The sequence below is a fragment of the Camelina sativa genome, chromosome 2 (genome assembly GCF_030686135.1).
Source record: "Camelina sativa cultivar CO46 ecotype springtype chromosome 2, ASM3068613v1".
NCBI lineage: Eukaryota > Viridiplantae > Streptophyta > Magnoliopsida > Brassicales > Brassicaceae > Camelina > Camelina sativa.
The window spans coordinates 28,532,206-28,769,343 of record NC_141881.1 but is presented as its reverse complement, the minus strand read 5'-3'; the positions used below and the strand labels follow the sequence as shown (position 1 = coordinate 28,769,343).

General features: G+C 35.6%; 45 protein-coding genes, 3 long non-coding RNA genes, 3 other non-coding genes and 6 pseudogenes across 88 annotated transcripts; 30 read left to right on the top strand and 27 right to left on the bottom strand.

Moving 5' to 3' along the window:
• Positions 1-2,577: 2,577 nt before the first annotated feature.
• Positions 2,578-4,999, top strand: LOC104739224 (uncharacterized; annotated as a pseudogene). Its single transcript, XR_015571393.1, has 5 exons — positions 2,578-2,727; positions 3,131-4,024; positions 4,114-4,263; positions 4,357-4,608; positions 4,731-4,999. The product of XR_015571393.1 is annotated as an uncharacterized LOC104739224 (transcript).
• A 6,345-nt stretch (positions 5,000-11,344) lies between these two features.
• On the top strand, positions 11,345-12,854 carry LOC109129564 (uncharacterized). The gene is made up of 2 exons (XR_015571397.1): positions 11,345-11,446; positions 11,903-12,854. It is a non-coding gene; the product is annotated as an uncharacterized LOC109129564 (long non-coding RNA).
• A 2,352-nt stretch (positions 12,855-15,206) lies between these two features.
• On the top strand, positions 15,207-22,410 carry LOC104756879 (uncharacterized). The gene is made up of 5 exons (XM_087470785.1): positions 15,207-15,326; positions 15,567-16,479; positions 16,566-16,718; positions 16,818-17,069; positions 22,150-22,410. The coding sequence occupies exons 2-5, from the start codon at positions 15,577-15,579 to the stop codon at positions 22,408-22,410; spliced, it is 1,569 nt and encodes a 522-aa protein (XP_087326911.1). The 5' UTR covers positions 15,207-15,326; positions 15,567-15,576.
• LOC147949310 (uncharacterized) lies at positions 19,383-19,634 on the top strand. Its single transcript, XR_015571396.1, has 2 exons — positions 19,383-19,492; positions 19,577-19,634. It is a non-coding gene; the product is annotated as an uncharacterized LOC147949310 (long non-coding RNA).
• Positions 22,411-26,636: 4,226 nt separating the features above from the next.
• On the top strand, positions 26,637-29,101 carry LOC104739234 (uncharacterized). Its single transcript, XM_010459521.3, has 5 exons — positions 26,637-26,882; positions 27,252-28,123; positions 28,213-28,362; positions 28,453-28,704; positions 28,794-29,101. Exons 2-5 carry the CDS (start codon positions 27,260-27,262, stop codon positions 28,923-28,925), a joined length of 1,398 nt encoding a protein of 465 aa, XP_010457823.2. The 5' UTR covers positions 26,637-26,882; positions 27,252-27,259; the 3' UTR covers positions 28,926-29,101.
• Positions 29,102-35,267: 6,166 nt separating this feature from the next.
• Positions 35,268-37,919, top strand: LOC104739202 (uncharacterized). The gene is made up of 5 exons (XM_010459479.3): positions 35,268-35,643; positions 36,045-36,937; positions 37,023-37,172; positions 37,270-37,521; positions 37,607-37,919. The coding sequence occupies exons 2-5, from the start codon at positions 36,053-36,055 to the stop codon at positions 37,736-37,738; spliced, it is 1,419 nt and encodes a 472-aa protein (XP_010457781.1). The 5' UTR covers positions 35,268-35,643; positions 36,045-36,052; the 3' UTR covers positions 37,739-37,919.
• A 216-nt stretch (positions 37,920-38,135) lies between these two features.
• On the top strand, positions 38,136-40,578 carry LOC104739180 (uncharacterized). 4 transcript variants are annotated; one of them, XM_010459462.3, is made up of 5 exons: positions 38,136-38,306; positions 38,691-39,565; positions 39,640-39,789; positions 39,883-40,134; positions 40,257-40,578. In XM_010459462.3, the coding sequence occupies exons 2-5, from the start codon at positions 38,699-38,701 to the stop codon at positions 40,386-40,388; spliced, it is 1,401 nt and encodes a 466-aa protein (XP_010457764.2). In that variant the 5' UTR covers positions 38,136-38,306; positions 38,691-38,698; the 3' UTR covers positions 40,389-40,578. The 4 variants fall into 4 exon arrangements, with proteins under 4 accessions (XP_010457764.2, XP_010457771.2, XP_010457757.2 ...); XM_010459469.3 differs by lacking the exon at positions 38,136-38,306 and adding an exon at positions 38,309-38,458; XM_010459455.3 differs by lacking the exon at positions 38,136-38,306 and adding an exon at positions 38,309-38,522.
• A 178-nt stretch (positions 40,579-40,756) lies between these two features.
• LOC104739163 (calcium-dependent mitochondrial ATP-magnesium/phosphate carrier protein 1) lies at positions 40,757-43,400 on the top strand. Its single transcript, XM_010459431.3, has 4 exons — positions 40,757-41,461; positions 41,966-42,739; positions 42,822-42,912; positions 43,003-43,400. Exons 1-4 carry the CDS (start codon positions 41,059-41,061, stop codon positions 43,178-43,180), a joined length of 1,446 nt encoding a protein of 481 aa, XP_010457733.1. The 5' UTR covers positions 40,757-41,058; the 3' UTR covers positions 43,181-43,400.
• A 16-nt stretch (positions 43,401-43,416) lies between these two features.
• Positions 43,417-45,026, top strand: LOC147949309 (pentatricopeptide repeat-containing protein At5g61800 pseudogene; annotated as a pseudogene). Its single transcript, XR_015571391.1, has one exon. The product of XR_015571391.1 is annotated as a pentatricopeptide repeat-containing protein At5g61800 pseudogene (transcript).
• A 187-nt stretch (positions 45,027-45,213) lies between these two features.
• Positions 45,214-47,895, top strand: LOC104739153 (calnexin homolog 1-like). Its single transcript, XM_010459421.3, has 6 exons — positions 45,214-45,418; positions 45,531-45,600; positions 45,901-47,030; positions 47,124-47,195; positions 47,283-47,393; positions 47,499-47,895. Exons 1-6 carry the CDS (start codon positions 45,332-45,334, stop codon positions 47,622-47,624), a joined length of 1,596 nt encoding a protein of 531 aa, XP_010457723.1. The 5' UTR covers positions 45,214-45,331; the 3' UTR covers positions 47,625-47,895.
• Positions 47,896-48,171: 276 nt separating this feature from the next.
• On the bottom strand, positions 48,172-53,784 carry LOC104739146 (ribonuclease TUDOR 2). Its single transcript, XM_010459411.2, has 16 exons — positions 53,469-53,784; positions 52,719-52,901; positions 52,547-52,621; positions 52,333-52,446; positions 52,136-52,243; positions 51,827-52,033; positions 51,527-51,736; positions 51,337-51,444; positions 50,948-51,118; positions 50,663-50,860; positions 50,015-50,581; positions 49,743-49,931; positions 49,577-49,657; positions 49,285-49,479; positions 48,805-49,182; positions 48,172-48,699 (listed from the first exon to the last, which is right to left on the bottom strand). The coding sequence occupies exons 2-16, from the start codon at positions 52,875-52,877 to the stop codon at positions 48,517-48,519; spliced, it is 2,943 nt and encodes a 980-aa protein (XP_010457713.2). The 5' UTR covers positions 52,878-52,901; positions 53,469-53,784; the 3' UTR covers positions 48,172-48,516.
• A 1,591-nt stretch (positions 53,785-55,375) lies between these two features.
• LOC104739137 (peter Pan-like protein) lies at positions 55,376-57,534 on the bottom strand. The gene is made up of 8 exons (XM_010459400.3): positions 57,455-57,534; positions 57,205-57,238; positions 56,927-57,112; positions 56,608-56,838; positions 56,406-56,498; positions 56,111-56,298; positions 55,806-55,999; positions 55,376-55,714 (listed from the first exon to the last, which is right to left on the bottom strand). Exons 2-8 carry the CDS (start codon positions 57,220-57,222, stop codon positions 55,566-55,568), a joined length of 1,059 nt encoding a protein of 352 aa, XP_010457702.1. The 5' UTR covers positions 57,223-57,238; positions 57,455-57,534; the 3' UTR covers positions 55,376-55,565.
• Positions 57,399-59,425, top strand: LOC104739125 (inositol polyphosphate multikinase beta). Of its 2 annotated transcripts, none has more exons than XM_010459382.2 (2): positions 57,399-57,747; positions 58,321-59,425. In XM_010459382.2, exon 2 carries the CDS (start codon positions 58,357-58,359, stop codon positions 59,266-59,268), a length of 912 nt encoding a protein of 303 aa, XP_010457684.1. In that variant the 5' UTR covers positions 57,399-57,747; positions 58,321-58,356; the 3' UTR covers positions 59,269-59,425. The 2 variants fall into 2 exon arrangements, with proteins under 2 accessions (XP_010457684.1, XP_010457692.1); XM_010459390.2 differs by having other exon boundaries at positions 57,664-57,747; positions 58,355-59,425.
• Positions 59,426-59,728: 303 nt separating this feature from the next.
• Positions 59,729-60,494, top strand: LOC104739118 (germin-like protein subfamily 3 member 4). Its single transcript, XM_010459371.2, has one exon. It carries the CDS (start codon positions 59,729-59,731, stop codon positions 60,359-60,361), a length of 633 nt encoding a protein of 210 aa, XP_010457673.1. The 3' UTR covers positions 60,362-60,494.
• On the bottom strand, positions 60,414-65,234 carry LOC104739108 (ABC transporter A family member 10-like). 3 transcript variants are annotated; one of them, XM_010459361.3, is made up of 16 exons: positions 64,748-65,234; positions 64,238-64,562; positions 64,055-64,134; positions 63,853-63,976; positions 63,643-63,762; positions 63,436-63,554; positions 63,157-63,315; positions 62,781-63,069; positions 62,601-62,684; positions 62,198-62,532; positions 61,907-62,107; positions 61,716-61,825; positions 61,544-61,628; positions 61,326-61,454; positions 61,127-61,232; positions 60,414-60,955 (listed from the first exon to the last, which is right to left on the bottom strand). In XM_010459361.3, the coding sequence occupies exons 1-16, from the start codon at positions 64,817-64,819 to the stop codon at positions 60,573-60,575; spliced, it is 2,721 nt and encodes a 906-aa protein (XP_010457663.1). In that variant the 5' UTR covers positions 64,820-65,234; the 3' UTR covers positions 60,414-60,572. The 3 variants fall into 3 exon arrangements, with proteins under 3 accessions (XP_010457663.1, XP_087328972.1, XP_087328977.1); XM_087472851.1 differs by lacking the exons at positions 60,414-60,955; positions 61,127-61,232; positions 61,326-61,454; positions 61,544-61,628 and having other exon boundaries at positions 61,712-61,825; positions 64,748-65,106; XM_087472846.1 differs by lacking the exons at positions 63,157-63,315; positions 63,436-63,554; positions 63,643-63,762; ... (2 more) ...; positions 64,238-64,562; positions 64,748-65,234 and having other exon boundaries at positions 62,781-63,081.
• A 115-nt stretch (positions 65,235-65,349) lies between these two features.
• LOC104739099 (ABC transporter A family member 9-like) lies at positions 65,350-70,222 on the top strand. Its single transcript, XM_010459350.3, has 16 exons — positions 65,350-65,848; positions 65,938-66,169; positions 66,308-66,489; positions 66,590-66,775; positions 66,879-66,974; positions 67,068-67,259; positions 67,372-67,531; positions 67,644-67,870; positions 68,038-68,155; positions 68,255-68,331; positions 68,435-68,524; positions 68,663-68,806; positions 68,901-69,182; positions 69,290-69,370; positions 69,466-69,642; positions 69,733-70,222. The coding sequence occupies exons 1-16, from the start codon at positions 65,480-65,482 to the stop codon at positions 69,973-69,975; spliced, it is 2,856 nt and encodes a 951-aa protein (XP_010457652.2). The 5' UTR covers positions 65,350-65,479; the 3' UTR covers positions 69,976-70,222.
• Positions 70,223-70,981: 759 nt separating this feature from the next.
• LOC147949308 (uncharacterized) lies at positions 70,982-75,002 on the bottom strand. 4 transcript variants are annotated; one of them, XR_015571387.1, is made up of 6 exons: positions 74,577-74,996; positions 73,961-74,500; positions 73,596-73,827; positions 71,818-71,924; positions 71,505-71,592; positions 70,982-71,279 (listed from the first exon to the last, which is right to left on the bottom strand). XR_015571387.1 is itself a non-coding variant. In XM_087472862.1 (4 exons), exons 1-3 carry the CDS (start codon positions 74,919-74,921, stop codon positions 73,567-73,569), a joined length of 1,146 nt encoding a protein of 381 aa, XP_087328988.1. In that variant the 5' UTR covers positions 74,922-75,002; the 3' UTR covers positions 71,643-71,924; positions 73,524-73,566. The 4 variants fall into 4 exon arrangements, 3 of the variants coding, with proteins under 3 accessions (XP_087328988.1, XP_087328990.1, XP_087328984.1); XM_087472862.1 differs by lacking the exons at positions 70,982-71,279; positions 71,505-71,592 and having other exon boundaries at positions 71,643-71,924; positions 73,524-73,827; positions 74,577-75,002; XM_087472864.1 differs by lacking the exons at positions 70,982-71,279; positions 71,505-71,592 and having other exon boundaries at positions 71,643-71,924.
• A 4,489-nt stretch (positions 75,003-79,491) lies between these two features.
• LOC147949307 (uncharacterized) lies at positions 79,492-82,674 on the bottom strand. The gene is made up of 5 exons (XM_087470784.1): positions 82,122-82,674; positions 81,233-81,991; positions 80,256-80,613; positions 79,896-80,176; positions 79,492-79,637 (listed from the first exon to the last, which is right to left on the bottom strand). The coding sequence occupies exons 1-5, from the start codon at positions 82,672-82,674 to the stop codon at positions 79,492-79,494; spliced, it is 2,097 nt and encodes a 698-aa protein (XP_087326910.1).
• A 706-nt stretch (positions 82,675-83,380) lies between these two features.
• LOC147949306 (uncharacterized) lies at positions 83,381-85,009 on the bottom strand. The gene is made up of 3 exons (XM_087491359.1): positions 84,554-85,009; positions 83,938-84,477; positions 83,381-83,810 (listed from the first exon to the last, which is right to left on the bottom strand). Exons 1-3 carry the CDS (start codon positions 84,896-84,898, stop codon positions 83,550-83,552), a joined length of 1,146 nt encoding a protein of 381 aa, XP_087347485.1. The 5' UTR covers positions 84,899-85,009; the 3' UTR covers positions 83,381-83,549.
• Positions 85,010-93,344: 8,335 nt separating this feature from the next.
• LOC147949305 (uncharacterized) lies at positions 93,345-94,955 on the bottom strand. Its single transcript, XM_087491354.1, has 3 exons — positions 94,522-94,955; positions 93,906-94,445; positions 93,345-93,774 (listed from the first exon to the last, which is right to left on the bottom strand). Exons 1-3 carry the CDS (start codon positions 94,864-94,866, stop codon positions 93,514-93,516), a joined length of 1,146 nt encoding a protein of 381 aa, XP_087347480.1. The 5' UTR covers positions 94,867-94,955; the 3' UTR covers positions 93,345-93,513.
• Positions 94,956-103,346: 8,391 nt separating this feature from the next.
• Positions 103,347-104,983, bottom strand: LOC147949304 (uncharacterized). Its single transcript, XM_087491339.1, has 3 exons — positions 104,528-104,983; positions 103,912-104,451; positions 103,347-103,776 (listed from the first exon to the last, which is right to left on the bottom strand). The coding sequence occupies exons 1-3, from the start codon at positions 104,870-104,872 to the stop codon at positions 103,516-103,518; spliced, it is 1,146 nt and encodes a 381-aa protein (XP_087347465.1). The 5' UTR covers positions 104,873-104,983; the 3' UTR covers positions 103,347-103,515.
• A 4,944-nt stretch (positions 104,984-109,927) lies between these two features.
• Positions 109,928-114,502, bottom strand: LOC104773946 (ABC transporter A family member 12-like). Of its 2 annotated transcripts, XR_015571386.1 has the most exons (16): positions 114,258-114,412; positions 113,758-114,171; positions 113,519-113,651; positions 113,322-113,441; positions 113,066-113,181; positions 112,823-112,981; positions 112,436-112,724; positions 112,256-112,339; positions 112,029-112,173; positions 111,836-111,928; positions 111,482-111,682; positions 111,274-111,383; positions 111,109-111,193; positions 110,877-111,005; positions 110,674-110,779; positions 109,928-110,575 (listed from the first exon to the last, which is right to left on the bottom strand). XR_015571386.1 is itself a non-coding variant. In XM_087472854.1 (15 exons), exons 1-15 carry the CDS (start codon positions 114,327-114,329, stop codon positions 110,187-110,189), a joined length of 2,745 nt encoding a protein of 914 aa, XP_087328980.1. In that variant the 5' UTR covers positions 114,330-114,502; the 3' UTR covers positions 109,928-110,186. The 2 variants fall into 2 exon arrangements, 1 of the variants encoding a protein (XP_087328980.1); XM_087472854.1 differs by having other exon boundaries at positions 111,836-112,173; positions 114,258-114,502.
• Positions 114,503-114,593: 91 nt separating this feature from the next.
• LOC104773947 (ABC transporter A family member 11-like) lies at positions 114,594-119,212 on the top strand. Of its 2 annotated transcripts, none has more exons than XM_087472839.1 (15): positions 114,594-115,044; positions 115,151-115,382; positions 115,462-115,823; positions 115,928-116,023; positions 116,120-116,320; positions 116,416-116,575; positions 116,671-116,897; positions 117,062-117,179; positions 117,262-117,338; positions 117,433-117,522; positions 117,671-117,814; positions 117,909-118,199; positions 118,343-118,423; positions 118,521-118,697; positions 118,790-119,212. In XM_087472839.1, the coding sequence occupies exons 1-15, from the start codon at positions 114,595-114,597 to the stop codon at positions 119,027-119,029; spliced, it is 2,946 nt and encodes a 981-aa protein (XP_087328965.1). In that variant the 5' UTR covers position 114,594; the 3' UTR covers positions 119,030-119,212. The 2 variants fall into 2 exon arrangements, 1 of the variants encoding a protein (XP_087328965.1); XR_015571383.1 differs by having other exon boundaries at positions 114,651-115,044; positions 117,433-117,539.
• Positions 119,213-123,857: 4,645 nt separating this feature from the next.
• On the top strand, positions 123,858-125,768 carry LOC104739073 (putative pectinesterase 63). Its single transcript, XM_010459325.3, has 5 exons — positions 123,858-124,214; positions 124,384-124,662; positions 124,812-125,018; positions 125,113-125,351; positions 125,472-125,768. Exons 1-5 carry the CDS (start codon positions 124,005-124,007, stop codon positions 125,632-125,634), a joined length of 1,098 nt encoding a protein of 365 aa, XP_010457627.1. The 5' UTR covers positions 123,858-124,004; the 3' UTR covers positions 125,635-125,768.
• A 1,020-nt stretch (positions 125,769-126,788) lies between these two features.
• On the bottom strand, positions 126,789-128,898 carry LOC104739063 (protein ORANGE, chloroplastic). The gene is made up of 8 exons (XM_010459314.3): positions 128,463-128,898; positions 128,243-128,357; positions 128,030-128,146; positions 127,853-127,939; positions 127,684-127,760; positions 127,459-127,586; positions 127,225-127,361; positions 126,789-127,141 (listed from the first exon to the last, which is right to left on the bottom strand). Exons 1-8 carry the CDS (start codon positions 128,675-128,677, stop codon positions 127,064-127,066), a joined length of 954 nt encoding a protein of 317 aa, XP_010457616.1. The 5' UTR covers positions 128,678-128,898; the 3' UTR covers positions 126,789-127,063.
• Positions 128,899-129,564: 666 nt separating this feature from the next.
• Positions 129,565-129,678, top strand: LOC147949303 (small nucleolar RNA Z107/R87). The gene has a single exon (XR_015586451.1). It is a non-coding gene; the product is annotated as a small nucleolar RNA Z107/R87 (small nucleolar RNA).
• A 4,289-nt stretch (positions 129,679-133,967) lies between these two features.
• On the top strand, positions 133,968-134,647 carry LOC104739054 (uncharacterized). The gene has a single exon (XM_010459304.3). It carries the CDS (start codon positions 134,036-134,038, stop codon positions 134,456-134,458), a length of 423 nt encoding a protein of 140 aa, XP_010457606.1. The 5' UTR covers positions 133,968-134,035; the 3' UTR covers positions 134,459-134,647.
• Positions 134,648-135,510: 863 nt separating this feature from the next.
• On the bottom strand, positions 135,511-136,606 carry CYCP4;2 (CYCLIN P4;2). The gene is made up of 2 exons (XM_010459293.2): positions 136,115-136,606; positions 135,511-136,018 (listed from the first exon to the last, which is right to left on the bottom strand). The coding sequence occupies exons 1-2, from the start codon at positions 136,477-136,479 to the stop codon at positions 135,718-135,720; spliced, it is 666 nt and encodes a 221-aa protein (XP_010457595.1). The 5' UTR covers positions 136,480-136,606; the 3' UTR covers positions 135,511-135,717.
• A 1,531-nt stretch (positions 136,607-138,137) lies between these two features.
• LOC104739038 (peptide methionine sulfoxide reductase A1) lies at positions 138,138-139,734 on the bottom strand. The gene is made up of 2 exons (XM_010459281.3): positions 139,186-139,734; positions 138,138-138,627 (listed from the first exon to the last, which is right to left on the bottom strand). The coding sequence occupies exons 1-2, from the start codon at positions 139,612-139,614 to the stop codon at positions 138,376-138,378; spliced, it is 681 nt and encodes a 226-aa protein (XP_010457583.1). The 5' UTR covers positions 139,615-139,734; the 3' UTR covers positions 138,138-138,375.
• Positions 139,735-139,972: 238 nt separating this feature from the next.
• On the top strand, positions 139,973-141,185 carry LOC104739029 (uncharacterized). Its single transcript, XM_010459269.2, has 2 exons — positions 139,973-140,316; positions 140,841-141,185. The coding sequence occupies exons 1-2, from the start codon at positions 140,073-140,075 to the stop codon at positions 141,038-141,040; spliced, it is 444 nt and encodes a 147-aa protein (XP_010457571.1). The 5' UTR covers positions 139,973-140,072; the 3' UTR covers positions 141,041-141,185.
• A 4-nt stretch (positions 141,186-141,189) lies between these two features.
• On the bottom strand, positions 141,190-142,558 carry LOC104739021 (putative transcription factor At5g61620). Its single transcript, XM_087472814.1, has 3 exons — positions 142,170-142,558; positions 141,877-142,088; positions 141,190-141,785 (listed from the first exon to the last, which is right to left on the bottom strand). The coding sequence occupies exons 1-3, from the start codon at positions 142,486-142,488 to the stop codon at positions 141,357-141,359; spliced, it is 960 nt and encodes a 319-aa protein (XP_087328940.1). The 5' UTR covers positions 142,489-142,558; the 3' UTR covers positions 141,190-141,356.
• A 998-nt stretch (positions 142,559-143,556) lies between these two features.
• On the bottom strand, positions 143,557-144,776 carry LOC104739011 (uncharacterized; annotated as a pseudogene). Its single transcript, XR_015571381.1, has 3 exons — positions 144,529-144,776; positions 143,945-144,272; positions 143,557-143,817 (listed from the first exon to the last, which is right to left on the bottom strand). The product of XR_015571381.1 is annotated as an uncharacterized LOC104739011 (transcript).
• A 6,031-nt stretch (positions 144,777-150,807) lies between these two features.
• LOC147949302 (two-pore potassium channel 4 pseudogene) lies at positions 150,808-151,461 on the bottom strand (annotated as a pseudogene).
• A 1,430-nt stretch (positions 151,462-152,891) lies between these two features.
• Positions 152,892-154,253, top strand: LOC104739001 (ethylene-responsive transcription factor ERF104). The gene has a single exon (XM_010459236.3). The coding sequence runs from the start codon at positions 153,303-153,305 to the stop codon at positions 154,011-154,013; it is 711 nt and encodes a 236-aa protein (XP_010457538.2). The 5' UTR covers positions 152,892-153,302; the 3' UTR covers positions 154,014-154,253.
• A 1,154-nt stretch (positions 154,254-155,407) lies between these two features.
• Positions 155,408-159,983, bottom strand: LOC104738976 (ATP-dependent 6-phosphofructokinase 4, chloroplastic). Of its 4 annotated transcripts, XR_015571379.1 has the most exons (15): positions 159,614-159,983; positions 159,412-159,458; positions 159,283-159,322; positions 159,153-159,215; positions 158,779-159,075; positions 158,644-158,697; positions 158,504-158,572; positions 158,285-158,414; positions 158,169-158,209; positions 157,862-158,086; positions 157,724-157,772; positions 157,485-157,639; positions 157,181-157,355; positions 156,090-156,370; positions 155,408-155,972 (listed from the first exon to the last, which is right to left on the bottom strand). XR_015571379.1 is itself a non-coding variant. In XM_087472794.1 (14 exons), exons 1-13 carry the CDS (start codon positions 159,866-159,868, stop codon positions 157,188-157,190), a joined length of 1,593 nt encoding a protein of 530 aa, XP_087328920.1. In that variant the 5' UTR covers positions 159,869-159,983; the 3' UTR covers positions 155,408-156,370; positions 157,181-157,187. The 4 variants fall into 4 exon arrangements, 3 of the variants coding, with proteins under 3 accessions (XP_087328920.1, XP_087328917.1, XP_087328924.1); XM_087472794.1 differs by having other exon boundaries at positions 155,408-156,370; XM_087472791.1 differs by lacking the exons at positions 155,408-155,972; positions 156,090-156,370 and having other exon boundaries at positions 157,010-157,355.
• LOC104738991 (ethylene-responsive transcription factor ERF107) lies at positions 155,757-156,577 on the top strand. Its single transcript, XM_010459225.3, has one exon. It carries the CDS (start codon positions 155,757-155,759, stop codon positions 156,372-156,374), a length of 618 nt encoding a protein of 205 aa, XP_010457527.1. The 3' UTR covers positions 156,375-156,577.
• Positions 159,984-160,234: 251 nt separating the features above from the next.
• LOC104738961 (putative kinase-like protein TMKL1) lies at positions 160,235-162,307 on the bottom strand. Of its 2 annotated transcripts, none has more exons than XM_010459194.3 (2): positions 161,561-162,307; positions 160,235-161,134 (listed from the first exon to the last, which is right to left on the bottom strand). In XM_010459194.3, the coding sequence occupies exons 1-2, from the start codon at positions 162,273-162,275 to the stop codon at positions 160,581-160,583; spliced, it is 1,269 nt and encodes a 422-aa protein (XP_010457496.2). In that variant the 5' UTR covers positions 162,276-162,307; the 3' UTR covers positions 160,235-160,580. The 2 variants fall into 2 exon arrangements, with proteins under 2 accessions (XP_010457496.2, XP_010457487.1); XM_010459185.3 differs by having other exon boundaries at positions 160,235-161,143; positions 161,561-162,221.
• Positions 162,308-164,372: 2,065 nt separating this feature from the next.
• Positions 164,373-168,484, bottom strand: LOC104738951 (U-box domain-containing protein 51). Of its 2 annotated transcripts, XM_010459177.3 has the most exons (9): positions 168,046-168,484; positions 167,547-167,796; positions 167,350-167,471; positions 167,139-167,260; positions 166,889-167,061; positions 166,372-166,796; positions 165,838-166,275; positions 164,965-165,750; positions 164,373-164,874 (listed from the first exon to the last, which is right to left on the bottom strand). In XM_010459177.3, exons 2-9 carry the CDS (start codon positions 167,680-167,682, stop codon positions 164,689-164,691), a joined length of 2,388 nt encoding a protein of 795 aa, XP_010457479.2. In that variant the 5' UTR covers positions 167,683-167,796; positions 168,046-168,484; the 3' UTR covers positions 164,373-164,688. The 2 variants fall into 2 exon arrangements, with proteins under 2 accessions (XP_010457479.2, XP_019093355.2); XM_019237810.2 differs by lacking the exon at positions 168,046-168,484 and having other exon boundaries at positions 167,547-168,027.
• A 1,308-nt stretch (positions 168,485-169,792) lies between these two features.
• On the bottom strand, positions 169,793-174,872 carry LOC104738936 (U-box domain-containing protein 52-like). Of its 3 annotated transcripts, none has more exons than XM_087472767.1 (9): positions 174,648-174,872; positions 173,101-173,320; positions 172,870-172,991; positions 172,471-172,780; positions 171,947-172,386; positions 171,673-171,774; positions 171,158-171,586; positions 170,313-171,071; positions 169,793-170,220 (listed from the first exon to the last, which is right to left on the bottom strand). In XM_087472767.1, exons 2-9 carry the CDS (start codon positions 173,303-173,305, stop codon positions 170,038-170,040), a joined length of 2,550 nt encoding a protein of 849 aa, XP_087328893.1. In that variant the 5' UTR covers positions 173,306-173,320; positions 174,648-174,872; the 3' UTR covers positions 169,793-170,037. The 3 variants fall into 3 exon arrangements, with proteins under 3 accessions (XP_087328893.1, XP_087328889.1, XP_087328885.1); XM_087472763.1 differs by having other exon boundaries at positions 173,101-173,314; positions 174,648-174,795; XM_087472759.1 differs by lacking the exon at positions 174,648-174,872 and adding an exon at positions 173,476-173,576 and having other exon boundaries at positions 173,101-173,314.
• LOC104738920 (putative isoaspartyl peptidase/L-asparaginase 3) lies at positions 174,475-176,803 on the bottom strand. Of its 6 annotated transcripts, none has more exons than XM_087472783.1 (7): positions 176,601-176,803; positions 176,174-176,339; positions 176,023-176,087; positions 175,528-175,934; positions 175,391-175,449; positions 175,098-175,202; positions 174,475-174,872 (listed from the first exon to the last, which is right to left on the bottom strand). In XM_087472783.1, the coding sequence occupies exons 4-7, from the start codon at positions 175,915-175,917 to the stop codon at positions 174,653-174,655; spliced, it is 774 nt and encodes a 257-aa protein (XP_087328909.1). In that variant the 5' UTR covers positions 175,918-175,934; positions 176,023-176,087; positions 176,174-176,339; positions 176,601-176,803; the 3' UTR covers positions 174,475-174,652. The 6 variants fall into 6 exon arrangements, with proteins under 6 accessions (XP_087328909.1, XP_087328911.1, XP_010457450.1 ...); XM_087472785.1 differs by having other exon boundaries at positions 176,058-176,087; positions 176,168-176,339; positions 176,601-176,802; XM_010459148.2 differs by having other exon boundaries at positions 176,168-176,339; positions 176,601-176,800.
• Positions 176,804-176,988: 185 nt separating this feature from the next.
• On the bottom strand, positions 176,989-179,721 carry LOC104738913 (putative Rho GTPase-activating protein At5g61530). 2 transcript variants are annotated; one of them, XM_010459127.2, is made up of 10 exons: positions 179,484-179,717; positions 179,115-179,203; positions 178,757-179,019; positions 178,597-178,659; positions 178,500-178,518; positions 178,253-178,351; positions 178,078-178,155; positions 177,747-177,991; positions 177,448-177,604; positions 176,989-177,366 (listed from the first exon to the last, which is right to left on the bottom strand). In XM_010459127.2, exons 2-10 carry the CDS (start codon positions 179,173-179,175, stop codon positions 177,221-177,223), a joined length of 1,131 nt encoding a protein of 376 aa, XP_010457429.1. In that variant the 5' UTR covers positions 179,176-179,203; positions 179,484-179,717; the 3' UTR covers positions 176,989-177,220. The 2 variants fall into 2 exon arrangements, with proteins under 2 accessions (XP_010457429.1, XP_087328898.1); XM_087472772.1 differs by lacking the exon at positions 178,500-178,518 and having other exon boundaries at positions 178,578-178,659; positions 179,484-179,721.
• A 464-nt stretch (positions 179,722-180,185) lies between these two features.
• Positions 180,186-182,433, top strand: LOC104738901 (sugar transport protein 3-like; annotated as a pseudogene). The gene is made up of 3 exons (XR_015571374.1): positions 180,186-180,538; positions 180,778-181,112; positions 181,211-182,433. The product of XR_015571374.1 is annotated as a sugar transport protein 3-like (transcript).
• A 4-nt stretch (positions 182,434-182,437) lies between these two features.
• On the top strand, positions 182,438-184,508 carry LOC104738892 (uncharacterized). Its single transcript, XM_010459107.3, has 5 exons — positions 182,438-182,837; positions 183,212-183,353; positions 183,440-183,666; positions 183,841-184,098; positions 184,185-184,508. Exons 1-5 carry the CDS (start codon positions 182,466-182,468, stop codon positions 184,488-184,490), a joined length of 1,305 nt encoding a protein of 434 aa, XP_010457409.1. The 5' UTR covers positions 182,438-182,465; the 3' UTR covers positions 184,491-184,508.
• Positions 184,509-184,647: 139 nt separating this feature from the next.
• Positions 184,648-187,437, top strand: LOC104738872 (autophagy-related protein 3). The gene is made up of 10 exons (XM_010459087.3): positions 184,648-184,970; positions 185,405-185,475; positions 185,556-185,672; positions 185,755-185,918; positions 186,158-186,243; positions 186,364-186,415; positions 186,520-186,585; positions 186,720-186,847; positions 186,926-187,028; positions 187,145-187,437. Exons 1-9 carry the CDS (start codon positions 184,810-184,812, stop codon positions 187,020-187,022), a joined length of 942 nt encoding a protein of 313 aa, XP_010457389.2. The 5' UTR covers positions 184,648-184,809; the 3' UTR covers positions 187,023-187,028; positions 187,145-187,437.
• LOC104738882 (uncharacterized) lies at positions 187,388-189,224 on the bottom strand. The gene is made up of 4 exons (XM_010459098.3): positions 188,283-189,224; positions 188,047-188,215; positions 187,871-187,955; positions 187,388-187,791 (listed from the first exon to the last, which is right to left on the bottom strand). The coding sequence occupies exons 1-4, from the start codon at positions 188,540-188,542 to the stop codon at positions 187,529-187,531; spliced, it is 777 nt and encodes a 258-aa protein (XP_010457400.2). The 5' UTR covers positions 188,543-189,224; the 3' UTR covers positions 187,388-187,528.
• A 3,027-nt stretch (positions 189,225-192,251) lies between these two features.
• LOC104738860 (leucine-rich repeat receptor-like protein kinase TDR) lies at positions 192,252-196,276 on the top strand. Its single transcript, XM_010459080.3, has 2 exons — positions 192,252-195,494; positions 195,685-196,276. The coding sequence occupies exons 1-2, from the start codon at positions 192,806-192,808 to the stop codon at positions 196,110-196,112; spliced, it is 3,117 nt and encodes a 1,038-aa protein (XP_010457382.2). The 5' UTR covers positions 192,252-192,805; the 3' UTR covers positions 196,113-196,276.
• A 138-nt stretch (positions 196,277-196,414) lies between these two features.
• LOC147949301 (uncharacterized) lies at positions 196,415-197,029 on the bottom strand. The gene has a single exon (XM_087470783.1). The coding sequence runs from the start codon at positions 197,027-197,029 to the stop codon at positions 196,415-196,417; it is 615 nt and encodes a 204-aa protein (XP_087326909.1).
• A 1,075-nt stretch (positions 197,030-198,104) lies between these two features.
• On the bottom strand, positions 198,105-199,176 carry LOC104756833 (zinc finger protein ZAT1-like). The gene has a single exon (XM_010479484.3). It carries the CDS (start codon positions 199,094-199,096, stop codon positions 198,215-198,217), a length of 882 nt encoding a protein of 293 aa, XP_010477786.2. The 5' UTR covers positions 199,097-199,176; the 3' UTR covers positions 198,105-198,214.
• A 2,023-nt stretch (positions 199,177-201,199) lies between these two features.
• On the top strand, positions 201,200-208,611 carry LOC104738854 (structural maintenance of chromosomes protein 6B). Of its 3 annotated transcripts, none has more exons than XM_087472737.1 (29): positions 201,200-201,554; positions 201,878-201,983; positions 202,115-202,248; positions 202,388-202,443; positions 202,549-202,635; positions 202,712-203,032; positions 203,154-203,273; positions 203,470-203,600; positions 203,759-203,835; positions 203,939-204,014; positions 204,116-204,190; positions 204,294-204,398; positions 204,581-204,750; positions 204,854-204,956; positions 205,058-205,170; positions 205,578-205,782; positions 205,941-206,072; positions 206,161-206,275; positions 206,402-206,487; positions 206,566-206,661; positions 206,884-207,020; positions 207,111-207,213; positions 207,299-207,378; positions 207,492-207,570; positions 207,648-207,705; positions 207,815-207,912; positions 208,002-208,096; positions 208,183-208,276; positions 208,378-208,611. In XM_087472737.1, exons 8-28 carry the CDS (start codon positions 203,586-203,588, stop codon positions 208,238-208,240), a joined length of 2,076 nt encoding a protein of 691 aa, XP_087328863.1. In that variant the 5' UTR covers positions 201,200-201,554; positions 201,878-201,983; positions 202,115-202,248; positions 202,388-202,443; positions 202,549-202,635; positions 202,712-203,032; positions 203,154-203,273; positions 203,470-203,585; the 3' UTR covers positions 208,241-208,276; positions 208,378-208,611. The 3 variants fall into 3 exon arrangements, 2 of the variants coding, with proteins under 2 accessions (XP_087328863.1, XP_087328859.1); XM_087472733.1 differs by having other exon boundaries at positions 203,466-203,600; XR_015571373.1 differs by lacking the exons at positions 206,884-207,020; positions 207,111-207,213; positions 207,299-207,378; ... (4 more) ...; positions 208,183-208,276; positions 208,378-208,611 and having other exon boundaries at positions 201,202-201,554; positions 203,466-203,600; positions 205,058-205,172; positions 205,581-205,782; positions 206,402-206,585.
• Positions 208,612-208,968: 357 nt separating this feature from the next.
• LOC104756822 (MADS-box protein AGL71-like) lies at positions 208,969-211,714 on the bottom strand. The gene is made up of 6 exons (XM_087470782.1): positions 211,533-211,714; positions 210,043-210,189; positions 209,846-209,945; positions 209,584-209,625; positions 209,446-209,502; positions 208,969-209,112 (listed from the first exon to the last, which is right to left on the bottom strand). Exons 1-6 carry the CDS (start codon positions 211,712-211,714, stop codon positions 208,969-208,971), a joined length of 672 nt encoding a protein of 223 aa, XP_087326908.1.
• A 987-nt stretch (positions 211,715-212,701) lies between these two features.
• Positions 212,702-215,749, top strand: LOC104738840 (uncharacterized). Of its 7 annotated transcripts, none has more exons than XR_015584394.1 (15): positions 212,702-212,967; positions 213,066-213,149; positions 213,242-213,315; positions 213,401-213,434; positions 213,524-213,582; positions 213,662-213,776; positions 213,869-213,906; positions 214,000-214,097; positions 214,234-214,289; positions 214,380-214,620; positions 214,729-214,843; positions 214,940-214,996; positions 215,087-215,152; positions 215,232-215,306; positions 215,393-215,749. XR_015584394.1 is itself a non-coding variant. In XM_010459062.2 (15 exons), the coding sequence occupies exons 1-15, from the start codon at positions 212,818-212,820 to the stop codon at positions 215,438-215,440; spliced, it is 1,275 nt and encodes a 424-aa protein (XP_010457364.1). In that variant the 5' UTR covers positions 212,702-212,817; the 3' UTR covers positions 215,441-215,749. The 7 variants fall into 7 exon arrangements, 4 of the variants coding, with proteins under 4 accessions (XP_010457364.1, XP_087347428.1, XP_087347436.1 ...); XM_010459062.2 differs by having other exon boundaries at positions 214,764-214,843; XM_087491302.1 differs by having other exon boundaries at positions 214,698-214,843.
• Positions 215,750-215,935: 186 nt separating this feature from the next.
• TRNAA-AGC (transfer RNA alanine (anticodon AGC)) lies at positions 215,936-216,008 on the bottom strand. The gene has a single exon. It is a non-coding gene; the product is annotated as a tRNA-Ala (tRNA).
• A 339-nt stretch (positions 216,009-216,347) lies between these two features.
• On the top strand, positions 216,348-216,434 carry LOC147949300 (small nucleolar RNA R44/J54/Z268 family; annotated as a pseudogene).
• Positions 216,435-216,511: 77 nt separating this feature from the next.
• LOC147949299 (small nucleolar RNA snoR124) lies at positions 216,512-216,583 on the top strand. The gene has a single exon (XR_015586459.1). It is a non-coding gene; the product is annotated as a small nucleolar RNA snoR124 (small nucleolar RNA).
• Positions 216,584-216,677: 94 nt separating this feature from the next.
• LOC104738823 (thioredoxin-like 1-2, chloroplastic) lies at positions 216,678-220,221 on the bottom strand. Of its 2 annotated transcripts, XM_010459036.3 has the most exons (5): positions 219,854-220,221; positions 217,742-217,900; positions 217,457-217,648; positions 217,198-217,362; positions 216,678-217,110 (listed from the first exon to the last, which is right to left on the bottom strand). In XM_010459036.3, exons 1-5 carry the CDS (start codon positions 220,058-220,060, stop codon positions 216,907-216,909), a joined length of 927 nt encoding a protein of 308 aa, XP_010457338.3. In that variant the 5' UTR covers positions 220,061-220,221; the 3' UTR covers positions 216,678-216,906. The 2 variants fall into 2 exon arrangements, with proteins under 2 accessions (XP_010457338.3, XP_010457345.1); XM_010459043.3 differs by lacking the exon at positions 219,854-220,221 and having other exon boundaries at positions 217,742-218,355.
• Positions 220,110-220,539, top strand: LOC147949298 (uncharacterized). Its single transcript, XR_015571372.1, has 2 exons — positions 220,110-220,241; positions 220,499-220,539. It is a non-coding gene; the product is annotated as an uncharacterized LOC147949298 (long non-coding RNA).
• Positions 220,540-227,837: 7,298 nt separating this feature from the next.
• On the top strand, positions 227,838-229,496 carry LOC104738815 (NAC domain-containing protein 100). The gene is given in 4 exon segments (XM_010459026.3): positions 227,838-228,288; positions 228,400-228,677; positions 228,783-228,961; positions 228,963-229,496. Coding segments are annotated over 4 exon segments (990 nt in total). The 5' UTR covers positions 227,838-228,101; the 3' UTR covers positions 229,309-229,496.
• Positions 229,497-237,138: the final 7,642 nt, after the last annotated feature.

The following is a 237,138-nucleotide window of genomic DNA, read 5'->3' as shown; positions in this document are numbered from 1 at the left end:
AATCTAGCCTGGTTAATATTGTAATATGAAACAAAATCTCTTTCATCCAACAAAATGAAAATGTTGGCACAAATCATAAAAATATGGCATTCTTTCCATTTATCATTGAAAATTTTAAACAATACAGTAGTTTAAAAATTATGTGGGACTGTATAAAATATATTAGACAATACTCCCTCTATTTCTGATTAATCCATATCTTAGGATTTTCACACATATTAAAAATTGTGCCTTTTTTGTGATTATCAACTTTCTACAAATTTTAACCAATAATATTCAGTTTTTTTTTGAAGTTTACAATTTTGTCATTAATTACTTATTAAAAATATATAGAAACCTAAAATTTGTTTTTTTGTGCAACATTTTTTCTCTAGAAATTGGATTAATAAGAACTGGATGGAGTAGATTTTAGTGAGAATTCAGATTAAAATTTAGTTAATCATTTTTTTTAAAATCTACCTTCTTGTATCTTGAGAAGACTTTAGCTGAGCATTTAATATCCATTGATTCCATTCTATGGCTTCTATATAATACAGTTCTGCTAGCTTCACTAAGCTATAAGACTATGTGCATTGGTAGGTTCTGGAAGAGTTTCTCATAATAAAAATAAATAAAAACAGAAAATCATAATATTTAAACAAAAATAATAGAGATAATATACATTTTCATCTAGAAGGAGACATTCATGAATTAGTAAGATATTGTTTCTTCCAAAGTTTCAAACTTTCCAAATATGAATGACCCGAACAACAATCCTAGATACCAGTGTTGTACGTTTCGTTGGAGATTGAATCAATGGTACAGTAGGGAGCTAGTATTTTTGTTTTACCCATGGTGTGAGAGAGAGAAGGTGAGTGTTGTCAAAGTCTGTTATCTAAAAAGAAAACTTAATGCAATGGTTGAGGGAGAGTAATCAGGGATTGGAATGAATTGTTAATGACCATGAAGTCATAGGTGTTTGGTATTATTTTGATTATGTTATAATTGGGTGGAAAACGTAAAGAGAAAAATGAAGGATAGACTTCAATGGAATTATTTAATTACCTTAAAGATTGTAATAAGTAATACAAATAACGTAATTAATCATAGTAATGGTTCATCTGATTCTAATTGGTGGTGCGGATCTTAACCCCTTTTTTGAATTTTTAAATTTGAATCCAAACAATTTGAAAACGATTTGGACAGGATTAATGTCACATACAGTTCAAAACTTGAAATAGGTGTTTGGGATCTTGACCCAGACATTAAACCAGAATTGATTTAGAATTTGGTGGTGCAGTAGGAGAACTAAACCAAAAAAACCCAAGGATTAAGAGATTTTTGGAAAAACCCAGAGGGAAGAGAACATAAATGATGGTGAGTTACTGTTCAATGAAAGGGAACCAGATATGAGACCGAATTTAATTATCCAATAAATATGACTACGATGGGATCTAAGAGATCTTCACGGGGAAGCTGACCAAAGAGCTTGCAGCAAACATAAATGATGGTGAGTTACTGTTCAATGAAAGGGAACCAGATATGAGACCAAATTTAATTATCCAATAAATATGACTACGATGGAATCTAAGAGATCTTTACGGGGAAGCTGACCAAAGAGCTTGCAGCAAAGGATGGAGACCAGTGGCGTATACACTGAGAAAAAACAACAAAGGCTCGATAGAGAAGGTACATCGGAGGTGATAGTTGCTGGGAACGATGGTGGAGAAGGTGAGAAGGTGAGTACAGGTTCGTTTGTAAGAGCTGTCGATTTATTTGGTGGGCCTGTATTTGGTTTTGTTTGGTTAGGCCCAATATTAAAACATAAAGATAATAGCTTTTAAGAATAAGAATAATGAAAGTTATATAATAAGCCAGATATCACGTTATTATGAAAAGTTGAGAAAAACCTTCTCTTATTATATAAGATGTGGATGAGTTGTGGAAAAGTAAATGACATATACAAAATCAAAACAAACTAAACTAGTTCAAGACAATTAGAGAAATAAAAAAAAAATCGAAACAAATTGGATAAATAAGTACAACTCAATATTACACAAAAAATCGAAAATCTCCGAGAGAACTGAAACTGAAACTGACAGCCTGACACTGAAGGAGAAACCAACAACACCAATCCTATCTTTTTAATAACAAGACCCATCCTATCATTGTAATTTCTGTATGGTCATCTTTTTGTTTTTTTCTTCGGTCCCCTATGAGCTATATCTTTTTACATTATGGCTTTAAATGATTGGTAAATACACTCCATATTTGACAATCCATATTAATATTTTGATATGCTAAACTCCAGTATGCAATATTTTTAAAGCAGACTAAAAAATGTAGATGAATAGTTATATATTTTTATGAGTAGAAAATACTGTAATTGTGTCTGGAATTAGTATGAAATTGGTATGGAATGTATTGGATAATTGTGTGAATGGTAGAAAATAACAGATTGGTTTGACTATAATCCAGTCCTGAGTATACCGACCAACCATTTAAGGACATATATATTTATAATATCTACTTTCGCAAGAGAATTGAACGAGGAAAACCAAAACCAGGACTGTGACGAGAGTGAGGACGTCAGTGGACACGTGTCAGATGATAGCGAAGCTCGTCTCCTTACGTCTCTGCGCTTATGGGGCGATTCGTATTCACACTTCTTCATTTTGGTGGGCACACTTCTTCATTCATTCATTACAAGCGGGAAAGTCATCTCTGTTCATCCGAATTCGTACCCACGTAAACCCCTCCCTCTCTCTGTCTTTATCTGTGCTTTTCATTTCGCAATTTAATTATGTGCTTTTAAATCCTATCTTTTTTTTTCTTCTTCTGTGGTTGGTTTCGCAATTTTGCAATTATACCTCAGGATGATATGATATATTTCTTTGAAATTAATTTAACATTATTTTTTTTTAAAAAAGATATGACATATTGGCTGCTTGAAAGTTTTTAAACTTTGGATTTATAACTAAGCAACCATGTACTAAATAAAATCTTGTTCTGTTTAAATTAGGGTTCAAGTGGGTTTGTTAGTTTTGGTTCCTAAAAAATCAGACGAAGTTATGTTTCCCTTGGTTATGATTTTTTACCAGCTAAAGTCACATTCCTTACCTGTCTGTCTCTATATATGATCTTGAAACAGGAGATAATATGGCTCGTTACCACATGACATCGCTGATCTTGTTCTTAATTCTTGCTCTGTTCGCATCACCGAGCCAAGGGTTCCTAGGGACCGAGAATAAGATCAAATCTGCAGTCTTTTTATCACCAAAACTGGTGATGACTCCAGGATCAGTGTCAGATCCTTACTTATTCGACATCGATTTCCCAAGAGGGCATATCGGTCTCAAAAGTTTCGATGCTGAAGTGGTTGATGAAGCGGGCAACCCCGTCCCTCTACACGAGACGTATCTCCACCACTGGGTTGTCAAACCTTACTACGTTCGTAAAGGTTCTTCTACGCTTCCGCAGCAAGAAATGTTTAGGAATCACGGATTTTCAAGTCAAGACCCCGGAAGCAATCTTGATTCGAGATTGTCGGATATTATTTTTGTAAACAACGGAGGGTTGTGCAGGAGTAGACTCAGACACTACTATGGGTTAGGATCAGAAACCCGCAAAACCTCAACGTATCTTCCTGATCCTTACGCAGTTGAAATCGATAATCCTGAGGAGAGACCTGACGGTTATGAATTCAAATGGCTTCTCAACATTCACGCTATAGACACGAGAGGTGTAGAAGACAGGAAAGGATGCATAGAATGTCTTTGTGATCTGTATAACGTAACCGTTAATGAGTACGGTCGTACTATGAAACCGGGATACAAAGGAGGTTTACACTGCTGCTACGATAAGACTCAATGTCCTGTGAAAAGCGGATTTGGCAATGGAGAGAAAAAAAAGAAATCTGTATTTGAAGTATACTGTGAAATGGGTTGATTGGGACAACACGGTTTTGCCTGCTACAATTTATATTTTCGATGTTACTGATTCTCGGAAAAAATCAGTAGGAGATAGCCAAGAACATATTTGCAAAGTCAGTAAGAATTTTCATATTTTGCTTATATAATTCTGTTACATGACTTCATTCTCTAACAGTTTTAGGGTCTCTTTGTGCTTTTTTAGGTGGAATACGATGTGGAACCGTGCACAACCAATGGCGATGGATGCATTGATGTTAAGAAAAAGAGCTTAATGATGCCATTTAATGGGTATATTGTCTACGGCGTAGCTCACCAACATGCAGGTGGTATAGGTGCTACTCTGTACCGAGAGGTAACTAAGATTGATTTAGATTAAGCTACCACAAAAAACGAAAAGATTTAAACATTTTCATTGAATTGAGAGTCTCGTGTTTGTGGATATCAGAGCGGTGAAGGAATATGTACTTCGATGGCCAAGTATGGCAATGGAGTTGAACCTGGAAACGAAGCTGGTTACATTGTAGGAATGACGTCATGTTATCCTGCTGATCCAGTGAAAGTGAGCTATGGAGAGACATTGACTTTAGAGGTTAATTACAGTAGTGCCGTTGGTCATACCGGAGTTATGGGACTCTTTTACATTCTCGTTGCTCAGCAGTTGCCTGAACCAAAGAGCTCCTTGCTTGATCTTTTTCAGGTAACTACCCGGTACTCAATATTGGTTTAAATTAAATCGGTTTCAATACGTAAAATATACTGTTTGGGAGATATTGCCATGTGAATACTTTACTGACGTTAGTATATGCCACTTCCTTGTAGGAGGAACCTGCGAGAAGTGTGAGCATTTTAGCATATTTGGCCGTGACGGTGGTGGTGGCGATAGTGGTCCTAATAACCGCCGTGATATACCGCAGACAGAACCGGGAAGATGGTTACCAATCTCTTAGTACTTGAAAAAAAGAGTAATTAAACCATGTCGACTACCAATAATCAAAAATAAAAAGATTATTTTGTTGTCATCTTCCTCTTATATGATGTTACATTTTGAAACATTTAGTACTTGGCTTTGTCAAAGACATCACATTCACTCAATGGTCTAACGAAATAAATAGAAATAATTAACAAAAAAGTATCATAAAATGTCTAAACTGAATAATAGAATTCAACATTCTATTAAGTCCTCTCAAATTCTTAATTTGGTTCAATACCCCTTCATGGCTTCCTTATTCAACTGCAAGATTCTTTTTTCTTGCCATGTGAATATGATTGAATATTGTTAGAATAATCCCACCTCAAAAGAAATAAAATTCTTTCGGCCATATATATAATGTGTGACAATTCTTCTTATATATTATTATCTTATCAATATTATAATTTTAATTTATTAAATTTCTTGAAATTACCACATGTTTAATAATTCAACCCGCTCCATTATAACCCATAATTGTTTACGTCTTTTCTCTTTTGAATTGATTTAATGTATTAATCTAGTCTTTAGTTAAAGTTTTTCAAATTGTAAAAAATGGATATACTGTAGATCCACATTTTATTTATTTTTATAACGCAATTGCATGATTCATGAATACAATTTTTATTTGCAGTGGATAATTTATCATATGTATATGAAATACCGTATGGAAATACCGTATTAGTACTAAAGCAAATAAATGTAAATTTATTTATTAAAACCGGTTTTTGAATCCAAACTCATTTACTCAGAAATATAAATAAGAAAATTACATGTGTGTTAGTAGGATCCAAAGCCCAATATGAAATCTCAAATACTTTTCTTCACGGTCGGATTCTTTGAAAACACGCGGATCCTCTTCTAATCACATGTTAATTTTTAATTAAATTTTCTAATTCTGATTTTAACCTTTTTAATTTCAATTAAACATCTCTTTTATGAATAATTCAGTGGTAATTGCTGTAAATAAAACAATAATTTTAGACATTTTTTAATTTTGTACTCCTTTTTCAATAGTATTAAAGATTAAAGATTCTTTGTAATTTAGTTAATTGTTCCTCGTTGAACTTTGCCTTTTTAAGATACGTCACCTATATATGGATGTAGATACCTACAAAGGAACAAACATATCTTATCCTTTTCAACATCAATCTCCAGAGTTTATCTTGACATGGCAAGTGAACAAACATATCTAGGCGTTTGCACTTTTAGTATCTATATATAATAGCAAACCCACTTTTTTGTGTCAACTTTTAATTCAACGGATAAGATTAGTTTCAGTTTTAATCCAACGGTTTAAAATTATTGATCGTGTCTTTTCGTCGCACCCCCATCTTTCAAAAATCACACCTCTTAGTCTTTGCATCTCTTTGTTGTACCTCCTGGTTTCAAAAATCACATCCATTAATTTTTACACCTATTAAATCACACCTCTTAGTCTTTGCATCTCTTTGTTGTACCTCCTGGTTTCAAAAATCACATCCATTAATTTTTACACCTTTTAAATCACTTCTCCTTAGTCTTTGCATCTCTTTGTTGTACCTCATGGTTTCAAAAATCACATCCATTAATTTTTACACCTTTTAATTTCACACCTCTATGTGTTACACCTCTTTGTTGTACCTTTCAACTTTTAATCCAACGGATGAGATTAGTTCCAGTTTTAATCCAACGGTTTAAAATTATTAATCGTGTCTTTTCATCGCACCCCCATCTTTCAAAAATCACACCTTTTAGTCTTTGCATCTCTTTGTTGTACCTCCTGGTTTCAAAAATCACATCCATTAATTTTTACACCTATTAAATCACACCTCTTAGTCTTTGCATCTCTTTGTTGTACCTCCTGGTTTCAAAAATCACATCCATTAATTTTTACACCTTTTAATTTCACACCTCTATGTGTTACACCTCTTTGTTTTACCTTTCAACTTTTAATCCAACGGATGAGATTAGTTCCAGTTTTAATCCAACGGTTTAAAATTATTAATCGTGTCTTTTCGTCGCATCCCCATCTTTCAAAAATCACGCCTCTTAGTCTTTGCATCTCTTTGTTGTACCTCCTTGTTTCAAAAATCACATCCATTAATTTTTACACCTATTAAATCACACCTCTTAGTCTTTGCATCTCTTTGTTGTACTTCCTGGTTTCAAAAATCACATCTATTAATTTTTACATCTTTAAATCACACCTCCTTAGTCTTTGCATCTCTTTGTTGTACCTCCTGGTTTCAAAAATCACATCCATTATTTTTTACACCTTTTAAATCACATCTGATTAGTCTTTGCATCTCTTTGTTGTACCTCCTGGTTTCAAAAATCACATCCATTAATTTTTACACCTTTTAATTTCACACCTCTATGTGTTACACCTCTTTGTTGTACCTTTCAACTTTTAATCCAACGGATGAGATTAATTCCAGTTTTAATCCAACGGTTTAAAATTATTAATCGTGTCTTTTCCTCGCACCCCCATCTTTCAAAAATCACACATCTTAGTCTTTGCATCTCTTTGTTGTACCTCCTGGTTTCAAAAATCATATCCATTAATTTTTACACCTATTAAATCACACCTCTTAGTCTTTGCATCTCTTTGTTGTACCTCCTGGTTTCAAAAATCACATCCATTAATTTTTACACCTTTTAAATCACACCTCCTTAGTCTTTGCATCTCTTTGTTGTATCTCCTGGTTTCAAAAATCACATCCATTAATTTTTACACCTTTTAATTTCACACCTCTATGTGTTACACCTCTTTGTTGTACCTTCATGTTTCACATCTATTAATTTTTACACCTTTACATTTCACACTTCTATGTCTTACACCTCTTTGTTTATTATATATAAACTTTTCTTGACTACATAAACAAGTTTTGAAAAATTGTTTTCTGAGTACTAAAGAATTGTATTATTGAAGTGTTTTTTAACTTTCAAGCATCAATCTCTAATTCAAGGTAATTTAATATTTTTGCTGCGAATGACCTGTAGTCTTTCTCGGTTAGATTATTATTACTGTTAGTCGACACTATTAAGTTCATACATTAATCTTAGTTTTGTTATCTTTTAGTCTCTTCAAAATTTTTAGCCTTTCCGGTTTTCATGTTTTTGCATGGCTAATGTTATTAAGTACGTGTGCCATATTTTTTGCATGGCTAATGTTTTTGATTCTCAATGTGCAGATTTTATTTTTTGACTTTCTGGAAAAACCAAAACCAAGATACGAGAGGCATGATGATATGCAGTGATGCTAGAGCTACGGATAAGCCTATTTTTTTTAACAAACATGGTATAATTATAATTTTATATATGTTCTTAGTTTAACCTATTTATTTTTTCTAACAAACATGGTATAAATTAGCCCTGAGACCTATTATCCGAGATCCGGCATCCGATCTGGTATCCGCTTCTATCCGCTCCGAAAAATAGGATATCCAGTGGGGCGGATCCCGATCCGGATAGTAAAATGATGAATCCGACCGGATCCAGATACGGATTCGGATAGTAGACATTTTAAACCGGATATCCGGTATATACATATGTTGTACCTATATATAGGAGTTCGACTATAAAAGTACTCATATATATTTTAAGCCTGTTATCAAACTTAATAATTTAAAGCCCATATACTTTAAACGTGAAACAAAATTAAAGTCCATTAGTAGATCAATGCATTCTGAATCTGGATATTAGGGTTGAGCCTCACACCCTCACGTCGCCGTTCTTTGTTGATTTTTTTTTTCTTTTTTTTTGTTTTTTCTCGCCGTTAACCACGACTCCATCATCTTTCTACGACCGTGACGATTTGAAGACGGGAAACAGTTGGAGAGACTTCGATGGCCGGCCGTTCCACCGCTGTTGTTATTGTTACGTCGTCCTATGATACCGTTTTTGGTGGTGACGGCGTCGTTCTCTGATTCCGTTTTTGGCGATGAAGGCGCCGTTTAATGATTCTACGGCTCCGTTAAGCATAACATTGGTTTGGCTCCGATCTAAGATGGATCTGGATTTCTCTTTATTGGGGAAGAGATCAGGAAAACAAAAAAAGAAACCGGATCCGGATATCCGCGATTATCCGGGATTTTGGACGGATATTCGATACCCGGATATCCGAGGTGGTCGGAGGCGGATTCGGATATTAAAACTCCATATCCGCTGGATACGGAGCTGGATCCGGATACCTCCAAAAACACCGGATATCCGGATCCGTCTCAGGGCTAGTATAAATGTTAATCTTTTTTTTTTTTTTTTTTTTTTTTTTTTTTTTTTGTAAGATGTCCATTAGATGTTCATGATCCAGGTTAGTTTACATTTTTTTGTAAATAAAATTTTTAAAAATTTTAGTTGAATTATAATTTCTTATACTTTCTGGGTATCAAACATTTTGATAATATATAAAAATATTACAAATGAGCATGGAAATAGAGAGTGCCGAAGAAAAAACCAGACATACTTATGACAACACAAAATCAAATTCTAGAAAGCGTAAGCACGACCAAATGACAAGTCAAGTTAGAAAGAAAAGATCTACTAAAGATAACTTATTTAGTCTTTGATGACTTTCTAATCTGTATATACAACTTTTTAAAAACATAATGTATAACAGTCACTTTTATAGTGATCAAGAATCTGCCAAAAAAAAAAGAAAACGCAAGAAATTTATAAAATTAGTGTTTAACCTAAAGAAGAGAACATCAAAAGGTGAGATATTATTATCACCGGTTTCACCACATCGACTTCGTTTTCGCTGTTGTTTATTAAAGAACATGATGGTACCGATTCATAGACATAAGTGGGAAATCAAATAGAGGGGGATGCAGCCTGGAAGGAGAGCAGCCGACACGGTGGAATGGGATAGATTGGGAGAGACCAACATAAAATCCTCTGTTCTATATTTTATTAATTTTCTGAACTTTTTGTAGTTTAATTGAATTGCTTTGATTGAATAGCTGATGAGTGTACAAGTTTTTGTCTATATGCATTCTTAGTCTGTTACGTTTTGATTTTTTTTTTCTTTTCCAAAGAGGAATATGTGATTTGAAGCAAATGTTACAAATCCATGTATCAAATGTGTTAGTAGGAAATAAGGCAATCAAGATTAACCCATTAAAAGGGAGGAAAGAAGGGGTCTTTTGAGGGAAAACGTGAGACCAACATGCATGTAACTGTGAAAAACATTATAGCCAAATATATATCTCTAAAAGTTGTAGCTGAAGAATGTGAGTTACTCTATACTAACCAATTAGGTTTGATTGGTTGGTCATATAAAACTTGGTTTTGTACATATCTAAAAGTGAGAGAAAAAAACATCCACAAGCATAAGTGAAATTTTATATATGGTTAAAAGTAATGTTCATAGTAAATCATTTGTATACAAACTTCACTTGCTACAGCATCGGAATATTGATTTTGATTTGTGAATCAATAATCTATGGAAAGAGAAATCGCATATCAAAGTGAAGGGGAAACGAAACTCAATCCAGCCATTTACTCCGATCCCAATCTTCGACCTTCTTTCGACAAGTGGCATTTAGTATTTTCTCGATACAGTAAATAAACCAAGAGAGAAGCAGCCTCGTATGTATTTCGATTGATAATGATCAACAACAAAGACAATTTCTAATAGCGAATTAAGAAAAGATACCAATATATATCACCATATGGTTGGAGACAAACATAAGTGAAATGTTATATATGGTTAAAAGTAATGTTCATAATAAATCAAGCTCTAAAAAAGACTCACTTTTGTGTGTGACAACATAAAATATAATAACATTGAAATGAATCTTTGGCTTTTTAATCAGCAGAAAGCAATAGCAAGAAGTGAAAATAATCAAATTGATTGAGAAAAAAAATAATTAGGATGAATTACAAATGTTAAATTTCAATTTAGGATTTCACCTTCCCGTGCGGCAACGCACGGGTCCCTTTCCTAGTATATATAAAGAAACAGTAAGAAAAAGAACATAATTAATGGAGAACTGAAACAGAGGTAAAGGAGAACCAACAACAACACCCTATAGCAATTAATGGTGTTCTGTTCTCACTTTGGGATTGGGAGATTTGATTGGATAAATATACATATATGGGAAACCAATATAACGGTAACGTGGAAACTAAAAAGAGAAAAAAGAAAAGCGTGGAAGTAATAACCAATCAGAATTGGACGACATCTGATATTTTAATTTTCCTGTCTTTTTTTATTTTATTTTTTCGGTCGTTGGTTTTGAGTTCACTTCTAGTTCTGGACCGATGGGAACTCCTACTCATAAACGATATTAACCATCACACATTATAAATATCTTCTGGTACCACAATAACAGTTGAAAGTGGAAAATGAACCCCGGGTCTAGGGTCTGTGACGACGTGAGCACATGATCACTTGTTACTTGTTAGTACACGTGTTAGGTAACAGCTGACTTTCTCTGTGATTATTAAGCACCATTCGTAATACTTGCATGATATAATAAATAGAAAGAACTCTCGAATTCGTTCTTCTTCTTCATTAGGCGAGAGACACTTCATTCATTACAAGCGGGAAAGTCTTCTCTGTTTTTGTCCGTTTCGTACCCAGGCACGTAAACCTCTATTTTATTTCTCATCTTTGTTTCTATCTTTGTTTCCTTGTGATTGATTTCACGGTCAAGTTTTTTTTTGGGTTTTGGTTGGAAAGATTGTTCCGAGTGGATACGTTCGAATTTTAAAAAGTCATATTATGTGTCTATGTTTATGTTTTATGGATGGTCTGAAACCAGGGGTTTCAATTCTGTTTTTTCGTGTCCGAGTTTTAATTTTACTTCAGGATGATTTGAAATACTAGCTTCCCATTTACATGTATTTTGAGTCATGGGTCGCTGGAAAGTTTTTAAATTTTGGGTTTTTATATATACAAGCAACCATGTATCTCCTAATTACCTTAGGGTTCAAGTGGTTTTGATAGTTTGATTCCTAAAAAGTTAGGTTTAGAGAGTTCGAGATACTTTATCCCATGTTTTACTTACCACTCTATTTTATATGATCTTGCAAACAGGAGCTAATGGCTCGTTACCACATGAGACCCCTGATCTTGTTCTTAGTTCTTGCTCTGCTCGTATTAACCATATCACCGAGCCAAGGCTTTTTAGGTACGGAGACAAAGATAAAATCTGAAGTCTTTTTCTCACCAAAACTGGTGATGAGTCCAGGATCAGTTTCAAATTCTTACTTCTTCGACATTGAATTCCCAAGAGTGCATATCGGCCTCAAAGGTTTCGATGCTGAATTAGTTAACGAAGCGGGCAAACCCGTCCCTCTACACGAGACATATCTCCACCATTGGAATGTCTATCCTTACTATGCGCGTAAAGGTTCTTCTAAGCTTCCACGTGAAGAAATGTTTAGGAATCTCGGAAGCAATCTTGATACGACATCATCGGATATTATTATTGTTAAAAACGGAGGGTTGTGCATGAGTACACTCATATATTACTTTGGGTCAGCATCTGAAACCCGCCATACCTCCTCGTATATTCCTGATCCTTACGCTATTGAAATCGACAATCTTGAGGAAAGACCTGACGGCTATGAATTCAAATGGCATCTTAACGTTCACGCAATAGACACCAGAGGTGTGAAAGACAAGAGAGGATGCTTAGAATGTCGGTGTGATCTGTATAATGTAACAGTTGATGAGTACGGTCGTGCTTTAATCTCTCGATGTTTTAGAGTAATCTCTTGATTTTGCAGTCTCTCCGTCGAGAAAGAGAGAGAGGAGGAAGAGAAATAATCAACCTATTACAGGAAGACACGTGTTGTGAGGGACACATAAAAAATGTCCCGTTTGTAGGAACATATCTTTCATATTTCTATGATTTCGATTTAAATTAATCCTTTTAATTATGTAGGAAGGACCAAGGACGGACCAATGCACATGCTCTTAGTACATGAAAAGAGAGTAAAACTATGTCGAAAAATAAAAAATAAAAGATTATTTTGTTGTCATCTTTCTCTTATGTGATATTATTTCTCAAACATTTTTGTATTTGGTTTTGTCAAAGACATCACATTCACACGATATTACAATGTCTTAATTAAAAAAAAAAAAAAAGGAAATTTATAAGCTGTCTGAAGTTGATTTGGCGGATAGTTGTAAGGATAACTTTTTGTGGGTACAATGGGTCCACACAAACTTGTTGAAAGAGGCATCATTTTGGTCAGTTAAGGATACTTGAATATGGAAAAAGCTTCTTAAATACCTGGGAGTTCCGAATGACCAAAGATTTTCAATTATTTGATTTTCAATTTTAAGGATACTTGAATCTGGAAAAAGCTTCTTAAATACCTGGGAAATGAGAAGAATATATCTTTAAGGTATATTGGTATGGCTAATAATTTCTGTAAGGTAGAACTGGGAAATGAGAAGAATATATTTTTTGGTATGATCGATGGTCGGACATTGGCCGGCTTGTTGAAGTGGTTGGTGAAAAAGGGTTGTTGATATGGAAATAAACCGGCAGTGTTCTTTGGTGAAGCGTGGGCTCACCGTTGACGACGAAGACACCGTGGGGAACAGCTTAACGCAGTGGAACATGCTATGTACTCTCGGAGAGACACGCGCCTGGAGGCAGATGATAAAACGCTATGGTGAGGGAAGAATGATGTTATTAGACCAAAGTTCTCAACAAAGGATACTTGGAACCATATTCGAACAACAACAAGTACAGCAGCATGGCATAAGGGGTTTGGTTTACTCATGGTACACCCAAATTCTCCTTTTGTGTGTGGTTGGCTGTTCATGATCGATTTTCAACAGGGGCTCAAATGGTTGCGTGGAATGGTGGGGCTGCAGGGGACTTGTGGTTTTTGCAACTCTACATTAGAAACTCGTGATCATCTTTTTTTCTCCTGTAGTTTTGTATCTGGCGTGTGGTCAGCTCTTGCTAAGGGCTTGTTCAAGGCAAGTTACACCACTGATTGGTCTACCTTGATTGCTCATATCTCTTATCCTCAACATTACTGTGTAGCGGATTTTCTCATTATGTATGTCTTTCAAATGGTGGTGTATACCGTCTGGCGAGAACGTAATGGAAGAAGACATGGAGATTCGTCGACTTCTGCTACAAGTTTGGTTGGGCGGATTGATAAACAAATTCGAGATCAGCTTTAATCTATTGGTCGCTTGGAAGACCGACAATTTGATGAGGCTTTCCAAGTGTGGCTACAATCTCATATTTAGTTTTATTTTAAGTTTTCTTTCTACTGTTTAATTCAGTCCAAAATTCTATGCAAATAATGCACTAGTTGTAATAACATATTTTTTCTTTTAAATATAATTTAACATTAAATTCAAAAAAAAAAAAAAGAAGAAAGAAATTTATAAATGTCTAACTGAATGATAGAATTCAACATTCTATTAAATCCTCTTGACATTCTTTGGTTTAATACCCCTGTGTGGCTTCCTTATTCAAGTACATTCCGTTTATAAAATACAAGTTTATTTTTTTTGGTCGTGTGAAAATGTGATTGATTATTGTTAGATCCGGCCACCTCAAATGAAATAAAACTCTTTCGGTAATATATGTACGGCTATCACTAATAAGGTTTATTAAATAGAATTAAGGTTTATTAAATATTTGGATGGGTTGTGGAAAAGTAATTGACATATACAAAATCAAAACATAAACAAAACAAACTAAACTAGTTGAAGACAATTAGAGAAACAAAAAAAAACGAAACAAATTGGATAAATAAGTACAACTCAATTACACAAACATCGAAATTCTCAGAGGGAACTGAAACTGAAGCAACAACAGCGTGACACTAGAGGAGAAACCAACAACACCAATCCTATCTTTTTACTAACAACACCCATCCATCCTATCATTTTTTTTTTTTTATATTGTCTTGTTTTTTTTGCTTCGGTCGCCTATGAACCACCATCTCCCCACATTGTATATTATACAGTACTAATATCTTTTGATAAGACCATCTCCATTAGTAATTTTATATGGGTGTCTTCAGATTTTTTTTATAATTAATGTTAATAGTATATAATTATAAATGTTTTAAAAAGTGGATAAAAATATTTAAAATGTTTACTTAAAGACATATTTGTTCACTTTTAATACATCTATAATTAAATTATATAAAATTAATTAAAAGATAAAAATTTAAGATATGCACAGAGAATCAAAATTACTAATGAAGATGGTCAAAGGGAGTTGAAAGATGAAAAACAAAACCTTGACTGTGACGAGAGTGTCAGTGGTTACACGTGTCAGATATATAGCGAAGCTCGTCTCCTTATTAGTTATTACGTCTCTTCGTAATTCACATGAGAAATAAAACCTTGACTGTGGCGATTCGTAATTCACATGATAAATAAATAGAGATAACTCCCCAATCGTTTCTTCTTCATTGGGTTGGCAGTGCACATTTCTTCATTCATTTACAAGTTCATCCAAGTTCGTACCCACGTAAACCCCTCTCTCTTTGTTTGTTTCTCTGTGCTTTTGAAACCTTTTTTCTTTTTTTTCTTTTTTTTTTCTGCTGTGATTTGTTTCTCAGTTTCTTGGTTTTGGTTGGTTCAAGTGGGTTTGTTAGTTTTGGTTCCTATAAAAATCAAACCAAGTTAGGTTTCGAGATTGAGATATATTTTATCCCATATGTTTATGATGTTTATTAGCTAAATCGCATTCCGTATGCTCTTGAAACAGGAGATAATTAATGGCTCGTTGCCACATGAGATCGCTGATCTTGTTCTTAGTTTTTGCTCTGTTCGCATCACCGAGCCAAGGCTTCTCAGGGACTAAGAATAAGATAAAATCTGCAGTCTTTTTTTCACCAAAACTGGTGATGAGTCCAGGATCAGTCTCGGATCCGCGCTTATTCGACATCGATTTCCCAAGAGGGCATATCGGCATCAAAGGTTTCGATGCTGAAGTGGTTGATGAAGTGGGCAAACCCGTCCCTCTACATGAGACATATCTCCACCACTGGCTTGTCCAACCTTACTATGCGCGTAAAGGTTCTTCTAAGCTTCCGCAGCAAGAAATGTTTAGGAACCATGGATTTTCTCGGCAAGACCCCGAAACCAATCTTGATTCGAGATCGTCGGATATTATTATTGTTAAAAACGGAGGGCTGTGCAGGGGTGTAACACTCAGACATTACTTTGGTTTAGGATCTGAAACCCGCAAAACCTCGACGTATGTTCCTGATCCTTACGCTGTTGAAATCGATAATCCTGAGGAGATACCTGATGGTTATGAATTCAAATGGCTTCTCAACATTCACGCTATAGACACCAGAGGTGTAGAAGACAGGAAAGGATGCATAGAATGTCTTTGTGATCTGTATAACGTAACCGTTGATGAGTACGGTCGTACTATAAAACCGGGATACAAAGGAGGTTTACACTGCTGCTACGATAAGACTCAGTGTCGGGTGAAAAGCGGATTTGGCAATGGAGAGAAACAAAGAAATCTGTATTTGAAGTACACTGTGAAATGGGTTGATTGGGACAACACGGTTATGCCCGCTAAAATTTATTTTCTCGATGTTACAGATTCTTGGAAAAAATCAGAGGGATCATCAATAGGAGGAGATAGCCTAAAACATAATTGCCATGTCAGTTAGAACTTTCCTATTTGCTTAGCTCTGTTACTTCTGACTTCATTCTCTAACAATATTAGGGTTTTTGTGTGCTTTTTCAGGTGGAATACGTTGTGGAACCGTGCAAAAAAACCAATGGCGATGGATGCATTGATGTTAAGAAAAAGAGCTTAATGATGCCATTTAGTGGGTATATTATCTACGCCGTAGCTCACCAACATGCTGGTGGTGTAGGTGCTGCTCTGTACCGAGAGGTAACTAATACTGGTTTAGTTTAAGCTACTGCAAAATCGAAAAAAGGTTTAAACATTTTTGTATTGAATTGAGACGACTTTTGTGTTTGTGGATATCAGAGCGGTGAAGGAATATGTACTTCGATGGCCAAGTATGGGGATGGAGTTGAACCTGGAAACGAAGCTGGTTACATTGTTGGAATGACGTCATGTTATCCTGCTGATCCAGTGAAAGTGAGCTATGGTGAGACATTGACTATGGAGTTTAATTACAGTAGTGCCGTTGGTCATACCGGAGTTATGGGACTCTTTTGCCTCCTCGTTGCTCAGCAGTTGCCTGAACCAAAGAGCTCCTTGCTTGATCTTTTTCAGGTACTACACGGTACTTAATATTTGTTTGAATCAAAGCGGTTTCAATACATAAAACATACTGTTTGGGAGATATTGCCATGTGATTACTTTAGTGACGTTAGTAATTAATATATGCCTCTTCCTTGTAGGAGGAAGCGTGACCATTTTAGCATATTTGGCCGTGGTGGCGGTAGTGGTCCTAATAGCTGCCGTGATATACCGGAGACAGAGCCGGGAAGATAGTTATCAATCTCTTTTTAGTACCTGCAAAAGGAATAAAACCATGTCGACTACCATTAATCAAAAATAAAAGAATATTTTGTTGTCATCTTCCTCTTATGTGATGTTACATTCTGAAACATTTAGTACTCGGCTTTGTCAAAGACATCACATTCATACAATATTTCAATGGTCTAACGAAATAAATAGAATAATTAACAACAACAAAAAATTATAAAACGTCTAAATAATAGAATTCAACATTCTATTAAATCCTCTCACATTCTTAATTTGTTTCAATAACTCTTCATTGCTTCCTTATTCAACTACAAGTTTTTTTTCTTCTTGTCATGTGAATATGATTGAATATTGTTAGAATAATTTCACCTCAAGAGAAATAAAATTCTTTCGGCCATATATATATATATAATGTGTGACAATCCTTCACGGGTGTAAGTTACTTAGGTCTAACACTAATATGACATCAGAGTTAAAGGTTATTATGTAATGTAAGTTAAGGTTTATTTGGATGGGTTGTGGAAAAGCAAATTACATATACAAAAATCAAAAGAAACAAACCTAACTAAATTAGTTCAAGACTTAGAGAAACAAAAACGGAAACAAATTGGATAAGAATAAGTACAATTCAATACACAAACATCGAGAAAATCCAAAAACTGAAATTGATACTAAAGGAGAAACCAACAATACCAATCATATCTTTTTAAGTAACAACAACACCCATCCTATCATTTTATTTTGTGGTTATTGTCTAGATGGACATTTGTTGGCCCAAAACTTTCAAAATAGCGTTATTATCTATACTCTCAGAATTAGGTCTTTTTACTGATCTAAAATGACATTTTTATCCTGCCTTCTATATCACCTTTTTGTTTTCTCTCTCGACAACGACGGTGTTTCTCTGAATTTTTTTTGGTTCATACGGTGCTTCTCTATACACAATCTGATTTTCCGGCGATAACCCTTGATTTTTAATATAGAAAACTAAACCCTAATAGGATACTAACTATTGAACCCAAGGGTACCAATTAAAAATTCTAATTCATCTTCACATTTAAACCGTCGTTGTCACTGGATTTCATCACCGCCATTTCACAAAACATTTACTCCGATAAACCCAAGATATTCAATTGATTGTGTTTTGAATAAATGAATCTAAACTCTAAGGGGATGATATTGAACCCAAAGGGATAATCTAAATCTAAATTCTAAGTGAATAAAAATTTCCAACTCATCTTCAAATATAAAGTGAATTTCAAAACTACATGTTTGTGATTGATAATTTATCACCATCATCGTCGTGGCACTAAGTTGTCGTTCTTAAGTAAAGATCTCACCACCATAAAAAAAAAACATGACTATCACCGGATCTCATCATCGGCACTCTTATGAAGTTTCTTCCCAAATGGCATGGTGACGAGAGAGAATCAAGATTCGTCAACTTAGTAAAGGAGAGAAAGAACAAACACAGGGACATAGCTAAATCCTCTCAAGATTTTTCCAGCATGGGCAAAAGTACAAAAGATAATCTTCTTTGCGGAGCAGCTCAAAATCTGATTTTTTTTTTTTTTTTCTGATTTTGAGTGAGGCGAGAGGAACAGACATTCGAAGCGAGAAAAAAGTGAGTTGATCGTTTTTTGTGAGCAGGGCAGTTTCGTCATTCTGTAGAAAAAAAAGCTTAAATCCATAATCACGGACAAAAAAGTCCTTCTCAAACAATATCCTTCAGAAAAAATGATTATTTCATAATTAACTCTTTTATTTTATATGGTCATTTTTTTCTTTCTTTTCGTAGTTAACTCTTTTATAATATCTTTTCGTAAGAGAAGTGAAAGAAAAAATAAAACCGGGTTTGTGACGAGAGTGAGGACACGTGTCCGACAATAGAGAAGCTTACGAGAGGTGTGGAAGACAAGAAAGGATGCATAGAATGTCTTTGTGATCTCTATAATATAACCACTGATGCGTATGGTCGTGCTATAAACCCTGAATACAAAGGAGGTGCATACTGCTGCTATGATAAAACTCAATGTCTGGTGAAAAGTGGATTTGACAATGGGGAGAAAACAAGAAACCTGTATTTAAAGTATACTGTGAAATGGGTTGATTGGGACAACACGGTTTTGCTCGCTATAATTTATATTCTCGATGTTACAGATTCTTGGAAAAAATCAGTAGGAGATAGCCAAGAACATATTTGCAAAGTCAGTAAGAACATTCATATTTTGCTTAATTCTGTTACATGACTTCATTCTCTAACAATTTTAGGGTCCTGTATGCTTTTTTAGGTGGAATACGATGTGGAACCGTGCAAAACCAATGGCGATGGATGCATTGATGCTAAGATCCTACTGGTCCAGTTGTTAAGCTTACAAACCAAGAGTTAGAACAACTAGAGCGTGAAAACACCAAAGCAGCCAAATCAGCAAAGATGGTCAACCCTATCATACTGAGACCTGATGAGGCTGGAGTTTGAGAGATCAAGAGGGTCATGTGCGCAACAAACAAGGCCAAAAACTTGATGCTGATGGGCGAGTTATTCAAGAAGAACTTGTCGTGGTTGGTGTGAATGCAGATGACATCGATCGATGCAACGTCGGCATCGATCGACGCAACCAGGACGGCATCGATCGATGCAATGCTGGCATCGGTCGACGCAATGCCAAAGCTGGTGCGAATGGTGCAGATTTGGGTGGCAATGACCAGCAGATTGTTCAGCCTAGACGGGACAACAATGGAGAGCTTGTCAAGACTCTTGCGGACTTCAACAGACCAGACTTATTCTATGAGAACCGCTCCGCTATTGTTCCTCCTCCATTCCCAAGGAATGATTTTGAGCTGAAGCCTGCCTACTTCGCTCTTGTTGGACAAAGGCCATTCCAGAACTTGCCAAATGAGAAGCCTCTAGATCACATTGAACACTTTGAGGACATTGTCACTAGCATCAAGGCTAATGGAGTCACTGAAGACTACCTCTACTGCAAGCTTTTTTCCTACTCTCTTGGTGGGGAAGCTTCTCAATGGCTAAGGCAGCTGAAACCAGGATCTCTGACAACCTGGCATGACATCAAGGTGGCATTCTTGAATTACTTCTATGATGATGCCATGTCTGATGAGCTGAGGATCAAGCTCTCCACCTTTAGACAAGGACCAACTGAATCTTACAAAGCTGCTTGGGTAAGATTTAAAGCATACCAGAGAGATTGTCCGCATCATGGGTTTTCAGAGGTGCAATTGATCAGTATCTTCTTTAGCGGGATTGACTGGAGGTATCAGATGGCTTTGGATGCTGCTAGTGATGGGAACTTCAAGACAAGGTACCCAGATGACGCTGAAAAGTTGATTGAAAGGCTAGCATCAAGTAACAGTACTAAGAATGCAGACTTAGAGCGGAAAAGAGCATATGAAGGGTATGATTCAAATCAGTTTGCTACAGTGAATGCCAAGCTGGATACAATGCATAACCTTCTTGTTGGAAAGAAGTCAGTCCACTTTGCTGAAGATGTTGAAGTTTTTGAGCCAGAGCAGCAGAATGTAGAAGAAGATGTCAACTTTGTGTATGGTAATCAAGGCCAAAAGTTTGGAAATCAGCAAGGCAACAGGCCTTTCAGTGGAAACAACCAGCGCAATAACTATCAGTCTAATTCTACAGGCTACATTCCTAAGCAAGACTATCAGAAGCAGCAGCAGAGCAGTGGTTACACCAGGACCTATGGCAACTCCTCTTACCAATCTCCTCCTCCTAAGACAACTGAGAGTAGGATGGAAGCAATGCTTGAGCAGATTCTTCAGGGACAAGAGCAATTGACAGTAACATTCAATGGGAAGATTGACAATGTCTACAGTGAGCTTACTGGCAAGTTTGACTCATTGAATGTTCAAGTTAAGAAGCTGGAGAGCCAAGTTGCACAAACTGCTGGAGCTGTGAAGAGACAAGAAAGATACTTGCCATCAAGAACTGAATCCAACCCTAAGCACTCCTGTAATGCTGTGACCTTAAGGAGTGGTAAGCAGTTACAGTCTGAAGCTGAGCAGAAGCAGAGATCCCAAGAGTTGCAGGATTTGATCGATGAGGATGATGAGTTCGACGATCCGGAACCAGCATCGACCGATGCAGCTGCTACGCATCGATCGACGCAACCTTCAGTGATCGTAGAAGAGGTGACTTTGCGAGATAGCATCGACCGATGCAACGTCGAGACCGAGAAGGAGGTTACGAAAGCTCCAATTCCAGTTGCTGAGAGAGTGTACAAGCCTAGAGTTCCTTTTCCCAAGAACCCAAGGAAGTCTAAGCAGGGATTGATGATGCTAAGTGCAAGGCTATGATGGACAAGCTTGTTATTGAGTTGCCATTGGTTGATGTAGTTAAGACTTCTCTAATGCTTAGGAGATATGTCAAGGATTTGAATGCTGAGCAAGGAGTGATGATGATTTCAGCCCAAGTCAGTGCCATCATTCAAAACAAGATCCCAAAAAAGCTTCCTGATCCAAGTAGTTTTGTTCTTGATTGTACAATCTTCAATGAGAGGTTTGCTAGATCTTTGTGTGATCTTGGTTCCAGTGTCAACATATCGTCGTTGCCGGGGACATTGACTTTGAAAGTGAGCTATGGAGAGACATTGACTTTGGAGGTTAACTACAATAGTGCTGTTGGTTATACCGGAGTTATGGGACTCTTTCACATCTTTGTTGCTCAGCAGTTGCCTGAACCAGAGCTCTCCTTGCCTAATCTTTTTCAGGTAACCCGTTTACCCATCCGGTACTGAATTTCAGTTTAGGTCAAACCGTTTTCAATACATATACTGTTTGGGTGCCATGTGATTACTTTACTGACATTAATATATATGCCTCTTCCTTGTAGGCACCTGCCGGAAGCGTGAGCGTGTTAGCATTTTTGGCTGTGACGGTGTTGGTGGTGGTAGTGGTTCTAATAGCCGCCGTGATATACAGAAGAAAGAACCGGGAAGATGGTTACCAATCTCTTAGTACATGGAGAAAGAGTAAAACCATGTCGACTACGAAAAATCACATTATCTTAGATAAAAATCACTACGAAAAACTATGTCGACTATCAAAAATCAAATATAAAAATATTATTTTGTTGTCATCTTCCTCTATGTGATGTTATTTCTCAAACAATGTTGTACTTGGTTTTGTCAAAGACATCACATTCACACGATATTTCAATGTCTTAATTAAAAAAAAAATATAGGAAATTTATAAATGTCTAACTGAATGATAGAATTCAACATTCTATTAAATCCTCTCACATTCTTTGGTTTAATACCCCTTCGTGGCTTCCTTATTCAACTACATTCCATTTATAAACTACAAGTTTATATTTTGTGTCGTGTGAATGTGATTGGTTATTGTTATATCCGGCCACCTCAAAAGAAATAAAACTCTTTCAGTAATATATGTACGGCTATCATTCTCATTTGAGCTACCTGATGAGCTATCACTAATATGACATTAGAATTAAGGTTTATTAAATATTTGGATGGGTTGTGGAAAAGTAAATGACATATACAAAATCAAAACAAACAAACCAAATTAAACAAACTAGTTCAAGACAATTAGAGAAACAAAAAACCGAAACAAATTGGATAAATAAGTACAACTCAATTACACAAACATCGAAAATGTACGACAGAACTGAAACTGAAGCTGATAACAGCCAGACACTAAAGGAGAAACCAACAACACCAATCCTATCTTTTTAATAACAACACCCCTCCATCCTATCATTTTTAATTTTATATGGTCATCATTTTTTTGTTTCTTTTTTAAGATCGCCTATGAACCACCATCACCCCACAATTATATACTATTATACAGTAAAATATCTTTTGATAAGACCATCTCCATGGGTGTCTTCAGATTTTTTTATAATTAATTTTAATAGTATTTAATTATAAATGTTTTAAAAAGTGGATAAAATATTTAGAAAATTGCATCTACACTTACTTTCTCAAACTATAATAATATTCACATCCACTTTCTACTACTACTATGCTTTTCCTCTTCAAAATTACATATTACTCTCTCACCAAATCAAACACATTTCAACTCTCTCTCTTTTCTTTTCCTTCCCTTTAACTCACTCTCTCTCTTTACTTTCTAGACCCAACCTCGTTTGTATATATATTTATATTTGATTTTTTTAAACATCAAACAAATACATATTCTTTTTCTTTATTCTTCTTTATCGTTTCTCTCTCTACAACAATCATCACCTTGCTCTGCTTTTGTATCTTTCTTCTTGTAGCTCATCTTTTTGAATTGTTGAGTTCATAAGAGAGAAAAAACATCTTCATCGTTTCTCTTTATCTCTCTTTCTCTCCTCTATTCAGTTTCTAGGGGTTTTACGAATGGCAATAACACATGTGAGAACGTCACCGACACTGTGGGATCGCCGCCATAAGATCTAATACCGGTAGATGAAGAGCCGCCAGGTTCATCATCAGTAAGCCTTTGAGATCGGGAGCTGCTTTTCTTTCTGTTTACAACACTACTTCTGAAATTTGCGAGAACATTTTTTGGACTTGTAAGTGCGGACATGGCGGAGAGGTTTCTTACTATGGAATCAAATCAAACCTAATAAGCTATTTGATCGGATTACTTGGTCAATCCACGGCGGCAGCCGCTACTAACATCACCAATGCTTGGTCAATTTACGGCGGCATCTGCCGCTAATACGAGCAGTATTGAGATTTCTTTTCTTAAGACAACAAAACAAAGTTGTATTTAATTTTCTAAATTCAGTTATTTCTAGGGGTTAATGACCACATGGTCATAGTTTAGTGGATGTGCTTGAGTAGTCTATAGAAATTTGTGTGTAGATTGTGTTTCTTTCTCCCAACTAGTGAGTTGCTTATAAAGGATGGCTTCAAGTCAATATGTGGATTATTGACCAGCTTCACTTATGGAATATGAATGAACAAAACACCAATAGTATCCATGCTATCTTGTACACACGGTAAACATTTGTAGAGATCAAACTAAACTAAATAATATTAGAGCAGAAGAAAGCATGTGCTTATGTCCAAAGGTATCAAAGCAAAAGAAAGCATTTGTAGATGTTGAATGTTTCAGGTTTCCATGGCTGCACATTCCGAATAAGTGGTGGAAAAGAGACTAACCTTATAATAATTTACTTTGTTTTGAATAAATCCATGGAAACTTATCCATAATTTATCTATCCACTTGTTATTAGTGTTGCTTAGGTTATCCATATAACTATGTTTGATACTAAATATCAACTGCAAAACATTTTTTTTAAACTATTTTTTAATGTTCATCAGATCATAAGATATCAAAACAAGTGTATAGTAGAGTTCGTTCTAGATATCAACACATATTTTTCCATTACAACAATCCATAGTAAAACATTTTTTGATTTAATTGACGATTTTGTTCACTATTTAAGCATCTAGCATAAACTTAAAATACAAATTGCCTGCACATTTTTGTGTAGCAATGAAATACATTCATGGAAAATTGAGGTAAATTTGTCAATTAATGCTATCTTATCTAGAAATGCAAATGTTTAAGAAATGATATATCATTCGCTCAACCAAAATTTGTGGCAAAAAAAATGGTTATCCAAGAAGTGTAATCCATGTGGTTATCTTGTGATCTATAGACTATAGGTAACATTAAAAATAATCAAGAAGTGTAATTAATGTGGTTATCCAAGAAATGCAATCCATGTAGATATCCAAGAAGTACAAATCTACTCTTTTTAGCCATATCCATTTCATAAAAGAAATATTTTCAAGTTGAGGTCTGTAACTAATCATTTTAACCTTTTTCATTGCAAAACTCTTTCTTTGGGCTTTGAGTAATACATGAAAGATGCAAATGAAACATAAATCTAAAAAGCACATCCACCTTCTCCAACACTATTCTTGTTTTGTTAACTCTGATGAAAATCAAAACGGAGAAAGTTGTCGGAGTCGGAGTGGAAGAGCTTGTCGGAGTGGAGGCGATTTGTTGTTGGGTCTTCAGGGATAACTGAATAACTTAAAATTTTGTAGACAACACTTGTTCCACATAAAAAAAAAAAAATTCCCAGATCTAAAAAAGCTATACAACTTATATAGAAAGAAAAGAGATAATAGAGAAAGAGAAACAACAAAAAAACACTCTAATATCGAAAGAGAGAGAATAGGAAAAAAAAACAATTTATTAGATTAAATGTAAACCATCAGATCGAAACTATTAATTAAAATTGTATGATCCAAATTATAGTTAATTTTCTTTCTTTGGTTATCTTATTGTTACAAGTGTAAATGTAAAGTTGTCTAAAATTTATGTGAATAATGTAAAAATAGTCCAAAAAGTACACCAATAGCGAGAAATATGTCAAAATGAAAGAAATTAAAATGTTTATTTAGGGGGTGTTATTGGATTAAGGATTTTAATAGATTTTAATTAACCTAGGACATTAGTGGATTTAAAAGTCTAATGCATTTGTGTGGATTTTATAATGCATATAAGTTGGATTTGAAAGTCATTGATAATGTATTTTTGGTGATTGTTATAGATTTTTTAAAAAATTATTGTTAGAAAAATATATATATATCCATAAACTGTGTTATACACCAAAGTTATATTAAATTAATAACACCCAGACTTTTATACATGTCATAGAAAACTTGAATTAAACTGTATTTGTTTTCAATCCAGATTTTTGGTGTAATTAAAGAACCCAGATGTCATGAACCCAGAAAAAAAAAATTAAAGAATACAAAAAAACACAGATCTGATGAATAAGTGTGATTATATACAAAGGGTTTGAGGAGGAGGAAACAGAGATTGAACCCAGAAAAAAAAAAGTGTGATTATATCATAAACCAAAAAAAAAAGTTATAGATCATGAACCCAGAAAAAAAAGTTAAAGAACACAAAAAAAAAATTCTCAAAAATAATACATATCTGATGAATAAGTGTGATTATATAAAAGGATTGAGAAAAAAAATCAAACAATAATATATCAAAGGCTAGAGATCAATCTAAAAAGAGGAGAAGAAAATGAAATGATTGAGAAAAGTGTGGTATTGTGTTTGTTCATATTTTAGAAGCAAAGTACGTTGAAATCCAAAATCACACAAAATCCAGTAGATATTGAATAACACTAGATTTTAATGGATTTTTAAAAATACCCAATTGAATAACACCTGATTCTTAAATACATCAAACTCCTTTAAAAACCACAATCCAATAACACCTCCTTAAAAACATATTTGTTCACTTTTAAAACATCTAATTAAATTATATTTAAATTAATTAAAAATAAAAATTTAAGATATTCATATAAAATTACTAAATGGATATGGTCAAAGAGAGTTGAAAGATGAAAAGCAAAACCTGGAGTTTGTGACGAGAGTGAGGACGTCAGTGGTTACACGTGTCAGGTAATAGCGAAGCTCGTCTCTCATTACGTCTCTGCGCTTATGGGGCATATTCGTAATTAAGATGATAAATAAATAGAGAAAACTCTCCAATCGTTTTCTTCTTCATTGCCTGGGGGCACACACTTCTTCATTGCAAGCGGGAAAGCTAGCTCTGTTCATCCGAATTCGTACCCACGTACGTAAACCCCTCTCTCTTTGTTTCTCTGTGCTTTTGATTTCGCAATTGAATTATGTGCTTTTGAAACCTTTTTTTGTTTTCTACTTCTGTGATTGGTTTCTCAATTTCTTGATTTTGGTATCTTTTGATCCTCTATGTTTGGGTTTTCGAATTTTGATTATACCTCAGGATGATATGAAATATTAGCTGCTGGAAATTTTGTAAATTTAACAAACCAATTTAAGAAACCATGTACTAGATATAATCTTGTTCTGCTTAAATCAGGGTTCAAGTGGGTTTGTTAGTTTTGGTTCCTATAAAATCAAACCAAGTTAGGTTTCGAGTTTGAGAGATATATTTATCCCATATGTTATAATCTTGAAACAGGAGATAATATGGCTCGTTACCACATGTCATCGCTGATCTTGCTGTTCTTAGTTCTTGCTCTGTTCGCATCACCGAGCCAAGGCTTCCTAGGGACCAAGAATAAGATAAAATCTGCAGTCTTTCTCTCACCAAAACTGGTGATGAGTTTAGGATCAGTGTCAGATCCTTACTTATTCGACATAGATTTCCCAAGAGGGCATATCGGTCTTAAAAGTTTCGATGCTGAAGTAGTTGATGAAGCGGGCAAACCCGTCCCTCTACATGAGACATATCTCCACCACTGGGCTGTCCAACCGTATTATGTGCGTAAAGGTTCTAAGCTTCCACAGCGAGAAATGTTTGCGAATCACGGATTCTCACAGCAAGATCCACAAACCAATCTTGATTCGAGATCTTCGGATATTATTCTTGTTAAAAACGGAGGGTTGTGCAGGAGTTCAGTGCTCAGACACTACTTTGGTTTAGGATCTGAAACCCGCAAAACCTCGACGTATGTTCCTGATCCTTACGCTGTTGAAATCGATAATCCTGAGGAGAGACCTGATGGTTATGAATTCAAATGGCTTCTCAACATTCACGCTATAGACACCAGATGTGTGGAGGACAAGACAGGATGCACAGAATGTCATTGTGATCTCTATAATGTAACCGTTAATGAGTACGGTCGTGCTTTAAGACCCGGATACAAAGGAGGTTTACACTGCTGCTACGATAAGACTCAGTGTCGGGTGAAAAGCGGATTTGGCAATGGAGAGAAAAAAATAAATCTGTATTTGAAGTATACTGTGAAATGGGTTGATTGGGACTACACGGTTTTGCCTGCTACAATTTATATTCTCGACGTTACAGATAGCCAAGAACATATTTGCCATGTCAGTTAGCACTTTCCTATTTGCTTAGCTCTGTTACTTCTGACTTCATTCTCTAACAATATTAATAGGGTCTTTGTGTGCTTTTTCAGGTGGAATACGATGTGGAACCGTGCAAAACCAATGGCGATGGATGCATTGATGTTAAGAAAAACAGCTTCATGATGCCATTTAATGGGTATATTGTCTACGGCGTAGCTCACCAACATGCTGGTGGTGTAGGTGCTGCTCTGTACCGAGAGGTAACTAATACTGGTTTAGTTTAAGCTACTGCAAAAACGAAAAGGTTTAAACATTTTCATTGAATTGAGACTCTTTCGTTTGTGAATCAGAATGGTGAAGGAATATGTACTTCGATGGCCAAGTATGGCAATGGAGTTGAACCTGGAAACGAAGCTGGTTACATTGTAGGAATGACGTCATGTTATCCTGCTGCTCCAGTGAAAGTGAGCTATGGAGAGACATTGACTTTGGAGGTTAATTACAGTAGTGCCGTTGGTCATACCGGAGTTATGGGACTCTTTTACATCCTCGTTGCTCAGCAGTTGCCTGAACCAGAGCTCTCCTTGCCTAATCTTTTTCAGGTATAACCCACTCGGTACTGAATCTCGGAGATATATATTGTGCCATGTGATTACTTTACTGACGTTAGTATACGCCAACTTCCTTGTAGGCACATGCGGGAAGCGTGAGCGTTTTAGCATTTTTGGCTGTGACGGTGTTGGTGGCGGTAGTGGTTCTAATAGCCGCCGTGACATACCAGAGACAGAACCGGGAAGATGGTTACCATTCTCTTACTACATGAAGAAAAAGAGTAAAACCATGTCGACGACATGTTTTTCAAAGTGAATTTTGTTTGTATACGAAGAATTAAAAATTAAGAACATTTCGTTGTCATCTTCCGTCTGATGTGATATTATCTGTAACAACAGTTACGTGTAAGAAGAACTTTGCTTTGTCAAATACATCACATTCACACAATTTTTCAATGGTCTGCATATAAAGTGTATAACAAAGATTATATTCGTTGTTGTCTTTGTTCCAAATCCTTTCATACTAGTCGCTTCAATACGATCATTAGGATTTATACACTTAATCGTGATAATGTTTAATGTGTGGTTGTTGTAGTTTAGGTAAACACTTAAATTTCAAAACATAAACCAACTAGATGGGTATACTCAGTTTGATCCATCCGAATTCACATAATTAGAGTCCAACAGAATTTCAGAAGTGGATTTCACGTTTCCAACAACCAGGCTTTTAAGTGTCGCCAGTATAATGAACATTCGTGATAGAGAAAAACATAAACAGTTGCAAAATGATTTGGTTGAGAATATTTAGGGAAAATTTGGCGCAACTCAATATTACAATTAATCATTTTCCCCATTTATGAATTGTACTTTTATTTTAATATGTTTTATGTTTAAAAAATAATTAAATGCAATGAGTTCCAATTTTTATAAAATTTGAAATGTTTAAACATGTATACTACTTCTATTCCATTTAAATAATTTTAATTTCAAAAAACTATCTTTTAAAAAATAAGAGACTCAAAATTGTATCATACCATTTGTGGGGATAATACTAGTTAAGATTCTAAAATTTTTTTATTTTATATACAGTACATAATATATTATTTAAAATTTATAAAAATTATATATTTGGCCAGAAATGCCATTTAAAAAAAAAGTTGTTAGAAATGCCAGTTTATAGTTTTTCTTGTGAGAACTGCCATTTTTCATCTTTGTGACATAAATAAAAAGATAAATTTATCCCTATAATAAAAAATGAGAAAAAACTATTCTTTAATCCCTATATAAGTAAAAGAGAAGTACAAAATTGTTTTCGGGTCGGTTCAAAATTGGCAAAATAACCCGAAATTAACAAAACGGATCCGGGTCATAAATATCCACTTCTTTAAGATTGGGTTATCGGGTAATGATTTGGAAATGTAATTAAAACAAAAAGAAACTAACTATGAGAATATTGGTCGTTCCTTCAATTTAGGAAACTAACAAAATTTGCTAATTAGTGTATATTTTATCTTCTAAATTTACGAATAATAATAACTACCCAAAATTTATGAAAACAGAAAATCGTTTTTAGGAAACTAAAATATTTTTGGTTCCTGTAATTTAGGAAACTAGCAAACAATTAGTATTATGTTAGTCGACAAAGCTTCAATTTCGGAAACTATAATTATGGTATTTTAAAATTATAGAAGTACAATCGGAATATTTACTATGCAATTTTGAATTATAGAAATATCATTTAGTTACAAAGATATTTCCTTAGAAACTGTACCTAATTTTTAGTCATCTAATTGATTTAGATACCGTAAATCTTATTAATTACTATCCTAAATTAACAAAGCCCAAATATATTTCCTTCTAAGATTTGATTACCGAATTAAATATGGTTAATATTTCAAAAATTAGGAGAATATACCATTAAATCTAACTTAATCGAGTAACAATTATACGACTCTCTATAAATACATGTTAGTCATCTAGGTTAAACTCATTATACCTTCCACATATTATTTGCTTCATTTCTCGATTAAGCTTTCCAAATGGCTGTCATTCTTCCAATAACATAAGCAACACACCAAAAAATAACTTGGAAACAATAAGCTTATATTTGTATTTTTGTTATTTATCATATCCGTTTTCATTAGTTTATATGTAAGTTTATATGTATTTTTTTTTTTGCAAGAATCCATTTATTATGTTCCTAAATCAATATGTGTTTTTGTAGATATCATTGGTAAGGAATCTAGAGACTATTTTTTTATGTATTGTGGGTTACATATATTCTAATGTCAGAACATGTATGTAATTTTGCAACGGGTCAGAACATGTAAAAAATTTATCCCGAGAATATTTTATGTTTATATAATCTTTTTTTTTGAATCAAACTTAATTACTTACACAATATTTTCCTGTATCTATTTAAAAAATTAATACAATTTATTCATTATTTTATTTTATCTAAATTCATGATAATGTTAGAATTTTATCTCTTTTTATTTTATTTTATCAAAACCCAGTGTATTATCATTTGCTCTCTTTTTCCTAATATTATTTTATCCAATGTCCAAACTCATTACAAAAATATATATTATATTGATCGTGAAATAAAATATAACATATACCAATCCATGTATTTGTGAACATTCCCCCGTGCTGTAGCGCGGGTCCGGTCCTAATTGTTTGGTATAAGATCTTACAGTTTCTGCGGTGGACAACATTGGCTATAGACATAATTCTCTTTCTCATCTAAATTTTTGGTCCACAATTTGATGTCCTGTATTTATAATCCATAACTTAATACTTAAATTGGCCTTTGTTGTTCTCCTTTTATTTATGTCATATGAAACACATTTCTCTTTCAATATACAAGTTATAGTAGTGTGGACACTTTTTTTTTTTGTTAGCAGTGGACACAAATCGTCAGACCAAACCTTGAGTGTGGTCTACTCAAGAGATGAAGGACATAATAGTGGTGGACAAAAACATTGGCTGTTGGATGTGGTCCACTCAAGAGATGAAGGACATAATAATGGTGGACAAAAACCTTGGTTGTTGGATGTGGTCCACTGGATTTGCAGACCTGCAGTGTGGACACGTTTTTTGTTAGCAATAGACACAAAATACATGACCAAACGGATATGGTCCAACTCATGAGAAAGAAGGATATAATAGTGGTGGACAAAAACCTGGTAGGCTGGATCTAATCCACCAGACACCGGATCATGCAGTGTAGACAAGTTTGATAGTGGTGGACAAAAAATTGGTCTGCTGGATCTGGTCCACCAGACACCGGATTTGCAGACCTGCAGTGTGGACAAGTTTTATTGTTATCAATGGACACAGAACGCATGACCAAACAGATATAGTCCACTCAAGAGAACGAAAGGCATAATAGGGATGGACAAAAACCTGGTCGACTGGACCTGGTCCACCGAATCTGCAGACCTACAATTTTGCTTACCTATTGTCCGATATAAGAATTCTGGAACTAGACCTAGTGGTATTGCATGCTACGGAGGAGGCAAGCGAATCAGACAGAGGTCTCAACTCTGGAACTCGTCTCAGATATTTTTCCGGCCATGACGGATGGAGGCGGAGCAGTCGGGGGATTCGACCATAGTATAACTGACTGCATGATGAAATCCATCATTACATGCAGGAGAACTCAGAAAAGTGAGAGATTCAGATAGCAATTTCATATTGAAAAAGGAGAAGATGAAAAGTCGGTAGAAAGAGAAAAATCGAGAGTTATGAGAAAAGAGAAAGTTTTGATTGTTTATGTCTGAGAAACAAAGAAAAAAAAATTCGATAAAAAAGATGAAGAGTATAAAAGTTATTTGACAATAGATATATGGCAGGTGGGAAAAGAAAAAGAAAAAAGTGACAATGATAAGGGCATGTTTATAGGGGGATCAGGTAAGGGTGTTCTTAGGGGAGAAATATTGTAAAAATAATGTAAGATCAGTTCTTAAGAACTTTTGTTAAGAAGTAAGTTATTGGGGAACATGTATAAGATCTTAAGATTTAATAATATAATATTCTTATAGAAATTTTAAAATGTTTAATAAATACATAGATTAATGTTTAATAAATAATTTAAGAATGTTTAATACTATTTAATAATATAATGTTTATTAATATTTTTAAACATATTACAATTATAAAAATTTATAAAATAACATTTTAATTGCAAACTTATAAAACTTTACTAAAATTCATAAAAATATATGGATTAATAAATACATAGATTAATGTTTAATAAATAATTTAAGAATATTTAATACTATTTAATAATATAATGTTTATTAATATTCTTAAACATATTACAATTTTTATGTTGGCTTTTTAGAACTCGTTATGAAGGTGAAAGATGTATCGAAGTATCATTATGTTCAATACACATTGTATATAATAAAGTGAACCACATAGTTCAGTGTTAAGCAAATATCAATCAAGTTTCAATGTTTCATAATCACATAATAAATAAAATAAAGTTACACAATGCGACACAGCAGAAGCAGATTCTCTTACTTCCTCCACAACATTTAAGAGAATCAGAGATAAAACCATACTCCCAAACCGGAAGAGAATCAGAGATAAAAACAGCTCCGAGAGAGTTTTTCTTTTCTCATTGATCATTGCAGGCTCTATAACTGCTTGCTGATGTTGAACTCTTCGAGACCAGCCTGGGGTAGATGTTGTTGTTGTTCTTGATCTTGCATTCTGACCAAATGAATTTAAAGCTGTCATTGCCCGTCCTTCCATGTTCCATGGATTATGATGATTCTGGTTTACGAAACTATGAGGTCCATGATTCCTATCTGAATTACCAGCTCTATTTTGCGACTCTGTTTGGTTAGAATCTTTCTCATCGTTAGGTGTTTCCCCTCCTTGAAGAAGCATCTTATACCCGCTATTCCGAAACAAGGCTAACCTAATCAGAGACCTGAAACAAGACTAACCTAGATCAGAGGCCAGGATATCATAATGCCGACTAAGAATGTTGTACAGATCCAAGTGATCAGAAGAAACAAGATACTTAATTCAGAGATAAAATCATACTCCCAAACAGAGCCAGTATGGTAATAATACAGGTGTGTGCTTTCCATGTTTTCAAGTAACTGAGTTACTGTGTTCAAATGAACACCGCTGTGTTGAGACAAGAAAAGCCTTCAAAATTAGAACACGAGTATTCTTCATTATTAAAGGGAGTATTCTCTCATCACATTTCTCAGTCAATGGTTTTGAAGTCTTGAAGCTATCTATTAGAGTCAAACTCCAGTTGATACAAGTTTTGAATGATTTAAATTGGATGCTGTTCAAAAAATAGGGTAGTTCTTGCAAGTCAAAGAAAATCCAAACCTGTGCAATCCACTTTCTATATGAGCGTCCAGAGATGAAATCACTTGAGGAAGCTGCGCCAACGCCTTTAAAGAAAATGAGAAATGCCATAAGACACACAAGTCATTATTTATTTTATACATTCTTGATTCTTCTACACCATAACACATACATACTTGTCCAGTGGCCTTAGTCAGAGAAGCTTTCGCCAAAAGATTCTTCGGGAGCTTTGCCAACTGCGCCTGCACATAACCATTATTCCAAAATCAGAGATAAAACATCTTACACCCACTCATCCTCATAAAACTCTATCAATGCTTCTTTATTAACTAGATTCCAATGAAATAGAAGGCATCTTCTTCTTAGAACACCAACGAAACTGTTGCATCTATGTCTGAAATTATTTCACCAAATCCCCATTTTATATCATCAGAATCAACCCTAAAGGTCTTCAGCAAACAAACCTAATCAAAACCAATCCCTAGAGCAACAACAAATACAGATTTGATCAAAGACTAATCTTACTTGCATACTTGTAGCTAAAGCCACCAAAAATCTCATCCCCACTTCATCACTAATTCACTCCTTAGACCAAATTCAACCTCTGAGACAGAGAAGACGACGAGACAGAGGAGATTACCTTGTCTATTAACCCGACGAGACAGAGGAGACAGAGAAGACGACGAGTTCTTAAGCTTGGCGACACAGAGGAGATCTCTTGACTTCGGGGGACAGAGGAGAGAGAGGATACGACGAGAATCGGTGGACACGACGAAACAAGGAGACGAGGAGACAAGGAGATCGGTCGACTGGGTGATTCAATGGCCGGAACGAGACAGAGGAGACGACGGTAAGATCCGGAACACAAATTGCTCGCCTTTTCGCCTTGTCGCCATTTGCAAGAGAAGAAGAAAAAGAAATGTCGAAGAAAAAGAAATGTGAAAGAAAAAAAAAATTGAAACCGAACTTTTCCGTGTGACACGTCAGCGTTAGATCAGGACAAGAACTGATCTTGGACCGATCTTATAGCCACTGTTCATTAAATTTGATTTTAATATGGGCTTAGATCACATGGGGTGATCTACCGATAAATATGGCCTAATAAGACAGATCTAATAATATTCTCATTTTATATTCCTAACTAAATTAGTTCAAGACCTTGAGAAACAAAAACGGAAACAAATTGGATAAGAACAAGTACAATTCCAATACACAAACATCGAAAATCCAAAAACTGAAACTGCTACTAAAGGAGAACCAAGAACACAAATCCTATCTTTTTAAGTAACAACAACACCCATTCTATCATTTTATTTTATATGGTCATCTTTTTTCTTTTTTTTGCTTCGGTCGCCTATGAACCATGTCCCCACATTTTATTTTATATTTGTAATATCTTTTTGTAAGAGAACTGAAAGAAAAAAAAAAACAAAACCGGGTCTGTGACGAGAGTGAGGACGTCAGTGGTTTTACACGTGGCAGATAATAGAGAAGCTTACATCTCTGCGCTTATATGGGGCAATTCGTAATTCACACGATAAATAAATAGAGATAACTCCCCAATCGTTTCTTCTTCATTGGCTGGGCACACTTCATTCATTCATTTACAAGCGGGAAAGCCATCTCTGTTCATCCGAATTCGTAACCCACGTAAACCCCTCTCTCTCTCTCTATCTCTCTTTATTTATCATCTTTGTTTCTTTTGTGTTTTGTTTTCGCAATTGAATTATGTGCTTTTAAATCTTTTTTTATTCTTCTTCTTCTGTGATTGGTTTCGCAAATTTTGGGATCTTTTATTCTCTCTGTTATGGGTTTTTCGAAATTTGATTATACCTCAGGATGATATGACATATGGGCTGCTTGAAAGTTTTAAAATTTTGGATTTATAATTAAGAAACCATGTGCTAAATAAAGGCTGAATTAGGGTTCAAGTGGGTTTGTTAGTTTTGGTTCCTATAAAATCAAACGAAGTTATGTTTCCCTTTGGTTATGATTTTTACCAGCTAAAGTCACATTCCTTATCTGTCTCTATATATATGATCTTGAAACAGGAGATAATATGGCTCGTTACCACATGAGATCGCTGATCTTGTTCTTACTTCTTGCTCTGCTCGCATCACTGAGCCAAGGCTTCCTACGGACCGAGAAAAAGATAAAATCTGCAGTCTTTTTATCACCAAAACTAGTGATGAGTCCAGGATCAGTGTCAGATTCTTACTTATTCGATATGGACTTCCCAAGAGGGCATATCGGCCTCAAAAGTTTCGATGCTGAAGTGGTTGATGAAGCGGGCAACCCCGTCCCTCTACACGAGACATATCTGCACCACTGGGTTGTCGAACCTTACTATGTGCGTAAAGGTGCTAAGCTTCCACAGCAAGAAATGTTTCGGAATCACGGGTTTCAAAGGCAAGACCCCAAAAGCAATCTTGATTCGACATCATCGGATATTATTCTTGTCAAAAACGGAGGGTTGTGCAGGAGTTCAGTACTCAGACATTACTTTGGGTCAGGATCTGAAACCCGCAATACCTCTACGTATGTTCCTGATCCTTACGCCATTGAAATCGATAACCCTGAGGAAAGACCTGATGGCTATGAATTCAAATGGCTTCTTAACGTTCACGCAATCGACACGAGAGGTGTGGAAGACAAGAAAGGATGCATAGAATGTCTTTGTGATCTCTATAATGTAACCACTGATTCGTATGGTCGTGCTATAAGACCAGGATACAAAGGAGGTTTATACTGCTGCTACGATAAGACTCAATGTCGGGTGAAAAGTGGATTTGACAATGGGGAGAAGACAAGAGATCTGTATTTGAAGTATACCTTGAGATGGGTTGATTGGGACAACACGGTTTTGCCCGCTAAAATTTATATTTTCGATGTTACAGATTCTTGGAAAAAATCAGTAGGAGATAGCCAAGAACATTTTTGCAAAGTCAGTAAGAACTTTCATATTTTGCTTAATTCTGTTACATGACTTCATTCTCTAACAATTTTAGGGTCTTTGTGTGTTTTTTTAGGTGGAATACGATGTGGAACCGTGCAAAACTAATGGTGATGGATGCATTGATGTTAAGAAGAAGAGCTTAGTGATGCCATTTAATGGGTATATTGTCTACGGTGTAGCTCACCAACATGCGGGTGGTATTGGTGCTGCTCTATACCGTGAGGTAACTAAATCTGATTTACTTTAGGCTAGTGCAAAAATCGAAAAGATTGAAAACACATTTGTATATTGAATTGAGAGACTATTGTGTTGTTGATCAGAACGGTGAAGGAATATGTACTTCGATGGCCAAGTATGGCAATGGAGTTAAACCTGGAAACGAAGCTGGTTACATTGTAGGAATGACGTCTTGTTATCCAGCTGATCCAGTTAAAGTGAGCTACGGAGAGACACTGAATATGGAGTTTAATTACAGTAGTGCCGTTGGTCATACGGGAGTTATGGGACTCTTTTACATCCTCGTTGCTCAGCAGTTGCCTGAACCAGAGCTATCCTTGCCTAATCTTTTTCAGGTAAAACCCACTAGGTACTGAATCTCGGAGATATTGTGCCATGTGATTACTTTACTGACGTTAATATACGCCAACTTCCTTGTAGGCACCTGTGGGAAGCGTGAACGTGTTAGCATTTTTGGCTGTGACGGTTTTGGTGGCGGTAGTGGTTCTAATGGCCGCCGTGATATACCGAAGACAGAACCGGGAAGATGGTTATCAATCTCTTAGTACATGAAAAAAGAGAGTAAAACCATGTCGACGACATGTTTTTCAAAGTGAAATTTCTTTTGTATACGAAGAATTAAAAACAAAGAACATTTTGTTGTCATCTTCCTCTGATGTGATATTTCTGTAACAGTTACATGTAAGAAGAACATTGCTTTGTCAAATACATCACGTTCACACGATATTTCAAATTTTCAATGGCCTACCACATACAAAGTTGTATTCGTTGTTGTCTTTCTGTATTACAGATACTTTAATCTCTTATAACATGGACCAAGATGGTTTTGTTCTTGTTTAAAGCTATGTAAACCGGTTAAAATTAATACTAGTTCGTTGTTGTGATTCACTCAAACTAAACCGGGTTTGATTTGACTGGTGTGTTTGTTGTTTTGTGCCATCATATACAGTATGTCTGGGAGTGGAAACGGCAGCTGAAGTAGATTGGTCCAATATGTAACTAGAAACGTGTATGTGACGAGAGTGAGGACGTCAGTGCACGTGTCAGATACGTCTTTGCGCTTATATACGGGGCAATTCGTAATTCACACAATAAAACAAATAGAGATAACTCTATCCATGTAAACCTCTCTCTCTCTCTTTATCTATCATCTCTGTTTCTCTGTGCATGTTTTGATTTCGCAATTGAATTATGTGCTTTTAAATCTCTCTTTTTTTTCCTTCTGTGATCGGTTTCGCAATAGAATTTCTTGGTTTTGGGATCATTTATACTGTATGTTTGGGTTTTCGTAATTTGATTATACCTCACCTCAGGATGATATGAAATGTTGGATGATGTAAAGTTTGTACAATTTTGGATTTATAATATATAAATAAGCAACCATGTACTAAATTAAATATTTTTGTTAAATTAGGGTTAGAGTTAGGTTTAGAGTTTGAGTTACTTTATCACATGTTTATGATTTTTATTTGCTAAATCACATTCCTTTATGATCTTGAAACAGGAGATAATATGGCTCGTTACCACATAAGCTCGCTGATCTTGTTCTTAGTTATTGCTCTGCTCGCATCACCGAGCCAAGGCTTCCTAGGTACCAAGAAAAAGATAAAATCTGCAGTCTTTTACTCGCCAAAACTGGTGATGAGTCCTGGATCAGTGTCAGATTTTTACTTACTTGACATGGATTTCCCAAGAGGGCATATCGGCCTCAAAAGTTTCCATGCTGAAGTGGTTGATGAAGCGGGCAACCCCGTCCCTCTACACGAGACATATCTCCACCACTGGGCTGTCCAACCTCACTATGTGCGTAAAGGTGCTAAGCTTCCACAGCAAGAAATGTTACGAAGGCAAGACCCCAAAAGCAATCTTTATTCGGCATCGGATATTATTCTTGTCAAAAACGGAGGGTTGTGCAGGAGTCCAGTGCTCAGACATTACTTTGGGTCAGGATCTGAAACCCGAAATACCTCTACGTATGTTCCTGATCCTTACGCCATTGAAATCGATAACCCTGAGGAAAGACCTGATGGCTATGAATTCAAATGGCTTCTCAACATTCACGCTATAGACACCAGAGGTGTGGAGGACAAGACAGGATGCATAGAATGTCTCTGTGATCTCTATAATGTAACCGTTAATGAGTACGGTCGTACTATAAAACCGGGATACAAAGGAGGTTTACACTGCGGCTACGATAAGACTCAGTGTCCTGTGAAAAGCGGATTTGGCAATGGAGAGAAAAAAAGAAATCTGTATTTGAAGTACACTGTGAAATGGGTTGATTGGGACAAGACGGTTTTGCCCGCTAAAATTTATATTTTCGATGTTACAGATTCTTGGAAAAAATCAGTAGGAGATAGCCAAGAACATATTTGCAAAGTCAGTAAGAACTTCTTAATTCTGTTACATGACTTCAATCTCTAACAATTTTAGGGTCTTGTGTGCTTTTATAGGTGGAATACGATGTGGAACCGTGCAAAACCAATGGCGATGGATGCATTGATGTTAAGAAAAAGAGCTTAGTGATGCCATTTAATGGGTATATTGTCTACGGCGTAGCTCACCAGCACGCGGGTGGTATCGGTGCTGCTCTGTACCGAGATGTAACTAAGACTGATTTAGTTTAAGCTACTGCAAAAGCGAAAAGATTGAAAACAAATTTGTATTGAATTGAGAGTCTTGTGTTTGTGGATCAGAGCGGTGAAGAAATATGTACTTCGATGGCCAAGTATGGGAATGGAGTTGAACCTGGAAACGAAGCTGGTTACATTGTTGGAATGACGTCTTGTTATCCTGCTGATCCAGTGAAAGTGAGCTATGAAGAGACATTGACTTTGGAGGTTAACTACAGTAGTGCCGTTGGTCATACCGGAGTTATGGGACTCTTTCACATCTTTGTTGTTCAGCAGTTGCCTGAACCAGAGCTCTCCTTGCCTAATCTTTTTCAGGTAACCCGTTTACCCACCCGGTACTGAATCTCAGTTTAGGTCAAACCGTTTTCAATACATATACTGTTTGGGTGCCATGTGATTACTTTACTGACATTAATATATATGCCACTTCATTGTAGGCACCTGCGGGAAGCGTGAGCGTTTTAGCATTTTTGGCTGTGACGGTGTTGGTGGCGGTAGTGGTTTTAATAGCCGCCGTGATATACCGGAGACAGAACCGGGAAGATGGTTACCAATCACTTAGTACATGAAGAAATAGTAAAAACCATGTCCACTACATGTTTTTCAAAGTTAATTTTGTTTGTATACGAAGAATTGAATTATTGAAAATAAGGACCAATTTGTTGTCATCTTCCTCTGATGTGATATTGATATATCTGTAACAGTTACGTGTATGTAAGAAGCACTTGGCGTTGTCAAATACATCACATTCACATAATATTTCAATGGTCTACATAATATTCGTTGTTGTCTTGGTTCCAAAACCTTTCACACTGACACTATTATTACAGATACGTTCAAAGATGGTTTTGTTCTGGTTTAAAGCTATGTAAACCGGTTAAAATTACACTAGTTCGTTGTTGTGATTCACTTAAACTAGACCGGGTTTGATTTGACTGGTGTGTTTGTTGTTTTGTGTCATCACATACAGTATGTCTGGTAGTGGAAACAGCAGCTGAAGGGGTCCATGTAAAAATAATGGAGTCTCCTCTCCTCCAGCTGTCCATGGAAGATTGAGACGGTTAGATATTTTTTTTTTGGCTCACCGACCTCAAAATCTCACGTTTTTCAAATTCTGTTGAATTCTTCTTCCGAGATTCGTGGACCAATAGAAACTCATCCAGAGGAATGAAGAGACATTAGAATCATCATCCCCCAAAAGCTTTTTCGAATTTTACTCAATCTGTGTTAAAATCAACAATGGAGACGAAGAAACCAAACCAAAATCCGGGTAAGAAGAAACCGCGGCCCGTGGAAGCAACAATGGAGCACGTGCTGGTTGCATTACGTGAGACCAACGAAGAGAGAGACATGAGGATTCGAAAACTGTTCGAATTCTTCGACAATTCCAAGGTAGGGTTCTTAGACGGTACACAGATCGAGAAAGGTATGTCTTCGCTTAGTATCTCTCCGCAGTATAGGTACGCTAGTGATTTTCTCAAAGTCTGCGACGCGAATCGAGATGGGCGTGTGGATTACCAAGAGTTTCGTCGTTACATGGACGCTAAGGAGCTTGAGCTTTACAAGATTTTTCAGGCTATTGATGTTGAACACAATGGTGACATTTGCCCAGAGGAGCTTTGGGAGGCTCTTGATAAAGCTGGTATGTTAAAATTTTTTTTTTTTTTTTGATTCTTTCATACTGTTCCATTACTGGGGAAGCTACTGTTGCTTTGCAACTATCTTCCCATAAGCAAAAGATGAAACCTTTATTGAGTTATGGATGTAGATTTTGCTTAACTTTTCTAGTTACTGATAGATTGGTTGGTTAATTGAAATTGAACATGCCTCTGTTTTGAACTGTTCTTGATGCAATGTGGAAGCAAATGTTTTGAGTCAAAGAAGGATGACCTTTTTGCTGATTGTATTTGTCTTACTGATTAGGAGATTCAGCATATTAACAATGGCTGTGTTATCTTTGACATTGTCCTTGTTTGCATAACCGTGGGTTGTGAGTTGCTTTATTGGGGTTTAACACATATTGGCTCAGTGAGTCTAGTCGCAAATTTGGCTCTTTTACTTTCATTTCTCAAACGCTTTACTGTTATTGTGTAACAGTGTTGTCGACCTATAATATAAACTCTCCACGGTTATGTTCTTGTTGTAGGCATTAAAATTAAAGATGAGGAATTAGCTTCTTTTATGGATCATGTTGATAAGGACAACAACGGAATTATAACATTCGAAGAATGGAGGGATTTTCTTTTGCTAAACCCTCATGAAGCTACGATTGAGAACATTTATCACCACTGGGAAAGAGTATGCTTGATAGACATTGGGGAGCAAGCTGTTATACCAGACGGTATAAGTACACATGCGCAAAGAAGCAAGTTACTGCTTGCGGGAGGAATAGCTGGAGCTGTTTCTAGAACCGCAACCGCGCCTCTGGACCGTCTGAAAGTTGCTTTGCAAGTTCAACGAACAAATTTGGGAGTTGTCCCGACCATTAAGAAAATATGGAGAGAAGACAAGTTGTTGGGTTTCTTCAGAGGTAATGGGTTAAATGTAACTAAAGTTGCTCCTGAAAGCGCCATAAAGTTTGCTGCTTATGAAATGCTGAAACCCATAATCGGGGGAGCGGATGGTGATATTGGTACAAGCGGGAGGCTTTTGGCAGGTGGATTGGCTGGTGCAGTAGCTCAAACGGCTATATATCCTATGGATCTTGTGAAGACTCGGTTACAGACTTTTGTGAGTGAGATTGGGACACCTAAGTTGTGGAAACTCACAAAGGATATTTGGATTCAAGAAGGACCCCGAGCTTTCTACAAGGGTCTTTGTCCCTCTCTTATTGGGATTATCCCTTACGCAGGAATTGACCTTGCTGCTTACGAAACTTTTAAAGACTTATCGAGGAAACATTTTCTTCATGACACTGCCGGTTAGATACTAATCGTGCCTTAAAAGTTATCTATAAATTTGTAATCTCTATCACATGATACTAAACCGTATATGATGTGCAGAGCCGGGTCCTCTCATACAACTGGGATGTGGGATGACGTCTGGAGCTCTTGGAGCATCGTGTGTTTACCCGTTACAGGTCATAAGAACAAGGTAAAAAACTTAAAACCTAAGGGCTTTGTTATATATCTTTTGAAATTCTTCTCTACCGTTTTGAACTGAGTTTAGTCACTTATCTATCAGAATGCAAGCTGATAGCTCAAAGACTAGCATGAGCCAAGAGTTCCTCAAAACGCTAAGAGGCGAAGGTCTAAAAGGTTTCTACAGAGGAATCTTTCCCAACTTTTTCAAAGTCATTCCTTCCGCAAGCATTTCTTACCTTGTTTACGAAGCTATGAAGAAAAATCTTGCCCTTGATTAAAAGTAACACGAAACCTCTAGTGTTGTTGTTCCGTTTACAGAGTCTGCTGATAACACTGAAAACTTCTTGATGATGGCGAAAAAAACACTTTGAGCTTTACAAAGGTCATTCGAGTGTAGCAAATGTAACTTGATTTGATTCTTCTTCAGTAGTTTGGTGGTGAGAGAGTCTATAAAGAGTCATTTCTTTAGCAAAAATAAAAAAGTTCTGATTTTTCTCCTTTGTGAAGCTCTTAGATGACCGGTATGATAAAGTCTAGTAATTGTTTAAATCTCTTGAAGCTGTGTAAAACCCTAAAACACCTGCATCAGTTTCACGCCCAATACATCACTTCCAGCAGAATCTCAAATGATTTCAACAAGAACTCTGTTTTCGCCAATGTCCTCTTCGCCATCACCTCCGTCGCACCGACTTCATCGAACTCTTCGTCGGCGTCATCGTCAAATATGGTCGTGAGCTACGCGACTTCGGTTTTCAGATTCATCACAAACCCGTCAACGTTTTGCTTCAATACCATCATTAGGGTTTATACACTGAATCATGATCCGTCTCTGTCTTCTCAACGTTTCTTCATCGAGATGCGACGTCGCTCTGTTCCTCCAGATTTCTACACTTTCCCTTTCGTGTTCAAGGCTTGTTTAGCGAATAAGAATAGTGATCTTACATTAGTGAAGACGTTGCATTGTCAAGCTTTGAGATTCGGGTTGTTGTCTGATTTGTTCACTTTGAATACTCTGATTCGTGTTTACTCTTCTACTGCTTCAATCGATAATGCATTGAAGCTGTTCGACGAAAATCCTCAAAGAGATGTTGTTACTTACAATGTGTTGATCGATGGGTTAGTGAAGGTCCGTGAGATGGTTCGTGCAAGAGAGTTGTTTGATTCAATGCCATTTCGTGATTTGGTTTCGTGGAATAGTCTCATTGCTGGGTATGCGCAGATGAATCAATGCAGAGAAGCTATCAACCTCTTTGACAAAATGATTGATTTGGGTTTGAAATCTGATAACGTAGCCATTGTTTCAACTCTCTCAGCTTGTGCTCAATCAGGGGATTTAGAGAAAGGGAAAGCTATACATGATTACATAAAAAGGAACAAACTTTTCTTAGATTCGTTCTTAGCTACAGGATTGGTTGATTTCTATGCAAAATGTGGTTTTATCGATGTAGCAATGGAGATCTTCGAGTTATGTTCAGATAAAACTTTATTCACATGGAATGCAATGATCACTGGTCTTGCTATGCATGGTTATGGCGAGCTAACGGTTGATTACTTCCGTAAGATGGTTAGTTCTGGTATCAAACCGGATGGAGTAAGCTTCATAAGCGTTTTAGTGGGTTGTAGCCATTCTGGTCTAGTTGATGAAGCTAGGAGCCTTTTCGACGAAATGGGATCTTTGTATCATATTGACAGAGAGCTGAAACATTACGGTTGTATGGCGGATTTGCTTGGAAGAGCAGGGTTGATCGAAGAAGCAGCGGAGATGATAGAGCAAATGCCTAAAGATGGAGTAAAACGAGAGAAACTATTAGCATGGAGTGGTTTGTTGGGGGGATGTAGAATCCATGGTAACATAGAGGTCGCAGAGAAAGCTGCAAAACGAGTGAAGGCGTTGTGTCCTGAGGATGGAGGAGTGTATAAAGTAATGGTGGAGATGTATGCAAATGCAGAGAGATGGGAGGATGTGGTTAAGGTTAGGGAATTGATTGAAAGAGATACGAAAGTGAAGAAGAATGCTGGATTTAGTAAAATTTTGTCTTAATCTCTATTTAAATTTTGTACTAATGTAACAACAATCATTAGGAGCTGAGAGACTCTAAATCAACGAGAGACTCTTTAATAGTATAGATGGACCCAAGCCCAATGATATGTACGTATTGGCAATAAAAACAATGCACGTAGGAGAGCTCACTTTTGGTTGACGTGGCGTGTTTTGATTGGTTAATGTCGCGTGGCGAGAGATTTGATTGGTGGAAACAACAAATTGACACACGTGACCGGGTCTACGGGATTGAATATATATATATATATATATATAATTTTAATTTAGAGGAAACTGAAAAATCTGAAAAATCACAATACACTCTTTTCTTCCGATCTACTTCTCCGATTTAGATCTCTATCTTGCCTTATTCTAAAGGATTCCGAGAATGAGAGAACGGCAACTATCTTCCGTCCTTTTGCTTCTCTTAGCTTTCGTTTCGTTCCAGAAGCTTTGCTACTGTGACGATCAAACGGTAAATTTCAATCTTCCTAGTGTTCCTTGTTTCAGTATTTTTTTTAGCTAGATTCGGAGATTTAGATCTATCATTGTTTTAACTTGAGCTCACGTTTGTTGGTTTGGATCAGGTTCTCTATGAATCGTTTGATGAGGCGTTTGATGGTCGCTGGATCGTTTCGAAGAATGGTGAATACGAAGGTAAACTCCCTTGTTTCCTACTGCATTGTAGTTAGTATATGTTTCTCTGATCTGCGTTTGGAATTCTAATACTACTTGCTTCAGACTGTCATGTGTTTGCACTTAAACATTATAGTATAGAGGAATCACGAATCGAGAGTTTTGAATCAAATCTGACTATGTTGATGTGATCTCGGCATTTTATGAATAGATTTGCAAAGGCATTGATTAAATTATGCATGTTTTTTCTTTTGTTGAGCTGTTGTTGATTTCCCAATTTGGCTTAGAAGCTTGATTGTTAACACCATTCATCTGTTTCAGGTGTATGGAAGCATGCAAAGAGCGAGGGACATGAAGATTATGGACTTCTCGTTAGCGAGAAGGCTAGGAAATATGGTATTGTGAAAGAGCTTGACGAGCCTCTAAACCTCAAGGAAGGAACTGTTGTTCTTCAGTACGAGGTTCGTTTCCAGGAAGGACTTGAGTGTGGTGGTGCTTACTTGAAGTACCTCCGCCCCCAGGAAGCTGGATGGACACCACAGGGATTTGATAGTGAATCTCCTTACTCCATTATGTTTGGGCCAGACAAGTGTGGAGCCACAAACAAAGTGCATTTCATCTTGAAGCACAAGAACCCCAAGAGTGGCGAGTACGTTGAGCACCACCTTAAGTTCCCTCCCTCTGTTCCTTATGACAAGCTTTCCCATGTCTACACTGCCATCTTGAAACCCGACAATGAGGTTAGAATTTTGGTTGATGGAGAGGAGAAGAAGAAGGCCAATTTACTATCTGGTGAAGACTTTGAGCCTGCATTGATCCCTGCCAAGACTATCCCTGACCCTGAAGACAAGAAACCAGAAGACTGGGACGAGAGAGCCAAGATTCCTGATCCAAATGCTGTGAAGCCTGATGACTGGGATGAGGATGCACCTATGGAGATTGAAGATGAGGAAGCTGAGAAACCCGAAGGATGGTTGGATGATGAGCCTGAGGAGGTCGATGACCCCGAAGCAACCAAGCCTGAAGATTGGGATGATGAGGAAGATGGTATGTGGGAAGCTCCTAAGATTGACAACCCCAAGTGTGAAGCAGGACCCGGTTGTGGTGAATGGAAGAGACCAATGAAGAAGAATCCTGCTTACAAGGGCAAATGGAGTTCACCTCTTATCGATAACCCAGCTTACAAAGGAATCTGGAAGCCCAGAGATATCCCTAACCCTGACTACTTTGAGCTAGACAGACCAAATTATGAACCCATTGCAGCCATCGGTATAGAGATCTGGACAATGCAAGATGGTATCTTGTTTGACAACATCTTGATAGCCAAAGACGAGAAGGTCGCTGAGACTTACAGACAGACCACATGGAAACCCAAATTCGATGTTGAGAAAGAGAAACAAAAGGCAGAAGAAGAAGCTGCTGGCTCTGCAGATGGTCTTAAGAGCTACCAGGTAAATTGATTTTCCACATAATTGAACTTATATACATATAAGAAGCTTCTCGTATACTTACAATCATACATATATGTGTGCATGATGTTGCAGAAGTTTGTATTTGACCTCTTGAACAAGGTTGCGGATTTATCTTTCCTAAGTGCCTACAAGTCTAAGATCACAGTAAGTTCTCCCTCATTTACCATGATATTGAATTGTTATGATGATGACTCAGGCATTGAGAGAGATGTGAAATGTGTCTTTTTGTAGGAACTTATTGAGAAAGCTGAGGAAAAACCAAACCTAACAATTGGTGTTCTCGTCTCCGTTGTGGTTGTATTTTTCTCGCTCTTCGTCAAGCTTATCTTCGGTGGCAAAAAGGTAAAAAAAAAAAAAGAACTCTCTGAAATTTTGTGCACAATAGTCACTTTTTTGGATTGTGAGAAGAACCTTCTTATAAATTAAAATGAAAATGGTGAAATATAGGCAGCAGCTGCACCCGTGGAAAAGAAGAAACCAGAAGTAGCAGAGAGTTCAAAGAGTGAGGATGAGGCAGAGAAGAAGGAAGAAACCGCGGCACCACGCAAAAGGCAACCGAGACGTGATAATTAGAACAAGTTTCTTTAAGTAGTGTTTGAAGATTGTGAAAGGAAAAAGTTCAGAATTTTTTTTTTCTTTCTTCTGTTTTTTTTTTGGTTTTGGGTTGGATGTTGTTTTCTGCTGTAGCCTTATATAACACCAAGTTTGGGAATTTTTTTGTCTTTAAGCGAAGAAAAAGAAAGGGGGTGGGGAGGAACATGTAAGTGAGATGGTTTCTTGACGGCCAAATTGTAGTTTCTGTTTCTTCTTACTTCCTCTTTTAAAGTAACTTGTTTACTCCAAACATTGAAGTTTCTTATCTAGCTCAAAAGTGTTCTATAAGGAAATTATAGTAAAGATAAAAGATCATGTAAGCAAACTAATTGACATTTGCTTTGTACAATTTATTGAAAAGAGTAAAAACTCGTTCCACTGAAGAAAAATATGAAGAGATTAAAAAGAAAAGTTGTTATTGCTGTTGGGAGAATTGATTGATATAATGAAAATCTTTTTGTAATTGGTTCCACAAGCTTACTTGAAAAGTTGAAAATATGATTCTGGAGATAAGTGCAAAAACTAATAAGGAGAAAATCCCTCTTATGTTGTCAACTTTGATAACCTGAAGTTACATCGCCCTTATTATGTTTCTTTTGTCAAACAATAATAAATAACAAAGAAAATCGTCTCGTACTCCTAAATAGAAAAATTCTTTTGGAAGTCTATATAAAGTATAAATTAGAAAGAAGAAAAGAGAGGAAAAAGAAAAGAAAAAAAGAAAAGAGAATTCTAAACGTTACAAAAAGTTTGATGCTTGCAAGCAAAACATCATCTCGCTTCTTTAACTCATTTAAAGAGAAACTAATGGATTCTCTCCTCCTCTTCATGATGCCTTTTTGGACCATGATGGTTTTTCACAGTGAAAAACCTAGCCGCGACCCGGTTTCCTGACCGGAACACTGTCCTCATCATCAGACTGGATGTCTCCGTACTGCCAGATTCCGGACCTAGATTTGCGAGCTTCGTCTTGGTACTTTTCAAGAGCATCAAGAGTTGCTTTCTTGTCTTTCGGTTCCCATTTCCTGCGTTTCTCTATCCTCGCTATTCCTTCCTGTGATCATAACAACACATTTCACTCTCAGGATTATTATGACAATACTCTTAACTCGAAAAGGTTTTGTAGGAGTTGAAAAGAGCAAGGCAAAGAGGCACTGACCTGAAGCATTGCTGCATTCACAGATATCTCATCATCGACAGCGATGAGAGTTACAGCGAGCTCGGTTCCAGTTCCTTGGCCTTTCACTTTGCCTCCTGAAGTATCTCTTTCCTCTACCACTGCCTTGAACTCTTTACCACTACCCAGTGTTACCGTATGCAAATACTCTCCGGCTTCAGGACCAAAGTCCTCTTCCAGGCTTGGAACTTTCATGTAGGCAAGTCTGCAGAGCTGTGCGAGCCCTGGTGCTGAGGATACTGAAGGGTCGACAGGACGGATTGCACTGTATGGAACTGTTTCTTGGTTCCCATAATCGATGTAGAACACTTCAAACTTTTCATCCGGAGACTGAACTGCTCCTCGAGGTCCGTTAACAATCTTAACACAAAGAAGAAATACAATAAACAACCATAGGTGATAGTAAAAAAAAAAGGAAATAATGGTTGGGATATATATATCTATAGAAAGTTGATAATTTACCATTGCACGGTTCCAGGAGTTATCCAAGCTAAACTGTGCAAGTACGATGTCACCTTTCCTAGGATTGAAGGATCCAACAATGGGAGCGTCTTTAAGACTCAGAGATGCAAGCTGGTTCTGAATCGAAGCTACTTTTTGATCGCCAACCGACTGAACATAGAATCGACCGCCTCCAAGTACTTCCGTAACAACAACCTGCGGTGGGAGTAGACGAAGAGTAAATTAAGGTATTATTGGTTTTAGCATTGAAACTATGACTTGTCGAAAGAAACAAACATACGGCTAACTTCACCTTTAATGTTTCCTTCTGTCTGGTTTCTACTGTAGAGTTACCGTTTACGACTTCCTCTCCTTCAGCATAGTTTTCCCAAATCTGTGACATCATGTGGTTGAGCAAGTTAAGGTTTTTTACACGAGATGCATTTCTTTAGTATAAGGTTATCATGTATTAATGTTACCTTCAGTTTCTGATTTTTAGCAGATCGCTCTGACAGTTCAAGAATATGAGCTTCGGGAATCCTGTCTGCACCAAAGCCAGTCTGCATTTTCGCCAGGCCAGCTTCAAGAAGATATGTTCCTGCATTGGTCTTTCCTTCCCACATTGATCCCAAAAAGGTACCGGTTCTATCCACAGTTTCAACTTCGATCTATGTAATTATAAGAGACTATATGTAAGACTCATAGAAAAGAAAATAGAGATGTAACATGGGCGTAAAATGTCAGATTTTACCTCGACATCTCTCTGCATGATCTTACGTCTCATTAAAGCAATAGCTTCTTCTGAATAAGGTTCGCCACGACCAGGACATCTGACACCAGAGAATGCAAAGGCGATACTGCACGTCTCCTTTGGGATGTATAGCTTGAACCGATGTCCACTCAGGACATACTCCACAACTGCAGATATTCTCCTGCTTCTGTGCAGGGATGGCAGGAAATCTTTAGCCTTCTTGGCCGAGGCCACAGTCAGGTCTGTAATGTGCATGGCTGGAGAATCCTTTGCAGATTGGATTCCCTTCTTGCCAGCAATAGCACGAGCTTCAGCAGCCAGGAGAGCGTCGTAATGGTTTGACCTCTCTTCAAAGTCTCGATGTCTAACCACATTCCCTAACCCACGGGAAATAATGAGTTCAGCAATATTCACTCCAGGAGTTGGTGCAGCTGCTACATCTGTATCAGCCTTGGTAGGAGATGGGATGAATACTGAGCCAAAATCCATGACCCTCTCAGCAGCTCCAGATGTAGCAACACCATCACCTGGGATGACCTTCCTTGAGTATTCCATTTGCACGATAACCTGCACCCCAGGGAAAAAGGAAGTCAGATGATCTTACTCCTGTGTGGCACGACGTGATGGTTTAAGTAACAAGGCATATACCTGCTTTCCAATAAGCTTTTGTCTCAGAAACTCCTTGGCTTCCCGTGCATAAGGGGCAGGTTTCTCCTCTCTGCGTGGGTTTCCCATTTTAGGAGACCTAATACTCGAAAGACAAACTCGGCGCTCTGCCATTGGGCTCCCGAATGGGATAGCATCATCAGCAACTACCAAGCAATCCCCACTCACAACTTCCACTACCTGAAGAGAGTACAAACTTGTCAGAACTGGTGAAATGGGCGGAAAAAGCAGTATATTTACCAAGAAATTTGGGAAAGCAATTATTACCTTTCCGGTAAAGTTCTGATCATGGATAGCCTTAGAGTTGGAAGCTGGAGGGACATAGTTTGCCCACATTTTAACACGGTTTTTCTTGCATTGAAGTTCAACAGCTTTCAGCTTCTTTTTAGCTTCTTCCTCCAACATGTTGGCACTCCACTCAACATACTTGGCAAGCCCCTGAGGAAAAAGGAATAGCAACAAGTGTCATAACTTTTACTCAACACCATTAAACGATCATAGTTACAAGTGATTCCATATATAAGAAATGAGGTTCCAAATTCACCAAGAATACTACAAACTATTACAATGGACAAACCAACTTAATCTTAAGTAAGCGTAGGTCAAATTATTAGTGGTACTAGAAAAGCAAATAACCATCTAATTTAGGCACGTACATTTTCAATAAGCTCCAAACCCAAGTCTTTTACTGTCTCTCCCTCAGAATAGTAAACTGACCCAATCAGATTGTTGAATTTGTCCACGCCTTCAAGAACAATGCGAACCTGCACAAACCAGCACAACTTAGATCACCTAAATGTTATACACAGATAAATGTGAAATAAATTTTCATGTAAACCTTCTTACATCTCTATTAAGCACACGGATCTCAGTAAAGTACTTGGCTTCCAGTGCAAAAGGGTCAGAGGAAACCTCAACGGACGATGATGCTGCTGAGGCAGCGAGTCTCTGAGCTGATGTTAGAGGACCAGCAGAAGCATCTCCATTTGGAGTTGCTGTAACATCTGGCTCAACAACAGCTTCTTGTGTAGATTGTCTCCTTCCCATCGAGGGAGCCTACACAGAAAATTTCAAGCACTCTTACACCATGAAAGTGAAAATGTCAACTCCTCGTTCAGCAAAAAACAAGGAAACAAGATTACATACCTGTAGTCCAGCAACAAATACTTGCACAAACTGAAACTCCGGAAGAAGATAAACGCGGATGGTACTGCCATCACGGACTTGCTCAACCAGACCTTCCATGGGCTTGCCTTTACTTGCGGCTAAAAGACCCATGGCATCAAAATTCCCAGAATCTCCAACGGCAGAAGGAGGAAGATTTCTGATAGATGCCTCAGAAGCACCAGGAACCTGAATCAACAAATCAAGAAAAGAGTACAGATGTCAAACTGACACAAGTCAAAACTATTTTGAAAAAAACAAATATAGAGGAAGAGAGTAAGAGAGACCAACCTTGCTCCAACGACCAAGCCCTTCCTGTTGAGCCTGCTCTTCAATCACTAACAGCTCTGAAATGTAAGGACTAGCCTTATCCTGATTCTGCTGACCTGGCGCTCTGACCTGTGCATTCCATCAAAATCAGAAAGCTGATCCAAGCATCATATACCTTAAAGAATGCTATCTAGTGAGAAATAAAACTGTTATATCACCTTAGCCCAGCCGTTTTGAACAACAAGCTTAGCAACATTTTCGTTGCCAAGGTAAACCGAGCCAAATTCTCTTCCAATAGCTTCCACTTTGTAATCCACTTTGAAAGCAACCTCCTGCTCAAAAAAAAAAAAAACATAAACTGTTAATATAAAGAAACAAACTCAATTCAATAACCTATATAGCATAAGTGGTTGAAGAGTTCCAAGTTAGCACCTTTCCAATACAAAGCTTCCTAAGAAACTCTCTGCTTTCCCATGCAAAAGCCTCATCTATACCTCCCCTGCGAGCCTGAAACATGGACAAACCAAATAAAAAAAATGAGAAAGCCTAATTCTAAATCATAAATGTCAGTGAAAAAAAAAAAAGAGTGAAATAGGAAGCAAACCAGCTTAGGAGCCATAAGAGAAGAAAGAGTGATGGTTTTTTCCGGTGGTGGGCCAGATCTGGTGTGGGTCAAAGCAGTGATCACCAAGCAGTCTCCGGAGGTAACAGCCTTAACTCTCCCTTTGAGCCACTGGTTCTCAGTTGCTGCCACAGTCGCCATGTTTTGGGTGATTTGGCTTAAGACCTACATACACAAAGACAAAAAGTAATCGATACAAGGAAAAAAAAAAAAAAAAAGGTTGGTAACCACTTATTACTACCACACAATCAAAAGACAAAGACTAAAAAACACTCTGAAAACCATAGTAAAGTTTTCAAAAAAGTTTTTTTTTTTTCCCTTTTTTCCAAACATGATACATTGGTTCACAATTCTCTTACACGATCCCTATACTTAAGAATTAATACACAACCAAAATTCACAATTCTCTTACAGATCGGTACGTGAAAAATTAACAATTTTAAATCATTGAATCATACAAAAAAAAATAAACACATGCATCTCGATTAATATCATCATTCATGACGAAGCATCTACATTAGCCTCGATCTACACGAGAGAGCTCGATCGAGCTAAGGGGAACGAATGAATCACACACCAATAGAAACGTACGCAGCGATCGCAAAAATAGGACAAAAGAGATCAGATTCATGATTGAATTCTAAACCATACAATCCAATTAGAATCAACGAAACAGATAGATCTAAGATCATTCGATTAATTAATAACATTCGATAATTCCGATGAACAAACCTGGATTTATCCCGTGATGGTGAAAAAAAAAACTAGATCTGATGAAGAAACGTCAAATCAATCTTATCTACGATGATGATTTCAATCTGAGGAGAATTGGGAAAAAAAAAAAAAAAAAGACTTGAGAAGAGAATGAAGGACAGGTTGTGAAGAGGGGAGAGACACTCAGATCTCAAAAGATTGAGAGAGATGAGAAGAGAAGATTGTGCAGAGGAGAGGGTGAAACAAGGAAAATATAAACAAAAACAAAGAGGGACTAATTATGACATTACATACATATACTCTGTATCATCATCGTAATTATGACTAAAGTCCTAAACCAAACCGGATTTTTTAGACTTTAGTACTATTCTTTTCCCCATTATTTTCCATTTAATTACCATTTTATGCCATTAATATTTTTGATATGTTTTTCTTCCTGGTGTGAAAAAATTGATTTTTTTTTTTTTAATATTTTGTTTTTAATGAAAAATAATGAAAATTTCCATATAGTAAGAGATATTAATTTGAGAATGTAGAATTAAAAAGTTTGAAACATATTTATTAATTGATTCGGAAATAAATAGCATTTGATTAAATATAGGGTTTGAGGAAAGAAATATATCTGCAATAAATAAGTCATAAATCCCATGATAAATAACAGATTGTGAATTTATTTACACGAGAGGAGAGAAGAAACACGTTTATTTCCCTTACACGTTTTAATTACTAGTTCGTTCGTCTTGAAACTTCAAGAGGGGGAATTGGGTCTTTAATAATACTCTTCGGTCTGAAAATATCCATCTAATCTAACCTACTACTTCCGACCAAATCTTATTATACCTATCACCGTTGATCATTAATATTGTCACTTTTAGCTCTCTATTATGTCTAGTGTTTCTAGCCTCCTAGAAAGAAAAAAAAATCATACCGCATACTAACATCAAACAGTATACATGTAAAATTAGTAATCTTATCACATAGATGAAACTTAATTAGTCTTTCAAATCAAAATATGAAACTAGTTTTATAGTTAATTTCTTGTGTTCTCAATTTTGAAATTAGTAAATGTGGTACGTTTGAATTAAAACTAACACCAAAATCATATCCAAACGATTTCTTCCCATATATACAATAATAAATCTTTGAAAAACCTTATTGTTTTTTTTTTTTCACAGATTCTATTGGATACGTTCAATATATCCCATCTCCCTAAAAAATATACACATTGTTTAGACCGTTACTAAATTTGTAAAAAGCCACATAGTGTATATATGAGTTTTCCAAAAAGGGTGTATTTTTGGAAACAAGTGAAACTGGAGGGGCATCACTAAAAAAATAGTTGGATATAGAATTTTTAAGAAGAAGATACGTACGACTAAAACAAACATGTATGTCGTCATCGTCCACACCAGCCCACAGGAATCGAGATGGAAAGCCGTTAGATTCCTCAACTGATTGTTGTACTTAGCTTCTTTTTAGTACTTTTTATCTGCATATACCAAGTTTTATACGTATCTCTATATACAACAGTTCTCAACTTTTCAATACACAATTTTGTTGTGTTCTTCTTTTTTTTCTTTCTCTTTTTGTGTTCTTTAACTAATAATGGTCTCTCGTACTCTAGAGGTTTCATTAATGGATGAATAATGATTGTATAAGTTTTGAAGCTAGAGTATGAATCATTTCATTGCAATTTCAATTATGGTTCTGATTACTCTTGATCCTAGTGTAACATTCAAGCTAAACAACATATATTGATCTACTACGTTAAAATGCAAAACGAATCCATTGGAAAGTAATATTTAGTTAAATCATTGGAAGAGAAGAAAATGGGACAACGTATGTGAGAATCTGAGATGCTTGCGAGAGAGTTTATATTTCCTCGGGTTTCCAAAAAGAACGAGAAGCTCCAAAAACAAGGTCCGTAGATAATTCCATCAAAATACTAAATCTCAGAAAAAATTTGGTTTTCACAGTACAAAAGGTTTTGTAATAGTTTTCATATTTCAAGTCAGACAATAGATGATGGCATCGCTACTTAGAGATCCAAGGAACAAAACTTGATGACATTCAAAGTCTCATGTGAAAACAGTGTTATACACTATTTAACTCTTTTCAATCTTCAAAATCTTCATCCATGTCTTCCCCATCTTCTTCACTACCCTCTCCACCTTCTTCTTCTTCCTCACTATCTTCTTCTTCTTCTTCATCAGCCTCTTCATCCTTTTTCTTCTTCACGTTTTCCTTCTTTCCATCCACATTTTCTGAAAAAACAAACTCGATATCAGATATGTTCCGTCCTGTATTATGGGAGATTTAAAACCACATTTTAAGGGATAAGATTTTAACATTTACCATATTCACTGAAAATGATTCCTCCTGTACACAATCCTTCTTCAACTTTAACGAGTTGCATAGTCATTCTCGGTCCAATTTCTTGCAGTTTCACTGCGCTCTTTGTGGCTCCTTTGTTAACTCGGCCTAGATCAGATGATAGTGTCACCGTTGCTGCTTCTTCATCTCCTTCACTCTCTGATCCGTAACCAGCCCTGAAAATACGGAAACAAAAAAAAATAAGAATGAAACATCACATCAATCCATCCAGATCGATACAGAGAGTTGTAAATAACAAACAAGATTGAATTAATGTGAATCCTTACTTGGTGACAAAATCACTAACATCCTGCAGATTCCTAAGATCAGGAACCTGATGGTTTTGCACAAACTTTCTGATCCTGCGAGAGACTCCAACAGGCTGAAGTCTTATAGAATAGTGGCGGAAATCAATGAGCTTTGTGTCTTTGTTGTAGTTCAAGAGTACTAGTCTCTGGCATGTGGAGAGCTTGACCTGTGATATATTTCACCATCATAAGAACAGAATCAAATAGCTGAAACAAGTTATTACAATCAAATCAATAAGACCAGCATATATTCAGTTCTAGGCAACACACTTACAGTGTTAATATCAATAGATGGGAATATGTTCTGAAACATAATCGTGGCCAGTTTCAGATGCAACTCCTGAGAACCGAATCCAGAAAGGACAATCTAAACCAAGGACAAAGTTAAACATTCTCAGGTCTGAGCAAATCCCACAGCTTACAAAAAAACCATAATATAATAGGTGTAAGAGAGAAGCTGAGACAAAAAAAAATACCAAAGGGGGACTCTTGAAAAGATCTGGAGGACATCTAGGCCGAAGCTGAGACTGAGCTATATCTGAAGCTAAGGAATACTGATGAATTTTAAAAGTAAGAGTAGGTCCCTGAGGTGTTCTCGCTACTCTAAGATTCAAAGCAGTAGCAGTTTTCGAAAGCATAAGGAAATGAGTAACACCCATTGGACCTGATACATTCAAAAAGTCTCTTAAAGTGTTTCGCTTCTTCTCCTGCAAAGAGACAACAACTTGCATCAGTAATGGTTTTTGAGTGTGTTTCCCAAACTAAAGAACAGTTTTTTTTTTTGAAAAAACAGACCTTAAGACTGAGAGCAGTGTAGGGAAGCATAAGCTTCCTCAAATCCATCTGAAGTTGTCTAACAGAAGGAGGAAGTTTCATTCTTGAAAAGACAAAACTCTTGGGAATCTTATCACCAGTGACATGACTAACATCTTCTTGATTCTTCTTCGATATAGGCTTCACAATCACCCTACTCTTCTTATTCTATATCATCCAAATTCCACTAAGTCTTCATTACCAAAAAAAAAACTATAAAGAGATAACATGAATTTGATTTGCAGGGTAAAAAAACTTACGTTTTTGAAACGACCCATTTATTCTTATAGGATCCTATAAAGACAGAAACAAAAAAAAAGGATTCGTGAATACAACAAAGACGAAACATTTTTGTATGTGTAAACAAAGCAAAAACCTCTTATAAACCCTTTTGTAGAGAGAATCGTAACAGAGAATGAGCTACTAAATTCACAGATATAGAGACACCAAAACCATAGATGAGCTCTAAATAAAAGAGAGTAGTACAATCGAAGAAGAGAGATTATTAACCTAATTTCGCCGGCCGGTGTAAAGAGCGATGACGGCTGGATTCGTAAAAGAAGACACACTAGTTCGTAATATTACCAGACGTTAAGAGAAGCCCTATATATTCAATTCCGGTTTATTTCTAAAAATCCGGTTCGTCACGAGTCCGGTTTAGTCATTCGAATTTTTGGAATTTTTTTTGTTTTTTGTTTTTTTTTTTTTAATTCGTCTTCTCGTAAAGGTACAAACTCTTTTTGATCTTTGGCTAGTATCGTTCGAACATCAAAACCTCTCCGTGGAGATTTCAGATTTGTTTGGTAATAGATTTTTCATCCTTAACATTGATTTTTCACTTTGATTAATCTCTTACATCTGATCTATGTGTTGCTCAAACTCAATCTGTATGTTTTTATTACCACGAAAAATCTTTTACTTTGTTCTTTTATACTAAAAGTTCAAATTCAATGCTTATTCTATAGTAATATCTAAAAGAGTTTTAACTTTTTGTTCCGCTTTTTAGAGATCTCAAATTGTTTATATATTTTTTTTCCTGTAGTTTTGATTCTGGGTTTTTGTTAATTGTTACTTTCTCGCACTTTTTTGTTTGTTTTTGTTTTTGTTTTCTCTTCTTCGACGATGAACTCGAAGGAATATACGTGTTTGGGATTATGTTTTGATTCATAAGAATGACACTATTTTTTTTTGGATTTTGCGTTTTGTTAATTATGAGTTATTTCTTCCTAGATATGAAAGGATGAAACTTTGATTTTACATCAATCATCTGTATAATGTTTAGATCTACTATGTCTTAAGAAAGATTCAATTTTTTTTTTTTTATTCTTGGTGTAAGAAATGTTCTTATGGTTGAGTTTTGATTTCTTGTTCTTCAGAATTCAGTATCATCATATAAAAGTCTTTGTACAGAGATGCTTAAGGTCCCTGAACACCAAGTTGCTGGTCACATTGCTAGTGATGGCAAGCTCGGTCCACTCGTGGATGACGAAGGCAGGTTCTTCAAGCCACTTCAGGGTGATTCTCGTGGCGAACACGAGTCTAACTTCTACGAGTCTTTCACGTCGAACAAGAAGGTTCCAGATCACATCCATAGATACTTCCCGGTGTATCACGGTACTCAGTTAGTTGAAGCGTCTGATGGATCTGGCAAGCTTCCTCATCTTGTTCTTGATGATGTTGTTTCCGGGTACTCGAATCCTTCGGTTATGGATGTTAAGATTGGATCTAGGACATGGTACCCTGATGTATCTGAAGGTTACTTCAAGAAATGTATCAAGAAAGACAGAGAGACAACCACGGTTTCGTTGGGTTTCAGAGTTTCGGGTTTTAAGATTTTTGACCACCAAGAATCAAGTTTTTGGAGAGCTGAGAAGAAGCTTGTTCTTGGTTACAATGCAGATGGTGCTAGGTTGGCTCTGAGGAAGTTTGTGTCGTCGAACTCGCCAGCTGACTCTAACTTGACACCACCAAACTGTGCTTTTGCGTCAGAGGTTTATGGTGGTTCTAATGGGATCTTAGTGCAGTTGTTGGAGCTTAAGGATTGGTTCGAAACCCAAACGCTTTACCATTTCAATTCTTGCTCGATTCTGATGATTTATGAGAATGAATCGATCTTGATGAAAGGAGGAGATGATGATGATGTGCAGGCTGCACGAGCACAAGTTAAGCTGGTGGATTTCGCGCATGTTCTTGATGGAAACGGTGTCATAGACCATAACTTCTTGGGTGGACTCTGCTCTTTCATAAAGTTCATCAAAGATATTCTCCTGAGCGTAGACAAGCGCCATGAAACCGAGACTTCCCCACTTGAAAATGGGAACTAGAGAAAAAGGTTTTCTTACCGGCTCAAATTTCAAATAATCTTCAAACTTTTGGACATAAACATCTGTCCCTTTTAATTGTATAAATTGGTTAATCAAACCATTGTACTTTCTCATAAGAGGAAGATATCTGAATTAATATTTTAACCAGTTAAGCTTCTTTGGTTTCCTGTTATAGCTAGGCAAAAATTGCATTGTCGGCTAAACAAAACAAAACTAGAGCTCTTCAAGAAGTAATAATGTCAACATCAATAAGTTGGAAAACAGTGAAAAGTTTTACTTAGAAGCGATTTACATCTTAGAACATAATCTTACTCAACAAGCCACTAAGTAGTGTACTCAACTCTAAGCCTCATCGCCTAGAAACAGAGTACTTTATTTTATTTTTGTGGCTGTCCTGTAATGTCTATATATATCTGATTAATTATAAGTTAAGTACTCTTCATCACAAATTCACAAAAGGATGAAAATTATACTTGTGATCATGTTTTGTGCGATCTTCTCATCTGTCTCCCCGGATCCGGATAATATGCAGGACACGTGTCCGACGGCTCCGGGAGAGCAAAGCACCTTCTTCATCAATGGATATCCTTGCAAGAACCCGACCAAGATCAACGCTCAAGATTTCAAGTCCAGTAAACTTACAGTAGCTGGAGACACAGACAACTATCTTCAGTCGAACGTCACATTGCTCACCGCACTAGAGTTTCCAGGTCTAAACACTCTCGGCCTCTCAGTCTCTCGCATGGACCTCGAAAGGGATGGATCTGTGCCGTTCCATTCACATCCGAGGTCATCCGAGTTGCTCTTTGTGGTCAGTGGAGTCGTGTTTGCTGGATTTGTGGATACCAACAACAAGATTTTTCAGACGGTTCTGCGAAAAGGCGATGTTTTTGTCTTCCCCAAAGGATTGCTTCATTTCTGCTTAAGCGGTGGTTTCGAACGAGCCACTGCTCTCTCGTTTTACAATAGCCAGAATCCTGGAGTCGTGAATATTGGAGGAGTTTTTGGGATCGACCAAGACCATATAAAGAACATGATGAGGTCATTAGCTACTGGCTCTGCCTCTCTAGTCACGGACGGTGATGAGCTTTAGAGTGTTTCTCTTATTCATCTTATTGCTGTTATAATTAACTAGGAGAAATGTATTTGATCCAAAAGTACCGGACTATTGATCAGATTGCAGTGATTCAAAACATTGAAAAAGAAGTCTATTGCAGTTAACGTATCTCTCAAGGCATTCAATTAGTCAATAAAAAGCCTAATTTGAATGATAGCAATAGTGATGCCCTAGGTAGGATGAATTATTAAGAGTTGAAGCCTTGAGCAGATGTAGCAACCTTGAAGAAGACGTCTTCGAGAGTTGTATCGGCGAGTCCCCAAGCAAAAACTGTGAATTCGCTTTTGGCCTTCTCCACCATCAAAAACACATCTGCAATCATCACTTCTTGCTTTGGGATCTCAAACTTCTGTGTTCCCGCTAGATGATATACTCTCTTGGCGTTTGGCGAAATACGTTGAACCATTCTCTCTACTTCCTCCTCTTGTTCAACTGAGGTCGTAATCGTGAAGACAAACAATCCTCCATACCTTCCCTTTAAATCTCTCGGATTTCCTACACATTGCAAGCCTCCGTCTACAAATATCCCCAATCGGTCGCAAAGAAACTCTGCTTCTTCCATCGAGTGAGCTGCAAACGTGAGGGACAAGCATCTCTAGGTTAAAATATCCATCACTTTCTTATGAGACGAATTAGCCTTCACAGCTCTTTTAGACAAAATGAGTCTAAATAGGTTCAGTTTCATGGTATCAATCAGATTCAGATGTAGGAGAGTAGTGAGAAAGAGATTAATGAAAATACTTGTGAGGATTATGGCTGTGTTCTGTTTTGCACGCTGGATCACTGTCCATAAGTTCTTTCTTGAGGCTGGATCAAGTCCGGTGCTAGGCTCATCCATGTAAACCACCTATTAACAAAAATCAGACCATGGTTTCGTTATTAAATGTTAGCCATTAATTGTTTTACAAAATCACATAACAATTGAGACCAGGAGTTGCACCTTTGGGTTCCCAATAAGCGAAATGGCCACGCTAAGTCGCCTTTTCATACCTCCGCTGTATTTTCCAGCAGGTTTGTCAGCAACTCCTCCATCGAAAAGGCTGACACTTTTGAGAGACTCTTCCACAGCCTTGTAAATGATCACATATCCATAAATCAAGATTCTCTAGTGGAGTAATATAACACATATATAAGATAATTGTAAAGCGATAAACATACTTTCGTTAGAGCAGAGCCCTTGATATTCTTCAGTCTTCCATAAAAGAGCAGATGCTCCCTTCCTGTTAGCGTCTCCCAAAGCAAGCTGAGAGGAAAATAAATAAACAGTTCCTCTAGTTGTTCCTTGCTTGGTAAAGGAATAAAATGAAAAAAGTTGATTAAGGGGATTTACTCGTGCTGTGGGCATACGCCAATGCTTGTATACACTTTGTTCATATCCTTGCATATGTCCAAACCTTGAACCAACGCAGTTCCAGATGTCGGTTTCAGGAGCCCGGTCATCTAGGGCAGCAGTACAATGTTACAAAGTTTTGAAACTATGAAACGTTTATAATAATAGTGGTTTTAATTTGCGAAACTCACCATATTGATGAAAGAGGTTTTGCCAGCACCATTGGGTCCAAGCATGCCAAAGCATTCCCCTGCAGGCACGTCGAGGTATAAACCTCTTACAGCTAGCTTTGCCGGGTTACCATCTCTACCTGGATACACCTTCTTCAGGTTGTCACACACGATCGCATGCCCTGTGCTCCAATTTTTCCTCAATTGTTCAACTTTCTCCCTCTGATTATTTTCATTTTTTTTTTTATCAGAACGAGAAATACGTATATGGAAAATAAAAAAGAAAACTTAAAGATTCTTTTCTTCCCATACCTCGTGAGTGACATCTGCTTTATTCATGTCAATGACGACGTTGTCAGAGCTTTGCCTTTGCACACTAGGACTTGGTAACGAAGATGATTTCTTGAAAGGGTTCTTGAAGAATGAGAAAGGACTTTTCCCTGATGATGAAACCACATCTATACAGTAGGCCACAATGAGAGTCACAAGCCACTCCACTGACATGATGTAGAACAGCTTATTCATTCCGTTTTCACTGAGATCTTTCCACTTCATCCCGTTTCCACGGCTAACAGATTTCGACAACTCATACACTCCTCGGTATAAGGAAAAACCGGGATACAACTCCAAGGCAAGAATATATTTTTCTGTGAACATAGATATTATAAATTTACATGTGTATTATTTATTCAAGGTATTGATTTTGATAACTTACCAGGGAATGAGCGATTTTCAAGCAGTGCTCCGAAGAGAAAGGTTGCCAAGAGCCCACTTCCAAACACCAATGTGTAAGCAACAACTACAATAAAGCCAAGTAAATTCAAGAAGTCGCTTTTTTTTTTAGATTGAAACATATTCTTGAGAGATGAATTCAAGAAATGTGATTGTTGAGTACCTGTTGCAGTCTTAACCTTTGAGAATACTGTAGAAACTAAAAAGGCGAAAGAGATTTGCAGATTTATGAAGATAAAAAAGAAAATGAACTGAATGCTGTAGTTATTGACCCGGAAGTACTTGAGTCCTATAACAGAACCGAAGACCACCAAAGCAGTAACATAGAACAGAGATAGAGTAAGAAAATAGGCATAAGAAATCATCCAATATGGACCATCGCCTAGACCATGCATTTTCATTATAATTCTTAGACGCTGTTGCTTCTCATACACCAATGATGTCAAGACCACCTGCAAAATGATACATACATAGAGAATGAATACTTTGTTGAGTTTAGTACTTGTAATGGCCTAAAGTATTCAGTAGAAGAAACTTACAGGGAATAGAAGAAGAAGAACCCAAGTGAAAAAAAGCGGTTCAAAAAAGGAAGCAAAATCAAGACCGACTTTAGATTGGTGTTTAGGAACTTCTTTGACAAACTCGAATAGTATCCTCGTCCCGGGGCCTTTCAGAAACTTAAGATAAGCATTTGATACCTGCAGTTTTTGCACAGTGTGGAACATTGGACCGTGTTCAATCAAAAGAAACGTGTAAAAAGCGTATATATTACAAAATTCAACGATGCCTTAACTATAGCCTTGGCTTAATTTTCATACCAGATTGAGCAAGCGAGGAACACGAACTAAAGGTCCACTTGATTCGCCGTAACTGTATGTTGAGTTATACCAGATGGTCACATCCAAGTTGCTTCTATGCGTATTCATGAGATCATATGCTAAGTCAACAAAAAAAAAAAAAATACATCAACAGTCAAGAATCACAACTTGATAATTAGTATATATATAGAATAGAATTTAACCAACCTGCAGCAATTTCATTAGTCATCCGCTCAGGATTCCCCCTCCAACTACCCTTGAAAAGCTCATCATTGACCTCTGCAGAGTTATTCTTCCAGGAAAACAACCCTTGAACACACTTCACCCCTGAGATACATAGACACAGCTACTAAATTAATCATCAAAAGTGAAGCAAAACCTCACCATTTTTATTCTCTCATTCTCAAGCTTTGTTACCTGTACGAGTTTTTCCAATGGAGAGTCGCCATGTAGCGTTTGGACTGCACTGAGTTTGGATGCTGTAGATGGGATTAATCCCTGGATCTTGATAATTGGTTTCGCCTGCTGGTTGTGTTGAACCCTGAAGTCATCATGAACTTTGGTAAAAAAAATCTAAGACCGACACAGAGAGATGGATAGAGATATGTCAAAAACATACCAAGACATTATTGGCTAAACTAGCGAAGAGGTCGGAGGAATTCACAGCAAATGAACCACCAAACATATTCTCAGATATAGCTGTGAAAAAAAAACAACTTGAGCTGATAACTTAACAAACAGAAACACAAAAAAAAAAACAAAAGTAAGTCTTACACCAGAGACAGATCAAGCATGCATATACCTTGACCAAGGGAATGGTTTGTTCCAGTAAGAAGTATAGTTACAGGACAGGTTCCTGTTTTTCTACAAGACTTGTCAGGAAGGTCTTTGTAGGAGAAGAAACCATCTCTGACAGCACGGAATTCAGGCACTGGAATCTCTAACATTGGAGGCAACAACGGAGGGTTTGGGATGGGACAATAACTATCATCATTATTTTTTTTACAATCAATCATGCTCGATTGTGCTTTCTTAATAACATCAGACACTTTTTGAATCCCCAGGAGAAGTAAGCAAAGCAAGAGTGGAACAAGGACGAGTCTAACATTAGTCCATATGTGTCTCCTCTGCACCCAAAAAAAAAAAAACACATAATAATTGAGTCTGAGCTATATAGATTCAGAACATATGTTTTCTTTTACAACAACATCAAACATATCATTGTGCAAATTTCACAGAAAAAAAAAGATCATCACTACAGAAACGAAAGATGATCCATCAAGTTGTTCACAACACACACACACAAACATACCTGGAAGGTTAAGTTTTTCAGAAGTAACGCATTCGTCTGCGCACAGAAACTGGCTTGACTAGGAACCGCCATTGATGATCAAGAAGATAAAAGCTTCGTTAAGTCTTATGATAATTTTTCACACTTGTCACCACTTTTTATCATAACCTTTTACTTCTCTTCTTTTTTTCTTTTTTTTTTGGTTATCACCTCTTTAATTGATCAAATCATAAAAGAAATTCCTTAAAACCTAATTAACATATACTGTATATTTTTTTTTACATATATGGTTGAATACAGTGTAACAAAATCTGGATTCTGATAGCTAGTGATACATCACCCCTTACTTAGGACTGGTGATAGATGAGTGAAACAGATACGTCTTTCCCAAAAAATATCAACAAACAATAAATACTAATTGGAAACATTTCAAATTTAATAGGTAAAAACGGAAAATAAAATAAAAATTAAAAGTGTATTTACATATTTAGAAAAACGCGTTTTCCATAACTGATTAAAATCATGAACAAAATAAGAATAAAAACTTTTAAAGAATTTTGTGAACTACAACAGCTATTTTTTAGAGTAATTAACAAAATTACTTTTTGTTTTTGTTTTCTAGCAATAAATGTTATTATAAAGCGTTTCCATTAGCATAACCAAAAGTCAAAAAAACAAAAACGTTATCTATTTTTCAAAGAGTTAAAAAAAAAAGAGAAACCCTCCAATCTTGTTCTTCTTCCACTGATCAGAATGACTCTGAGAGAAGGCTTGCCGCTGTTTCGTCAGCAGTTGACGGCGTTGTTGAAGAAGAATCTACTGCTTTCATGGAGGAACAAGAGAGCTACGTTTCTTCATCTCTTCTCTTCCTTCTTCTTTATCCTTCTCATCTTCAGTATCGAGCAATCTACCAAGGCTAGCCAGTTAGCCTCGGCTCAGTACAAAAATATCACAGATCCCAAAGCCGTAGCCTCTCTTCCGATTCCCTCGTGCGAGGATAAGTTTTACGCGATACTTCCATGCTTTGACTTCGTGTGGAGTGGGAACCAGAGCCGTCGAGTGACTAACATTGTCTCTGCTATTATGGCTAACAATCCCGGACGACCAATCCCGAGCAATAAGGTTAGAGTTTAAATAAGAGATCTCTTTCATTTTTTTTTTCATGGTTACAAAGAATAGTTTAGTTATGTCTCTCTCTTTTTTTTTGTTAGGTTCAATCATTTGGAAAGCCAGAGGCGGTAGATGCATGGTTTATGTCACATCCGTTGCAAGTAGCAGGAGCTTTGCATTTTGTGGAAAAGAATGCTACAGTGATTAGCTATGGTGTTCAAACAAATTCTAGCTTGGAGGATAAACGTGGTCGTGTTCAAGATCCTACGTTTGAGTTCCTTGTTCCTCTTCAAATCGCGGCAGAGCGTGAAATCGCAAGGTCTTTAATTGGAGGTATAAAAACCATACTATAGATTCATTCCTGAATCTTTTTGTTTAGGAAGATTTCTGTAGCAGTGTTAGTATATGAATATTTGGCTAGCTGCTTCTTTGAACATGGATCATAAGAGTATCTTTTTTATACATTTTCAGATCCAAAGTTTAGTTGGGGTTTTGGATTTAAGGAATTTGCGCGTCCAGCGATTGGTCGTAAAGTAGACGACTCGTTTGGATTGTCTCTTATGGGACCAGTGTTCTTTCTTGCTTTCTCCATGTTTGGTTTTGTTCTCCAACTTGGCTCCCTGGTTACCGAGAAAGAGCTAAAACTTCGCGAGGTTTTATAATAATCTCTCTATTTCTTTTGGATAGATGAGGTTGTTGTTACCATTGTGTTATTGGATCATTTATTTTTATTCTCTTTGCTGTGTTGAACAGGCAATGACAACGATGGGTGTATATGACTCTGCATATTGGTTGTCGTGGCTCTTATGGGAAGGACTCCTTACCTTTGTCTCCTCACTCTTCTTGGTCCTCTTTGGAATGATGTTCCAGTTTGATTTTTTCTTGAAGAACAATTTTGTTGTTGTCTTCCTCCTCTTCTTGCTTTTCCAGTTTAGTATGGTAAAAGAAAAATTTTCATTTTTCTAATTATGCTGCTCTGCTTTTCAATCTTGAGTATATTCCTAATTCCTGTATCATGACTATTTTACTTTGGTGCTGCTAGATTGGCGTAGCATTCGCGTTATCATCTTTCATTAGGAAATCATCTTCAGCAACAACTGTCGGTTTCCTTGTGTTCATGATTAGTTTTATAACACAGGTTTGGCCTCTCTTGTGGCTAACACAGTAGCTGAAATTTTTGGTTTCTTTATATCTTGGACTTACTTACTAATTATTATAATTCTAATTGCAGTCTGTAACAGCTTTTGATTTTCCTTATACAAAATCACAATCGATTGCTCGCCGTGTGGCTTGGTCATTCTTTCCACCGAATACCTTTTCTAAGGGTCTGAATATACTGTTTGGGGCAATATCATCTCCTGGAAATTCTGGAATGAGTTGGAGTGAAAGAGTAATACGTCAAGAGGATGAAGTTATTTCAATTGTATGTCATCCTTTTCTTAGATAGATTATTTGATATCTGATAATTAACTGTCTATGATCAATCTCTGACGACCCAAAATGTGTTTTTAAATTTGAACCTTGTGTTGTGGCAGAATGAAATCTACATATGGCTAGTAGGGACATTCTTTTTCTGGTTTGCATTGGCTCTCTACTTTGACAATATTATTCCCAATGCATCCGGCGTGAGGAAATCCATCTTCTACTTTCTAAAACTTAGTTACTGGACTGGAAAAGATGGCAACAAAGTGAAAGGTATATACTTTTCTCTATTGCGCTGATATAAAAGTTATGGGTACGTACGGTGTTTGGAAAACGCAAAAACATATTAACAAAATGTTTTTTTTTTTTTTTTTAATTATTACAGAAGGGAGTATTTGTAGCTGTATTGGTTCAGTTCCACGTGTAGAGCATATAACGCCAGAGGACGAAGATGTGCTTGAAGAGGAGATTTTAGTTAAACAACAAGCAATGGGTGGAGTAGTTGATCCCAACATTGCAGTTCAGATACATGGTCTTGCCAAGACATATCCTGGAACAACAAAGCTTGGATGCTGCAAACGCAAAAAAACTGCACCCTTTCATGCTGTAAAGGTATGTTATCTTTTTTTTTTCAATAAGTAGAAAACAAGGAAAATATTGAAGTATTTCTCGTATTGTATGGTTTTTTGCCAAACCTGTTACCTCATGTACCTGAGATACATATATGAACAGTTCCATTTATTATTCAAGTAATTCATGGAAATATATATAACATACAGGGTTTGTGGATGAACATTGCCAAAGATCAGTTGTTTTGTCTTCTCGGACCCAATGGCGCGGGGAAAACAACTACTATTAGTTGTTTGACTGGCATAAATCCAGTTACTGGTGGCGATGGTAAGAAAAGCTTGTTCACGTACTTTTTGTTTCAGTCTTGATGATGAAGCAAGATTTTGGAAAAAATTAACTAATCCATTTTGATTGACTTACAAACAGCAATTATTTATGGAAATTCCATAAGAAGCTCTGTTGGTATGTCCAACATTCGTAAAATGATAGGAGTTTGTCCTCAGGTAGGGTCAAAGTCTTCTTTCTCATTGTCCTCAGACAAAACAATCGTATCATCATTCTGCTTAAAATGGTTTATGTCGTTTTCACTCTTGTTTTTTTTAACAGTTTGATATTCTTTGGGATGCTTTGTCTGGTGAAGATCACCTCCACCTCTTTGCTAGCATCAAAGGGTTGCCACCAGCATCAATCAAATCGGTAAGTCACTCGAATAACATAAAAGTTACTTAATTGCCACCAGCATCTATATATCATTTTACAAATCTGACTCAAAATTTGCATTATGCATACTCTTTTTTCCTTTCAATTTTAATTTTATTTGTTTACGTTATACAGATTGCGGAGAAGTTACTGGCAGATGTAAGGCTAACAGGAGCAGCCAAAATTAGAGCAGGAAGTTACAGTGGTGGAATGAAACGTCGACTCAGCGTTGCTATAGCACTCATTGGTGATCCCAAGCTGGTTTTTCTAGATGAGCCGGTCTGTAACGTTCCTCTTTAAAATGCGTTTAGTATATATATATATATATATATTCACACATGAACTTAGTCATGTTTTTTTTCGTGGATTGTAGACAACTGGAATGGACCCTATCACGAGGAGACACGTGTGGGACATTATACAAGAATCAAAGAAAGGTCGTGCCATTATACTAACGACGCATTCTATGGAGGAAGCTGATATATTAGGTGACCGAATCGGGATCATGGCTAAAGGCAGGCTCCGCTGCATGGGAACCTCAATCAGGTTAAAATCTCGCTTTGGCACGGGTTTTATTACTACCGTTAGCTTCCCCGAAAACAAAAATGATGGTGCTGGAACTTCATCCGAGCCATTGAAAAGATTCTTCAAGGAGGTATGTATATATATATATATATATATATTTTTTAATTAGTAAAGCATTGTTTAGTTTGTAAATATATAATCTAGTGCCTCTAAGCCAGGAACATTAATATTTTGCAGCATCTGAAAGTTGAGCCAACAGAAGAAAGCAAAGCTTTCATGACCTTTGTTATCCCCCACGACAAAGAAAAACTTTTGACGGTAACCATCTATAAAGCTTTAGTTATCTCTTAGATCTTCTTCATCTGATGATGACTTGAGTTATATTTTTTTTTTCCCCATAACTAACGCTATAGGGGTTTTTCGCGGAGCTACAAGATAGGGAATCTGAATTTGGTATCTCAGACATTCAACTCGGTCTTGCAACCCTTGAAGAAGTGTTTCTGAACATCGCTAGACGGGCTGAACTAGAAAGTGCGACGGTTGAAGGAACCATGGTCACTCTCGAGTTAGAATCAGGCATCTCAGTCGAGGTAAAATAGACAACGTCCATCCAAGTTTTTAACTTATCACATGTAGGCGTCTCTATATATAGTTAATGGACACAAAACCTCAATGTACAGATACCTGTGGGAGCAAGATTTGTAGGTATCCCTGGAACAGAAAATGCAGAGAATCCTCGAGGAATAATGGTGGAAGTGTATTGGCAACAAGACGGGTCAGGATCGATGTGCATCTCTGGACACTCGCATGAGATGCAAATTCCAGAGAATGCCCCAGTGTTATATGAACCATCATCACAAGTGTTAGGACATGGGCAGCGACGAGTTCGGGGTATTGTGATTGATTATGAATCTATCAATTAATAATATTCCCTTCTTGGGGAGTTGAGATCTACATTTATGCCAGAGTTTTAAAACAGTCATGCAGACAGTCAGTGAGGAAAAAACAACCAAGTGACCTACTGTTTTTAATAACTATTTTTATGTTCTTATTACTAGGAAAGCGACCCGTGCGTTGCCGCACGGGGAGGTGAAATCCTAAATTGAAATTTAACACTTGTAATTCATCTTAAATTCTTTCTTTTCTCAATCAATTTGATCATTTTCACTTCTTGCTATTGCTTTCTGCTGATTAAAAAGCCAAAGGTTCATTTCAATGTTATTATATTTTATGTTGTCACACACAAAAGTGAGCCTTTTTTAGAGTTTGATTTACTATGAACATTACTTTTAACCATATATAAAATTTTACTTATGTTTGTCTCCGACCATATGGTGCTATATATTGGTATCCTTTCTTAATTCGCTATTAGAAATTGTCTTTGTTGTTGATCATTATCAATCAAAATACATATGAGACTGCTTCTCTCTTGGTTTATTTACTATATCAAGAAAATACTAAATGCCACTTGTCAAAGGAAGGTCGACGATTGAGATCAGAGTAGATGGCTGGATTGAGTTTCGTTTCCCCTTCACTTTGATACGCGATTTCTCTTTCCATAGATTACTGATTCACAAATCACAATCAGTATTTCGATGTTGTAAGCAAGTGGAGTTTGTATACAAATGATTTACTATGAACATTACTTTTAACCATATATAAAATTTCACTTATGCTTGTGGATGTTTTTTTCTCTCACTTTTAGATATGTACAAAACCGAGTTTTATATGACGGACCAATCAAACCTAATTGGTTAGTATAGAGTAACTCACATTCTCCAGCTACAACTTTTAGAGATATATATTTGGCTATAATGCTTTCCACAGTTACATGCATATTGGTCTCATGTTTTCCCTCAAAAGACCCCCTTCTTTCCTCCCTTTTAATGGGTTAATCTTGATTGCCTTATTTCCTACTAACACATTTGATACATGGATTTGTAATATTTGCTTCAAATCACATATTCCTCTTTGGAAAAGAAAAAAAATCCAAGACGTAACAGACTAAGAATGCATATAGACAAAAACTTGTACACTCATCAGCTATTCAATCAAAGTAATTCAATTAGACTAAAAAAGTCAGAAAATTAATAAAATATAGAACATAGGATTTTATGTTGGTCTCTCCCAATCCATCCCATTCCACCGTGTTGACTGCTCTCCATCCAGGCTGCATCCCCCTCTATTTGATTTCCCACCTATGTCTATGAATCGGTACCATCATGTTCTTCAATAAACAACAGCGAAAACAAAGTCGATGTGGTGAAACAGGTGATAATAATATCTCACCTTTTGATGTTCTCTTCTTTAGGCTAAACACTAATTTTCTAAATTTCTTGCATTTTTTTTTTTTTGGCAGATTCCAGATCACTCTAAAAGTGACTGTTATACATTATGTTTTTAAAAAGTTGTATATACAGATTAGAAAGTCATCAAAGACTAAATAAGTTACCTTTAGTAGATCTTTTCTTTCTAACTTGACTTGTCATTTGGTCGTGCTTACGCTTTATAGAATTTGATTTTGTGTTGTCACAAGCTCTCTATTTCCATGCTCATTTGTAATATTTCAATATATTATCAAAATGTTTGATACCCAGAAAGTATAAGAAATTATAATTCAACTAAAATTTTAAAAAACTTTATTTACAAAAAATGCAAACTAACTTGGATCATGAACATCTAATGGAAAAAAAATTAACATTTATACCATGTTTGTTAGAAAAAAATAGGTTAAAATAAGAACATATATAAAATTATAATTATACCATGTTTGTTAAAAAAATTTGGCTTATCCGTAGCTCCAGCATCACTGCATATCATCATGCCTCTCGTATCTTGGTATTGGTTTTTCCAAAAAGTCAAAAAATAAAATCTGCACATTGAGAATCAAAAACATTAGCCATGCAAAAAATATGGCACACGTACTTAATAACATTAGCCATGCAAAAACATAAAAACCGGAAAGGCTAAAAATTTTGAAGAGACTAAAAGTTAACAAAAATAAGATTAATGTATGAACTTAATAGTGTTGACTAACAGTAATAATAATCTAACCGAGAAACACTACAGGTCATTCGCAGCAAAAATATTAAATTACCTTGAATTAGAGATTGATGCTTGAAAGTTAAAAAAATACTTCAATAATACAATTCTTTAGTACTCAGAATTTTTTTTTTCGAAACTTGTTTATGTAGTCAAGAAAAGTTTATATATAATAAACAAAGAGGTGTAAGACATAGAGGTGTGAAATGTAAAAGTGTAAAAATTAATAGATGTGAAACATGGAGGTACAACAAAGAGGTGTAACACATAGAGGTGTGAAATTAAAAGGTGTTAAAATTAATGGATGTGATTTTTGAAACCAGGAGGTACAACAAAGAGATGCAAAGACTAAGGATGTGTGATTTAAAAGGTGTAAAATTTAATGGATGTGATTTTTGAAACCAGGAGGTATAACAAAGAGATGCAAAGACTAAAAGGTGTGATTTAAAAGGTGTAAAAATTAATGGATGTGATTTTTGAAACCAAGAGGTACAACAAAGAGATGCAAAGACTAAGATGTGTGATTTAAAAGGTGTAAAATTAATGGATGTGATTTTTGAAACCAGGAGGTACAGCAAAGAGATGCAAAGACTAAGAGGTGTGATTTAAAAGATGTAAAAATTAATGGATGTGATTTTTAAAACCAGGAGGTACAACAAAGAGATGCAAAGACTAAGAGGTGTGATTTAAAAGGTGTAAAAATTAATGGATGTGATTTTTGAAACCAGGAGGTACAACAAAGAGATGCAAAGACTAAGATGTGTGATTTAAAAGGTGTAAAAAACAATGGATGTGATTTTTGAAACCAAGAGGTACAACAAAGAGATGCAAAGACTAAGAGATGTGACTTTTGAAAGATGGGAGTGCGACGAAAAGACACGATTAATAATTTTAAACCGTTGGATTAAAACTGTAACTAATCTCATCCGTTGGATTAAAAGTTGACACAAAAAAGTGGGTTTGCTATTATATATAGATTATCAGTGAGAAAATTGTTATGTTTTATTTACACTTTTTCAACAACACTACTTAACAAGAAGAGTAAAAAAAAAAAGGACAGATTCCTAATTGATAAAGGTTAAAAGAATGGGTTCAACATTGAGATTGAGTGACTGACTCTATATATAGATTCCTTGAGATATATGCAAACGCCTGATGGTAAAGCTTGCGTGTGTTTCAAGACACATTAATCTTGATCCAAAAATATCGTGTCAGACAAGCAAAATGAAAAATCGACAGGTTCGTGTGGTGTGGGTTGTTCAATAATTAATAGATCTAAATATATATATATATATATAGCAAAGTAAAAATAATTAGTAAAATTTTATTAATTAGTTATAATAGCCAAAAATGTTCTACAGCTCTCTCGTGTCTTACAATGCAAGGGCTGTCTAAATAAAATGAAAACATTATTACTCTTTACACTCACTTGTTATATCTTTACTTGGAGGGTGACTTTTTTCATAGGATGATTAGAGCTCGCTGGATGTTTTGAAGTTACCTTTTCCATAATTTCGGGCATGAAAAATACCAAAAGGTGTTAGATCAATGGTTTTTCCTTTCTTCTCAGAGGCCATCCTGGCGAAAAGACCGATAGATCTAGCCCATTTCACCATAGACCCGACCATTTCTGTCCTTTGTTCGAAAGTTATCTCATTGGAACCATGCTTCTTCATGTCAACCAAAAATTTTCCCATTGTCAACGTTCCATCGAGCACCCTCCACGAATCCACCTATCGCCCAAAAAACAATATATTTATAGATATATATATATATATATATATATATATATATCTCATTTAAAACAGCGAGCGACGAACATCTGACAGATATATGTATATAGATATAGTTACTTATAGAACTTACAGATATCCCGCTGCCACCAATTAATACAGACATAGCCTTGGAGAGCCTCTGAGATTTTATTGACATGTCCACCTTGAAATCTTTTGATCCGGATGATGCCGACTTGAAGCATGCCATGTAGTCCTCCAGCTTTACAAATAAATCCTTGAACTCTGTTGTCGCAGGACACTTACTCTCTAGGCTATCGATGAAGTGCGACATACCATTGTAAGCGAAAGGCTCAACGTCTTGGCCCTTTTTAGGGAGATTCTCCAAGTAATGGGGTAGTGAGAATGTTCCTTGTGTTTCGTACATAGCTCTTTTAATAGGAGATTCTACACTGTTGTCATGGTCAATCCCAAAAGATGACAGATCAATAGATTGTCCTTTACTCTCGGAGGCGGCCTTAACGAATAGACCAATCCCTCGGGTCCATTCCACCATAGACACGATCAGTTCTTTTCTTTGTTCAAAAGTTAACTCCTGGGAACCGCTCTTCTTCATCTCCATCAAACCCTTCCCCATTGACAACAAGCCATCCACCAGATTCCACGAATCATCCTATCTCGCCAAAAGCAACAACTATCATGATCACATACGTTACGTACCATATGAATATTGTATCAAAACTACTTACTGATATTCCGCCTTTGCTAGTGTCGAAAACAGACATAGCCCTGAACAATTTTTCGGATTTTTCTGACAACTCCATCTTGATATCTTTTGACGACCCGGAACCGAAGGAGGCCATGTAATCCTTCAACGTTGCAAATAAATTCTTGAACTCTGCGTTTTTGGGACACATACCCTCCAGGTCCCCAAGGAAGTCCGACATACCTTTGTTTGCGAAAGCCTCAAAGTCTTTGCCCACTTTGGGAAATTTTTCCAAGTAATGGGGTAACGAGAAGGTCCCTTGTGTTTCATAAACGGTGCTTAACGTGACAAGTAACGTTAGACATATCGCTAATGAAATTCTTGCCATTTTCTTTTATTTCTTGGAGAAAGAGTGAGAATATTTCTATCGATATATTATTACTTTTTTTTGGATTTTTAATGATCTTTGTTTTCTATGGTAACTGGGATTTATATAGATGCTTAAAGAGTAGTTGAAGGTCGTTAATTAATTAAGGAATTGTGAAAAAGACTCCAAGAAATTTCTTTGGCTATTCGCTTTTCTCTGGATATATTTTTAGAAAAGAGAAATTTTCTTTATTAATTTGCCAAACTATTTTTAGTTAGGGCGTTAATTAGAGCATATTGAAATTAAATACACCTGACCATCATACCTTAAAATATAATGAACCAGTCAATTAGTACATGTAGACAAGGAAAAAAAAATGATCATCTTCTTTCTCTATAGAGTTTCGCTGATTTTGAGTAGTGCTGATTCTTCACGTCTATTTTAAGAGAATCCCCTGATGGTTTCACATCTTCAACAATACAGCAACATAATCTGGATGATATATATATATATATATATATATATATATATATATATATATTCTGAATCTTCATTACTAATGGAATCGAGTAATTCATAGAATTATTTGTATCTAAAATAAACACACATGTCATGCAACAGTCCATGCATTCTTCTGTAGACGTAATATTGAACACTAAATAAACTACGTAGAGATAGTGCTAGAGTGAAAAAAATAAATATAATAAACAACAACAAAATATATTTTTATTGGCGGATAGAAACACAAGAAACAAGGGAGGCTTATTAATAGGATAATTCTCATTATATAAGGGATCTTTTTATATCATCCCAAATCATAATTTTTAATAAAAAAAGGAAAAAAAACAAACCAAACCCAAATACAATAGGAAACAAAAAAAAAAAGAAGATAAAACGCATTACAACACACATTATTTATTGTTTACTTGCTAGCATGCTTTTGATCATAAATAACGACCATATGTTTTCTATAGAAAAAAACATATGCCTTTAATCATTGTGTGAACAAGGGGTTGTCCTGGAAAGACAATGGGCCAACATCCTTCGCTTAAACCTTCGAGTGCTTCGCAGCAAGCACGTTTTAGATGGCTGAAGTCCCAGTGATGTATATCACCAATGGCATCACTGCATCCCTGAGTCTTCTTGATTGAGTTGAAGCAATCTATTGGATTTATAAATAACTCTGCTTCTGCATTCAAACACGATATACTGATTAGTGTAATCCAAAACATCGTCATTACAACAGTTGTAACCTTTTTGTTCAAACCTAGCATTTTGTTTTCTTAATTATGAAAGATTAGAATAAAAAATAAAGAAAAATTTATTTATTAATAGATGTTTGTGTTTGCAATGTTAGGATATGAGTGTTGATTTATATAGTAGAAATTTTTGGAAAGCTCAAAGACACTTTGGTTGGTAAAACACCAAACTGACCATTCATCCATCTTTAAGTGTCTCATTACTAATTACAAACATTGTTACAAAGCATGCAAAAATTCATTTTCCAACCAAACTAAAGCAAGATATTATTATCATCATTATCATTTTTATTTGAGAAAGTGTTAGATAGCATATTATTTATATTCATCCAACATTTACAAGAATCTTTTTGTGAGGAAACTACAGAAACAGTATTATATATCAAGTGTTAATTGTACCAACCAAACTTCAAGTTAATTATGCATTTTGTTTTTCTTAATTTTCTAGTTCCTTGGCGTTCACATTTCGGCATATTATTGCTTAATGAAGTTAGGCTTCTTAATCTTCATGCAATCATGCACCAATTGCGACTTAAAAAAATAACAAATTAAGATTTACATTTGTTTATCCCCTGTACATAATTAGGAGTTAATTAACTATCATTAATCTTATCTCCAACATCTATGTACGTTTGGTCATTCCCTAATCTTACTCTTGTGTGACAAAAGCTCATATTTACTACTACTAGTACTCATTAGCTAGTAGTCAGTGTGATATACTCTTGGGTAATAGATAAATTGGCTTCTCACTAAATTGGCTTCTTACTAATGAAATCTGTGAAGTCTGTCTTTTATTACAGGTTACTTTTCATTTTTGTCATCGTCTCAATTAACTCACCGATTAGCTTTCCAACGTACACTTGACCCATTCCTGTTTGCTTTCTTTGATTGAACTCAATGGACAACACACTCCACATGCTTCTTTCCCTTCCAAAAACAATTTTTAGTCCAAAGAATAAGAGACTTAAATTTTTATTATTAAAAAATGAAATGGAACAATTGAAAAATATATTCATGAAAACAAAATAAGAAACAGAGTCTACTAATAGAAGAAGTACTACACGTACGCGAGAGTAAACTAAAAAAAAAAAAAAATCAATAATAAAAAGGAACCAACGGAAAATTTAAAGTTTAAACATCGTTTTTTCTTTTTCTTTCTTTTTGTACAAACAACTTTAAACCTTCCTCTTGTGATGTTTTAATGAAAGGTAAAAACATTACATGTGTGATATAAGTTAGGCAAAATAAGTTCATCATCTAAGCACTACCAAAGTAAGTCTAAATCACAAGCATCTTTAGTTTAACTGACACACATAAAACTAGGTTTCTTGAACTTCTCCCGAGATCTAAGTTTCCCCAAAGACATTTTGGTGGTAAATTAAACACACCAAACTTACCATCAATCTATTTTTAAATGTCTCATTACAAACTACAAACAATATTTTGTGAAAACTTGTTAAATAACCAAATTAAACAAAGTAATTATATCTATATTGTTATTTAAAGCGTTGTGTATTCCTCCAACACTTACAATAATTATTTTTTTTGAAAGGAGAACAAAAACAACAATATTAAATTATGTTCTTCTCAAATTTTAAGTTATATATATACACAGATTCAATATATATACACAGATTCAATATATATATATATAGATATACATATATGCAGTTTTAAGTTATATAGAGTCAAATTTAAATGCGGCTAACATGAAGTGTCCAGTAATTTAAATGGAGTTTTGCTTTAGTGGATATGAGACAACCTTTGCAGAACTCTCTGCTATCGCATGCAACTCTAAGTCTCTAACACTAAAGAACTATTAACAAAATGGTGATACGTTTGCGTGTGCCTTAAGATATATAAAATTTTCACCCAATAAAGAGAACCCTATAATTGAAAATAGCGTTTAAGACAAGGAAATGAAAGCTTGAGCAGTTCTAGCAACTTTGATAAAGACATCTGTAAATCTTAGAGAAAAGCGTTGTTTGTCTTATTGATATGTAAAGAGTATATATAGATACAATAGACTTGATGCACAAGTAGAGAATATTGACTAAAGATATACACATTAAGATAGGGAACATATCCTTTTCGCTAACACTCTCCCTCAAGATGGAGCGTGTAAGTTTAGAACGCCCAACTTGGACCGTAGATACTTGAACTGATCACATCCGAGGGCTATAGTGAAGATGTCAGCCGGCTGTTCTTCAGTAGGGATATGAGCGGTAGTAATGGTACCGGAAGTAATTTCATCACGAATGAAGTGACAATCACTCTCAATATGCATTGTGCGTTCATGAAAAATAGAGTTTGCTGTGATTTGAAGAGCTGCTTGACTATCACTGAATAAATGCATTGGCTAAGGATGATCGACACCAAGGAACTGCAAAACTTCCTTTAGCCACAATAGCTCCGTACAAATCATAGCCATGGCGCAATACTCTGCTTCAGTCGATGAAAGCGACACACGACTTTGCTTCTTTGTCTTCCATTGAAGTGGAGAATCACCAAGCATTACTATATAACCTGTAAGGGACCGTCTAGTAGAAGGACATTTATTAAAATCAGAATCGCAATAGGCATTCACTTGCAGAGGAGACGTGGAAGATAGAACAACACCCTGGCTGGGTGAAGACTTCAAGTAACGAACCGAAACGCTGAGCCGCATCCCAATGATCCGTAAGAGGTGTCTGCGTAAACTGTGCAAGAATGTTGACAGCATAACTGAACTCCGGACGCGTATGAGTGAGATAAACAAGACGTCCAACTAGACGTCGATATTGTGCCGGATCCGAGTGCGGTGCACTTTTAGAATCCAACAGCGTATGATTTTGCTCCAAAGGAGTATCAACAAGACACGAGCTAGACAAACCACACTCGTCGATGATATCAAGATAATATTTGCGTTGCGGGAGAAAGATGCTATCAGGTCCACGAGCAAATTCAATGCGAATAAAGTATTTCAACATGCCTATATCCTTCATCTTGAAACATCGGCATAAATAAGCTTTAAACAGTTTGAGAACTGCCGAATCAGCACCACAAACAATCAAGTCATCAACGTAAACAAGAACATGAAGAACAACAGCACCACGCCGATAGGTAATAAGGGAATTGTCTTTGTGAGAACGGACAAAGCCATAGTCGAGAAGAGCTGTAGATAACTTGGAAAACCAGCAGCGAGGAGCTTGCCGAAGACCATAAATGGACTTTTTAAGTTTGCACACAAGAGACGGATCAGCTGGAAGAAAACCTGGAGGTAGTTTCATGTAGATATCCTCGTCAAGATCGCCATGTAAGAATGCATTGTGAACATCCATCTGATAGAGTTCCTAATTTTTAACCGAAGCAACACCAAGTAAGGTACGAACGGTTTGAAGTTTAGCAACCGGAGCAAATGTCTCCGAAAAATCAACACCCTCTTTTTGGTGATTACCAAGAGCTACTAACCTCGCCTTATACCATTCAAGGGTACCATCTGAATTAAACTTAAGCCGATACACCCATTTAGAGCCAAGAGCTTTTACGCCCGGTGGAAGACGTTCAAGCGTTTAGGTCTCGTTAAGTTCGAGTGCGTTGATCTCCTTGCACATAGAGTCACGCTATTCTAATAGTTGAACTGCTTGCTTATAAATAACCGGTTCATCAACCATAGTCACGGCTGCAAGGAATTTTTGATGGGCAGAGCTAAATTTGTCACAAGAAATATAGTGTATTATAGGATAGAAACAAGTACCTGAAGATGCTGGAGTAGACGAAGGTTTGAGAGAGATGAGAGTTTCAGCGTGACGTGCGGAGTAAGCAACATAAGGTTTAAGCCGAGTAGACGGCAACTTTGTGCGATGACCACGACCAAATGGTTCAGTACCAACATCAAAATCATCAGAATTCTCATTAGAGAAAGCAGCGGATTCAGGAGATGTAACAACATCATTACTAGGAGGCAGAGGAGAGACAATAGCTGTAGTAGGCAGAGAATCAACGACTGTAGTAGGGATAGGTGTGGGAAGACTCCCCCTGTTTTCGAGAGTCGGAGGTGTTGTCTCGGCAACGAAATCATTTTACAGAGATAAGCGGTAGTGGAATGACCATATACGCAACAGGCTGTTCAGAGTCAGAAGGTGAACAAGACAGAAAAACATCTTTGTCGAAGATAACATCACGCGAGACGAAAATATCTTTGGTCTCCATGTCATAAACACGCCAACCTTTTTGATTAGGAGGATAACCGAGAAAGATACATCTTCGACCTCGTTCTTGGAACTTATCACGACGAGAAGAATGACGTATGGCAAAACACAAGCAACCAAATACGCCAAGTTGTGCAAAATTCGGAGGAGTAGAATAAAGAAGCTCATGCGGGGTTTTGCCTTGTAGAAGCGGAGTAGGAGTGCGATTGATTAAATACACAGCCGTGAGGACATTCTCGCCCCAAAAACAAATTGGTAAGTCAGCTTAAAAGAGGAAAGAACGCGCCATGTTGAGAATATGACGATGTTTGCGCTCAACTCTCCCATTTTGTTGCGGAGTATAAAAGCCTGAAGTTTGATGTAGAATGCCATGATCTTTAAAAAAATGATGAAGACCAAGAAACTCACTCCCATTGTCACTACAAATGACTTTAATCTTTTTTCCAAATTGTTGATGAGCCATGGCCACAAACTGTTTGAGATGAATGGCAACTTTGCTTTTGGCAAGAAGCAAATAGGTCCACAAGGCTCGAGAGTAGTCGTTGACAATAGTAAGAAAATAGTGTGCTCCACACATAGAAGCAATTTTGTAAGGTCCCCAGATATCCCAATGTCTCAAAGAAAAACATGCGTCCGCTTTATTAGAACGATCTCGGGTAAAACTAACCGCGTTTGTTTAGCTTGAATACAAACTTCACAAATATCATTATTATCACTACTATGGTGTGCAGAATCCGGTAAAGTAGATAAAAAAAACTAGATAAAATCTTCGTAGATGGATGCCCCAAACGTTCATGCCAAAGAGTTCTTGTGGATTTCTTGACATTTTTGACGCATGCTGAAACCACTCCACGAAAGTGAGAAACCCCATCTCTCTCTTCACCTGCGCCAATCAGCATCTTCAAAGTATGGTCCTGTATAACACCCAATGTATCAGTAAATAAAGCATAGCAGGACAGCTCACGACAAATTCTAGCGAGAGAGATGAGAGTGCAAGAAAGATCAGGAACATAGAGAACACAATTCAGTTTAACGTGATCTCCAAGGATCATCGTCCCTTCTTTAGTAGCGAAAGTATTATTTCCATTGGGAAGAACAACAATACTTCTAGGAATGTCATGCGCATCCACAAGGAGATCATCATCACCTATCATATGATGAGACGCTCCAGAGTCAAGTAAAAACTCAACACAAGAATGCTTACCGGAGAGCTTATCAAAACCAGAGGTTTGGTCAGGTTTTAACAAGTTCACAATAGCAGACCAGGTGGCCTTACTAACACCAGGTAAGTCAGGGAATTCAGCTTCAGAAAGAGCTTGAGCATTGTTAGCACGATAGGAAGTAGGAGAGGAACGCCCACGACCGCGTCCGCGGTAAGAGCCACGAACTCTACCTCGAGTGGAGTCGGATCGTGATCCTCCTCTAGTATCACCATATTTCTTGATCCACCAATCGGGCAAGCCGTGAAGTTCAAAACATGTATCCACCAAGTGATTGGTACGGCCACAGTGAGTACATGGTCCTTGAGTTAGACGTGTAGCGGATGCAATAGCATTGACACCAGCTTTCACAGCAAAACCAACGATATCAATACGTTCTTCTTTAGATCGAGCCACAGTAAGATGGCGTTTTTCAGCAATAACTTCAGAGTAAACATGGTCAAGTGTTACATTGGTGTCGCGGTTGAGACGGCTAAGAATATTGGTACGTGTAGTACCAAACGAGAAGCGTCGAGACCCATGAGAAATTGATGATAAGCTCAAGATCTCAACGTGCTTGCTGCTTGAGACGTTGAGGACAAGACGGAGAATTGCAACAACAATCAATAAAGGGCTCAAAATCATCAAGATCATCCCACATGACCTTGATTTGGCCGAAATAATCATCAACAGGCTGACCATCTTGAGCACATCGAGCAATAGAAGATTTGATTTGGTGAACAAGAGAAACATTCCCAATAGAGTAACGAACACGAAAATTGTCCCATAGGACTTTTGCGTTGTCAACAAACGAGATCACCTTCTGGACTTGAGGATCTAAACTCGCATAGAGCCAGCCGCATAACATCGAGTTGACTTGAACCCACCGTTGGTAATCGGGAGAATCAGTAGCAGGTTTAAGAAGAGTACCATCGACAAGATCAAGTTTATGCTTTGCTGCGAGATTGTTGCGTGCATTCTTAGCCCACTTCTCATAGTTTTCACCATTAAGGAGAAACGGAGTAAGAACATGATGTTGCTGATCATTAGAGGATAGGTGGTAAGGAGAAGATGTGATCAATTCCTTAGTAGTAGTAGTAGTCGAAAGAGCTGATGTTGTAGCCATCGTGTAGATAGGAGACAAATAGTAGAATTAGAAAACCTGTTTCCTTGAAAAACAAGAAACAGTGGAGAAGAAAAATATTTAGGTATTTAGGGTTTTGTAATTTGGCTCTGATACCATGTAAATCTCAAAGAGAAGTATTGTTTATCTTATTGATATGTAAAGGGTATACAGTATATAGATACAATGACTCGATGCATAAGTAGAGAATATTGACTAAAAATATTCACAATAAAATATGGAATATATCCTTTTCCCTAACAACCTCTTCGATAGTTGTATCGGCAAGTTCCCACACAAAAATGTCTCTATATAACACTGATTTACAAGAAAGGTAAAAAACAGACTCCTAATTTATGTCGAAAACATTGAGATTGAGAACAATATAAATAATTATATATATAGATCCCCTGAGATATATGCAAACGTTGGTCGGTAAGCTTGCGTGTGTTTCAAGACACATTAATCTTGATCGAAAGGTAACGCTGGCTGGTAAGCTTGTGTGTGTTTCAAGACGCATAAATCGTGTATAAGACAAGAAAATGAAGATCAAATTCATAGCAAGAAAATGAAAAATCCACGGGTTTGTGTGGTGTGGATTGGACGTTAATATTGTATACAGTATATATATTTTCACATCTGTTACGTAAGACTGTTCAATAATTAATAGATCTAAATATATATATATATATATATATATATAGCAAAGTAAAAATAATTAGTAAAATTTTATTAATATAGTTATAATAGCCAAAAATGTTCTACAGCTCTCTCGTGTCTTACAATGCAAGGGCTGTCTAAATAAAATGAAAACATTATTACTCTTTACACTCACTTGTTATATCTTTACTTGGAGGGTGACTTTTTTCATAGGATGATTAGAGCTCGCTGGATGTTTTGAAGTTACCTTTTCCATAATTTCGGGCATGAAAAATACCAAAAGGTGTTAGATCAATGGTTTTTCCTTTCTCCTCAGAGGCCATCCTGGCGAAAAGACCGATAGATCTAGCCCATTTCACCATAGACCCGACCATTTCTGTCCTTTGTTCGAAAGTTATCTCATTGGAACCATGCTTCTTCATGTCAACCAAAAATTTTCCCATTGTCAACGTTCCATCGAGCACCCTCCACGAATCCACCTATCGCCCAAAAAACAATATATTTATAGATATATATATATATATATATATATATCTCATTTAAAACAGCGAGCGACGAACATCTGACAGATATATGTATATAGATATAGTTACTTATAGAACTTACAGATATCCCGCTGCCACCAATTAATACAGACATAGCCTTGGAGAGCCTCTGAGATTTTATTGACATGTCCACCTTGAAATCTTTTGATCCGGATGATGCCGACTTGAAGCATGCCATGTAGTCCTCCAGCTTTACAAATAAATCCTTGAACTCTGTTGTCGCAGGACACTTACTCTCTAGGCTATCGATGAAGTGCGACATACCATTGTAAGCGAAAGGCTCAACGTCTTGGCCCTTTTTAGGGAGATTCTCCAAGTAATGGGGTAGTGAGAATGTTCCTTGTGTTTCGTACATAGCTCTTTTAATAGGAGATTCTACACTGTTGTCATGGTCAATCCCAAAAGATGACAGATCAATAGATTGTCCTTTACTCTCGGAGGCGGCCTTAACGAATAGACCAATCCCTCGGGTCCATTCCACCATAGACACGATCAGTTCTTTTCTTTGTTCAAAAGTTAACTCCTGGGAACCGCTCTTCTTCATCTCCATCAAACCCTTCCCCATTGACAACAAGCCATCCACCAGATTCCACGAATCATCCTATCTCGCCAAAAGCAACAACTATCATGATCACATACGTTACGTACCATATGAATATTGTATCAAAACTACTTACTGATATTCCGCCTTTGCTAGTGTCGAAAACAGACATAGCCCTGAACAATTTTTCGGATTTTTCTGACAACTCCATCTTGATATCTTTTGACGACCCGGAACCGAAGGAGGCCATGTAATCCTTCAACGTTGCAAATAAATTCTTGAACTCTGCGTTTTTGGGACACATACCCTCCAGGTCCCCAAGGAAGTCCGACATACCTTTGTTTGCGAAAGCCTCAAAGTCTTTGCCCACTTTGGGAAATTTTTCCAAGTAATGGGGTAACGAGAAGGTCCCTTGTGTTTCATAAACGGTGCTTAACGTGACAAGTAACGTTAGACATATCGCTAATGAAATTCTTGCCATTTTCTTTTATTTCTTGGAGAAAGAGTGAGAATATTTCTATCGATATATTATTACTTTTTTTTGGATTTTTAATGATCTTTGTTTTCTATGGTAACTGGGATTTATATAGATGCTTAAAGAGTAGTTGAAGGTCGTTAATTAATTAAGGAATTGTGAAAAAGACTCCAAGAAATTTCTTTGGCTATTCGCTTTTCTCTGGATATATTTTTAGAAAAGAGAAATTTTCTTTATTAATTTGCCAAACTATTTTTAGTTAGGGCGTTAATTAGAGCATATTGAAATTAAATACACCTGACCATCATACCTTAAAATATAATGAACCAGTCAATTAGTACATGTAGACAAGGAAAAAAAAATGATCATCTTCTTTCTCTATAGAGTTTCGCTGATTTTGAGTAGTGCTGATTCTTCACGTCTATTTTAAGAGAATCCCCTGATGGTTTCACATCTTCAACAATACAGCAACATAATCTGGATGATATATATATATATATATATATATATATATATATTCTGAATCTTCATTACTAATGGAATCGAGTAATTCATAGAATTATTTGTATCTAAAATAAACACACATGTCATGCAACAGTCCATGCATTCTTCTGTAGACGTAATATTGAACACTAAATAAACTACGTAGAGATAGTGCTAGAGTGAAAAAAATAAATATAATAAACAACAACAAAATATATTTTTATTGGCGGATAGAAACACAAGAAACAAGGGAGGCTTATTAATAGGATAATTCTCATTATATAAGGGATCTTTTTATATCATCCCAAATCATAATTTTTAATAAAAAAAGGAAAAAAAACAAACCAAACCCAAATACAATAGGAAACAAAAAAAAAAAGAAGATAAAACGCATTACAACACACATTATTTATTGTTTACTTGCTAGCATGCTTTTGATCATAAATAACGACCATATGTTTTCTATAGAAAAAAACATATGCCTTTAATCATTGTGTGAACAAGGGGTTGTCCTGGAAAGACAATGGGCCAACATCCTTCGCTTAAACCTTCGAGTGCTTCGCAGCAAGCACGTTTTAGATGGCTGAAGTCCCAGTGATGTATATCACCAATGGCATCACTGCATCCCTGAGTCTTCTTGATTGAGTTGAAGCAATCTATTGGATTTATAAATAACTCTGCTTCTGCATTCAAACACGATATACTGATTAGTGTAATCCAAAACATCGTCATTACAACAGTTGTAACCTTTTTGTTCAAACCTAGCATTTTGTTTTCTTAATTATGAAAGATTAGAATAAAAAATAAAGAAAAATTTATTTATTAATAGATGTTTGTGTTTGCAATGTTAGGATATGAGTGTTGATTTATATAGTAGAAATTTTTGGAAAGCTCAAAGACACTTTGGTTGGTAAAACACCAAACTGACCATTCATCCATCTTTAAGTGTCTCATTACTAATTACAAACATTGTTACAAAGCATGCAAAAATTCATTTTCCAACCAAACTAAAGCAAGATATTATTATCATCATTATCATTTTTATTTGAGAAAGTGTTAGATAGCATATTATTTATATTCATCCAACATTTACAAGAATCTTTTTGTGAGGAAACTACAGAAACAGTATTATATATCAAGTGTTAATTGTACCAACCAAACTTCAAGTTAATTATGCATTTTGTTTTTCTTAATTTTCTAGTTCCTTGGCGTTCACATTTCGGCATATTATTGCTTAATGAAGTTAGGCTTCTTAATCTTCATGCAATCATGCACCAATTGCGACTTAAAAAAATAACAAATTAAGATTTACATTTGTTTATCCCCTGTACATAATTAGGAGTTAATTAACTATCATTAATCTTATCTCCAACATCTATGTACGTTTGGTCATTCCCTAATCTTACTCTTGTGTGACAAAAGCTCATATTTACTACTACTAGTACTCATTAGCTAGTAGTCAGTGTGATATACTCTTGGGTAATAGATAAATTGGCTTCTCACTAAATTGGCTTCTTACTAATGAAATCTGTGAAGTCTGTCTTTTATTACAGGTTACTTTTCATTTTTGTCATCGTCTCAATTAACTCACCGATTAGCTTTCCAACGTACACTTGACCCATTCCTGTTTGCTTTCTTTGATTGAACTCAATGGACAACACACTCCACATGCTTCTTTCCCTTCCAAAAACAATTTTTAGTCCAAAGAATAAGAGACTTAAATTTTTATTATTAAAAAATGAAATGGAACAATTGAAAAATATATTCATGAAAACAAAATAAGAAACAGAGTCTACTAATAGAAGAAGTACTACACGTACGCGAGAGTAAACTAAAAAAAAAAAAAATCAATAATAAAAAGGAACCAACGGAAAATTTAAAGTTTAAACATCGTTTTTTCTTTTTCTTTCTTTTTGTACAAACAACTTTAAACCTTCCTCTTGTGATGTTTTAATGAAAGGTAAAAACATTACATGTGTGATATAAGTTAGGCAAAATAAGTTCATCATCTAAGCACTACCAAAGTAAGTCTAAATCACAAGCATCTTTAGTTTAACTGACACACATAAAACTAGGTTTCTTGAACTTCTCCCGAGATCTAAGTTTCCCCAAAGACATTTTGGTGGTAAATTAAACACACCAAACTTACCATCAATCTATTTTTAAATGTCTCATTACAAACTACAAACAATATTTTGTGAAAACTTGTTAAATAACCAAATTAAACAAAGTAATTATATCTATATTGTTATTTAAAGCGTTGTGTATTCCTCCAACACTTACAATAATTATTTTTTTTGAAAGGAGAACAAAAACAACAATATTAAATTATGTTCTTCTCAAATTTTAAGTTATATATATACACAGATTCAATATATATACACAGATTCAATATATATATATATAGATATACATATATGCAGTTTTAAGTTATATAGAGTCAAATTTAAATGCGGCTAACATGAAGTGTCCAGTAATTTAAATGGAGTTTTGCTTTAGTGGATATGAGACAACCTTTGCAGAACTCTCTGCTATCGCATGCAACTCTAAGTCTCTAACACTAAAGAACTATTAACAAAATGGTGATACGTTTGCGTGTGCCTTAAGATATATAAAATTTTCACCCAATAAAGAGAACCCTATAATTGAAAATAGCGTTTAAGACAAGGAAATGAAAGCTTGAGCAGTTCTAGCAACTTTGATAAAGACATCTGTAAATCTTAGAGAAAAGCGTTGTTTGTCTTATTGATATGTAAAGAGTATATATAGATACAATAGACTTGATGCACAAGTAGAGAATATTGACTAAAGATATACACATTAAGATAGGGAACATATCCTTTTCGCTAACACTCTCCCTCAAGATGGAGCGTGTAAGTTTAGAACGCCCAACTTGGACCGTAGATACTTGAACTGATCACATCCGAGGGCTATAGTGAAGATGTCAGCCGGCTGTTCTTCAGTAGGGATATGAGCGGTAGTAATGGTACCGGAAGTAATTTCATCACGAATGAAGTGACAATCACTCTCAATATGCATTGTGCGTTCATGAAAAATAGAGTTTGCTGTGATTTGAAGAGCTGCTTGACTATCACTGAATAAATGCATTGGCTAAGGATGATCGACACCAAGGAACTGCAAAACTTCCTTTAGCCACAATAGCTCCGTACAAATCATAGCCATGGCGCAATACTCTGCTTCAGTCGATGAAAGCGACACACGACTTTGCTTCTTTGTCTTCCATTGAAGTGGAGAATCACCAAGCATTACTATATAACCTGTAAGGGACCGTCTAGTAGAAGGACATTTATTAAAATCAGAATCGCAATAGGCATTCACTTGCAGAGGAGACGTGGAAGATAGAACAACACCCTGGCTGGGTGAAGACTTCAAGTAACGAACCGAAACGCTGAGCCGCATCCCAATGATCCGTAAGAGGTGTCTGCGTAAACTGTGCAAGAATGTTGACAGCATAACTGAACTCCGGACGCGTATGAGTGAGATAAACAAGACGTCCAACTAGACGTCGATATTGTGCCGGATCCGAGTGCGGTGCACTTTTAGAATCCAACAGCGTATGATTTTGCTCCAAAGGAGTATCAACAAGACACGAGCTAGACAAACCACACTCGTCGATGATATCAAGATAATATTTGCGTTGCGGGAGAAAGATGCTATCAGGTCCACGAGCAAATTCAATGCGAATAAAGTATTTCAACATGCCTATATCCTTCATCTTGAAACATCGGCATAAATAAGCTTTAAACAGTTTGAGAACTGCCGAATCAGCACCACAAACAATCAAGTCATCAACGTAAACAAGAACATGAAGAACAACAGCACCACGCCGATAGGTAATAAGGGAATTGTCTTTGTGAGAACGGACAAAGCCATAGTCGAGAAGAGCTGTAGATAACTTGGAAAACCAGCAGCGAGGAGCTTGCCGAAGACCATAAATGGACTTTTTAAGTTTGCACACAAGAGACGGATCAGCTGGAAGAAAACCTGGAGGTAGTTTCATGTAGATATCCTCGTCAAGATCGCCATGTAAGAATGCATTGTGAACATCCATCTGATAGAGTTCCTAATTTTTAACCGAAGCAACACCAAGTAAGGTACGAACGGTTTGAAGTTTAGCAACCGGAGCAAATGTCTCCGAAAAATCAACACCCTCTTTTTGGTGATTACCAAGAGCTACTAACCTCGCCTTATACCATTCAAGGGTACCATCTGAATTAAACTTAAGCCGATACACCCATTTAGAGCCAAGAGCTTTTACGCCCGGTGGAAGACGTTCAAGCGTTTAGGTCTCGTTAAGTTCGAGTGCGTTGATCTCCTTGCACATAGAGTCACGCTATTCTAATAGTTGAACTGCTTGCTTATAAATAACCGGTTCATCAACCATAGTCACGGCTGCAAGGAATTTTTGATGGGCAGAGCTAAATTTGTCACAAGAAATATAGTGTATTATAGGATAGAAACAAGTACCTGAAGATGCTGGAGTAGACGAAGGTTTGAGAGAGATGAGAGTTTCAGCGTGACGTGCGGAGTAAGCAACATAAGGTTTAAGCCGAGTAGACGGCAACTTTGTGCGATGACCACGACCAAATGGTTCAGTACCAACATCAAAATCATCAGAATTCTCATTAGAGAAAGCAGCGGATTCAGGAGATGTAACAACATCATTACTAGGAGGCAGAGGAGAGACAATAGCTGTAGTAGGCAGAGAATCAACGACTGTAGTAGGGATAGGTGTGGGAAGACTCCCCCTGTTTTCGAGAGTCGGAGGTGTTGTCTCGGCAACGAAATCATTTTACAGAGATAAGCGGTAGTGGAATGACCATATACGCAACAGGCTGTTCAGAGTCAGAAGGTGAACAAGACAGAAAAACATCTTTGTCGAAGATAACATCACGCGAGACGAAAATATCTTTGGTCTCCATGTCATAAACACGCCAACCTTTTTGATTAGGAGGATAACCGAGAAAGATACATCTTCGACCTCGTTCTTGGAACTTATCACGACGAGAAGAATGACGTATGGCAAAACACAAGCAACCAAATACGCCAAGTTGTGCAAAATTCGGAGGAGTAGAATAAAGAAGCTCATGCGGGGTTTTGCCTTGTAGAAGCGGAGTAGGAGTGCGATTGATTAAATACACAGCCGTGAGGACATTCTCGCCCCAAAAACAAATTGGTAAGTCAGCTTAAAAGAGGAAAGAACGCGCCATGTTGAGAATATGACGATGTTTGCGCTCAACTCTCCCATTTTGTTGCGGAGTATAAAAGCCTGAAGTTTGATGTAGAATGCCATGATCTTTAAAAAAATGATGAAGACCAAGAAACTCACTCCCATTGTCACTACAAATGACTTTAATCTTTTTTCCAAATTGTTGATGAGCCATGGCCACAAACTGTTTGAGATGAATGGCAACTTTGCTTTTGGCAAGAAGCAAATAGGTCCACAAGGCTCGAGAGTAGTCGTTGACAATAGTAAGAAAATAGTGTGCTCCACACATAGAAGCAATTTTGTAAGGTCCCCAGATATCCCAATGTCTCAAAGAAAAACATGCGTCCGCTTTATTAGAACGATCTCGGGTAAAACTAACCGCGTTTGTTTAGCTTGAATACAAACTTCACAAATATCATTATTATCACTACTATGGTGTGCAGAATCCGGTAAAGTAGATAAAAAAAACTAGATAAAATCTTCGTAGATGGATGCCCCAAACGTTCATGCCAAAGAGTTCTTGTGGATTTCTTGACATTTTTGACGCATGCTGAAACCACTCCACGAAAGTGAGAAACCCCATCTCTCTCTTCACCTGCGCCAATCAGCATCTTCAAAGTATGGTCCTGTATAACACCCAATGTATCAGTAAATAAAGCATAGCAGGACAGCTCACGACAAATTCTAGCGAGAGAGATGAGAGTGCAAGAAAGATCAGGAACATAGAGAACACAATTCAGTTTAACGTGATCTCCAAGGATCATCGTCCCTTCTTTAGTAGCGAAAGTATTATTTCCATTGGGAAGAACAACAATACTTCTAGGAATGTCATGCGCATCCACAAGGAGATCATCATCACCTATCATATGATGAGACGCTCCAGAGTCAAGTAAAAACTCAACACAAGAATGCTTACCGGAGAGCTTATCAAAACCAGAGGTTTGGTCAGGTTTTAACAAGTTCACAATAGCAGACCAGGTGGCCTTACTAACACCAGGTAAGTCAGGGAATTCAGCTTCAGAAAGAGCTTGAGCATTGTTAGCACGATAGGAAGTAGGAGAGGAACGCCCACGACCGCGTCCGCGGTAAGAGCCACGAACTCTACCTCGAGTGGAGTCGGATCGTGATCCTCCTCTAGTATCACCATATTTCTTGATCCACCAATCGGGCAAGCCGTGAAGTTCAAAACATGTATCCACCAAGTGATTGGTACGGCCACAGTGAGTACATGGTCCTTGAGTTAGACGTGTAGCGGATGCAATAGCATTGACACCAGCTTTCACAGCAAAACCAACGATATCAATACGTTCTTCTTTAGATCGAGCCACAGTAAGATGGCGTTTTTCAGCAATAACTTCAGAGTAAACATGGTCAAGTGTTACATTGGTGTCGCGGTTGAGACGGCTAAGAATATTGGTACGTGTAGTACCAAACGAGAAGCGTCGAGACCCATGAGAAATTGATGATAAGCTCAAGATCTCAACGTGCTTGCTGCTTGAGACGTTGAGGACAAGACGGAGAATTGCAACAACAATCAATAAAGGGCTCAAAATCATCAAGATCATCCCACATGACCTTGATTTGGCCGAAATAATCATCAACAGGCTGACCATCTTGAGCACATCGAGCAATAGAAGATTTGATTTGGTGAACAAGAGAAACATTCCCAATAGAGTAACGAACACGAAAATTGTCCCATAGGACTTTTGCGTTGTCAACAAACGAGATCACCTTCTGGACTTGAGGATCTAAACTCGCATAGAGCCAGCCGCATAACATCGAGTTGACTTGAACCCACCGTTGGTAATCGGGAGAATCAGTAGCAGGTTTAAGAAGAGTACCATCGACAAGATCAAGTTTATGCTTTGCTGCGAGATTGTTGCGTGCATTCTTAGCCCACTTCTCATAGTTTTCACCATTAAGGAGAAACGGAGTAAGAACATGATGTTGCTGATCATTAGAGGATAGGTGGTAAGGAGAAGATGTGATCAATTCCTTAGTAGTAGTAGTAGTCGAAAGAGCTGATGTTGTAGCCATCGTGTAGATAGGAGACAAATAGTAGAATTAGAAAACCTGTTTCCTTGAAAAACAAGAAACAGTGGAGAAGAAAAATATTTAGGTATTTAGGGTTTTGTAATTTGGCTCTGATACCATGTAAATCTCAAAGAGAAGTATTGTTTATCTTATTGATATGTAAAGGGTATACAGTATATAGATACAATGACTCGATGCATAAGTAGAGAATATTGACTAAAAATATTCACAATAAAATATGGAATATATCCTTTTCCCTAACAACCTCTTCGATAGTTGTATCGGCAAGTTCCCACACAAAAATGTCTCTATATAACACTGATTTACAAGAAAGGTAAAAAACAGACTCCTAATTTATGTCGAAAACATTGAGATTGAGAACAATATAAATAATTATATATATAGATCCCCTGAGATATATGCAAACGTTGGTCGGTAAGCTTGCGTGTGTTTCAAGACACATTAATCTTGATCGAAAGGTAACGCTGGCTGGTAAGCTTGTGTGTGTTTCAAGACGCATAAATCGTGTATAAGACAAGAAAATGAAGATCAAATTCATAGCAAGAAAATGAAAAATCCACGGGTTTGTGTGGTGTGGATTGGACGTTAATATTGTATACAGTATATATATTTTCACATCTGTTACGTAAGACTGTTCAATAATTAATAGATCTAAATATATATATATATATATATATAGCAAAGTAAAAATAATTAGTAAAATTTTATTAATATAGTTATAATAGCCAAAAATGTTCTACAGCTCTCTCGTGTCTTACAATGCAAGGGCTGTCTAAATAAAATGAAAACATTATTACTCTTTACACTCACTTGTTATATCTTTACTTGGAGGGTGACTTTTTTCATAGGATGATTAGAGCTCGCTGGATGTTTTGAAGTTACCTTTTCCATAATTTCGGGCATGAAAAATACCAAAAGGTGTTAGATCAATGGTTTTTCCTTTCTCCTCAGAGGCCATCCTGGCGAAAAGACCGATAGATCTAGCCCATTTCACCATAGACCCGACCATTTCTGTCCTTTGTTCGAAAGTTATCTCATTGGAACCATGCTTCTTCATGTCAACCAAAAATTTTCCCATTGTCAACGTTCCATCGAGCACCCTCCACGAATCCACCTATCGCCCAAAAAACAATATATTTATAGATATATATATATATATATATATATATATATCTCATTTAAAACAGCGAGCGACGAACATCTGACAGATATATGTATATAGATATAGTTACTTATAGAACTTACAGATATCCCGCTGCCACCAATTAATACAGACATAGCCTTGGAGAGCCTCTGAGATTTTATTGACATGTCCACCTTGAAATCTTTTGATCCGGATGATGCCGACTTGAAGCATGCCATGTAGTCCTCCAGCTTTACAAATAAATCCTTGAACTCTGTTGTCGCAGGACACTTACTCTCTAGGCTATCGATGAAGTGCGACATACCATTGTAAGCGAAAGGCTCAACGTCTTGGCCCTTTTTAGGGAGATTCTCCAAGTAATGGGGTAGTGAGAATGTTCCTTGTGTTTCGTACATAGCTCTTTTAATAGGAGATTCTACACTGTTGTCATGGTCAATCCCAAAAGATGACAGATCAATAGATTGTCCTTTACTCTCGGAGGCGGCCTTAACGAATAGACCAATCCCTCGGGTCCATTCCACCATAGACACGATCAGTTCTTTTCTTTGTTCAAAAGTTAACTCCTGGGAACCGCTCTTCTTCATCTCCATCAAACCCTTCCCCATTGACAACAAGCCATCCACCAGATTCCACGAATCATCCTATCTCGCCAAAAGCAACAACTATCATGATCACATACGTTACGTACCATATGAATATTGTATCAAAACTACTTACTGATATTCCGCCTTTGCTAGTGTCGAAAACAGACATAGCCCTGAACAATTTTTCGGATTTTTCTGACAACTCCATCTTGATATCTTTTGACGACCCGGAACCGAAGGAGGCCATGTAATCCTTCAACGTTGCAAATAAATTCTTGAACTCTGCGTTTTTGGGACACATACCCTCCAGGTCCCCAAGGAAGTCCGACATACCTTTGTTTGCGAAAGCCTCAAAGTCTTTGCCCACTTTGGGAAATTTTACCAAGTAATGGGGTAACGAGAAGGTCCCTTGTGTTTCATAAACGGTGCTTAACGTGACAAGTAACGTTAGACATATCGCTAATGAAATTCTTGCCATTTTCTTTTATTTCTTGGAGAAAGAGTGAGAATATTTCTATCGATATATTATTACTTTTTTTTGGATTTTTAATGATCTTTGTTTTCTATGGTAACTGGGATTTATATAGATGCTTAAAGAGTAGTTGAAGGTCGTTAATTAATTAAGGAATTGTGAAAAAGACTCCAAGAAATTTCTTTGGCTATTCGCTTTTCTCTGGATATATTTTTAGAAAAGAGAAATTTTCTTTATTAATTTGCCAAACTATTTTTAGTTAGGGCGTTAATTAGAGCATATTGAAATTAAATACACCTGACCATCATACCTTAAAATATAATGAACCAGTCAATTAGTACATGTAGACAAGGAAAAAAAAATGATCATCTTCTTTCTCTATAGAGTTTCGCTGATTTTGAGTAGTGCTGATTCTTCACGTCTATTTTAAGAGAATCCCCTGATGGTTTCACATCTTCAACAATACAGCAACATAATCTGGATGATATATATATATATATATATATATATATATATATATATATATATATATATATATATATATATATATATATATATATATATATTCTGAATCTTCATTACTAATGGAATCGAGTAATTCATAGAATTATTTGTATCTAAAATAAACACACATGTCATGCAACAGTCCATGCATTCTTCTGTAGACGTAATATTGAACACTAAATAAACTACGTAGAGATAGTGCTAGAGTGAAAAAAATAAATATAATAAACAACAACAAAATATATTTTTATTGGCGGATAGAAACACAAGAAACAAGGGAGGCTTATTAATAGGATAATTCTCATTATATAAGGGATCTTTTTATATCATCCCAAATCATAATTTTTAATAAAAAAAGGAAAAAAAACAAACCAAACCCAAATACAATAGGAAACAAAAAAAAAAAGAAGATAAAACGCATTACAACACACATTATTTATTGTTTACTTGCTAGCATGCTTTTGATCATAAATAACGACCATATGTTTTCTATAGAAAAAAACATATGCCTTTAATCATTGTGTGAACAAGGGGTTGTCCTGGAAAGACAATGGGCCAACATCCTTCGCTTAAACCTTCGAGTGCTTCGCAGCAAGCACGTTTTAGATGGCTGAAGTCCCAGTGATGTATATCACCAATGGCATCACTGCATCCCTGAGTCTTCTTGATTGAGTTGAAGCAATCTATTGGATTTATAAATAACTCTGCTTCTGCATTCAAACACGATATACTGATTAGTGTAATCCAAAACATCGTCATTACAACAGTTGTAACCTTTTTGTTCAAACCTAGCATTTTGTTTTCTTAATTATGAAAGATTAGAATAAAAAATAAAGAAAAATTTATTTATTAATAGATGTTTGTGTTTGCAATGTTAGGATATGAGTGTTGATTTATATAGTAGAAATTTTTGGAAAGCTCAAAGACACTTTGGTTGGTAAAACACCAAACTGACCATTCATCCATCTTTAAGTGTCTCATTACTAATTACAAACATTGTTACAAAGCATGCAAAAATTCATTTTCCAACCAAACTAAAGCAAGATATTATTATCATCATTATCATTTTTATTTGAGAAAGTGTTAGATAGCATATTATTTATATTCATCCAACATTTACAAGAATCTTTTTGTGAGGAAACTACAGAAACAGTATTATATATCAAGTGTTAATTGTACCAACCAAACTTCAAGTTAATTATGCATTTTGTTTTTCTTAATTTTCTAGTTCCTTGGCGTTCACATTTCGGCATATTATTGCTTAATGAAGTTAGGCTTCTTAATCTTCATGCAATCATGCACCAATTGCGACTTAAAAAAATAACAAATTAAGATTTACATTTGTTTATCCCCTGTACATAATTAGGAGTTAATTAACTATCATTAATCTTATCTCCAACATCTATGTACGTTTGGTCATTCCCTAATCTTACTCTTGTGTGACAAAAGCTCATATTTACTACTACTAGTACTCATTAGCTAGTAGTCAGTGTGATATACTCTTGGGTAATAGATAAATTGGCTTCTCACTAAATTGGCTTCTTACTAATGAAATCTGTGAAGTCTGTCTTTTATTACAGGTTACTTTTCATTTTTGTCATCGTCTCAATTAACTCACCGATTAGCTTTCCAACGTACACTTGACCCATTCCTGTTTGCTTTCTTTGATTGAACTCAATGGACAACACACTCCACATGCTTCTTTCCCTTCCAAAAACAATTTTTAGTCCAAAGAATAAGAGACTTAAATTTTTATTATTAAAAAATGAAATGGAACAATTGAAAAATATATTCATGAAAACAAAATAAGAAACAGAGTCTACTAATAGAAGAAGTACTACACGTACGCGAGAGTAAACTAAAAAAAAAAAAAATCAATAATAAAAAGGAACCAACGGAAAATTTAAAGTTTAAACATCGTTTTTTCTTTTTCTTTCTTTTTGTACAAACAACTTTAAACCTTCCTCTTGTGATGTTTTAATGAAAGGTAAAAACATTACATGTGTGATATAAGTTAGGCAAAATAAGTTCATCATCTAAGCACTACCAAAGTAAGTCTAAATCACAAGCATCTTTAGTTTAACTGACACACATAAAACTAGGTTTATTGAACTTCTCCCGAGATCTAAGTTTCCCCAAAGACATTTTGGTGGTAAATTAAACACACCAAACTTACCATCAATCTATTTTTAAATGTCTCATTACAAACTACAAACAATATTTTGTGAAAACTTGTTAAATAACCAAATTAAACAAAGTAATTATATCTATATTGTTATTTAAAGCGTTGTGTATTCCTCCAACACTTACAATAATTATTTTTTTTGAAAGGAGAACAAAAACAACAATATTAAATTATGTTCTTCTCAAATTTTAAGTTATATATATACACAGATTCAATATATATACACAGATTCAATATATATATATATATAGATATACATATATGCAGTTTTAAGTTATATAGAGTCAAATTTAAATGCGGCTAACATGAAGTGTCCAGTAATTTAAATGGAGTTTTGCTTTAGTGGATATGAGACAACCTTTGCAGAACTCTCTGCTATCGCATGCAACTCTAAGTCTCTAACACTAAAGAACTATTAACAAAATGGTGATACGTTTGCGTGTGCCTTAAGATATATAAAATTTTCACCCAATAAAGAGAACCCTATAATTGAAAATAGCGTTTAAGACAAGGAAATGAAAGCTTGAGCAGTTCTAGCAACTTTGATAAAGACATCTGTAAATCTTAGAGAAAAGCGTTGTTTGTCTTATTGATATGTAAAGAGTATATATAGATACAATAGACTTGATGCACAAGTAGAGAATATTGACTAAAGATATACACATTAAGATATGGAACATATCCTTTTCGCTAACACTCTCCCTCAAGATGGAGCGTGTAAGTTTAGAACGCCCAACTTGGACCGTAGATACTTGAACTGATCACATCCGAGGGCTATAGTGAAGATGTCAGCCGGCTGTTCTTCAGTAGGGATATGAGCGGTAGTAATGGTACCGGAAGTAATTTCATCACGAATGAAGTGACAATCACTCTCAATATGCATTGTGCGTTCATGAAAAACAGAGTTTGCTGTGATTTGAAGAGCTGCTTGACTATCACTGAATAAATGCATTGGCTAAGGATGATCGACACCAAGGAACTGCAAAACTTCCTTTAGCCACAATAGCTCCGTACAAATCATAGCCATGGCGCAATACTCTGCTTCAGTCGATGAAAGCGACACACGACTTTGCTTCTTTGTCTTCCATTGAAGAGGAGAATCACCAAGCATTACTATATAACCTGTAAGGGACTGTCCAGTAGAAGGACATTTATTAAAATCAGAATCGCAATAGGCATTCACTTGCAGAGGAGCCGTGGAAGATAGAACAACACCCTGGCCGGGTGAAGACTTCAAGTAACGAACCAAACGCTGAGCCGCAACTCAATGATCCGTAAGAGGTGTCTGCGTAAACTGTGCAAGAATGTTGACAGCATAACTTAACTCCGGACGCGTATGAGTGAGATAAACAAGACGTCCAACTAGACATCGATATTGTGCCGGATCCGAGTGCGGTGCACTTTTAGAATCCAACAGCGTATGATTTTGCTCCAAAGGAGTGTCAACCGGACACGAGCCAGACAAACCACACTCGTCGATGATATCAAGATAATATTTGCGTTGCGGGAGAAGGATGCCATCAGGTCCACGAGCAACTTCAATGCCAAGAAAGTATTTCAACGTGCCTAGATCCTTCATCTTGAAACATCGGCATAAATAATCTTTAGACAATTTGAGAACTGCCGAATCAGAACCACAAACAATCAATTCATCAACGTAAACAAGAACATGAAGAACAACAGCACCACGCCGATAGGTAAACAGGGAATTTTCTTTGTGAGAACGGACAAAGCCATAGTCGAGAAGAGCTGTAGATAACTTGGAAAACCAGCAGCGAGGAGCTTGCCGAAGACCATAAATGGACTTTTTAAGTTTGCACACAAGAGACGGATCAGCTGGAAGAAAACCTGGAGGTAGTTTCATGTAGATATCCTCATCAAGATCGCCATGTAAGAATGCATTGTGAACATCCATCTGATGGAGTTCCTAATTTTAACCGAAGCAACACCAAGTAAGGTACGAACGGTTTGAAGTTTAGCAACCGGAGCAAATGTCTCCGAAAAATCAACACCCTCTTTTTGGTGATTACCAAGAGCTACTAACCTCGCTTTATACCATTCAAGGGTACCATCTGAATTAAACTTAAGCCGATACACCCATTTAGAGCCAAGAGCTTTTACGCCCGGTGGAAGACGTTCAAGCGTTTAGGTCTCGTTAAGTTCGAGTGCGTTGATCTCCTTGCACATAGAGTCACACTATTCTAATAGTTGAACTGCTTGCTTATAAATAACCGGTTCATCGACCATAGTCACGGATGCAAGGAATTTTTGATGGGCAGAGCTAAATTTGTCACAAGAAACATAGTGTGTTATAGGATAGAAACAAGTACTTGAAGATGCTGGAGTAGACGAAGGTTTGAGAGAGATGAGAGTTTCAGCGTGACGTGCGGAGTAAGCAACATAAGGTTTAAGCCGAGTAGACGGCAACTTTGTGTGATAACCACGACCAAATTGGTCATTACCAACATCAAAATCATCAGAATTCTCATTAGAGAAAGCAGCGGATTCAGGAGATGTAACAACATCATTACTAGGAGGCAGAGGAGAGACAATAGCTGTAGTAGGCGGAGAATCAACGACTGTAGTAGGGATAGGTGTGGGAAGACTCCCCCTGTTTTCGAGAGTCGGAGGTGTTGTTTCGGCAATGAAATCATTTACGGAGATAAGCGGTAGTGGAATGACCATGTACGCAACAGGCTGTTCAGAGTCAGAAGGTGAACAAGACAGAAAAACATCTTTGTTAAAGATAACATCACGCGAGACGAAAATATCTTTGGTCTCCATGTCATAAACACGCCAACCTTTTTGATTAGGAGGATAACCGAGAAAGATACATCTTCGACCTCGTTCTTGGAACTTATCACGACGAGAAGAATGACGTTTGGCAAAACACAAGCAACCAAATACGCCAAGTGGTGCAAAATTCGGAGGAGTAGAATAAAGAAGCTCATGCGGGGTTTTGCCTTGTAGAAGCGGAGTAGGAGTGCGATTGATTAAATACACAGCCGTGAGGACATTCTCGCCCCAAAAACAAATTGGTAAGTCAGCTTGAAAGAGGAAAGAACGCGCCATGTTGAGAATATGACGATGTTTGTGCTCAACTCTCCCATTTTGTTGCGGAGTATAAAAGCAAGAAGTTTGATGTAGAATGCCACGATCTTTAAAAAAATGACGAAGACCAAGAAACTCACTCCCATTGTCACTACAAATGACTTTAATCTTTTTTCCAAATTGTTGATGAGCCATGGCCACAAACTGTTTGAGATGAATGGCAACTTCGCTTTTGGCAAGAAGCAAATAGGTCCACACGGCCCGAGAGTAGTCGTTGACAATAGTAAGAAAATAGTGTGCTCCACACATAGAAGCAATTTTGTAAGGTCCCCAGATATCACAATGTATCAAAGAAAAACATGCGTCCGCTTTATTAGTACTCTCAGGAAAAACTAACCGCGTTTGTTTAGCTTGAATACAACCTTCGCAAAAATCATTATTATCACTACTATGGTGTGCAGAATCCAGGAAAGTCGATAAAAAAACTAGATAAAATCTTCGTAGATGGATGCCCCAAACGTTCATGCCAAAGAGTTCTTGTGGATTTCTTGACCTTGTTGACGCATGCTGAAACCGCTCCATGAAAGTGAGAAACCCCATCTCTCTCTTCACCTGCGCCAATCAACATCTTCAAAGTACGGTCATGTATAACACTCAATGTATCAATAAATAAAGCATAGCAGAACAGCTCACGACAAATTCTAGCGAGAGAGATGAGAGTGCAAGAAAGATCAGGAACATAGAGAACACGATTCAGTTTAACGTGATCTCCAAGGATCATCGTCCCTTCTTTAGTAGCGAAAGTATTATTTCCATTGGAAAGAACAACAATACTTCTAGGAATGTCATGTGCATCCACAAGGAGATCATCATCACCTATCATATGATGAGACGCTCCAGAGTCAAGTAAAAACTCAACACAATAATGCTTATCGGAACCAGAGGTTTGGTCAGGTTTTAACAAGTTCACAATAGCAGACCAGGTGGCCTTACTAACACCAGGTAAGTCAGGGAATTCAACTTCAGAAAGAGCTTGAGCATTGTTAGCACGATAGGAAGTAGGAGAGGAACGCCCACGACCGCGTCCACGGTAAGAGCCACGACCTCTACCTCGAGTGGAGTCAGATCGTGATCCTCCTCTAGTATCACCATGTTTCTCGATCCACCAATCGGGCAAGCCGTGAAGTTCGAAACATGTATCCACCGAGTGATTGGTACGGCCACAGTGAGTACATGGTCCTTGAGTTAGACGTGTAGCGGATGCAATAGCATTGACACCAGCTTTCACAGCAAAACCGACGACATCAATACGTTCTTCTTTAGATCAAGCCACAGTAAGATGGCGTTTTTCAGCAATAACTTCAGAGTAAACATGGTCAAGTGTTACATTGGTGTCGCGGTTGAGACGGCTAAGAATATTGGTACGTGTAGTACCAAACGAGAAGCGTCGAGACCCATGAGAAATTGATGATAAGCTCAAGATCTCAACGTGCTTGCTGCTTGAGACGTTGAGGACAAGACGGAGAATTGCAACAACAATCAATAAAGGGCTCAAAATCATCAAGATCATCCCACATGACCTTGATTTGGCCGAAATAATCATCAACAGGCTGACCATCTTGAGCACATCGAGCAATAGAAGATTTGATTTGGTGAACAAGAGAAACATTCCCAATAGAGTAACGAACACGAAAATTGTCCCATAGGACTTTTGCGTTGTCAACAAACGAGATCACCTTCTGGACTTGAGGATCTAAACTCGCATAGAGCCAGCCGCATAACATCGAGTTGACTTGAACCCACCGTTGGTAATCGGGAGAATCAGTAGCAGGTTTAAGAAGAGTACCATCGACAAGATCAAGTTTATGCTTTGCTGCGAGATTGTTGCGTGCATTCTTAGCCCACTTCTCATAGTTTTCACCATTAAGGAGAAACGGAGTAAGAACATGATGTTGCTGATCATTAGAGGATAGGTGGTAAGGAGAAGATGTGATCAATTCCTTAGTAGTAGTAGTAGTCGAAAGAGCTGATGTTGTAGCCATCGTGTAGATAGGAGACAAATAGTAGAATTAGAAAACCTGTTTCCTTGAAAAACAAGAAACAGTGGAGAAGAAAAATATTTAGGTATTTAGGGTTTTGTAATTTGGCTCTGATACCATGTAAATCTCAAAGAGAAGTATTGTTTGTCTTATTGATATGTAAAGGGTATACAGTATATAGATACAATGACTCGATGCATAAGTAGAGAATATTGACTAAAAATATTCACAATAAAATATGGAATATATCCTTTTCCCTAACAACCTCTTCGATAGTTGTATCGGCAAGTTCCCACACAAAAATGTCTCTATATAACACTGATTTACAAGAAAGGTAAAAAACAGATTCCTAATTTATGTCGAAAACATTGAGATTGAGAACAATATAAATAATTATATATATAGATCCCCTGAGATATATGCAAACGTTGGTCGGTAAGCTTGCGTGTGTTTCAAGACACATTAATCTTGATCGAAAGGTAACGCTGGCGGGTAAGCTTGTGTGTGTTTCAAGACGCATAAATCGTGTATAAGACAAGAAAATGAAGATCAAATTCATAGCAAGAAAATGAAAAATCCACGGGTTTGTGTGGTGTGGATTGGACGTTAATATTGTATACAGTATATATATTTTCACATCTGTTACGTAAGACTGTTCAATAATTAATAGATCTAAATATATATATATATATATATATATAGCAAAGTAAAAATAATTAGTAAAATTTTATTAATATAGTTATAATAGCCAAAAATGTTCTACAGCTCTCTCGTGTCTTACAATGCAAGGGCTGTCTAAATAAAATGAAAACATTATTACTCTTTACACTCACTTGTTATATCTTTACTTGGAGGGTGACTTTTTTCATAGGATGATTAGAGCTCGCTGGATGTTTTGAAGTTACCTTTTCCATAATTTCGGGCATGAAAAATACCAAAAGGTGTTAGATCAATGGTTTTTCCTTTCTCCTCAGAGGCCATCCTGGCGAAAAGACCGATAGATCTAGCCCATTTCACCATAGACCCGACCATTTCTGTCCTTTGTTCGAAAGTTATCTCATTGGAACCATGCTTCTTCATGTCAACCAAAAATTTTCCCATTGTCAACGTTCCATCGAGCACCCTCCACGAATCCACCTATCGCCCAAAAAACAATATATTTATAGATATATATATATATATATATATATATATATATATCTCATTTAAAACAGCGAGCGACGAACATCTGACAGATATATGTATATAGATATAGTTACTTATAGAACTTACAGATATCCCGCTGCCACCAATTAATACAGACATAGCCTTGGAGAGCCTCTGAGATTTTATTGACATGTCCACCTTGAAATCTTTTGATCCGGATGATGCCGACTTGAAGCATGCCATGTAGTCCTCCAGCTTTACAAATAAATCCTTGAACTCTGTTGTCGCAGGACACTTACTCTCTAGGCTATCGATGAAGTGCGACATACCATTGTAAGCGAAAGGCTCAACGTCTTGGCCCTTTTTAGGGAGATTCTCCAAGTAATGGGGTAGTGAGAATGTTCCTTGTGTTTCGTACATAGCTCTTTTAATAGGAGATTCTACACTGTTGTCATGGTCAATCCCAAAAGATGACAGATCAATAGATTGTCCTTTACTCTCGGAGGCGGCCTTAACGAATAGACCAATCCCTCGGGTCCATTCCACCATAGACACGATCAGTTCTTTTCTTTGTTCAAAAGTTAACTCCTGGGAACCGCTCTTCTTCATCTCCATCAAACCCTTCCCCATTGACAACAAGCCATCCACCAGATTCCACGAATCATCCTATCTCGCCAAAAGCAACAACTATCATGATCACATACGTTACGTACCATATGAATATTGTATCAAAACTACTTACTGATATTCCGCCTTTGCTAGTGTCGAAAACAGACATAGCCCTGAACAATTTTTCGGATTTTTCTGACAACTCCATCTTGATATCTTTTGACGACCCGGAACCGAAGGAGGCCATGTAATCCTTCAACGTTGCAAATAAATTCTTGAACTCTGCGTTTTTGGGACACATACCCTCCAGGTCCCCAAGGAAGTCCGACATACCTTTGTTTGCGAAAGCCTCAAAGTCTTTGCCCACTTTGGGAAATTTTTCCAAGTAATGGGGTAACGAGAAGGTCCCTTGTGTTTCATAAACGGTGCTTAACGTGACAAGTAACGTTAGACATATCGCTAATGAAATTCTTGCCATTTTCTTTTATTTCTTGGAGAAAGAGTGAGAATATTTCTATCGATATATTATTACTTTTTTTTGGATTTTTAATGATCTTTGTTTTCTATGGTAACTGGGATTTATATAGATGCTTAAAGAGTAGTTGAAGGTCGTTAATTAATTAAGGAATTGTGAAAAAGACTCCAAGAAATTTCTTTGGCTATTCGCTTTTCTCTGGATATATTTTTAGAAAAGAGAAATTTTCTTTATTAATTTGCCAAACTATTTTTAGTTAGGGCGTTAATTAGAGCATATTGAAATTAAATACACCTGACCATCATACCTTAAAATATAATGAACCAGTCAATTAGTACATGTAGACAAGGAAAAAAAAATGATCATCTTCTTTCTCTATAGAGTTTCGCTGATTTTGAGTAGTGCTGATTCTTCACGTCTATTTTAAGAGAATCCCCTGATGGTTTCACATCTTCAACAATACAGCAACATAATCTGGATGATATATATATATATATATATATATATATATATATATATATATATTCTGAATCTTCATTACTAATGGAATCGAGTAATTCATAGAATTATTTGTATCTAAAATAAACACACATGTCATGCAACAGTCCATGCATTCTTCTGTAGACGTAATATTGAACACTAAATAAACTACGTAGAGATAGTGCTAGAGTGAAAAAAATAAATATAATAAACAACAACAAAATATATTTTTATTGGCGGATAGAAACACAAGAAACAAGGGAAGCTTATTAATAGGATAACTAGATTCGGACCCGCACATACTTGCGGGGTTAATTTTAAAAACTAAATTTACTAACACATTTATAATTTATTACGTACATGCGGATTATGTTTGTAAACATATTTTTAATAAATGTTATTAACATTCATAATCCAAACTTTTTTTATATCAGTTTAGTATTTGATTTATTTTTAATTCGGTTCAGACAAAAAATGATCAAATTTGTTTTTGTTATCAGTAAAAACAATTATATTAAAAAATAGTAACAGAAAGATGGTATGTCTAATTTAGGAGATAAAATCCATCATGTCCTGTTTACACTACAAGAATATAGTGATATTGCAACATAATTTTTGCAATGATAGTATTCGTCAAAAAATTGTAACAAGTTTTGCCATATTTTTGCAATGATAATTGCACATCACAATTTTATTGCAAATTTATTACAAAATAGCAACAATAAATATTGTTGTGCTTTTTCGTTATAAATTAGCAACGTCTTTACGACATATAAATATATTTTACAAATTTGTAACAAGTATTCAACAATTATGAATTATGGCTAATTTGCAAGAAAATTATATTAAATTATGTAACAAAATACATGACATCTTTTGTCATTATATTTATGACATTTAATAACTCTTTTGCAACATATACATTCTATAAAACTTTCGTCAAAAGCTATAGCGAAAAGCTTTCTATGAGTGACTATGACATCTTTTTCTTAACATTAACTTTTGATGAATTCTCATTAGAAATTTTAAAATCAGAGTTTGTGGAAGATGAGATGAGTTATGAGGCTGTGAGTTGAGGACTAGTGGTCATGACTATTTGAGGCGCATAAACATAAAAAGAGAGCCCGAATGAGCATCTTCGGTTTTGGTTCTTTCTGCTATCAAAACCTATACTATATACGTATGTTGTGTTACTTAACATGTTTATGATTATACATTATAATACATAATTTTTTTTTCCGTAACTTAGTTCTATCACTGTCTTGTTTCATGTTCTCAATTATTTGTTTCTTAATTTATACTTTTTTTTACAATACATGTGTACGTTCTTAATTTTTCTAATAGCTTATAAAATAAATTGTTGTCGTAAAATATGGTTTCGTATTTGAGTAAATATTTGGCTACGTTTTTTCAGCCAGTGTTTGGAGATTAAAATATTTATATTTTTCATTTTACCACTTTTTAATATAATATGGATAACTACAAATTTCAATATTTACTTTAAATGAGAATAATCCTGTTTTTTATAATGAAAATAATCTTGTTAGTTTAAAGTATCTTTTTGGTCATATGTATATTGAGAAAAAACGTCCACCATTTGCTTTATTTTCAAGTCTTTTAGTTTTTAATAATAACTGATTGAATTAATCCACTATTATTCAGGATCGAAAGATACGATTTTATTTTCTTTTAGTTATATATAGTTTAACTTCTGTTCTCAACACAACCCGTTTGCAGCTCCTTCTCTAAGGTAAACACACTTTTTAATCGACTCATTTTTGTTATAGGATCTTATTAGCTATATAGTTTTTCTCGTTACGTTAACTGATATTAAATCTGTTTATCTAAATAGCTACGTTCTTTACTGAAAATGGATCAGTTTTGATTGGTCATCTACATTTACAGAAAGCATGAGGAAAACAGAAAGAAGGACAAAAAGCTTGAAGAGTTAGAGAAATTATTTGTAGATATTGTATCATCGTCTATTTTCTACTAGTGTAAACACACTTAATTGTTTTAGTTTTTCCTTCAAAGTTATTATTATATCTGAACTTATTTATTATTATGATTCATTTTTTTCTACTAGTTTCTAATTCATTGTTAAAATATTTCAGTAATTGATTATTTAATAAAATAAGTTATTGTTTATTGTTTTATTATTAAATTTTAAATCTTATTATAAGAAAATATGAAAGAAAATTTTATATTTTAATGAGCCAAAAAAATGATGTGATTAAAATTAATGTTACAAAAAATGATGTAATTACACCACTAATTTGCTTCATAAATTTTGTTGCAATAATACAACACATATAGCAATAAATTTATTCATTGTATATCTGTAATAATATTTGCTATACTTTTTATGTGGCAATAATTTGTAACAAATGAAAGTTGCAAAGATACGTTACAATTATACAACAAATTTACTACAAAAATAATGTTGCATTAATACGATAACATAGCAAGGAGTCTATTTATTGCAAATTTTGCAATATATGTGCAACAAATACCAATTTGCAACGCTCATATAGCAACAATAGAAAATGTGTCTCAGTTTTATTGCATTTTCAAATTTGCAACAAAATATGGAGTTATTGCAACAAATTTTAGTGTAGCTATGACTCTATTTTCTTGTAGTGATATGTCTCATAACTATGGTTGATTTTTTTTTTATCTATTATAGAACATAGTTTAATGTTTTTTCTTTTTCTTTTGAATATTTTTTTGACATTTTTGTGTTAGATAAATTGAAAAATATGTTACATAATATATTGGAAGCATTAATTTATTTTAATTCTAACATGATCCTGGATTTTGATTTTTGAAATTTTTTAATCTCATCTTATTCCTTCTTCCATCCCGTTTCCGTCCCATTATTCTTTTCTCATTTCCTCAAAATCATGTTCCTACATATTTAGCACACAAACACGTACTAGTTTGATTCAAAACAAAATAAAGTATTTGATTAAGAAAAATAATTTCTTTGAAACATTCAGTTAATAGAATCACACATACATGCCGTGTCAGTTAACATTCTTTTATCTCTTGTTTTGTACATGCTTATGCTAGATAAGCTGAAGAAAAAAACATATTTAAAATACTGTTGTTTTACTTTAGTTGTAACATGTTTTCGGGTCCACACATTTATGCATTGATAAAATGATAAGTTATAAGTAGTTTCAAACGTATGTATATCTTAATTCAGTATCCAAGATCTAAACATATTGTATATATGTAATACATATGTTTGAAATCATAATATAAAATCATAAATATTGTTTACAGATATCTCACAATATATAACCAAATTATATTTTTATACATATATACAATTTTGTATTTAATTGCTCGATTTTAATAGATACCGATTTAAATTATTTCTATAAACATTTAGATGATTTTGTATATTAGATAACATCATAATTTCTTGTTTCCGGATATATCTCAAAATATAAAATCAAATTAAATAAGTTTACATATATACAATTTCGAAATTAATTGCCCAAATTAAACATATACATAAATATCAAAATTATTGTTTCCTTAAATTGTTTACGCAAAACTACTTACCTTTTTTGAATTTTATTGCAAATGCTTGTTTTGATTCTGTTTGGATACGGGAGTATGAAAAACAGCTCTGAACAGTTAATACATGATCCGAACAGAATTAATCCAGGACATATAGGATCCGTGCATTTTTATTATCAAATTTACTTTAATGTCCTTTTTGTATTGTATGCTTTTTAATTTATTCAGGGTCATTTTATGTCATATATTTCAGGATTCATTTTACCTTCTAAATAATGTTTCTCTTTTAATAGTATAGATTCTCATTATATAAGGGATCTTTTTATATCATCCCAAATCATAATTTTTAATAAAAAAGGAAAAAAAACAAACCAAACCCAAATACAATAGGAAACAAAAAGAAGAAGAAGATAAAACGCATTACAACACACATTATTTATTGTTTACTTGCTAGCATGCTTTTGATCATAAATAACGACCATATGTTTTCTATAGAAAAAAACACATGCCTTTAATCATTGTGTGAACAAGGGGTTGTCCTGGAAAGACAATGGGCCAACATCCTTCGCTTAAACCTTCGAGTGCTTCGCAGCAAGCACGTTTTAGATGGCTGAAGTCCCAGTGATGTATATCACCAATGGCATCACTGCATCCCTGAGTCTTCTTGATTGAGTTGAAGCAATCTATTGGATTTATAAATAACTCTGTTTCTGCATTCAAACACGATATACTGATTAGTGTAATCCAAAACATCGTCATTACAACAGTTGTAACCTTTTTGTTCAAACCTAGCATTTTGTTTTCTTAATTATGAAAGATCAGAATAAAAAATAAAGAAAAATTTATTTATTAATAGATGTTTGTGTTTGCAATGTTAGGATATGAATGTTTGCAATGTTAGGATATGAGTGTTGATATACATCTTCAACATTACAAACTACAAACAATATGTTTTGAAAAGGTGTTAAATAACCAAACCAATGCAAGTATTATCTCTATATTCTTTTTTACAGCCGTTGTGTATTCGTCTAACATTTACAATAATTATTCTAAAGAAAAAAATATATTAAATTTTGTGCTTCTCAAATTTTAAGTTATATACACACAGAATAAATAAATATGTCCCGTAATTTAACATGAAGTGTTGCTTTAGAGCATATGACCCAACCTTTGCAGAACTCTTTGATACCGCAACTCTACCCTCAACACTAAAGAACTATTAACAAAATGGTGATAAGTTTGCGTGTGTCTCAAGGCATAAATTTTTAATCAAAAAAAAAGAGAACCCTATAAATGAAAATAGCTTTTAAGACAAGGGAATAAAAGCTTGAGCAGTTCTAGCAACTTTGATGAAGACATCTTCGAGAGTTGTATCGGCAAGTCCCCAGGCAAAGACTGTGAAGTTGGATTTGGCCTTTTCAACAGAGCGAAACACCTCAGCAATCCGAACCTCTTGCTTTGGGAGCTCGAATTTCTGAGTACCAGCAAGGTGATATATCTTCTTTGCGTTGGGAGAGACAGATTTAACCAATCTCTCTACCTCTTCCTCATGTTCTGAAGATGTTGTCATCGTGAACACGTATGATCCACCATATCTGCTTTTCAGTTCCTTGGAGTTTCCTATGCATTGCAAGCCTCCATCTACGAAAATTCCCAATCTGTCGCATAGAAATTCGGCTTCTTCCATCGAGTGAGCTGGAAATTAATGTTGTCTTAATATTAAAACTAAGTTTTTAGGAGGCATATATATACTCAATTAGATTCCACAAGTTAAGAAACTAATGTATGTATACTTGTGAGAATTATTGCTGTGTTTTGTTTTGCACGCTTGATCACATCCCATAAGTTCTTCCTCGAGGCTGGATCAAGTCCTGTGCTTGGCTCATCCATATAAACCACCTAGTTTAGAGAGACGACTGAGGGTTTGTAAGTATATAATAAACTTGAGCCATTGCTTGAAAAAAATCACACAACGTACTAACAAGAATTTACGTACCTTAGGGTTCCCGATAAGCGATATGGCCACGCTAAGCCTCCTTTTCATACCTCCGCTGTAATTACCAGCAGGTTTATCGCCAACTCCTCCATCGAAAAGGCTGACACTTTTGAGAGATTCATCCACAGCCTTGAAATGATCATATATATATCCATGAATTATCATTGTCTTCAAGAATAACAACACATAAGATATGATAAGACAAAATCAGCAAGGTGTTGAACATATATACGTGTGTCAGACTAGAGCCCTTTATATTTTTAAGTCGCCCGTAAAAGAGAAGATGTTCCCTTCCTGTTAGCGTCTCCCAAAGCAGGCTGAAACCAACATGAGTGCATAAAAAGCAAAGCTTGGTAACGAAAAACAAAATTCAAAATTTATCGAGAGGATGATGTACTCATGTTGTGGGCATACGCCCATGCTCGTGTAGACTTTATTCATATCTTTGCATATATCCAAACCCTGAACCAAGGCTGTTCCAGATGACGGTCTGAGGAGCCCGGTCATCTAGTGCAACAGAAGAAAATACAGTAGTAGACTACAAAACCTGTTACTCGGAAACGTTTGTTTAATTTGCAAAACTGAAAATACTGATGAAGACTAACCATACTGATGAACGAAGTTTTACCAGCGCCATTAGGTCCAAGCATGCCGAAGCATTCTCCTAAAGGCACGCTTAGGTACAACCCTCTTACTGCCATTTTTGGCGGGTTACCATCTCTACCTGGATACACCTTTTTTAGGTCGTCACACAAGATCGCATGCCCTGTGCTACCTTCATTCCTTAATTTTTGGACCTTTTCCCTCTGATTATTTTTGTTTATATATTTATATATATATATATATATATATATATATATATATATATATATATATATACAATTTTTCGTCAGAAGTGATTTGAAATCAAAGAAACATGGATAGACAAAAAAAAAAAAAAGACTTGACTTCTTCCATACCTCTTGAGTGACATCATGTTTTTCCATATCTATGAAGACTTTTTTAGAATCCAGCCTTTGCACAGTAGGCCTCCTTGGTAGGGAAGAAGGTTTCTTGAAAGGGTTCACCAAGAAAAAGAAAGGGGACTTTCCAGATGAGAAAACTTGGTCGATATAGAAGGCTACAATGAGAACAAGAAACCACTCTACTGACATGATATAGAAAATTTCACTCATTCCGCTATCGCTGATATCTTGCCACTTCATCCCAGTTCCACGGGAGGCAAATTGCGAGAACTCATACAACCCGCGGTATAGAGAAAATCCGGGATACAACTCCAAGCCAACAATATATTCCTCTGCAAATACATTGTAAGTAATAATAACCATGAGCATTTTTTTATTTTTTTTCTTAAAGCTAAGGTTACGTTGTTGACTTACCGGGGAATGATTCACTTTCAATCAGCTTTTGGAAAAGAAAGCTGCCTAAGAGCCCAGTTCCGTAGACCAGTATGTAAGCAACGACTACAATTAAGCCATACAAGAGAGAGAATCCATTCAAATTTCAACAATGGCATGTCTTAAGAGGAGATATTCATAAAAAAATGTGATGTTGAGTACCTGTTACAGTCTTAACCTTTTCGAATATCGAAGAAAATAGAAAGGCAATGGAGATTTGCAGATTTAAGTATATAAAATAGAAAACGAACTGAATGCTATAGCCATTGAGGCGGAAGAACCTGAGTCCTATAGCAGACCCGAAGCTCACCAAAGTAATAAGATACAACATAGATATGGTGAGAAAATAGGCATATGAAATCATCCAATATGGACCATCGCCTAGCCCGTGCATTTTCATTATAATTCTTAGACGCTCTTGTTTCTCATACACCAATGATGTCAAGATCACCTGCAAGATTTATTTGCATCTTGCTATTACATTCTATGGGATGATTTAATGTCACACATATATATATATATATATATATATACTGTAAGAAAACTTACGGGGAACAAAAGAAGAACAACCCAAGTGAAGAAAAGTGGGCCAAGCATGGAGGCAATGTCTTGATTGTTTTTAGTTTCATGTTTTGGAACTTCTTTGACAAACTCAAATAATATATTTGTCCCTAATCCTTTTAGAAATTTAAGATAAGCATTTGAAATCTGCAAGGAGAGAAATACGTAGTAGCACGAGATGAGAGAATATTTCTTGAGGGTACATGATCACCATATGGTGTTATTTTTTACCAGATTGATAGAGCGGGGAACTCGGAGCAGCTTTACTCTCAGATCATCAGTGTAGGTTGAGTTATACCATATGGTCACATTGAAGTTTTTCATATCCGTGCTCATGAGATCGTATGCTAAGGCAACGAAAAAGGCACAGTCACACTCGGATGTTTAACATGGTAGGTATGTTTGTGTGTGCCTCATAAAATTAATTTCAAACCCCCATCCATATATAAGATAAAGTCATGAAATTAAAAGACATAATTTAACAAACCTGCAGCGACCTCATTTGTCATCCCCGCAGGGTTTCCCCTCCAGCTACCCTTGTAAATTTCATCATTGACCTCTATAGAGTTATTTCTCCAGAGACATAACCCTTGAACACACTTCACATCTGTGATAATATATAATCTATCAAAGTGAAGAAAAATGCATTTCTTACGTCAAGAGCCTTAGCCAAAATTATAGTACCTGCATGAAATTGTCCGATCGAGAGTGGCCATGTGGAGTTTGCACTGCACGAAGATTGGATACTGTAAATAGGGATATCATAACCAAACCCTGGGTCTTCATAATTGTCTTTGCCTGCTGAAACTGTTGAACCCTGAAAGCCATGGTGATCTCTCGAGTAAAAGAAGTGGTTACGTACGTTGAGAGATAATGAGAATCATGCAATTAATGCACTCAGAGATAGCGAGAGACATATATACCAAAACGTTATTGGCTAAAGTAGGCAAGAGGTTGGAGGAATTAACCACAAAAGAAGTGGCCGTGAAGATATTCGCGGATAAAGCTTTTCCAAGGGACAATTTATCACCAGTGACAAGTATCGTTACAGGACAAGATCCTGTTACTCTGCATGACTTGTCAGGGAGGTCTCTGTAGGAAAAGAAATCGGCCTTAACAGAACGGAGTTCATCTTGTGGAATCTGCATCATCGGAGGCAACAATGGAGGGTTCGGGATGGCACAATTGACACCAAGTAAACCAGCGTTGCTTCCACAATCAGACATATCAGAGATACTCTTCAATAAAGAATCAAGAACCTTTTGAATTGCCAGCAGAAGTAAGCAGAGGAAAAGTGGAACCAGGATGAGCCGAACATTCGTCCATATGTGTTTCCTCTGCCATTTCAGGGTTAGATCGCTCCTTGTTCAACACAAAACACTTTTATATCTAAGAAACTTGGGCAATATAAAAAAATACATACCTGGTAGGTTAAGTTCTTCCTAAGTAACGCATTGGCTTGCGTCCAAAAACTTGCCGGACTAGGATTCACCATTGATGAAGAAATTAACAAAATAATCTCACTTCGTGTTTTTTTTTTTTTTCTTGCCAATTGAATAATAGTTTCTTCTTTAAACTTTGATAAGGTTATTTTTAGTGTGAAAGAAATGTGGTCCCAAGAAGAAAAAAAATGTGGTCTCAGTTTTACACAATTTTCAAGCTACGGATGAAATTTAGTCAACCTAAAAAAAAAGTGGAAACAAAAGATGGATTGCTTTTTTTTTTCTTTCTTTTTTTTTTTTCTAATATTAGTATGTGCGATGTGGGAGGGGCACCTATTAGAAAATAAATTTGGTATTCCTAAGACAAAATTATTTCAAAAAGAAAGAAAGACATTGATAATGATTTTGCAAGAAGGCTTGCCGCTTCTCTACCAGCAGTTCACGGCGTTGTTTAGGAAGAATCTATTGCTTTCATGGCGAAACAAGAGAGCCATGTTTCTTCAAATATTCTCTTCCTTCTTCTTCATCCTTCTCATATTTGGTATAGAGGAAGCCATGAAGGCAAGCGAAGCATCCTCATCAGCGTACAAGAATGTCACTGATCCTACACTAATGGTTTTCCCGCCGATTCTTCCTTGTGAGGACAAGTTCTTTGTGGAGCTCCCTTGTTATGACTTCGTGTGGAGTGGGAACCAAAGTCGTCGCGTGAATGATATAGTCTCTGCAATTATGGCTAACAATCCAAGGAGACCAATTCCAACCAACAAGGTAACACGCATATTACGGTGACTACTTTTTTTTTTTTTTTTGTTAAGATTATGCATGCATGTGACTATTATACAAGTAAATAATGTGTTGGATTTGATATGTTCAGGTTCAATCATTCAAGGAGCCAAACGAGGTAGATGCATGGCTTCTTTCACATCCGTTGCAAGTTCCAGGAGCTTTACATTTTGTGGAAAGGAATGCTACAGTAATCAGCTATGGTATTCAAACAAATTCGTCCGCGGAGAGAAAACGTGGTCAGGCTGAAGATCCAACGTTTAAGTTCCTTGTTCCTCTTCAAGTCGCTGCAGAGCGTGAAATCGCAAGGTCCTTGATTGGAGGTATACCATTCTTGAATCTCTGAGTACTACCGATTAATTCTTTACCGGCCAACACTAGTTTTCTTTTTTTTTTTTTCAGATCCAAAGTTTAGTTGGGGTTTTGGATTTAAGGAATTTGCGCGTCCAGCTATCATAGGTGAAAGTGTCTCTACAATCTCATTCATGGGACCAGTGTTCTTTCTTGCTTTCTCCATGTTTGGTTTTGTTCTCCAACTCGGTTCCCTTGTTACCGAGAAAGAGCTAAAACTTCGGCAGGCAATGACAATGATGGGTGTTTATGATTCTGCATACTGGTTGTCATGGCTCTTATGGGAAGGAATCCTTACCTTTGTCTCCTCACTTTTCTTGGTCCTCTTCGGAATGATGTTTCGGTTTGATTTTTTCTTGAACAACAGTTTTCTTGTTGTCTTCCTACTTTTTTTGCTTTTTCAGTTTAACATGGTACGTAAGAATTAACCTTCATGACATTCTAATAATTAACTTTCTAAGATATGTTCCTGCATAGATCATGCATTTTTATGTTATCTTATTTATCATGTTGCTAGATTGGCCTTGCATTCGCGATATCATCTTTCATTAGGAAATCATCTTCAGCAACAACTGTCGGTTTCCTTGTGTTTCTGATTGGTTTTATAACACAGGTTTGCATGGTTTCTCTAGCTAAAATATATAGTTAAATTGGTTTGTCAAAATTAAAATCTTAAAATTATTTTACTTAGTTGCAATTCTGACTACAGATTGTATCAGCTACTGGATTCCCTTATTCCAGCGCATATGCAGTTTCTCGCCGGGTGATGTGGTCTCTTTTTCCACCCAACACCTTTTCTGCGGGCCTTAAGATTCTTCTTGATGCAACCTCAACTCCCACAACCCCTGGAATTAGTTGGAGTAAAAGAGCCGTATGTGAAGGGAACCAACCAACTTGTGTAATTTCTATTGTATGTGGTCACTCAAAATAATTTTTCACTATACTAGTATTTACGTTGTCTATTAACATTCTCAAACATCTTCTTTTTTTCTTTTTCTTTGGTAGAACATTGTATACCAGTGGCTTCTTGGGACATTCCTGTTCTGGTTCGGTCTGGCTATCTATTTTGACAATATAATTCCCAACACGTCCGGTGTAAGAAAACCAATCTTCTACTTTTTCGCACCTGGTTATTGGACTGGCAAAGGAGGCAACAAAGTGGAAGGTAATTTCTCCTCCCTCCCCCGGGCACTTAAGAAAAATATATTATATTCTTTGTGTTGGGAAACATAAGTATAACAATGTTTCTACACTTTACAGAAGGTAGCATTTTTAGCTGTATTGGTTCAGTTCCACCTGCGGAGCATCATACGCCAGAGGACAAAGATGTGCTTGAAGAAGAGACAGAAGTTAAACAACAAGCAATGGATGGAATAGTTGATCCTAACATTGCAGTCCAGATACATGGTCTTGTGAAAACATATCCTGGAACAACAAAGCTTGGATGCTGCAAATGCACGAAAACTTCGCCTTTTCATGCTGTAAAGGTATTTCCTATAAAAAAAAAAATTGTTTCAGTCCATTGCAAAATTTAACATGGTAGTGCGTGTGTGTTCTATGCCAAGTTTATTGAACAAGTTCTAGTGTTCATTGTCCCTCGTTATATCCAACATGCAACAATGGGTAATTAATTCATTGAAATATGTTTTAGGGTTTGTGGTTGAATATTGCCAAAGATCAGTTGTTTTGTCTTCTTGGACCCAATGGCGCAGGGAAAACAACTTCTATTAGTTGTTTGACTGGCATTAACCCAGTTACTGGTGGTGATGGTAAGTATCTGTTAGACTTAAGCAAATTCTCGAAGCATTTTTAACCATTCTAATAAGATCCATTTGATTTTACTTAAAACAGCTCTTATTTATGGAGACTCCATAAGAAGTTCGGTGGGTATGTCTAACATTCGTAAAATGATAGGAGTGTGTCCCCAGGTAAGTCAGTTTCATAGGTGTTTCTAGCGTTGTCTCGTACACAATAATCTCTTACACAATACTTTTTTTCTCTTTTTTGTTTTTTCTTTAACAGTTTGATATTCTTTGGGATGCTTTGTCTAGTGAAGAGCACCTCCACCTCTTTGCTAGCATCAAAGGGTTGCCGCAAGAATCGATCGCATCGGTACATCACCGAAAATAGTATAAGATTTACTTTTCTTTTTACGGCTGCGAAGATGTTTAATTAATGATTTTATTGAAGTTTCTGGTTTATATATAATATGCAAACTTATCGGTTTCTTTTGCTTAAAAATTTCACTTATGTTATATAGACTGCTGAGAAGTTACTGGCGGACGTAAAACTGACTGGATCGGCGAAGGTTAGAGCAGGAAGTTATAGTGGTGGAATGAAACGTCGACTCAGTGTTGCAGTAGCACTCATTGGTGATCCCAAGCTGGTCTTCTTAGATGAACCGGCATGTCGAGTTGACACATTCTTGTTAATTTATATTGTTACGTACATAAAATCAGTTTTATTATATTGGTTGTTTAATTTTACATGGATTGTAGACAACTGGAATGGACCCTATCACGAGGAGACATGTGTGGGACATTATACAAGAGTCAAAGAAAGGTCGAGCCATTATACTAACAACGCATTCTATGGAGGAAGCTGATATTTTAAGTGATCGAATAGGGATCATGGCTAAAGGCAGGCTCCGTTGCATTGGGACCTCAATCAGGTTAAAATCCCGCTTTGGCACGGGATTTGTTGCTACCGTTAGCTTCATCGAAAGCAAAAATGACAATAACATCGCTACTGGAGCTTCGCACGAGCCTTTGAAGAAATTCTTCAAAGAGGTACATACACTCAAAAGTATACTAGCAACCATTTTCTTTTTTTGTCGTCAAGCAACATTTTTTTTTTTTGGGTGCTAATATAACGTTTAGGTGCCTAAGCAAATTATATAATTTTTTTTTTTTTTTTTTTTTTGGGTTGGCAGCACCTGGAAGTTGAACCAACAGAAGAAAACAGAGCTTTCATGACTTTTGTTATCCCCCACGACAAAGAAAAACTTTTGACGGTACCAATTAAAGCTCCTATAGATTTCCATCTATCTATGCTAATCTATGATATATGTTCATCAAATATTGTTTCTCTGTGATCTCAATGGTCAATAGGGTTTTTTTGAGGAGCTACAAAACAGAGAATCTGAATTTGGAATCTCGGACATCCAACTCGGTCTTGCGACTCTTGAAGAAGTGTTTCTGAATATCGCAAGACGTGCTGAACTAGAAACCGCAACAGCTGAAGGAAACATGGTTACTCTGGAGTTAAAATCAGGCATCTCACTAGAGGTTAGTCAAAAATCCACGTATACATATTAGTCGAATTAATGCAGAGTTGAGACATTTAAATTAATTACTGTATATATGGGTTAATGTCTTAGATACCTGTGGGAGCAAGATTTGTTGGGATCCCTGAAACAGAAAACGCAGAGAATCCAAGTGGAGTAATGGTGGAAGTGTACTGGCAACAAGACGGGTCAGGATCGATGTGCATCTCAGGACACTCATCAGAGATGCGGGTACCACAGAATGTTCCGGTGACACGTCCACCATCACCAAATGAATTAGGAGGACTTAAAGAGCTACGACAAGGTGTTCGTGGTATTGTGATTGATTTATGAATCTGACAATTCAATACTTGTCGTGGTTGGAATCGTGAACAAAGATTCATAGTATAGAGGGTTAAAGTTGTACCAAAAGTTTACATTGAGTTTTTTGTTTGTTCAATATGACAAAAGTAAGCACACACACTGTATATAGATGTTTCAGATAAGGTTGTGGTTTAATTAGTTTGGTTACATGTATATGTGCTCACAAGTACCTAGTTAATAATATATAGCGATACAATAAATCCTGGCCTCAGAGATATTATTAACCGCTTATATATAGATGACGCCATGACGGAAATAAAACTCGTCGTGTTGACAATGTCAAACACGATATATACGTAAGATGAGCACCATTACGTTCTTTTCATCTTTTAAAACAACAACACTCGTTGACAAACTTAAAACGCAAGGTTTTGAAAATTAAACAAACACGAGATTTTGAGAGAGTTAATTTGATTCTTATTTGAGTTCACGAGCAAAATGAAAAAGAATGAATCTGTGAAATGTTTTCTGTATTCTCAAATCGTAACAAACTTTACATGTATGTATTATATACACTAAACCAATCTAAACCAATTCCTAATAAACTGGAAATTAATCTAATAAGCTTAACCAATATATACAATCTAATACCCCCCTCAAGATGGAGACGAGTAGATGTTGATGACTCCCATCTTACCAATATTAGCACTGAAGAGAGCCGGAGGTAAAGCTTTGGTTAAGATGTCAGCAAGCTGATTGCCAGTGCGAACAAACATGGTGTTGAGAACACCATCTTCAATCGCCTCTTTGACCTTGTGACAATCAAATTCTATATGTTTCGTCCGTTCATGATAAACAGAGTTACTCGCGATGTGGAGAGCAGCCTCGTTATCACAATACAAATAAGCAGGAAGAGAGAAAGGTACCCGGAATGCTTTCAAGATATATGTGAACAACAACAACTCCTTGGTAATCACACTCATGGCTCGATACTCAGATTCTGCAGAGCTCATCGAAACCATGTCTTGTTTCTTGGATCTCCAAGATACCAATGACTGACCAATGAATATAGCATAGCCAGTAACAGAGCGCCTACTATTAGGGCAAGCTCCCAAATCTGCATCAGAAAATCCTCGAAGCGAGAAGTCATCATCCTTCCCATAGAATAAGCCATGTCCAATGGTACCCTTCAAGTAACGAAGTACCTTATGTGCAGCTTGAAGATAAAACTTTCGCGGAGCAGATGAATACTGAGCAAGCTTAGAAACTGCAAAAGTAAAGTATGGCCGAGTGATAGTCAGATACTGAAGCTTTCCAATCAATCTGCGATACTGCTTCGTATCCGTTAAAAGTGCAAGTGTAGAATCAGAAGGATGAGCAGGTTCAACTTCATATTCGTCATCACCTGCAGATACTGGAGGAACCTTCTTCTTCTTTCGTCAAGAGAAACTAGTCAAAGACATTTGCTGATCTGGCTTCATGGGAACATCAGATGGCTTGCAATCCGAAAAACTAGTCGTCTCCAACAAGTCAAGAACATATTTCCTCTGAGTGAGACATATCCCTTCCTCATTTCTTGCAATCTCAATGCCAAGAAAATATTTAGGTGTACCAAGATCTCGAAGTTGGAAAACCAAACTTAGTTGATCTCGTAGAGTGTAAGCCATGGTGGAATCCGTAGTTGCAATGAGAATGTCATCTACGTATACCAAGACAACTAAGAACTGACCATTTTCTTCTTTCACGAAAAGAGTATGATCACCATGACATGTGTCGAAGCCAAATCCCACAAGAGTAGTCTTGAACTTCAGAAACCACTGTCTCAACGCCTGTTTGAGACCATAGATCGATTTATGCAACCTACAAACCGCATTAGGAGAGAAAACTTCTCCTTGTAACTCAGCATAGCCTGGTGGTAACTTCATGTAGATTTCCTCATCGAGGTCACCATTCAAGAATGCATTAGATATGTCTAATTGATGTAAAAACCATTGCATCTTGGGTGCGAGAGAAAAGATCATCTTCACCGTTGCCATCTTTGCAACCGCAGAAAAAGTGTTAGTGAAATTGATTCCCTCTCGTTGAGTGTATCCCTTCGCCACCAGTCTAGCCTTATACCTTTCAATACTTCCATCAGCGTGGTACTTGATCGTGAATACCCATTTGCAACCTACAGCCACTTTAACATTAGGTAAATCACAAACACTCCAAGTTTTGGTCCTTATAAAAGCTCCAATCTTCTTTCCTTCAGCATCAACCCATACCTTGCCCAGCCTAGCTTCTGAAATTTTTTTAGGGATTTTCGACTTTGCAATAGCATTAATAAAAGCACAGAAAGGCTGAGATACGTATGAATAAGAAATATAGTTTGCAAGTGGATATGGAGAAGTATTAGTTTTAGTAAGAGTGTTATTATTATAACAATGAAAGTCCTGCAAATGGGAAGGCAGTCTTCTCTGCCTGGTTGGTCTAAGGTCAGAAGGAACATAAACCATAGAAGATATGTCTCATCATAATTGTGAGGAGCATCGGAAGATGATTGCACTAAAGGCAAATGTTCATCTGTGATTTTAGCAGGGAGAGTAATATGAGGAAAGAAAGTCTTTGCATCATCCGAGATAGTAGATGATGCAAAAGGAAAGATATCCTCATAAAAAATGACATGTCGTGAAATTGAAACTGAGTATGTCTCTATATCTAATAGCTTGTAACCTTTGTAACCCGAGGGATATCCTAGGAAAATGCAAGCCTTAGCTCTAGGGTCAAACTTAGTCCTAGACTTAGGTGAAGTAGAGACATAACAAAGACAACCAAAGGCTTTTAAACTATGATAATCTGGGATCTTAGAAGTTAATCTTTCGTAGGGTGTTTTATTGTCTATAACCGGAGAAGGTAACCTATTAATAAGGAAGACCGCTGTAAGAACACAATATCCCCGATATTCTAATGGAACACCATATTGAAACATAAGAGCCCTAGCGACATTTAACAAATGTTGATGTTTTCTTTCTACAACTGAGTTCTGTTCAGGGGTTTCAGGACATGAATGATATGCTTTTATGCCATGCTTCAAATATAAATCAGTAAATTTCAATTCATGAGCATTATCAGACCGCACAGAACAAACTTTAATGTTATATTGAGTTTCTACTAACTTTAGGAAACCAGGAAAAACATTGATAACATCAGATTTCTGTTTGAGCATGTATAACCAAGTAGCGCGACTAAAATCATCAACAATTGTCAAGAAATACCTATAACCATCGACTGTTGGAACAGAAAACGGACCCCAAGTATCAATATGAATAATTCAATCATCTTATCTCTCATATGATTCAATGATTGAAAATGTAAATGCTTTTGTTTTGATAGATGACAAACATGACAATGAGTTTTATCTTTATTTATTTTCGACTTGGAAAGCAACAATACATCAGAAATAGATTCTATCTTAGCAATAGATGGATGTCCTAACCTTTTATGCCACATATATGTATTAACCGAAGAGACAGAACAAACAGACTTACCAGGAAAAGAAGAACTAGAGACATTAACAAGGGTCTTATCCAAATGCAGAACGTATAAATTTGCAACTTGACTACCTTTGCCAATCATTAGGTCTTGAGTAAGAGCCTGTATCACACAATCATCAGAAGTAAAACTGACTTTAGACCTTAAAGACTTTGTGATAACACTGACACTCAACAAGTTAAATTTAAATTCAGGTATATGCAACACATTATGTAAGTACAATGCATCAGTAAGCTGTATATATCCGGTTCCTTCTATTTTAACAGTCTGACCATTGGGAAGACGGACAAAGGTTCTATCTAAAGATCTATAATCGTATAATCGACATAAAGGTTTCTCTCATATGTAACATGATGACTAGCTCCTGAATCTATGACCCAAGCTCTAAAAGACAGCTCAGTTTCATGAGGTATAGAAGAGGTCAACATGTCATAGAAACTGAAATCGTATAGAGAGAGAAATGTACTAGATATCTGTGAGATAGTTGGTACGGAGTTTGAAGTTGAAGCTATGGCTTTATCAGGGCATGAAGTGACACTCGAAGACTGAATCTTGGTGCTTAGATAAGAGATCATCTGTTGGAGTTGGTCATTTGACATATCTTCGTTGAGACTCTCCTTAGGTGTATCTTTAATATCCTCCACATGACCAGTACTAGCCAAGTTAGCACTCCCAACGTAGTTATTCTTCTTTGCTCTTGGATGTCCTGGAGGATAGCCATAAAATTTGTAGCATTTATCCGCAGTATGTCCAACACACGAGCAATGAGAATACTTAGGTTTCTGGAAGTTTCTTTGTGCCATTAGGATTGAATTTTGATCCGGGATCATAGCTTGAGATTGAAAAGCAGTAGGATTAGAGATTGGTTGAGAAGACACTCCTACAACTCTCTGACTCTCATCTTGATCCAAAATGTTGTAGATGTCGTTCAAACTTGAAGCACGATTGCATGTTCCTTTATTTTCCTATGTAATGTAACGTAGGCATTTATGTACCGGTTTTGATTCTCTCAAAGTTTGTGATACTCCAAAAAAAAAAAACACTATTTTGATATAAATCAAATCTGTAGTTGATTTCTATAGCGATTTAAACAGAAACTAATTCAGAACTATATATATGTATATATATATATGCCTATATGGGATATCATAACGCCATGCATGTTTGGTTTAGACGTGTAGTATTGAAAAATTTCTTCTATATATATATTAGCTAATCATTTGTTCCAAAAATAAAACTAATACTAAAATAGTTTTGTAGATAAAATAATAAACTATGACAGTACGTAACATATATATATAGAATTTGTGAAGGGATAAAAATGATTAAAGAAGAGGAACCAGAAACCAATTTAGCAAAACTTAATGGCATCGGGTATTCTTCGCTTTTCAGAAATGGTATATAAAAACCATAAGAAAGTGTTTTAGAAAAGTAGTAAAAAAACATAATACCAAATAATAGTAATATTAGAACAATGGGATACAATTCTGTGTCCCTAATAGTAACAAGCCTGCTCGTGGTGATTACATCGCCGGTGGTTTTCGCTAACGATGCAGCACCAATTCCGCAGAACAAAGGCGGAATCGAGCAGTGGTTCAACACCAACGTCCCGTCGTTGGCTAGTAGAAAAAGTACATTAGATCCAGCTCTATTGGCCGCCGAGGCTAAGCCACGTATCATCAAGGCATGATAATATTTGTAAACATGCATTACAATTAATAGAGACGTTTTCTTATGTTTTCAACAAACAACATGTTATTTATTTATTTTTGTCGTCATTGCGATATTTTAAATGATATTATTTAGGATTTTTGGGTTTTAGCATAAGATATATTTTGGACCTACGAGTGCAGGTGGAACAAAATGGAAGAGGCCAGTTCAAGACAATAACCGAAGCGATAAAGAGTGTACAGGCAGGGAACACTGGGCGTGTGATCATCAAGGTAGGTCCTGGTGTATACAAAGAGAAGGTCACAATAGATAGAAACAAGCCCTTCATCACACTGTACGGTCATCCAAATGCAATGCCGGTATTGACATACGACGGTACCGCATTACGATATGGGACAGTCGATAGCGCAACTCTCATTGTCTTGTCCGACTATTTCATGGCTATTAACATCATCGTTAAGGTATATATATCTCGTAAGATTTGTTCTTATATTTGTCTCGAAATATGTTGGCTAATCAGGACAGTTTATGATCTTCTTACATGTGACATTTTACTCTTGAAAGGAAAAAGTAGTTTCAAAACATAATAACATTTTTTTTTTTTTTTCAGAATTCTGCGCCTATGCCGGATGGTAAGATGAAGGGTGCACAAGCTTTATCTATGAGAATCTCTGGCAACAAAGCAGCTTTCTACAACTGTAAATTTTACGGTTATCAAGACACGATTTGCGATGACGCCGGAAACCATTTCTTCAAAGACTGCTACATCGAAGGCACATTTGATTTCATCTTTGGAAGCGGACGCTCTCTATACCTCGTACCTACCTAACTAGACCACTTGCTCAACCAATTCATGCTATATATAAATACAATTACGATAATCTTTAACGGTAAAATTAATTTTAAAATAGGGTACACAACTAAACGTTGTGGGAGATGGAATCAGAGTGATCACAGCTCATGCGGGAAAAACCGCGCAAGAGAAAACCGGATACACGTTCGTGCACTGCAAGGTTACAGGGACTGGAACCGGGATCTACTTGGGTCGAGCATGGATGAGCCACCCGAAGGTTGTTTACGCATACACCGATATGTCAAGTGTCGTGGACCCATCTGGATGGCAAGCAAACCGCGACATCGGACGTGACAAGTATGTATAGTCCAAACCATAGTATATCAATCCAAAACTCTATACATATATATATATATATATATATATATATATATATATATAGTACATAATTTATTAATGCAAATTATTGATGAGCAGGACGGTGTTCTATGGAGAGTATAAGTGCACAGGACCAGGATCGCTCAAGGCGAAAAGAGTTAAGTTTACACAATACATTGACGACATTAAAGCTAAATACTTCATCTCGCTTGGCTACATCCAAGGATCCAGCTGGCTTCTTCCTCCTCCCAAATTAATGTAACTACCAAATTAATCAACATCTCCCTATCTACACTACTTTGTTTGATTTTTTTTTAAAAACATGTGTATAGAGGAGCTGAGGATTGTGTATTGTTTTGCTTTTACGAGGAATGAGAATCAATGGTTTATAACAAATCTCTACTTAGGTTTTAATGTTTAAAGAAAGAAAACTAAACTAAAACACAAAATTTTTATTAAAAAAAATCCTCAAACTCATTGGTGTATGCCCTAGCTCTCGAGAAACAGGGCATGTAAGCTCATTGTTCTGAAGAAACAGAGTTTCCATGTTCTTGAGATTATCCAATTCTGCATGAATTTATGCTTTCAAGCTGCCAGAGGACACAGTGTTGGTGCCACTGAAGCTCTTCTTGCTGAGTACGCGTAGTAGATTAAGGGTTCCCAGTTCCCTTTCTAACATGGCTGTGTGTATCTAAATTGGGGCGTGAGGCTGATCCATGAGAAAGGCGGAAGAGTTTATCGCGGTCAATGACATCAAGAACGCTGATGGTATTAGTATCCAAGCCCTTCGGAAACACATGTAAGTCTCAGAGACTCTGTGGACTCTAGTGAAGTGCTTGTACATGAGTTGGGTGGTGTCGTGAACTGAACCAAGACTTCACCAAACACAGCCTAACATTTATACAGATCCTTTCTCTCTATTTTTTCCTGACTCCGTTTAACTCCAATCTTTCTGTTAGGGACGTTAACTCCAAGTTCATAATAGAGGCTGCAAACCATCCAACAGATTCAGAAGCAGACCAGGATAGGAATTTTACTCTTACTCTGTTTTCTGTTCTGATATGTTACTCAAACAGTTTGGTTTCTAAAGTTCCCTTCCTCTTGTGTCATCTATGTGCAGACTCTGTTGAACTAGTGGTGATACTTCCAGACATTTACGCAATACAGAGATACAGTACATGGCTCGTGCCTTACACAACATCAAGTTTTACCATTCTCATTCATGCTCCCGTATGGGAGTTTTCACTCAAGGTGTTAAAAACAAGCTACTCGCGCCACTACCTTGCGTGGCTGGGAAGCTTGAACCACACAAATACACATGGTTCCATCCTTTTTTTTGCTTCTCTTTGAAACGGAACTGAAAACATTTAAAACTCAGAAAACAAAACATAATGTAACATGAAGGACAACAACACATTTAACGGGAAACAAGCTTTTTTGCTTAATGGAGAAAACCAAACATTACATGCCGTTTGATGTCACAACTCACAAGACGTACACAGCATGCCAGTTTCGTAGTTGTTGGTTTATCTGGTACACTGTATCTAGGTTGTTCTGGGAAGACAGTACTAACATTGTATCTAACTTCACTTGTGTGTGTGTATGTACAGATGAAAAGACGCAGTTATAAATATTCATCAATACATACCATTTTTAGTTACACTGACAGAAGGTAGATAGTGTTGCAGATTTTAATCGAAGGGATCGATCCGAGGGTCATGCTCACTCGCCATAGCCATGCCTGTGCACAAACACGTCGGGCACATCACCTGAGCATCAAACACATACAACTTAGTATCCACACCTTTAGGTTTTGGTTTTTTTCTATAGGTTTTTGTTTTTGTGCTTTTACCTTTCCGGCACCTGAACAGTTTGAACATCTTTCGGTTTGGGGCGGTGATTGAGAATGACTCCCACCAGCAATAGTTGAGACTGGTTCAGCTAAAATAAGAGAACCTGTGCTAGAGCAACGAGCACAAGCTAGATACCCTGTGTTAATATAAAAAAAATACAATTATTACACGGTCATTTGTTTTAGAAACAACCTTTTGAAAGCAAGAAACAAGAACAAGTGAAATCATAGTACCAGTTCCTAGACAGTATTTGCATCTCTTGTGTTCTTGCTGCTTTACGTTGTTGACTTCAACTACCATCAAAGCCGAAATAACACCAACAGCTCCTCCAGAAAACGAAGCTACTATTGGATCCACTTGACTGTCATTCAAATCAACACACAAAATTAAGCATCTTTAAAAGAGATATTATACTCCCCAAAACAAAAAACACAGTTGAAAGAAACAAGTATGAAAACCTCAATTGCATAGGTAGATGAAGACTTTGAATAAAATCTGCATATGAAGTACCTCCAATACCTAGCTTCAACTCTAGCTGTACCAAAGATTACAAAAAAAAAAAAAATGATTATTAGAGAGAACAAATCCAATCTTAAGAAAGAAAAAAAAACAACAACAAGCACTTACAGTAGGAGCTAGAAGGCCACCGAATAAGATAATCCCGGCGATGAGTGAAAAACAAGTTGCGTAGTAGACTTTCAAATTGGCAGCAGTCTGAAAACCAAATGCATATACGATCAATTCATACAATTAAACAAACCAATGGAGGTAAGAATGGGAAAAAAGAAAAGAAAAAAAACAAACCAAAGGAGGTAAGAATGGGATAAAAGATGGGAAATTAGGTAAATCATGTTCTTGTTCCTCGTTTATGATACCAAGTTCTGTGTTTTTAATCCGTTGTTGTATTCTTAGCCTCCGTACCTAATATATATAAAACAGTTAAAAGAGTCTCAAGGAAGGAGCTCAAAGAAAGGTTTCCACTTTAAGAAACTACTTGAAAGACAGAGTGTAAGTAACCTCTTCCATATGCAAGAAGATCTTGTTTCGTCGGCTTCTAATGTTATCTTGAATCTCTTGTAATTGCATTTTGGCAAAGTCCTGTACTGTTTCAGGCCCTTCTATTATACAAAACCTTCATTCACCCCCAAAAGATAAAAATCATAACTTTTAAGTTTTTTTTTTGACCAATACCGCAAATCGAAATATATAAAGTGATCAAAGCTAGTTTGAGAGTTACCCGGCAGCGAATTTGGATTCAGAATCAGATTCAGAGTCGAGGGAGGAAGATTCAGGGTTTAACGCAGTGAGTCGCCGCCATCTGAATCTCCGATTACGCCCTAGTGAAGATGATGATGATGATGATGATGGTGATAGTTTATGATCTGAACAACGATGATGATTGTACGGATCAGGTGGGTAGGTAACTGACAAAATCCTACCCAAACATGACATCTTTCAGAACCCTCAGATCAACTCAACTCAATTGTGAAATCGAGACCCGAGAGAGAGAGAGACCACTTTGCTCAACTCAACTGTTTGTTTGACGAATGTTTGTACGTGGCGGGTTTTTATTGGTTCTTATATTTTACACTTGGTTTTTATATAAAGAAAATAAAAATTTTGTTTTGAGAAAACTTGTGGTGGAAGATTTTTTTTTTTTTCTTTTTTTCCCTGAAATGAAATTTTATTTTAATGGATTAATTTATGAATATTTTCTTGCTACTATTTTTGGTTATTTTTCACAAAATTAAATTGGTCTCTATCTAAAGTATTACATATGCAGAAAATATCCAATCAATGTAATAAATTTTCATTTGTGTTTTTTTTTTTTCCGTCTGATACAATTTCATTTGTAATTTACTAATCATTCTACACAAAATTATTACATTATGTTTTTTACAACAACAACAACAAAAAAAAAAAAAGTTTTATTATTATTATTATTATTGATACAGTAATCAAACTTATTATACAGTACATGATTTTTATTTATAGAATTATACATACCTGATCATGAGTTTTGATTACATTATCTTAATATGAATGGGCCGGGTCACATTAAGTTATTCATCATTGTTGTTAAGAGAAGGCTTTCTAAAATAATAGTATTTCGGATTCATTTTTAACTTGTGTAATAAATAAAACGGAATCGTTTTAAAGCAGAGTCAGGAGAGAAAGCCCTAGCCAATTAACCTATAAATACAACTCCCAAAGTCACTAATCTCTCCAGCAGCATCACTCCAATGTTGGGTTAATTAGTTACTAATCCTCTTCTTTATTAAGTTCGTCTTCATCTTTTGTTTTTATTTTTATTTTGTTTTGGAAAAGAGATATATGAGAATCGTGGTGATGACTTCGTAAATATTCAAGCTCAACAGACCGCAATGCAGGACTTTTTCTTGTTTTTTCATGGAAAGTTTTGCGTGTCGATAATCCCGCTGAACTGAGCGATCTCTTCTTTTTCAAAAAATAAATTTTTCATTTTCTTTTTTTTCTAATTGATTATTAAAAAATAAAATCTTGCTTTTAAAACTCTTTTTTATTTTTTCCGAATATTTTTGGGTAAAAATATGGAGTATTACAATGAGGATTTACAGCTCCCTCTTCTGATCTTTTGATTTTTTGAAGAAATTGGCTGGCAGAATCGAACCATAATTATTTATGTTGCCGTGACTGAGTACTATCCGCAGTAGCCGCCTTTCTTATTGTTGTGATGATGATTAGGGCATTTTATTGTTTTTGATGTTATCTAATATATTTTTGGGCTACATATATTTTTGATTTTAATACATTTGGAGATGTAATACAAATCCTCAAGGGTGAAAAACGTTTACTATTTTAAATTGGACGCCATCTTGTTTACTAGAAAATCCTTGTGGATTAAAACGAATGTTTTGTTTACGTGCAAGCTTCCACATATAAACTTTTGGACACAGGATCAAAAATGATGGTATGCAAATCTATTTCCTTGGATCTTAAGGTACATTTCAAAAATCAGAAATGATAAGTTAGATGTTAGAAGGTTGTCACCTGATATGAAACTACATGCTGGTAACATATAATATGTTGCAAGACATGAGCCATTAAATCCATGGACTCGACCCCTTTTGTTAAGTTCTTTTGGGCTTTTGCAATGCTCAACAATCCATGCATTCCATTCCAAAGTAGTATTTAGGCAATGGAGCGTATTCTTCAACAAATTTCATCTGCTCTACCTTAAAAAAGACAAATTGTGAAAATGTTACCATGAACGAATCTTTTGACGAGTGGCACAGTTTTTAAACCGGATTTTAATAGGTCACTCGACGAAGAATTTTGTTTTCTTATATACTTTTCAACGCTATAAATATTATTGCTGACGTATTATAACGTACATATAGTATTTGTAGTTTGTTGTTACCAATATAATGTTACAAACGCGTGTATGAACATGTACATAGTCAAAGCACAAATGCATGTGTGATGCTTTTACATAAAAATCAAATGATGAATTTTATGCTAAGTGTCTAATAATAGAGGAAGTGGGTGCAAATAGTAGTGACTAGTGAGGGTCCAGCACGTGGCACAACCTAAGCGTCACAGAATGTTGTTAGTTGTTTGTTACTAAACACACTATAGTAGAACCCTTTGGGGGCTCTGGACCAAATCGAAAATTTAAATAAAAATTTATCTTTTTCAAATGAAAGCAGTATACAACAATATTAATTAAGCTCTATTAGAATATAACTTATGAATTAATGAATTATGATATAATGTAGTACTGTTTTGTCTTCTTCAAACTAAATGATTATACAATAACGTTGATAACTGATGGAGTATGTGTCATTATGACATTATCTATTAGATTAAATTTAACTAAAGGTTTTCTCTTCCAATCTTTGCTTCACTGTATATATATAATGTCAATGTAGCTAAGTAGCTTCATGTATAGGCGAGTCCTATCTCTCAGCTGCTTGGTTAATTCAGATTCATCCAAGTTACTCCCTATACTTATACACTATTCAGGAGAAAAAAATGTGGCAAGAAAATCCTTTACCAAAAAAAGAATGTAGATTCATGCAAATCCGTGCGAGCAGTGGACGCTACATACTTATATAGTTTTTTATTTATATACATGGTATGTAATATTTACAAGATGAAGTAAGTTTATATACGATATCGATGTAAAAAAAATTAGGGGTGTATTGTATATTATGCACCACATAGCTTATACATGTTCATGAGACAATATTTTCTGTAAGACAATACAGGGGATTGGACTTTAGGCTCCCGATTGGTCCGGATTCGCCAACCTGTTTAACTCCACTATAAAGATTGATCCATTAACATCACATATACGTAAATCCATTTTCTAGATATTTTGAAGCTAAATAGAGGAATGTTGTAAGAAACACGATGTGATGCATACTAACAAACAGGGACACTCATTATTATCATTTTTATTTTTAAATTTTTAAAAAACTTCGATGACAGTGGATTGGGAGCTCTCAGATTATTATTTTTAGGGGAAGTCTTTTTAGAAGTATATGTATATGAATATTCGATCATATCCTAAAAGAGACATATCATATGGTAGTTGCTCCACCGTAGGAAGTTGTGCGTGTGGACCGCTTCACCGTTGAAAATAATTTAAAAGTTGCCATCATTCCAAAAAGAATCCTTTAGATATTTCTTAGAGCCAAAAACATTTGTGTCTTCACTATAGATCTCAGTCGTTACAGGAAAACAACATTAGTGTAAAACTTGTGGAATCAATATATATAATCGAGTCCACGGCTCTACGGTGGCGGGATGGCAAACGGATCCTGGATCACCATTTCCGTTCGACTCACGGCATCCAGGTACACCGGAGGTCCTGATCCGGTGTGTATCCACAATCCATGGGCGGCGGCTCCAACAGAGTTCTTCTTTTGGGGAATTAGGGTTTCCTAAAACCGGTTAAGGGAAACCGAATCGGTTTTGTAATCTGTGGTTTGTTTTGGTTTGTTGTATTTCGGTTTAGGCCTTTAGAGGATTGTGATGTGCCTAAATCCGGAAATAGCCCATTGGGCACTTATTTATATAAATTGAATACCCTTTAACAAAAAAAAAAATATATATATATATATATATATATATATATATATATAATCGACAATCGACAGTATTTGCAAAAATAAACATTAGACATTTCACAAACGGCATTGAGACTTTCGTAAATATAAATTGTCCAAGTTTATATATAGAAAACAATAAATTAAAACAAAATAGCATTTCTCTATTAGCCAGTCAACTCAGAAAGAAAAGTTTTACAAAAATTAAAACTTGATCTAAGATTGGCCAGTCCTATTCTCTGCATCTAAGATTTTAATCGAACTCTCCATCTAGTGTCTACGGACAGATGTTTATTTCATGTGTATTATATCTTCTTACCAAAAGACCATCTCAAAAACACTGACCGACCTCATACCCTATGAATATTCAGTTTTGTAATCATTCCTATATATTCTTTTTAAAATAAACCTATACGATGAGGGCCATATGATGACAACGTACATATGTAATAAATCATAATTTTAAATGTATTGTTTTTATGATAAAACATACATGATCAAGCTACACTAGATTTGGATTTCAGTATTTAAATAAACTCAAATTTCTTTGAAAAGTTTTGACCATTTGAATTTGATATAGCAAATGTTAGCTTGAATGGTTTCTAAATTAGTTAGAATGGTCAATAGATAGACGAAAAGATGGAAGTAATATTATGTGATCTATATAGTTTTTAATAAACGCGATATATCTATCTGATTTGCTCATCATTTTTGAACTAATTTAAGAATTAGTGGTCGCGTGACTAGTCTTAGAGATGAATTAATTATTTGATCTACCATTGTCAATGGTGTTGATGTTATATGTGTGTGTTTGCTAGATATATTGATGATCATCATTATCATTATTGGCAGATCACAAGCCGTATATAAGAAAATTTCTAAGTGGGATTGACGTTGAGATGCATCTTAAATGGGTTCTTCAAGGATAATATTTTCTACTTTAAAGCAAACTCAAGTAGATCAGTAATATCAAATATTCAATCATTTCACTTGACTTTTTGTATACTGTAATACGATTACCGACTATAATATGGAATAGAAATGAATACCAAAAATAAAATATGGAATAGAAAGATAAACTCTTCAATCAATAATGATTAGTCACATGCATTTATAGATAGGTTTTAACAGACAAATGAAAACAAGAAGATCAATTTATATATGAATATTATCACACACTGTATATCCGTGCCAATACATATACACCGTTTTTAGCATTTATGTTATACCAATATATTATCATAGTAATTTTTTTATTTTTGGCACTAAATCATGGTAATTAGTATCTATTGAAAAAAATGGTTCATAGCTAGTGACTTCATGATTGATATTGTAATTCTATTGTTAGGGCGGTGGTGCTAATTTACAGTTGATGATTACGTCTTAGTAAACAATTATATAACAAAAAGAAGTTTGTAAATTAACTCACAACATGTGTTGCCATGTTGGTGATGCAATTATAATGTTTTCTTATAACCTTTTTCCCCTAACAATTTTTTTTTTTTTAATTTCTTTTGTTTCGAGTTTGGATTTCACAAAAGGGTGGGTCTGGCCCATCTCACACTATCAAACCAACTTGTCATAGACCGTTGCATTTCAAGAATGGTTCATGTTATAAACCAACATGTGTTGCCTATAAATAGTGGCAGAAGCTTTCCTACAATAACTTCATAACAAAACAAGATTTTGAATTTAAAGATATAAGAAAAATTAGAAAATGATCAAAGGGCTCTTGTTGGTTTTGTTCTTTCTAGTCATTGCAAAGACTTCGGTTTCTCGTCCGTTCGCATGGTCTAGGAGGGGTAACATGCCAGGCCAAAACTACCCAGGCGAAAGTGGATCAGGTCGTGGGCCTAATTGGGAGTACAACTGGGGTTGGGGCTCTGCTCCAGGTTCTGGATGGGGTTTCGGGTCGGGTTCGGGTAGATCACCAACAGGGTGGGGAAGAGGATCTGGATACGGGTATGGATCCGGATCCGGGTCAGGTAGCGGATATGGATATGGTTCTGGAGGTGGTGGAGCACGCGGTGGTGGGTATGGTTACGGAAGCGGAAATGGCCGTTCTGGTGGTGGCGGCGGCGGTGGTGGTTCCAACGGTGAAGTTGCCTCTTTAAGCCACAGTAGTAAGATTCATCCGTGAGGATGTTTTGGTAAGTTCTCCCAACTAAAATGTTTTGGGAGGAGTATAAGTGTTTGTAATACAGTATTAAAGATTATTAGGTTTGGTACCCTCCTAAATGTAACTTATATATCTCCCTTTGTCTTGTATGCTTTTATATATAAGATTATGTGCTCGACGTATCTTATACCGTCTTTGCATGTCTCTAAAGGTGTGATCTCTTTATAGTGTAATTTGTGTATTGTCTTCCAAACGCGTGTTTAGATAATTTTAAGACAAGAAAATTTATATATATTATCTCTTAGATTTGGATTAAGTTCAACTTTTAAAAAACTGTATCGGTTTTACAAGATTTTATATTCGAATGTCAATATATGTTAGGTTTTTATTCATTTTGTTAATATATATGGTTTCAAGAAATAATATGATCGCTAAATTGCGTAAGGTGAACAAAAAAGAGTCCAAGATAATCGATTCAAGAGATAATCTATATATAATAACAAATTAGCAATCCGAATAAATGCCATCAAAAGTTATGTTGTTTCTATCGTATCTTTTGAATAATTTTCTTAAAAAAATCTGTAAAACATTTTAATTGTATGTTTTACGAAAAGTTGCAATTGTTCATTGTAACAGTTATTTTGTAAAGTTGAAACTGTTCATTGTAGAGTTGTGTTTATTCGTATATTTGTATCTTTTAAAATCTATATATATTTGTCTATTCAAACTGTTTTCATTTTTTTTGCCATTACACAAAATAATATAAATTTTCAATCTCAACGGTTTTTACAGATTTCTAAATTATTCTCTTGCATTCATTCTTTTAAAAGTAAAGAAATTCCTCCAATTCTATATTTAACTAAAGATTTTTGGAATGATGAATTTAAATTTACAGCTTTTAGTTAATTTTAAATATAAAAATTTAATAAAAATACCTAGAGTTTTTTTTCCAACAGTTAGATTGATTATATAATGAGTTTTTTAATTTGACTTTTCAATATGGTAATAAAAGTGTCTTCTATTTAAAAGCAGTTTATATGGGTTTGAGTCCTAGTATATATAAGGTGAAAAGGTATGTAAATCATGTAATTTGAAATTATATAAGGTGAAAAAAAAGAGTCCAAGAGAATCGATTCAAGAAGAGGCTTTCAAGAAACCAACCCTTAAAGAAAAGATACATTCAAAATTCTAAACTAACATCACTAAACAAGAACCCTCAGGATACAAAAGAGGGTTTACATCACACAACGTGATAACAACCCCAATGCATATATGTATATTCAAGCAGCAGCGAGTTGCTGCTTCTTGCTGTGATGAGTAGATAAAGAGTCGTCTTCGTGTGGATTCATCAAAAGTTTGGTCTTAAAAGAGCTTCTGAACGAAAGAGAAGGTTCAAGAAACAGAGATTTCATCTTCATCAACATCACCATCTCTCTTTGTAGAAAACAACAGTAGTTATTAAAAGTTGAAACGGTAACGTTTAACTGAAACTCGATTCCGAACAAGAAGTCAAGCTCAAGCATGTTCATCTCTTCTCTGCTTATTCCCCCAACTTTTGCATAATATCCATTGTTGTAACTCCTAAAGTTGTCACGAATTATAAATAATTAATTAATCACCTGTTAATTTATACGTAACTTTTAACAAATTAATTAGCCTCAGAATAAGTTTACTTACAAGTCATCCATGAATTTGGCAGAGACCAAGACACTTGTGATTATAAGCCTATGAACATTATGGGAATTGATAGCCAAAAATGGCTGCTTCTTCACGAACCGATCCAAATATATATACGCGACGATGTAACACGAATAGCTACAATTCGCATACTCGAAGATCCTCTCTAGATAGCTTCTGATTGATATGGAAGGTTTGGTTAATCCATGGAAACCTGAGATCATCTGTTTCTGGCTAAGCTTGTCGTTGGTCTCCGATACTCTTTGCAAGAGATACGACATTGCCGTTAAGACGCTTGGCATGATCTCAGCCATTGGTTCTTCGAGATCTTGATTCATTGTCCGGATCTGAACCTGATCAGCCATTCGATTGATGGATAAAAAGAAAAATAAAAGACAAAACAGAGCTCTCTGTTTCTGATGAGTTTATAAGTGTATTACATCACAATCACATCACATTACATGTTTTAGTTTGGTTTTTTTCGTATCTGTCTTTTTTTGCCTGTCATTTCGAGTGTTTATATAGAAGGAATTTTAAAAATATTCCATTACTATATTCATTGAATTTTTGTGCCCTAAGATTAGTTTTGAATTTACAATCTAGTAATTATGATTAGCTCATGGTTAAACCATGGGCCAGGGGACTTATTATTAATTCATCCGACTTCTGGTGAATTAAGTATAATTAACTAACCTTAGCTTCTAAAACAAGGAAAACTATAGAAATTAGAAAATTAAAAAGACAAAGCGGGGAAATCCAATGGAAACAATGGCAGGTTTATAGGGTTGTTTTATTAGCGTAATACTGTGTAATCTATATATTCTATTTTCTTATCTCGGTTACACAATCCATCTAAAGTGTATAATTTTTTCATACAAAAATGATTGTAGTTCATCTGAAATGCTTGCAGCAACTTTATATATGGTGGTGTCTAAAAGAGAAAAAGAAAAATACTCTTAATCTTGAGTTTTGACATTAGGAGGACATGATTAATTGATCGTGTTTGAGAAAACATCTACTATAACTTAAGACTTGGTTTCCTTGGAGTTAAATTGGTTTACCTACCAAAATAGCTAGCCCCTACGTTTTCATCACATAAGTCTTTTCTTTTCTTATAAAATCTAATTACAAGAATGTCGGTCAGTGTGTAATATACTACATAAACATAGATTTCTGGATCATCTTAACCAGCCAAAGAAAATAGTATAATGTAATTTTAGTGAACTATATAATTGATACAAGATATAGAAGGTTAAGATGTCTAGCATAAATTACTTTAAACGATTGCAATTACATGTAGTTAAGATAATATGCTAAGTAACTTGTTTAGATGTTTTATCAAACTTCTTCTACCACGAAGCTTCTTTTAGTTGACATTCGTGCATCATCAAACTTATTTTGGAGAAAGATAATAGTATTTTTTGTTTGAAATGTTAACATGCAGTCTATTAAATTCGAAAAAAATATATAAACCATTATCGTATCCTGGTGTTCAACGAATGGACGAAACCGATGAACTTCTTTAATCACAACATAGAGCATCTAACTAAAATGTGATTGAGAGAAAGCCACGTAAGAGAGTTGCGAGGCTGAACTAAAAATTCGTGCTATTCACGTTAGAGAGAGATCATGAACAACACGTAGTACTCATCAATAATGTTTATTTATTTGCTCTTTTGTTATTATGCAGAGATTTTAAAGATTTTTGTTTATCACACAACAAGATCACTGCCGCTTCTGTCTTTTTCACTTGCTTGAGTCCCCTTCGATTATATTATTCTTTTATATTTCGTATGAACGGTGCTTACTTTTAGTTTATAATCAACTTATTCGTATTAGTTGAGACTTGAGAATATGTCTCAAGTTGAGACATTATTGAATTAAATCCAAAAAAAACATACAATTAAGTATAATTTTTTTCATCCAATAAAATGGCTGATAGCTTAAAAGGTTTATCCACCACCATTAACACAATGTTTAAGATAAGATCATCGCAGAAATAAAGTGTTAATATCACCAGCGATAAAGAATTAACCTTTGAATTCAAATGACTCTTCCTTTTTTTACACCAACTGTTTTTTTTTTAATAAAAGGGACAAATATAACACAAGATGAACAATCTAAGCGATTTGAAACACTCAGAATGTTTTATGAACAAGAACAAGACACATAATTGCAATCTCTAAAACACAACATCTATAGTCTATAATAGATAAGTAGAAGCATCCTCTGCTTTTTTTTTGTGTAGAAGCAAGGCTTTTTTAGCCATAGCAGCGGATTGGGTCGTTGCAGCCTTTCGCAGAGGATTGCTTAAGACCAAACCTCCCTCCTTTAGACAAGTATTGCTGGTTATGTTCCTCGGCTCTGTAAAATTTCTTAGCCGGTAATATCTCTGTCACAATCTTTCTATCAACTTGTTGCTGGTGACGCTCCAGTGACTCGCGTGCTAGTTTCTCTTGCTCGGAGTTGTAGAAATATATCCCTGATCTGTATTGGGTTCCCACATCGTTTCCCTGATAAGGTAAAGATGTAACCATTAAAATGTCGACTCATAAGCTTTGCAGAAAACAGAAATGGCTAAACCGAACAAGAGTATGAAAGCAGAAAGCTTAGTAGATATAGAGAGTGCTATAGGCATCAGTTTATGTATCGTCTGACTCAGTTTCAGAGAAAGAAGTCTTATACTCAAGAAACTGTCTCCAATAAGAAGGTTAATAACATTGAGATATTTCACTATAACAAACTAATAGCGTCCATAACAAGGTAGCTTCTTTAGTCTAGAGAAGTATGAAGTTAGCTACCAACTTAGAAGTGTATACATCAAAGAGATGATAGCTTCAAACATCAAACCCAAAAGATGAAACGAATCCAAACTTAGACCTCAATCTAATTAGGGCTCATATTCAATAAAGCCCTAGAGAAGATCAAGTTTTCAGATAACCATCTCAATTTCACAGAAGCAGAGCCCTAAAAAAAACCCTAAAAAAAACAAAATCTTCCTCAATCTCCAAAATCACAAGTTCTTCTAACAAAATCCAGACATGAAAAAGATCAAGACTTTAGTTAGTTACCTGACGATTCAAAGTGGTGGGATCATGTCTAGACCAGAACAAATCAAGCAGCGACTCATAACTACACACTTTTGGATCATACTGAACACGAACCACCTCAGTATGATTCGTGGTGCCTGAACAAGCATCTTCGTAAGAAGGGTTGTGAGTGATCCCTTGAGAATAGCCAACCTCTGTTTGAGTCACTCCTGTAACTCTCTGGTACGCTAATTCCACGCTCCAGAAACAACCGGCGCCGAATTGAGCAAACTGGTTTCCCGGCGCCGGAGCATCGTCGTCGGGACCTTGTGCGATTGGTGAAGGATGATCCATGCTGGTTTGTTTACTTGATCCTATACCGAGCTTGTTTAGTATGTTCATGGAGATATCTTGTAGAAACAGAGACAGAGAGAAACAGAGGAGAGTGGTGAGGAGGAAACGTCGGCTCATCCTGCGGAACAATTTTTTATCATGACGGTAGTAAAATTCGCGTTTACGTTTGCGTTTGCGTTTGCGTTTGCGTTTGCTAACACCTTAGGCGGATACAAAAATAATAAAATATTTGTCGATGAATTTGTAAAATAGTCATGGAAATAAAAAGAATCTAAAAAGAAATTGTTTTTTTTTTCACTCTGAAACGAAGAGACGAGTGAGAATTTCAATTCAACGATTTGACAAAGTCATTATATCAGAACCATATATACCAAAACCATAGGCTCTAAATTTGCAATCAAATCCGGAAATTGTTTTTTTCTTTTTCCTTCAAAAAAAACACAAATTTAACTAACGAATTACTAAAAATATAACAAATAAACTGAGCAAGCTCTTCACAAACAATCTTACAAAATATATTTGTTTTTAAAGAGTTTTGTAACACACTTATCACAATCAAAGAAAAAAAAATCAAAATGTATAGATCCACAAGCTGGAATAGAGTGACAGAAGATTACTCATCCGCACCGCCTAAAGGATTGTGGATGGGCTCGGTGATTGGTCCTCTTGACGAGAACGAACTACCTTCCTACAATAATCCACCGGATGAAATGATTAAGAATGAAAAGTCACGTACAAAATTTGCAGAAAAAGCTATTCACATCATTCCTTTTGTTCTCCTTGCATGCGCTCTCGTACTTTGGCTCTTCTCAAATCCAGGTATTCACACTAATACACATATAATTTTGAGAGCCAAAAGCATGCTTGTGCTCATCAACCCATGTCAGGATTTTAAAGTGAAAGGAAAACAAAATGCATATTGTTGCTTTAACCATGGAATCATCTTCAAATTAATATATTCAAAATGAATCTAATCTTTAAAACATAGAATTTGACTAGATTTCAAATGTGTTTTTTCTTTCTTTCTAGTGCATCTACATTTTATAAGATAATTTGTTTCCAAATGAAACACTGGTAAATAGTATCTTTAACATATTTTGGGTTAATTATAAATGCAAATCTCAATTGGAATGGCAGAATTCCATTTTTTTCCCTTTGCGTTTACACATGTTATAGTAAAAAATATATATATTTTCCAAACGTAAGGATGGCTTTGATTAGCAAAAAAAAACAATTGTTGAACGTATACTGCATAGTGCATAAGGTATATAGTTTGTCAATTTTAAGCTTCATATATAAAGTCATCATAACTCACAAAATAAATAAAATTACTATTTTTGTAGATGTGGTGGATGTTGGGATGAGAGAAGAATCTATAGCGGCTAGGATTGAAGGATTGACAATCGAAGGAGACATCGATAATGACAGCGATGGAACTCAAACTGGTTTCTTGGGCGCCACCTTAGAACTCGGAGATACAGACAAACCAAACCTCAATGATCGGACCAGACGTGGTTCAAGAAAATTGATCAAAGGCTTTTAAATAATACTATTTTAATTGCACCAATCTTTTTTTTTTTTGGGATGAAAATTTTATTTTAATCTGCAAACTTTACCAAGACTATGATTTTGTTTTTGCTTTTTCTTCTGTTTTTGGTTAATAAAGGGGCAGGTAAATTTAAATTAAATCTAATAAGTAACTTTTCTAAAATCTATTCTGATAAAAAAAAATTGTACATAATCCGGCGACAAAACTCCTGAATATAGATATATATTCAAATAAAAACTCGTAACCAAAAATGAAATATACCTATATCATATGCTCAATTTCTGTTTTTTTTTTCTTTCCAAGTGTGATTTCATTTTACAGGAATGACACCATTACCCGTCATGTCAGTTGCTCCGGTAGCTTGTGGAGGCAAACCGATACCAAGTTCCAAACCGTCGTTCTTTGTCATCATATTAGAAGCTTCATTCGGCTGAGATTGAGGTATACCCATCGGTACATGCCTTGGTACAGGTATACCAGAAGGGTGAACAAACCTAATCTGTTCAGGATTGGCGTAGTACATTGGATGGATCATAAAAGGTGCGAAGTTGTAGTAAGGTGGTCCTGGTACGGTTTGGTAGACTGGCATTAACTCCATCGACAGATTCTGAAACCTGTTCGAAATCTCGGTTTGAGTCTGACCTGCTTGCATCACCGGTTGTTGAGATCCGGTTACTAATTGGTTAGTCAGAGTCTTGGAAGACGATGTTGATGCACCTTGAGAGTTTCTCTCTTTCTCCTTCAGTTCAATCAAACCAAAAAAAAAAATTAAAACCCTAAAAATAAACAATTGACTTCGTCTAACGAATTACTTGAGAAGCAAGGCAAACCTGATCTTCGAGAGAGATGTCAAAGAGACTAGCACGTCTTTTTCTCTTGTCGTTAACGTTTAACCTAATAAAATATTTCTGAGCATGACTCGCCACTTGTGTCGGTGTTCTCGTCGTGACGTAACTCTTTGCGATTCCTCTCCAATCTCCTTTTCCAAGTTTGTTCAACCCGATTAAGAAATTACGATGTTCTTCTTCCGTCCATGGCTTCCCTATTTTTTTGTAACAATTACGATTATATTATAGTTTCATGAAATTAAAACTATCGTTTAAAATTAAAGAAAAAAATTTACCCTTTTTCTTGTCATGAGCGGTTTTGGACTTCTTGGATTGAATCTGACCGTCGGAATGGTAACCTGTATCTTCAACGGCGGCGATTGGATCACCGCTACCGTTACTATCCTCGTTAGCGAGAAGAGCATCTAGGTTTCCCAAACTAAGACTCTTCCTTAACGCCGTAACCTCAGGCGGCCTAATCGGATCAGAAGATATGTTAACGCCGAACAGTTTAACGCTTCCCTTATTAACACCGCTTAGACAAGTACGTGCGTTATGGCCATTGTGACCACAGTGAGAACAAGTCTTCGCCGTCGTCACCGTCTCCTTCACCATATCTCTCTTTCTTTTCTAAATACGATTGATCACAAGAAATTGGGAATCTTTAGGTCTCTGGCTAATTGTATTTATATCTTAATCTCTCTCCGAGTTAATATATATATGATATATATCCGGATATACGTGAGCTGTTTTCTTTTTGTGAATGTCCTTGGTGGTTTTTTATTTTTTACTTTTTTATATTTTCCTTAAGAGATAAAGCGTTTCCTTATTTATCTTCTTTTTATTTTGGAAGTTTTTTTTTTACCAGAATTATTTAAAAGGAAAAAATCCAGCAAAATCAGAGTAAGATCAATAATCAATGGTTAAGATTTTCTTAAGATAGGATTCGGGGAGATTTCAGCCGTTAGATTGTGTTTCCAGCTAAACATTTATTATTAATCCCCGGGTATTTAGGTGAGATATTAAATCGTATATTCGATAATTTTTTTTATTTAATTTGTTTCCTAAAGTTACCTATATTTTTATCAATATCAATCCTAATCCTTATGCAGTTGGAATTTACTTACTTTTATCTTAATCCATGTTAGTTAATATCTCATATTTAATTTTTCACCGAAAATTTACATATATACATAATATACATGTCAGTGGTTTCCTTAATCTCAAACAATATGAAAAAAAATTTGATTAACAAAATTATTGAATTTTACGATGAATTTGAGTATTGTTTAATGATATATTAATTCATGTATGGTCAAGCCTAAACGCATTAAGTTCAAATTGTATATTTGGAAATGTGTATCAATGTAGGAATACAAAGTCCTCCTTTCTTTAATCAGGGAAACTTCTTTGTTAAGAAAAAAATTAATAATTTGTTTTTTTTGGTAATGTTAATAATTTGTTTATTGCGATCAGTGTGTGTTGATCTTACAAATCTACGGTGGGATTAGTTTAATTTTCTAAAAAGATTTTTTTTTAAAAACACAAGTAATCTGACAAATCGAGAGAAGCCACATGTCTTGATGTGTTTTCAAAACGGAAATTTTACGACTATCAAAACAAAACACCTTAATACGGTAATACCTTTCTAAATAATAAATTTACGTTTGGACTCTTTTAATCTGTATATAACGTTGGTACCCTTTAAATAACCTCCCAAGTCCCAAATGTCATATATGAATATGGTTTACATATTTTTTTGTCACGAGAGGTAAAGTATTTATATGCAAAAGCTCCTACACGAGGAGCTTTTTGGTACTCTTTCATAAAAATAGATCGTGCTCTTTTAGCATCCATGGCGAATCGAAATTGATGAGACCTTTTAGTAGAAGTACTTGGGCCGTAACACTTGGGGACAAGTGGTTTTTGCTCCACCACCATAAGCTACCATCAATTTATAAAGGGAGAATTAGAGTAGCACAGAGTTTAATTTTGATATGCACACATTTCTTTTTCCCTGCAATTTCTAAATGTTATAAAAAAAATGGAAAAAATATCACATATATAGCACCTTTGATATCTCAGGGATTGACGCATGCTTAACTCCTTCGAGTGGTTTATCTTCTGCTGCCGGCTTAGCTCCTTCGTTCGATTTCTCTATTTGTGGCGGTTTATCTACCTCCGCCGGCTTATCTTTTCCCGGCGGTTTATCTTCCTCTCCCAACAGCTTGTCTTCCATCAATGGCATATCTCTTCCCGGCAGCTTATCTTCATCCGACGGCTTATCTTTCTCCAACGGACTATCTCCTCCTGACCACTTGTCACCTCCTGCCAGCTTGTTAGCCCTCTCAGGCCTAACTCCTTGCGAATGCAAAGTACTTGTTGAATGCTCTTTTTTCCTAAGTGTCAATCACACTGTCTCATATACACTTAATGTTTACAAACATAACAAAAAAAAAAAACAAAAACAAATTGTGATATGTATATATAGGAATGTGGTCACGTATATAAAAATTGCATGAACAATTTCTGATATGTATCTATCATGCATTATGTGAGCTTTTCTTGAAACCGAATGGTACGACTAAACCATTATAACAAGAGACAATTAATTACTTTTTTGAGGTAAAAATCTTGATTACTTAAGTAATTTACTTGTAGAGCCAGACAAGGAGGGCGATTCCGTATGCTCCGAGGCTACCAGAAGCTAAGAATACCGTAGCCAAGACACTTGAAGTGATAACTGCCGGTACGAGAAACGGACTAAGAACCACAAAAACCGGCATCATAACAGCTAGAACCACGGCCATGCCGGTGAAGATTAAACTGGTGAGGATCATAAGGGATACAGCGGCTATACCGGCGTAAAGAGGCGGTTTGTCTTTCGTGTCGAAGAAATGCATTTGGCAGTAGGGAAATTTTGTTAAGACTCTGATTCTGTATAAAGAGTCGACGTGTACGACGCATGTGTCTGAAGAGAGTATTGTCCATGCATGTAACTGACACCTTTGTGAGTGAAGTTGCTCTACGTCACGCCAAGTTAAGCTGCTTTTGTTTTTGTTCACATTTAATTTGCCTCGTTCGTTTATTTTTCTTCTAACAGGAATAATAAAAGGACCTTGATTTGTGTTGATTAATTCTGTATTATACTAACTAGATTATAGATTATGACCCGCGGTACCACAGGGTAACGTTTTAAAAAAAAAAAATTTGTTAATGTACTATTTTAAAACTAATTTTGCTAATATTTTTTTGTTAGTTTTAGTGATTTAATATATAAACCGTGGTATACCGCACAATAATTTTTGTTTTCTACAATCTTAATCAAATCAGTTTGATTCGACATATTTATATTGGTGTTGTTAAAACATTAAAATGAGGATTTAACCCGTATTGGATTATCATATTACTGATAGTTTATTTTTTAGTAGTATCAATTCAATCTTGTAATGTCATATAATCCGTCATGTAGTATAACTTGTTTGTGTAATTTTGAAATATTAATATGGTTAAATATTTATAATTTTAAACTTTTAAGTTTAGATATATCAGTTATAAATTATAAACATCTTAAAATTTTATAATTTACTATATACAGTAAATTTACTATATATGTATGTCACATACACTTTTTATATTAATTGAGTAATATATGTTTGTTTAAAAAATTCAAATCACAATATATGCAGGAAAAATACACTTTTTATTAACTTTATGTATTATACGATGATTCACTACATTTAAATTTTAAAATAATAAAAAAAAAAGATGATAGGAGAATGTTTTTTTTATAATTTGAAATAAATCTTCTAAATATCTATATTAATTATAGAACATCATATATATAATGATATTTAAAATATTTTAACTGTGTTTGGTTATAAGGTTAGTAGAGAAAATTAACTAAACTTGTTTGGATATGAATATAAGTATTAAATAGCATTCAATGTAAAAACTTTCCAAAAAATATTTTTAAGCAAAAATTACTGCAAAAATACTAGTATAGATAAAATAATAGTATTAATTTTGGCAAGTTGATGTGTGAGCTCCTTCCGTCCTTCGTCGATCGAATGAAATAATAAATATTTTAGCAAATTTGTAGTTATTCCATTGTATTTTAATTAGTTTCCTACAATATATTTTTTTTTTTTAACAACGAGTTTCCTACAATTTTTGCAACCGGCCATAAATTATAATTGTTTGGTACTGGATGATTATTCATTCATTCTTGTCGACCATTCTTCTAATGGTTTTAGAGCCTTTAGAGGTCCGATTAATGATAATACTTCTGCTTATTAATAATGTCTTTGAGGAAAAAAGAATTAATGATTAAAACAAAAATTAGTATCCATGATGGGAGATGAACAACTCTCTAAAAGGAAAAAGAAAAGAAAAAATACAAAAAAAAAGGTTAATCAACAAGTTTATTATAAAGGAAATAAGTTTGTGCACAAAAAAAAAAGGGAATAAGTTTTTTGGATCACCATACGAGAGACATGCACCACGTATACGTATACGTAATTAGTATTTAGTACTATATAAATTCATATTGCTTGTGACAATTTCGACCATCAAATAGCAAACAACTTTTCTGTGTTTTTGCGAAGAAGAATATCACAACAATGTCGTCATCATCACATTTTGCTATCCTTTGCCTCTTCATGATTTCCCTCGTTCCTCTACATGAATGTATGTGTATAATATATAACTAATCATTCATCATCATCATCGATTGTAATCATATTTCTAAATTCTAATTCTTGTTTTTCGATATGTTTGGTTATAGTTGGAAACGCACAGGATTCTGAAGCGAGCCTGCAGCGGTTAGATCCATCAATGTGTATGCGTGTATTATGTGCAAAAAACAAAAATCAAAAATGGTGTTTTTGCTGTGCCGGAGTGCCGAAGACATGTCATCTTAATAAACGAGAATGTGCGGCTGTCTGCAAGCGCCCACCTCGCCCACCTCCCCGCTAGCGCCCACCTTCCCGTAATTATGTGTAGTACCATTGCATGTCTACGTGCTACACTATTGTGAGTAGTGTATGCATTTTGTTTGAAATGGTTCTGAATCAATTTTAAGATATTTCCTAAAATCGTATGTGATCGGTTTTGGCCGAAATAGCTAAATGCAATTTGAAAACTTAGAAACTGTATCAACTTTGACTAGTTGAGAACTTGAGATGAAGAGGTAATATGTATATGGTCTGTTTGATTCATATATGTATATTCTCTAAGTCCTTTATTATTATTATTGTTATTTTTTTAAGCCTTTTACTTTCTAAAATTATTGGAACTGTTCTCTATTTTACTCACAATGAAGGCATATAAAACAACGTGTAGTTTACATGCATTATACAGTAATTTTAAATATATCATATATATATGCTTAATTAGACTTTTGAAGCTGGCGGTACTATTTAAAAAAAAAAATTGTGATATGTATACAAACACCGTCTCATATACACGTAATGTTTACAAACATAACAAAAAAAAAAAACAAAAACAAATTGTGATATGTATATAGGAATGTGGTCACCGTCACGTATATAAAAATTGCATGAACAATTTCTAATATGTATCTATCATGCATTGTGAGCTTTTCTTGAAACCGAATGGTACGATTAAACCATTATATATAGCAAGAGTTAATTAATTACTTTAGCGATGTAAGAATCTTGATTACTTAAGTAATTACTTGTAGAGCCAGACAAGGAGGGCGATTCCGGATGCTCCGAGGCTACTAGAAGCTAAGAAACCTGTAGCCAAGACAGTTGAAGTGATAACTGCCGGTACGAGAATCGGACTAAGAAGTAAGAACCACAAAAACCGGCATCATAACGGCTAGAGCCACGGCCATGCCGGTGAAGGCTAAACCGGTGAGGATCATAAGGGATACGGCGCCTATACCGGCGTAAAGAGGCGGTTTGTCTTTCGTGTCGAAGAAATGCATTTGGCAGTAGAGAAATTTTGTTAAGACTCTGATTCTGTATAAAGAGTCTACGTGTACGACGCATGTGTCTGAAGAGAGTATTGTCCATGCATGTAACTGACACCTTTGTGAGTGAAGTTGCTCTACGTCACGCCAAGTTAAGTTGCTTTTGTTTTTTGTTCACATTTAATTTGCCTCGTTCGTTTATTTTTCTTCTAACAGGGATTAATAAAAGGACCTTTGTGTTAATTGATTCTGTATTATACTAATAAAATATTAATTTTGGCAAGTTGATGTGTGAGCTCCTTCGTCGATCCAACGAAATAATTATTATTTTAGCCATTGCCTAAATGGCGTTGACCCTGGTCGCTTCTTTAGTTATAATGGTCAAATTTCAACTTCATTTCTTGGATGAAACAAATTCAACATTCAAATTTGTAGTTATTCCATTGTATTTTTTAATTAGTTTCCTACATTTTTTTTTTTTGTTTTGGAACAACTAGTTTCCTACAATTTTTGCAACCATAAATTATAATTGTTTGGTACTATATGATTATTCATTAATTCTTGTCGACCATTCTGCTAATGGTTTTAGAGCCTTTAGAGGTCCGATTAATGATAATACTTCTGGTTATTAATAATGTATTTGAGGAAAAAATAATTAATGATAAAAAAAATTAGTATCCATGGACCATGATGGGAGATCGGAAAAAGCTCGAAATTAACGGTTTCCTTGAACAACTCTCTCTAAGAAAAAAAAAAAAAAAAAAAAAAAAAAAAAAAAAAAAAAAAGAGGATAATCAACAATTTTATTACAAAGGAAATAAGTTTGTGCACAAATAAAAAAAGGGAATATGAAAGAAACTAGTAAAACAATTCTAACCGTTTTTTGTGGATCACCATACGAGAGACATGCACTACGTATACCGTATACGTAATTAGTACTATATAAATTCATATTGCTTGTTCAAAAAAAAAAATATATATATATATATAAATTCATATTGCTTGTGAGAATTTCGACCATCAAATAGCAAACAACGTTTCTGTGTTTTTGAGAAGAAGAATAACACAACAATGTCATCATCACATTTTGCTATTTTTTGCCTCTTCATGATTTCCCTCGTTCCTCTACATGAATGTATGTGAATATATATAACTAATCATTCATCATCAGCATCGATTGTAATCATATTTCTAAATTCTAATTCTTGTTTTTCGATCTGTTTGGTTATAGTTGGAAACGCACAGGGTTCTGAAGCGAGCCTGCAGCGGTTAAGGCCATCATTGTGTATTCGTATATTATGTCCAAAAGACATGAATCAAAAAATGTGTTTTTGCTGTTTCGGAGATCCGAAGACATGTCATCTTAATAAACGAGAATGTGCGGCTGTCTGCAAGAGCCCACCTCCCCGCTAGCGCCCACCTTCCCGTAATTATGTTTAGTACCATTGCATGTCTACGTGCTACACAGGCTATTGTGAGTAGTGTATGCATTTTGTTTGAAATTGTTCTGAATCAATTTTAAGATATTTCCTAAAATCGTATGTGATCGGTTTTGGCCGACATAGCTAAATGCAATTTGAAAACTTAGAAACTGTATCAACTTTGAGTAGTTGAGAACTTGAGATGAAGAGGTGATATGTATATGGTGTGTTTGATTCATATATGTATATTCTCTAAGTCCTTTATTATTTTTATTTTTCTTAAAAGCCTCTTACTTTCTAAAATTATTGGAAATGTTCTCTATTTTATTCACAATGAAGCGATATAAAACAACAAGTAGTTTACATTAGAGCTGTCAAATGAGCGGATGAACCAGAAATTCAATCAACAAATTCAACGAGTAGTTTCCAATATTTGTCAAATTTCTCCCTCATTTCTTCTACCATTTGCAAAATAATTTGATCACTAGCTAGAATCTTCATGATGTCTCAGCCAACAATTATACTTGCATAAAATACAAGTTTGTTGTTGGGTAAGATGAACTAGAAATCATCTTTATAAGGTCAGCAAACGGTTGCAAAACCTCACATATCAATTATGCTCTCTCCCATTCCAAATCAGATGGCAACCACTTGTAATTCTTATCAAATTCTGCAAGTTTGTATAAGACAGATATCCTTAAACTGAATTGCTTTAGAGAGCATCAAATTGAATCCTAAGAGCAAGTTTATTGGGGGGTTCATATAAGGGGAGTTCTTAAATTTTTTATGAATTAATTGTGTACTGTTTGGAATATAAGAACTCATGATCTCTTAGATAAAATTTTCTCTTTTATTGGTAGGTTCTTATTTTGGGTCTCTTATTTTTGAAAATATTATTTTTTAAACTTTTAAAATTTTAAATAGAATAGAAGTGGTATAAATGTGTAAACATTTAAGATTTTATAAAATTAGAAAATATTCCATTTTTATTAATTTTCAAACATACAAAACATAATAATTTTTGAAAAACCTTAAGCTTAACTTTTACTCTATTTTCATCCGGCAAACCAAATTATCTGCTCTCGTTTTTTTCTTTCTCTCTGTTTTTGTGTTCTGGTTTATGTATACTTTGTATTTGAGCTATTTGAATTGGGGGTTCGTTGTTATGCCATGGGTTGCAGTAAGTTTCGTATATTGATTATACATAGTTCATATGAGTTATCTTGTGATTGTAATCCTTTATCTAAGAAAAGTTAATATGAACTAAGTTTCCTCTGATGTGAGTCATCAACTAACCAAATTATGTTCATATGTTCATATAGTTACCTTTATATTGAACCAACTGCCAAATATAATGCACACAGATGTATAAAAAAGAACACATTCGATAACGATTTAACTTATAGTTTGATTTCAAAGAGTAAGTAATAAAGAACCAATGCGATCAAGTAATCTTTCTATTCACCATATTTTCTTCTTCTTTATAGGCCAAAACAGAGTATCATCATCGTTGTATACATTTTATCCTAGAAATGAAAAAGAAAAACTAACCATTTACATCTCTATACTTTCATCATTTAGTTACCAGGCAAGAGTCATGACGATGTTGTTATCTTTCACAAATAGTCACGACAAACTCTGATTCACTAATCACAACAGAAACTTCACCTGGTGGGCAATTTCATGACAGCAGTACGATCTACTTTCATCTCAGCCAAGTAAACAAACAAACTAGCCATTGCAATAGCTGAAAGAAGAAGCCAAAACACTGCAAAGATCCTTCCTTCAATCGTCTTAAACGCTTTATCTCCATAACCAACCGTCGTAACCGAGATAACCGAATCCAACCAATCCAACCTCTCGAAAACGTGAAGGAAGCAAGTTCCAGTCGGGACGCAGAGAAAGACGACGCAGAACGCTAGACAAAGTTTCCACTTAAGACTGATACCAAAACGATGGTCAAGATCTTGGTCGTGGGATTTGACGGGACAATGTCGCCGTAACCGACAGTGCACAAAGTGACGACGGAGAAGTAGAAGGCGTCAACCCAAATATAAGTCTCAGTTCCAGAGAACTGGTCTCGAAAACAAGAATTTGTGAAAACAAGAGAGGAGGATCAGCGCTAGTACAAGAATAGTCCATTTCGATTTCGATACAGCGGCTGGTGATGAGGCTTCGACGGGACGGAGAAGAAGGTTCTCATTGAGGAGTATCTCGCCTTCCATTGATTAAAAAGCTCTGCCTCTTCTTCTTCTTCTTGAAAGGAAAAGTCTTTGACGATTGATGAAGTTGTAATGAATCCAGATTTTGATTGCCGTTCATATGAGTCAAAATCATATTAACTCCAGATTTTGATTACCGCAGGAGTTCAAAATAGAATCTAGGATCACTTGAGAAAAGACTTACGCAAATCCCTAATTTTCTAACTAACATAAAAAAACCCTAAATTGAGATCGAAAAACAAAGAACCCTAATCATAAAACAATCTGAGATTCATGCAGTTGTACTAACAAACGTACCTTTTGATTCCAATTGCTTCAATCTCTACCAATTTATTCGACTGAAACTCGATTCATGCAATTGGCGAGTAGCTTCCAAATCGACATCTTCTTCTCTCCAATCCCATCGAATCGCCTTCTCTCCATTCCCAATTGAATCCAAACCATTCTCAGTCCTTCGATTCAAACCCATGAAGCTTCTGATTCCAAACCGTTTTCTTGTTTCGGAGATTTCAATCGCGAGAGAACGAGAGAACGAGAGAGAGAGAGAGAAATAATAAAATCAGTCGGAGAAATTTCTTTTTTCCATTTTATATTTTCTGTTCGCCCAACAGAGAGCTGACACGTATCAGTCTCTTAACCCATGAGACAGTATATTATATAAGGGGAGTTCTTACGTTTATTCTCTACTTTTGATTTATTTTTTTCAAAAAAAAGACTCTGAACCCCTGCCTGAACCCTCCGATAATCATGCTCTAACTGTTTCCATACTGTTTTGAAATAAGTTTTCCCTAGTCTCAGATCCCTTGACATATTTAATAATATCTCTAATTGTATTCAAAGCTCCTTTAACCACATCCAAACCATCTTGTACAATCAGATTTAGAATGTGAGCTGAATACCTCACATGAAAGAATTATCCTGACATGCGAGTAGCAGAAGTAGTATAGAAAAATTATCATAACTAATATTTTCATCAACCAAGTTTTAAGTTTCCAAATCCATTATTCTGACCTGCGAGTAGCATAAAAAAACCAATATACTTAAAAATATCCTTTTTGTAAAGAACTTATCAGGGCCAACTCGTAAAAAATTAATCCAGTCCAACTCGTAAAGAAGAAGTATAGAACAGTACCATATCTACAAGCATACGGAAGAGTAATGTCTGAGATTAAGTGGATTGCAATATGTACTGATCCTGCATTTCAAATAAATTTTCAAGTATCAACAGAAGAGGAAAATAAAGCATGTATTTGCATATCAATAAAGTCACTTCGTTACTGCTTCTTTTATAATTTATACTGTAATTTTCAATATATATCACATATATATCTATAATTAGACTTTTTGAAGCTGGCGGTACTATTAAAAAAAAAAAAAAACTTTTTGATAGGTTTTCTATATACATTAAACTCAATTTTTAAATACATCTCAATTAACTAGCTAATTCCACTAAAATTAAAATCTTAATAATCCCAGTGTAGATATAAACTTAAAGTTTTAAAACTCTCTGTGCATATTAAAAATACAAAAGGAGTCATCATGATAACTTGATAAGTACTTTTAAATGACAAAAAGTCCACTTAACCCAAAAGAACAAAAGAAAGAAAAACGACGAAATATATATACTATTAGAGAAAGAAAAGAAAAATGATTAATAAGTCCAAGACAAGGTAGTATGATCTTTCTCGGTCCGATCCACGAAACTCCCTCGAACCCTCTCTTTAGTTTTAAACCTACTCTCACCTTGCAGTACTATATATCACCATATTCCTCGTCACTCTTCTTCCCACTTCCACTCATTTACGAAAACACATCAAGATAGTTGCTTAATCAAGCAAGAGTAAAGATATGGCAACTAAACAAGAATCTTTAGCCATCGAATTCATAAGCCAACACCTTCTCACAGACTTTGCTTCCAATGAAACCAAAGTTTCCGGTTTTACGTTTCATGAAACTGAACCATCTCTTTTTACCAATCAAGCCCCTAAACCGAACTCGACTCTTAACCGACGTAAACCGCCTTTACCGAATCTATCCGTCCCGAGAACGGTCTCAACAAAGACGGAGATAACAGAGGAGGAAGAGAGGAGGCACTACAGGGGAGTGAGGCGAAGGCCGTGGGGTAAATACGCAGCGGAGATCAGAGATCCAAACAAAAAGGGTTCTAGGATTTGGCTTGGGACTTACGACACAGCCGTGGAAGCTGCAAGAGCTTATGACCAAGCAGCGTTTAAGTTGCGTGGAAGAAAAGCAATCTTGAATTTTCCTCTCGATATTAGGGCTACGTCCGAAACTTGTTTTGAGGACGTATTAGGGAAACGAAAGAGGGTTAACAGTTCTCCTCCACCGGAAGAGGAGAAGGAGGCGGCTAGGGTTAAAGTGGAGGAGGAAGAAGAGAGTAATACGTCGGAGACGACGATGGAGGATGAGGTTGAGACGGTACCTTTGACGCCGTCAAGTTGGATGGGGTTTTGGGATATGGGAGCAGGAGATGGTATCTTCAGTATTCCTCCGTTATCTCCGACGTCCCCCAACTTCTCCGTCATCTCCGTCACTTGAACTTCGGAAACGTCAACGGACGATGACGTCTTCACTTGCGTCACTCTCATTATTTCATTTAATTGTTTGTATATAATATAAAGGTAGCGGTAGTGTGCAACTATCAAATTAGTACTTCCCTTATTATTATTACCAATCATTTTATTCATTAATTTTTTTTTTTGGGAGAAGAATATTTGGATGTTGAAAATTTTATTAAATTTTGTATTAAAAAATATATTTAGTCATTTGTTTTGTTAATTAAGTCGTACCTTTCATCTGCTAAAGTCAATAGATTGTAAAATTTGAGAAATTAAATCGGAGCTATACAAGTAGTATGAAAGCGAAAAGTGGAAAACACAATAATGAGTTGATTACACACAAATCTAAACGAAAAACTAGATTTTTCAGAATTTCAATAGTAGAAGTAGAACACACCAATCAAATAGAGAGATAATGCCGTCTTAAGATTATATCTACAAAGCATCCATAAAAAGTGTATAATTAATATTATCTTAGATTGTTATTATAAAATTAAGAAGGATGAACTAATTTAACAAAATTGGAGCAAGAGGGTAAGATTTGGTTCATATAAGTGGAGCCCTATACGATCGAAGTTAAGTAGAAACAAAGAAAATATCAAGTTGCTTCAAATCATATCCTAGCAAGTAGATAGGCAAGACAACCCTACAAGAAAAAGCAATTTGATGAATTTGTCTCTCCTCTTTGGGTGGTGGTAGTTATTAGGGAAGGCTAGGCCAGGGCATTCGGGTACCCGTTCGATTCGGGTTCGGTTAGGATAATTCAGATTTTCGGATTTAGAGGTATAGGACCCATTCGGGTATTTCTAGACTTTGGATTTGGATCGGGTCTGGTTTGAGTATTTCGGGTTCGGATTCCGATTACCTGAAGTTCACAAAACTCAAAATTTTAGTATCTAATTTAGTCTAAATTATTTAATAATACGCAATATATCTAAAAATTTAGAGTATTTTTACCTAAATTTACTAAGAAACAGTTTAAATACTTCAAATTATCGAAAATATCTAGAAATCTGAATATTTTGAACATTTTATATTATTAAAATTATAAATATTACTACTATATATTAATAATATGGGTATATTCGGATATCCGTTCCGATTTCGGTTCAGATTCAGGTTTTCGGATTTAGAGATTTAGATCCCGTTCGGATATTTTACAATTTCGGATACGGGTTCGGATTGAGTTTTTTGGATCGGGTTCGGATCGGATATTTGGATCCGGGTATTTTGCCCAGGCCTAGGGAAGGCACTGCATAATATCATCTTATTGTTTTACTCTAATGTGAAAAATGCAAAATATCTTTTGATATTTAGAGTTTATTTTAGAGTTTAAAAGAAAAATCATAACTTAGGATTCGAACCGTGCTCAAAGGGATCAAACTCGAGAAGAATCAAATATGGATGATAGTGATATTTGTCACCATCATAATAGACAAGATCAAGTTGGCACAACTTGAAAGGTCCTGACAAAATATCTTAAGTTGTCTCCATAAATGTTTAATGGATAAGAATTGGACCCAGAGAGTTAAACAGTGAGACACAAGAGAGAGAGACCTGTGCGACACCTCACCCATGGCTGCGAAAACACCTGTTTAGGATTCCCTTTCCTTATATAATAGCCCACAAAACGATCAAAACTTTTTTATTCATACATATCACTAGCAAACTTTTTCTTCTTCTTCTTCTCCTGTCTTGTCTAGAAAAGAAAAGTAAAATAAGAATGGCGACTTTGGAGGAAAGCTCTGATATGGATGTTATGCTACAGAAACATCTGTTTGACGACTTGATGATCCCTGATGATTTCATTGAAGATTTTGTCTTTGATGATACTGCTTTTGTCTCAGGACTCTGGTCTCTAGAAACCTTTAACCCACCAGTTCCTAAACTGGAACCTAGTTCCCCTGTTCTTGATCCTGATTCCTATGTCCAAGAGTTTCTGCAAGTGGAAGCAGAGTCATCATCATCATCATCATCAATAACAACTTCACCTGAGGTTGAGACTGTCTCGAACCGGAAAAAAACAAAGAGGTTTGAAGAGATGACGAGACATTACAGAGGCGTGAGAAGGAGGCCATGGGGGAAATTTGCAGCAGAGATTCGAGATCCGGCCAAGAAAGGATCCAGGATTTGGTTGGGCACTTTTGAGAGTGATATTGATGCTGCAAGGGCTTATGACTATGCAGCTTTTAAGCTCAGGGGAAGAAAAGCTGTCCTCAACTTTCCTTTGGATGCTGGAAAGTATGATGCTCCGGTCAATTCATGCCGGAAGAGAAGGAGAAGCGATGTACCGCAGCCTCGAGGAACAAGAACGAGTACTTCATCATCTTCATCAAACTAATGGGAGTAGTGATGTTTTATTAGTATATATATAGGTTAATATCGTAAGTATGTGTAGCATCTTGTATAGAGCCAAGAAAATATTAGATTAGTGTACTGAAAAAAAAAAAGCAACTCTTGCAAAATATGTACTAAAAGTTCCTGTAACAATGGAACCTTGTCTATTTTCTCATGTCTTAAAGAGCTTAAGGTTCTAGAAGCAAAGTTCTTGTTCCAAATTCTGTTTTTTCAGGAATTAAACTTCCTGGGAAGAGGACCTAAATAGATCGACTACTAATCTAGTTCTATGGTACTTAATCCAACTTCAGCCTAAAAGATCTTAACATAAGCCTAAAAAGAGAAACTTTAATCCAATGGCACAATCAGTATCATACAGTGACTCCAGTATCCGATATCACTGAGGTAATTTGTAGTTCACTTCTCCAGAAAGCGTGAATCAGTAGAAACTGATTACATGAACAAGTTGCAAGAGGGACCAAGGTTAAAGAATGTGTAGCAGCCAGAGTTTTGTCTCATGGTTGGGTACAAGTCAGCATTCATTTTTAATTATGACAAGGAATTAGATGGACCACACGCAACAGCTAAAGACAGGGGAGATGCACAAGTTGCAAAATAGAAAGTAAACAGAGAAAGATATGTATTAACATCTCAATCTCATCCCTTAGATGAATGTTGAGTATTATTATTATGAATAAGTAAACCAAAGAATTCTTATAATCAATGATATAACTCGTGGTTTGATAAAGCTATCTTTTATGCATATATGTCTTAGTTTACATGTGGAACAGTTGATGAATATCAACTGACCTGTTTTTTAGCTAGAAGATATCTTCATGTTGTCAATCTTTTCTTGAGTTTCCATGTCCATCACATTCTGCAATGCCCCTTCCCCAGTCAAGAAACTCGGTTGATTTGTCGATGCAAGGAGTCTAGCCCACATCCTATCCGTTAAGTTCACCGTATTTGTCACTTCAGTCACCCGCTGCAGAAGTAAAACATGTCACGCAGTTAAAAAAAATTCATGGGATTCACTTTAATCGCAAAGGTTTAGGACTCCTCAATGGTAAAATTAGTCTCAGGATGATAAGCGAAGTTAAAAGGATAAGCTTACAGAAATTGGTATGTACGCATGTCTGCTGTTAACTGGTCCCACAGTAAAACCTGAGTACCCAGCCATTGCTCCATGAACTGCACTTTGGGCAAGAAGAGTGCAATAGACATTGTCTGATGCATTACTCGGTATTGCTCTTATCATATACGTCGGGTCTGTTCAATAAGTAAATGTAAATAGGTCATGAAATGAACAAGAATAGCGTTAACAAGGTAGAGACAGTGTATCTGAAGATATACCTATGTACTTCATATTTATCATCATTTTCCGAACATTTGTAAAGTGATCCTGCAACATTGTGATCACAAAACTTATCTTAAATGTTTGAGGAAAACAACTAGAAACCATGTTCTTAACTTTAATGTTTCGACCAATACCTTTATCTGTTGAGTCAACCAAAGACCAACATCAAGCAAAAGTCTATTTCCTGACGCGTCTTTGGTTTCAGATGCACGCATGCTTTGAGCAACATAATCCTGTCCAGCTCCTTCGGCTATCACAATGACCATGTGCCTGTTCTCTTTAAGTCGTTGTTCAATAAACTCAAAGAGTCCACCCTTTCCTTCAAGAAAAAATGGAGACTCTGGAATCAAGCAACAATCCTGTCGCATCCAAAGCTGCCATTGTTATACAAATATAGGGAAGTTTTATAGTGACAACTTAACAATCAAAATAATCAATTACCACATCACGGTTTGCTAAAGTTGCAATCATGGCTATAAAACCTGCAAAATTTATACGAAAAGTTAAACTTCATATTCACATAAGAAAGTAGACAGCATGTGCCTCAGAATGTCTACCGCTGTATCTTCCCATGAGCTTAACGATACCAACTCCATTTTCTACACTCTCAACCTCTACATGTGCGGCATTAATAGCTCGTTGTGCTTCCTCAACAGCGGTATCAAAGCCAAAAGATTTGTCAATCACCTAAAAAAATGGGTGAAGAAGAGTGTATGAGAAACTCAATATGAGAGACAAGTAGACCCTTAAGTTAAAAGCTATCAATGCATATTTACAGCAATATCATTATCAATGGTCTTGGGAATGCCAGAAACCGCCACTTGAAGACCACGTCGCTCGACTTCCTTCACAGAATATGAAGCAAGTATCAATACAATTACGCAACAAATAGTAATACAATGTGATCATGAACAACCTGGTATATTTTCTCTGCGCCCTTTTGTGTCCCATCACCTCCAATAATATACACCTGATTTACACATTGACAAGATATTAGTATGGCTCAATTTAAATAAAAACGAGAAAATGGATTATCAGTTATGTAAGCTACCTGATTTATTCCTCTATCTTGAATGTTATCAACAATCTTGGCTGTATCATGTCCTCCTCTTGAGGTTTGAAGAAAAGTACCACCGCGTTTATGAATATCGTTAACTACTTTAGGCGTCAGGGTCATAGTGTTTGTAGAGTAAAAGCCTTTATATCCTCCCTGAATGCCAAGAATGTTATTGACACCATACATATTGTTCAATCCACATACAATTTCCCGTATAACTGTATTGATTCCAGGACACAAACCCCCGCAAGTCACTATGCAAGCTTTTACTTCATCTGATCTGAAATACACCTAAGAAAACCAAAACTTAACAGGTTTCAGCAACGAAGAAACTTCACAAAGTTAAAGACTTTAAGACGAAATCATACTCTTTCTCGAGGCCCTGCTCTCCTAAAGTGTACTCCTCGTTTACTCCCCTTCTGGACTACAATCTAAAGATGGAGGAACTTGAGCAAGCATTAAAGCGTACAAATAAAAACAAAATAAGAGCTAGCTTACATTTTGTGCAACCACATCTTCGGAAGTGACAAAGGTTCGCCTACAACAGAAACAGTATGAAGAACACATTACAACTCTCGACAGATTTATTAGCTTACTTAACTTTGCCATGTAGAAACTTTAACTTACTTAACAATGGCGTATGCTTGGCTTTCTTTCAATGGATTTGGGTACGACTGTGATATACCAATAACAAATCATAGATTAGGGGAACTAACATTGACCCAACACAAAAGTTGTTACCTTTTTAAGTGAACTAACATATTACACCCAATCAAATCCTTAAATCTCCATTGCAGAAGTTTTGATGAAGTTAGAGATTTTCATATACCGGTAAATCAGGTAAGAATCTGGTCAAGTGAGGGACGTCTTCTAGCACAAACCCATCGTCTTCCTCTGCTCTCAATCCATCCGAGCACTGAGCTCTGATTAATCTGTTCTTGTGCACGATTCGCGGCAAGACTGAAACTTTCTTCAGTTTCAAAGCAGGAAGCGGGACACCTCGCCGGTGAAGGACGTTCGAAGAAGGAATAAACGAGGAAAGATTAGGTTTTGTTGAACCAAGAAACGAAATCGAAGCTTCCATTTTGTCCGGAGAACAAATCCGAAGTTGTGGGATTGATAAATTATTTTTAGAGTCTCTGTTGAAACTTACAACAGAGAGAGAGAGATCATAAAAAACGAAGGAGTTCACACTATTCCGTCACAGAGCCGGTTAAGGTGTTCAATCCGAATTTAAACCGGAATCAAATCGATCCGTAATCATCGGTTTCCAACCGGAAATTTTATTTTGAATAATAACCAAACCGGGCAAAAACCAGTTCTTAAACCAAAGTGTTAGATAAGATAACCAATACGAAGGCGCATAACACCATGTCGTTTATAATAAAAGCTATAACACACCATGCCGTTTTTTATAAACTTGTTTTTTTTTTCCTATTCTTGCTGCACAAACCAAGAAGGCTATATAATATACAACTTGAAGGACAATATACATTCAAGAAGATGATGTTCTATGATTACTAGAGACCTTTTGAGAGTCCTCGAGTTTCTTAGTTGGCTAAATTGGCTATTCTCTCAGGTATTCTCCAATCACGAAGTCCTGCCTAAAGCAAAGCTTCGATCCATCTTCAGTTACAACTACTTCTCTGTAGACATCCACAAGCAAGAACTTGTGTATATGTATTGTATCATCCCTGTGAAGACTCTCTCCTGTATTATCCTCTCTACGCAAAAATGTATCTGACTGATCTTTCTCTCGTCATGTCTGTTCTACAAATTAGTAAGTTGGCTTGGCATCATTTCCTGATCTCTTCAAGTTTCCTCAATACTTGTTTAAAGCTCGGCCTAAGAGAAGGCGATGAAGAGCAACAAGACACTGCAAGCTGAAAGTACTCACAAACACATTCTTCGGTCACACCATTTCCATCTTTCACACATCTCCTAAGAATATCATCAGGACGGTACACATCCGACAACAACCTATTATGATCAAGAACAGAACACGTTTGATTCTTGTTCATCGGCTCTTTACCAGAGACTAACTCAAGCATGATCACACCAAAACTATACACATCACTCTCCTTGCTTACTTCCTTCATCTTGATCAACTCAGGCGCTTTATATCCTTCTGCAGCTGAAGCCTCTAAAATCTCTTGACCAGCCGAAAGGTTTAAGAGCAAATGCAAGCCGAAATCAGAGACTCTAGGCTTAAAACTCTGTTCTAAAATAACGTTTTTGGACTTGAGGTTTCCGTGAACAATCATCCCTGTGTGGAGATGATCAAGTCCTCTAGCTATTCCAATGGTTATACTCAAAATGTTGCTCCATCTGTGTGCGTCAACATCTCCACCTGCCAAAACTATGCTCTGTTTTTTAGAAAACATTATTGAATAATACTGATAAGATAAATTAATGCTCATGTTGATATTCTAAAGATTTAAAGGAACGAGATCTATAAAGTTTTTGTCTTATCTATTGTGTATAAAGAAGTGGGAAGTGACAAAGAAAAAAAGTAGTTACCGACAAAAGATGGATCAATAATGGTGATCCTAGAGCAAGCTACATGTTACGATTTTATGAAAATGTAAAAGATAAAACAACATCTTCTGTATTGGCTACAGTTACCAATATGATTCCATCTGACAAAATGGACTTATAGACGAAAATAGCGACGAATGGAATCAAGACAGCCAACAAGTTAAACCCATTTTTGTCGGAAATCTTTTCACGAGAAGAAACAAAAAAAAAAAAACAAAAACAGAGAGTAGAAACTTACATTTGATGAACTCTGAAAGATTCCCTGAACCAAAGAAAGGATGAATCATAAGCTTCTCTCCTCTATCTCCAACGTAGAACCCTAACAAAGGAACCAAATTATCATGTCGGACGAATCCTAACAACTCGACGACACCGTTAAACTCCTTAGAGTCTGATCTCACTGCACACAAAGGTCGAAGGAACCTAAGAACCCTAACTTTCCCACTTCTTTGCAACGTCGCTTTGTATAATGTTCCGTAGCTTGATTTACCAATGACTTCCCCTGGAGCATCGAGGATGTCGCAGATCGTTAAATCTTCCCCACCGTTGAAGATGGAAAGCTCCTCCTCCTCTGTTTCCGAACCAACGTCGTCTGAAAAGTCTTGTTTCTCGTAAGGAGACTCTACGTCGTGTTGAGCTTCATTGGTCTCTGTTTCTGTTCTTCTTCTCCACAAGATTAAGATTATGGTGATGGCTATTATAATCAAGAATGCTGTTGGTAGAGATACTGAAAGTATCAGTTTTAGCAAATGGGATTTTTTCATCTCATGGAAAAGTTTTAGTTTTTTTGGATTTGGGAAGTGAGAGAGATATAAAGTTGGAATGTTTAGAAAAGGTATGAATAATTGAAACCTTTTTTTTTGTTCACAGTAGTAGTGATACAGAGAGATACGTATGTGAATAGGTTGTGTGATGGTAGATGAAGTAAATGATGATATATAGATCTGAAACATGTTTTAGTTGTATCAATGTGGACTTATGAGTTGTTTTTTTCTTTTGCTATTATTGAAAAATGTGTTTTTATATTCTCTACCCAAAGTTCTCAACCAATTGTATAAAGTTTTATGACCTACCGATATAATCCAAATTTTGTTATAGGTCAATTTATTGGAAGGACTATTTTAACTTTGTCATATTATTCGAACAAAGATTTTGCCATTATGGTGGCGTTGTACTTTGAAAAACGTATTCATATTTTGTTTGGATTTTTGAGGTACTAAATAGGTTTACGAAATGAGCAAATTATTAATAGTTAATTTTAAAATTTGCTGCAAATCTCTGTATTTCTTATGTATGTTATTGCGTCCAAATATAAGTGGAGTAAAATAGGTTAGTGTAGAGATGAATTAGAGAAAATCTGAATTAGTATGGCAAAATTATTCTCCCACGTCGAATGGTCCTTTCCTTTTGTAGCCCCACCAAACACCATACGTAACAAAGAAGGCCACGAGGGGACCTTCATGTCACTCGCCTTTCAACAACCACAACTCAGTATGCAACTTTGGTTTGGGAACAATTTTAGAGGTTTTACTACTTTTTCCTTTTTTCTATTTTATTGCATAATTTCTATTCTGATATTTGATCACTGCATATTTGGATAAATGTATACATATGTGTGTGTGTGTGTGTGTAAAATATCTATGTTGTAATCCATTAGAGTTCGTTAAAGGATTTTGATTTATGTTATAAATTTCTTCTTGGTAACCTATCATTTCAATCATTCCAGGTAGATAAATGAGAGAATTCTTTGACAATGGTCAAATATTATCTATATATTTCAGTATTTGTCTGGCTATTTATTATTCTATTTTCATATTTATGTCTTTCACAGCTGTATTATATAGAACCTACACCATTTAATGGCCTAGGTGGCAAATCTCACGTACACTTAACATTTACATTTAACAAAATCGAGCTTAAATTAAGCATAACAATTGTTAATTGAGACTCTTTTTTTTTTTTTTTTTTTTGTTATGGGACAGATAGATTGTTAGAGAAATAAACCAATACTAGGATATATCCCGTGCTTAAAGCACGGATCAACATTTTAAAAAAAAGATATGATAATAAAAATTATTGTTTTTTTTTTTAAGTTATTTTGTTTGAGATAATATTTATTTTAATTTGTTATGTAAATCTATTAGTCTATTTGAATAATAATTATTTTAGAATATTATAGTATTTTATTTTTGACGTATTATTACAGTTTTATATTGTTTGTTTGTTGTATTTGCATCATTTTTTTGTGAAATATAAAATATTAATTTTAATATTATAATTGTGAGCAAATAAAAATTATTAATTTATCATTTATATAAATTTAGTTTTAACAACCTGCCAATGTGGAAATTAAAACACACATTTTCATACAATGAGTGATATATCTTCGTTTTAAAAAATTCTAATCACAACATATGCAGAAAAATATGCATTTTAAATTATAAGTATTATATGAAAATTCCAAACAATTTGTAAATAAAATAAAATAAAGATGATAGGAGAATCATAATTTAAAAACTTAACAAAATCTTCGAATTTAGTTATTAAAAATAATTGTATTGTATACTTAGATATAAAATTTTAGTTTTTAAAATTCTGATTGGTTTATATATTTTTTTAAAAAAGAATTAGTAATTTCGTCCATAATTTATTAGAGAGAGAAAATATTTTTTTAGATTTTTTAGAATTGATATGTGAGTGTTTTTTATTTTTAATTAATTACATTTATTTAAATTAGTTAATTAAGCTTAATTATTTTTTCTAATGGCAATTGAATGTAATTTTTTACACATTTTACGGTTAGTTTCATATTTGTACTTCTCAATTAATATAGTAGGATACAAAATAGTAAAAGTTATGAGAATCTTCGTAGTGGCAAAATATAGGCCAGCTTTACTATCCTATATATGGCCTATCTCATGTTTGATCAAAACCATACACAACTAAAGATTTTAAATCTGCAGATTTCGAATGCGCATTGGATTGGATTCATACAATACATTTTTTTTTTCTATTGATATGTTAAAGTTATGTATATTGACAAAAAAAAATACGATACAACAAAAATCAACACTCTTAATATTTTCATGCAAATGTACAGTCAAAACCTATAATACAATGTGGCAAAAAAAAAAACCTATAATACAATAAAACAAATAAGGAAAATTTTTACATACAAAAACTCGCATACTTCATCAACTTATATCTCTACTCGTGTGTGCGCAAGAATGGGGTATGACCAAAAAAAAAAAATACACACACACACACAACGATGCATGTTTTCTTTTGGGGCAAATCTTAAATCACACCGATGCAGGTTAATTAACGAATTTAGCCGTATAAATCTCAAAACCTCAAACCTCTACTTTATTTAATTAGTTGTGATCTCCACTCGTTAATTGCAGAAAGCAGAGAGTGATTAGGAAGAAGAGAATGATTAGGGAAAGGCAAATCCGTCATCGGAGATTTATGATTCATCTGAAGCCACTCCTTAATGGCACTCTTCTCGTATGTATATCCATCCGCAGCAACGCATGGATTCTCCATCACATCCTAATTTCAACAATCAAACCATAAACCAAAACAAAACACACATAAGTAACAAAACCTGACATATAGATATAAGATTTGTTTATCATTTACCTTTGTTATTGGACAGTAGAAATGGCTTGGAGCGTTATGATGATGATGGTCAATTTCGTCAAACATGTTTCTTGCGTTAGAGGCAACTTCCTTTAACCGTTCAAGAACCGGTAAAATTTCTTTCCCTAAATCAGGACGATCACGCTTTCTCATTTCCGCACATCTAAGCCCTATCATAACCATCTCTTTCGCTTCCTTAACCGGCCAATCTCCTGCAGTCTTATCTAAGATCTCTGTAAATTTCCCGGTTTGATCTCTCAAAGCTTTCTCTATAGTATGAGCTAACCCCATCGCGGATCTAGCTGTAACCAGCTGAAGAAGTATGATTCCAAACGCGTAAATATCAGATTCAGGGGTTACCACTCCGGTTCTTTGGTATTCAGGATCGATGTAGAAGAATGTTCCGACCGGACCGGTTTCGTTGAAAACCGTTGAGGCATGTGAAGGATCAAGATTAACCATCTTGGAGAGTCCTACGTCTCCGATTTTGCTCACATTGTTCCGGTCTAGGAGTATATTGGCCGGTTTAAGATCTCGGTGGACGATAGGTCTTGGTTCGTTTGTGTGGAGAAAATAAAGAGCTGAAGCGATCTCCCAAGCTATTCTGAACCGCTCGAACCACCTTAACGGTGGCGGTTGCGGTGTGTCAGTGTTTGGTCGGCGTTTCATGAGTCTTTCCTCAAGGTTTCCGTTGTGCATATACTCGTAGATTAAGCTGCCGCGTTCAGGACATGCGCCTAGGAGAAGAAGCAAGTGTGGGTGTCGAATCTTGCTTAGAATCTCAAGCTGAAGAAGTATCATCAAAACGGCATCGTTTCAGCAGAATAGTAATTTTTGCTTGGAAGGGTTAAAAAGTGAAGAAGTTTTGTTTACCTCTTGGTGAAACTGTTTGGTTAAGCTACTTTTATCTGAATGAAGAACCTTGACAGCAACTGTCGTGTGGTGCAAGTTACACCGATACACGCTTCCGTAACCACCTGTTCCGATCTTAAGTTCATCGGAGAAGGATGACGTGGCATCAACGATCTCTTCCCAGTCGAATTTCATATATTGTTGGCGTTGAAGAGGTCCGCCTTCAAGTGCATCCTCTAGTCTCTGCTTCTCTTTTCTAACCTCTTCCGCTCTTGCTTCCGCCTCAAGTTTCTCTTCGGTTTCTCTCTCGATGCATTCTCTCACGAGCTCAGCCTCATTTTCCGCTTCTTCTTGTCTCTCCCTTTCCATTTCCACTACTTCATCCGCTTCTTCTTCTCTTATCGTTAAGTTCTTGAACCTAGTAGCTTCCTCTAACCGCCGCTGGTTCAGATCTTTCATCTGAGAGACAAGAAACAACAAAGGATTCAAATCATAATTCCAAAATCGGAAAAAACTACTTTCTAAAATGCATAAATATTGTAACTAGCAATGAACCTTTTGAGAAGCATCAATGACTTCACTTTGAGCAACTGCATACATTCCTTTGATGTGACGAAGTTCAATCTTCAGCTTCTCTAACTCAAAGTCTTTATTCACCTGGCTACTAGATGAAGTAGGGTCACTGTAGGTACTTGAGCTTGAAGCCTCTTCCATCTGAGAGCTTCTCCAGCTTTGTATATCACTTCCTCCATATCCAATCCCCGAGCTGTTTGTTCGGTAAAAGCCCTTCTGGTTTAGTAACTTCGATTCATCCACATCTAGAGACCCGGCTCTGTTATGACGATGATGATGCGGATGATCATTGTTCTGTTTTACAATGTTTGTTCCAACTTTTTGGTTCACGGTTGAAAGTGCTTGGATTCTTTGGAAGAGTAAAGGTGTAGATGTGAACTGATGACTCGATGTCGAACTTACTGACCCTAAAATGTTAACAAACACCAATCAAATCAAACAGGTATAATAAAACCAAGTTTTCATTTGTGTCCTACTCCTACAGAGTTAAGTTTTATACCTGAATGGCTACTTGAAGAGAATCGGCTTTCACTTCTATCATCAGCAATGCTCGTTTCGACTACATCGGATTTACGAACATTGAGTAGCTTTCCTTTAGAGATAACATGAACTGTGCAAAATCTTGGTGTAACATCTGAAATTCTTGAAGACAAGTTGCTTCTCTTTAACTTCCTACAAAAGAAGAACACAAGAATTATAGAATCGGATATCATGAGAAATCGAAAGTTAAGAGAGTGTTAAAATGTTACCATGAGAATATGATAGAAGAGGAAGCTCCAATGACTAGCTCACTAATTCCATGATCTTGAACTGCTTTAGAGATTGCATCAGCTACATCGTCTGATTCAAGCACCATTATATCCAATTGAACCTTTTTTTACATTTTCACAATTCATCAGAGTCTCAACAATAGAAAAACATGAAAACAGCAAATGAAGAAATCAACTGTGACACACATACCTCTCTATGAGCAAACATGTCTCTACTTGGAAGAAGCATCTCTCTGGTTTTTCTATCAACATCTTTCTTGTAAACTGTTGTGGTCGAAGTCGAATCTTGTCTTCTGGTCGTATTCGAATCTCCTAATTTTTTACCAAGCAAATCAGATCGAATTTTTGTACTTAAGATTAAAACTTATGTAAAGATATGTAACTTACTAGGTTGGACATGTAAGAGCTTGAAGACAACATGTTCTTGAGAAGCAAATTGTTGAAGAGCCCATCGAACAACGCCTTTGGTTTTGCTATTGTTCCCTTTGATCGCAACAGCTACGAGTAAAGCTCCGTCTCCCATTTCTTGATTTTATTAACGGCTGAGATTTGAAGATACCTGCTGATGAATTTGACTTTAAATCTTCAAAGCTTTGGTTTCCTTAACCTCGTCTCGTCGTGCAGATGATTTAAAGAGCTTAAAATAAGATAAAAACAGAGAGAAGAGAGAGTCATGAATTGGTCTGGTTTTTATGTTAAATTAAAATGTAATTTACAGAGACATTTTCTGGGCCAAAAACAAAACAAGTTGAATCCTTAATAAAATATAATAATATATATATATAAGAAAAAAAGAAAAAAAAACATGGAACCAATTCAACGGTTAAGATCAATCATAAGGGTTTAAGCAATGGTTCCAGTTCCAGATAAGATGTGAAGATGATACCTATTGAGTATTTGACTTCAAAAGCTTTTCCCAAACTTGTGGGTGGATGATGATGATTCAACAGCTTCTTGACAAATGGAGATAAAGAGAGAGAGAGAGAGAGAGAGAAGAAGATGACGAATCAAATTTGAGTCAGTGAAGAATGAATATTCCTGATTAAATAAATGGGAGTTATATGGTAATTTATGCGCAAACCAGTTGAATTCTACAGGATATATGTATAATAATCCAAAATTCAAAAGAAGTAATGATTCTAAAAAGAAAAAAAAAAAAAAAATCCGATGAGAGAATAATTGAAAATGTCAAAAGAAGAAGTCTAGAAAGAGTTTTGTGTGTGTGTGAAACTGTGAATGAATATGTAATGTCTTTTCCGGTAAGTACTAATAACTTAAGGTTTTTGAGTTAGAAAACGTGATGACGTTCAAAGTCAGAACAACTTGGCTTTTGTCGGACTGCCAACTTTTTTTTTTATATTGTTGACTTTTCAATCTATGGGGTTTGTTTGTTTGTTTGTTCAATTTATGAATATTTATTTAGGTTTCATTTTCTGCCAAAATACAATTTTGTTTTTGATTTTTCTCGTTACGTTCAACTACAAATATGTCAATAAGGTTTTATCTTTTGCGAATCTTTTTTTTTTATAATGACATGAAAGAGATTTTTTCGTATGACTATTTTCTTCTAAACGTTTGACTACTGTAACAAAGAGTTTTCAGAACGAATAATGACATAATTTGTGGAAGAACTATCTATATGAAAGCTTCTGTCCTTAGACCTCTCTCTGCATCGGCACCTCCTGGAAACTTTTTTTTTTTTTTTTGCGGCGAAAACACAACCCAAAGCTCTATAGACAAGACTCACCTTGTGGTATGAACTTCCCACATATATAGATTAGATGTATCTCTATGCAAGAAGTTCGTTTCTTGTATACTCCAAAATTTCATATCTCACCTTGTGGTTTAAATTTTCCACATATCCATCTCTCTCTGCAAGGAGCTCATTTCTTGGACGTACACTCCAAATTTTTCATATTTTTAAGCACAAATATGTCCCATCAAACTTTTGAAACTCCAATGTACGAATATTCACCGTTTTAACATTGACATTGGCCGTGGTGTAATGAATGGATGGTCATCATTGATTCATTGTCAAACAAGACGCTTGACCTACTCATGAATCATGATATATATGACAAAAACCAACATGATGCAAGTTCTTGATATACAAAAAAATTCAAAATCTTAGTAGACATCATTATACGTTACTTTCTTTCTTCAGAGTTATGCAAAATCTCAAAACATAAGTATGATGAAGCAGAGAGATAAATAAATAAAACCGCATTATTTTTCATTGGATTACTTGTGGATGTCTTTATAGTCGATTCCAATATGAAGGTCTAATACATGTGGTACTTTTTAGCATTTAATTTGTGCATTCAATAGCATTTAATGTTGGACGAAATAGCCGGTGATAGTTATCTTATCTGAGATGCGGATGTTATTAAGAAGAAAACACAAAATTATGCGTTTGATTAATACACAGTTCTAACTTTAAATTTTGATGATGTGAATTTTTTGACCCTTCAGTAATGGACATGTTTGACATGAGAGTAGTAGGTGCGTTGTTCTATCTTTTACGGATGGTCCAAAACGAGTTTATTTTGTTGACTGGAAATTTGTAGTATAATGGTTTGTATTACTGTCAATATCATGTTTATAATTCGAATTGAGTTTATTCTACATAAACATTTGTTTTAGCTAACATAAATATTAGAAATATATAGAATGTAGAAACATGAGACAGATTCCATACCACAAGAAAACTAAATCAAAAGACATTTTTTCTCTCTCTCTCTCTATATTGTTGTAATTTTTGTAATCTCATCACACAAAAGATAAATCCCCGGAACAGAGAGAAACACACAAAACAAGATTAGAGTAGTAAACACATTTAAACGAATCCATCGTACTTATTTGTGGAGTCTCTTTCTCACTATTGTTTATTAGATTTCCACTCCATGATCGCTGAGTAAAGTGTGTAATTAGCAAGAAGGCTCTTGTTAGGCAATGGAAGGTTCGTTACCGGCGACGTATCTTTCTCTCTCAGCCATTCCTCTATAGCTTCCCTATCGTACGTGTATCCATCCGCAGCCACGCACGGCTCGTTCATCACTCCCTGTTTCCAACATTACAAAATTAGGTTGAAATCAGAAAAGAGCTTACTTGTGTTGCAAGTAATTAGTGACGGTTTTAGGGTTTATTTATTACCTTGATGAGTGGACAAATGAAGTGAGATGGAGGACCAGACAGAGTCCTCGAGAGAGTGTTTTGAGCTTTGTCGACGACTTTCCTAAGCCGCTCCAGAGCTGGGATGATCTGATCTTTAAGATCCGGTCTGTCTCTGCGTCTCAGTTCCGTACAACACAGTCCCAAAGCAGCTAACTCACGAGTCTCACTAATAGGCCAAGTCCCAGCTTTTACATCCAACAATGCCATAAACTCAGCATCGTCCCCAATCGCTTCTTCCACCATATGAGTAATCGCTATAGCCGGTTTCGCGGTTATCAGTTGTAAAATCACAACTCCTAGAGAGTACACATCTGATTTAGGTGAGATAATCCCGGTCCGCTGATACTCAGGGTCGATGTAACAGAGCGTTCCCACGGGACTTGTTTTCTTGAAGACTGTTAGTTTAGAAGCTGCGTCGTCTTGGTTAACCATTGTGGAGAGACCAACGTCTCCTAGTTTGCTGACGAAGTTATGGTCAAGCAAGATGTTTCCTGGTTTGAGGTCGCGGTGAATGATTGGTCTAGGCTTGGATTTGTGGAGGAATACTAGCGCGGAAGCTACTTCTAAAGCGATCCTGAAACGCTCGAACCAAGGGATTGGAGGAGTGTCGTTGACTAGCATCAACCGGTCCTCTAAGCTTCCGTTGTCCATGTACTCGTAGACGAGACAGCCTCGTTCAGGACATGCCCCGAGGAGGAGGACTAGGTGAGGATGTCGGATTTTGCTCAAGATCTCAAGCTGTCAAAAGAGAAACACCAAACATTTAGACAACATTGGCTTAGTCCCTTAGATTTTGGTCAATAATATATGCAGATTTTTCTAACCTCTTGATCAAACTGTTTAGAGAGCTGAGTCTCTTCTGCGTGAAGGACCTTAACAGCACCCGTCGTGTGATGCAGATTACATTTGTATACGGTTCCATAGGCTCCAATTCCAATCTTGAGATTTTCTGCAAAGTCAGAAGTCGCAGCTGCGATTTCCTCCCAAGTATAATGTTGGTACTGGATTCCTGGAGAGACAAGAGAAGCCTGGAGCTTATCTTTCTCTCTAGCGTCACGCTCTGCTTTGATCTCAGCTTCTCTTCTATGTAAAGCCTCTTTCATCATAAGTTCTTTAACCTTCTCCGCTTCCTTCATCGCCTCTTCGTACCTTTGCTTCTCCTTTGAAGCTGTATCTTTCGCTACTTCTTCCATTTCCTTCAGCTCCACAAGCTTCTCGGATTCCATGAACCGCCGCTGGTTTAGCTCAGTTAGCTGCAATCAAATCAAGAACACAAAAATCTTAACAAAAAGCAAAAAAACGCCAATGTCTATATGTGGCTCAAGAACTTGAATGAAACCTTATTCGAAGCATCCACAGTCTCGGTTTGAGCCATGGCATACATCTCCTGAACATGTTTCAGCTCAGCTCTCAGCTTCTCAATCTCAAAGCTCAGATTTACCTACACAATCAGATCCAGTTTCAGTTCCGAACCAAAAATTGTTCTGCCTCTCTGGAGATACAGAATCAAGATCAAGACTCTTGATTCAGCTAAACAATATGGTGACTCTAGACTCTGACTCTCAATTCTTGACACCAGAGACAGAATCAAGAATGAAGACAAATCAATTTACCTGATTATCGGTAACGGAATGGACACTGAGGAGTCCATCAGACATGTTAGAGGCACAATGAGAAACAAAAGAATAGTTCTCAGGAACCACTGCACCCCAATCCATATTAGCTAGCTCGTGGTTGTTGCTCGAAGACGAGCTCATGATCTCTCTCCGATCCTCGTGATCTCTCCATTTAGAAGCCCAGCTCATAGCGTGATACGCATCTGTTCCCATTGGGAACGAGGCACTAAAGCTCTCATCCTTATTCTTCTTCCCTTCATTACCGCTTTGTACAATCTCCATCCCTCTCCCTTTAGATACTTCCTCTTGGTCATTCTCGCTGGAACTCGTCTCCATTTGAACCACCGCGCTGGTGCTCATCGAATGTTTTGGAGCAGGAAAAAAAGGAGAGACTCGGGATTGAGCTTCCGAAACAAACGAGAGAAAGTCTTGGTACTCTGTTGTTTTCGAGTTTCTACCAAAATCAGATAACTGACAGTTTTAAAGACTTAAGTTTAAATTTAACTGATGTCACCACTTACCAGAAGGGAGTCTAGGACTGTCAGTGGAGCCACTCGTTGAACTGCTTCTCTCGGTTCTTTCGAATCGTATGCTTCCGCTAGCGTCTGAATCAGAAGGACGCACGGAAGCTAGTTTACCCTTAGAGACCACATAGACTGTGCAGAACCTCGGGACAGCTGTGGCGATCATAGATGACATATCGATCTTTCTTGAGAAGAATCCACGAAGAGGCATTCCTATGACCAGTTTGGTGACTCCTGTTCCAGCGATCTCTTCTGCTATCGCAGCTACAGGCTCGTGTGATTCCAGCACCAAAATCTCTACATGCACCTTTTTTTTTTGTTCCATTTTTTCAGATTTTGGGAAAACAGAACAAAGTAAAGAGAGTGTTAGATTTAATTCTTGAGACAGAACCATACCTTTCTCCTTTCGAACATTTTCTTGTATGGACGTAGCATCTCGTTTGTGTGCCAATCCACTTCTTGTTTGTAAGCTGATACTACATCGTCTCTAAGCTCTGACACAGATATCGCGTTCCCCACTGAAATCGAACCATATCCAATATAAGAAAGACTCATTCCTTGTAACCAAAACATTGATCTTTTTCATAAATTATAAGAGATTCTGAGTCTTTTTAAGTCAATACTTACTTGGGGTAGGGATGTAAGTGACAGGAGGACGAACATAGAGCAATTTGAAATCAGAGAAGCCTTCGGGTACGAACTTCTCAAGAGCCCAAAATGCAACGTATTTGCTCTTCTTCTTTCCATTAATGGCTACCGCTACAACAGGAGATGGTGGAGGAGGTAGAGACAAGTGTTCGCTTAACGCTCTTGCTACTTTTTTCTCTTCCATTGTTTAATCCTGAAACTTAAAAAAACAGTGTTTCAAACTCTTGCAAGAAGATAGAGACATGTAAATTTTGCAGAATTCAGAGTCTGAGATAGAGTTTTGCAGGCGAGTAGAGAAATTTTTAGATGTAAATGTAACAGAGCAATAGAGCTTCAGACAGAACATAGCCTTACACCCTCTAGTTCTGTTCTAACAGAGAACAAGGAAAGAACCCTATAAGTCTGGTGATCTTAGGACATTTTCTTAAGAAGAAATAATTGACGGAGAAGGAAGGATTAGGACACAAGCAAGCACGTTGTTGCCGCCACAATCCCATATTTATACTGTTATAGACTTATAGGGAATAGTCAGCTCACTAATTAAATCCTTTTTTTTTACTATCTATTAGTTTTCTTCATACATTCAAACAATAATACAAGACATTTTCTCTGTTTTAATTTTCTTTGGAATTTTAATTAGTGAAATAGCTTACTATATCAAATTCGTTATATTCGCTTTTACGTTGGTATATCCCTCGGGCTGCAGTTTTTGTAGTAAAATAAACAAAGTCAAACATATAAAATATTCTTTAGAAAAAAAAAATAAAAGAAAAATAGTATGTCTAGATATCGGGAGAAATGAACTACAATAAACCTTCTGAAAACATAGATGTTAAAATGAAAAAAAAAAAAAAAAAAAACTTTGAATACATCAAAAAGAAAAATGACTAAAACATTGGTTTCTCAATATCATTGAAATTTAGAACATATAAACTTATTATTTAGTTTGAGTTTATGGATTAGAATCATTAGATAATGAGATCAAGCTTGAAATGATAAGATGTCAATCTTAGGATTTAGTTGCCTACATGACATTCTCCTCAGTTTTTGTCACGTCTACTAATTTCCTACTTAACTTTATGATAATAATAATAATAATACAACAATTATACTAACATACAATTAAAAAAATTGCAACAACTAGTTATAGAATCGTAGAGGATATACCTAGGAATTCTCCTATTTTATTTATATGCGCTCGTGTAATCAATAAAATTACAGAGAAAGTCAACTATTGTTCATATGTTTTGTTGTTTACTGAGAAAAACATATTTCCTTAGTCTCTGTCTGATCTATTCAGACAGATCCCAGAACAGAGTTTTTTCTTAGTAAAAGCAAAAGAATACTTCGGGATACTCCAAACAAGCATGCCATTCGATATTTCCATACATGAACGTCGTGCCGTTTCTTTATTTACAAATTACAATGAGCTTTTATCAACCTTTCTATCCTATTATTATTGATCCATAACCAAATTTCAAGAAACTAAGTTTCATAAGATTAGTAGTACTGTAGATACAATTTACCGGTTTCATGGAAGCACTGTGAAGACTTGAACATCGTCCATGTCAGGGTTCTGGACTGAGTACTGAAACGTCCAGCCATGGCAAGCTCCTGCGTGAGACCCCTTCTTGTCAACAGCCACTACGGCTCCCACGAAATCTGGAAACTTCCTTGTGATTCTCGAGATTGCGTCTTTAGCAGCTTCTTCTGGTTTCATTCCTTGTCTCATACTCTCCACAACTTGGTAACTAAAACCACAACAAGGAAGAAGAAGAATCATAGTAAGCTCGATTTAACACATGAGAAAACATAATAACCCTTTAATTTACATACACACTCAAGATTCAACTTTAGAGCCACAAGAATTAGACAAGATTCATTAGTGACCTTCACCTAGAGAACCCTATCTTGGTCAATAGATTGCATTAAAGAAACAAAAGTGTTCTTTTGTTCAAGGAGATTGGGTAGTTTACCAAGGGAGGAAGCGCATCATGGTGTCACCATCTCCAGTTGCACCACATCCACCTACTTCATCATCAGCATAGGCTGATGAACCGACAATAGGTCCATCACCAACCCTGTGTTTAACAATCAAGGCTTCAAGTTTTTCATATCTTTTACATGATATAAGGATTAAGTAAGCCATACTGATAACACATGAAATCCATTTTGAGCATAATCTTCACACATTTGAACAATCAGGAGGCAGGTGAGATAGATAGGGTTGGTTTAGGTCAGAGACAATGGTAGGTTTAAACAGCATTACCTTCCAGGAATCTTGAATGTGGCTCCATTGGTCGATGTCCCAACAGCTATATGTCCCATCTATTGGAAGACTTACACTCAGATTTTCTCATCATGGAAACAAAGATATATAGAGAAATGTAACTGAACTCATCTTACTTTGTCAATGACAGCCATCGATATGGTATCGTGATTATGAGGACCAACAAGAGGAGGTCTATACTCAATCTTTCCCATCTCACAAGATTCAGTGCGTTTATCTCCAGAAACAGTCATAGCACCATTGTTTGGCTTGTACGGTCCACAGTCATTTTCAGGGACTACGTTCTTCCTGAAATTGGGTTGACATCGATTCTCTTTCCAGTCCGACCACTTCTTTACGGATTCAGGGGAGCTTAGGTTCATGGGTCCAGGAAGACCCATGGAGATTGCAAATGCTGATGCTCCTTCTCCAGCCAGCAACGTGTGTTGAGAGTACTTCATCACTAGATTTGCAGCTCTAATACCGTCTTTAACAAACCGCATTGCAGCAACAGCTCCAACCTCCATAGTCACCTATGAATGTCCTTAGCATAACCCAAAAAATGTGAGTCATTCTTCAAGATTTTGATGCCAATGGGACTTATATAGCGAGATACCAATGAATTTTATTACCCCATCCATGACTAAAGCATCAATCATGGTCTCACCATTCTCATTTGGACTTCCACCAGGCCCAACTAATCAATACCAACAAAGAGAACTTTCACTTTCGGAGAGTAAACATTAGAGAAGTAAATTCAAAAGATAGCCCCCAAACCTGTACCGTCACAGCGAAGTTCCTCACAAGCAGAACAACCTTCCACAACAGCTTCTACTGCAGAGCTCCCATTATCAACTGCTCTCCAAGCGGCTCTAACAGCTTCAATAAAAGGCCAAGTACTCACCACTATTGGAAACTTTTCAGATCTCACCAATTCCGCTTCAGCTACCTGTAACCCAACCATTCTTAGATAAACAGCCAGTGATTCGATTTCTGCCACCATTCTCAAAGTGAAAAAAGCACTCAAATTTAGCAAAATCTAGCGTCCGGAACTAGAAAAATCAGAGATTTATCTCTACCTAGAAGTAGAAAACCCAATATACGGATCCACCCAAGCCTTAAAAGAGATCAAAGATCCGATTTTTCTATCCCAGTTCCAATTGGCTTGAGATTTTCAGATATATACGTAAAATTCATTCAGAGCGCTTACCGTAAGTGGAGGTAGTAACAGAAGAAGAGTACAGACAAAAGTCAAAGGATCGATTCTCGCCATGGCTGTGACTCTGTGAGCTCAAGAAGCTACAGAAACGACAATGTCTGCTACGTTTGACTCTAAAGGTCCATTGGTCGGTCTACTCATGAGTCAACATGTTCGGTTTAATCGGTTTGGTTGCATTTGGATGCTATCTTGTGAGGAACTTCGCTGGTAACCAGTGGTGTTATCTAATTGGAGCAAATCGGTTTGGTTGCATTTGCGTTGCAATAACCGATTTGGTAACCAGTGGTTATCTAATTGGAGCTTTACCGTCAAGCTTTATCTAATTCAGGTTACGTCCGGTGATTGCTTTATATGATGAGGAAACAATCCGAATTCTTGATTTCTTATAAGAAAAACTTTCTTTTAAATCATCAGTTTCTAAAGTCTAAAACATGTTACAGAAGAACCAATGTGAAACGAAAGCTTATTTACTGAAATCACTAGTCAATCAATCATCATGCAGTTCAAAATGCATATGTTCTTGTAACGGTCATCTTCTTCTGGTTCGGTCCGGAAATTGAAAAATCATGGAAGGTCGACTTTGGAAAGATTGGTTTACTTTTATTTTGTTTTCACCTCCATACAGTCTCATCTGCATCCGTGAAAATCGCATTGTGATGTTCAATTAGGCACTGCACAACCTCGACAGCTCCAAAATCAACTTGAACGATATCATCTAGAGAGATTGATGAAGATGCATCTAGACCTTCTCCTTCGTCTGTCGACAACCATGAAAGATATAAATGACCATAATAGAACTTTACTTCAATGGTAAACGTTATAAGAATTTTGTGTTTACCTGAGAGCAAGTCCCATGGAGTAGCAGTTTCAAAGTCGTTGCTTTTCTTAGGACTCCTCGACGGGCGTTTCCAGTATTCACGATAAGATTCAGGTCTGTTGTCTTCTCGCCACATTATCACAGGAGCCATTTCCATAGCTAGGCTATGCGAATCCATCTGACAAAATGCAAACAAATGTTTCCTCAATATTTAGATTACATATTTGATTCCTGAATTTTGGAAGATTTTAAGAATCTAGAATAAGATATTAATGTTCATTTCTTACTATCTTAAATGACTATAGATAAGATAGTCCTACCTTGTTAAGTAGTGATTTCTGGCTTACACGAAGCAATAGCGCTGTTATGAACTCCAACGTATTATAGTTCGCATTGGAAAGCTTTTGGAGGGACTTTCTCATTCTGTGTACGCTTGACCTTGCATCTTTGATTTCATTATACAGCTCAAAAGTAGTTAGTGGTGTCGGAAGGCTAGCAAGATAGTATTTGATCAGTGCAGCAACATCAATTGGATTCACACCCTCAGGTATTGACGCTCTAGGATCTGCCAAACAAGTGATTAAACTAAATTACAGTTTCTCCCTGAGCCATAAGTGTGTCGAAAAGAAAACTTGTTGGAATGTTGATTACCTTGATTGTACGTTGAAACCAATTGATGAATCAACTTTTTGTCTCCTTCGGCTTTGAACAAGCTCGGTGAATTAAGTCCTGAGTAAGAGAAAAATATACCACATTGATAACCTGATGTGAGAAGGTATGATGAGCTATAATAAAAGCCTTAAATGATTGGTCCAAACATTATTACCTGTTAATATGAGATAATCTGCGCATTTAGTCAGTATAAATGGAATAGGCCTGCTTGACTCCTGCCGCTGGACAGTGTTTTCAATGGCTACACCAAACACTGAGCGCCAAAAAAAAACCATATAGTGTTACTAATAGTTATCTCAAGAAAAAGGATAAATCGGAGACCGTAGACCATGGAATTTCCAACTAAGCAAGGTTTATAAACCGTTTAATCTCATAAATCGCAATGGTCAGCATTATCTTACCATCTGAGCTGGCAACTCCCTGCAGATTATAAAGAACATATATTAGAGACCAAACTCAGATCAACGGCATACAATCACACATGTCAGACTCAAATACCTTCTGCCACCTTTCTATATCCGTCAAAATGGTCTTGCTCTTTTGCGCAGTCTTTTTGGCCGCCTAAAGAGAAAACAAAGATCAGTGAATTAAGCCGTCAGAAGTTAGAAAATGAAACTAAAAATACATTCTTGTCGAGAGTAAATTCAAGAAGCTATACCTCTTCCACTTTAATTTTTCCAACAGAAACCTTTTCCTTTGTCTCAGTTATACCTTTCCTGACCAAAGTCCCGGTTGTGGCAGCAGCTGTGATGAGGTGTTCTTGCACAGCATGTCTAGTTGCAGGCTGCTGAAGAATTGCCCACCGGCTTTTAAACATCGTGCCAACTCTTTCTGCAACATCAGTAACATTCACTTTCGCATCCTTAGCGACTTCCCCCACAAAACTACCAGCTGATTGCCTCGCTTCCCTAAGCTTCGTTCCTAATTCAGTAAAAAACCATAGTAAGCTTTCCCATCACAAACACACACACAAACACACACAAAGAAAGAGGTTAGTACAGAAAATAATCAAAAACCTGATGAAGAAAAGAATCCACTAGTCTTCTCTTGCCATTGTTGTGAGATTAGAGAAGGCATTTTCCAATACCAAAACCTTCTTTTGGTTCTGAAAAAAGTAAAACAACTCATAAGCGTTATCATCATCCGCGTAATCAATTTCATAATTCATCTAAAAATCGTAGACTCCATTTCATCTTTCTACTACAGAAGACTAAAACCTTAAAACCTCAGATTAATAACGAATTCAACGACAACGATTAAAAAAAAAAAAATCAAATCTTTTAACTGCAAAAGGGGATAACTTAACATAAACCCTAATTTATATTATCAAATCAATCAATCAATTAAAAAGAACAAACTGAACAAAAGCAAACCGATCATCAAACCTTTGAAAAACCCCAGAAAAAATCGAGATATCTGATGAAATTGAATCGAACTAAAAACCCCAATTCCTCGATACGATCAACGACGACGAAGACGAGAGAGAGAGTCAATCGATCGCACTCCAGGAGAACAAAAGAAGGTTCCACCTTTTTTAATTTCCCCTGGAGAGAGCAGAGATTGAAAAAAAAAAAAAAAAAAAAAAAAAAAAAAAGCCGTCTTTAAATTTTGAAAGTCTTGCTCTTTTTTTTTTGCTATTTTTCTTAAGTCACAGGCTGGTGACGGTAACAAATGTGTTGTAGGTGCCACGTGTATCTAGTTTTCTCTTTTATAAAGAGGTCTTTAACAACTGGTTAAAAGACTTGAAATTATTTACTTCTCCTTTATCTTCTTTTATTATCTCAATTGTGACCTAACCTTTCTAATTTGACACTTTATCCTCTTAATGTTTTTTTTTTAGGAATACAAATTGTCAAATTAGTTTTTGATAAAATTTTATTTTTCAAGTTATTGTACATGATTGATATTTGAAGTAATGAATCGATCAACTTTATTCCACATACCCATGAAAATGATGGTTTTTTTTCTACATAGTCAAATTTCAAAGCACAATATCAATTACTAGTAAGGTAGACAAAGAAGAAAAATATATAGCTATTGACTTGTCTACACTATATAGAAAAGTCTTTCTTCACATGCCTCTTATTGTCCAGTTTCGATATCTCTCATCAGCCAAAACAAAAACAAACAAAAGTTTCCACACTCAAGTCAATTAAAACACTTCAATTATATGGTCCAACCAAGAAGTCTCTCTACCTTGAAAACTCAAACTTAGATATGACATACTAAAAACTAAAACCTAACAATTCACATACCCAATTTAGATATTATTTGTGTCGTGTTTGAGTGTCCCTCTATGTGAACATGGGAGAAGAAGAAGCAAGAAAAGAAGCCATGGCTAAATCAGAATCTGGTGGGAAGATAACTTATTTTGTGGTGGCTTCATGTGTCATGGCCGCCATGGGAGGTGTCATCTTCGGCTATGACCTCGGAGTTTCAGGTTTGTATAATTTCGATTGCTTCAACCCAAATTTATGTTTATTTATGTTTGCGTTACAAGAAAACACACACACATATATATTTGAAGTAGAAAACAATTCACTTCTTAATAAAATATTTATGCAAATTGCAATTTAAAACGTAAAACGCAAACACTAAAATCTAATCATATGTGATTAACCGATCAACAATTTTCTTCTGTCAATTTGATATGCAAACATTGTAACGATCCATGTATAGGTGGAGTGATGTCAATGGGGCCATTTCTGAAAAGATTCTTCCCAAAAGTGTATAAGCTCCAAGAAGAAGATAGAACAATAAGGAGAAGCAATAACCACTATTGTCTTTTCAATAGCCAACTTCTTACGTCTTTCACTTCTTCTCTCTACGTTTCCGGTTTCGTCGCTACCCTACTAGCTTCGTCGGTCACTCGTTCTTGGGGCCGCAAGCCCTCTATATTTCTTGGCGGCTTGGCCTTTCTCGCCGGCTCTGCTCTCGGCGGCTCTGCTCAGAATGTTGCTATGCTCATTATTGCACGTCTCTTGCTCGGCGTTGGAGTTGGTTTCGCAAACCAGGTGACAAAAGACATATTGGTTTTAAGTTTTAGAAACAAGAGTTACAATGGTCAAGTTTAAAGTTTGACAATCTTGTTTGTGTTTTTTTTTTAAAAAAGTCGGTTCCTCTGTATCTCTCGGAGATGGCGCCAGCAAAATACAGAGGAGCAATCAGTAATGGTTTCCAGCTTTGTATCGGAATTGGATTCTTAACTGCAAATCTAATCAACTACGAAACCCAAAAGATCAAACATGGCTATGGTTGGAGAATCTCTTTAGCCACAGCTGCAATACCGGCTTCAATCCTCACGCTTGGCTCACTCTTTCTCCCGGAAACGCCCAACAGTATCATCCAGACCACGGGAGATGTGCGAAAGGCTGAGCTGATGCTTCGCCGTGTCCGTGGAACACAGAATGTTCAAGACGAGCTTACTGATCTCATCGAAGCGAGTTCTGATTCTGCTACAGATTCAAACGCATTTGTTGTATTGCTTCAGAAGAAATATAGGCCTGAGTTAGTGATGGCTTTAGCGATACCTTTCTTTCAACAAGTTACGGGAATCAACGTTGTTGCTTTCTACGCACCTGTTTTGTTTAGAACCGTTGGGTTCGGGGAGAGTGGTTCTTTGATGTCAACACTCGTGACAGGAATCGTTGGCACAGCTTCCACGTTCTTGTCAATGCTCGTTGTGGACAGAATCGGTAGAAAGACTCTGTTTTTTATAGGAGGGTTACAGATGCTTGTGGCACAAGTTACCATCGGTGTGATCATTATGGTGGCTGAGGGTCACAACAACGGGGTGATAGGGGAAGGGTACGATTACACAGTTGTGGTTTTGGTATGTGTTTACGTGGCCGGGTTTGGTTGGTCGTGGGGGCCATTAGGGTGGCTTGTACCGAGCGAGATTTTCCCGTTGGAGATAAGATCTGCTGCGCAGAGTGTGACTGTGGCAGTGAGTTTTGTGTTTACTTTCGCCGTGGCTCAAAGCGTACCACCGATGTTGTGTAAGTTTCGAGCTGGGATTTTCTTCTTTTATGGAGGGTGGGTTGTTGTGATGACGGTGGCGGTGCAGCTCTTTTTGCCGGAGACTAAGAATGTTCCGATCGAAAAGGTGGCTGGACTCTGGGACAAGCATTGGTTTTGGAGGAGAATGACGAAGAAACGTGATATTCAAGAAAACCACCATACTTAGGTCTTCTTAAGCTTAAAGTCTCTATCATTTGGTAAACTTATATATTTTTATAACAAATTTTTGTTTGCATACTATCCAAATCGATTAACTAAAACTCTAAAACATTACACATGTTTAAGGTGTAAATTAAGATGGATTCCCATTTCCAATTTAAGGTGTGTTTTGTAACATAATAAAACTAATGGTGAATAATGTAAATACATTGAAAGTTAAAGGACAAAGATGGGAAAAGCAGATAAAGTTACTAGGGGCAGAGAAGAAGAAAGAGAGAGGGGGCCATAAGAAAATGGCAGCATTGACTCTTCATCACTCTTGTCTTCAAGCGTCTGGACACCTGTCACGTCGTCTCTATCACTCAAAATTCTCGAGCTTTCCACGAATTCATCGCAAAGATCTCAGCTTTCGTCAAATCCCTGCCGATTTCTCGAGTTTTTCGTTGTCTGCACGTAGCACTGCGTTTGCTGTACGAGCTCTGAGCACAGTCGCGGTGGAAGAGTCGCCGGAGAAGAGGATGGTGAAAGGTATTAGTGTTTACGAGCATGGCGGTCCTGAGGTGAGTAAATATTCGATTTTGGGTCGGATTTGGATCACTGAGATCATATTAGATTGCGATTGTATGTGTCTTTATATGCTTCTGTGAATAGAATTTAATTGATTCGAGATTCACTATAACCTCTAGTTCCATACCACTAATACTCTAAGTTGGACTTAGTAAAAGATAATCGCATTCGAAAGATCCTGACTTTTTTTGGTGAAACACAATCAAAGTGCTTTCAGCTTTTAGCTTTTAGCATTTGGTATTTGAGCTTGAGTCGATATTTGATGGTCATTTACTGTATCACTAATGTGTATTTGAGTTTATGTACACTCTGCTTTGAAAGTAGATTATGCTATCTTTCATTGAGGTTTTGTTTGTTTTAATGGAAGGTTCTGAAATGGGAGGATGTGGAAGTAGGGGAACCAAAGGAGGGTGAGATACGTGTGAAGAACAAGGCGATCGGGCTTAACTTCATTGATGTTTACTTCAGGAAAGGTGTTTACAAGCCAGCTTCAATGCCCTTCACACCAGGTAATGTACATTACTAGAACCTAATGAGAGAAAGGAATAGCAATTTTTTTTCTTTTTCTGAAGTAATGTGTCATTGCTTATCATAGGTATGGAGGCTGTTGGAGAGGTGGTAGCTGTTGGCTCGGGATTGACTGGCAGAATGATTGGTGATCTCGTTGCTTACGCTGGAAATCCGATGGGTGCGTATGCTGAGGAACAAATCCTTCCAGCGGATAAAGTGGTTCCTGTTCCTTCATCTATTGATCCTATCGTTGCAGCATCAATCATGCTCAAGGGTATGACTGCACAGTTTCTCCTTCGCCGTTGCTTCAAGGTTAGTTTTCATCTAACCTTTTTCTGTGAAAAGTTAGAAATTTTGGTGTGTAAGTTATAGGCAGAAGAAGACCAAAAGCTGGATTTGTGTATTCTTTGCCTGTTGAACAAAGTAGAGTTTTATTATATATAGATTCTTGCCTGTTGACTCGAGTCCCTATTTGTATTTGGAAAGGTCGAGAGTGGGCATACAATCCTTGTTCATGCTGCTGCTGGTGGAGTTGGGTCTCTGTTGTGTCAATGGGCAAATGCACTTGGAGCCACTGTCATTGGAACTGTTTCAACTAATGAAAAAGCTGCTCAAGCCAAAGAAGATGGATGTCACCATGTTATTATGTACAAAAACGAGGATTTTGTTTCCAGGGTCAACGACATTACATCTGGTAAAGGAGTCAATGTTGTTTATGACTCTGTGGGCAAAGACACTTTTAAGGTAACGTCACAGAGCCAAGACTGTTTATGTTCTATGTTAGGTTTCTTTTTCGGATTTCTCATTGTGAAGTTTTTATAAATTTCCAGGGATCATTAGCATGTTTAAAGAGCAGGGGATACATGGTGAGCTTTGGACAATCATCAGGATCTCCAGATCCGATTCCATTATCTGATCTTGCTCCAAAGTCTCTCTTCTTGACAAGACCTTCCATGATGCAATACAATGAAACTCGTGACGAGCTCTTGGAATGTGCTGGAGAGGTTTTCGCCAACGTTCAATCTGGTATCTTAAAGGCTCGTGTGAATCACAAGTACCCTCTGTCTCGAGTCGCTGACGCTCACGCAGATCTTGAGAATAGGTTAACCTCTGGCTCCGTTGTGCTCTTGCCGTGAAAACAAACTTAGCGCAAAGATGTTATTTCAATAAGGGCAATGTGATTCCTTTGTAATGAAAAAACCTCAATTGTACTTTCTTGGACCTGAATGAAACAAATAAATTAATAGGGCAAAAAACTTAAATAAATGGAAGTATGAGGACTATTCGAAAAATATATTAAAATATCATCTCCTCAAATTTGACGGAATCTATAATTCTCCAGCTTAGGGATTAGGGCTCGCAATCGAATCCTCGATTAGATTATTTCTTCGATACGATAAATTCTTCTTCGATATAAACCACTGATTAGATCTGAATTCATCGCTATCTCAAAGTATGGTGCTTTCGCAAAAGCTTCATGACGCATTTAAAGGTACAGTTGAGAGGATCACAGGTCCACGTACGATCTCTGCGTTCAAGGAGAAGGGAGTGCTCAGCGTCAGCGAGTTCGTACTCGCCGGAGATAATCTTGTCTCCAAGTGTCCCACCTGGTCCTGGTTAGTTCCAAATTTTGAATTTTTTTAATTGAGGATATGAAGAATATACATAGTGGCCAATTGTGATTTTGAGTTTGTGAATTTTGTCATCTATGATATGTGAATTTTGATTCTTGATGAATCCTTGATGAATATGGGTGAATGGGTCTCTCTGTGTTGTCGAAAAGTATAAGACTTTATGCAAATTATGTGAGATTGTGATGGGATCAATCAAAATTGTGGCTTTGCTGATTGCAGCAAGGTTACAACTTATCTGAATGGTTAATCTGATGTTTGATTAGTTTTAAATCTTACTGCTCAATACTATATGTCTATAACATATTGCTCTTTGCGCGTTATTATTATGTATGACTTCTAGTTCAAGCCAATTGGCAATATCTATATCTTTGCTTGAATAGGTAAGCTTTGACATAATGGCTTTTACTTTTGATTAGGGAATCTGGTGACCCAAGCAAAAGGAAGCCTTACTTGCCCTCGGACAAACAGTTTTTGATTACTAGAAATGGTAAATTTGAAATCTTTAGTGCTGATTTCTGTTTAGTTTCTGAATGCACATTGTTTTATGGACTTTTTACGGGTTGGCAGTACCTTGTTTACGGAGAGCTGCATCTGTGGCGGAGGATTATGAAGCTGCTGGAGGTGAAGTGTTGGTTGATGATGAAGATAATGATGGTTGGCTGGCTACACATGGGAAACCGAAAGGTAGATTTTGTTTTGAGAGATTAGTTCGCCTCCGAAATTTGACTTTTCCCCGATTTTACTCTTGTCTTAATCTTTTCCTTAGATAAAGGCAAGGAAGATGAAAACTTGCCATCCATGGATGCCTTGGACATAAATGAGAAAAATGTTATCAAGTCAATACCTACGTATTTTGGAGGTGGGGAGGAGGAAGATATTCCAGACATGGAGGAGTTTGATGAGGCTGACAATTTGGTAGAAAATGATCCTGTGAGTTTTTGTCTTTGCAGTTTGCACTCAGCTTTTTATTGCTCTTTGATAAATGCTGTTAAATTATACACTTGAATTTTCAAGTTTCCTAGGATATTACAAGAGTTTCAAAGGTTATACTTTGACTCGATTGAACACTGGCCGTGTGTAGCTGTATTTTTACCTTATGAGCATATTTCCATATTCCAGTTATTTTGGTCTACCAACAGTTTTGATATTTTCATTCTTCCTTGAGTCAGGCAACTCTTCAGTCAACTTATCTTGTGGCTCATGAACCTGATGACGATAACATTCTCCGAACTCGGACATATGATCTCACCATAACGTAAGCATCCCACGTTTCTTTCATATTCAAAGAATGTGTTACTGCATTTTGACTTTTAGATACAGCTCTCATACTTTTGGCTCAGTGGAGGCAAACTTACAATTCTTCACTTTGGTTCAGGTATGATAAGTATTACCAAACTCCTCGTGTTTGGCTGACCGGTTATGATGAGGTTTGCATCTCGTTCATACTTTGTTTAATTCTAAAGTTCTTGGATTTTTTTTTGCTTGTTTATGTTTCCTGTTATCTACTTAAGAACTGTGATGTCTCTTGTAGTCAAGGATGCTGCTGCAACCTGAACTTGTAATGGAGGATGTGAGCCAAGACCATGCTCGTAAAACGGTAAAAAGAAGACGATCTCAACTGATTCAGATGACTTTTTTTTGTAATGCCACCGAAGTGTTCCCTCTTATGTCTTCTGAATTTGACCAATGTTCAATACTTTTGTGATCCTCGTTTATAATAATAATGCATAGGTCACAATTGAAGATCATCCACACTTGCCTGGGAAGCATGCTTCAGTCCATCCATGTCGGCATGGAGCTGTTATGAAGAAAATCATTGATGTATTAATGTCGCGCGGAGTAGAACCTGAAGTTGACAAGTATGTGGTTTTCTTGCAAATAACTCTTATACTAGTTCAATGGGCTTGCTGGTTACACCATTGCTTTTTTTTTGCCAGGTACCTCTTCCTGTTCTTGAAGTTCATGGCATCAGTTATTCCAACAATCGAGTATGATTACACAATGGACTTTGATCTCGGTAGCTCAAGCACCTAATACCAGGTGACATCCCCTTTCTCGCTGAATATTTCTTTAATATACACAATTATTTGGTGAATCTCCTACACAAGCTTTTTACTTAAACGTGGGCACACTTTTTGCTTTTGATGTCTTGCTAGATTTAAACAAACAAGAAGCAATCACTGGTTTCATGGATGGCTGGATGGCTCTGCACTGTACATAAAACAGAGTCCTCACTTTCATTTCTCTTCAAAAGAAACTGGTTTAATCACCCGTTTATCTCAAGTTTACGCGGATGAATAGTATTTTGTGACGATACTCAGAAAACGGGTATATGATCAAAGCCGATTTCGTGTAGCTTAGTTAACGGAATGTGATTTAGTGTGTTAAGTACACTCGTGTTTTGGAAATGTTGGGTTTAATGTTTCAATGACATATATTGTGATTGAAATCACTGTTCTTATTACACACGAGTAGCACAAGTATCACTTTTCTTCTGCAGCGGTTTCAGCCGCAGAGGTCGCGCACTCACAATTGAAATACTATCTACCTCTCGTCACTCGGGTAACTAAAACGATAAGAAGGACAACAATGGTGAGCAGAACGGAGATCTGAAGCTTCTCCATCACCGGGGAAGCACCTGAAGCTAAAATAACTGTCTCATGTCCAGGAACAACATTGAAGAGGTCAGTGACGTACTTTGTGACTCTCTCCATGGCGTCCATGATTTTGATAGCACTTCTCTCAAACAACCTTCTTATACAACAATTTGGGGCTGAAGCAGAGTCTTCTTCTGACCTCTCAACTGCATCATACATCAAAGGGGAAAACTCTTTACATAATTATCAATTAGATACAGAGTGCACTGTATCTTATTTTCTTACCATTGCTTATGAGCTCCCGGACAACCACATTATTCATCACTGCATCCCAAACAGCCCTGTCTGAAGTCAAAGAGATAACCATTCTCTGCAACATAAGACACGACACCAATGTCTCTGTCTCAGTTATTTGTTTCTCAAAACCATGGACTTCAAAAGACAGCGAGAAAACAGAGAACCTGAACAGAAGGGTCGGTCTGAAACACATGAAAGGCGTCGTAGAATCTATCCAGCATATAAGGCTGTAGAAGACTAGTATTACAGAGCTGCAACGGAGGCTCAATCCAATCCACAGACTCCGACTCTGTAACTTGGTCTTCTGATTTCTCATCATCCTCATTGAACATCCTAAAAAGACAAAGATGAGTACTTTCAATATATCAAAGCAAAGAACTTTTTACTTTCGAACACTCACAATTGAAGTGCAGAGAAAGCATCGTCAACTTCGTCAAGCTCCGGAGCTTTATCCGTGATAAAATCAACCTCTTTATCTACAGCCACCCATTCATACTCTTCATCCTCCTCACCGTTAGATCCATAACTCGCCTTCACCGGCTCAGATGATGAAACGAATGAAGACATGGGTGGTTTCTGATTGCCGAGACTGGTCACTGTAACAGCATCAGCTCCTTCGAAAGTCTCCAGCGCCTCTCCGCCGTCGATTCTGATTCCCATTTTGGTTTCTTGGTCTGGAAGTTGGAAACGGTGCTTAGATAATTTTTAGTCAATAGAATAGTATTTGTTATTTAACGTAATTTCTTTTTTAGACCCTCATACTTCTACGATTTTCCAAAATTTAGTCGTATACTTATGTAATTATACATCAAAACCCCCAATACTTTTAGAATTGTGCTATTAAAGCCAATTTGAAATTGCATAAGCTCACTAGCTCTTGCTGATAAAGTTATGACTTGTGACAAAGCAAAACACTAACTTACTGACATCTTGTACCAGTTTTGACATAATGTAATATACATATACACGTTTACATACGAGCAATGGAGTTTAAAAATCGACTGTGATTAATGATTATTGAGAAAACAAAAAAAGAAAAGAGAGATTAGTAGGCATATGGGCTGTCCTCCAATTTTCACACCCATTTTCTCCTACATGCAATCATAACATTTTGTTTTGTTTTTAATTATGGGGGAAAAAAATAGAAAAGGAAAAGACAAGATTTTGAAATTGAAAATATGATGATTAGGAATGTTGATTTAGGATCCCATGGGAGAAAAATACTCATCTATTTTCAAAAAAGTGTGAAACATCTATTTTTTTCATGAATCAAATGATTACACGTTTTGATATCATAATTTTGTTTTGGTTTATTTCATTGGTTCTACCATCTAATCTGCTTAACAACAACTTTGAAAATGTTATAGAGATTTTATAGGTTAATGATCATGCATTATTGTCACTACTTTAAAATATGATCATCATTCATAACTTCAAGTTAAAGCATCTATGTGCCCACAACACATAAGACAAAATAAAGCATGGGCCATATGTTAATTAAAATTTGCTCAATGCTGTGTGTGTTTGGTTTTGCAAACTAATTTTGAGTGTTTTTAATTACACCAATAACAGAAACTAATTTAACAAACCTTTTTTCATACAACCAAAAAGAGAGATTTGGTTAGTGGGGATGATCTAGACTACTTAAACTATAGAACAAAACTGACATCTAATTTGGCTTCATCTGAGCAATTTGGAAATTAGTGTCAAATCAATTTTTATTTTATCTGTTTGTTATGACGTTGACTAAATTTACTTCTTTTCAATTATCTCAGCAAATGTTTTAATTCTTTATAAATATATATCTATAATATTCCAACAAAAATGAATATATTGAGATCAAAGACTAGAAAGTTACGGATAAAATACCTTTTTTTTTATCTAGTGATAAGTGTAGATATGTTGCATGTTGTATTTGCCGTAGTCATGAATTTTAATAATTAGCTCATTTGATATGAATATACTTGATACTTGATATTCACACTTAAGATGAAAAATCATTTCATTCTGAACCTAAAATTAAAAATCCAAAAGTCTCGCTAACGAATGCCAAATACACAATACAAACGGTGCATGGTGTCCTTTTAAAAATAAAAATACAAAGTTACAAACGGTGGTATTTCAAAAAGAAAAATAAATATAATTTTTAAAATGAGTCACATTTGAAATAACATTGTTATATATATAAATAAATATAAATGGGCTCACTTCCATCAATCGTTTTCTTTCTCTCTTTATTTCATCCTCTTTGTTTACTTTTGAAGAATGTTCAATTCTTTCATCATTCTCTTGTTGAAACTTTTATAATTATATTTTCCTTTCTTTCCCACTTTATTTTGTTTCTTTGTCTCGTGTACTTCCAAATTTAACGATTTCCTCTAAATACGATTGCTCTGTTACAAATTTTGAGTACCCGACGAGTGCTACTTTGAAGTATAACTCAATTCATACAAAAAAACTAAAGGATGTGTCATTCGCTAATAGATGAAGTTACAACAATACGTGATCAGACAAGGAGTTGTCGTTTACATTACCATTACTTACACGGAGACGGAGGCTATTGTTTTCAACAGTTCTCTTTCACTAAGCGAGATGCTAGTAAACAGGTGTGCACATGGACTAGCTAAAGAGGGTCTACGAAGGTTAACCATGTAAATCACTTGAGACTTGAGAGTAATCAAATAAAGATGTTTGTGATGCTTACTTAAAAAAGAGCAAGTTCAGTTGGGGGTAAAACCGTCACATGGCAAAAGGCAAAACATACCATACTGTTGTTGCGAAAAAGACACGCGTGGCCAAAACAACACTATCAAAAGAAAAATGTAACGACGCATGCCTCTATACATTTTTATTTTTCATTATTACATTCTGTTAATTTTTCTGAAAAAAAATCCCAAAAAATTTAGGACCATTGATCCTTTATAGGACGAGTTTGTAACGTATAATCATTCTAATTGAGATGCTGTTCATTTTGGCCTCCGAACTTCGAACTACGTTGAGAGTGATTGTAATTAAGAGAAAATGAATTTACATATTGTGATTCAAGATATAGTATAGCAATATATATATGCTCACGTACGTACGGAGCTTTTAAAGATTATACGCATAAGCGATAATTTAGGTGATTAGTTGGGAAATAATGAAATCTTTTCATTGGAACTTTTGAATAAATGTGAGATATTTATGTCACCCAACCTTAATGATGAAAAGTGAATCTATAATGGCAAGCAACCATCATGATACAAAACCATATGCCCCTTAAGTCAATTTCTACAGCTACAACTTTATATACAGAGAGAGCATTGACAAAAAGATTATATATATTTTTTCTTTCCATTGTGTGTGTTTATTGTTTAATAATAAAAATATAGAATACCGTAATTAGAAAAAGACATGGTGACCAGAAAAAATAGAGATATATAAAAGAAAAAGGCATAGTTTGGATTTCCTAGCAGTGTTAAAAATAATTAAATGAGACAAATATTTTTAGTAGAAGAGGACCACGAGATTGCGATACTTTTAAGAAATACATGGAAAAAAAAAAAAACTAATAGAAATAATCTATATCAAAGGAAAAACATAGTCCATATATAATGATGTATTGATAATTAGAAAACACGTAATTTTGAGGAATGCAAAAGGAGTAGAGACAAACTATTTTTAGTAGGAACAGGAAGACCATGTGATTGTGATAATTTAGAAATGACAAAAATGTTAGAATAGTGACTATAAAAATACGTATAGAATTCATGATCGTAATTAGTACTATGAGTTTACAGTTAATGTCAGATAACTAATTGAGAAAACAATTTTGGGTAGTGATGTTATATGAATCGAGTTTTTGTTGTTGTAGTTAAAGAAGTCTAAATCAAGTTTCTCTAAAGTTGGTAGAAAATATATATACAGTATAGTAGATTTACGGTAGCATGTGGATATGATTTGGCAAATACTCTCCGACTTATCATTTCATTAAAAGTAATAAAGAGAGATGCACACGTATATATGCGTATGAATGGTGGTGCGATGAATTGGTAATTTGATCTTGAATCTTTTGGGCGCCAGAATGGTGTTCGAAAGAAAAAAGAAAAAAAACCATAATTCATATACATATATATATATATATATAAATACGCACCCATATACGTACTTGTGTATTGTAAAAAAGAGATTATATAATAGTGACTGGGCATGAGAGTTATATACAGTCCCACTTTAGCTTGAGAGTTAGTGGAGAGAGACAGAGGATTTTAGCTTTATTGGATCCTGTGAGTGTTTGTGACTCAGATATAAAAAATACATTCCACTTTCGCTTACATTGGATTATGTTCATTGCGTATATATATACATTTTTTCCCAACATTCTCAATTTGTAGTGCAAAATATTTTTATAAGAGAAAAAAAAAAAATCAGTGGAAAAATAATTCTAGTGGGCATTTTATTTGGTTTCTCATTTTCAAAGAACTCCACCCAAAATCAAATCTTCTACTGTATTTGTATGATATGGCCTAATTAACAAATACATTCATTGGTTTACACGACATAACATAATGAATAAAAGTAACAATTTCAAAAAAAAAAAAAAGAACAAGTATTTTGAGTAGAACAGTTGAAAAAAAGGTAAGAAAAGTAAAAGAAAGAGTGGGAAATGGAATGAGTTTATTTGTTTATCACTTTTTCATTTCTTCCCCCCACACAAACCATAACGCCTTAACCAACAAAAGCCAGACCATTAGACGCACTCCATAATCATCACCTTCATCATGACTTCTTCTTCTCTTCACCTCCTCCTCCACCTTCTTCTTCTTCTTCTTCTTCAAACCCTTATTATATCCACCGTTGTTTATCCTAACACCTTTCTCAACCAACAATCTCACTACATTTAATTCATCACACTGTTTCACTTTTAGTTTCCTCCCTAAAGCCATGATGGACAAGAAGAACACTTCTCCTTCTCTTGTTCATCTCTTCTTTCTCCTCCTTCTTCCTTTCTTCGCCTTCAATTCCTTAGCTCTCAAAGCCTCACCTCAACTCTTATCTCTCCTTTCCTTTAAAACATCTCTCTCTGGCCCTCCCTCTGCTTTTCAAGACTGGAAATTCCCTACCGATGGTCAAACCGACGCCGTTTTCTGTTCTTGGTCTGGTGTAGTTTGTGATAATGCAACGGCTCAAGTCATTTCTCTTGACCTCTCTCACCGTAACCTCACGGGTCGTCTTCCTCCAAAGATTCGTTACTTGTCGAGCTTACTTTACTTGAATCTCAGTGGGAATTCTTTGGAAGGCTCGTTTCCAACTTCTATCTTTGATCTCACCAAGCTCACTACCTTAGACATCAGCCGTAACTCTTTCGACTCGAGTTTTCCTCCCGGAATCTCCAAGCTCAAGTTCTTAAAAGTCCTCAATGCCTACAGCAACAACTTCGAAGGTCTATTACCTAGTGATGTGTCTCGTCTTCGTTTCTTGGAAGAGCTAAACTTTGGTGGGAGTTACTTCGAAGGCGAGATCCCTGCAGCTTACGGTGCTTTAAAGAGATTAAAGTTCATTTATTTAGCCGGAAATGTTCTCGAAGGTGAACTACCTCCGAGTTTGGGGCTCTTACAGGACCTCCAACGCATGGAGATCGGTTATAATCACTTCACCGGAAGCATACCCTCAGAGTTTTCCTTACTCTCTAATCTCAAGTACTTTGACGCTTCCAACAGCAGTCTCTCTGGTCCTCTGCCTCAAGAACTCGGCAAACTCACAAAGCTCGAGACTATGCTTCTGTTCTTAAACGGTTTCACCGGTGAGATTCCAGAGAGTTATAGCAACATGAAAGCACTCAAGTCTTTTGATGTTTCGAGTAATCAGCTTTCCGGTAGTATCCCATCAGGCTTCTCAAACTTAAAGAACCTCACATTGCTAAGCTTAATCAGCAATAACCTCTCAGGTGAAGTCCCTGAAGGAATCGGTGAACTCCCTCATCTAACTACATTGTCTCTATGGAACAACAACTTCACCGGTGTTTTGCCACAGAAGCTTGGATCTAACGGTAACCTTGAGATTATGGATGTCTCTAACAACTCATTCACCGGCACAATACCTTCTTCTCTTTGCCATGGAAACAAGCTATACAAACTCATCCTCTTCTCCAACATGTTCCAAGGTGAACTACCAAAGAGCTTAGCTCGATGCAACTCTCTGTTCCGGTTTAGGATTCAGAACAATCGATTAAACGGTACGATTCCGATCGGATTCGGTTCTCTGCCTAACCTCACATTCGTAGATTTGAGTAACAACAGATTCACCGATCAAATTCCGGCGGATTTCGCCACCGCTCCTGTACTTCAATACTTGAATCTCTCTGCCAATTCCTTCCACAGCACCCTACCTGAAAACATATGGAAAGCTCCGAATCTACAGATCTTCTCAGCTAGCTTCACCGATCTGATCGGCGAAATCCCAAACTACGTCGGTTGCAGAAGCTTCTATAGGATTGAGCTACAAGGAAACTCACTCAACGGAACGATTCCATGGGACATCGGACATTGCGAGAAGCTTCTCTGTTTAAATCTCAGCCAAAACCATCTCTCCGGTATCATTCCTTGGGAGATTTCAACTCTTCCGTCAATCGCCGACGTAGATCTTTCTCATAACCTCTTAACCGGAACCATCCCTTCCGATATCGGAAGCTCCAAAACCATCACAACCTTCAACGTTTCGTATAATCAGCTCATCGGTCCGATTCCGAGCGGTTCGTTCGCTCATCTGAATCCATCCTTCTTCTCCTCAAACGAAGGTCTCTGTGGAGCTATCGTCGGAAAGCCTTGCGATTCTGATAGGTTTAACGGTGGAGATTCAGATCTAGACGGTCATCGTAACGATCAGCGACCGAAGAAAACCGCCGGAGCTATTGTTTGGATACTTGCGGCGGCGATTGGTGTTGGATTCTTTGTTCTCGTCGCAGCTACTAGATGTTTCCAGAAGAGCTATGTAAACAGAGTTGACGGTGGTGGTGGAAGAAACGGCGGAGATATAGGACCTTGGAAGCTAACGGCGTTTCAGAGATTGAATTTTACGGCGGATGATGTGGTGGAGTGTCTCTCAAAGACCGATAGCATCCTCGGGATGGGATCAACGGGAACGGTGTACAAAGCAGAGATGCCTAACGGAGAAATCATCGCCGTTAAAAAACTATGGGGGAAAAACAAAGAAAACGGCAAGATCCGGCGGCGGAAGAGCGGTGTATTGGCGGAGGTCGATGTTTTAGGGAACGTACGGCACAGGAACATCGTTCGTCTCCTTGGATGCTGCTCGAATCGAGATTGTACGATGCTTTTATACGAATACATGCCTAACGGAAGCTTAGATGATCTGCTTCACGGTGGTGATAAGACGATGAACGCGGCGGCGGAATGGACGGCGTTGTATCAGATCGCGATTGGTGTCGCTCAAGGGATCTGTTATCTCCACCATGATTGTGATCCGGTGATCGTACACCGTGACCTGAAACCTAGCAATATTTTACTCGACGGAGATATGGAGGCGCGTGTTGCGGATTTCGGCGTCGCGAAGCTGATTCAAACCGACGAATCCATGTCCGTCGTAGCCGGATCGTACGGTTACATTGCACCAGGTACCCTTCACTTTTCTGACTAATTCTTTACTTTTCCCTAAATTTTAAAATTTTGTACTTTTTTGTCCCATTTTTTTTTATTATTCGAATTTTGTCCGTTTGTTAAAACATTCTTTTTGTTGGGGTGACAACATCTGACAATATGACTAAAATTATAATTTTGTTTGTTTGTTTTGGTTTGGTTTTGCAGAGTATGCTTACACACTACAAGTGGATAAAAAGAGTGATATCTACAGTTACGGTGTGATTTTGCTAGAAATAATCACGGGAAAAAGATCGGTGGAACCCGAATTTGGTGAAGGTAACAGTATTGTGGACTGGGTTAGATCAAAGTTGAAGACGAAAGAAGATGTAGAAGAAGTTCTAGACAAAAGCATGGGTAGGTCATGTAGTCTTATAAGAGAAGAGATGAAGCAAATGCTGAGGATAGCGTTGTTGTGTACGAGTCGGAATCCGACTGACCGACCACCGATGAGAGATGTCTTGTTGATTCTTCAAGAGGCAAAGCCGAAGAGGAAGACAGTAGGAGATAATGTGATCGTTCTTGGTGATGTTAGTGAGGTCAATTTCGAAGATGTGTCTAGTGGTCATGTTAAATCCCAAAAAATTGGAGTGTGATTGTTTATATATATATATTTGTATTTGGAGTTTTCAATGTAGTTGTAGATTTTTTTTTCTTTTTTTTTTGAAGGGTGTTAACGTATATACATGAGTGTATTTTAGTTTTTGTGTCTTTTTTTTGGTTATATGAATGGAATGTTTAGAGCATCTTGCATCGACAATACACTTGAGGTGCAATAATAATATCATTGCTTTCTATCTTTAGAGCAAACTAACATGCATTGACTTTGTAAGTAAAGTAGGAAACACATCATAGTTATTTTTTCTTTATTTTGTTTTTCAACCAAACATTAATAAAATTAAAGGATAACTCCAAGGTTGGTAGCCCATACCGGAGGAAAAGAGTTTACAAAAATTGATTCAGAAATTAAAGTTCTTGAAGACCGAGCCAGACAATCAGCCCTTGCGTTTAAGTCTCGTGGAATCCTGGCTAGGGTGAAGGAAGGGAAGGAAGATCGGAGCAATGAGAAATTCTCCAGCAAATTCGAATAAGCGGGCCAATTCTCCGGCGTCTGCACCATTGCAACTAGTTCTGCACAGTCTGTCTCAAAAGCCTGACAATCAACTCCAACCGCCAGTAAATACTTCAAAGCCCAAATCAGAGCTTGTAATTCCGCATGCAAGGGAGTAAGACCTCTTCTGTGACTCCGTGCTCCCAATAGAAGCGTAGAATCTTCTCCACTACAACACCACCACCCTAGACCCTGAAAAGGGTCCGTACCTTTCCAAGAACCATCAACCTGACAACGGGGATAGGAACCCCTGTCCTCTAATATAAGCGGAGGATACATATATCGCACTGAATAAGATTTGGCCTCCTCCCACAGTAATTTATCATTAGCCGCTTGATTCAAAATATCAATTGGCTCTAATTCAGTACCCTGAAAAACCTTTTTATTCCTATCTTTCCACATTGACCATACAATCCAGGGGAGACGACGAGCAATATCTGAAACCCCGTATTGTGAAGACGCCCGCCAGAAAATGAAGTCTAAATTCGCATAAATCGAGGTATAAGGAAAGCCTCCTGTTTCTAACGTCACAGGTGATAACTCCCAAATACATCGCGATCGAGGGCATTCACATCATAGTTTATATGGTAGCAATGTTAAAACTGGGTGATCTTGGATGAGTAATTTTTTTTTGGTTTAAAAAAAAAACATAAATCATAAATTTTTGTCCTTGCGTCTACAACTCTAAAAAAAAACTCTACATTAACGTTTATATATTAATATTCAATGCTTAATTATTACTTCACAAGGAAAACACATTTTTTTAGTTTTCTTAAATCAAATACCATCTAAAAATTATCATCATATTATATTTTTTTAATTCAAATAAAAAACTACAATTAATATATTGTGTTTGTATTTGGAATTATAATATGTTGACTATGTATTTTTTTGACTACGAATCGAAATCACCCTATCTAAAAATAAGGTATAGTCGAGTCAAATTCCATATAAAAATACTGTAAAAAATGAACAATTAATCATTTGACTAAAGACACTTCCTCATATGTTGACTAAGAATCAATTCAGAAATATTTCCATTTGGGTTATTATTCTTATTTTCATTGAAAGTTGTTCGCAGTTACCTTACTTATTATATGTATTCAATAATTAACACTTTTCAATATATATCTTTGATTCTAGTTGGTCAAAGAAAAATTAATTTTAAATTCATTTTTTAAAGTAGAAAAATATTTTACAAGGGTTGTTTTTTTTTTCTTTCTGATTAAACACATAATTAATAGTAGTTTATCTAGGAGAATTTGCTTGTCATGAGTTTAAATCTGAAAGTGACACAACGATGCAGTTTGTACAAATTAAGTTTGCATATCATGGTCATAAATCTTCTATACAAACCTAGTTTTTGATGTTTTTTTGCATTTAAAGATTATATATATATATATATTATATCTCAAATTAAATTATTGTATTTTACTATTTTAAACAATTTTGAAAGCAAAATAGACCAATAAAAAAAATAGAGAGCATGTTTTATTTAGTTCAAAACACAAAAAAGAAACAAAAAAAGAAGAACATGTTTTATTATTTTGTTTTCCCAAAAGAACAAACGCCTCACAGATTCTATGATCACTTGGCAGAAGTCGAGAAGTTAAATGGTTGGAGGAACATATAATGAATCTTTTTGTGACCACCAAGTGCTTGACCAGATTCAAACACTCTTTTACAGATTTCACACTCATAATGTCGTCGAACCGCTGGCACATCTTGGTCAGAGATCTTCAATTTTTTGTTACTGTGACTCGTTCGATGACCTCCCAATGCCTGATACGAACGTAAAATTTTTCCGCATATATCACACATATATTTACTTTGTTTTTTACCTTTTCTTTCTTTTGCACCGTAATATGCGTTTTCATCACCATAATTGTCATCATTTTCATCGCTGTCTGCTGTTAGGTATCCCACATCTGAAGTAAGAAACTTAAGTGCATCTCCATCTTCATTATCTTCATCTTCAACGACGTACTCGTCATCACTATCTTCTTTATCTTCTTCAGAATCTATTTCAATATACTTTTCAATATCTTTTCCTTCTCTAGTTGATATCAAACTATCATTCGACTTCGGAGTCTGATAACTTTTTGACCACATGTCTTTCATTTGTAAAAGACATAAAGCTGGAGACTCTGTAGAATTTTCTTTATCTAATTCGAGGACGAGCTTTTTCTTGAGAGTAGTTACTTGTTGTTCACCTTCTTGGTTTAGATCTGGTGTCTGACCACCAACAACTTCATTGGTGTGGACAGATCTCATCATAACTGTTTCATGAGTTCTGAAGTTTGCTCCAAGGTTGATGCGCGATCGTAGTGATGAAGTGATCGAGCTAGTTGATGATTCGGGAGAAAGTTTTCGATGAGATTTCATGTGACCACCTAGAGCTTTCCCGTTTGAAAATGATTTCTTGCATACTTGACAGGTTCTTTTTTGGTTGAGAAGTGAATTCATCATTGCGATGAAAAACACAAAAAAAAAAGACAAAGAAAACTAGGGGTGGAGGCAAAGATTTTGATTGTTTTTTTATGCGAGAAGCTTTTTGTTTGTATTTGTTACTATGTGATTTTGTGAGAATGAGATACCCATATATATAGAGAGGCAAGAGTGATGAACATGAGTAAGCACACATAATCTATTCAAAAGGAGTAAACCACTTAACATAAGTGTTTGGTGTAATATGTTCCAACATTTACTTAGAAGCATTTTTGTTTTGTTTTGGTCAACAATCATTTACGAGCTAATCTTTATTTTCTTATTAATATAATGAATTTTTATTTGTAAGGAAAAAACCCTCCAAAGGATTTTATTTTGCAAGTGTACCCTCAATTTACATAAATCTATACTATAAAAGATGGTCAACTCTCTCCATATGAATGACACGTCAGCAATGGAGAGAGGAATATGAAACATTTTCCATATCTTTTATTCTTTTTTATATCACAAACAGTTTCAATATTTATATAAAAAATCTAGAGAGGCTTAGAACATATTGATGTATTCTTTAAGTAAGTAGATGCATCACTAAAAAATAAAAATGTATCGAGAGTAAAAACAAAGATTCGCTTCGTCCTCATAGGGTAAACCATGAAGATATGAACATATGATTTAGAAGTTAGAAGTTTCTCAACAATTTGAAGAGTTGCAGCAGTGACTGGGAATTTAGCTAATATTATAGAGAAATTCATGAAAGTGTGTCTTTAGAGAAATAAATTTTTATATATGAAAAATATCAGAGTTTTATTTACTATCGAATGAAAAATAGTTAAATCAGTGATAGAATATTGGTTGAAGAAAATAGAGAGAGAAAAAAAGAAGGAAATTAAATGAAATTCTTATTAAAAATTAATTTTTAGAGTTATATTCAAGAAATTGAATAGTTAGCAAGAAAGAAAGTTGTCTATCTTAACTATAATCATTAAAGAGTTAACCAAGTTGCATGAAAAACTTTTTGATAAAAGAAAATTTGAGACTCCAATGGTATTTAGTTGAGAAGCTTAAATACAAATATATCTAAATACCTAAGTTTTAGACAAGAATTGTATGATGTTTAAATATTTTTATCTACCAATCAAATGTGCAAATGGTATGATTATTTTACTTCCTAAAAAAAATATGCTAATTGTTTTCGTCTACAAAATCACTTTAGAATAAGACTTAGCTTTAAACAAAATTTAGTATTCTTTGCTTCCTCGCAAAAAAAAATCTTAGTTTTATTTGTTAATATATAATTTTAATATTTCAAATGTGAAAATATAAGAAGCAAAGAAGATATTACAATAAATATATATATATATATATAGATATAAACAAACCCGCATGTAGTGCGGGTACTCATCTAGTACATATAAAACCCTATAAAGTCGAATATATTGTGTAATATAATCCTTATGTTTATTTTTTGTAAGATCTTGTACAATTGCATATATTACTGCTTTTGAATTCAAATAGTAGATTTAAGTTTCTCATGGCGCGAGGGATTCAATTTTATGTATTATCATAATATTTTTTTTAAAAATTAAAAGTTGCAACGAAAGGTTATAGTGTATTAAATTAGACTTTGTAGACTTCATTTGCATTTTTTTTGTAAGTTATTTGGTAATTTTCAATAAAATGATATTTGAAGGGTTCTTTTTGCGATAACCCTCCAAATTAGGGTTATTCCACATAAAATAGAAAATTTCTAGTGGTACCAAAAAAAAAAAGGAAACCAAGATTTTTCCTGTAATGATTAACAAAAACTTACTGATGATGAAATGAAGATGTTATTTAGAGACAGTTTTGTGATACATACAACTAATACAAAATTATCATCAATTATTCAACAACTTGATATTAATGCCTATTTAACTAATTATATTGTGATCATCTCTAATTCTCTATCTATGTAAAGTTGTAATCTTAGTTAGCATTGTTTGTATATCATAGATTTTATTTTAATATTATAAGGTTTTCATAAAGAAAAGGGGATTCTTGGGCTGGGGAAGAATGTGGCTAAAGGCCCATATAACAGGTAGTTCAAAGGCCCATATATATTCGTCGTAGGATCTCTAGAAGATCGTACGGTCAAAACGGCCGAAGTTAGCATACACGCGACGTACAATAGGGTTCTCTCTCTTTCCCGCTCTAAGCAGTCCCACCCCATCAATGGAACTTGTTCTTTTCTAATTTATTTATGTAACCAGCCCAGCCGAGTGAGAGAGAGAGAGACAAAAAAAAAAAAAAAAAACCCTAGATAACGCGATTAAAGCCATGGCGAAATCTGGGTCTCGAACTCGATCCAGTGATTCCTTCATCCAACAACGTTCTGGGTCTGGTACGATTCTTAGAATCAAAGTTGAGAATTTCATGTGCCATGATAATCTCCAGATTGAGTTTGGCGAGTGGGTCAATTTCATCACCGGCCAAAACGGAAGTAAGTTTCTCCAAATTGATTCAATTTAATCACGAATACCTAATTGAGAACTGGGTTTCGCCGGATTTTGAAAATTTTTATTTCTTAATTTTGATTCACTGTGCTTAACAGTTCAGCTTTGATTTATTTATGTAGAATTGGTTTATTCATGATTAAGAATCTTAGTTTCGGTTGAAAGTTTTAGAAAAGTTGTTAGCTTCAATGGAATGTGAAACGACAATTAGAGTATGTGTTAGGGTTTTAATCACTCTCTGATCGATCTTTTGTGAATTGTTGATAAAAATAGCTAATTTCTTGTTTTTTGGTTTTTAAAAATTTGTCAGGTGGTAAGAGTGCGATATTGACTGCTCTATGTGTTGCATTTGGATGTCGAGCGAAAGGGACACAGCGTGCTGCTACGTTGAAGGATTTCATTAAAACTGGATGCAGGTTTGTATAATTGTGCTGTGTGATGGCGCTGATTCGTTTTTCTCAGGTTTTTTTTAGATTGTTTCTTTCTGTCATGACTAGGAAATGACGAACTGAAGCTTTCAATCTCGTTGGGTTTTTTTCTTTTGCAGTTATGCTGTTGTCCATGTAGAAATGAAAAACCAAGGAGAGGATGCGTTTAAGCCTGAAACTTATGGTGGTGTTATAATTATCGAACGCAGGATAACCGAGGCTACTACTTCTACCGTTCTCAAAGATTTTCTTGGTTAGTTCTCTGTACTCTACTCTCTTTATAAATTTTGTGGTTTTGACTTACAATTTGTCTCATAGCCCCCTACTGCTTGTTGTGATGACTCTCTGGTTTTCCTGTTTTACTTATTTTTTTGGCGATCTGTATTCTGCAGGAAGGAAAGTAAGTAACCGAAGAGATGAGCTACGAGAACTTGTTGAACATTTTAATGTGAGTTTTAGTCATTCATTCAATTTTAAAGAAAGTGTTTAAAGTGATATCAGGAATAATTTGGCATATTCGTTGCTGTGTTCTTATTATATTTTACATGAGTAGATTGATGTTGAAAACCCGTGCGTGGTAATGAGTCAAGACAAGAGCAGGGAGTTCTTACATTCTGGGAATGACAAAGATAAATTTAAGGTATGTCATGTGAATTGGCATTTATTAAAGTCAACCATGTGTTGTTAGTTTTGGCTGAACAATCTTCGCTCTTTAGTTCTTTTTTAAGGCAACCCTTCTTCAGCAAGTCAATGATCTTCTCCAAAGTATCTACGAACACTTGAATACTGCAACTGCTATAGTTGATGAATTGGAGAACACAATTAAACCTATAGAAAAGGAGATCAGTGAGTTGCGTGGAAAGATAAAGAATATGGAACAAGTCGAAGAAATAGCTCAAAAGTTGCAGCAGTTGAAGAAGAAACTGGCTTGGTCATGGGTATATGATGTGGATAGGCAGCTCCAGGAGCAGATCGAGAAGATTGTGAAGCTTAAAGAACGTATACCGACTTGCCAAGCTAAAATAGATTGGGAACTGGTAAGCAATATATACTTTCCATCATCTGAAATTTGGATGCTATTAAATATTCTTTTAGAGGGAAAATTGCTTATCATGTTTTTAACTCCGAATGTTTGGTCATAATGGACCATTTTTGTAGGGTAAAGTGGAATCGTTAAGGGATCGCTTGACAAAGAAGAAAGCTCAAGTTGCATGTCTGATGGATGAATCAACTGCAATGAAGAGGGAGATAGAGAGTTTTCACCAATCAGCCAAGACGGTTTGTAAACTTTGTATTAAGAGGGACCTAGTATATTTTTTTTGTTCAATGTTCGTTAAAAAAAAGAGGCAAATGAAAAATACTGAATTCATCAAATGCGCTGCATCATTATTCTTAGCTTAGATTTCGGTAAAAGTATTGTCCACATATTATATGCGAGTTTTTGATATATCTTTTTTGTTTTTATTTTAGGCAGTACGGGAAAAGATAACTCTACAAGAAGACTTCCAACATAAATGTAATCATGTTCAAAAGATTAAGGATCGTGTTAGGAGGCTTGAACGGCAGGCTGTAGATATCAATGAACAGACGATGAGAAGCACACAGGTCCTAAATACTAGTCACTTAAATTATCTATAAAAAAAACTATGTCAGTTTTCTATTGTACTCAGTGTCTTGGCATAACGAGCAAGATATTGTGACGGTACATATATTTATGTACAGATATATCTGTGCATATTTCTCACAGGTTGATAGTGATGCAGGCTGAGCAATCTGAAATCGAGGAGAAACTAAAATATTTGGAGCAGGAGGTTGAGAAAGTTGAAACATTGCTTTCCAGGTTATGATCTTAAATTTTGTGTTTCCTTTTTTGTCTGCTTAGCCTTCGTGTCTGTAGTCTTCTCTCTCGTCTTCAAACATTTTTAAAATATTTGATACTTTAGATTGAAAGATGAAGAGAACTGCTTTTTGGAAAAAGCGTTAGATGGGAGGAAAGAGGTGGAACTCATCGAGGATATGGTACCACTTTACTGTTCTTAGAATTTTATCAGTTTCATATGCAGGTTGTCTAGAATTATAATTAACACCTTGTTTATTTCTTTGGCCTTTTTGACTTCTAGATTAAAAACCATCAAAAGAGGCAAAGAAATGTAACCTCTAACATTAATGATATGAAGAAACATCAAACAAACAAGGTGCATCCTAAATTTCATCACAATATGTAGTGTTTCAATTGGATATAATTAAGCCTCTTTTATTAATATCTAATAGGCATACAAATACATGCATGCTCACTAGGTTACTGCATTTGGAGGGGATAGAGTCATTAATCTTCTGCAAGCTATTGAGAGACACCATCGTCGATTCAGTAAACCACCAATTGGTCCTATTGGCTCTCATGTGGTGAGTTTCTGCTTGTTGCATTTGGAAATTTGTGCTTCAAACAAATTAGTTCACATGTTGCCTCATATTGAATGCATGGTTCAAGAAGAAACTGACATGTTCAACTGTTATTGTAATAATATTTTAATATGAATATTTTGTGGGTTATAAAATCTCTTCTAATGGTGGATCATGTTCTGCAGACTTTGGTCGATGGCAATAAATGGGCATCTACAGTTGAACAATCTCTTGGGAACCTATTAAATGCCTTCATTGTGACTGATCATAAAGATTCGCTCATTCTAAGAGGCTGTGCGAATGAAGCCAATTACAGAAACCTTAGGATTATCATCTATGACTTTTCGAGACCAAGGTTCAAAGTCTAATTAAGCATTTATATATTTTTGTTTAACCTTCTACACTGATGAAGGGGCAACATTGTGACTCAAATATTTGCTATCTTTATATTTATGCAGGCTAAATATACCAAGGCACATGATTCCTCAGACCGAACACCCAACCATTCTCTCTGTCATACACTCTGATAACCCAACCGTCATTAATGTTTTGGTGGATGTGGTTCGTACTTTCAAATTTTCCCTCCACTTACTAAATTTCTTTATTCTTACAGCCTGATATTACGGTATTCACATCGTAGTACTATTTCCTGGATATTTCAGAGTGGTGTTGAGAGGCAAGTGCTTGCAGAGAATTATGAGGTGGGAAAGGCAGTTGCCTTTGGGAGAAGGCTCTCAAATCTGAAGGATGTATACACTTTAGATGGATACCGAATGTAAGTAAATTGTTAGATGCTATATCTTCACTTGCAAACAAAAAACAATTTCTTTGCTTGGCCGGAGATCATCCTTTCCTCTTGAAATAGATTTTTGAGTTCTGACATACACCCCTCTTTCTGTGTACTGGCTCTGGATTTTTCCAACATCAGTTTTCCATTATAAGAAAAACTTGAGAAGTGAGCCAATAGAAGCTTTTTGTTTGACATTTTTTCATTTTCAAAACCCCTTAAATACTTGAAGGGACCAGAACGTGAGATATCTGACAGCCTTGCATCTACCATTTCTCAGTCGTGTAAAATAAGTTAGCACTTTCTAGCGAAAAGGGATTGACTTGAGACCATCTAGGGGATATAGGACGATCTTCCTCAATCATAAAACTAATTTCTAGCTACTCTTGCCTCAGGTTTTTTCGTGGGCCAGTCCAGACTACTCTTCCTCCTCCTCAATCTCGTAGACCTTCGCGACTCTGTGCTTCTTTTGATGAACAAATCAAGGATCTTGAAATAGAGGCCTCACTAGAACAAAACGAGATTAATCAATGTATGAGACGTAAGAGGGAGGCAGAGGAGAATCTCGTGGAGCTTGAGCTGAAAATGCGCACACTGAAGGTAATGTCTCATTGATTAATCGAGTAGACATGTCAAAACTAGAGTTTCCAGTCTTTATATATCTTAGGTGAAATAATTAACTCGATTTTAATAAGCTTCCGTTCGCCCGTATATATAGTCGCTTTCCTTATGGTTTTTGTTTTGTTTTGTTTATACAGAAGCACCGCAGCCAAGCAGAGAACGTTTTGACGACAAAGGAACTCGAGATGCAAGATTTGAAGAATACAGTCGCTGCTGAGACCGAAGCATCACCTTCTTCAAGTGTTAACGAGCTTCAACTTGATATCATGGTTAGTTTGTTGGTGAAACTATTTAATTGTCATTGTTTTTGCCTCGCATCATTCCTGAATTTTGTTTGCACTTCTTTTAATCTATCAGAAAGGTCGAGAAGAGATAGAGGAGAAAGAAGCTTTGCTTGAGAAGCTTCAAAACTGTTTGGAAGAAGCTGAGTTAAAGGCTAATAAACTTACAGCTTCATTTGAGAACTTACGTGGTATGTCTGTGATAACCACTGTTTCTGAAACACCTGTATATTTTTCTTGGTTTGTGATCGAACATGAATAGATCATCTTGATTGAGTGGCCGACTCTATTCTTACATTTTCTCGAAATGTGCGTAGAATCAGCCAAGGGTGAAATTGATGCCTTTGAGGAAGCAGAGAATGAGCTAAAGAAGATTGAGAAAGACCTTCAGTCTGCTGAAGTGGTATCCCTTCTTGCCTCTACGTAAAGATTTTGTTTTTTTTACTTTTGCATGCATATTGTAAGCGTGGTTCTGTTTCAGGAGAAAATTCATTACGAGAACATAATGAAAAACAAGGTCCTACCTGATATTAAGGAGGCTGAAGCCAATTACGAGGAGCTTAAAAATAAACGGAAGGTACAGATAAAAGCAATTATATAGGAATTTTTCAAAATGACAAAAAGCAAATTCATTTTTATTAATCTCTTTCAAAACCTCCTGGGTTGAAACCCGGGATGGCATTCTGTCTGGTCTCTTGAACTTAGCTACCAGACTAATATGTATTGGCTGTAGATATATATATATATTTTTAATCCTCTTGTAAGTTATTGCTCAGGTTTCATTTCTTTAAAATTTCAGGAAAGTGACCAGAAGGCATCTCAAATTTGTCCTGAGAGTGAGATCGAAGCTTTGGGTCCCTGGGATGGGAGTACTCCTGAGCAGCTCAGTGCTCAGATTAATAGAATGAATCAGAGACTTCACCGTGAGAATCAGCAGTGCGTATTTTAGTATTGCCTTTTCAGCTCTTCTTTCACTCAGAATCGACCAGTGACAGTAATTTACATGCTTCAATTTTTTGGGTGCAGGTTTTCTGAATCAATTGATGACCTCAGGATGATGTATGAGAAGCTAGAGCGAAAGATTGCAAAGAAGCGCAAATCCTATCAAGACCATCGAGAAAAACTCATGGTTGAGTTTGCAGATATGTATTATGTTAAAGGTGTATGTGTTGTTATAGCTGCATCATTTAATGTATTCGTTACTGTTTGATCAGGCCTGCAAAAATGCTCTAGATTCGCGGTGGGGCAAGTTTCAAAGAAATGCATCTCTTCTTCGGCGCCAGTTAACATGGCAGTAAGAGTTGCTTTCCCATTGCCAACTACATAGATAAATCTGTAGTTGGTTGTCTCATGAGATTAGTTATGATTTCCATATGGAGCTTTTTTTGATGTTATTATTGAAAGCAGATTCAATGCTCACTTGGGAAAGAAAGGTATCAGTGGACAAATCAAAGTCAGTTATGAGGATAAAACTTTATCCATAGAGGTAATTGACACTACCATGCTATGGTTTTTGCAATTTAAGTGCCCATATCAGTATGTGATGGCTTTTTTTCTCGACAGGTTAAGATGCCTCAAGACGCAACAAGCAATGCGGTTCGAGATACTAAAGGTCTTTCAGGTGCTGTATCCTTCCTCACTCTAAAATATCCAACATATAACTTATTCCCATCTATGAAATTCTCTATGTAAGCCATTGGTAAAGTCTAACGCTCTTCTCATTATCTTAGGCGGAGAACGTTCTTTCTCGACTTTATGTTTTGCACTAGCGCTTCACGAGATGACGGAAGCCCCATTTCGAGCAATGGATGAGTTTGATGTGTTTATGGTATTATGTCCTTCTAAGAATCCGCTCTGTAGAAGCATAACATTGGGATGAGACAACATTTTTAACTTTCCGATTTTAAAAAAATCTAGGATGCAGTGAGTCGAAAAATCAGCTTGGACGCACTGGTGGATTTTGCAATTGGACAAGGATCGCAGTGGATGTTCATCACCCCTCATGATATCAGGTAGCAGATCAATTTCAATACTATGCAACTCTCTGTTTGTGAAGTGAATACTTGGATGAAACTCTTTCTTTCTCTCTCTCTTACAGCATGGTGAAGGCGCACGAGAGGATAAAGAAGCAGCAAATGGCTGCTCCACGTTCTTGAAAACAAAATAACCTCTCTTTGTATAGCTCCATAAAGGTATACACAGTATGCTTGCATCACTCACTTAAGCATATGATATTTTGTGTGCATTTTTTTTGCCAGTTCTCACTTGTGTGTTTCTTTCTCTGACTCGTCAGGGAATCCTGGGCTTTGAATCAATACTAACAACACTTATTTCTTCACTTCACATTTGTTTTCTCGAGGATAACGAGCTGACGGAAGTTTGAGAAGAGCTGTATTGATTGTTTTTGCAGGTGACGAGTGAGACCCTTTATTTTTTCGTTTTTATGACAATTATTTACTGTCAAACTTTTGTAATATAATCTAATTTACATCGGGTTATAATTATCATCATTTTTCTGATCGACAAAGTGAGACAGAATTTTAATCAATTGAATAAGCATAGAGAGCGTTGGTACTGCTGAGTAAAATATTTTCCTAGTGAAAATACATAAGTTAATAAAAAGTAACGTGAATGTTTGACGAGTTTCGCTATTTGGGTTCAGTTTTTTTTAATCTAGAAACATCAAATATCTAAAAAGTAAAAACACTTTATTTAACAATATAAAACCATGTTGTTTACATCACAAACTAGAAAAATAATAATGATCAGCTCTACATTTAGTAGAGAATTCTTAAACAGTAATTTATTCTTGGTTTATTCTACATATAAATATTTATATATACTTGGATAGTATGAAGAGTCGGATGGTTAAAAAACGAAGAAATCATAACATTCGGCTTTGCGGCAATCCGATGAACAAATCAGTTTCGACATCCGATGTGTTCATGTTTACACAAACACAAGAAGCTGCTGCACTATTCTCACTCACTAGGCTCCTTGACTGCATCCACAAGGGTTTTTCTTCAAACTGAAATCATAAAACATGTTATCTTCCTATATTAATTCATGGAAGATAAAAGTAACTCATCAGAGATAAAACAAAAGGGACGAATATGCCAATTGATGGTTTTTGTTAGTGAAATTAACATTCACTATACGTATAATATATATATATATATCGATAATTGTAGCAATTAGATATAGAAGCAAATGATCAAGCTTATATGCAGCCTTATGATTTGTAATATGTGGTAAGTTTTTTTTTGTCAACACATGTAAAGTCCATGTTTAAAAGTGTATATGCATTAATGAATAAAATGTATTTGTCCTAATTCGATTGTATTACAACGTAGTTGTGTACCATTTCGTGCAGGTGCATCCTAGGTCTCTCGTCCAAGAGCTCTCTCTCTCCTTCAATCTAATGAAGAAAAAGTCACAAGGAGAATTAAAAATATATCCATATTACAAAAAGCGATTAAACTAGCTAGTTTAAGTATACCTCTTCTTTTAGTTTCTCTACCTCATCTTCATTTATCTTGGCCTGCCAAAATCGTAAATATGGAATGAATTACAGGCACACAAAGAAACATTGCGATGCGCTAGTTCCATATATATAGCTGATCATTTAGATTGAAACGTGAAAAGTCTCACATAACGTATAAAATAAGACATATTATTGTTAAACACATTATGACGGCATACTTGTAATTGTTATATATTACTTATTTAATTATCATTTACATGTATTTGTTAATTTTTACCTTTCTTGACCTGACAACAGTAAGGCTTTTCTCGAGCTGGATTGTTATCTCTTTGAGCTCACCCACCGAACACGAATCCAAATCTTGCCCCATCAGCTTCCTAAGATATTATCTCGTTCAAGAGTGTATATGCATGTAATCATATTGCATATAAAAAACGTATATATGCAGTAGATATAAAAAGATTAGATAATAACCGGCAATGAAGTTGAAGAAGGTCAATCCTTTTCACCATTACTGTGATTTCGTTCTTGAGATCTTGCACATATTGCTCTCTTTGGAATCTCTCTGCCGAAAAATCCTCCCTTCTGTATATCTCACATCTTTCCATCATCTTCTGCATGCTAAATTCATTTTTATTTATTAGAATATATATATATATATATATATATGATTAAAATGTGTTAACATGATATATCAACAAGAATATTCACGGATATGCAAATTTATGTATTTTGGGATAATTATATTCAAATGTAAGTTTAGTTAAAAATTTAAAACACGTTCACGCTTAGCCTATCTCAGATATCATGTTCATTTTCTTAAGTTATCAATATGGTTTCGACAAGGGGAAGAGATTGCTAAACATATGTCAAAGTGTATATCTTTTAATTTCTGTGACTTGGTTTCTTAATTATATATAGCAACCACCAACCAATGACACTTACATACATGTACGACCTACCGGCTAGGGCGGTGTGCGTCACAAACTCAAAAGAAAAAGCATTACATTATGTACAAAGATAACCACCCGAATTTTTAAATTTATTTAGATGGTCAAATCCATTAATTAGTAACCTCTCGAGTTTATTAAAGAAACGAACAATTTTACTACAAAACTTTGGGTTGGTCATCTGAACTCACGCAAATGTAGTTATTCGAAATTTGATAGCAAAGAGTAAGAAGATCATCAGTAAAGTTAACCAAGAGACTCTAATACATGCATAATTTCACAAAATGTTAAGGTTTGATTATGATTGGTTTCACACTTGGTCACTGTGTGGCATCACATGACAATATGAGATTTTGGACTAATTTGGATTTATTAGTAGAAGAAACGTACTTACCTATAAAAGATCAGCACATACAGTATACTGTATAAGAATCGTGTAAGCTATATCTAGGGATATTGTTTGAGACCCTGTGAAAAAAGCATCACGATATAGTCTCATACATATATCATGTTGTAGCTTCCTAATCTTAAAACGATTCAATTTACTCTTAAAAGTATGGCATGAACACTGAGATTTTTAATTATTATAAACGTGTCAAGTGGTTTCAGCATGAGTTCCAAGGCATACTAGGTTCAAAGTTCAAAAACGCTTTTTCTGGAAAACCCTAAATCATTTGCTCGTGCTTGAAGAAGAACTCAATTAAGGTAACATAAATTAATATTTGTAAAATTAATTTTGATATGTTTTAATCCATTAAATAAACACTTCATGGTACTAGAGAAAAACTCTACATAACCAATAACAAAACAAAAACAAAACCTTGAAAAAGGCATATTTTGGGAAAAAATAAATTCAACCGTTGAAACCATATATATCTCTAGTACGATATTACTACTGAGTAGAGAATACTAAAACCTTTTTCTTTTTTGGGCAAACAGAAGATATACCAAAAACATTACTAAAGTACTAATTAACTGGATCAAAAATCTCAAAAATGATAATAGATTGCTTACTTGGAGCTAGCGAAATCATATAATTTTCCTTTCTGAGAAAAGACAATGGCGGCGACTTGAGCATCGCATAGAACTGAAAGTTCGCGAGCTTTCTTCAATAGACCTTTCTTACGCTTGGAGAACGTGACTTGTTTGCTCGTGATGTTCTCGATTCTTTTGATCTCGATCTTCTTTCTCACCATCTTCCCTGGCAAGATTAGCAAATCCGTATATGAAAGAAACCCTAAAACCGATCAGTTTTTGAAAACAGTGTGTAAATAAATCAGTTTTCTTTAAGAAAGAAACTCACTTGGATCCAAATCCAAACCACACAGAAATGGTTTCTTGATAATAGGAGGGAGATCGAAAGACTATATCAGTGCTCTAACACAAAAGTTGAAAAATCAAGAAACCCCAAGAAAACCCTTTTTTCGAATTAAATCTTTCAAGATTCGATTCAAAGACCTGAAAAAGAAAAGAACAAAACAAGCCGACCAAGAAGATCTCTGTGATTTTCGAAGGAATGCTTTTAACAAGAAAAACAAGATGCAAATGAACAGAACAATAAATTTCGTAAACTAGATCATAACCCTCGAAAGTCTTGTGTCTCCTTTTTTTTTGGTCTACCTCTCCCAATGGAGGCACAAACCCTAAGTCGTTTAGTTAACTAGTCTTTGCTCTTTCTCTCTGATTAATTAATTACTATCATCAGAAAAAAGAAAAAAAAAAAACTATTGTTATTTTGCAGATGCTACTTCGATTCTTCCACACGTTGCCTGAGGTCAATAGCATTAAAAAAAAATAGAGTAACTTTTTTTAAGCTTCTGATTAAGAAATCTCCATATGGCTTTCTTTTTTTTGGGCAAGATTATAGTAATAAATCATACTACTTAGAGAATGGCTACTGGTCCATACTCCATAGACTAAATATTTTCATTGTTGGTTTCTTAACATAAATCTCTAAAACATCATGATTCATGTGTCAGTGACGCTACTCATCGATCTTGAGCAACATCTTGGGTTTAAATTTAGAATAAACCCAAACCCTAAAGTTTACAAGCCTATTTGCGACATGACGATTAGTATGGGCTGGGCCAAATAAACGTGGACTTAATTTTCAATATGGGCTTATCATTTTATGCAAAAAAAAAAAAGTAAAAAAGAAAACAGAGTAAAATATATGTCGTCCTCCTCCTAAAGAAGTCTTTCTCATTCAGATGTCGGAAACATCAACAGATATCATCAGAGAGAGATATCATCGAGATTTGTAAAAGACTCTTAAAAACTTGTTTCTGAAAAGTTGAAGATGAAGGACAGAGGAGAGGAATCATCTTCAGGTTCTTCAAGAACAAACAACAACAACGGCGAACACGAACCTAGAGAAATCAACATCAGATCATTCTCTTCTGTTCCTTCTTCTCCTCGTAACGCTTCTTCTAAATACGATTTCGTCAAGGTTCGATTTTTAGGGTTTTGAATCCTTCTCCTTCTTTCAAAGTTCTGTTTTTTTTTTCCTTTCTTATTGACGAGACAAATTGTTTTTTTCTTTTTAAGGTGAAAGTATGGCTTGGAGACAACGCAGATCACTACTATGTTCTGTCTCGTTTCCTAGTCTGTAGAATGTTAACTGTTACTAAGGTTTGTTCAATCTTCACACCCACAAAACCTTGTTTTGAATTTGGCAATGAATGATTCTGTAGTTACAATACTTGCTGATTTTTTTGATTCAGATCCCAAATCATGAAGCTATAAAGATTTCTCTTGAGCTCAAGAAGCTTCTTATTGACAACAGTCTTCTTGATGTGTATGTATGCCCCCCAATTCGTCTTATTAGCGACTTAAATTTACATACTTTCGCATATGTTTGTGACATTAACTTGTCTTTGCAGGTCTCAGTCTGATTTGGAAACCAATTTGTTTAAGGTCACCATACTTTACATCTTTTGATTAGAAGTGTCTTGTGAACGTTTTAAAGTATTCTGATGATGATAGATGATTTCAATTTTTTGCAGCTAATGGAGCGACGTGGTTATGGGGAAGAGTACATTAATCGTTACAATATGATGACAAAGTAATACGCTTTTATTGTTCCATCATCTTTTCTCAAAGTTTTTTGTTTTTGACTTTATATTTTTTGGTGTGGGTTTTAGATTTCATCATCAAAGAGTGCCTCTTGTTATACTTGTTTGTGGAACAGCTTGTGTTGGCAAGTCCACTATAGCTACACAACTTGCTCAGAGACTTAACTTGCCTAACGTCTTACAGGTAACTTCTCAGTAACCATTTCTTCATCTGTTCATTCTCATTTGTTTTGTGGATTTTTTTGAAAAATCGTTATGTGCTCTTTTGTTTCACAGACAGACATGGTATATGAGCTGCTTCGAACTGCAACTGAGTACGTTCTTATCACCTAGTTACATTCTGGTTCTTCGGTAACATATGTGACTATAGATTAGTGCATAAACATGTTTATTTCTGTTTAATCCAGTGCTCCGTTGACATCAACTCCTGTATGGACTCGAGAATTTGGCTCATCAGAAGAGTTGATAACTGAATTCTGTAGAGAATGTAGAATTGTTCGAAAAGGTACCCTTTTGCTGTTGGAACTGTATGATTCTTTTGGTTTTGTTCTCATTTTTTGTTTGTGGATTGTTACTCTCTTTATCCTTATTTTGTATGTGAGTGTGTTTTTGACAATCCTCAATGGCTTGTGGTTTTTTAGGACTTGGTGGTGATTTGAAGAAAGCAATGAAAGATGGGAAACCAATTATTATTGAGGTAAACTCTTTTGTGAAAGCGTCATAAGTTTGGATTATATTCCGGTTGTTACACTTGTTTTCTAACTTGGCCAAGTACTTGTAATTACAGGGAAGACATTTAGATCCAAGCATATACTTAATGAATGATGAGAACAAAGCTCCATCAAATGATCCTGAGAAGAGCAGTGCAGAAACAACAAACTCTTCAAGCGATTTAACATCGGACAAAAATCCTGAGGCAGGTTCTTCTGACACGAAAGAAATCGAGGATAGTACTGTGAAACCACATTCTCAGGATGAAGCCACGGCATCTACAGAAGCTATTGACCAGTCAGAAAAAGTTACACAATGTAAAATCGACAGCCTATCCTTTTTTTCAATTTTTTTTGTGAAAATTCTTGCATTTGCTTCTTTATGATTGTTATAGTTCTATTTTGTTTCGGGTGTGCATATGAAAGTTCGAGAGATGCTGAAAAGAAAAGCAAATCTGCAGATGGAAGTGGAAAGACGAAATCTGGCCCTGAACCAATAGTCATATCTATTGTTTTAAAGATGTCTGAATTTGACCATAAGGTGAATCAAAGCTTTGTTCATTTCGAGCTATAATAGTACTCTTTCTCTATTCTTTGTCTTTCTCTATTCTTTGTTTACTTAATCTCATGTTCTCAGGCTTTGTTAGAGGAGTGGATCTCTTCCCGTACGTCTGGAGAGAAATATACATCTAAGGTATTAAACAACCTGAAGCTTCAAACGATCACTAGAATGATCTTGAAAGTTGTATGAACACATGTTTGGCTTTTCTTTTTTTTTTTGCAGGAGAAAGATAGACTAATTACAAACCTAAAGACCATTGAAGACTACCTTTGTTCCTTCAATTCACAGGTTTGTTTGGTCCTTTTATAACTCATTAATTCCTTTTCAGGGTTTCACTGTTCTAACAATTCTTATTTGTGAAAATCAGGGAGTGACTGTTGTAAATATATCCGCCACCACATTCCCGCAGACATTAGACTGGCTTCACAACTATCTTCTTCAGGTAAAGAAGTCAAGCAAATTCAAATCTTTAAAAGTATAAATTCTCAACAGAAACAGTAAGTAAACCATGTTCTTCATATGTTGTAGCGTATCGAGGAAGGGATCAGATCATCAGAGAATGAGGCGCCAAAGTAAGATTTGACTCATTCAGAAGAAGTCTCGAGGAGGCTAGAGTCGCCGTCTTCTTCTCTACTGTAATCTTGTTTGAAAATTGTAATACAGTTAAAACAATTGAGATTAGAGGGATGTCAATGATTTTAGAAACATTTCGATAGCGGGTATTGTGTTCTATAGCGTCGCTGTCACTCGTTATTATAAAAAAACATTGTCAGACAAGTTCTTGCACATAAATTTGTTGCATGAACTAATACATGGATCTTTCCCTATATATATGGGATCTGACATTATAGTTAAAGTTCATGCAATTGAGCTTTGATTATCCCATCTTTCAACTTTATGGGACCATTGGTTCTCTGTCTCCATTTCGTAGAGGCTCTTCGATCTAGCTCTACCTCGATTCCTCCCTAAGAGTCAAAGAAGAGAGATACTCTGCACTCACTCTTCAGGCTGAACAATTAGTCCCACAACAATCAAAACAAGAAGATGGAGAAGGAAGGAAGAAAAAAAAGATGGAGATGCGGGGTATCGATCCCCGTACCTCTCGCATGCTAAGCGAGCGCTCTACCATCTGAGCTACATCCCCATTTGATTTTAAAACCTAAACACATATATATGTTTTTATTATACACTAGATAACGGTCGCTCCTCAAAATCCTCTTTATAAAGTAGGTCCGAGCGAGCATCAACCAAAAACCCTAAAACTTATCTCTGATGATTTTCTAAACGCCGTTTCTTCTACACAATCTTAAATTTCTTCTTCTTTGTTTTCAAGCTTAATTTGTTTTCATATTGAATTGACTTAGTTCTTGAGATACCTTTTGTGAAGGATCTTTGTTCCAATAGTTTTTTTTTCAAGCTCAAGTTTTTAGTTCAACAACTGGTTTGGTTATTATCAGTTTCTTTTTAAGTTTGTGTTGTTTTTTTTGCAAGTGACGATGACAAGACAGGGACATCAGAAATTATAATCTGTGTTGACTATAGTCTATAATGGGAATCTCTCTGATGCTTCAACACAAAAAATTTCTCATTACTTTCAAAAAAACCTTTTTTTTTTTAAAGTTTGATTCAAAGTTTTAGCAAAGGCTTTACCAATGATGGATTTCAAATAATCATCAGATCTGATTCATATATATGATTACAATCATTGATGCTGAGGTAAAGCCAAAAACTTTGACATAGTCAACTCTTTTCTTATCTGTTTGGTTTCTTTTATAATTAATATTGAAACAGAGTAAAGATCTTAATCCAGAGATGATCAACAGTGTAGAAGCATGTTCCTCCTTACATTAAGTGATTGAATTGAAACTTTGAAGTCCTAATAAGATTACTAAACTGTCGAAATAAGACATATTTAGATTTCAATACAGATTGATTCAATCTTAGGAGCTAATTGAAATTACCATTGGTAAAGCCTAAACAATTTAATCATAACGATATCTACAATTCAAGAATCCTTATGAAACGATCAGTCGATCATGTCTTCATAGCATCACTTTATCATATTGTTCCTCTGTTTTAGAACCGAAGCTGCTACTAGTTTGGTACTGTTTGAACGAGTTTAGATTCATTTTAAGTTCCCCAACCGATGCTAAAGCCGCCAGTTCCTTCTCGTCCAATCCCTTTGCTGTTCCGAGGCTGCATCTTTCACTCCCGTGCTTGTCCAAAGCTTTCTTCAACTTATTAATCTGCACATTTCAATCCATCATAAGCAAAAACGCCAAATGATATGAAAACTTCAAAACGTCATTTTGAGTATAAAGATTTATGCTTACGGTGGCAATAGTGCAGCTAAAGCTACAGACTTTACCCTCAGCTCCTCTATAAAACTTAAAGAAAGGAAGCACATGAACGTTAAGGCCATGACACATTGTCCTAAGCTCTTCTTGATTCACTTTGAGAAATATCACATCTGGGTTTGATTCAGCCAGTTGACAGATCTGTTACATATACCAAAACAAAACATATCAAATAAACTGAAAATCTCAGAGACCAAAATTTAAAAAGTGGAAACTAGTTGTAAATTGATGATACCTTAGGGTGGAGAGATTTGCAGCCACCGCAACCAGGAGAGAAGAAATGAAGAACAACCAATCTATCACCAGCGTTTAACAAAGAGTTAACAAGATGATTAGCAGATTGAATCTCTAACATGTTGTGTGTCGTTGACTTTTCCCACCATCTCCTTCCTCTACTCGTACCTGTTGATGTTGTCTTTACCTCAAACTAACCATTTCAAAACACAAATCCGATTAAGAAATCTATATAACGCCACAAAGATTTAGACCAGAGAAACGAAAAAGAAATGTCTTTGCTTACAGGAGCTACAGAGGAAGAAGAAGAAGAGAAGGCAGTAGTAGTAAGGGTATGGTTGGTGAAATCTGTTGAAGCCATGTTGGGTTGTTGTTGTTGTTGTTCCTTCGAATCAAGGCTCATAACCGGATAAAGTTTCGATTTTTTTGATGTATTATTATTCTCCTGATAAAATGGAGAAAACCCATGATTCATTCCAAGAGATGTAATTGCTTCCATGTCAAAAATCTTGTGTTTACAAAAAAAAAAGTGAAACCAAACAAAAACTCAAAACACAGTTTCTGTTATCTGATTTTTTGAATGAGAAAAGATTACAAAAAGCTCATCACTTTATTGACCTCTCGATATCAATGAAAGAACAACAACACACACACACACACACAGTTTATGCAGAAACTTGTGAAAGTTACTCTCGTAGGGGCCCGTGGGTCCTTTGTTATTATCTCTCCAACTCCAACTAGTAGTTTTTATCACTTTATCCATTTCCCATATTTGTTTTCACCGTTGATTTCGTGATGTGTGGTGCTATAATTAACTAACTCTCACACACACATAGTATTGATTAAACGACTGTTGACCAATATTTTTTTTAATGACATTACTATTGGTCAATGAAATCTAAAGATTCGGATTAGGGTGTTTTACTTAGGATTTCATGATAAGTTTTATCAAAAATTATCCACAAATAAGTAATAAATCAAAATTACTAGTATTTTATTTTTCCTTGTGGGTAAAGAAAGATAAGAACGATCATTGTCAGAGGGCGTCGCATGAAAACGTGGAGCTGACTGTGTATGAGTCTTTTCCTCGTTGTATAGTGTCCCTACTTGCCTTTTATACAAAACATAATGGTGCATATATTTGCATAATTGTTGTAACTATCCAACTGGAATCTGGATGATTTATATAATTACAAATAGGATTTACCAATTTTTTTGAGGTGATCAAACAAGTTTTTGACAAAATTCTTTTTTTTTTTTTTTTAAGAAGAAGAAGAAAATGAATTTGTTAATATATGTGATAAAAAGCTTGTTTTTAAAAAACAAATGTTTGTTACATTGTCAGACTCTAGATTTCCTCTTCTGTAATTTCATTATAATTTTGGTTTGTTTGCAGTATCCATTATCTGATTTTTTTTTTTTTTTGTTTTGATAAAAATAGAAAGATTGTGTGCAGCTGCAGCCCATAGTTTTTTTCTTGTTTAATTATGGATTTGCAAAGTAAAAATATGGTCCAAAATACTCCAAAAGCGGCCCACAGGATTTAGATCCAAAACAATTGCCTAGAAACTAGGGGAGACATGGTATTAACATATTCAAGGTTAATTAATTTTTAATATTATATGTTGAATTTTAATCAATAGTTTTTTTTTTTTGGTAGGGGAATCAATAATTTTAGTACATATTAAATTAAATCTTACAAAATTTTACTTATTATTAATTACGATAATAAAATCATACAGTAGATATTAATAATCTTAATCTTAATAGCAATAATTTAAATTTTATTCATTAGAAATAATATTTTCTTATATAACATCATTAAGCAAAAAAAAACATAGTAGAAACTTATAAATATAACTTAAAATGATAAAAATAATTTTCCACTTCTGTAATTTCATTATAACTTCGGTTTGTTTGCATTATCCATTATCTGAATTTTTTTTGATAAAAATAGAAAAGAGTGTGTGTAGTCCAGCCCATAGTTTGTTTCTTAATTAACTTTGGATTTGCGACTAAAAATATGGTCCAAAAGCAGCCCACAGGATTTAACTCCAAACCAATTGCCTAGAAACTAAGGGCGACATGGTATTAATATATTCAATGGTAATTAATTTAAAATATTTTTATGTTAAATTTTCATCAATAGTTTAAATACATATTAAATTAAATCTAACAATAATTTAGTTATATTAATTACGATTATAAAACCATACAGTAGATATTAGTAATAATCTTAATCTTAATAACAATAATTTAAATTTAACTCATTCGAATAATATATAACATCATTAAGCAAAAAAAAAAACATAGTAGAAACTTATAAACACAACTTAAAATGCTAGAAAAATATAAATAACATATAAAATAATGATAAAAGATAGTATAATGAACTTACCTCACGACCTCTTTCTATATGTGCTCGACGAGTTCGAATTCGTTCTCTTGCATTGTTTGCCTGTTGACGTTTTTCATAAGCATCTAATGCGTCATTAAATGCGTTATCAAAAAAATTGTCAAATGCGTTATCAAAAAATTCATCAAACATGTTATCAAATGCTTCATCTAATGAAGAATTGAGTGGATTAGGAATAGGATACGACATGAAGTAGATGAAGATGACGTGAAGAAGAAGTTTCTTTTGGTTCAAATAAAAAAAAAGTAGAGAAAGAGATAAGATTTTTAAGATTGAAGTTAAAGATGACGTGAAGCGATGAGAAGAAACAGAGAGATTAATAAAAATGAAGAAGAAGAAGAAGTCTCTTTGGTTTAAATAAAACAAAAAGGTAGAGAAAGAGATAAAGATTTTTATGAAATTAGCTACAGTGAAGCTAGCCCTACGATCTATAAACATATAGAAAAGAGAATACTGTATATTCTCTGTATATGAAAAGCAAACATCAAACCCTCTGAAATATTCCTTTAGCATATATTCGAGTTTTCTTGACAGATGGATCTGATGTTTCTTTTACAGAGACTCTTTACTTAATTAGTTTGATTTGATCTTTGCTTATGCAGAGTGTTTTTCTTTTTACTTTTGCAGAGAATTCAGATGGTTGATGAGATGGCGACCAAGTTTGCAAATCTAGTTATTCTCCTTATTTGATCTCAGTTTCTTTAGATGTTTAATGGAGTTAATCACAAAGTAACCACACACTTAACTTTCAACGTCCACACAATCCTCTGAGCAGAGAGACGTGAGTTAAAAGATACTAATATACTATTAATTATGCAGAACGTGAAAGTGAAACATAACAACAAAGTGATATTGGGAGATGATACAATTTAAAAAACACAGATGGGGAGATGTCATACAACATAATTTTAAAGACACAAATGTGAAAACTTTATTGCATATTTCAAGATTAGAACATTCTTCAAGGTTTCTTTCTTTCTCTGAAAGCTGTTCTATTTTCGCAAGAAGACTTCTAAGCACTTTCCATCCCTTGATAGTTTATTTCGCTCCGCTATGACTTTCTCTTTTAGCGTCCACAAGTTCTCGAGAATTGGTCTCTCTTTCTTCAATTGTTATCTTAATTAGTGGCAACCTTCTCCCCCTTTCGCTTTGATGACTTAGTGGCAACGTCCTTCTCTTTCTTCTTTTGCCATCTATCTTTGCTTGCAATGGTTCCAAATTCCGTGTTGATAAGCCTGCAACAGTGGAGCTCTTTGCTAGTGTTTAAACAATGCACTAATAAAAACGACATCTTCAGCTGGAGAATTTGGAGTCTAAACTTTTTATTATTTTGAATTATTTTAATCAAGAGTTTCTAAACACAAGAAACTCCAAATAAAACAGAACCTATCCTGCAAATAAACAGCCACACAATACAAATAATGGTTCTGTGTCGTACGCTGTATAAGATTATTCACACTACTCATGTGCTTGTCCTGTTTTTGACTTGTATGCTTGTGTCTTGTTTTCGACTTACGATTAAACACAAACTTTGATTGAAAACGATACAAACTTTTGATTAGAAACGCAACATACATTGTTTTCGACTCATGATTAAAACACAATGTATGTTGAAGACACAAAAAGCCAGTTGTAGATAGGAGAGTACTGAGTTGCAGAGAACAAATCAGCAAAAGCTCTCTCCGGTGCCAAATCCTGCAGTTTTGCAAAGCCCTCTTCACCATCTTTCTTATACATGGCGGTGATTGTGTTGGTTTCTCGTTTTAATGAGCCAAGCCTTGATTCTTATACTGCTTCTTCAGGGTTTTGAGGCTTCGACAATGACACAACAGCTTCTAACACCAACGGCAGCCTTGATTCTTCATCTTATGATAAGCTTCCTGCTTATTTGTCTCGAAATAATTCATTAGAAGAGTAATGTGATCAGTTTCATCAACTACACACAGTCGTATCAACATTCTCACAAAGCCACCGAATAGTTTGGGGTTTGGGGGATGAGAGAATGGCCTTGCGGTGCCGCCCAAACAGAATCGAACATGATCGAGTATGTGATCAGTTCATCAAACATCAATTACACACACTCGTATCAGAATCGGTCACTATGATGAGTATGGGTACGAGTATGAGATGTATTACTGTAGTATTCATCTGCAAGTTTCTTATTTGTTCTTGGGTTCTATTCTCAGCAAGAAATAAAGGAAACCCCTGTGACAAACACGTAAAAGAGATGCAAGTTCACCAATATATGGAGACACAGAAAGTAATCCAAGAAAAGATGCTAAATCTACATGGTAAAATCGATTCATACTCTCGTTTGGTTTCGTTTGTGTCGAGAGAGAAGCAAATGAAGAGAAGAGAAAAACAAAAAAAAAAACAAAATCAATCGCAACCAATCAAATTTTGACACGTTACGTGTCTCTCAGTATCTAAAAGAGTCTGGGCAGAGACACATATCTCTGAAAATTACGGATTAAAACATTATTTTTCATTCACTTAAAATTATTAAAAAAAATAAAAGACATCATCCCCTTAGGATGACCAATGGGAGTGCTCTAAGAACAAAGAAATAAACAAGGCAATCAAACAAAACACTCAGTCGTTGAGATGGCTGCTTCTGCTGTTGCTGCGTTAAGAAGGATTCAGCTTCAAGGTCTTCGAACTCTGAACAAGGTTGGTCTCTCTCTACGTTTATACATGCATATGATTGTTGAATAATGTTGTTTATAGCGAAGTGATAATATATAGGTGATAATATTATATTTAGGGATGTGATTTTTTTTTTTTTTTTTTTGTCAACAATTAGGGATGTAATTTTGTGGAATGATATGCGTATCATATTCCTTCTAATTTGCCTCGGTGAGAGGAATACTACTTTTTATAATATTTTTTCAAGATATATATTCACCCAATAATTGTGTTTTTGTTTTTGTTTTTCTCCTTCTTTCAGCCTTACCACCAAGGCTGTTTTTACTCCACCACCAATGTTCTTCCAGCTGATCTTGAGACTGCAACTTTGCAAGCCCACTGCCTCATAGCAGATGCTGAGAAACGAATCGTGGAGAATAACCATGTGATCATGGACTTGAAGTTTTACCTTTCCAGCCTCAAGAAAGCTATCGAGTCTAAAAATGTTGACACCATGAAGACCCAGCTCAGAAAGATCGAAGAATACACTAAGAAACTAGACACGAACACTAAAAAAGAAGACAACAAGGACAAGTCTCAAGAACAACCCCAAGTTTCTGTCATCAGCATATCTTTAAAGAAACTGGTACGGGGAAATTGCACGTGGAAATTTAATGAGAAGGCTTTGGTTCAAATCTTTCAGTTTTGGATACTAATTAATGAATCAGTTTTGGTTTTGTTTCAAGGATTGTTAACCTTTTCTTTCTTTCTTTTTTTTGAGATTTTCATGTGTTTCCTTTCTTTAAGTTTTATAGTGGATCAAAGGGTAAAGTCTTTCGCTTTAGCTGCACTATTGCCACCGTAAGCAAATTTTAATCATCAAAATACAATTTGAAGTATTTATATCATTGGGATTTTTTTTGCTGAAATAATGCACTTTTTTATTGAAACTGATTTATCAAGAATCGATTGTGTTGGGATTGGAAATGAAATCTTACAAGAACCGAGTAGCAACTCAATTATTTTACAAACTACACGTCAAACCCAACATATAATAATATGGTAAACCGTCGAGTTTGGATCATCTGGGTTTATAACATGCTAGCAACACGAACACAAATCTCCTAAAATTATTTTATATTTTAAGATTGTTAAGTAACAGCATTTTTATAATGCTTTGTGCTATTTTACGTATCTAGTAGTATGTATGATTGACTGACTGTTTGATCATTTGCGCGCCCAAGTTTCACACTTCTATTGAACCCCACAGTTCGGAGCCCAACATATATGAAAATGGGTCAAAATAAGTAATCACCAAAAAAAGCTAGCTCCATTGATTTGTTCGTTAGGCCTAGCACTGTAGCACATGTTGTAATTATGCATTTTTCTCATGGTCTTCTAATAAACTAACAATTATGCTTGTTTTATCCGAGTATTTTAAACAAATGAGACAGGGGGGTCTATGTTTGTGTTATCGCTATCATTAACCAAATTCAGAAATACTGCTAACACATGATAACTATGACGCTAACTAGCTAAATTATAACACTAAATAATTTAGTTTCTTTTTTAAAAATTAGCAAACCTACTACGTACAGTGAAAAACAATTGATGATTCATTACTTATAATAGTTTTGGAAACCACTAGCTCCTATACTTTAATAGTTTAATTTGTATCTTGTTCTATAATTTGCAAAACTAAAGAATAGAAAATCTATATGCCATTAAACACAAATATACCGATTTGAGTTGGAAGCTCGTACATGAACATATATATAATCTGGTCAACTCCGCTCGGATTTTAACTAAGGTATTCATAAGCTGGTTTGGTTTTAATCTTCATCGTCTCTTCAACATGTAGACACTTGGCCATTCGCCTTAATTTCTGGTATTAGGAAATAAAAATGACGTGGTAATGAAATTGACTACAATACAAAATCAAAGGCTTACAATAAGCGAAGAGACCAGAAGGTCTTTGCAATCGTTCATATTGATACGTGGTCTTGTCTTACTGGATAATGTCCTTAAATAGAAATATTAGTAGCTTTCTTACCACCTAATTTGCAACATCTTCTATAAGCAGAATTTTAATTTTATTAGCCGACCATATTTAATTTTATAAACAAATTTTTTATCAATTGAAAATATTATCGACTTGTTTGACATTTTCTGCATACTAGTCGTCTAGTTCTTTAATTAGACGGGATTTTCTAAAACAGAAAGTAAATGTATATTGCATAAAATATACTACTAGTATAGTATATAACTTAGCTAGGGTGAAATTACGAGTTTTGAGTGCGTATAATGTTATTATCAGAGCTTAGAAGCGTAGATGATCTTTCTTTTTACTATGTTTAGATACGTAATTGTGATAAATGCAGTGTCAGTGTGTCACTCTGATTTGGCTAAACTAAAGAGCAAACAAATGAACATGAAACAAGTTGTAGAGAATATGCTATATTCTTCTAACTTTTTTTTTTTTTTTGTGATTTAGGTCAATACGTGAGATCCATTTTTTAGTTATCTATAGTTAGTGTTTAATTAATAGACGTGAGGCGCCAACTTATGCATTATGTAATTTCATTGCATGAAAAGGTGCATTGCTGCTACTTTTGAGTATATGGATAGAACAATAAAAAAATGTAATAGGCGCTGTCCCGCCATTTTCCTCAATCTTCGTTTGATATAAAAACTTATTTCTATAAATGTGGGAGTCACCAAATCGTTAGGAATTGTGATCATAGAAGTATCCCGCAATATTTGAATAAGACTTATGATCTAATCCAAATTTTGATAGTTGGTTCAAGAAATTTATATATATACTACTTAAGTTTACAAAACTCACACATCGTTAAGTGAATCTAATAAAAATTCTCACATTTCATACCTACGTTGCTAAAATAATCTTATTTAAAACTTTTAACATATCAATATCATACATACTTTGCTAATCTCCTCTTGAGTCTTATGTAAAGTGTTTAGAGGCGGTTTGAAGGAAACATGAAATGTGAAAGAAATGGTTTAGATCACGAGATTGATAATATTAGCATATAAATAACTACTCGTACCAATAGATATTACTTTCTATTTGTAATTGTTATTGGAGATAAAAGAAAAAAATCACGGGCTGGTGAAATGTAAACTGTACGATAATCTTAATTGTTTGGTAAAACTCAACTATGCCAAAAATTACAAATGGAGATATTTCTCGTGCTTATTATGTTCCACTTAATTTTAATATATGTATAATTATAGCAAATGGAAAATAAGAAATGGTGCTGCCTAAAACTTTGTGCGTTATATTTTCCGAATTATATAATTTTCTTATCAACCAATTTTATTACAATCAAAATGAAAATAAAAAGAAATGCTTTATTTTATTATTTTTTAAAAAACATCTTTATACATTTGACAGGTCCTTTCTTTCCATCATGGACAAAACAGTGTTGCATTTGGATGTTTTTTTTCAGTTCCATTTCCTTACAAACATAAATTATTTTTTCCATGGTTTCATTTTCTTGTATTCTCTATCCGAACCTGAAAAATGGACCACTCATAAATTTATTTGTCTACTAATTTAGATATTAGTTCAGATGCAACATTTAGTGGTTTAATAACCAACTTAAAACAGATTCTACCATATCATTATCTTTTACTCGGACTAGTTAGTTTGTATTAACTCTCTTTGAACAACATATACTACAACTTTATCGGACAAAATTACTCACTAAAATTAGTATTTTTATCTCAAAAATACTCACTTTATCGATCATAATTATTATTGGCATCATGTCACGATCGTCGTCATGTTAAAATAGAAATTTAAATTACAATAGATATATTATAGTAGAATGAATGAATAATGACTTTAGTAAGTTATTGAAAATAAAATGGTTGATACAATTTTCATAGAAAAATTTATCTTCATACTAAGTTATGGAATCCGTCATACTTTTTGGAACATAAACAGACACATGTAAAAAGATATAACAACTGGAATCTAGGCGAACATCCACCCTGAACAGCTTTTCCAGTCCTAAATAAATGCTAATTGATGGTACCAAAATCAAAATGTGTTAGAAATACACCGAACCCACTTCACTCTTCAAAATAGAAAGCTCTATGTATTTCTTTTGACCTTTTCGAAGTGTTCTTTTTTTTATAATCGTAATAAAACTTTGACGAATAAAGAACCAATAAAAGTACTAGCAGAGCTAGACATCATTTGTCAATCATGCCTTCTTGATTCTTCTTTTGGAAAGAGAGTTTTAAAGTTAAATTTTATTGCTAAACATTACTATCTTACATATTAAATTGGTACCGAGTCATCTAAATTTCAACTTTTTAGTATTCTTATTTGCTTAACAAGCACGGACGACTTTCTAGTTAATAATTTGTAATTTGTTCTATCTCATAAAAGTGGTTAGATATGGTTACTGAATAAAAAATATACAAAAATAATTTATTTATCTAATTTTTTAAAAATATCTATTATAGATAAATGAAAAAAGTTTATAAAATGAAATGTCTATACGAGAAAAGTTTAATATATATATTTTGACGTCAGCATAGGTTAATATTTTAAAGTATGTTCCATCATTCTTCACAAACGAATAAAGAAAGATGACATTGTGTATCATAATTAAACTTTGGGATTTAGTTAAGCAATTTCCACTTTCTTTATGAAATATATATCGAAAGCATGCATGAACACCAAAGTATTTACTACTTTGATAGTCACTAAACAGAAACTGTTTCCACCATAAATATTCAAAACCAAAAAAAAAAAAAATTCAAAACCATATAGTTATTTCTCTGTAACTTAATTTTCTAAAGGCATTCATGTCATTATATATTCATTGTATTACTTAACTGACGTAATTAGGTTGTAGATCATTCTTTGTATTTTTCAGTACAATTATAGTAACCATGCTTAATGCGTTAGATTCAAAGAATCATAATTATCCGTTCTCTTGTAAATTCGCAAATATATATAATTTTTTAGTTCCTATAGCGATTTAAAAACTGTTTTTTTTTTCAAGGTCTGATCATTTATTTTTTTTCAAATTGAATTATTTTATACGAATATTTAAAAAAGCTCAGAAAAAGTTTTGTAAAAGGGGAAAGTGCTAAAACAACCTACCCAAGTTGCGTTACACACTACGTATCTTTCTCATCACACAAAAAAATGGGGAAATACATTTTTTCCATTTCTTTCAAAATTCTGAAAAAAAAAACAAAATTTTCGTTTTGACGTAATTTTCCTATAATTAAGAAAATGAAATATTGAAATATTGTTTTTCTCCACTCCTTCAATGTTTCAATCTTTATAGTTTCATTTGGCTCTTTTCCCTTTATATTTTTTCCTCCTCTTCATCTTCCTAACCTTTCTCCCTTACTTCTCTGTTCATCTTTTTTGTTTTTCAATCTCTATTTATAAAAATTATCATACATAGTAGTATTCTCTAAATCCATATATCTCTTCAACAAAACCGTTTCAAGATCAAAATCAAGAAACGTAGTTAAGTTTTTTGATTTTGAATTATCAACTTGTTGTTGTTTTATTTCTAAGGGTTTAAGGTTTCTTGGGTTGGGGGAAGAAACGATGGAGACTTTTTGTGGGTTTCAGAAGGAAGAAGAGCAGATGGATTTACCTCCTGGTTTCAGATTTCATCCAACAGATGAAGAACTCATAACTCACTATCTCCATAAGAAGGTTCTTGACATCAGCTTCTCAGCTAAAGCTATTGGAGAAGTTGATTTAAACAAATCCGAGCCATGGGAGTTACCATGTATGTTTTTCAAGATCAACACCATATCAAGTTTTTTAACATTCTTTGTCTGAATCCAAACGAGTCTTCTTTCTGAGATCTTATGTTTTTTGGGTCTGTTTTGGTATATAGGGATGGCAAAAATTGGTGAGAAAGAATGGTATTTTTTCTGTGTGAGAGACAGAAAGTATCCGACCGGTTTAAGGACTAACCGAGCAACTGAAGCCGGTTATTGGAAGGCGACCGGGAAGGATAAGGAGATATACCGAGGCAAATCACTTGTTGGCATGAAGAAGACACTTGTTTTCTATAGAGGAAGAGCTCCTAAAGGTCAGAAAACCAACTGGGTGATGCATGAGTATAGGCTTGAAGGAAAGTTCTCAGCCCATAACTTGCCCAAAACCGCAAAGGTTAACCCTGAAAACCCTAACAATTACTCTGTTTTTGCTATCCAAAATCCTCTGTTTCTCCTCTGTTTTGCTTTTGGTTTACTAATTTTTGCTTTGTGTTTGCAGAATGAATGGGTGATTTGTAGGGTTTTTCAGAAGAGTGCAGGAGGGAAGAAGATTCCTATTTCAAGTCTAATCCGAATCGGTTCCTTAGGAACTGACTTTAACCCTACGCTTTTGCCCTCTTTAACCGATTCTTCACCTTACAACAACGATAAAACCAAAACAGAACCTGTCTCAAAACCAAGGAACCACAACACTCAATTGCTTCAGTAGCCCTGCTCTTAACTCGATCCAAACCGACATTTTCCATAGGATCCCACTCTATCAAACTCAATCCCTTCAGGCTTCCACGAATCTACTACATAGCCCGATTCTCGCGCAAGAACACTCAGTTCTACACGCTATGATCGAGAACAACAGAAGACAGAGCCACAAAACGATGAGTGTCTCACAAGAAACCGGTGTTTCCACTGACATGAACACTGATATTTCGTCGGATTTTGAATTCGGTAAGAGACGGTTTGATACTCAAGAAGATCCGTCTTCCTCTACTGGACCGGTTGATCTTGAACCTTTCTGGAATTACTGAAGAAGATTCAAGAGAAGTCTCATCTCCATTAATTTACTGTCAAATTAAAGAAAGTAAGAAAGCTTTTTCACCTTTTTAGTGTGGTGTGTTAAAGTTTGTATAGATTATTATTATCATCTCAACTTCCACTACTATATTATACTCAATTTAAAGAAACTTAAGTATATGATTTGATATTTGAACGAAAATTATAAGTATATAATTTGATACTCGTTTATAGGAGGGAGAGTCTATTGGGTATTTATTAATACCTAACAATCTTACATATTGTATTGGTAAATGGTAATAACCGTTGACACCATGTATAATAACGATATTCTTGAATATAAAGTGTGCATTTGAATGAAAGGAATATACAATTTGCCTATTGTATATACTTAGAACGTCCATCTTTTTTTAGTCAAGAACTGAGATTTCCATTGTGTTTTTTACACTCGTTTGTAAAAATGAGTTTCACACCAATTATCACAATATATTTGGCTTTTCAAACAAGCAGCAATAGTTTCCAAAATTTTTTTGTATGAAACAATATTGGTAATAAGTAATAACCAACATATGTTTAATTGATTGGGAAGTGATTTTCAGAATAATTAACTGTTCTTTTGACGTTCATTTCTTTACAACGTTTCATTTTTGCTGCTTGTTATAAACTGGCCTCTCTCATTTTCGGCTTAACATGTAGAAATGTAGAATATCCCAAGTTTTACTAGGAAAGACACTTCAAATTTGCCTATTGTATTGTAAGAAAAAGCATAAAGAGAATAAGGTATGGTATATTCATATATGCATCCCTCATGTGGTTTATTAAAAAAATTGGGAATGTATAAAGGGAAACACTATTTCCATGAATATAAAAACCTTAATTCACGTAACGTATCAATTAGTAGAGTTTCAAAAGCATCTCAATTCTAATACTACTCGTAAACAGATGTTAAGAAAAATAAGTCTAGTAGTTTTATTATGTAATATATATCCTTTAACAATAAAAAAGTATATTTTTGTATTTATTAAAAACTGAATACGAAATAATTACCATATAACAATGCTATAGAATTCTCGTAAGAATAATTTTTATATTAAAAAAACTATAAAAGATAACTTTATGAAATGATCCTTAGCACATCTTCTCTATCCATCTTTCCTTCGTCGCATGACGAATCTATTCCGTTATAAAGCTGTTATGCGTGATGCTTGAAATTTGTGTGTATTGTCTATATATTTATATTACGTAGCACATCTTTTTTATTTCTTATATATATATATATTCTCTTCTTTTTTAGTGGTTCGACATCATATACTCTTTGTAACCTCCATATATATATATGCACATTATGTAAACCTAGTGATGCACATGTTAATCAGTCGTCCAATTTGCTGTGCTATAATTAGGTTTTTTTTTGGTTGGTTTCACTGCATATCATTACAATGTCATCACAACAGTCACTAAATCCTTGTACAGAAAACTAATTAACTCTGCGAAACTCTATCTGGCTATAATGGTGGACTAATGTTTATTGAAAGGTATCATTAGACAACCATATACATAAAATATGATTTAAAAAACTTAGGATGAAAAATTATAATCTACATATCCTTTGTTTTATGACACACTTTGAATTACCAAATAATAGGCGAGCGCAGGAGAGGTTGGATAGAGGCACGTGATGGTATGTTCAGAACTAGAAATGAAATAAATTGAGTCCCACACGACATCTTCCTTAACACATCTTATTTTAACATTTCTCTTTTCTTTTCGTTTTTTTTTTTTTTTTCTAATTTTATTGTTTCTCATTTCACTCACCTAGGCCCTAACTTTTTGTCCTTTTTATTTTCCCCTTATTGATCATTCTTTCCCTTTTAGTTTCTTTATACTATGTAATATCCTCGTCATATTTTATGTTAAATTTTGTAATATGCACTTTCATTCCATCTTTTTGATAAAATAATAGTGGATGCGAAATGGTTACAAAAATTGATTTGGGTTCATATCATCTATAATTCTATTTACTCTCTAGAATTAAGTTATTTTTATTCTACAGATGAGCCAGCCCAGTATAACCCATAAAAATATAGAATACAAGATCTATGTAAAAGTGACTTCCTCCTATATACGTGGTGAAAAAAAAACAAAGCATAAGAAAAAACATGATATGTGTAAGCTAGCTGCAGCAGAAAGAAGAAATTTGTTGGAAGCAGATATACAAAATTTAATATAAAAAACACTCCGAGCTTATATCTTGAATCACACACACATACATACATACAAATGACAACAAAAAAATTGAATTACTAATACCTTACAACCATCCATTTTTACTTAATGACAAAAAACATTTATAGCTAGTTTCCCAAACCCAAAGGAGGGTTGGATTAAAATTTGTATTATTCTAATTTGGGTGCGTATATTTATATATGTAGGATGAACTTGAAATCTTATGTTCAAAGTTAATTGCGGGTTTTACATGGATACGTATTTTAACCTCACGTGTCATAGTTAGATGTTAATTCTTCACCAGTTTATTTCCATTTACAAAAACAATTTATCCTTCTTTCTCAATATAATTTAATAATATGATCACCTCCCAAAAGTATAAAAACAATAATAAGAATCAAGAGGTCGGTACGGTAAAAAAGAGTGATCAGCCATATGTAATTTTCTAAACTTTTGTTTCTTTTCTCAGAAAAGTAGACTACATATTACATGAATTACTTCCATTTGTGATTTTAGTAAATTGATTGTAGAAAGGATTTTGCTTGGACCTAAATAGTTATGGGTCTAGTGGCCCGGGAATTCTTAGTGTTTTAATGACTACTATGGTTATTACATTAAGTTTTCAAAACTAGGAATTTTGGTTAGATGATTTTAATAGTTTTTTGATTTGTAAACATATGTATTAGGGTCAGTACCATGTCAGATAAGGATGGCACCCTCATTCAGGCTTGGTTTGCAACAAGGTTCCACTAATACCAGTTGTGTAATTATGCAATCATCTAATTGAGACAAGGGAGCATTTGTTTTTTCTCAGTCCTTTCTTGCAGCAGATTTGGGAGTCGCTGGTAAGCAGGCTTCTTACGGACAAAGTACACAACGGATTGGACGCAGGTGATACATCTGCTTGTTTGGAAAGAGTTGGACAAGACGCAGTGGTTTCTATTGAATTATACTTTTCAGAATGCTATCCACTTAATTTGGAAGGAGAGAAACGATAGGCGTCATGGGGAACCACACTCATCGGTGGAGAAGTTGGTGAAGTTCATCAACAAAAATGTTCGTAATAGGGTCAGTACCATGTCAGATAAAGATGACATCCTCATTCAGGCTTGGTTTGCAACAAGGTTCCACTAATGTAATGGTTTTTCTTTTTTCAAAGAAAGTACACAAATGGGTGAACAACAGTTTGTACCACTGATGTAAAATGTTTATTTTTTCTTTGAATATAATTTAACATTAAATTAAAAAAAAACATATGTATTAACTGTTTGTTTTTGGGACCAAAATGGGAAATCTTGAACTTAGTAAAATCGGTATTGAACCAAATTTACAAGTGAGCATACAACAACCAAAAATAGCTCTAACGTAGAGAATAGGTCCAGTAAAAGCCCAAATTGACCCAGACACTGATGCACTTATCAATCTTGCACACTACACCCGCAAAGAAACACGGATATATTATCAATCCTAGGAGCTTTTGAACAGACGTCTTCGAACCAGGTCAAATTTGTTAGCAAACTAGATCGAACCGTGGTTTTTGGTTTCAAGATGATTACGCGTCAGCTACTAAAAGTTGGATTCGCTAGAAATCAGTTGCGGCCACTAGATAAACATGATCAGTAGCCGATACGTGGTTTTGCTCGATCATCTTGCTCTGATTTTCCAAATGTTTGGTCCAGTTCAACTCGTAATTAAGACTTATAAGATATCTTATACTTCAAATACACCCAAAAAAATACCTAAACAATGTGTTAATCACATGAAAACCTAAAAGACTTTAGGCAAGTAAGAAAATATAATTAGGCTACATCAGATTAATCTTATATTACATAAATGATATTTTCTAATTAAGAAAATTTGAATTAACCTTAGTTGACACATAAATTTATAGTTGTGTCGAATACGTAAAACATTATCCCCATATATCACAGATGAACTCGTACACATATATATAAATCAAGTTTTGATTTATCTAGTTGTACTATAAAAATCAGAAAAGAAGTTATATATATATATATATATATATATAAATATATTATTTTAATTTATCAGAAGGTGTGTTACAATTAAAAAATTGCATGCAAGAGGAAACCCACAAAGAGACTAGATACTTTATTAAAGCGATGATTCATCTGACATCCTCATTTATTTATTTTGTACTTGGATATTCTGTTTGGCGAGAAAATATCCCTCATCTTGTAATCTCTCATGTAATAAACAAACCTGTAGATTAAAAAATACAAACTGAAATACCAAAACAAACAGCTATGAGCTATCAGCTATGTATACATAACAAATTTTTGTTAACCCATACATAACAAATTTGATATAAGGTAAACATTTATGTATATTGTAGAAACTGGTGTTTCACATAATGAATTTGTTTGGAAGAGAAACAAATTCAATAACAATTTCTTTAAGGATTCGGATCAAAGTTAGCAAGCAAAAAAGAAATGAAATCTCTTGAGAAACAAGTTAGGTTTTGCTCAAGAACAAAGAGAAATTAGAGGTTTGTATTAATTGCTAGATGATCTTACAATGAGAGGATTGCCATATATTTATAGGTTTACAAGATCTACTGAATATATTAGAAGATATACTGAATATATTGACTTTCCTAATTACAGGCGAACTGATTAGGAAAGTCCTTCCTTTTTTGCTAGGTCAGCCGCAGGGCGAGTTGAGGTGTCGGTTCGTCACCTCGACAGTAGGCTTCTCGGTGTTATTGGGCTTTCAGAGATGAAGTCCAAACTTAGGTCAAGCTCCCGGTTTAGATAACCGGTTCCTTTAACGGGTTTAGATCGGTATGTTGGGGGTGCTAATTCCCGCACCAACATATATTAATTAACAAAATATTACAATATATATATATATATATATATATATATATATATATATATATAAAAAGAAAAAAGGAAATGCCAAGAGTAAGAGAACCGCATAAATCTTACCCAAGAGTACCGACCTTCCCATCATTTCTTTACTTTTTCATTTTTGTTTTTGTCTAAAAAGTAGCTAGCTCTTCATGTCGTGGTCTTTTAGCTACGCCAAATTCACTTATTATATAAATATAATCCTGAAATGATAGACAATTATAATCTTTTAGAAAATGTTGCATAATCTTTGAAAGAAAATGTATATCGTAGGAATAATAAATGAGGGAAAGAACAATAACTACACCTAAAATTTTGAAAATATGTTATTATTTGAAACAAGTTCTCTTTTTTTCTTCTAAAACATGGATCAATTTAAAAACATACGGAATATATTTATATATGGGAAGTTTGTATTTCTGCATTTGAATAAACCAAGAGACGTGAATGTCCTTGCAAGTACCAACATTGATTATGATATTCATTTTTGTGTCTGATTAACAATTGTAAAAATGTAGCATAAATAAAAAAAAAATTGTGTTAATTAGACAAAACTGTTAGATAATCTAATAAAACCAAATTCCTCCAATTTTGTGCCAAGGTAACCTGTCGTAGTTGATAGCACAGAGTCCTGTCAAAATGCCGGGTCCCTCTTTACCATGCTTTTTCTTGTTTTCTCCGTATCAATTGCAAAATAGTTTGTTCAAACTCGTAATTACTACGAAAATGACAACTCTTGGAACGAATACAGTTTGGATTTTGGAAACTGTAAGAAGATTTTATCATGGTTCCTAGGTATTCGGAACTCCGAAGGAAATAGGAATCTCCGAGGAGGGCAGCCAACTCAAAATACCCACAAAAGAAACTTGATCATAGAAATTTCTATTTGTCTAACAAAAAAAAAATGAGAGCATTGTCAAAAAAAATTAGAGCAAGTGGATTCGTTCAAATTTCGACATGAATATTTTCTTAATTATTATAGATAGGTTTATAGTATTATAGTCCCCACCCCCCCCCCCCCCCCCCCCCCCCTATACACTTGCATTTGTCTGTTGCATCAGTGTTGGAGAATCTTACGACCACTTGTGCTTGTAGTTACGCGTAAATGCATAGTTGATTCTCATTTCAATAACTGATGGTTGTGATTGGCAATCATCTACCAGTGTGATATAAGGATATATCGCTTTCATTATGAGAAATTATCAAAACAATGTTTAAAAATATACTTTCAATTTTATTATATCATTTTTTTAAACATATATCCACTATTTTATGATATTTTACTATTAACTATATAACCCCTTTCTCCACCTGTTAAAATTTGTATACCACTTTTTGTTACAAATCAGACCAGTTATTTTTCTCGACAATAACCTAATTTATGCATGGGTTTCTGATGATCCCACCACAGTAGAAGTCAGAAGAAAAAAAAAACATTGTTTTTCTTGGTAAACAGTAATAAAAAGGTTTATTCAAGAAAAAAAAAAATCAAATAATAGATCCAACCACAGCAGTATTATTTTAAAATTCAAACAAATATGTGCCAATGGTGTATAGTATTTATATTGATTAAAAAATATATAGGTGTTTGTTGGACGCAACTACTCGACCACTATACGCTAAAAAGCACTAACGCATCCTTGCGCACCACCACCAGGCGGCACCAGGCCACACATAGATGCATTGTTAAATAAATTTATACTACTGGGTAAAACGATCAAGAACCTTTAGGGCATCAGGCTGGTGTCTTCCAAAGATCTTCCGATGCTTAAATCAAACGTAAATTTAACAGTATGGTAAGAAATTAAGTGCATGAGATGATATGCATGCAGTTGTTTTTAGATTTTGAATAGTTAAGTGATGTTTTACCAAAAATATGTATTTTCAGTTAATATAGGTATTTTTAGTATGATTAAGTACTACTCAGCGATTTAGCGTATAGTATTTATAGAATTGACTTGATGTCTCATATTCGTTATATTTTAGGTATGATAGTGAGATGTATGAGCTTCCCTCCGCTTAGTGATAACGATTTGCATAATATTATTGATTGGTTTATAATGATGATCCACAAGAATATATTTGTACCTCAAAATCTACGTAACGAGTTGTAATTGGATGATTTAATAGATCAATCTTTATATATATATATGTATGTACCCCCAACACATAACATGTAAATGTAAACGTATTGTTGTCATATTTGTCCCTATTTGTCATAACACTTTCTTTGCTAATAAAATTGTTTCTCTAACTATTCGTAGTTGGAAATGACAATTTTATGAAAGAAAAAGGAATTGAGACCATAGCTGACAGCACAACTGAAAATAGTGATCTCCTGTCAGGTCATTAAAGATCCCTTTCAAAATTAAAAAAGTAGACAAATATTCCTTTCTTATTCACATAAAGAAAATAGTTTTTAGAAGGAAAAAAATTGTTAAATGTAAAAAAAGGGAAATTCCAAAAGAAGAGCATCTTCAAATTTTTACTTTTTGGGGTGTGTGGATGTGTTTCTTATTACGTTTGCGCTTTACTTTAGCTATTAGCTATAACATCCTACATGGTTTCCAATAATCAAGAATGGTTGAAAGTTATCTATCATCTCAACTTATGGATACAATCATGTTGTTCTTATGTTTTATTTCAAGTCTAATTATATGCCCATGAACCATGCATGACAACTGAATCATGAACTAATACAAATTATCTTTTATTCTAATTAATATTCCCGATATTTGCAAGTAT

What these genes read in the sequence shown, in the direction of transcription:
- LOC104739001 (XM_010459236.3), top strand. Translation starts at nt 153,303, where the DNA reads ATGGCAACTAAACAAGAATCTTTAGCCATCGAATTCATAAGCCAACAC.
- LOC104738936 (XM_087472767.1), bottom strand. Translation starts at nt 173,305, where the DNA reads ATGGAAGAGAAAAAAGTAGCAAGAGCGTTAAGCGAACACTTGTCTCTA. An exon ending in ATTCCGTTACCGATAATCAG is followed by an intron (nt 171,775 to 171,946) that starts GTAAATTGATTT and finishes CTGATTGTGTAG; the next exon opens with GTAAATCTGAGCTTTGAGAT. An exon ending in TCATTTGTCCACTCATCAAG is followed by an intron (nt 170,221 to 170,312) that starts GTAATAAATAAA and finishes TGTTGGAAACAG; the next exon opens with GGAGTGATGAACGAGCCGTG.
- LOC104738840 (XM_087491302.1), top strand. Translation starts at nt 212,818, where the DNA reads ATGAAGGACAGAGGAGAGGAATCATCTTCAGGTTCTTCAAGAACAAAC. An exon ending in GGAAACCAATTATTATTGAG is followed by an intron (nt 214,290 to 214,379) that starts GTAAACTCTTTT and finishes TTGTAATTACAG; the next exon opens with GGAAGACATTTAGATCCAAG. An exon ending in TGTCTGAATTTGACCATAAG is followed by an intron (nt 214,844 to 214,939) that starts GTGAATCAAAGC and finishes TCATGTTCTCAG; the next exon opens with GCTTTGTTAGAGGAGTGGAT.
- LOC104738872 (XM_010459087.3), top strand. Translation starts at nt 184,810, where the DNA reads ATGGTGCTTTCGCAAAAGCTTCATGACGCATTTAAAGGTACAGTTGAG. An exon ending in GTTTTTGATTACTAGAAATG is followed by an intron (nt 185,476 to 185,555) that starts GTAAATTTGAAA and finishes ACGGGTTGGCAG; the next exon opens with TACCTTGTTTACGGAGAGCT. An exon ending in ATTTGGTAGAAAATGATCCT is followed by an intron (nt 185,919 to 186,157) that starts GTGAGTTTTTGT and finishes TCCTTGAGTCAG; the next exon opens with GCAACTCTTCAGTCAACTTA.
- LOC104756833 (XM_010479484.3), bottom strand. Translation starts at nt 199,096, where the DNA reads ATGATGAATTCACTTCTCAACCAAAAAAGAACCTGTCAAGTATGCAAG.
- LOC104739163 (XM_010459431.3), top strand. Translation starts at nt 41,059, where the DNA reads ATGGAGACGAAGAAACCAAACCAAAATCCGGGTAAGAAGAAACCGCGG. An exon ending in GGAGGCTCTTGATAAAGCTG is followed by an intron (nt 41,462 to 41,965) that starts GTATGTTAAAAT and finishes TTCTTGTTGTAG; the next exon opens with GCATTAAAATTAAAGATGAG. An exon ending in TTTTCTTCATGACACTGCCG is followed by an intron (nt 42,740 to 42,821) that starts GTTAGATACTAA and finishes TATGATGTGCAG; the next exon opens with AGCCGGGTCCTCTCATACAA.
- LOC104738991 (XM_010459225.3), top strand. Translation starts at nt 155,757, where the DNA reads ATGGCGACTTTGGAGGAAAGCTCTGATATGGATGTTATGCTACAGAAA.
- LOC104739073 (XM_010459325.3), top strand. Translation starts at nt 124,005, where the DNA reads ATGGGATACAATTCTGTGTCCCTAATAGTAACAAGCCTGCTCGTGGTG. An exon ending in CTAAGCCACGTATCATCAAG is followed by an intron (nt 124,215 to 124,383) that starts GCATGATAATAT and finishes CTACGAGTGCAG; the next exon opens with GTGGAACAAAATGGAAGAGG. An exon ending in CTATTAACATCATCGTTAAG is followed by an intron (nt 124,663 to 124,811) that starts GTATATATATCT and finishes TTTTTTTTTCAG; the next exon opens with AATTCTGCGCCTATGCCGGA.
- LOC104739054 (XM_010459304.3), top strand. Translation starts at nt 134,036, where the DNA reads ATGATCAAAGGGCTCTTGTTGGTTTTGTTCTTTCTAGTCATTGCAAAG.
- LOC147949304 (XM_087491339.1), bottom strand. Translation starts at nt 104,872, where the DNA reads ATGGCAAGAATTTCATTAGCGATATGTCTAACGTTACTTGTCACGTTA. An exon ending in CTAGCAAAGGCGGAATATCA is followed by an intron (nt 104,452 to 104,527) that starts GTAAGTAGTTTT and finishes TTGGCGAGATAG; the next exon opens with GATGATTCGTGGAATCTGGT. An exon ending in TTGGTGGCAGCGGGATATCT is followed by an intron (nt 103,777 to 103,911) that starts GTAAGTTCTATA and finishes TTTGGGCGATAG; the next exon opens with GTGGATTCGTGGAGGGTGCT.
- LOC104738892 (XM_010459107.3), top strand. Translation starts at nt 182,466, where the DNA reads ATGGTGAATAATGTAAATACATTGAAAGTTAAAGGACAAAGATGGGAA. An exon ending in TTCAATGCCCTTCACACCAG is followed by an intron (nt 183,354 to 183,439) that starts GTAATGTACATT and finishes TGCTTATCATAG; the next exon opens with GTATGGAGGCTGTTGGAGAG. An exon ending in TCCTTCGCCGTTGCTTCAAG is followed by an intron (nt 183,667 to 183,840) that starts GTTAGTTTTCAT and finishes GTATTTGGAAAG; the next exon opens with GTCGAGAGTGGGCATACAAT.
- LOC104738823 (XM_010459036.3), bottom strand. Translation starts at nt 220,060, where the DNA reads ATGTCGTATCCTATTCCTAATCCACTCAATTCTTCATTAGATGAAGCA. An exon ending in GCAAATCTCTCCACCCTAAG is followed by an intron (nt 217,363 to 217,456) that starts GTATCATCAATT and finishes TATATGTAACAG; the next exon opens with ATCTGTCAACTGGCTGAATC. An exon ending in TTAGCTGCACTATTGCCACC is followed by an intron (nt 217,111 to 217,197) that starts GTAAGCATAAAT and finishes TGAAATGTGCAG; the next exon opens with ATTAATAAGTTGAAGAAAGC.
- LOC104739063 (XM_010459314.3), bottom strand. Translation starts at nt 128,677, where the DNA reads ATGTCATGTTTGGGTAGGATTTTGTCAGTTACCTACCCACCTGATCCG. An exon ending in TCCCATTCTTACCTCCTTTG is followed by an intron (nt 127,940 to 128,029) that starts GTTTGTTTTTTT and finishes TTTGGTTTTCAG; the next exon opens with ACTGCTGCCAATTTGAAAGT. An exon ending in CATCTACCTATGCAATTGAG is followed by an intron (nt 127,587 to 127,683) that starts GTTTTCATACTT and finishes TTTGAATGACAG; the next exon opens with TCAAGTGGATCCAATAGTAG.
- LOC104773946 (XM_087472854.1), bottom strand. Translation starts at nt 114,329, where the DNA reads ATGGTGAATCCTAGTCCGGCAAGTTTTTGGACGCAAGCCAATGCGTTA. An exon ending in AGGGCTCTAGTCTGACACAC is followed by an intron (nt 111,006 to 111,108) that starts GTATATATGTTC and finishes GATCATTTCAAG; the next exon opens with GCTGTGGATGAATCTCTCAA. An exon ending in CGCTTATCGGGAACCCTAAG is followed by an intron (nt 110,780 to 110,876) that starts GTACGTAAATTC and finishes TCTCTAAACTAG; the next exon opens with GTGGTTTATATGGATGAGCC.
- LOC104739108 (XM_010459361.3), bottom strand. Translation starts at nt 64,819, where the DNA reads ATGGCGGTTCCTAGTCAAGCCAGTTTCTGTGCGCAGACGAATGCGTTA. An exon ending in GTTTAGCCAATAATGTCTTG is followed by an intron (nt 63,977 to 64,054) that starts GTATGTTTTTGA and finishes TGATGACTTCAG; the next exon opens with GGTTCAACACAACCAGCAGG. An exon ending in GGCGTATGCCCACAGCACGA is followed by an intron (nt 61,629 to 61,715) that starts GTAAATCCCCTT and finishes TTTTCCTCTCAG; the next exon opens with CTTGCTTTGGGAGACGCTAA.
- LOC147949306 (XM_087491359.1), bottom strand. Translation starts at nt 84,898, where the DNA reads ATGGCAAGAATTTCATTAGCGATATGTCTAACGTTACTTGTCACGTTA. An exon ending in CTAGCAAAGGCGGAATATCA is followed by an intron (nt 84,478 to 84,553) that starts GTAAGTAGTTTT and finishes TTGGCGAGATAG; the next exon opens with GATGATTCGTGGAATCTGGT. An exon ending in TTGGTGGCAGCGGGATATCT is followed by an intron (nt 83,811 to 83,937) that starts GTAAGTTCTATA and finishes TTTGGGCGATAG; the next exon opens with GTGGATTCGTGGAGGGTGCT.
- LOC147949305 (XM_087491354.1), bottom strand. Translation starts at nt 94,866, where the DNA reads ATGGCAAGAATTTCATTAGCGATATGTCTAACGTTACTTGTCACGTTA. An exon ending in CTAGCAAAGGCGGAATATCA is followed by an intron (nt 94,446 to 94,521) that starts GTAAGTAGTTTT and finishes TTGGCGAGATAG; the next exon opens with GATGATTCGTGGAATCTGGT. An exon ending in TTGGTGGCAGCGGGATATCT is followed by an intron (nt 93,775 to 93,905) that starts GTAAGTTCTATA and finishes TTTGGGCGATAG; the next exon opens with GTGGATTCGTGGAGGGTGCT.
- LOC104739146 (XM_010459411.2), bottom strand. Translation starts at nt 52,877, where the DNA reads ATGGCGACTGTGGCAGCAACTGAGAACCAGTGGCTCAAAGGGAGAGTT. An exon ending in CTCTTATGGCTCCTAAGCTG is followed by an intron (nt 52,622 to 52,718) that starts GTTTGCTTCCTA and finishes TCCATGTTTCAG; the next exon opens with GCTCGCAGGGGAGGTATAGA. An exon ending in AAAAGCTTATTGGAAAGCAG is followed by an intron (nt 50,582 to 50,662) that starts GTATATGCCTTG and finishes CCTGGGGTGCAG; the next exon opens with GTTATCGTGCAAATGGAATA.
- LOC104739137 (XM_010459400.3), bottom strand. An exon ending in ACACTGCTCTCAGTCTTAAG is followed by an intron (nt 56,839 to 56,926) that starts GTCTGTTTTTTC and finishes GTCTCTTTGCAG; the next exon opens with GAGAAGAAGCGAAACACTTT. An exon ending in GTTAGTGATTTTGTCACCAA is followed by an intron (nt 56,000 to 56,110) that starts GTAAGGATTCAC and finishes CCGTATTTTCAG; the next exon opens with GGCTGGTTACGGATCAGAGA.
- LOC104738882 (XM_010459098.3), bottom strand. Translation starts at nt 188,542, where the DNA reads ATGGGAATCAGAATCGACGGCGGAGAGGCGCTGGAGACTTTCGAAGGA. An exon ending in GCTTTCTCTGCACTTCAATT is followed by an intron (nt 188,216 to 188,282) that starts GTGAGTGTTCGA and finishes TTGTCTTTTTAG; the next exon opens with GATGTTCAATGAGGATGATG. An exon ending in CCGGGAGCTCATAAGCAATG is followed by an intron (nt 187,792 to 187,870) that starts GTAAGAAAATAA and finishes TGTATGATGCAG; the next exon opens with TTGAGAGGTCAGAAGAAGAC.
- LOC147949301 (XM_087470783.1), bottom strand. Translation starts at nt 197,029, where the DNA reads ATGTGGAAAGATAGGAATAAAAAGGTTTTTCAGGGTACTGAATTAGAG.
- LOC104739202 (XM_010459479.3), top strand. Translation starts at nt 36,053, where the DNA reads ATGGCTCGTTACCACATGAGATCGCTGATCTTGTTCTTACTTCTTGCT. An exon ending in GCCAAGAACATTTTTGCAAA is followed by an intron (nt 36,938 to 37,022) that starts GTCAGTAAGAAC and finishes GTGTTTTTTTAG; the next exon opens with GTGGAATACGATGTGGAACC. An exon ending in GTGCTGCTCTATACCGTGAG is followed by an intron (nt 37,173 to 37,269) that starts GTAACTAAATCT and finishes GTTGTTGATCAG; the next exon opens with AACGGTGAAGGAATATGTAC.
- LOC104739029 (XM_010459269.2), top strand. Translation starts at nt 140,073, where the DNA reads ATGTATAGATCCACAAGCTGGAATAGAGTGACAGAAGATTACTCATCC. An exon ending in TTGGCTCTTCTCAAATCCAG is followed by an intron (nt 140,317 to 140,840) that starts GTATTCACACTA and finishes CTATTTTTGTAG; the next exon opens with ATGTGGTGGATGTTGGGATG.
- LOC104739153 (XM_010459421.3), top strand. Translation starts at nt 45,332, where the DNA reads ATGAGAGAACGGCAACTATCTTCCGTCCTTTTGCTTCTCTTAGCTTTC. An exon ending in GAAGAATGGTGAATACGAAG is followed by an intron (nt 45,601 to 45,900) that starts GTAAACTCCCTT and finishes CATCTGTTTCAG; the next exon opens with GTGTATGGAAGCATGCAAAG. An exon ending in TTATCTTCGGTGGCAAAAAG is followed by an intron (nt 47,394 to 47,498) that starts GTAAAAAAAAAA and finishes GGTGAAATATAG; the next exon opens with GCAGCAGCTGCACCCGTGGA.
- LOC104739125 (XM_010459382.2), top strand. Translation starts at nt 58,357, where the DNA reads ATGCTTAAGGTCCCTGAACACCAAGTTGCTGGTCACATTGCTAGTGAT.
- LOC104739021 (XM_087472814.1), bottom strand. Translation starts at nt 142,488, where the DNA reads ATGGTGAAGGAGACGGTGACGACGGCGAAGACTTGTTCTCACTGTGGT. An exon ending in CGCTCATGACAAGAAAAAGG is followed by an intron (nt 142,089 to 142,169) that starts GTAAATTTTTTT and finishes ACAAAAAAATAG; the next exon opens with GGAAGCCATGGACGGAAGAA. An exon ending in ACATCTCTCTCGAAGATCAG is followed by an intron (nt 141,786 to 141,876) that starts GTTTGCCTTGCT and finishes ATTGAACTGAAG; the next exon opens with GAGAAAGAGAGAAACTCTCA.
- LOC104756879 (XM_087470785.1), top strand. Translation starts at nt 15,577, where the DNA reads ATGGCTCGTTGCCACATGAGATCGCTGATCTTGTTCTTAGTTTTTGCT. An exon ending in GCCTAAAACATAATTGCCAT is followed by an intron (nt 16,480 to 16,565) that starts GTCAGTTAGAAC and finishes GTGCTTTTTCAG; the next exon opens with GTGGAATACGTTGTGGAACC. An exon ending in CCTTGCTTGATCTTTTTCAG is followed by an intron (nt 17,070 to 22,149) that starts GTACTACACGGT and finishes TCTTCCTTGTAG; the next exon opens with GCACCTGCCGGAAGCGTGAG.
- LOC104738961 (XM_010459194.3), bottom strand. Translation starts at nt 162,275, where the DNA reads ATGTTTCAGATCTATATATCATCATTTACTTCATCTACCATCACACAA. An exon ending in TCTTTCAGAGTTCATCAAAT is followed by an intron (nt 161,135 to 161,560) that starts GTAAGTTTCTAC and finishes TAGTTTTGGCAG; the next exon opens with GTGGAGATGTTGACGCACAC.
- LOC104738920 (XM_010459139.2), bottom strand. Translation starts at nt 176,663, where the DNA reads ATGGCGAGAATCGATCCTTTGACTTTTGTCTGTACTCTTCTTCTGTTA. An exon ending in ATGCTTTAGTCATGGATGGG is followed by an intron (nt 175,924 to 176,022) that starts GTAATAAAATTC and finishes GGACATTCATAG; the next exon opens with GTGACTATGGAGGTTGGAGC. An exon ending in CGATGGCTGTCATTGACAAA is followed by an intron (nt 175,450 to 175,527) that starts GTAAGATGAGTT and finishes GTCTTCCAATAG; the next exon opens with ATGGGACATATAGCTGTTGG.
- LOC104738854 (XM_087472733.1), top strand. Translation starts at nt 201,392, where the DNA reads ATGGCGAAATCTGGGTCTCGAACTCGATCCAGTGATTCCTTCATCCAA. An exon ending in TGGAACTCATCGAGGATATG is followed by an intron (nt 204,015 to 204,115) that starts GTACCACTTTAC and finishes TTTGACTTCTAG; the next exon opens with ATTAAAAACCATCAAAAGAG. An exon ending in AGAAACATCAAACAAACAAG is followed by an intron (nt 204,191 to 204,293) that starts GTGCATCCTAAA and finishes CATGCTCACTAG; the next exon opens with GTTACTGCATTTGGAGGGGA.
- LOC104739038 (XM_010459281.3), bottom strand. Translation starts at nt 139,614, where the DNA reads ATGAGCCGACGTTTCCTCCTCACCACTCTCCTCTGTTTCTCTCTGTCT. An exon ending in CCACCACTTTGAATCGTCAG is followed by an intron (nt 138,628 to 139,185) that starts GTAACTAACTAA and finishes TTACCTTATCAG; the next exon opens with GGAAACGATGTGGGAACCCA.
- LOC104739180 (XM_010459462.3), top strand. Translation starts at nt 38,699, where the DNA reads ATGGCTCGTTACCACATAAGCTCGCTGATCTTGTTCTTAGTTATTGCT. An exon ending in GCCAAGAACATATTTGCAAA is followed by an intron (nt 39,566 to 39,639) that starts GTCAGTAAGAAC and finishes GTGCTTTTATAG; the next exon opens with GTGGAATACGATGTGGAACC. An exon ending in GTGCTGCTCTGTACCGAGAT is followed by an intron (nt 39,790 to 39,882) that starts GTAACTAAGACT and finishes TTTGTGGATCAG; the next exon opens with AGCGGTGAAGAAATATGTAC.
- LOC104773947 (XM_087472839.1), top strand. Translation starts at nt 114,595, where the DNA reads ATGTGGGAGGGGCACCTATTAGAAAATAAATTTGGTATTCCTAAGACA. An exon ending in CGCAAGGTCCTTGATTGGAG is followed by an intron (nt 115,383 to 115,461) that starts GTATACCATTCT and finishes TTTTTTTTTCAG; the next exon opens with ATCCAAAGTTTAGTTGGGGT. An exon ending in TGATAGGAGTGTGTCCCCAG is followed by an intron (nt 117,339 to 117,432) that starts GTAAGTCAGTTT and finishes TTTCTTTAACAG; the next exon opens with TTTGATATTCTTTGGGATGC.
- LOC104738951 (XM_010459177.3), bottom strand. Translation starts at nt 167,682, where the DNA reads ATGGGAGACGGAGCTTTACTCGTAGCTGTTGCGATCAAAGGGAACAAT. An exon ending in ACATGTTTGCTCATAGAGAG is followed by an intron (nt 167,261 to 167,349) that starts GTATGTGTGTCA and finishes ATGTAAAAAAAG; the next exon opens with GTTCAATTGGATATAATGGT. An exon ending in TCTACTGTCCAATAACAAAG is followed by an intron (nt 164,875 to 164,964) that starts GTAAATGATAAA and finishes TGTTGAAATTAG; the next exon opens with GATGTGATGGAGAATCCATG.
- LOC104738860 (XM_010459080.3), top strand. Translation starts at nt 192,806, where the DNA reads ATGATGGACAAGAAGAACACTTCTCCTTCTCTTGTTCATCTCTTCTTT. An exon ending in GTACGGTTACATTGCACCAG is followed by an intron (nt 195,495 to 195,684) that starts GTACCCTTCACT and finishes TTGGTTTTGCAG; the next exon opens with AGTATGCTTACACACTACAA.
- LOC104738913 (XM_087472772.1), bottom strand. Translation starts at nt 179,175, where the DNA reads ATGCCTTCTCTAATCTCACAACAATGGCAAGAGAAGACTAGTGGATTC. An exon ending in AGATTATCTCATATTAACAG is followed by an intron (nt 178,156 to 178,252) that starts GTAATAATGTTT and finishes TCTCTTACTCAG; the next exon opens with GACTTAATTCACCGAGCTTG. An exon ending in TCCATGGGACTTGCTCTCAG is followed by an intron (nt 177,367 to 177,447) that starts GTAAACACAAAA and finishes GGTTGTCGACAG; the next exon opens with ACGAAGGAGAAGGTCTAGAT.
- LOC104739234 (XM_010459521.3), top strand. Translation starts at nt 27,260, where the DNA reads ATGGCTCGTTACCACATGTCATCGCTGATCTTGCTGTTCTTAGTTCTT. An exon ending in GTGCTGCTCTGTACCGAGAG is followed by an intron (nt 28,363 to 28,452) that starts GTAACTAATACT and finishes TTTGTGAATCAG; the next exon opens with AATGGTGAAGGAATATGTAC. An exon ending in CCTTGCCTAATCTTTTTCAG is followed by an intron (nt 28,705 to 28,793) that starts GTATAACCCACT and finishes ACTTCCTTGTAG; the next exon opens with GCACATGCGGGAAGCGTGAG.
- LOC147949308 (XM_087472862.1), bottom strand. Translation starts at nt 74,921, where the DNA reads ATGGCAAGAATTTCATTAGCGATATGTCTAACGTTACTTGTCACGTTA. An exon ending in CTAGCAAAGGCGGAATATCA is followed by an intron (nt 74,501 to 74,576) that starts GTAAGTAGTTTT and finishes TTGGCGAGATAG; the next exon opens with GATGATTCGTGGAATCTGGT. An exon ending in TTGGTGGCAGCGGGATATCT is followed by an intron (nt 73,828 to 73,960) that starts GTAAGTTCTATA and finishes TTTGGGCGATAG; the next exon opens with GTGGATTCGTGGAGGGTGCT.
- LOC104739099 (XM_010459350.3), top strand. Translation starts at nt 65,480, where the DNA reads ATGACTCTGAGAGAAGGCTTGCCGCTGTTTCGTCAGCAGTTGACGGCG. An exon ending in TGCTTTTCCAGTTTAGTATG is followed by an intron (nt 66,776 to 66,878) that starts GTAAAAGAAAAA and finishes TGGTGCTGCTAG; the next exon opens with ATTGGCGTAGCATTCGCGTT. An exon ending in CACCCTTTCATGCTGTAAAG is followed by an intron (nt 67,871 to 68,037) that starts GTATGTTATCTT and finishes TATAACATACAG; the next exon opens with GGTTTGTGGATGAACATTGC.
- LOC104739118 (XM_010459371.2), top strand. Translation starts at nt 59,729, where the DNA reads ATGAAAATTATACTTGTGATCATGTTTTGTGCGATCTTCTCATCTGTC.
- LOC104756822 (XM_087470782.1), bottom strand. Translation starts at nt 211,714, where the DNA reads ATGGTGAGAAAGAAGATCGAGATCAAAAGAATCGAGAACATCACGAGC. An exon ending in CTGTTGTCAGGTCAAGAAAG is followed by an intron (nt 209,626 to 209,845) that starts GTAAAAATTAAC and finishes CGATTTTGGCAG; the next exon opens with GCCAAGATAAATGAAGATGA. An exon ending in TAGAGAAACTAAAAGAAGAG is followed by an intron (nt 209,503 to 209,583) that starts GTATACTTAAAC and finishes TTTCTTCATTAG; the next exon opens with ATTGAAGGAGAGAGAGAGCT.
- LOC104738976 (XM_087472794.1), bottom strand. Translation starts at nt 159,868, where the DNA reads ATGGAAGCTTCGATTTCGTTTCTTGGTTCAACAAAACCTAATCTTTCC. An exon ending in AAGATAGAGGAATAAATCAG is followed by an intron (nt 158,698 to 158,778) that starts GTAGCTTACATA and finishes TGTGTAAATCAG; the next exon opens with GTGTATATTATTGGAGGTGA. An exon ending in GGTTGACTCAACAGATAAAG is followed by an intron (nt 157,773 to 157,861) that starts GTATTGGTCGAA and finishes ACAATGTTGCAG; the next exon opens with GATCACTTTACAAATGTTCG.
- LOC147949307 (XM_087470784.1), bottom strand. Translation starts at nt 82,674, where the DNA reads ATGGCTACAACATCAGCTCTTTCGACTACTACTACTACTAAGGAATTG. An exon ending in GAAGATGCTGATTGGCGCAG is followed by an intron (nt 80,614 to 81,232) that starts GTGAAGAGAGAG and finishes TCCTCTTTTAAG; the next exon opens with CTGACTTACCAATTTGTTTT. An exon ending in GACTCTGAACAGCCTGTTGC is followed by an intron (nt 80,177 to 80,255) that starts GTATATGGTCAT and finishes TCTCGAAAACAG; the next exon opens with GGGGAGTCTTCCCACACCTA.